The sequence below is a fragment of the Fistularia commersonii genome, chromosome 14, assembly GCF_037954325.1.
Source record: "Fistularia commersonii isolate RoL2024-O1a breed Wild chromosome 14, RoL_Fcom_v1.0, whole genome shotgun sequence".
In the NCBI taxonomy this organism is placed as follows: domain Eukaryota; kingdom Metazoa; phylum Chordata; class Actinopteri; order Syngnathiformes; family Fistulariidae; genus Fistularia; species Fistularia commersonii.
In genome coordinates, this window is record NC_141297.1 from 9,270,511 (window position 1) to 9,486,749 (window position 216,239).

General features: G+C 38.7%; 1 long non-coding RNA gene across 1 annotated transcript; it reads right to left on the reverse strand.

Annotated features, from left to right (window-relative positions):
- Positions 1-88,883: 88,883 nt before the first annotated feature.
- On the reverse strand, positions 88,884-214,374 carry LOC147227215 (uncharacterized). Its single transcript, XR_015107077.1, has 4 exons — positions 214,277-214,374; positions 90,213-90,310; positions 90,063-90,123; positions 88,884-88,939 (listed from the first exon to the last, which is right to left on the reverse strand). It is a non-coding gene; the product is annotated as an uncharacterized LOC147227215 (long non-coding RNA).
- Positions 214,375-216,239: the final 1,865 nt, after the last annotated feature.

Consider the following 216,239-nt stretch of genomic DNA (forward strand, 5'->3'; position numbering starts at 1 on the left):
AAGAAATGGGGGCTGGGTGACTTACTGGGGAGGGGTTTTGTATTTAACTTATTTAAGTGCCCATATCAGAGGTACATCTAATGATGTGAAAAGCCATCAGTTTTTTTTTTCTTTTCCTAATATATATAGATATATATCTATATATATCTATATATATAATTAGAATAGAGAATAAAGGTCTTTTGCCATGTGAAATGTATTAGAGTCCATTTTGATCCACTGGCTGGTATGTCTTCACACAAAAGTTATATGTAAACCACTATTGTGCTGATGCACCCAATAAACTATATGAAAGTTTTACATCTGACACCCACACACGCATGTCTGTGCATGTGCGTCTCTATAAAATAAATTACAGGACAGCTCTTGTCTAAGTGTAAACAGTTACGATCCTGATGGGCATTCCAATTTAGCGATTTTATGTTACGAAATTGTCCATTTGGGTGAACATTTCAAGGAAATCTCTCACTGACTATCCTCCCCGGTGCTGTTGATGTTATCAACATGCCTGTCATGTAAAGTAAATAGATGATATCTGACAAGACAGTGGAAATACTACTCTACCCAGAGAAAACAAGAGTTTACTTTGTGCCAACACAAATACTGTAAATGTAATAAGTCAGTGTTATTTCTGGAAATAGACCTGTAAAACAGTTGGGCAACTACTGTCTTCTATTGTGACTCAGTTGTCAGGGATGTTAAAAAACTATCTGTTAACAAATGTATGTATCTAACTCTAACTACATTAGATATATTGGAGATTTTCACCTTGTGCCAAAATAATGTTCTCACCGCAGGAAAGGTTCTATTTCAAAAAAATGCCAAGTGAAATCCTTTATCCATTTTTATACTGTGCTAATAACATGTTGGACTGAGTCCTATCTTTGAAACCTACACGATCAGATATTTGACCTGAGAATTGCTTTTACATTTCAAGTTTCTTTGTTTTTCATACTGCGGCCAAAAGATTTTTGGTAGCTTCAAATAAAAAGTTTGGGTTGACTGATACTGTGGGCAGCTGTTAAATTTAAATCTTAAAGTACTTTTAGACAAGAAAAAAAAAAATAAAAATGTTCAGCTGTGATGTAAATGGTCAAAAATAATGGAAAACATCAATTTTCTTCCTTGTAACTGCCTGCAACGGTTATGTAAGGAAATGCCTTGCTGCTTTATTACATTTTCTGTTTGGTTCTCTGCGAATGAGATGAGTCTGTACCAGAAGCTACATTCATGTATGCAGCGCAGGCTAAGGCTGGTTTGGGAGCTTGTAGAAGTCTTAAACGGACACCAAAGACTTGACATGCCTTTTGACAGTGAATGAATATTTTGCAGTTTCTGTTTCTGCTTCTTCAGCAAACCATGAAAACCTAGGCTCCCCTCAGGACAAACAAGCTATCAATCAGCAAGGCTTTTCCTGTCAAGATGAAGGATACTGCTCACACTCATTTGTAAGACCTGTAATTCCTGTTTGCATGCCTAACATATTGAGTTCAACTTATTGACATACATGTGGTTTGAATTAAATGTTTCCTGAATATATCCTAGGAAAACATTAGTTTTTTTCTCGGAATTATTGAAAGCATTCACATGAAAGCAATCCAAATGATCAATTAATTTAATTTCCTGCTTTTGTGGGCTGACATAAAATACATTTCATTTATTGCCAGCAGGGACAGTGAGATTAAAATCAAACAAATAACACTGACGGACGATAGTACCAAGGCGTCTCAGCAGAGAAAGCACCAAACAAATAGTTAATTTGGCAATTGACTCATCTGAGTTTGACTCAGCAGACAGGGAATATTAAACAACCAATGCATCTTACTGCACCAATCTTCAGCACATTTGAAGACTGTAGCTTCCCACACTGCTTATCCAAATCATTTCAAAAGTTCACAATCTGTGTGCTTATGGAATCCAAAGAGGATGCTTCAGGCTCTCCTCTGGGGTTTTACCTTTCTATCCGCAGGGGCTAAGGTACTATAACTGTCAGCCACGGGTGTGGAAGACACTGTTTGCAGATTTTTCTTTTTTTTTTTTGGCCTAATCCCTTTCCTCAAAGGATGCATGAACCCAAGAGAAACAAGATGAGGTGAACTATTGTTTTTTTTTTTTTTTTTTTTTTTTTTTTTTTTTTTTTTTTTTTTATGAGTTGGAAATATGGTCAAACTCATTGGAAAGAAGTATAGAAAATAAAAACAAACATTCAGTGTTTAAACATTTTGCAGTATGATTAAATTCTTTAGGGTTATTTTATTGGGGATGGGGGGGTATCACAGAAGGTGTTGCAGTGTTGTGTTCATTAAAGCTTACCTACAATCACTAATCATACCTACAATGAGGTAACCTAACGCAAGTTGTGTTTGTTGCCATAAAAATGAAGAGTTTGTACTTTGTGACTCTAAAAAAAACTTTTTATATTTGTGTTTAATATATCAATGAGTACCTCTGTTAACTTTTGTATAAGAACTATGACTATAGTATATACAAACACGTACATAAACAACACACCTCCGAAAAGGAGCTCCAGTCTGTCTCTGTGACGGCTAAATGTTGTATAACTTTTATTTTGTGTCTTATGATCCACACCTCTTCCTTTTGTAGTTATTGGTACACGTTTCGATTTCCAGGTGACTTTGATTTGGTTACTCTTGTATTACTAAGCTCTGTATTTGCAAGCACTGTAAATGCGATTCTCATTGGATTCGTCCTCTGTACATTTAGTACTCTGATGTTGCTATTAATAAAATGTAAAACAACATGAGCCTGTGCCATAGGGGGTTTGTTTAGATGAATCCAGGATGGGAAAAGCAGAGGGCACACAGAAAAAAAGAGAAAAAAAAAAAAACATGAATATTAATCAAAGCTTAGCTTCATATAATTTTATCAATAAGTCATAATTCATCTATTGATCCAACACACAGACACACATGCACGCTTGCATCCACCCAAGCACGCGTGCAGAGACACCTGATGTGTTTTTCCACTGAGAAGCACTTGGGAGCAGTCAGGGTTTATATGTCTTGTTCAATAACAGTTTGAAAGGCCAGGAGGAGCTCAGGAATCAAACCAGAAACTTGTGGTTCCAAGACAACCACTCTTACCATATGTACGAGATGGAGGTAAAAGCCAGCTCAAGGTTGAAAATTGAAATTCAATTTAATCAAATATAAAAATCATAATAACCCAGCCTATTCTTGGCACTGACATGACACTAAGATATAGCCGCATTGTAAATATCACCAATGGTGTAATGGATTCTGTATGGCTTTCCTTGAAGAAAAACATGAGTATAGCTTAAGATGAATGGCATTATCTTTTCATGGATCCAAATCTGATCAACTCGTGGCCGTTTGGAGTAATACATATTGAATGCTTATCATTATTGAGTGGGAGGGTAAAAGGGTTTATTATAGTTGTAAATGATCTTCTTACTGCCCCAAAAGCACCAATAGTTTTATTTTATTTTATTTTTGATAGCAAAATTCATGAGCATCATGACTCCTTCAGATAAAACCTTGAAAATGAGCAGTGACATATTTATAGGGAGCTCCATCGTGCCGCAGTAGCTATTTTTCTACCTGATTAAGGTGTGAAATGTCTTTTCAGCTTGCTCTTCTTCCCATCTTGAGCAGTCAACCATTTATAATAGCATTGATTAAAGCTTTCTGAGCAGGGCCTCGATTTGTTTGCTATTCAGTGAACTTCAGTCCTGGTGGCTGGTTGAGTAGGTGAGTGTGTGGGTTTAGTTCGGAGTAATATTCAACATTCACGCAAACTAACATCTTGGTTCCAGCAGTTGACCGTGTGACTTTTACTCCATCCTAATTTTCATTTCTGATAATGTTTTTTTTTGTTAAAATCAGCATAATGCTATGAAGTACCATATTATCTTACTTAAGGTGGCAGGGAGTTTATTCTTTTGGTTAAATCAATCTTGAAACACCTGGTATTTCCTGTGATCACAAGTAAATTGGTTAATTGATTGATAAGACTATAGTTAATTATTACATAATACTTATTTCACATTCAAAAGTAATAAATTGCTTTTGAATGTTTTGTGGCCAGCTTATTATTTAATGGCTGGCCAAAAAAAATGCAATTAAAAAGAGAACATTGGATAAATACATTGACTCTGTTGTTACTGTATACACAGCATCATTTATATCAGTATGTTAATGCAGGTGTGTCAAATACAGACAGACAGACAGACAGACAGACAGACATATAGATAGACATATAGATAGACATATAGATAGACAGATAGATAGATAGATAGACAGATAGATAGACAGATAGATAGATAGATAGATAGATAGATAGATAGATAGATAGATAGATGGATAGATAGATAGCCCTGAAATCAAGAATCTTGACTCTTGATTTCAGTCAAACGCTTTCATGGTCTTTACTCTGCAGAAAAAACTGTCATGCTGCATGCAATATTACTCAGGCTACAAAAGGGAATAATGAAGATTCAAGCACCTCCAAGAACCTGTAATAACTGGAATTATCTGTTGATAGAGATTAGGATAATTAAGAAAATAGCAGTCTAAGTCGGTGGGGGAAAGAAGAAAACGAGCCACATGAAATAGGAAACAAACCTGTATCTTCTTTGACCATCTCAATTTTAGTATTCCTGCTCCATAATAATTAGCCAGGTACTTATTAATACACAGAAATCATTTTAGTAAGTACAATGTTATTACTATCAATCTTTTCAAGTTAAGCTTTTTGACTCGCCGACTGTATAAATTGAAGAGGCATCATGAATAGATGTGCACGTCAAGCCGATTCCAATTCCAATTCCAATTCAAAGACACATCATCGGATCGGTGGAACTACAATATATCTAAGTCTGAATAAGTGTTTTGCACGTGATCGCGTGCGCCTTTCTTGTGTTTTGGTTTGTTTAGCATATTTTAGCCATTAAATTCTAGCTCTCCTATTCGTGGGTCCTGCCATGATTTTTGGAATCACCTGAAGATACGGTCCTCTTCGCATGTTTGACAGATCAGCATGGGCAGAATGAGTCCTCCTCTATGCTGCCTAAAGCCTGGGTCTGTCCTCAGGGAGGCCTGCCAGGCTGCATTAGCATGAGGCCAGTTGGATCACTCTGCACTTACTTTGACAGGCCTGGATCCCCCCTCACTCCTCATACATTAAATAGAATTATGCAGCCCTGCCTGCACAGACGGGCCCGATCAATGAGGTGGAAGGCACTTGCCAACAGCTGGAAGGGAGATACTTTAGTATGGTGAGATCAATCCTCACTACAAACTTCAACTGGTCAAAGACCTTGCCACCAGGCTCCAACAGCACAGTCAAAGTTGATTATCTCCTTGCTGTCCAGTTTGAAGTGGAATGTCAAGGTTGGTGAGAAGGGAGTGACAGGATGGGGCAGAACTACACACTACAGATTTATCTCAATCTGTGTGATGTGTTAATGCTACTCCAAGTTGGATGTAATTTGTCATTAACTGTGCTGCTTGAATGATATCAAAGATGAAAATACCTAAAATTCATATGGGCACCACATTTCAATACTTAAACAGACATCCATCTCAAACTTCCTCCTCTATTTCTTGTTGGTAAGGATTCCCTTTAGAGCCCTTTACAAAGAAACCCAGGAAGTTCATCATAAATTGAGGCACAGGTGAGACACTCCAACCATATCCAAAGCACCACTGTACAAGATAAATTCACAGAATATCGTTCCGCTCACTAATATAACAATAGAGTATATTCCAGGGTCCCAAAGTGTATTCCTAACAAGCCACTTATGTATGTAGTTAGGTTTAGGTTAGGGTAGGTCTATACCTTTTTTATCCGAGTTTGAAAAATGAGACACTTTTCCAGAGAGACTGGGCTTGCTTCTAGCAGCTCTATTTGATTTCTCATTTATTACAAGACTATGAGCCAACTTGGCAGCATCCATATAATCCCTGTCCAACTATGTGGTTCGCAGCAGGAATAGCGGGGAGTGTATCAACTGTCGAAAGAAGCAGCAGTGTCCCACAGCTGCGTGTTATTGCAGGAGGGAACACTCCCAGTGTGGATTGGGTGCAGCATCTCAAACACATGCCAGCATGTAAAAAGAGAATATTACCAATCTGCCCCAGTGGGTATGTTGGAATATGTTTTCGACATATCAATGCTTCGACAAAACTAGACAATACACATTACATTACAATAATTTGCAAAATATAATCAAATCTAAATCATTATTTAACAACACTCAGTTAACAATAATAACAATAAGCAGCATTGTGTAATAAACGGTTTGAAATGTAACGAATAATTTGAAAATGTTATTAGATATTGTTCTGGTTATTTGATGATGAAAGTAGACACAAATAAATCTCAATCAAAACACTTTAAGCAAAATTAAACTGTTCGAATATTTACTTAAATAGTATGTGGGTTACATTGTACAGTATTAGCAAATTTTTTTTTTTTTATAAATACCCACATTTTGTACTACTGATTTCAAGTAAAGGGGAATAATAACATCAATCCATCCATCCATCCATCCATGCAGCTTATCCTGCATTCAAGGTCACAGGGGATGCTGGAGCCCATCCCAGCTATTATTTGGTTGGCAAGAGGCGGGGTACACCCTGCACTGGTTGCCAGTCAATCGCAGGGCCACATATATACACAGACAACCACTCACTCACTCACTGCTGCATGGTTTTGTACTGTGGGAGGAAACCAGAGAACCCAGAGGAAGCCCACACAGACACAGGGAGAACATGCAAACTCCACACAGAAAGGTCCCCTTGTCAGAATCAAACCAGGGTCCTTCGGCTGTGAGGCCAAAGCACTATCCGTGTTGCATGGAATAATAAAGTTTTATTCCAAAATGTGACCAAATACATTGCACAATGCAATCAAGTTGTTTAATTTCACAGATATTGTCCTGCTGTGAAAGAAAAATTGTCCAGTTCTGGATTTTCTTGCACTGAAATATGAAATGTTAACTGGTATGAAACCAAAGTTTTTTAGGCAATGAGATTCTAAAGTAGAGGATCCCTGACTTTAGTTTTTCCAAGATAATCCAATCGAGACCAAATATAATTTCATGGCTTTGATGCTGAGAAAAGGGAAAATAAAAGTGAAGGCGCAGCAGAGTATAACACTGTGCCTTTAGTCAAATGCCATGCTATATAAATACACTTATCCTTTGCACCACCAGTAATGCATTATTAAGTCAGAAAATGGCAAAACATTTCAGGCGACAAAGTAACTTAATGTCTGTAACTTAGATGAGATATAAGATGGCCAGAGAGACTGGATAAAGTAAGCAATAGAGGGTTGAGTACTTTTATTGTGTTTGCAAACAAACTTGAAACAAAAGGTAACCCCGGGGGAGCAACAAAGTGACAAATTAATTCCTCTTGCAATGGAACGAAATATTCCAAAACAGGTTAAAACCTAGAGCCTGGTGCAGCCAGAAGTGATTTGTAGTGATGTCATCCAGCTAAAATAGCTCCTCATTAGCACCTCTGAAGCAGGCCGTATGATTAATCATCAACAAAGATTTACAATCCAATTAGAGAGTGCCTGGGTGTGGAACAAATGACTCACCTTTGAGGGAAACACATCAGTGAAAAGACCTAAATTGGCTTTTTTGGGACCAGTTTTGTGCCGCAGGCTGATTGATGCTGCACTAGATGGGTGATATCCTGAGGACAGTGGATGTTTGTCAGATCCAGGGGCCATAACTCACCATGCTAGGATGCTTATCATCTAAACATGACATGTCAGTAGATTCAGTTTATTCTTGACATCAAACACTTTGGTGAGGTATATTACATCCTGTCATAAACCAGCTTTAACAAAATTGGGTCTCATTTTGAACACATTTGTGAGAGTGCGCGCCTGCATCTGCCTGTGAATGCATTTCTCTGGGAATGACTAATTTAGCAGCGAGTGCCTCTCCTCTCTCCAGCCTAGCCTGAAGTTTTAATCCCCACATTTGCATGGCTAAACATAGATCAGCCTCCACATATCCACACTGGATATTGACTAGAGGAATATAAATGCTTGTTTTGACTGCACGTTGGAAAATGTTGATTAAAGATTCATGAGCTTCCTCTTGTTCATTGTATGGCGTCCTCACAGACGCAACCTGTATATGATACAGCCAGACTGTATATCCAAAAGTTCCTGACAACTTCAAATGTTTCCTTTTATTGGTGGGCCTACTGTGTTCCAAAGAGTGATTCGGTTTCTTGCAAATGGGCTTCTTCAAGAGTTTCTTTGAGGGGAGAGCTCACAGATGTGGAACAGATGCAATAACAGCTGACACACTAGCTGATTGAATAGCTTTATCACACACCACTTGCACTATTGAGGTATTCTGTCATCCTGGTACTTGCACTCTCAGAGAGATGTGTAAACACACACTAAAGAGCTGAATAAGAGATATGATGTACATACAAATAAAAAAGGTAGCTTCTCTTGTATCAGCAAATTTACAGAATGTATTGTTTTGCATCTCTGCATGAAGAGTATGTGTGTGTGTTTGTAATATAATACCAATGAACACATCTTCACAGTTGCCTGGTCTTGCTGTTTGGCTGACTTTTACCTGAAGCTGTTTGAGTTCAGAGCTACCCTGTCACCACAAAACCCCATTTGAACAGCTACACAGACATCCGGGCAACAACATAATAAAATTCAATAGAACCTAAACAGTAATTACAGCAGACAACATACCATAAGTGCTATCAAAATAATACTCTGTGAACCAGCTGCAAAATAAACTAAAATATTCGTTCTTAACAAAATGTATACTATGCTGCCATACTCACTCAAAGCTAACTGCTCATGGAACTTTTATACAGAACTCAAACAGAAATTATAACATTATCTTACAGAATGAATAAAAAAAAAAATCTGAAAATAATGGCCCTTTTTAATCTATGTTATCATGCACAACAAAAGAAGATTTACAATCTAGTGAAGCAGTGTTATCCAGCGGTCATCATACCTTGCAATTCACACATTCAGATTGGCTGAAAAATCTGGCAATGTGTTCAGAATTTGTTTGGTTTAGTTTAAAGTGAACATTTGACAGAACTGAAATATTAGCCATTAGCCATGCCTCTGAAAAATGACTTTTGACATCAACTTTATAATTTTAATGGCCGGATGGTATTCATGGCATTTAATTTTCCAATGAGAGTTTTGTCAGTACATGGCAGGAATATAAATATTATAATCAATGGTAGAGAGAAAGCGTAAAACAGAAAGTACACCCAAGTAAATCTTTTACCTTATGTTATTTAAGGACTAGAATACTAAACTTGACACAGAATTTAGCACTTGTGATCCGGTGTGACACTACAAATGCTTATTTTTCATCTGGACTGAATACAGTCAAGTATGATAACAATTTTTTACATTACAATCATAATTTATACAAATCTTGTTATAATAATAATTATTATTATTCAATGTGGAGGTTCTCAGTTATCCAGGTCATGGCGAATTCTTGTCAAAATCTTCTTGTCTTGCCAAATGGACTTGAATTTCTTTGAATATGTTTCACCCCCTCATATTAGAGGCTTCTTCAGTCCTACCAACCATGGCCTATGTTGAGTTTCCAAATATAACTTCCAGGTTTTTGGGCGGCCCTAGATTATGGTGTAACTAGGTGTAAGGTGGGTTGTTATGCTAATGGTGGTGTCGTTCTTTGGAATAAAAAAGCAATTTAGTGGAATTACCTGGATTGGAATGTGAAAAGGTAAAACAAAAGCATGAATCCTGTTGGATCACAGGAACCGAGGATCATTACACTAGTGAGAGGTTGTGTCTGAGGCCCCCACGTCTGTTCAGAAATGTTTTTTCTGTTTTAACAAAGATGGTGCCTTTGGCTGATCTCTCGAATCATCTATTTTCTCTGGCCGGAATACGGACATAGCTGTCTTCAAACGAATGGCCTTTGTCCTTCAGGTACGCCTTGTATCTACAGACTTCCAAAGATTCACAAGGAGGAACCTCCACTCAGACCCATTTGGATTCTTATTTGAAAGCAAATTTTGTGGTGATTGTAATAGTAGATGTACAGCTTACATTATTATAAGATTCAGGCTGTACTTGTTCTTACTTATCGGGGCAGACCAATTAGGACAGACTCAACCAGTAAAGTATGGGTCTTGAGTTTTATGGCATGACAAAGCACAAAAAAAAAATCACCTTGCATAATTTAGTAATATCACCACCTTCCACATGAGCTCTCTCCTGCTCTCTTTTTCTAATGTAGGTAATGAGCAGTGTTTTTTTTTATTGTTTTTAATGTAGTCTGATAGCCATTCTCAGGACAGCTTTCCACAAGTTTGTCACAACTGCAATATTGTCCACTCCCAAAATAAAGCACTAAACCCTTTTATTCATAGGTAACCACAACATTGAAGAGACAGAAGCTAAAATGTTGGATTTGGCCCATTTGGAGAAGGAGAAAAGAGCAACTGCTTTCTTGAACAGAATGCCATGAACAATAAAGCAAAGATAACTCAACTAAGAGTATGTAGCTGAAATGAATGTTGTAGAATGTTGAATCTGGTTGATTTATAAATCAATGTCAGTCTGATTTGGGGGATTTTTTTTTATCTCAAAACAAGAAAATGTATTGTCCCTGCTGAACAAAAAGGACAACATTTAAAGTTGTTTTCAATTTATTACACCAGGCCATGTGGTGGACTAACTGACAAATGGATTGCAAAATCTGAGGACAGCTGAGCATATTCTCTTAATCTTCACGGACAACATTTTATGGATGGTTAGTGAAGTCTCAGAATGACCAATGTCTATTTCACCTGGGAGAAGTGTTTTACAGCTGCCACTTTATCAATCAACTGAGAAAAGCGCTGTTGTTAGATGTCAGAGATGTCAGGTAAATTGAAGTGAATGTGAGGAGTCTGCTCTTGTATAATAATCTTCTACTATATTTCTTATTTTTGTAAGGATTTCTTTTCAATTATTGTGAACTTGCAATGAAAACAACTGCACTGTGCGCTATTGGGGAAACATCTTCCTGTCCAGGTATTGATTTTTTCCTTGTGAATGTTTAAATTTAATAGTAAGAATTCATCAGAGGCAGGAGAGGCAGGGAGGCTTCAGGTGATATGCTTAACTCACTTCAGAAGCCTACCACCCCACATCTCCTCTCCCATTCACTGAACACAGATTGACTCCAGGACAGTGCAGATCTGCCTTTTTGTCATCTATCTTGGGGACACAGTCTGCTTTCCTCATCACTCTGACGTTTCTCTCTTGTCCACTCAGAGCGTTGATTACTTTCTCTCAGCCCAGTGAGTCTGAATGGCCAGACTGCAGGCCAGAAGCCTGCTGAACAATACAAGGAACATGGAAGAATGGGACTGAGAGAACTCCTGCTGCATTCACTGTCTACCATCTGTGACTTGTTTTCTTTCCCGTTTCTAACCAAGTTCAAGTTGAAAAAGGTAGTAGTTGATTAAAGAGTCGGGACTTAAATTTAAGATTGAAACTTGTTGGATTTTATAGTGTTCAAAGAGCCATTATATTGATATTGCTGAATTCGTCCCACTAATAACACTTTACCCGTACCAATTCTTGTTGAAATCTTCTTGCCGTGGCAACTGGACTTGAATTTCTTCGCTTAAAGACGTTTCATCCCTCATCCAAGAGGCTTCTTCAGTTCTAATAACCTGTGGGGAGTTTCCGAATATGACTGCTGACAGTTGCCACGACAAAGAAGATTTCGGCAAGAATTCACCATGACCTGGATTACTGAGAACCACCCATTCAAAAGTGAAGATGTGCTACGTTAGATACAGAGGTAGCCGGAGTATGATGAGAGAGGTGTCTCGAATTCCTTAAACAACCCTCTTGCAACTTTGCAACACTTAATGAGGAAGCAGAATAATAACACCTTTCCCCAAGTGGTCAATTACAGTACACAATTCGGTAATAGTCTGAAGGTTATAGGTAAAAAATGAATGCACGATATACTGAGTTTATTAATGACCTATAAAGGAGGAAGAATCTTCCCTAATAACATAAGTAATTAGGGAAAAAAGAAAACTTTAAATAGATATTTTAAACACTTTTTTTGTCATTTGTTAATGTCTTGGTAACTATGTGTGATATTTTTTACAACTGTTAACGGCTCAAATGTTTGTCTCTTGTGGTTCAAAAATATAACAAAGAACGTTAACATGGGTTTTAATAAATCTTGACAGCAATGTTTTATGGGTCTCTAAATATCACTTGATGTCTTAAAGTAAGTATCACCTGATGATAACTGATAATTTAATTTAACATAAAAGATGATTTCCATTATTGATTAGAAAGAAGAGGAAGAACACATCAGACTCAAGATTCAGTTCATTAGACCATAATCCTCAGACGACATCACATAGGAAAATAAAAGCATGGTTGGATCAGTGTTTTCATTATTTAACTTTAAGACATTCAAAGTCTGGAAAAAATGGTAGTCTGCAGCAGTTTCTTATGTATTATTCTGTATACTTCAACTTCTCCTTTTGGCTTTTCCCTTCAGGGGTCACCACAGCGACTACCTTCATATCTTCTCTCACTATATCCATAAATCTTCACTTTGGTCTTCCTCTGGATCTCCTGCCGAGCAGCTCCAGTTCCATCATCCATCTACCAATATATTCACTATCCCTCCTCTGTACATGACCTAACCATCTCAGTTTGGCCTCTCTGACTTTCTCTCCGAACCATTTAACATATGCTGATGCTGATAGACTCATTCTTGATCCGATCCATCTTCCCAAAGAGAACCTTAGCATCTTCATCTCTGCGACCACTAGCACTGCCTCCTGTCTTTTCGTCATTGTTACTGTTTCCAGGCCATTGCTGGTCTCACCACTGTCTTGTTCACCTTTCCTTTCATTCCGGCTGATATTCTTCTATTGAACAGTACCCCTGACGCTTTTCTCCACCCATTCCAACCTGCTTGAACCTGTCTCGTCACCTCTTTTCCACACTCTCCGCTGCTCTGGACTGTTGACCCCAAGTACCTAAAGCCCTCCAACTTCCTTGATCTCCACTCCCCTTAGTCTCACCGTTTCATCCAGGTTCCTCTTATTCGCACACATATACTATGTCTTACTGCGACTAACCTTCATTCCTCTCCCTTCCAGGGTATACCTCCACCTCTCGAGATTTGCCTCAACCTGTTCTCTGCTCTCACTACAGATCACAATGTCATATGTAAACATCATGGTCCATGGAGATTCCTGTCTAACCTCATCTGTCAGCCTGTCCATCACCACTGCAAACAAGAAGGGGCTCAGAGCTGATCCCTGATGGAGTCCCCGCTCCGCCTTGAACTTCTCTGTTACCCCTACAGCACATCGCACCACTGTCTCACAGCTAGCATACATGTCATACAATACCAGAGTTCTTCTCTCGGCAACCTGTCATATGCTTTTTCTAGGCCCACAAAAACACAATGCAGCTCCCTCTGGGCTTCTCTGTACTTCTCTATTAGTATTCTCAAAGCAAATACTACATCTGTAGTACTTTCTATACATGAAGCCATACTGTTGTTCACAATGCTAACTTCTGCTCTCAGCCTAGTTTCCACGACTCTTTCCCATAACTTAATTGAATGGCTCATCAACTTTATTCATCCCCCTTATTCTTAAAAATAGGCACCATCAGACTTCTTCTCCATTCCTCAGGCATCTTCTCACTCTCCAAGATCCTGCTGAATAATCTAGCCAGAGACTCTACCGCTGCCTCTCCAAGATACTTCCATACCTCCACAGGTATATCATCGGGACAAATTGCTTTTCCACTCTTCATCCTCTTCAGTGCTTTCCTCATTTCACTTTTACTAATCTCTGCTATTTTGTGGTCTACAATAGTCACCTCTTCTACTCTTGCAGCTCTTTGATTTTCCTCATTCATCAGCTCTTCAAAGTACTTCCCATCAGTCTTCTAGCATCTGTCAATACATTTCCATCTCAATCCTTAACCACCTGGACCTGCTTTACATTCTTTCCATCTCCATCTCTCTGCGCTGCCTTTGCTAACCACTTTCGCTGTATATACTCCTGCACTTCCTCATTCCACCACCAAGTCTCGTTCTCTTCTTTCCTTCCAAATGATACACCAAGTAATCTTTTAACATTAGCTGTAATTTTCCAGTCATCTGGAAGCTCTCCCTTACCACCCAAAACCTTTCTCAACTTCTGCCTGAAAACCATACAACACTCCTCCCTTTCCAGCTTCCACCACTTTGTCCTCTGCGCTGCCTTTGTCATCTTGATCTTCCTTGTCACCAGAGTCATCCTACAAACCACCATCCTATGCTGTTTGGCAATACTCTAACCTACCAATACTTTGCAGTCACCGATTCTTTCAGGTTACCTCGTCTATACAAGATGTAGTCTACCTGCATGTTCCTACCTCCGGTCCTGTTTTTCCTGGAAAAAAGTGTTCACTCCAGCCATTTCCAGCCATTTGCAAATTCTAACACCAACTGTCCCTCTGTTTCTATCCTGTATACCAAATCTGCCCATCACTTCTTCCTCTTCATTGCCTGCACCATCATGCCCATTGAATTTTGCTCCATTTACCACTCCTTTTCACATCTCTTCCCTGTAAGGTATCTCATCTCCTCCTGAGATGTGTCCTGCTATGGCGGTGTCATCTGCAAATGTGATGATTGCGTTGTTCGAGTGATGGGGCATGCAGTCATGGGTGCAGAGTGAGTAGAGGAGGGGGCTCAGCATGCAGCCCTGAGGGGAGCCGGGGCTGATGCTGAGAGCAGAGAGTTAATAGTTGTATGTTTCTATATGATGTTTGAATGAGAGTGAATGCATGTATGTTCCCAAATGTGGCCCTGTGAGTGACCTATGACTGGTCCAGCATATATCCCACTTCTGGCCCAGTGACAGTTAGAATAGGCTCAGCCCACCTCCGCTGACCCTGGCCAGAGTAAGCAGTTTAGACAGTGAATGATAATGATTGAACGTATATTCCCTTTCAGATGTTTATTGCAACTGGGCAACAGATGAGGTAATCATATAATAACAAATAAGTTGTAAATGTTCACATTTTGCAGACAGATTTCTTCTTTTGACCTTTCAGGGTTTTTCATGGGACTACCCTGTTCATGATCAATATGTCTGACCAACTAAGGATCAGGCACTGTGTTCGGAATTCTTTATTTCCTTAATGCCTGTATTATAGAATCACTATCATCAGTCTGCCTGTCTGTGCTTGTCTAACCCTGCTGCCCTGTTATACTTCACTGCTCTACATGATGTGGTCAATGTTATTAATCTCCTTATGCTGCCATGTATAATCTGAATCAGCAAGTAAAAATATTAGTAGGCCATGGGGGGGGGGGGGGGGGGTTCTATCATAAGCTGTTAAAAGTGGTATATTATCCTCAACATAAACAGGAGGTTATTTCTGATGTAAACATTGGTAGTGCATTTGAGTCAATATATTGCCTTTGCACTTCCTCCTTTTTTGTGTTGAACTAGCAAAAAAATCTTTAGGTGAAGACACGTAACTTGGAAAGATGTATCCAGCAGAGCACAGGCAGCTGCAGTAGGTGGCAGTATCTTAGCCAATGGTACAAGTGGCTGCCTTAGCCCCAACCTTTAGTAAAAAGGGAAAAAGAAAAAAAGTTGATAGTCGCCATAACTGTGAAATAACTATAGGTTAAGTGAAGGCTTTCTCAATTTTTTTTTTTTCTCATAAAAGTACACAATCTTTTTGTGTAAAACTGTAAAAACAAAATGATTGAGATAACAAAATGGATTTCTTTCTCCTCTAATTTGAAGCTTGTTTATAAAAGTTGTATTCCTTGGTGAGATATTCAGAAAACTGTATATTCTGTGGGTGTTTTGTTTTATATAAAACCCAGACACCCAGTGACATTTATTTAACTTAAAAGAAAGAATAAAAAAGAATACAAGGGCAATTCATGAAGACTCTTACTAGATTCTTTGGATATTGCTGTGCGCATATGTTCTGAAAAGGAACATATGGTTAGGATGCACAATAATTCTGCCTGGTAATTTCCTTTGCAACCGGCAACTAGTCAAAATTACCAGCAACATAGATTTACTTCCTCAACAATAAATAACCCTTCATCAAAAAAGAATCAACACAAAGATAAAAAAAACACATTGAGGTAGCTGTAACTGCAAACTGCATAAGTCTCTATTTTTGGTATTTATCTAAGGGTGCTACTATGTGACATGTCATACTGCCTAGTTGTTTGGCCTTAACAAAAACATATAATGCAGATACTCTGAACGCCTGGTCACATGTTACCTGATGAACAAGAGGTGTGCATGTGCTAAATGTGGGAAGTGACATGCTGTGTTTTTAGTGTTAAATTCATCATAACTGCTTGATCCCAACAACACAGGTGTCTGGTCTCAGGCCATTTTTGTCCCTGTCTGGTCCCACCAACTGATTTACTGGCAAGAAATTAGCACGGTTCAGATATTGTGTTGAAAAAAGACTTTCCATTTGGTACCCTCAGACACACGAAGATATTATTCTTAAACTGTCCATTCAACCATTCAAATTGTTTTCTTTATCTTATATATATATATATATATATATATATATATATGAACTTTAAAAAAGGTAAATAAACAGACTTGCGCTAAATTAAGCAAACTGCTTGTCAACAGCAGTGGTGACTGTTCAAAGGTGTATAAAGTATGGAACACACACACACACACACACACACACACACACACACATAAATACACGCATAATGTCAGCACCATTGCCGGTATTGTTAAAAAGTTCTGGCTTTCAAAGTCATTTCGTCGTTTTGTCAATGGCAGCCGGTGCGAACATTAATTGCCAATCAGTTGATTGTGCAGTTTTCAGGGGTTAAGACCATCTCATCTACTTAATGTCATCCATTGCCTCTCCCTTCTCACATTGATCGACTGTTGTTTAATTACCAGCCAACTGTAGAGACTCAATGAACTATTAAATAACTTAATGATTTGGCACTTTCCCCAAGTAGTTTGGATCCAGCGAGGCGTCTCCCTGCACATATAACACAAATGACTGCCGGCGGAGGTGTATCAACTCAGTTCTGACACTGTGAACCATGCAAAACCACGCAAGCACCTCGGAGATCATAAACACTGCACTGAAATTGTTATCCTAGATTTGCTTTGGAAAATGTTATTTCAGTGCTGACACCATTCCCAGAGCTTGTAACACTGAGCCTTTTAAATTCACCTGCATTACACTGCAATCCCCCCAGAGGTACTGTATCACCAAATTGAACAGGTATGTTGCCGGCTTTATGGATTGGAGATGAAATGACTGCTGCCCGCCATGACCTGCTGTGTCAACACTTGCAGCGAGCCTTGTTGCTACTGTTTCATGAAATTGATACTTGCTTTTTCCTTCAGCTTAGGTGAAAAACTGAAAGGAGAAAAATTATGTTGTTTAAAAAGTGAATTTGACCCTGCACAACTGGAGGGATGTTGACTCAGTCCATATGCTAAAGGAGGCTATCACCTGACCAATGAATCTAGCTTTCAGCATATCAGCCAGAAAGTTGCTTCATCGACTCATGTCCTATTGTGTATCTCCAAAAGCTACTTTACCCACCTGTACTTCATCTCAGCCACTGAATGTGAGTGTATGAAATGTTATCATGAATGATTCAAACATTTCTCTGATCTTAGCTAGCTGTAAAAGAGAATTCGAAATATACACTGGTGTTTTAACCCATAAAACAACAAACACTTATTGTTCATTTTGATCAGGCAAACACTAAAAGGAAACCGTCATGATATATCCCTATCTTGAAGGTTAAAATTTACAGAGATCGCAAATCATAAGTTTCATTAAAATACAAACATAAGAAACACAAAAGTCTGGTATAACGCAAGAGTATTAAGATTGATGTCATTACTTTCTTGTTTGCTTGTTTGTCTCTCCCTCGCAATGCTGCCATTCTGAGGATGTCTTTTGCTTCCAGAACAAGTATAATTCAGATTATTATCGATTGAAACGTCAACATTTTCCATCAAATTTCAATAAAACTTCTTGACAAATCATTTTAAGATCTGAATATATATATATACATATATATATATATATATGTATGTTAAAACAAAACAGATGCAGTCCAGCTATTAGATGACACTAAAGACAGTGGGCGAGGGTGTATGGGGCTTTTGGTTTTAAAGCCTCGTTTGAAAGAACTGCCATAATTTGCCTTTGTGACCAAAGACAACAAGAGCAAGTGTTTTGGAAGCAATCCAAATCAGTTTGTCCTGCCCCTTCCTTAAGTCCACAAAGACAGAGAAGGTGAGTCATCCATTGTTAGATGGTTCCTTGATGCCTTGACACAGCGGCATCATCCATCCCTTCTCACTGCATGGCAGAAAAACTATCCATTCCTCTCAGTTGTGCTTCAGCCTGACTATTCATTACAGTTTGGAACAAAACATAATGGCCTCTAAGAATATAGCACGACGTAGAGATTCCAAGTTTCCCTTCTGCATTTATTATATGCCAAACTAGTACTTTTTAAATACTGATTTTCTTGTTGTTGAAATGTAATGACGGCCTTTTACTATCTCCGTGAAATCCTGCCACTTTGTATTTTAACCGTTTAAAGCCGATGTCCTTCCACCCTAAGTGTGTATAAGATCTGAAGTTTCTACAATCAAAAAGAGCAAATTCCTTATAGTTTACAAATTCACTAAGGTTCCCTTGCAGACAAGCTTTATATGAAAATTGCATTGCAAATTATAATTGTACAGCCCCTGGTTTTGTAATCAATGATTATAAATACATTATTACATTACATTACAGTCATTTGTCAGAAGCTTTTATCCAAAGCGACTTACAAAATGTGCAATTCAGTCACCGAAGAGCCGAAGTACCAGTAGTCGGAAGTCAGAAGTGACCACGCTACCAAATAGCCATATAAGAAATATATGCATACATACATTCATTTCATCCTTTTGGGGGGGGGGGGGGGGGGGCTAAGTGCGATTAGCAAGGTAGTGGTTGGTGAAGAGGTATGTTTTCAGCTCACGGCGAAAGATGGGCAGCGACCCTGCTGTCAGAACAGGTCGCTACCTTAATTTGAATCTTCTTTTAAATTGCATATAGTATAACAATGACAGTCAGAATGTTCTTTCTGTAAATCTAAGAATGACATCTGCCATATTCAGGTCAACAGCATGTCACAAACATTGCTGTATTATAGCTGATAGCCTCAGCCGCCTCGATCAAGCAGATCCCATTTGCTCGGCCCGATCCCACTTGCTTCCTGTCTGCATGCAGTATTTACAGTCTACATACATCACAAAACAGAAGCTTGGCTGTCATGAACCTCTTTTCTTGCTCCTAGACTTTGATTAGGTGGTGTAGGACTTACTAGTGCTCTATATACGGTGGTTTTCTGAAACATTCCAGCCCTTCAATCCCAAGGCCAATGTGATCTGAGGTCAGTGAGTAGCTGAGTATTACCTTGCGAACCCTTAGTCCTATTTGTCCTGACTGCCAGGAATAGAAGCCCAATACTAGAAAGCACACACACTTTCTCTGAAAAGCACATCAGATATTTGGCCAAGAGCTAATTATTAGGTCACCAGAATGTAGAAACTAATAACTAAATAGATTATAAAGTGACACAATTCCTTGTAATAATAATAGTAGTAGTAGTAATAATAGTGGGTATTATAATAATAAATGATAACAATAATAATAACAATACTGTCACAGCTCAGCCTGCTCACCTGAAAGCTGCCCCTCAATCTCTGGATCTAGCGCAGCAAATCATCACTGGCAATCAACACTCCTTAATAAGTAAATACTCAGTTATGCACTCAAACAGCACATCATTGGAGGCGATTGCAGTGCAAGCCGGACGAGCTGCAGGGAACAGCAACAGCACCTTTGCAGCCCCTCTGCCCTCCCTGCCCTGATGCAGCAGTTGATGTTGGCTGGCCCCCCGACTGTTTCAGTTCCCACACTTTGACTCTGTCTTAATCCAAGATGGTCCCTGATTCTTGGGTTAGTCTGCGGACCATTTCTGCCCACCTGCTCCTTACTCTTCAGCCTGCAACCTTAAACGTCTGCCCTGAGGAAGCCAGGATGGCATATGTTAACAGCAACCAAACAGACAGAGCTCTCCCCTGGGGAACAGCCTAGAGGACCTCAGCATCCAAGAGAAAGAAGAGATAGAACATCCCCAGTCTCCTTGGCTCTGCTTGTTGGCCAAGTTCCCCATCTTGTTCTGGCTCCCCTTCATCAGTTGCGGACGATGGTGTGGAACCAAACTCCCTGCACTTGGGTTGTACAAAACCTACTTTGAACAAGGATGTTGCCAGAAGGGGAGTGTCTGCTTTTACTGCGGACAAGCCCGTCATTTTATCTTCTGCTGCCCAGGGGTCACCTGTGAACAAGGAAGTCCCGAGTCACATGACAGCTAAACCTCCCTCTTTGAAAATACTCCCCATTTTCCAGATCAAACTCCTCCATCCTGGTTGGGCATACACCCCATCCACATTCATAACAACTTTATTGCTGAGAGCTTGGCCATACAACTGGGCCTAGAAAGGGTCTTGCTGGACATCCTGATCCCTCCCCTTGATGATCATCTGCTGGGTACTGTCACTCATTGGACCTGTTAACATGCTATTCTTGGCTAGCCACTATTATTCCCTTCTGTTTCACATTCTGTCTACCTCCAGCCTTCCTCTGATCTTGGGCTACCCTTGGATCTGTCGACACAGCCCCCATATTGGCTGGGTCACGGGGGCCGTCCTCTGTTGGAGCAACACCTGCCACTTGGTCTGGCTTATAGACACCTCCGTTCTGAAGCAGACTATGTACCCTTGTTACGGTACTGTTCCTGCAGATTACCATTACTTCCAGGAGGAGCTTAGTAAGGCTAAGACGACTTCATTACCTCCTCAAAGTCCATATGCTTGGTCCATGGGGAAGGCGTGATGCAGGAGGTAGAGCAATTGTCTTTGGTACTGAACATTCTTGGTTTGATTACTGGCTCCTCCTAGTGTGTCTAAGTGTTGTTGAGCAAGACACTGAACCCCTAACTACCCCCCTGGCACTGATGGACGGCAGCCCACTGCTCATGGGTCATCCATGATGGGTTTACTGCAGAGAACGAATTTCCCCACCAAGGGATTAATAAAGGATAAATTATTATTATTTATTATTATTGACTTGAGGCCCGGCACTTCACCTCCGAGGGGGCGTCTATATTCCTTCTGCTCTCCGGAACGAGAGGCTATGGGGTCTTACATAAATGAATCTCTGCTGGGATTATCTGTCTTTCTTCATCTCCTACTGGAGCAGGATTTTCATTGCGGAAAAGAAGAACAAGACGCTTTATCGATTACCGATGACATTACTATAAAGAATCGGTACCCTCCGCTTTAGAGTCACTTCAGGGGGCAGTAGTCTCCAAACTTGATTGCTGCAATGCTTACCACCTTGCCAACATCCAAGAGGGTGAAGAATGGAAGACCGCATTTAACACGCCCACCCGACAGTGTGAATATTGGGTGATCCCATACAGCCTCAACAGTGCCCCAGCACTCTTCCTGGTATTGGTAATGACAACCTAAAGGATCTGATCAAAGAGTTCATTTTTGTGCATTTGGAAGACCTGGAAGATTTTTTCAAAATCCCTCAAGAAACATATTCACCATGTCTAGACAGTCCTCCAATGCCTGCTGGAGAGCTTACTTTAGGTCAAAACTGATAAGTGTGAGTTTCACAGAGTTTCACAGTGGGAAACAGTCTGCAATAGGCCGCTAGCTCAGCCTCTCAGCCACACCAGACCTGCAAGAGGACAGCTTATCGCAGATGAAGAGCACCCATTTCTGAACTTGCCGCCCTCAGAGCCTGTGGGCAGAAGTTACCGGCCTCTCAATTTTAGCTTGCCAACTTCACTCTTTTACTAACCTGAGCTCAGTCTGTACACCTGAAGGCTGACCCGCAATCACAGAACTCACAGCTTTAACTCATGAATAGCGATCAACTCTTCCTTATAAGTACCAGCTCCACACTCAAACCTTTGCTGGATTGTTGTTTAACATGTAAGACTTTCCAGTGCCTGCCCACCCAAACCCTAGTGTCTGCCTACCTGTCCGACTTCTCCTGCCATCAAGAACTGCTCTTCTGCCAGGGTCTCAAGCTAGGCTTACTGCTTATGATTCTGAAAAGAATGTGTAAATTTATCATCTCACATCTATAGACCCCTGTTACACATACATTACATTTCAGCCCTGGGATTGGCTGGTGACTGGTCAATGGTGTGCCCAGTCTCTTGCCAAATGACAGCTGGGATAGGCTCCAGCATCCCCATGACCCCGAGTGCAGGATAAGTGGTAGAAAATGGATGGATGGATGGATGGCATTACATTTCTATAGTGCAGTTCAGGACACTCAAAGAAGCTTTACAGTATAACTAAAAGATGGACAGAATTAATTAAATGAAGTAGATAAACTGTTAGAATGGGTGAAAGGCCAGTTTGAACAAATGTATTTTTTTAGTGATGGTTTGAAGGTTTGTAAACATTGACTTCCTGATGTGTGTTGCTGGGGATTTCCAAGGTGTAGGGGCAGTTGGCGGCAAAGGCTTGGTCACTTTCATGCCAAAAAAGCTCTGACAAAGTTATGATTAAGTTGTTTCTTAGTCAACCCAGTGATGAATAAATAGCCTCCCGTTTTTGTGAAATGAAATAACTGAATTAGGCCACTCATAGTGTGCAGAGTGGGCACAAAATGACCAGGCAGCTTGATCAAGAACATTTGAAATTTTCCCAGAGGGCAAGAGATGGGTTATTGAAAGCAAAATAACCGTCAGGTGCATTTGTTGAGAATTAATCCTAGGGTTTTGTTTACTAGCCTGCAGAGCGATAGGCAACATGCCAACGAAATGCAGGGTTTTGCATCAACCAAGTCAACAAATTGCTTGGAGGAAGAAAAGAAACTTTATCTTTGTCCTAGATTACTGAATGTCTCATTTGAATAGCCTCATTCTCAGTTTTTATGTCACCCTCACTACCAGTGCCACTTTTATAGTCAGGTCTGCCAATTTGCAAGACAAGACAAGATGAGCCCTTTTGCCTTTGACTGACACGCGCGCAGGTGCAAGTAATTTGAAACTTGCATCAGGGACCTTGGTGCATTAAAGTTTGGGCTTACCAAAGCAGCATTTTCTCCCTGACATCATTCCCTGAAGATGTCCTGGTACTCTCTGCATACACTACCTCTCCTCATCTCCTGACTCACAGCCTTTTGCTATTGTAATAAAGGGAGAAAAAGCAGAAAGTATTGAATGCCTTGTTTTCAGCAGCTGCTCTGTGTGTGTCTGTTGAGTTTTTCCTAATTACCTCCCAAAGGAGCTCTACTGCTGTCAGACGGAGAGAGGAGGAGGAGGGTGTAAGGGAGCGATATAGAAGAAGGGAGACAATGTAAGGGAAAGATGGGAAGAAAGACAAAATGTCGGTTGGGACACGAAGAAAAGGAATCCACAGCCAAAATAGTGCAAAAGAAGGGAAATAAAGTACAGGCAGAGAAGAGAAGCGTGCATGTTATCTCCCATTTCCCTGTCTCTGCCATGTTGCCTGTCACTTCAGCTCTGGAAAACAGGTAGAATGTTTCCATCTGCAGAACAGACCTTTTAAAACATGCATGGAGCCCCTGACTCACCAAAACACCATCTGATGGGTTATGAATGTAGAGTAATTGTTTCTTCAGATGTTGTACAGTTCATGACAGTGATGGCCCGCTGAATTGTATAAAATTGCAACCTGGTTGTAAAAGAAAAGGCTTGTGGTGGTCATATTAAACTTGACATATACACAGGGCAAACTCTAAAGACCTGTAGAAAGCTTTTTAAGAGCCCTTCTCTGCACTGACTCAGGTGCTTTCAAACCTTGTTTACTGTCCTTGTTAAAGTGTATATTTTGGTAAAGTGGGGCTGTTATTGCATAAGCAGAAAGAACATATTTATAACACAATGCTTTTAAATAAAAAAAAAAAATCATCAAAGGTAGTGTTGAGGTAGCGGCTCTTTTAAGATGCCATCAGTGAAGTGTAGCAGGGAGCTTAAATGACAGACGAATGATTTAATGAACCGAATAATTTACAAACGTAAGCCTATAACCTTGCTTGACAGGATAAATAGAAATTGCAATCCTTAAAAAGACAGACCTTTTTGCCTCTTGTGCTATTCATCCAGCATAAAGATCTAGAAGTTAGAAATGTCAACACTTCAACACTGTTTAGCCCAATTAAACACATACAGTATGACTCAAATAGCTCGTTCTGGCCAGTGTTTTCATTCAAATAAGGAGCAACAATCGCATTGTACAGGAGAAGGCAGAGCCAAGGACCATGAACATTTCATCACACTTTCCAGACGCATTTAGAGACAGACAGTATTTCACCAGTGGAAGGTAAGGACAACTTTCTATATTAGTCTCAGTTTGAAACATCAGTGTCACTACAAGCCTGAATTCCTTTGATTGTGTCAGTATGCTTGTGTTTGTACTCATTTACAATATACATGGTCACACTTTAACTCCAAAATAGGGATGGATTAAAATGTCTTTTTATAAGTGTCATTCAGCATGTCAAATGAATAACAAGTCTAACATACCAAAGTATAAATATTGAGGTTGTGGTAATAAATACATTTTTATGCAATGTGCTTGAGTCAAAATGTTAACAAAAAAAATAATTATGTAATTCACGTACTATATAGTCCTCTTTTTTTTCTCTTTTTTAATTAAGTTTCATTGGAGATGACAGCGGCTCCAGGTGTCCAAGATTTTTGTGCTGCACAAATAAAGATTATCTTTCTGTCTAATAGGCCAAGGAAGGGAGATGTGACTTCCTCTCTTCTGGTCAGAAACTGGGATGATATTTGGAAAGACAGAACAAGTAAAAAACAGAACAAATTAACGTGTCATTGCCACAGTAGTGGTGACACCAATTGAAAAATATGGTATTCATGAACCAGGGGGGAGCTTTATTCTAACCTACTTATACTTTCACGCATTCCCCAAAACCAGGTTACTGGAGTAACCAGGTCAAGAATATAGCTCTCAGTGAGCAAAATGTAGGCCACTATACTGCAAACATGGAGTTGTATTTTCAGTGATTTTATGCTAATACTAATAGATTTTACATTCAATGAGATGGCATTGGAGGAGTTCCCGGTGTGTGTTTTATATCTTTTAACCCCGCGCTCTATCCCCATTTGTGTATAGGTGGTCAAATTTGATGTTGAAATCTGAAGAAATCAATTTCAATTAAGGTTCAAACATTTCATATTTGCAGCCACCACATAGGAGTCATACTGTACCTCATGTGAGACTGGATTTAGTCTTTCTCATGGATTTTATGCCATTCATTTTCATGCGATAAACTGAGACCTTATGAGAAAAATAACTCAACATAAATCTTATTTAGCTTGAGGTGATATTGAAGTCCATCATAAGCACTTCAGCAGTTTTGAAACACTCACATTCCCTAGTCGTCACACAGCGCAGAGAAGCACAAAACCACAAAGCCACCCGTCACTGTTCCCAAAAGACATGAAAGTAGGGCTTTGACAGCTAAAATTGTCTTTTTCGGACTCAGTTTTTTTTCAACATTAATTTTTTTTCTGTAAATATATCCATTTTATTCTTGACCTTTTCTATCCTTAGCTTCAGTGGTACACCAAAAAAAGTTTTAAACATGTATTTATTTATTTATTTGCATTCATTTTCAAATAAACATCTCCAACTAATGAGCTTGATAATCTTCCGTCAGCCTCGTCTTGTTCCCTTTGTTTCACTCAGCTAATCAGCTCCCCCTCTATGCTCGACGATACCTGTCGTGTGATACCTGTGTCTTGTATTGTGATAGGGTAAGTATGTATCTTGATCTTGTTTTCTGCTTATGCTCTTACTATGTGATCTGTTTTGTTCAGTCTGCTCAAGGTTGAAACACTTTGTCGACTTGTAGTCAAGACGTAGCAAAGATTTCTCTTCAATTATCACCTCACGACAACTTTTGCTTTTGCATTTGCATCTATCATCTCTTAACTGGCCACCAAACACAAAAGAAATAAAATAAAATGAATAAAAACATCAGTGTTTAAAATCTATTCCCTTTATAATAATCATAATAGCTTGGCTGTGATTGAAGCAAAATTACAGGGGAATAATTTGTCAATTTAATACCACTGTTTTTGTTAGTTTTGGTGTATTTAAAAGGTGGACTGACAAATGGTGTGGTTACTTACGCATGTAAATGCAAAAATACTGTAATCCGAATGCACTGCCATTTCACGCCAATTAGCTGTCCATTTGTGCAAATAAAGAGTATGAAGAGTATAAACATCTGGTGAATTATCACAGGGATACATGATGATGAAATGAAGACGACAGTTGGGGCCTCAAGCTACAAAGCTTGTCACTGAATGATATACAATGATATTTGGAACGTATTATTGATTGCAATGCTACCGTATGCTATTTGCATGGTGGCGTGGCACCTTTGCAACCGAACATTCCAGGTTCCCCCAAGCATGTCGAAATGTTGTTGAGCAAGACACTGAACCTGAAACTGCTCCCCTGGTGCTGGTGGGCAGCATGCCTATTGCTCATGGTTCCATCCATGATGGAGTAATTGCAAAGAATGAATTTCCCAATGGGGAATAATAAAGGATAAATTATTATGACACTATCAACAAAAAATGACATTGTGACAATAAATCACACTGATACTTGTATTTATTAAGACAAGTTGGATTGCATACTCAAACTCTTACAGTCTCATCATATTCAACAGAAGTTGAGAGTGTGACACAAGCTTTTTGTTCAGTCAGCCAGTCAGCAGTGACTAAATGAAGTCACAATGAAATACTTCTAATAAAGAGTAGAGGCCATCTGGAATTCCTTACAAGATTTGACAAAACAAATTAATTTTAGAGCCGCGAGATGCAACACCCTTTGACTGGCTCTACAAGCATGCATGCCAGGCCAATCATAATAGTGGAATAGATCATGAGGCAGTTTGTGAAAATGTTTTTTATAGGATGGGTTGTCAATAGATGAACTGACTTTGAATTTTGAAAATAAAAAAGAATAAAAAAAATGCATGTTGTTTCAGTGTGACAATTTCAGTAGGGAGACTGCTGGATTTTAAACTGTTTTAATAAAGTATTTGAAAAATAAAAGGTCCGTATCTGTATTAGCAGAAGCACGCATGCACACAGACAGACAGACACACACAAACTTACTGTATATATTTACATATACTAAACAGCATACTATAAGCCCATGGTTCAATTGTGATTGTGTGTGTGTGTGTGTGTGTGTGTGTGTATAGTTTTGCTATTATGTTGAAACCTTTGTTTGATTTGACTGTTTATCAAGTTGAAATGAACATATTTATACTTCCAAAAACCATATGCCTGTTATGGAAAAATAAACTATGAATATGATCATATGCTGACTTATCCCAATATTATAGGACAATTAAAATGAGAAAGTCAATACTTGTGTTGCAAAAGAGTTAAAAACAAAAGAGCAAACCTCTTTTCCAGGTTTGTGGTACAGTACAGCGTGTTACCAGTGAGGTGAATCGAGGTTAAATCTCTGCCTCGGTAAACTCTCCCTGTCTTCTCTGTTGCAGTAGATTGATTAGGAATTAAACGTATTAGTGATGTTAATCAACATGAATTAGTTGCAGCAAGACAGAGTATACGTGTGTGAATAAGAGGAACCTGGATGGAACGGTGATACTAAGGGGAGTGAGATCAGGAAGTTGGAGGATTCCAGGTACTTGGGGTCAACAGACAAGAACAACGGAGAGTGTGGAAAAGAGGTGAAGAGATGGGTTCAAGCAGGTCTGAATGGTAGGAGAAAAGTGTCACAGGTACTATGTGATAGAAGACTACTGGCCAGAATGAAAGGAAAGGTGTACAAGACAGTGGTGAGACTAGCGATGCTGTATGGACTGGAAACAGTTACAATGACCAAAAGACAAGAGGCAGAACTAGAGGTTGCAGAGATGAAGATGTTGAGGTTCTCTTTGGGAGTGACCAGGATGGATAGGATCAGGAATGAGTCTATCAGAGGAACAACACATGTTATATGGTTTGGAGAGAAGGTCTGAGAAGCCAGACTGAGATGGTTGGGTCATGTACAGAGTAGGGATAGTGAATATATTGGTAGACGGGTGCTGGAATTGGAGCTGCCAGGCGGGAGGTCTAGAGGAAGACCAAAGAGAAGATTTATGGCAATGGTGAGAGATAATATGGAGGTAGTTGGTGTGAGAGAGGAGGATACAAAGAATAGGGTTAGATGGAGAAAGTTGATTCGCTGTGGCGACCCCTGAAGTGAAAAGCTGAAAGGAGAAGAAGAGGAGGACTAATGTGAACCAACATAGATGTATCACCCACATACACCAAGGCATGAAATTGGTTCCTTGATTAGCATACGTATTGAATAAATGCTGTTAAAGTGACAACAAATAGGCAGCATAAACTGTCTATTGATCCATTTATCATGGTCAATTATTCCATTCTCCCTTACCAAATATGAACAATGTAAATGTGTACTGAGTTTTGTGAGCTGAATATGTCCCAAAAACCAGCTTTCTGCCAAAGTCTCACATGACCAAACACACTGTCTGAGATTTAGATTTGTAGGCACCTTCATTACAGTGGCAGCCAAACAGGGTCCCCAGAAATTGTCTCTTGTATGTCTCCTTTGCGAATTTAGTCAGAAACGAAATGGGATCCAGCGGAGGTAATTATTTATTAATATACCAAGCATTGGGCATTACCTCGGTGGCATATTATTTTCTCTTCTCCCTGTGCCCCCCCCTGGGGTTTGTAAATGTATGGTGACAGCAGAGGTTACCTTGAGCAGGCTGCTGGACCTGGGGCCTGTATGTCTTCATTTACCCCAGTATCTACAGATGCCAGGAAAAAGGGAAAGTTATTTTCTGTGTCTGGCCCACAGGGAAAACTGAAGCTAACGATCTTGGCCATGTTGATTGTTACCTTGCTCCTAGAATAGCACTTTACCTTTAGGAGACAGCACAGGGGGATGTGAGCAGGAAAGATGAGAAGGCAATGGTTCAGTGTGTCTGTCTTGAGTGTATGTGTGTGTGGGCATCCCCTTAGGTGTGAGTTGAGGACTGGCGTGTTTCGATCACAAACTGGACATACACACAAGTACTTGGTGTACAAAGTAGCACGCGCGCACACACACACACACACACACACACACACACACACACACACACACACACACACACACACACACACACACACACACACACACACACACACACTCAAAATCATGCAAACATTAAGTGATCTTTGAACCCAGGTGCTTAGAGAAGTCAGATGTGTTGTGTGATTACACTGAACCTTTGTCTCCAACTATTAATCATCTGGCCATCTAGAAGCAAAATATGTAGGTCAAACCTATAAAAATACCTTACCTGAAGTAACCGACTAGTACACATATAGAATGCATAGGACTATTAGGGCGCTAAGCTGTGCTGAGCAAAATGGACAACAAATGCATTCCTTAAGACATACTGATATCCAACAAAGATGAATGTGTTCATGTTCTGTAAAATGCAAAGAGCTCCAATTAATAAAACAAAGTGCATATTGATATTTGGGTTGATCAAGATCTGCCAAATTCAAAACAGTCTTTACTCATTGTGCAGCACTAATGTGAGAGATGGATTTTTTTCCCCAACAATCAGCATGATGTGTTCAGCTTCACATCAGTAGACAAGACATGTTATTAACACCCAATTAAATATAAAGACACACTGTGACCATTCACAGTGGAACGGTTAGCGATGTCAGTTTTCTTCACAGAAAATTTTGTGTGTTCCTGATCAATCTAATTTAAGCCATGTTGTGTTACACAGAACCAAATCATTTTTTTCAGCTGATCAGTAGCTATTTGCCATTTCTAATTATAAACCATCTGAGAAAAAAAACATTGCAACTAGCCTGTTGTAAGAAAGATTTTCAGAGGGAAATCAAATCTTAGCTTGGAAAAGTCCATCAGGTTCAGGTCCAACATGCGACTGTAACTTATAACAATTAGGAAGTCATCTATTCAATGTTTTTTTAAAGGCCTCTGACCAGAGTGTTGTTAGCAATCATTTTAATGAGTGTTGTAATCAGGAGAGTAGAGTGGGGAGAGAAAGTATTTGATACACTGCTGATTTTTCAGCTTTTCCCACTAAAAACCATGTAAAGGTCTGAACTTGAAACAGAACTTAATATTGATATTGAAACCTTTACTGGTAATTACAAAGATCCGATGTTTCCTGTAGTTCTTGACCAGGTTTGCATACACTGCAGCAGGAATTTTGTCCCACTCCTCCACACAGATCTTCTCAAGATCCTTAAGGTTTCTGGGAAGTCGCTGGGCAATATGGACTTTCAGCTCCCTCCAAAGATTTTCTACTGGGTTCAGGTCAGGCCACTCCAGGATCTTGAGATGCTTCTTGCGGAGCCACTCGGGTCGTCATGCTGGAAGACCCAACCACGATCGATCTTCAAAACTCTTACCGAGGGAAGGAGATTGGTGGCCAAGATCTTGTAATACATCGCCCCATCCATCCTCCTCACAATATGGTAGAGTCATTCTGTCCCCTTTGCAGAAAAGCATCCCCAAAGAATGAAGTTTCCACCTCCATGCTTCACGGTTGGGATGGTGTTCTTGGGGTTGTACTCACCCCTCTACACCAAAAAGGTCTATTTTTGTCTCATCAGACCACATGACCTTCTTCCATTCCTCCTCTGGATCATCCAGATGGTCAATGGCAGACTTCAAGCGGGCTCTGACCTGTGCTGGCTTGAGCAGGGGGACCTTGCATGTGCTGCAGGATTTAATCTATGATGGCTTAGTGTGTTATTAATGGTTTTCTTTGAAACTGTGGTCCCAGCTCTCTTCAGGCCATTGACCAGGTCCATGTGGTCCTGGGCGGATCCCTCACCTTCCTCATGATCATTGATGCCCCACGAGGTGAGATCTTGCATGGAGCCCCAGGCTGAGGAAGATTGACCGTCATCTTGAACTTCTTCCATTTTCTAATTAATGTGCCAACAGTTGTCGCCTTCTCACCAAGCTGTTTGCCTATTGTTCTGTAGACCATCCCAGCCTTGTGCAGGTCTACAACTTTATCCCTGATGTCCTTACACAGCTCTCTGGCCTTGTCCATTGTGAAGAGGTTGGAGTTTGTTTGATTGAGTATCTGGACAGGTGACTTTTATATGGGTAAGGAGTTCAAAATGGTGCAGTAAATACAGGTAATGAGTGGAGAAAAGGTGGGCTTCTTAAAGAAGAACTAATAGGTCTGTGAGAGTCACAATTCTTACTGGTTGGTCGGTGATCAAATACTTATGTCATGCAATAAGAAACAAATTAATTATTTGAAAATCATACAATGATGATCTGCATTTTTGTTTTAGATTCCATCTCTCACAATTGAGGCATACCTATGATACATATTACAGCCCTTTACATGCTTTGTCAGAGGGAAAAGCGGATAAATCAGCAGTGTATCAAATACTTGTTCTCCCCACTGTAGTTATAGCAATGTACCTGCTTAAAGGAACTATAACTTCTCTCCAGATTTCAAATTACTTATTTCATGACTGTGACTGCTCGAGTCACAAAATGAATGAAATGTAAATGTATTTGATGACTTTTGAATTAGCTAGGATTAGCAATAAGTCAGTAAGCTAAAGAGCAAACCTTCCTTTTGCACGCATAAAACGTGAATCAATCAGCCTTGTGATCCTCAACATAAATCTTCAATAAGATACTTTGAAGTTATCTTTAAAGCTTTGGTCTGCAGGTGAATTTACATTTCTGTTGATGTAATAAATAAATTATTTGTATGACAAATAGATATTGGTGAAAGCATCAAATTAGAATGCTGACATTGTTTGATGCTGACACACTGTCCTCATCTGCAGTGAATGGAGCACTGACAACCCCCCTAAAAAAAAAAAAAAAAACTAAAAAAAAAAAACTGTTTTTCATTATAATGGAATAAATGAAGAGTGTGCGTGGACAGGAGGGAGCTGGGGCCTCAGCAACAGAGACAAAATGAAGGGTTATTACAGTTAAATACAGGCTGACACTCTGTCGGCTAATCCTCAGGGCAGCCATTATGGAGAAAACTAATAGGCACATCAGTAATCAGGGCCAAATTCACTGTCTTATCTCAGCCCTGAAAGCTCCTCTAAATAGAGCTATAACAATCAGTGGAAGATGATCTCTCCAAAAATGTAGTAAGACGCTCTGACTTTATAATTGTTTCATGAGTTATAATAAGTTATTAAACCCAACGAATTATGGAAGAATAAGAAATGGTGGATAAAGTTAAAGGCAGTGTATTCCGATGATCATGTAGCCATTCCCTTTAGCAAAGTCCTTCAAGAGAAAATAAAAAAAAAAAAGCAGGCTGTTTCATGCAGTCAACAAATCTATAACCGATTGGCTGATTTCTGGTGCGTGCGCTGTATACGTCTGCCAAGGCAAAGGTCATAAAATGACCATGATATTACTTCAACTACCATCTGAACTCACAAATTCATACTATATTTTCAAAGAAAATGAGTGTCAGCCTTGAAAATAAAGCATTATTTACAGCTTCAGCTGTTAAGCTCAAAAACAACACATTTTAAGGTGTAATGATATAGCAAATATAAGAATTGAAAATCTCAAGTGAAAGTCTGCCTGTAGGTTCTGTGAATGAGAGCTTGAGGGGTGATTTCTATTTAATTTTTTCACTTCACTGAGGGCTGCTGTCATTAAATCTTCATGCTCGTACCAGGAAAATTATGGGAATAATTTGATCACATCACCTGAGAACAAATCAATTTACACATGCTGTTTATTTCAGCCAAGGAAACATTAATCCTCATCCATTTTGATCTGAAGATAGTTATAAATAATTTGCCCCCTCTTCACATTTCACAAAAAATGTTTCCAGTTTTGCTTAAAAGCCACAAGCTCCATTTTTTTTTTTGTAAATATCGTAATGTTCAGAATGATCTGGCCAATCACACTTGTAGGGTAAGAGTTTGGTAACTGCCTGCAGAAAAAGTACAGACACTGAATTAATAGATTTATCTAAGAGCGGCACAGTTGCAGAGTGGTCACACTTCTCAGCAAAAACCTCAGTGGTTTGAGGCTGCAGGACAAGTAACATAAAGAATGAATGAATAAAAAAAATACATAAAATAGTCCATGCAGACACATGGTGAACATGCAGCCTTTTATTTAAAAGGTCCCTCACTCAGCTACGGGGTTCAAACTGGAAACATGCAAGTTGTGAGGTATTAGTACTAATCACTGCACCACCGCGCTGCCTGTAAATGTAATGCTACAGCAAAATTCAACTTTTTTGAATTAAAAAAAAAAATGAAATAAAATGAATGTGTGTAATCAAGACAATGTGAAAATAATTTTTCTGGATTCCAAAAAATGTGTCTCCAGCCTCTAGATGGTCCAAGAGAGGCTTCTATGTTGACATAAACATTGCCTGACCACGAAATGTTACGCAGATGCTGAAAGCATTGAAAGATAAAGAGAATTATGATGCTTGGATGTTTCTGTGGCTGCTGGATGTTGCTGTAATTTGATGGTAAGGGAGTATAGAAGCAGTTCAGTCTGTGATGCTATTGGATTGCATGCATTTAAATTATTTAACATTTATATGAATGAAATCATCCAACAGATCTGAATCTAAATTTTGTTGAATCTTCTTGCCCGTCTAATAATTATACACTATGTTAAATTACAAGTTTACGTAATCTTACAATATTTAGAACTTATGTCAAGATTATCCTATTAAAGAGAACGGCTGTCAGTTTGAAAAAAAAAATCCAAAAAGGATCAAAAGAAGGAGCTAACAGCAAAACTTAACAGTTTTGGCAAGTACAAGGTTTGCAAATTGATTTCTTATTGCAAATATAGTCATTTTCAATTGCAGTTATTGTTTGCAGCAGAAATCCTTTTAAGCTCACAAAAAGACAGAAAAAGTATTGCTTCAACAAGCAGCTGCAGCCACCATTTATATTTGCTGGGTTTGCTGACCATTGAGAATTCAGCCATTCCCATTAGAAGCACTAGAGGGCCAATCACATTCGCTGGATTATTCATTTGCTCCAACCATCTGAGAAATATTGATTCAAAGTCTCAGTTTTAGACTGACTGACATGTGATGGTACAAAACAAGGCAGAGATATATTAAACAGAAATAGACTACAGAACATTCATGCAAGATGATTTGGACTGGTGATTCATTGTGTTGCCCTCTGGCACGGTGCATCACCTGACGGGTTCCCATTGACCCACCACTGAGAAGCCCATATTAAATCAGCTACAATGAGTGAAGGAATCATAGAGCTGACCAGGTCACACACTAGCTGAGATAGTCAGTGTAAGTAGTGGTCTGGGGTGAAGGTTTTGGGTTGGGGGTAGTGGAATTTTGTGCTGAAGATTTAATATTTATGCAGAAAATTTACTGGTAATTTACTGGTACCTTACTGTAATAAGTTGAAGTTAAGTTTGTTTTATGGATCATATAAACATTCAAATGTGAATTCAAATTCTACTATAGTTAATAGACAGTAAAAGCTTATAATTCAATAAATAAGTACAAGATGATGTTTGCTGAAATATATATACAAATTAATAAATAAAAACTAAAAAACAATACTTCTCTTCCTGAAAAAGGCGGATTACCCTCATCTCTTCAACATGAAGGAAAAGACAGTCTCCTGTCAGTCATGTCAGCTGGACAGTAACATACGGTCTACTCTTGCACTGAGCACCAAATTTTAAAATGCCAAGACTGCAAACCCAAGCATCATTGCTGTGTTTTAGTCGCTGTGTCGTTACTTATGTTGATATCATAGCAATTAATGTCTTTTCTATTTAACATTGTTTCTTTGTATTTCACAGAGGTACAACAGAGATCACTTGATTTGCACAATTATAGATTTTTCTGCAGTTACAAAAAAAGGCTGTCTCCCAGACTGGATGAAAGTAAAGAGTAATTGCATTATTTACACTTCACTCCAGCTTTACAATCTTGATATCATTTGTTTCGTCAGTATAGATCTTTTTTTTTTTCCTTTTCTCAGTGAGATGAAACATGATTTTGTTTGATGACCTGAATGCAGATATCTCCTGACCTTGTTCACAGTTGGGTTACAAAATTAATTGAGATTTAATCAAAATTTCAGCCTGACTTGTACTTTTCCAATGATGAAATGCGTGTGAAAACACCATGTTGTTTTAGATGTAACAGTGCAGCAGTTGATACTAACATATTGTGTCAAAAAGCACATTTGAATTGTAGTACATGAGGATTTTTATACTTGGATTTTTATACTATCTCACATACATCTCTCTTGCCAACGCTCTAAGACTCCTTGGACTCGCAGGGCTCATTTATGCTCACTTTGTGTATGTAAATAAGTACATCTGTACTTTACATTGCCAAATGTCACTGCCAACATACAGTAGTTCCCATGCGTACTTTAAGTTGCCATGGTTTTTGAGTAATGCATCCGCTAAAGGGCTGTGAAAAGTTGACTACCACGTTCCAAATTCCATATTCTGTTTCAGATATTAGAAAGAGACACAAAAAGAAGAAGCCTATTACACAGTGGAGCCTTAATTAAATATATTGAGATGATATGTGATATGATATGTGTGATATGATATGTGAGATATGTACTGTGATTTCTTCTCCCTGGCTATACAGAAGCCATAGTGCACCCTAGTTGTCTATGTCCTTTTGCTGGTCACAAAGGTGACCAGCGAAAGGCCGGTGTCACAACACTGCTCTCCACAACTTCTGGTGGTAATGCACCATTTGCTGCATTTGGCAATGCATCCACAAGCTCCTGAAATGTGAGTGATTTTGCATGAAATAAACAAAGGATAGACGGCAGGCTCTTGAACATAGAGCACAGTGAGTCCTCAGTCTTAGTTTAATCTACGTGTCCCTGAACTCTGACCCTGACATTGATAATCTTGCAGCCAGTCAGTTATGTGACCAGCACACACAGTGCATTTCATTTCACACAGACCACCCTTTGTTTAATATTGAGATTGTTAGTTCGAGGAGAGACACCGTCACACACTGCTTTGGGATTTCCCTATTTCTGATACAGGCTGCATAGAAAAAATAATAATAAAAAAAGCTGGCAAAAAGACTACCACCGTGATGGGCCTTACCAAACGTTCAAAAAGTCAAGGGGGATCCCTGTTCAAAAACACTTAACTATGAGGATGAAGACAGTTATGAGTTTGGCATTGCAGTTTAGTACAGTGTGAAACCATTAAAAAAAAAAAAAAAAAATTAAGGAAAATAGCCCATGTTGTCTTGTTAAACTCACTACTGACTGTTGGATGTTTGGTCTCTAGAGAAGAGATGTACTGTATGTATCAGAGCCAACAACAAACTGTAAAAGAAAATCCTAATCACGGAATTAAAAGTACTGTAGAGAGCAATGTTAAATTAAATCAGCGTACAGTAAGTACCTGAGACATAAGGAGCATATAGAGACAAGCATGATAATATCTAAAAAAAATAGAAGGAAATTAAGAAGTATCCCTTTTTTTGCATCCACTGCTATCAGCTTATAACAAGAACAACGTGAGGAGACAGATCATACTGTTTCTTAAGACTTGTACTAAAACGAAATCAAAGTTTCAATTAGCTGTTACATACCACTGTATTTGCCATGTGTAAATCATTAGTCTTCTCCACAGTGTGGGCCCCTTCTATGTGCTCCATATTGTGTGTTGTAATAAAGGCAAGAGCAACAAACCTGTAGATTAACTGTAAATGTGTTATTTTTTTCACTAGGTGTATAAAATATCTGACACAATTGCATTACATATTTAATTTCAATTGATATAGGAACATATTATAGCAAATAAATAATACATTTTACGCTTATTACAAAGCATTTATCAGTCCTATTACTTTCGCTGGAGATGGTGGCGCTGGAGAGGTCTACACTCTCAAAGTGTCTCAGTGACTCTTTCCTCCGATGGCTCTTTGAAAGTTGGGGAGTTGGACTTCATAATGACTTTATGTTTCAAACTTCTCCTGTACACAACACAGCAACTATCTCAGTTAGTTTTGAATATCTTTTTTTAGCGATCACACAGTAACGCTGACCCATTTTTGAGTCAAACAAAAATGGGCAAGCTTTTTTTTTTTTTCTTCCAACACAGAAGTGTTGATTCATAGAACAAATGGAGATGCATCTTGAATGTTTCAAGGAAGTTCCCTCCCACAGGGTTCAGCAGAACAGCATGCATCTAGTTGATTTACATACAATTAATATTAATTTACAAATAAAAGTTATGGCTGCGCTACCAACGAATTGCAATTTCGTAATACCCATCTCCTTAATAATAATCATAATAATATTCTTTATCATATCCATAATCAGAAAATAATAACCATAATAACAATAATTACGCATCACGGTGGTGCATTTGTGCTTCTGCCTGACAGCAACAAGAGCCCTGGTTAAATTCTGACAGGAGGTTTTCCCATGTGGAGTGTGTATGTCGTCCCCATGCCTACGCAGGTCTCCACCAACAGTCCAAAAAAATGCAGAAGGTTCATTGGAGACCCTAAACTGCCCAAATGTGTGAATGAGCGAGTGAAAGGCTGAATGTCTCTATACTCGGCCTTATGATGGACTGTCAACCGGTCCAGGTTTGCAAAACTTACAGCTGGGCTAGGCTTCACTTCATTACAATTTTGCTCAATGACAGACAAATCAACAGGAACAGGTTAAAATAAAATCCCTTTGAAGCTGGATTATTTCTCCCAGTGTGCCAGATGTACTCTGGTTTTCCCCTTTGTTCTTTTTTCTATCATCATGACCACAGTAAGCATGGAAACCCAGTTATATGTCCTGATAAACCAAATTTGTATCTGTCCTAGGTAACTGAAAAAGTCCCTTGGATGAGAAGTGACTTTGAAACAAGTCCAAAAGCTTTGGCAAGATTTTAAAATTAGACTAAGGTAAAACAGACAGAAGAAGAGATAGATAGATAATATAGATACGACAGACAGACAGACAGACAGACAGACAGATAGACAGATAGACAGATAGACAGATAGACAGATAGACAGATAGACAGATAGATAGATAGATAGATAGATAGATAGATAGATAGATAGATAGATAGATAGATAGATATAGATAGATAGATAGAGAAAATTTGAGCACAATGGTGGAAACTGCCCACTTGAGCCTCTTGCTTTGCAACAGTATCTTATTACGGATTTTTAACACGCTCATATACTGATGGATTGTTTGTGCAGGTAACCGCAGCTGTTCTGCCTCCCAGGGTGTTTTAGATTGTATTTACGAGAGTTTTCTTGCAAGGGCAACTCTATATTGAGCTAGGGTGACACACATACACACGCACATGAAAACTGAAAAAGGAAGGAACACTTGTTTGTGTTTGCACATTACTGAACTGTGTCAACACAATGATGCGCAACCCTTGGTAAAGCGTTTGAAACATTCTATGGCTAATTCTCTGGTCACCTGCAAACTGTGGTGTTGCAGCAGCTATTTGGATCAATGATGACAAGGCTGTGAATAGAGGAAAAGGTCCTGTTTTGCAATGCTTTCACACACACAAAATTGTGACAGGGTGTGATTAAATGCGTGTTTTAGTGTGTGAGTAAGAGACTTCTGACTTGAACAAGAAGTGTTTTTATAGAAGTTTTATTGAACTATTATGCTATACATTAATCCATTTAAATGGTTTCAACTTATATAGCGCTTTAAAAGTGCTTTGGATAGCATTCGCCTATTCACGCACATACCAACAGCAGCAGAGCTGCCACAAAAGGTGCTAGCAAGACCACTGTAGGCACTTTAATGTAGTGTTCAGTGTCTTGCCCAAGAACAAAACGCCCAAGCAGGGACCAACTGAAGTAGACGCCTAATATTTAGTATATTGTACCCATTTTCAACCTCAATGCCTTATGCATCCAACCCAATTCTCCCAAACCACACTAACCCTCTAAGAAGTGTCTATCAAGAAAACCGAAAAAAAAAAATACAATGTGGGAAATCCCTATCATCATGTAGATTTGTTGTTGTAAAGCCAAATATATAAATTCAAGTCGAATGGTATTGAATTCTCGGTCATACCATACAGTGTCGAAAGTCAAAACCCATAGGGACGATTGCATTCATCAGTCAAATGTTATCTTGTTGATAAAATATTTGGTTTATCAAATTAGTTTTGCTTTACCTTCCAATTTGACTTTGGCTGTTCTGTTGTCCTGCACTTTGTAATCAGTTGGATATTCATGAGAATAATGCAAGTGGTCTCACTCCTCAGGCTGCAGAGTGTTAAGAACATTTCAGACGTTCATATTGTTCACAGGTTCACTGTGTGTGGGTGTTGAAATTTGATTACCACGTTTATATTTGTTAACCAGATACATCAAACTCTGTGAATTGCATTTGTCTTTTAGGTACAATGTCATCTCCACAGTGTTTAGGAATATGGTAATAAGATGACTGGATAACACATTGAAAGAACGTGTGAAATAAAAAGTCAAAATCTGAATATTTTGCTAGAAAATAATTGTGAAGAATCCCAATTATCTATCATTGATGTTTATATTTTCTTAAGCTTGGTTGGTGCTAATTTTCATTACTCCATAAAGCCTTTTCGCTGTTTCACTGAAAATACATTTTTCATAATGTTACATTACAGATATCAAGATAACTGCAGAACAGTTTAATATCTGCACAGGCTATGTGACAGGTTTGTCAATTCATACTTTTGGCTCGTTTTCAAAACACTGTCAGCTGTACAGATAACTTATTCAGATATTCATGTAAAGAAAATGCTGCTAATTTAGATTTGTTTGATTTTTAAAAGGCTTCAGTCGTATCAAGAATTGAACAATGACTATGACTGTACTATGCCAAGTTAGTCGAGAACCCCCTGCTTTGTGTGCTATGCTAATTGGCACTGGTGATGTGTTTCTGCAAGACAGAACGATCTAAGCAGAAAACAGTGTGAGCCAGGTATTTATGGAACTTCATAAAGTCGACTTGTGAGTTTGTTTTGTTAGTCTGGTAAGGAACTCAGAGGAGGGGCAAAAAGGCAACATTGAGAACAAAACAGACACCCGAACAAAAACAAGAAATCTTAAAACTATGACAAGCTTAAACTTCAATGTTTTCTTTCAACCTAAAGTCAAACACTGAGGTTATGGTATTTGAGATTTTTTATTAATCCCATACCCGATAAAACTGAACATATATATCAGGTAATATTCTTAGCCTTGTCAAATGTTAATTGTGTCAAGTGAAATGAACTGAAAATCATGGATTTATATTAGAGTTGTCCAGCGGACTTAACAGTATGCATCGTCACAACTGGTTGTGGTCTATTGGTCTATTTTCACAGACCCTCACACCTTTCATTTTTTGTCTTCTTTTTCTTCCAGCTTTTCCCTTCAGGGGTTGCTACAGCGAATCAACCTTCTCTATCGAACCCTATTCTCTATCCTCCTCTCTCACACCAACTACCTTCATATTTTCTCTCACTACGTCCATAAATCTTCTCTTTGGTCTTCCTCTAGATCTCCTGCCTGGCAGCTCCAATTCCAGCATACGTCTACCAATATATTCACTATCCCTACTCTGTACAAGACCAAACAATTTCAGTCTGGCCTCTCTGACATGCTCTCCAAAAATCTCAAAATCTTCATCTCCGCGACCTCCAACACTGCCTCCTGTCTTTGTCATTGTCACTGTTTCTAGACCATACAGCATCGTTGGTCTCACCACTGTCCTGTACACCTTTCCTTTCATTCTGGCTGATCGTCTTCTATCAAATAGCACCCCTGACACTTTTCTCCACCCATTCCAACCTGCTTGAACCTGTGTCTTTACCTCTTGTCCACAGTCTGTTGCTCTGGACTGTTGACGGAGTATTTGAAATTCTCCAACTGCTTGATCTCCATTTCTCGTAGCCTCACCGTTCGACCCATCCCTCTCATTCACACACATTTACTCTGTCTTGCCGCAACTAACTTTCATTCCTCTCCTTTCGAGAGCATACCTCCACCTCTCTAGATTTTCCTCAACCTGTTTCCTGCTCTCACTACAGATCACAATGTCATCTGCAAACAGCATGGTCCATGATGATTCCTGTCTTACCTCATCTGTCAGCCTGTCCATCACGACTGCAAACAAGAAGGGGCTCAGAGCTGATCCCTGATGAATTCCCACCTCCACCTTGAACTTCTCTGTTATACCTGCAGCACACCTCATCAATGTCTAACAACTAGCATACATGTCATACATTTCTACTTCCACCCTGAACTTCTCTGTTACACCTGCAGCAAACCTCACCACTGTCTAACAACTAGCATACATGTCCTGCACCAGTCTAACATACTTCTCTGCCACTTCCTCATACAATACTAGAATTCCTCTCTCAGCACCCTGCTCTATGCCTTTTTCAAGGTCTGGAGCCTGTCATTTTTTGTAACCCCTCCAAATCCAACACAAACTACAATCTCATAAGCAAATATATTTCTGGTAATGTTTCTCAAGCTGCATCATTGTTTCCCCTCGATTCAGTCCCTTAATGTCTCCAGGATTGCCCATTTTAATTTACATTTAGGTGTTAAAAAACAAATTAAAAAATTGTGTCCTTGAGAGATTTATCAGGGTGTTCTTATATTTTTAGACATCTGAGCATCACAAAAAAAAGATGAATGTCTTATTGTGAGGTTGACTGCAGAAACCCTACAGCTGCACATTGTTATACAGATTCCTTTAGTCATTCAAGTAGCTGGAATTAGTTCATATTTTTCCAAGCTCAGAAACAATAATGCAATCTGCTCTATACACACATACACACGCATGCACGCACGCACACAACCATCAAGAGCTGTGATAGTGAAGCCTACATTTGTTTCTAGAGTTTGATTCTTGGCTCTGTAGATATGTTCCCAGGAGGACAAGCACTGTTTCAAGTCATGGTTCACTTCAACATAAATCCCTCATTCAAATGAGGGCAGGCATTCAATGGCATTAAAACTCACTCAACCTGAATTGCTGTCCAGTGCGCTCTCTTGTTTTATCTGCTGACTTGAAAACCCAGAGGACATCCCCCTTTTGCTGGCAACACCAGCCACACGTGAATCTCTGTCCATATCCACTCGCCCTTTTTAGCAATTTTATTCTCTTCCTCTTCAGGCCTCCCACTCTGGTTCTCTGCGGGTCCCTTAGGCAGCGGCAGGTGCACTTGGGAGAGTATGGAGGGTTTTTGCCAGGAGCTTGAATGAAGCCTTTATAAACGGACTTTCAATGCCCCCGTTGTCCCCCCCAATGCTATCATAGGAAAACCACCATCATCACTGTTATGATCTACAGCCCTCCGACTGTGGCAGCTCCCTGCAGCTCCGGGCTGTCAAAGCCCCTCCGGGATTGCAATGCTTCATTTCAATTAGCTTCATGAATCAGACCCATTCCATCCCCACCCTTTGCTTCACATGCCTTCACTCACCACAGAGACAAATACTGCAACGTTCAGGCAGCCGGGCATATAGTGACACAGTACAAGACAGACAAAGCAGTGCGACACCCCAGCTTTCAGTGAAATTACTGTAGAATTAAGCCGGTGAAATGAGAAAAGACGTAAAGTGAGTCAGCAGAGACTGTCACTGCCACTATTGCAGGATAACACCAGAGCTGCAGTATACCAATGACACTTGTGAGCTCTTTAAAGAAATCTGCAGCGTATACAAAAATACAAACATTAAAAAAGCATGTTTTTTCACATATTACCGTTTCCTACAAGACAGCGATCCATCCTATTTTCACCTCAGGGAGGTTTTTACATTTGCTTTTCTAAAGCAGTGCTATCCAAACTGGCAGTCTTTTACATATTTTATGCCTAATGTAATGTGTTGTTTATAAATTACAGCGAACTTACTGTAGTAAATCAAGGGCCATAATAAACAGTTATGATGGACAAAAAGGAAAAAGTTTTATTGGTACACTATATTTTTGCTGTGACTGCCCCAGTTCCACAATAAATATTGTTTGCAATTACGGGCTTCTTTACTTTTTAGTCCTGCTTTTTGTGTACGGCAATGCAGTAAATGGTAAGTGGTTTCCGCTTGTATAACTCTTTACACCTGGTGGCTTCAAAAAGCTGTAGACTAGATTACATTAACCCATTCACACATACAGCACATTCACATAGATGGATGCTGAACGGGAGTAACTTAGGGTCTAAGGACACTTCATCATGCAGAAATGAGGACCTGGAAATCTAACCAACATACTTTCAATTAGAGCAATGCCTGCTATACAAACTGAGCCAAAGTCTCCCAAACAATGTGTGACTTTCACAGCCTCTGCACAACAGATCTTTGTATTCCCTGCTTTGTTTCTTTCATTCTATCATCTCCTCCCATGTTCTGCACCTGTGCTTCTTTTATTCTGTTAGGTGTCCGGTGATGAAAGTTTTATATGCTTCTTTATCACCTTGAAGCAGGTCTCAAATTCCTATGTTGCACCTTTTGATTTCATACATTTAAATGGTTTTTAACTTCTTGCTTGGCTCTGCTGATTTCTATACTCAACAAAAGAAAAATGGAAGACACTGCAAAAGTTCCAGTTGTTTTTCCCGTATGTTGCATTTGTAAGTCTCCAGACAAAAAGAAATATACAATTTTAAAAATAAATCATATCTATACACTCACACACACATATATATACACATAAAAATATAAACCAGGTGATCTCCCTACGCTACTCTCTCTCTCTCTATATATATATATATATATATATATACACCTGATTGATGGAAAAACGTCCGTTAAATAAGCAGTAGCTGTTGCCACACCACACAAGCCTGCAATACAACTGACTGCTCCCGCTCAATTCCCAAGAATTCCTTGCACACCAAACCACACCCACAAAATTCCCAGCAACTCCAAAATCACGCATATATAAATATATACACACACACACACACACACACACACACACACACACACACACACACACACACACACACACACACACACACACACACACATCATATCAGTCCAGTTTGTTTGCAAATAACAATATAAGACATACAACCTAGCAATATTACATTATTATAACTAATATTTTAGTATGTTCAGAATATAGTTGTATTCCAAGGAAATATTAGAATGAGATCAAGTCAGAATAAAACTTCTTTAATGAAACTTGCAATGCAAACAAACAGATATTGTTTCTTTCTGAAAGACCAAATTATTATTGATCATTTCAAACCTATCCAGAAGGATTATTATTTTGGTTTTCTTTTTGTCTTTTGATATGATGCAAAATATTGTGATGGATGAAGTTGCAATGTCTGTTCACTTTATCCGCTAAATAAAAGCCTTGCTTCTAATGTTCATCTTTTGCTTTGAAAATTATAATCGCCTTGGACACTGGCTTATTTAGCCACTGGAGCTGAATGCAAACACACAGAAGTCTCAATCCATCAACCCAATTATTTCTTAGACATTAGTCTGCGAGGGTTCTTATGAAAGGTCTGATTCAGCCCATGTGCAGAATTCAAAACTGAGCAGGCATCTTGTTGACATTTTGATCATGTGATTGAGGCAGAGTAGTCAAAAGGGAAGATGAAGCTAAATTTGCACAAAGATGCAAGCGGCAGGAGCTGATTCCTGAGGTCATCTCAGCTCTAATGACAAGATTTTTTCTCAAGTATATTATCAATAATCTGTATTATCAATCGGTTATCACAGCTCCTCTTTTTGCAAAGCTGCCCCTTGATATATGCTCCACATATAAATAGAACTTAGCTGACGCAAAGGTAGTCAAGTGACAAGTGGACAAGATTACCTCATATGTTAATAAGGCATCTCTCCCTGGAATTTGAATGGGAACAATAACAGGGAACATTGTGGACAAACATTTCCACCCAATCCATATTTGACAACACAATTACAAAACAGACATACTTGAACGACCCCAAATAAATTGCGAATCGTCTTTCAACAATTAGAACATTCCCTCTTCCTATTTCCCACCTCCCAAAGTCCCTGCCTTGTTTACATACATCACCCTTTGACCAATCACATCCGAAAGGCAAAAGACTGGTTTGGGTTTAGTAGTCAGAAGGGACAACCTATTTAGATGCTCTTAAAGGCTTTTGCACTTTAAAGCCCAGGTCAGAAGTATTACTGATTGTGGCAATCAATTTCAACTTGGCAAAATCAGAAAATAGATGGCTTTAAATACCTTTCTGTTTTTGTGTATTTCAAAATTGTGTCTGGTTCCATATGTTTATTTGCTTTGACAAAAAAAAAAAAAAAAAACAAGAAGAATGCCTTACTTGAGAGGTTTTGAGATTAAATTTGAAAATATGTACAAGATCACAGTGTGATAACATTGAAGGGGCATTATCAAGGGTGAAACGTTAAATTCAAAACTTAGTCATGAAGTCAATAAAAATATAATGGAAGGGTTTTTGTGTTCAGTAAACATTTTATTAGAATGGATAGATCAGCCTGAAAGAAGCTAAATGATGATTTAGAAACTGTTGTATCTCAGGAGCCTCTACTGCTAGAGCAAAGATACCTGGGTACAGGGGAAAAAAATAAAAAAAATGAAATGATTTTGTCTAAAGAGTTTTCTGTCAAAAATAAATGGTTGTTATTGATGTCAAGTCATTGTCTGCTCATTCGCTGCCTCATCCAGAACCATAACTGGGGAGAACCAAAAAGGTTTGCTCTCTGAGTGAACAGACACATTTAGTCCAAATCTGAACATCGAATAACCTTCACAGATGGGATCCAGAATAAACGTTTTTCCTGAATGATCTCTGCCGAAGATCAACCGAGTTGTACACTATGGTCTGCCATCTTTTATTGAAACATGAGGCCCGACATAACTATCTTTTGACATATGGCACTGTGCGTTTTCTTCTTCAGTGCTGATAGATTGGAGCTTTACTTTTTATTTGTTTGCAGAAGTTCCCCATCATAAGCAGAGCATGCTACATCCCACCACAGCCAACATGCACCAGAAAATACCCATATGTCTGGTCTCTGCTCGTCATGTCATGTTTTTTATCTGAATGCCATAGAGTGACATAATTTGTAGCCTGTCTGTGACAACATACCTAGTATTTAGAATTTATACTTTATGTTGATGCCTTATGATGCAGAAGATATTTGGTACCACAAAAAGACCTACCTTCAGTTCCAAGATCCATACAAGAGTTAAGACAGCAAAATGGATTTCTGTGATGTCACAGCCCTCAGGCTTTGGCGGTCAGAACAAGACAAACCACTCATCGAGGGTTGATGTTCAGAGTAATCATGTAAGGTACTTCCAAAGTCACGTACGTCATGTACGAAGAAATGAACATTCTCCTTCATCCCTCGTTGTATATTAATGAAGGTCCTTTAACCGGATGCAGGGACCACTTTCCCTTTCATCCTCATTGCCGCTGCTATTTTAAAAAGGGAAAAAAGGCCTAAGAAGGACAATTTCTTAATTATTGATTGACCCTTGCACTTATGCACTGATGATTTAGTTCAGCTTTTAGAAACCACTGCAACTTTCTTGCCATCCACACTATTCTTTAGATACAAGACCTTGATAGGGAAACACTGTAAGCTAAAGTAAAATTGCGGAGTTGCCCTTTGCACCAACTAGGGAAAGGAAAATATATAGAGTTGAACTTTGTAGGAACAAAAGCCTTCCACCCACCAAAAGCACTCACTATGCTATTTTATATAACAACCCTGCAACATTGCCCTCCATCAAATCGTTTAGCCATCAGCCCCTCCTCCGGTATGGAGTTTTTTGCATTTACTCTGGCACTTAGTCACTGGGGCCTTTGTGGATTTCCTAAATGTTCTGATCCTGCCAAAGACTCCATTGCTTTATTAAATAGCAGTAACAGAGGCGATGTTTTCACAGGGTGAGATGCAGCAACTATGAGGGCAGAATGAGGAGTCATTGACGAGCAAATTCATTATACAACTTATATTGATGGTGTTGTAAAAATAGTGTGAGACACTGCGCAAAGGTCACCTCCTCGCACATTTTTGTTGTTTGGGAGGCATCTGAATGACTTAGTAAGCTGGGTGCTACGTTTTGACCCCCACCACTACCCCCCACTGATATCTGGCAGACGTATTGATTTTCTCACAGGAATGCTATGTTTGAGCTGAATGAAACAGGTTATGTGGCAAGCACCTTGATAATAAAGCTTTGAGTCTGGAATCCTAATCTGGAGGAAGTGGGGATCTATTTATTCTATGTGAAATTGGGAGAATTTCATGAGGATTTGACTGATATATAAAGTGTATACATCTGTATGAATAAAATTCTGATATCATAAATTGTCCCCTCACATTTAATTGTAAATTTTCTGTGGGGGTATTCGTAGTTATAAATTTAAACTTACTTAAGACTTACTTGAATATTTGTTCAAAACCAGGAAACAATCCATCCATCTATCTGTTATCTACTGCTTATCTTATTTAGGGTTGTGGGGATGCTGGAGCCTATCCCAGCTGGACAGGTCGACAGTCAATCGCAGGGCCACATATAGAGACAGACAACCAACTGTTTTCTTATTCCCATTTTTTTTCCAATTTACCTGCTGTGTGTATTTGGGCTGTGTATAAAAACACATCACAGTAACATTAAAATATAACAGTTGGATTTTCAAACAATATTAGGCATTCTTTAATCTGAAATTAATTCAATTAGGTAAGACATGCACGCACACACACGCTAACATGATTCTCTTGTATTAAATCTCTGACAGAAAAATCATAGTAAAACACAAAGTGAGTAAAATTGTAATCAGACCTTATCTGAAACCTTGTATCCTCACAGTCAGAGAAGAAGAAGCCTCTCTAATGTTGAAATGTCGAAAAAAAAAAAATGAACAAATCAGTTTGCCACACAAGACTTGAAAAGAAAGCCATGGCCTAGATGACTGAGAAGCTTCAAGGACAAAATTCAGTGACATGGTGTGGACAGTGCGAAATATAGAGTAACATGCTGCTTTTCAAAAAAAAAACATTTATACATATATATTTCACATGGTTTTGACCTTTCACCTTCATTAGGAGGTGTAATGTCTCTCCTTGAGAATGCTGTTTGGGATTTTCCCTCCATTCCAAAGGCCAGGGTACATATGGTCAAATGGGAACATATTCTTATTTTCATTGGATTGGGATAAAAAGTCTACTATAATGGGCAGTAAGAGATGAGATGTAGGAGTGAGAGATTACACCAGGGTAATGAAAATAAGTGATCACAGCTGCATGGGGGGGTATCAGCAACTGAGATGTTTTCAAATAATAGAAGTAAGCAGCTGCTCATTCTTGTCAGTGTGCACAGGTAGGTGGACGTCAGAGGGGAAACGCGAAACCGTATAAAGGCACCTCGGACTCAATGCCAAAAAGGCAGTTAGCATCAAGAGTGTTGGAGATAGCCACTGAGGTTTAGATTGAGGGGTAAACGAACATAGATGACATTCATAGATGTGCCTCTGTGTCCGGGTCAGAATTCAATCAGTTGGCTAAGGGAAAGACCACCGGTATTGCATTATGCATTATATGTAATTGAAGTACTCAATTATGAAAGCTAACTTAATAATTTTATTTTTTCTTTTAAATTGGGCTCAGTCCCAGAATATGCAATTTAAAGACTTACCAGAATTGGGCCAAACATGTTCAAGTATGTTGGAGGTAAAAAAAGAAAAATGGAGCGAAGTAAACGCTTCAGGGAATTCATATATTTTATAGACAAATACACACACACACACATATATATATATATATATGTTATACACACACAGAAGCCATAAACTGTGCCTTAAAATATGTGGAAAGTTTTCCTCCACGGATACTGTAGACAAAGCATTTAGATCAACAAAATGGGGCCTGAATCACTGAAAAGTTCCAAACATAATGCTTGCCTCCAGTAATCCAGAAGAAGATGAGAAAAGTAGCTTCAAATTATATCTGTTATGGGTTGGTTATTTTTCCTTCTATAAAGGGCTGACTTAAGATCCATACCAGCCTTTTTTTTGCTGTTATCTGTATTTTATGAGCTTATTACCTGTCTGCTCTGCATTGTTCAGGTAATCGATTTACCTCACACGTTCTGTCAGTTAGTTTAAACAGGCTGCACTGCTGAAACCTGTTTTTTTTTTTTTTTTAATCATCCAGTTTTGGTAAAATAAAGAATCATTGCTTCAGTTTCTTTGTACCTGTGGCTGAATCATTTTTCTGAATCCACATGCATCAAGTGGTGGAAAGCGTGACTTTGACTCTACTATTAGTATTAATAATGACATTTATTTCAAGAAACAAATTTTCAAAAACAAACAAAATTTGGCTGCTTTTCGGCCAATAGCAACACTGTCATACACTGTCTGCTTTTAAATAGTTTTAATAGTTTAATAAATGCATCTGCATTACTCCTGAGTACTTAGATGCATCTGTTTCAATGCCTCTTTGTAAACCAATCTGGATGTTCATTATACAAGGATTAAAATTGTGTAAGATAAGCTGTTCTTTCAATAACACCGATATCTTCTAAGTTGAAAAAAGTCACATCATCAGATTGAATATTAATATTGAATATTACCATCACATCTTCTTCTTTCGGCTTTTCCCTTCAGGAGTCGCCACAGCAAATCAACTTTCTCCATCTAACCCTATTCTCTGTATCCTCCTCTCACACCATCACACACAACAGTCAATAATTACTTAAAGATTCAACAAAATGCTTAAACTGCTCCTTTTTTCTGCCCCATGCCTCCTATTATTTCACTAAACAAATCAGCAAAACATATATGACCAAGGGACACATTGGCCATGGCGAGATAATTGATCCCAAAGTGATAAAAATGAATGGTCTTACAGATCAATTCCTTGTGCATTAATTGCAAGCAGAACAAATTACATAAATTCTTGAGAAGCTGAACGGTTATAAATGCTTAATTGGTCTGTGTTTGCTGTGGTCTGTAGAAAATCAGATATGACACTTTTCACATTGCTGCCATTGTGTCAGTGGCCAAAAGCACATCAAGGTGAGAATAAAAACTGGGCTGCAATTATGGTGTGAACTCTTTATGTGGGCTCTCAGCATAATTAATCAACCTTTACGGTATTGGGGTCATAAAGAGGTTACAGTTGTCATGAACATATTGAAAGAAGCTTTAAGATGAAAAGGTACCAAGTGACTATCTGTCTACCACTCCTGACCTATGTCCTTGAGTACTTTTAAACTCTGCACTTATAGAATCCTGCAAAGACACTCATTTGTGAAATTAATTGGCTTGATGTTATACAGTTTCTAAGGATTTTTGGTGATAAATACAATGGACAAATGGTAACAATGGAGTGCTGTAGAAGGGCTCTAAGGTCTAAGCATCAATTCTGCTAGTGACTTAAAAATGACTGGTGTTGGCAGTCACTACATGGTTTGGTCGTGTACAGAGGAGGGATAGTGAAAATATGGATAGAAAGATGGTGGGGTTGGAACTGCCAGGTAAGAGGCCTAGAAGGTAGACCAAAGTGAAGATTTATGGACATAGTGAAAGAGGACAAGACGTTAGTTGGTGTGAGAGACGAGGATACATAAAATGGGGTTAGTTGGAGGAGGTCAATTTGCTGTGGTGACCCATGAAGGGAAAAGCCGAAATTAGAAGAAGTTTGCAGTTATTGTGTATAGGGTTTTACCCACACTGGATATATATAAAATTACTGCTCTGCTGTACTTATGTACAAACTGGGTGTTGATAAATGCAAGGCAACAACGACAGTGTGAAAACGGAAATCAGATGTCCTTCTCAACACAACAGGGAGAAATTCAATAGAGTGATTAAACCTGATGAATCAAACATCTGTATAAAGAGGTATTATAAGGGGTAAGTTCTATAAGTTCGTTGCAGACCTGAAATTGCCCAGACACATGAATGAAAGAGTGAATGGATGTTTGTCTCTATATGTGGGCCTGTTATTGGCAGCCGGTCCACAGTGAACCCAAACCTTTTACCCAATGACAGCAGTGATAGGCTCCTGCAGCTTCGTAACACTAATTGCAGGATAAGTGATATAAATAGTGAATGAAGGACTGAATGAATGAATAATTATCCCTCAGGAGTATATTTTAAAACCACATTCTAAAGCAAAACAGTTGAAACTAAACAAATGAAAAGTGTATGGAGACTGTTTAGACTGTTTTGTGTCTTACTGGGTGTGTGTGTGTGCATGCCTCTTTGCCTTGATATAGGACGTATACTCTTCTGAGGTGAAATGGTTTTTCTAATCTGGTGAGAGTGCACGGTTAGAAATATGACAGCTGTATCAGGCCAAGAAGAGTACTGATAATCACACTTTCCATTTCCAATTTGCTGCAGACCGAAAGTATTTCCCCGAGACTGAGTGAAGTTCTAAGATAAATTATAAAAACAATAAGGCCCTTAAACTATGTTTTCTTTGTTTACAGAGACTTGTGTTATTGGATGTTAATGGAATGAGGGCATACACTAAGTAAAACTTACTACGACTAAGTAAAAACTCTATTCATTAATTTTGTGATCATCCCGGGTCGCCGCTTTTAAACATGTTGCCAGTCTGCTTTCCAAATGTATTCACAGATAATTTTGCTCCACAACCTGACTGCAAATACCTGGGAAATCTTAACTTACGATGTTAAAGTACACGGTTACACTAAAAATTAAATATGATCAGGTCTTCTAGGTTTCAATGGAACCTGAATTTGAAATTTTGTCAGTTGTATGTTTCACAGACCTCTCATGACTTTCGGATGGACTGACATTTTGAATTATGAAAAGAAAAGAGTTGTGGGATCTTCTGAAGATTCGTCTTGGAGTGTAGCTGGTTTGACAGGTTTGCTGACGAGTACATGACATGGCTTCATTGATAATGATATTTTTTTGCAGCTGAGTGATGGAAAGGTTAGGAGGGGCTGAAGAAAAATTCCCCTGCTTATTTGACCTATTGCTCAGAGACAGCATAAAAGTACAAATTTCGTAAAATGAAAGTTCCTCTATAGGAAAAGGTGTCTCCACATCAAAATTGTGCCTTTTAAATATGTGAAAAATTAGACAGATAGACAGATCCAGGGGATGAAGCACACTTTAGGGTATTTCTGGCAATCTCCTTGCACTTTAAATAGCACACTGTACATTTAAACCCTTGATGAAACATTTCTCAGTACATTTTGTTTTTCCTTACATCAATGCTAACATATTTTCATCGGGGTTTGACCCCAAAAAAATGCTTGACATCAGTGAGAAATTAGTTCTGGCTAAAGGAACACTGTGCACACCCAATATAGTGTTTTACATGACTCAGCCTTTATGCAAACTTTCTGCTTACTAAAAGAGTTACTGTGCATCAGTGGCCTTGTTTACTCTGCTATCCCCCAAACAGATTATAAGCTTCTGAAAGGAAACAAAAAGTTGGTTGCACTCAGGAAGTGGAATCTTTGTGGATTATTTTCACACTGGCTGAATTCAGGGTGTTGTATTTGTCAAGCGGTGATTACTTCGGAATCCTATTTGCTCTTCATTATCTGCAAAAACGCTGTTATTATGTGAGAGAGTGAGTGTAAATAGAGTGCCTTGGGGGTATTAAAGACGATGCTGCCATGGTATGTCTATGCTGAACAAGAGTGCATGATTGACAGGAAGTACATTCCGTTGGTTTTAGGGTGATGAGAGGCCCACGATGTGAAGGCGACTTCATCTGCCTTTTTGGTCATGTTTGCTGAGCTGGTTGTTTCTACCCTAATAACTCAACCCCCACATACTAAGACCCGGGCTGTTTTGACAGAGGTCAAGCCAAAGAAAGCTGGGGTGAGATCAGGGTGCAGAGATGAGAAAAATCATGGATTGATGAAAAAAGAAAAAAGAAAAAATCACTAAAGTGAATTAGAGTACTTGCCACTTCAATTGGACTATCAAAGCTCGACCAGTGTTGTGAATCTACACAGAGCTGTCTGCTGGTTGAGAAGAATTACCCCCCTAGGCTGAAACAGCAGAAAACAAAATAATATTGTAAATGATGTCACATGAAATTATCAGAGTGACAGTCCATAATAGATGTTTTGGAGATAGTCAGAGAGGCCAGACAGATGGTTTGGACCAGTGGTCCCCAAACTACGGCCCGGGGGCCGCATACGGCCAGCCTCCACATTCTGCCTGGCCCCTGAACAATCCCAGAGATGCATTATGATTTTTTTTTTTCATTCTGGACATGTAATCGTGACTTGTACATGCATAGAACTTAACGTTCTATTCCACCCTACTGCAGTCTGTGCCTTATCTGGTCTTTTTTTCTGTGAAAAACTTGAAAAGGATTATTTGGTTATATTTATTGATTAATGATGTTATTATTTATTTTCTGATTTTTTTTTTTCCTGTCAAGATTCCAGAAAGGGTTAATTTTTGGTTATATGTGGCTTTCTGGAAAACAATAAGTGTTAATGTTACAAACGGGCCCGGCCCCCCGTCAGAGAAGGGAAAAGTTATTTGGACCTCACAGGAAAAAGTTTGGGGACCCCTGGTTTCAACATTTACAGGGGAGGAATATTGACAATATTGGTAGAATGATGCTGAGGTTGGAACTGCCAGGCAAGAATCCTAGAAGGTCATCACTTCAGAATAGGACTCTGCGGTCCACCTACACCTGAAGGACAAGGGCAATTCATTTGAAGACAGCAATGTCCGAATTCTGATCAGAGAAGACTGATGGTTCGAGAGAGGAGTAAAAGAAGACATCTTTATCAAAACATAAAAACCATCTCTAAACATCTCTCACAAACATACAACACCATACTGGGATCCATACAAAGGCGGATTTGCACACACTAACCAGGCCCATCTGCATCTTCCAAACAACTAGGAAAGGCCCACCACCAGAACCAGCCCTCGGTAATGTCCACATTAGCCTCATTTCAGGTGATCCAACAGGTTCCACTCTTTTGTTTAGCTTTACCTTTTCACATTCAAACCCTGGTAATGTCACTAAATTGCTCTTTTGATCCAACGAATGACACCCCAGGATTTCGACAAGAATCCACCATGACCTGGGTGACTGAGCACCTCCATGTTCATAATCTGTTCAAAGTACAAGTCACAATTTTGTCTGTGTTTGTAACTCCACCCAAATGGATTGACTGACTCTTGATAATCCCCAAATCAGAACAAACTGCCCACTATGTTCCACAGGCTTAGTTTGGTAACATTGTGTAAAGGTGAGTTTAATCGTTTCCTTGTTCACTCGTTTGTTCAAATTTCGGAACTTTAGAGCTACCTGTATCTTTATTAGTACCAGTCTGGTTACTTTTATCTTTTATTTTGTATATTACAGTATTGATACGCTGTGGTGACTTCTGAAGGGAAAAGCCGAAAGAAGAAGAAGAAGATAGTATTTTATATATCCGGTATTCTCCCTTATGATATGCAATATATTATTCACACACTTGTCCACATGGGATGTAAAGGGATGTACATATTTTTTCTTTATTGAATTCTAATAATGATAAAATGAAAGGACCTGTTCTGCCTGACACTTATTAGTGGCTTATTTGTAATTGATGATCGTATATGCGATAAAAAGATGACATGATGAATAAAAAATAATCAGGACAGAAAATGACCAGGGCGATGAGAAAAAAGCACAGTATTATTTCTGAGCAATCTTAAGACAAGTGAGAATGAGCTGATCATGTTCTCAGCATGAGGTGTACAGAAAAGTATGTTAATGGTATTTGTAAAAATGTAATACCGTCTCCATCAGCCATCAGATGACACTAATTGATGAAGGAATTCAGGTAAATCATGTCAATAACAACAACAGTAATGATAATAAGAATCATTATAATTATTCTGCCTGAATAGTACAGGTTAGAGAGGTCCTTTACAACATGTTGGATGGATGGCTGATTTTAATGGGGGCAGTGGTGTTGTCAAACTTGTTTCAGAGGGACCAGGTTCCCTCTGCCAGCCCCTGGCTTGAAACAACAATCGTTGCAAGCTGTTGGGATCCAGGGCTAGAGCTATGGGTGCAGCCCTCGGCACCAGTGAGCCTGATTGACCAGGTGAATGATTCCAGCTGGGGGTGTCGGTACACCTGCGGCCCATCAGGCGTTGTCAAGCAGAGGATAAGAGGAGCTTGCTACCAGCCCTTTGGTGCCAGATTGTTAGTTCTTCCTCACTAGCTCAGTCCCCTCCTTGCCAGCGACTAGTTTCTGTGACTCCTAATGCTTTGCTTTGCTGGCACTTTGTTCCTGAGGCCCCTGTGACCCTCCTCCCCCCAAGGAGTCAACTTAGTCCCAGCACAGCTCCCCATTCACCTTCTTTGCCAAATAAACCCCTTAAGATGCCCTACTTCCAGGGTATCCTTGCGTTTGAGTCAGGCATACCTTCCTCAGCTATGACAGAAGCTGCATGATCCCAACCAACAGCAATGGACTGGAGGCCACAGACTGAAAATTGCCTTTCAGTCTATGGAAATCTGTATTTATGCAGATTCCAGCTCTATAAAACAATAATTGGATATCGCAAATCCACCATAAACTACAATGCTGAGGTAGAGAAATTTGTTTTATAAGTGGTCTCGGTCTAGCCTCACATTAGTGTTGCTCTGTGTTGGGTAAAAAAAAAAAATGCAGGATATTCAAAACAAATTGATGTATTCCTAATCTGCATATTGATTAGGAACTTCATCAGACAGCACTAATAAGTTCACCATCTGAAAGCAAGAACAGTGGGAAAAGAAAAGAAAGAAAAGTGATTGTGTGAAAGGAAATTATCATGATTATAAAATTGAGATGTATGTGTGGCTGTCTAAAATCAAGACCCACCTTGATTTTAACCTCATCAATTACAGCAATTCCTCTTTACGTTGATTACGATGATTAGGAGTAGAAACTTAGGAGCTTTATCCGTAGACACTAGTGAGATGATTGTTTTCCAAGCTTTAGAATAAAATGTATAAACTAAAACAAATCTGTTTTGCATTCAATAGTTTATCCTGGTCCATAATTATACATAATGGCACGTACCTCAGTGCAGTAAGATAGCAACGATTTTTCAAAGAGGAGATCATCAACCAAAGAATTGGAATGAATTACATGTTTTACATGATTTCATAATGGCTTGTGATAACTCAGTTGTAACACTTAAAAGATGGCATGCAGAAGTAATAGGCACATTCCATTCCAATCATCACTGAATTTAAGGCTACTCTTCCTAAAAGCAAGATGAAAAGGCATGCTGAAAAAAAGCAATTCAAAAAGGGTCTTTTGAGACACCGAATCTCTTTGTCAAATTTGAAGGTATTTCATGAGGCGGCTCTCAATAGTTCTCAAGTGGGCAAACAAACCATCATGAGCATCACAGAACTACTGGTAAAAACAACTTAAACGACAAACAACTCTTCTGCCAACAACCCAAAAAATTAAAACTAAATAAGTACTGACTGCACATGGTGATAAAACCTTGTGCTCTGTGGGATTTTACTGGAAAGATTTCACATTTTTTAAGAAGTGTAAGGATTTTTGCCCAGCAATGTTGTTAGTGTCATCATTCCATTGTGAGTTGTAATCCGTACCTTAGAAAGGCTTTTCTTCCCCAGGCATCTATGTCCCCTGGTGTCCTCGAGTCAACAATGGCTGCAAACCAATTAGAGGCTGCTCTGGAGCTCCATCCCCACCAGACTGTTAGCCAGCGTTTTCACTTAGCAAACCTTCTCCCTTCCACACTAAAACATTGCTGCAGTGTTTTAACAGTGTGCTCAGAGTTGACATGGCCTGTTGGAGTCAAATACTGATGGGACAATCAAAGCTGTGTTCCCTAATCTTACCAAATTAAATTAAATATATATATATATATATATATATATATATATATATATATATATATGTTCATTTTGATGATGCCATTATATCATACCATCGCGACACAGTAAACTCAACGATTGAAAATATATTTTACATTTTTTCAAGTTTTTATTTACAGAGTTTAGTGATCTAGGGTTCTGTAAACTTCTGTAATATGGTGAAATGCTTTGGCTAGAATAATTTTGTCTAAAATAGTGCTTAAAGCATTCACAACAATGTCCTATTTTATATTGGATTCATGTGTGAGCTTATGTGTATGTGTGTCCGTTGGTGTCTCAAAGGCTTTCTGATCTCCATTTCCCTACTACATTTCAGATTTTCAATGACAATATAATGTGATAGCAAATCACCATGGAAACTGTACTCCATTTTGACACAGGGGAAAGGGTTTAAAAAGACAAGCGGATCCTTGCAAGGTATCAAGGGAAGCTGGCATAGAAATACATTATTAAGTTTGCATCATTTGTGTGCAGAACTGAACTAGGCATAGGAGGAATTCATGTGTGACTGTAGCTGTTTATGTGAGGCATTGATACATTTTTACAGACTTTCTTCTGAAATTTATTGCAAATGCAGTCAGAGGATTGATTATTTATACACTTGGAATTGATTGTGTATAAAATGTCAACTGTGTACAGAAATGCTACATTTAATCTGCCATCATGGCATTATTTGAAGGATTGAACACAGGGAAACAGTGTCTACTTGGTCAGTTATGTAAATTCGATCAAAGTAACTGTGTGAAGACATTGTGATCATGTATTTATATTTTTAATTCAATGCACTTACTGAGCATGAAATGTTACTTATCATCACACTGCCATGGGGACTTTGTATCTGAATAGCCATAATTATTTATCACTCTATTAAATTAAAGCAGTTTGCTCAGCTCTGTCCCGCCATGACACCAGGAGAGAGAAAAAAGGTTCAATTTGAGCATCAGTCTGAAGTATTGCTGCACTGTGAACAGTAACATTACACAATCAACCCAGTGGATGCTAATTCAGCCATTTGACAAGCAGACAGCCATGGCCGTTCATGAAGGTGGACTTCCATCACTTGACGAATTGCTGAATCCAAAGTGACATTTTTCCTGAGATGACAGACTCAGATGTGTGTAGATGAGAGACTGTTGGGATTTCTGAGTTGGATAAAGACTTGACTCAGATCTTTAACTGAACTTTCTCCATATTTTTTGCACTACAAAAGCTCAATATTGAGAAACTACATCAGCACTGATGTTCATTTAGAAAAATCTTGATCCCCACCAGTGCATCTTATGTGTCAATCTTTAACTAAGCCAGGTCAGCTGGGCTATCAGCTGGAAGACATTGGCTTTTGCTTCTGTGCACTTAGAAGATGCAAACTTTTCTCTTGAGGACAAAGACTAAGCCTAAGCGTGAGTCGTGCACCCCATCGCCCTTGTGAAGGTGTTTGGAATAACTATGAATTCTTAATCTGCAAGTAACAGCTGAGGCTGCGAAGTTGTGTCCAAAACCAAACCTTATTCTGGAATGCTGATGTTGGATGTTAGCTTCTGAGTCTTAAACTGACATCCTCGTCACAAATATGAAATATTTTCATATTTGTGACGAGGATGATTCAGTCCTCCTTTTGTGCTTTTACAAGTGACATGAATGCCACCATCTTGGCACAGCTTTAACTGCCATGGACTGTTTTGTTTCTAGTCATGGACTGAAATTGATTCAGTGTACAAACAAAGGACTAAAAAATACTTTTGCTGTCAAATTTTATTATTAAAAACACTGTAAACTTAAGTTTTTGCAGCAGGTTTAAAAACTAAATTGGTATTCGCATTGCGAGAAGAAAATTGAATTATATTTTAATCTATATGAACTATGCTGTACATGGCTTTGTCCAGGTCTACATTGATTTGGATCCCTGTCACGGTCCTCAATATCAGTATTATAAACAAGCAAATAAGATTTAATTCTGGCTTTGAGTTTGCATCATGACCTCAATATTTGTCCTTTGTTTTTTATACCATTTATGAGAAATATAATTGCATTCAATGTAGTATTAATATGTTGTGGATTTAGTCAATCAGTTTAAAACAGCTGATTGATGCCGAAACATTGAGTCACTTACGTTCACGATTGGTGGTGCACAGCTATCTGTGCCAAATTATCGGAACATCCTGCTCCCCTGAATTACAATACCTAGCAGTGAAATGCAGACCATTTAAAAAGTCAGAATTCAGCTCCGTAATTAATGTAGCAGCCTATATACCGCCACGAGCTAACGCTAAGTTAGCACTGGAGGAACTGGACTGCCTGATCAATGGCCACAAAGACTGGGTAGTATTCAAAGAGGATGGTGATCTTGAGGAATACACATCGGCTGTCTTGTACTATATTCATTTCTGTACTGACACTGTCCTAACCACAAAAACAATTACTGTCATTCCCAACCAAAAGCCATGGATGGACGGCACAGTGAAGCCCCTGCTCAAAGCCTGGGATGCCACCTATAGGGCAGGCAGCAGGCTGGCCAACAGCAGGGCCAGGAGGGATCTAAGAAAGGGGACACAGCTGGCTAAAAACAGGCACAGACAACATATTGAGAACCACTTCAACAACAACAGCCCACGCCATATGTGGAGAGGCATCAAGGCCATCACTGATAACAAAGTCAGGGCCCAGCAGATCAGTCACGACTCCACCCTGCCTGACACCCTGAATAGCTTCTTTATTAGCTTCGACTCGACAAGCCGCACAGAGGTTCCACATCTTCCTCAGCAAGAAATGCAGCAACGGCCTCTCGCCCTGAAGCTGCATCAGGTGAGTTCTACCCTGAGGAAGATCTACACCAACTGGGCCAAAGGACTAGACGGGATATCAGATTGGACCCTGAAGTAATGCACTGAACAACTGGCAGGGGTCTTTTTGGATATCTTCAATCTGTCCCTGCAACTGTCCACGGTCCCTGTCTGCCTCAAGTCCTCAATAATTGTGCCTGTGCAGAAAAGATCAACCGTCACCTGCCTCAATGATTACCGCCCTGTCACCCTAACACCAGGAATCATGAAGTGCTTCAAGAGGATCCTCCTTAGACACATCAAGGACGCTATCCCTGCAGATGTTGACAGCCTACAGTTTGCATACAGGGAGAACTGCTCCACGAAAGATGCTTTCTCGTTAGCACTTAGCACAGCACTGTCCCACCTACAATGACCCAACACCTATGTCAGGATGCTGTTTGTGGACTTCAGCTCAGCCTTCAACACCGTCCTCCCAGACAAGTTTGCCCTGAAGCTCCAAAACCTAGGTCTCCGTGTTTGTGGATCTATGACTTCTTCACCAATCAGCCTCAGGTAGTGAGGTTGGGGAACTCCACATCTTCCTCTCCGATCCTAAACACTGGCACTACACAGGGCTACATACTCAGCCCGGTCATCTTCACCCTCTTCACACACGACTGTCTTGCCATCCACCCCACAAACAACACCATCATCAAGTTTGCAGATGACACCACCATGGTGGGGTTCATATCAGACAACAATAAGACCCTCTACAGGGAAGAGATCCAGCACCTAACTTAATGGTGCTCAAACAATAACCTCATCCTAAACACAAGCAAGACCAGGGAGATGGTTGTGGATCGCAGGAGGTCCAGGAGAATGGCACAAGCTCCTCTCCACATACACAAGGGATACAGTGAAGCACCTCATCTCATCCAACTTGAACTGAGCCATTAACACTTTTTACCTGGTAAAGAAAGCCCACTAACAAGTCTTCCTCAGGGAGCAGAAGCAACCCGGGCTCTCCTCTCAGCTGCTCATCAACTTCTACACATCAACAATAGAAAGCATCTTCTGTCTCAGCGCTACAATGTGGTATGGTGGCTGCACGGCACAAGACAGAAAGGAGCTGACCCGGGTGGTGAGAACAGCACAGGGCATTGTAGGCTGCCCTCTTTCAAATCTGTGGTCAATTTACGATGCCCGGATGAAGAAGAAGGCTGAGAAGAAGGCTATTGAAATGAATCCTTCCTACCTGGAGAACAGCCTGTTTGCGCCACTCCCATCAGGAAAGCGGTACAGGACAATCAATACCCGTGCATCTCGGCTGAAAAACAGCTTCTACCCAAAAGCTTTAAAAGCAATCTGTCACCCAAACCTTCCCTCTCTTGCAAGCTACCACACCCCATCCCCCAGCAGAGCACTCACATTCACACCTGGACCCCTACCTGGTCAGGCACACACTAATACAATGCCCCCCTGCTGACAACGACTCAATCCTCCCTCCACAGAGACAATACCTTGTACTAAGCTGCCATTTTTACTCTGTCATATTCATATCACCCTTCATCTCGTCTGTTTATTACTGTATATAACTACGCACCATGTATATAACTTGTCTGTCTATTTATTTTTATTTTTATAAAAGACCTGTGCATGCTCCGAGCCAGGAGCTCTCAATGACAATTAACAATCTTGATTCTTAATTCTTCTTAAAAAACACAAACTCAAATGGAACCCGATGTATTAAAGTGTTACTACAGGTATTCATAAGATAAGATAAGATAAGAACAACTTTATTAATCCCGAAGGAAATTGTTGTGCCAGAGTTACAGAAAATGTAACAGTAATAAATAATAAAAAGAAAAGGCAGAATTAGAAATAAAATAAACTATAAACTATAAAGTGTCTCAGTGAAACTATAAAGTCTCTTAGTAAACAAGTGATAAAACTATAAGTGTCTTAGTAACAAGTGAGGTAAGGAGTGCACAACAGTATGATAAAGGAAAAATTGTCGTGTACTGTTATGAAATGAAATATTGCACAGTCATAGCTATTGCATTTGAAAGATTTATATGCATACAATGAGGACAATGAAAAATTTGATAGACATGATCCCATTGTATTGTATGGCATAGAAAGTTTGTTTGATGTTCCTGTACAAGTGGAAGGACATTAAGACTCAGAACTCTACTTATTTATTTGTCCATCTATCTTCTACTGCCTATCCTGCACTCAGGGTGGTGAGGATGCTGGAGCTTATCCCAGCTGTCATTGGGTGAGAGGGGTCCACACTGGACTGGTTGACAGTCAATCGCAGGGCCACATACAAAGACAGACAACCATTCACTAATTCATGCCAATTTTCCAAATTTTTATCAAATTGCCCTCCTGCATATCTTTTTTGACTGTGGGAGAAATCAGACAACCCAGAGGAAACCTGCACAGACACGGGTTAGAACCTGCAAACCCAACCCAGAAAAGTCCCCTTGTTGGAATCCAACTTGGGTACTTCATGCTGTGAGGCCAAAGCGCTAACCAATGCCCCATAAAATCGGATGGGATGCCCTTTTTCATTCATTCATTCATTCATTCATTCATTCATTCACTCACTCATTTATTCCTCAGGTTTGATGCAAAGTAAATTACTTTTGTGAAACAAGATGGAGGAAAGAATCTATTAATCATTTCCCCTCGCCTCAATGGCATGACTGTTCTAAATTCATTAAGAACTCCAATAGTTTATAACCTTTTTAGTGTTCTCATGTTCATCCTCTTGTCTGGCCCCGATCCTGTAATCTTCTTTGCTGTTCATTCTTTGAAGCTCTCCATTCGTTGCTCATTAGGGCAGGTCTGTTATTGGTTTGGTTTTAAACGTCTTGTCATTGAGCTGCAGAAAAGCGAGAACTTTATTTTACGAAGTAAAACAATCACACGCATAAGAAGTTTCCACATCTTTACATCTATGAATCTTCACATATATGAAATATAAATGTGTGATTATCTACATCCATCTCGAATACCATTTCAGTTGATATGTTTTACTCAATGGTTCTAAACAATAATGAGAAATGTGTTAAATAGTTCCTACATATTCGTTTTTCAGGAAGTCACGATAAAAGCAATATAATGAGATGGCAATGGTGATACATTAATGGTGAAACTGTTGCTGCCTTTTGTATTATTCTTTCCTAGATTCAGATCTTCTTCATTGTTACATTTATTACTATTCAAACATTTGAATCTGTTGTGTTGATGACACCTCCGTTATCTTTCCTTTATTGTCTCTTGTCGGTTCTCGACCAATAGAAGTGTTATTTCAGCATGCAAGATTTAATATCAGAAGAAGAGGACATTTGACATCCATAAGTGTTTCTGCATTAGAGAATCATATGCAAAATGACTATTATTGTTTAGAGTGGTGTAAGCCTTACAGGTAGATATTTTTATTTCATGAGTGTTTGTAGGACGCTCCCAAAAATGGTCTATTGTTTATTTTACTGAGGAGAAACTCAAAAGGTTTTTTTTCTTCCTGTTCTGAATCTCAGCAGGAAGGAAAGATTACACATTTAAAGGTTATCATCTAAAACAACTGTCCATGGCCAACAACCAGAGTGGGCACAAAGTCAGGACAGTGCAGGTTTTTTTTTTTTTTTATACAGAGATAATTCATTCACCATGGCAACAACAGTTCTGTGTAGCCTGAGGCCAGCTTACTGATTTTGCTTCACAGTGCCAGGATAGTGGGCAGCCAGTCATTGCTTGCACAGAAATAACTGTCACTAAAGCTTCAGCACTCAATAGCTTTTACAGCCCACACTAATTTACTGATATTCACATTCGCAGAATGTTGTTCTGCTCGGCAATTGTCAGTGTCATTTAAATTCCATGATAGTTTCCTCCCCAAAATAATCAGTCACATGCCTTATATGATCCTTATCATATTTCCATCAGTCTACGAGGGAGGGACCACTCTAAGTAGGTGTGATTTTTATTTATTTATTTTTTTAATTTATTCATACCATCAGTGCTGCGTGACATTCCCCACAGGGAATGGTGGATTTTGTATCACAGTCTGCCCACTAGTTTTAAAATAAAAACAAAAGGGTTCAGTCTAGCCCACTTGGGAAAAAAAACACATCCAGGATGACTTGTTCTTCACCTCTGGGTCTCCTTAATGGGTCACTAAAGTTCAACTGCAGCAAGCCACCTGAACCTAAGTGTTGACATTTCCCACTTGTATGGAGCTTAGGGAACATTGGACCAGGTTACAGAGGGGCAGGAATGAATGTAAAACCCTCCTCGGGGAAGCCCAAACCCTTAATTTAATATTTAATGTTTTTATGTTTACCTGGCCTGTGGAGAGCATTCTCCAGAGGCCAGAGAAGTAGTATGGGATTTTTTGTTACAAAGCTGTCAAGATGTCCGCCATGACTGTATCAAATGCGCAGGGCCCAGACGATATGTTTTTTTCATTCCATATTTCTTCGTTTATACAGACAGATGAAGACATTATCTTTCAACTTTCAGGCATCGTTCCTAATTCACTTCTATTACGCCTCATACCATCTCCTTACTTTGTATGAGCATGAGGAGGGAAAAAGTGGCAAAATTCCTGGTCTTTTACGACTGATGCACATTCAAGAATCACATTACAGTTGATGTCGGAGAACAGCTTAACCTAGTAATTCCCAATTATAGTTTGAATAAAATGAGGCCAATAAACAAGTGTTGTATGGGTCAAACTGCAGATCTCAACCAACCAAGCATCCCTCCTGATAAATTAGTTTCAAGTCACAAAAATCATCTCCATGTGCCCATACAGGAAATTGTCTGGCCATCACTTGGATACAACACTTGGCATTTCCAAATGAACATGATACAGATGTTCACAATTCAAAACAGTTGTTATAGAGTTATAAAAACTCAGACACAGTGCACCAAGACTACAGACATAGAGATGAGAGACAAGAACAATTAGACATGCTTTTGATTAATTGTAGTCCGTATCTCTGTTACAGCTATTCACAGGGAAAACTTGAATTAGAGAGCAGCAATGAAAAAGGGATCTCTTACAGCTCCTTTCGTTATTAAGAGATCTTTATTAAATACTCGCCGAGGTGTCAAATATAGCACAGACAACAGGCCTCAGCTCAGCTGGAGAGTGTTGTCCATGCAGTGCTGCTAAACATAAAACTGGCCCTGTAACAGCTGCTCAGATCTGTAACACCTGAGTCCACAACAGGGCCGAGCAGACGCAGCTCAGACTGCTGCACATTAGCCATGGATCAGCAATAAAGCTGTCTTTGTCTGGTCTGTGGACAATTCAGTGTCACCTCCAACTTAGCATTTCTTGAAGATCAACTTAAGCGTGCCAAGTATTTATCTTTGTCTAAAATAAATGTTCCCCAATTGTGAATCAATCATCATTAACAATGCACTGAAACACAAAAAAGTATTTGAAATGACCAGAATGACCTAGCACGACATAATAAGGTGTTGCATTAACAGGTAAAAACTTTTCTCTTTCAGGACTTTTTACTGCGCTGATGCCCCAGATCAGGTTAGGCACCAAGTTAGGCTATGCAGGGTGTGTGTGTGTACGTTTGTGTACGTCTTTGTGTAAAAAAAACAACAAAAAAAAAACCTCACGAACCCAAGCTTACTGTTCTGTATATTTCCTGTGCATCTTGTATTTGCAAGTGTTATTTGCAGTCCTTATGTCCTCTATTGTAAGTCGCTTTGGATAAAAGCATCTGCCAAATGTAATGTAATGTAATGTTATGTAATGCATTACATGTCAAGATAATTTGCTATTACTGCAACAATTCTGCCAATTAAGTCTATTGGTATCTGTATTTTTGGGGAGTGATTTTCGGTGATGGATGTGCAGCATTTCAAGTAGAAACAACATTATACAGCAGGCAGGAGGTGACGTTACTTATAATGAAATTATCGCAATCATATTAGAATTTGGATGGTGTACCTGTATATGAAGAGAATCAAGAAGTACAGTTTAATTACATTTTTACTTGAACACTCCAATTTAGTAAGTTCAGTGTTTTAGGACCTTGATTTCTTGCAAATATTTTTAATACATATGTGTATCCACATATTTGTGGTATCCAAACATCTGTCTGTCATTTAGATGCATTAGTTATTTGGAAAAGAAGTTCCTGTCACAGTAATGGTTGAGGCTATCAGCAAATCTGTCTCCCCAGGCAGTTTTAGCAGTTCTCAGAACTACTTAAACTGAAAAATATTTTTTTTGCAATTTATGTTCAGGTAACTTTGGATCTTTTTGAGATGAAGAAAAGTACAAAATTGAAAGACCTGATTAGACTGGGACAGATTACACAGAGGGATGAGATGGAGGTAGATGCTGGGTAGACAAAAGATTATAAAAGATAATATGGGGAAACTAATATATGTCTACGATGTGTCAATTTGCCTTGTTAATATATACCAGCCAAAATAAAGCATGCCCTAATATCAAAGGCTAATTGTTTTTTCCCCACTGGGTCAGTAATAACTAAACCTTAATTCAAGTGAATTCAAGAAATTCTGGTTGCCAAACTTTGATGCCTTAAAGTAGTGATCAAGACATTTTTAACAGTAATATTCTGAAGTTTCTTTGCATGAGTGAGAGGTAGTTGCAATGTACACTTTCTGTTCTGAATAATTTGCAGGACTTGTTGCTGTAGAAGAGGTAAAGTGCAATCACATGATGCCGCTGTGACCAGAAGCACCAGTCTAGTTCATAATATTTGTATGACCTATAGATGTGGCCATCAAAATGCTGTCAGCAACGATGGTCACCAAATTGCAGAAAGCCCCGAAGGCAGATGATATAAATACACCTTAGTACTTTCAGGTACAGCAAAATGCTTTTATGCTGTGACAGAACTGTATGTACAGAGTCTCTTTATTGCTGGGGCTAATGTGCCAACCTACATTAGAGTGGCTCCAAAATCTGCATGTACTGAATATGCATCAAGGCAGAGGAAGGCATGTACTGTCAGGATGCAGCATCTGTGTCTTCTTTGTTTCCGATGAGTGGACCACTTTCTGATGCCTGGTAACAAGCTCCACGCTTCACATCACAGGCAGGTTTCCAGCCTTGCAGTGTACAATAGAGAATGTACTCATTATGCTATTGAGAAACACAATACTCACTATGACTGAATAAATGTGGAACAGCAAAGTAATCTGTCACACTTGACCTGTGAATTGGACATTGTCTGTCCCTTGGTATGTCCCCCCAAGAGGTATTCATCCCGTGAGTTGATCTTAGCAGTTAGGATCTAAAGAACAGTTTCAACTTGCATCACTTGATTAACTGGGAAACAGGAGGGTCACTAAGTATGAAGAGTGAATCTTATTGGAAGTTTTTAATTGGCCTTCACATGAACACTTTGTGAATCAAAGAAATAGCAAACAGCATCAGGCTGTCGCTGAAGACTATTCTGCTCAGTGATACTCCCTGTGTACAAGTCGTGCCAGTTGCCTCAGACTCCATTTCTGTAACCTTTTGTAGAATGTGATGGAGGATCAATGAAAATGCAATGGGTCTAGCACTCTCGTGTATTGATTGTGGGTTGTCTGTGTCTGTAGTCAATAAGCTGTAGATGTAACTGTAGAACCAGGGGTGCGACAATCAGCAAAATTCCAAAGGGCTGCTGCTCTGAGCCTTCCACAAAAGCTTATCATTAACAGATGATTGCATGGCTTGTGAAACGCTCAATAACATATCTGAAGGCAGCCAGAATGGTGAAAGTTAGCTTGTTATTTTGGTGTGAAAAGTCTTACAAGCCTATTAACTTGTTATATTCACTGAACTGAAGCACAGTGAAGCATAACAAATGTAGGATGTTAAACTATTTTGTATTACAAAGACAAGGCCTGACTGTTGTTATCCAGGTACTATATCTGAGGTGACGTGGCCCCTTTTTAATAGCCATAGATCAATTACTCACAAATTGATGATAAGTATAAGAGTATGAACGCAAAATTCTTAACATTTCCGTTCCTTCAAAAGTTACAAAATGCCAACTGTTTGAATTTATCCTTTATTATGTTCTTAATCTGTGATTTTGGGTACTTACTGATCAATTTTGAGAGAATCATTTTCAGAAAAAATGTAATAATTTTAATGTTTCTTTTCAACCTTTTCCTCCAATCATCTTTCTTTTTCTTTTAAGTTTAATATACTTGGCCTCCTCACAAGTCTATTCAGCCTAATTATTTGATTTCCTAAAAGCTTGATGTCAGTGTCAAAGTATCTCATGACCTGAACTCCAAGGAAAACGTGTTTCACTAGCACCGGAAATATGACATATTCGCCTCTGCAAAGATGTGCCAATTTGACAAATATATCACGACTTTGAATAGTCACTTACACGCTGGGAATCCCTGCCTCGAAGTATTCATGTGTCACATCACCCACTCTTGTAAAATACATGAGGACAGAATGTTGGTTCAAGTCAAACCTATTATTACTGACTCATAATGATTCTTGTGGCTCAAGCTAAAACCAGTTTGCAGTTAAGTGAGAATATCTAAAATGCATACATGGAAGAGATCTTACTCATTGTTAGGGTAGCTGGAAGAGCTGCAGGGGTTGTTAATGTTACAATGATGAATACAGAGCTGATGCCCAAATTTGTGCGCACTAATAATTAGGTTACAGACCTTTATCTAGGTTTAAAATGCTAAGTTTGAATGGATTTCACATAGAGATGACATAGTGCTGCTGATGTGTGAATTTGTTATAATTTATTCTAAAATGTTGATTTTCAAATGAACCAAATGTAAAATAGGTCACTAGATAGTTTTTTCGTGCCGCTCTCGCTAAGCACAGAAATCACATGTAAGCAGGTAAATAACTACAGAGGGAGGTCTTTCCCTGAGGAGAACAGGCTTTGAAAACCTTTGACTCACCTCATCAGAATAAAATGTCAATTTACATTACCTCATCCATCTTCAGAGGAAACCTTAGAGTCACCAGGGAATATGTCTTAAGCCTGTTGATTCAGGGCCTCACGGATTGTCAATGACAGCAGGCACTCTGAGGTTAATAAACCAATAGTCAATGGATCATTTCAAAGTTACTTCGAAGCCATTCCCAGTCCCTAAAGACTATCCAAAGCCACTAAATTTGCAAATGGCACCACAATCAGTATTCAATTGTCGTTTTGTTATTGCTTGCTGGTAAATCCCTTAAAAGTGCTTTTGGAGTGAAAAAAAACATGCTGATCTGATGATCCTGCAAGGTTTTGGGGCGAGATTCTTTTTTGTTTTAGTCACAACTGCACGCTAAATCACTTTGATATAATTGGATTTTTTTAAATCTGATATTAAAAATCCTGGAGTTGTTTATCACCAGACAAAGTGTCGTGCCCCCTCTAATTATTATTTAGTGTTGTTTATTTGAGCCAGTATTGAACTGTGGGTGCATTTTTTTCCCAGCAATTATCTCTCCAGTATGTTTATTTATCTTACTGTTTCAACAACTTGAGCCTGATAAATATGTAGGATTGAATTACCAGTTCTTGTGTTACTTCATGTAGAACTAATTACAATTTAATGACAGCTTTCAATTAAATGAAATTTTTCGACGACCAATAAATCATATTATCATGAGCAATATATAATCACGTTCTTTTCATTTTCTTCCTCAATCTCTGCAATTTAAGTTGATTTGGAGGCAAACTCAAGCAAGTCCTACGAGTCAATGTATATGATCCGGCAAAGCCTTTTATCAATAAAGAGCATTTAGTAAATACAAAAACCCCATGAGAATCAGACAAATTTTAAAGGATTACACAACTACCTGCATACTTTTCAACAAGAATAAAACTTCAAGAGATCTGCCCCTTTGTGAGAAGCAGTGTAAGCTATCTTGCTCAGACACACTGCAACAAAGACAGGCAAATGAGTGACAGAAACAGGGAAAAAAAAAAACAGAGGGAAGTACTGAAAATGCCATGGATAAAAGATTGAGGCACCTCAAGTCAATGCTTTATCATTCATGAAGATAAGTGATGTCTTTGCGAGCACCAGCACGAGCAGCACCGCCAGAATTAACATAAAGGAAGATCTTGACAAGGCTGTTGAGACTAAGGAAGAGGAGGAAATTCTGGCAGATATACCGGCTATTGATTATGCCTTGCTGCAGTTTACAACTGTATGTATTTTTGCATAAACAGCTTGCATAATTAACTCATCCGAGTATCACGATGACATACAAAGTGGTATCATGAAACCCTGACAGCAAACATAGAAGACTGATTCTCGGATCCTCACTGTGTGGGACAAACACCTCTGGTTTCCATTTATTATCCTTATACTGAGCAGCATTAGTAGCAATTCTGTGTGTTCTATGTGACGATGATGGTAATTTCTTTGGAAAAATGAAACATGTTAAATTAATAAAGGCATGAATAAATAAATGAATAAAGTATAAATTAATTTATAGATTACCACACACACATATACACAAATGATATATATATATATATATATATATATATATATATATATGTCTGATATATATAAATAGAGAGAGAGAGAGCTCTGACCTGGATATCACTCCTAGTTTGTCTTTGCATAAAAGACTTTCAGTCTGTATTTACATTTTAGAAATACAGAGCCTGATTTTGAGTGAAATTAATCAACATTCCAGTTGCTAAATATATGAATTGTATTTAGCCATTGTATAGTAACAGAATAATTAACCGGCTAACAGAATTGCCAGATGTGTAACCACCTTATTTACATTCATGCAGTATGGTCATGACAATTTATGAGGCCCCTTTAGTTTGTATAGTTTAACATTTAGGCGCTGTGCAAAATATGTGGAAGAAGACACTCTGAAGAAGTAATCTGAGGAACATCCCTTATAACGCCAAATACCTTTTGATTGCACCTACAAGGTCAGAAAGTTTTGTGATGATGTTTTGTGTCATTGCCACTCTGTGACAATATAATGTAGACATGCATTTATCATACAAATTAGGTCATTAAATTTATTCCCAATGGTGATAAAGTGACTGTGGTTGTCTGAAACCTTGAATGGAACATGTTGTTTTAAGACTCCTCTAATTACTCTGTGGGTTTTAAAAAGCACTTTCCTGAAGTAAAGTGCATGGGAATGAACTTTTCCCGAAAGACTTGGAGATTGCAAAATCAGAAAGATGGAAAATCTTAAAAATCAAAATAATAACAATGATTCGAAGTGTAATATGAAAGATGTCCAGTACAATACATTTTACAGCTGGAGAGCCATTTAAATTAGTTCTACTCAATTGCTGAGATGAGTTATTTAACTTCCCGAAGAAACACTAATAGTGCACCATTTTTTATTACACAACACTGTATATTAATTGAGGAGGCATCAATACTTGTGACTTGATGAGTTTGTTTTTTTTTCCCTCTGTAGTGGTGGCGTATGGGCATTATTATTCTCTGAATTAATGATCTGAGACATGGCTGATTGTTTTGCATATTTCAACTCTAAATATCGTTGAGGAGACCGTCTTTGTAGTGAATGAATTTGCAGTTTCCTCCAGAGTTTTCCTGAAAAATATGCCATCACAGACATTTTTTAATCATTTTTTTCATCACAGGAGGTAAGTTTGAGGATGAGATATTTTTGATAAAATAGAATGACAGAGATAAGCGTGACAGGGAGGAATGTACCCCTGATCTTAACCCAAGTGGTGTTCAGTTACTGGACTTCGGCGCTCATCATGGACTGTCCAAAACAAACACCATGTTCAGACATAAGGGTGTGCACATATGTACTTGGCAACAGCACACCCACTGCCGCAGGTCAATGATTGACTTTGTGGTTGTATCATCGGACTTGAGGCAGCATGTTCTGGACGCTTAGTTGAAGAGAGGGACAAAGCTGTCAACTGAACACCAACTGTTGGTGAGCTGGCTCCGATGGTGGGGGAGAATGCCGAGCAGCCCTGGCAGACCCAAGAGTTTTAACTCCCAGCTCCTACAGCGGTTCGATGAAAGCCTTGGAAGGCGGGATACATTGAGTGACCATGTTCCATGCCTCCATTGTCTGGAGACCAGACCAGTGGCTGTAAGGTGGTCAGTGCCTGTCGAGGTAGTAACCCCTGACTACCGGGGCTGCTGACCTCAACACGGGACGATAGAGCTTTTATAAAAGTTATACATGCAAATTCATATTCTATATTCACCCAGTACCCGTTATTATGACCGCTGAATCTGTGTTCTATGAGACTGTACCATGGATTTATATTACTCTTATTTGTTATGAATGATGGTTTTCTCATCAAAAGTAAAATATCCATATTTCACTTTCACCATCTTCACATTAGCTGGTGCCAGCACAACCCCTTAGTGTGAGTGAGCTGAAAGCTACAGCTGGAAAATCTAGGTGCACTCAAAGATTTGATCATTTCCTTTGTTGTATGGCTAAACCATGCTCTCAGGGTTTGGTTCAGTCAAGGGAGATCTCTCAGAGAGATACCTGGATTTGTTGAACATGCTTTGGGGTACAAGTAATTTCTACTAAGATGGTAATATCGAACAAAATAGGAGGATAATTCACTATTCCAGTATCAAGGATAAAATAAAATGAATGTATTTAGGGAAACCAAGTCCAGATTGTGCCCCTCGTTGGATTTTATTGCACACTTGAAAATTGAAAATAATTGAGAGCATTGCCACAATGTCTCGAGAAAATAAATAACTAAACACATGCACAAACAAATGCACGAATAAATAAATAATCTTTTTCGTTCGGCAGCTCCCTTCTGGATTGATCACAGTAAATCATCTGCCTTCATCCAACCCTTTCCTCTGTATCCTCCTCTCTCCCACCAACTGACTGCATGTTGCTATTTCACCACATCCCTAAAACCTCTTCGGTCTTCCTCTCAGCCTCCTGCCTTGCAGTTTGATCCTCAACATCCTCCAAATAGTGATTGCACTGCCATTTGGTTTCTAATAAATAAAAAGTTTCAGTTTTCAACCATGAACATACATTTTAACATAGAAACCATTAACCCTTCTTTTCATGTTTTCTACTTTCATTCATCATCTTAATCTTAGAGTTACTGTTACAAAAAAAGAAAAAAAAACAGTCCCGTACTTCAAAACACTTCATGACTAGGAGTAATAAAAGTGCAAACCATTGGTCTGTTTGGGATCTTGTATTTAGCAAAGCGCCTGACAGGTTTGGAGATGAATGTCTGTCGGCACGGAATTACAATTAGGTTGCATAATTGGTGAAATTGAGTTTGATACATCCTGTTAGCTCTAATCAGAACAGGATTTGTACCTGATTTCAAGGCATGCTGACAAGCAATACTCTTGGCATTCTACAGGAAAGTGTTGCATAACCTTCATATTAAAAATCTCACTGAAGGAATAATGATGTGAAGTCATAGATCAAAATAATGCACTGCATCGTGCTAGAAACAGTAAGCTGACTAGGATGGTCAACCAAATAGCCACTAAAATTTATAGAGAATCCAAGCACTTCTGTCATCAATGAATGGACTTTACTTTATATATTGCAGAGTGCAAAAAGCAAAGGAAGAAAAATAAAAATAAAATTTTTGCCAACCACTCGAATGGCCTTTCGGTGGGAAACATTGTTTCAGTAACACAATGGAAATAATATAAATCATCTTCTTTTTTGTTCAGCTGCTTCCTTCAGGGGTTGCTTCAGTGAATCATCTCCCTCATCTAACCAGTCTCTCTGCAGCCTCTTCTCTCATGCCAACTATATTCACTTTCTCTCACATAGAAATAATCACATTTTTTCAAATTGCACATTAAACATTGCCTTTGTTACCCTCTCTTTAGCCTCGATGCCCAAGTGAAAATTCCATGTGTATTAAACTAAAACAACAACAGTACATCTAAGATCTGTAAAATGCAGGGTCTTATACTCCCTTTGTTAAATTTTTGAATCAAAAATATTTATCCTGCTGATGTAGCAGTGTAGCAATTGGTGAAATGGCAGGTCGATAAATACTTAGGATCGAAGCATAGAAAATAATGCGTTAATATTGATGACTCAGGTGTGTGGCACATGAATATATCAGGGCTATTCAGGGCATTTTCACTGATCATCATGAGGAGTTGAATTGTCATTTGTCAGTGAAGCGCTTGTGTGCAAGAAGACTAACCCATTTTCAATAACTTAATGTCAGGTGATGATTTTCACCTGAATGATCCGTGACACTTTCCTACATAATGTGGACAGACGGCTAGCGCAAAAACTCCATCACCCTAAATTAACCGCATGATTTCTATTCCAGCACTAACCCATTTTCACTGCCTTTGAATGGTGACTGAGAGGAGAGATTAAGTGACTTAAATGACAGTGGATATCCTGAGCTGTGTTCCCTGGTGACACACGTCTTACTGTGGTATCTGGTAGAACTCTGGAGAAAGAGTTAATTTCGTACCATACAATCAGGCCACAACTGACATCCCCTTATCTTGTGTTGGTCCACTACAAACCAGTCAGACAACCTCCTGGTTAAGACCACAAGATAAACTGCAAAAGAGCCACAGCTCTTTCACACTAGGGTGATTCACAATTACCTTCTTAGAAACAATGTGCTGTAATGAGGCTAGGTGGTCCATGATACATTTGCATATGATTAAATATAATTTTAACTTGCCAATGAGATTTGGGCTACTTAATTAATCTGCAATGTACACCATACCCAAACACCGCAGAGGACGTGATTGAGCCTCCATCCTTGTTTTGGTTATGAAATCATGTAAAAATGCCTGTCTTGTAAGTGAGGTAAAGAATCATATTCTAAAAAAATATATATCACAATCGTAGTATTTCCATCACATTTATTATGTCATCCTTGTTTGTTTATTTATATTACCAAACAACTTATTGTGGTGCTTGTATCAGCTCATTGATACAAATTTTAGTTGGTGTTTACATTTCTCCACCCTCCAGGCCACAGTGTTTGGCAAAAAGCAGGAAGAGATTGATTAACGTCCCTACATCAGATACCAATGTTTCAATTAAGGAAGCCTCACTGTCATTTAAGTTAGCTAAACTGCTCCATCATCAGAAGTAGACATTTGTAAATATAAGTTGGTAACTGTGCTGTTAGTTCTTTTGCCTTCTTGAAACACATGCAGGAAAATGACTGAGCATCTGCTGACCCCGCTCCATCACTTTACATGGCCTACCACTGTATAGCTGAGTTCCTGTTGTTCCCAAACACTTCCATTCTTTTATAATACAGCTGACAGTTGACTGTGGAATATATAGGAGCAAGGACATTTCACGACTGGATTTGTTGCACAGATGGCATCCTATCACAGTTCCACGCTAAAATTCACTGAGCTCCTGGGAGCAGCCCATTCTTTCACAAAGAGTCTGCATATATATATATATATATATTGTGCTTGTGTTTGATATATAGTCCTTCAATGAAGGACAGGGATGGCTTCTTGAATGTTACACATAAAACATTTTATATGTTCAGATTTGACTACTTCTGTATTTCTTTCCAAGTTAATTTATTGTCATTTTGTTTTAAATACTGTTTTAGACAAAACTTTGTTTGATTTGCAAGGCTTTGCTGAGAGGGTTTCTTTTTAAATGGTATTTGATGATTTTCTTTTGTTAAATCGCATCCTCGGAATGAAAAACCTTATGTTCCAGCAACAAATAGCCACAGCCATTCCAAAAAGTATCAAGCTCAGCAAGAATTGACTGACTTTGAGAACTTTAGATAGCCAAGATGTCCTTTCCATTAGAAAAATGCTTTGTTTGTATTTTCTCTTATGATGTATAGCCAATGTTACTTTAGACCAACAACTGTTGCCAGGTCATGCAATGCTTTAAAATGACAAAATTGAGAAAATCTATTTCTATTTTTAACTTGCAATAAATAAAGAAAGGTTGGAGCTGAGCATACGCAATCTCTCTTCGGTGCACAAGGAAAGTGTCTTGATGCTACATTTAAGACTAAAATGTCTAAAAGTTTAGATAATCCAGATCTTCACATAGATAATTGCAGTTTAACATGAATAACATTTATGTTAAAAATGATATTAAATAGCACAAGATAATTTTCAGGACCATGGACATGCGTCAAAGAATTACCAGATTCATTTTATACTGATCAATATTCAGAGGGAGAGTTGTATCAACATCCCCCAGCAGGGCATCTGACAGTATGTGTATGGATCATGAGCAGAGTGTGGATCACCAGGTCTTGACATGAGGGCGCTGAATCTGGTCTGCATTACGAAAGCAGCCTAACACGAAAGACCGATATATTGAAACGCTGTGTGAAAAGTATAGTAGGAGGGAAGGCAGGCATTACTTACTTAAGTATTCTTGGATATCCAGTTTGGCTTCAAAACCTTTGAAGATCTTTTTTTTACTGTTTGCTATATGGTTTAAGAATTCAAGGTATTTTTGAAATGACTTTATAATAAAGTTATACACTGATTTAGCACTGTTGAAATTCTGACATTGGGCAGCCAGATTAATTCTTTCATCACATAACATCTAGGTTCAAATCATATGATAAATTTTTGTTATTTTTTGTACATCTCAGCCCTACATCTAGGCAAACATTGCTGAACTTCAGCATCATCTGAAATTGAGGTTCGGCCAGTGCTTATGTGTGTTTCCCTCAGGGTCTTTGGTTTCCCACATCATCAAACAAAAAAACAGTGCATACACTGGACTGATTCTCCTGTGAAGGTCTCTTACTTAAGCCTGTCATCAACTTCTCTATGCACAGACTAAATTTAAGTGTACATGCAAATGTGTGAGACACAGTAAAGCATAGGTTTTACTTCACACAAAACAGTATTTTATCAATGAAGCGGATAATTTAGAGACTGAGAACCCCATAATTTGTCTCTGTTTTCAGAGAAATAAGGTAGTGAATCTTAAAATAATCAAAATGCCGGGTCTCAGTTCTCATGCTGTTCAGTGGTTATATCATCCAGACATTTTGATTCATTATCATGTCACTATTGCTGACTCTTGCACCATTAAAACCCTTCATGCCTCTGAGTAAATGGACTTAGGAATGAATTTGATTTAACCACCACATTTGAAACATTTGACCAAGAGAGGCTGTGAAAGCAACACAGTCAGTCCACGGAACATATGTCTAAATCAGTGGAAACATAATTAGAGCTGTCACATTGCTTCAGGTTGCTGACATATTCTGATAGCCACCTTCTGCATTATTCAAAAGTATTGTAATTTTCACCCATGTGGACGTCGTTCTCATTGCCAGTTTTTGGCAACGTAGATTATGTCACTATCTCATTGTGGTGAGTCTGAGATCTTTCACTGATAAATTAAGTGGCTGTGTCATTTGCAGAGTATAAATGGAATGAACCCCAGAATAGAGGTCTTTCATCTTTTTTGATAAGACTGTCCTGATTATATCTAAATGTAGAGCAACATTTAGAGGACTATCAATCATATGGAACATGGGGAAAGGGGTGGAGACTGAAGGAATTGTGCCCCACAATAGCCTCCTCCCTTTAATTTCCTGTGACAGCATGCATTAGCCCTCATCACTACCTTGCTGCTATTAGACTGCCAAATGATTATGGCTCTGCCTCCACAAGCAAAGGAGAAGGAGCTAATGTAGCATTTTCATGGTTTTGCCATGTCAAATCTCACCCCCGTAACGCTGCCTTTGCATCTCTGTCTCTTTAAAATGTCTTTTCAGAACTTTTCCACTCTATCAGATTCCATTCATTTTCACTCTTCTGAGCCCCATCTGCCTCTCTGGCCCCTGGGGCAAGGCTTTAAAAAGCTATATATCTTTTTGTGTCCTCCCCTGCTAAGTACAGTAGCCGGGGTCGGTGATGCTTCAAACTAACCCAGTGTTTGAGGCTCTTTCAACAAAGCGGGGTTTGCTCTCGTAGTGATGTGTTTGCTTCGGTTCTGGTCTTTTTGCATGTTTGGATGAGGATAGATTTTTGTTTCTGCTGCTCTAAGAGAAGATGTGTGTTTCTGTTCATTGGAGATATAGAGACAAAGGAAAGAAAAAGAGGAAATAAAGACATTTTCTGTGTGCCAACGTGATTATGTGAAGTATCTCTAAAATTGCGGTGGCTTTGAATTGAATACTGTTTCCCATCATTGATGTTGAGGCTTGTCCCAGTTTAGATCCCCACTGGATACCTAATTAGGATCTGCAGCTGGTTGGTATTGTCATTTACTTTTTCAGAGGCAGACAGCCAGAATGCACACACTATTCTTGCATTGTAGGCCACTATTATGCCTTTCTAAGTGTTTACAGCACAGATACTTGTTGTTTTAGATTTGATTTGGGTCTCCCTTTTATAAACTTTGTAACTAATAGCCATGTTGACAGATTAGAGTAACACTATGTCGATCACAAGGTCCTTAAGAACCCTTCCTGAATACTGTGTTGGTAACCTATCTTATCTGTTTCCCTCATCACAATGACCTGCTGGGTGATGCATAGCCCATCTTCCATAGCAGTGGTCATACACCGTGTCACACTAAATGGGGACCTGCTGCTGGCCATGACTGATGAAATACATGGAAGCATTGTCCCTGCTTCCTTTTGGCAATCGACAAAAGTACATCAATTAAATGCCAGTATCCATAGAGACTCAAGTTTATTTCAAACAAAGGGTGAAAATGCCCTGGACAATATCCTGAACCTTTCATGAAAGGACTGCAGGAAACAGCACCCTCTACAGGGCGGGGGGTTCCTTTAAAAAGTAATATGTCTTCAGAAGTCGCAGGTTGTGGATGGCAATACTAATTTTCTTTGAAAAATCTGAATATATATCAAAAGGCAGCCTCCTTAGCAGATGTAAGGATAACATCATCAGCTTAAGTCTCAACAACCTGCTTACCCAAGTTTTATTTAGAGACCATTGAGCTTCCTATATGAATCATTAAAAAGATTTACACAGTTGGTTGAAGTTAATATATTAAAGTGAAGTTGCATTAACCTTAAAGATAATCTGAATATAATCAGACCAGATCATAGGAAGACCTATTTGTAAAGTGATGTAGCAAAACCATTCTGCAGGCACCCTTTCCAGCTCAATTGATCTGTTGTCTTTTTCACAATGTTAAGACTTACTCTTATAGACTTGACTCCTTGTGAGGACAAAAAAGGGCAACTAATCAGGGTCAATGTAACCTATTTGAATGTAATAGGCAATTATGACTGGACTGATATTTCTCTTTTCTTAAGACAGCCTAGTCTACGTATTAAGTATTGGTATAGGTTTCATTTCTAATATTGATATATTTGTCTTTGATAGATAGACTGATAGAGGACTATCAGCCAGAATGAAAGGGAAGGTGTACAAGACAGTGGTGAGACCGACGATGCAGTAGGGCCTAGAAACAATTACAATGACGAAAAGACAGGAGGCAGAATTTAGATTGCAGAAATGAAGATGTTGAGGTTCTCTTTGGGAGTGACTAAGATGGATAGGATCAGGAATGAGTCTAACAGAGGAAAAGCACATGTTAGATGTTTTAGAGAGAAGGTCAGAGAAGCCAGACTGAGATGGTTTGGTCATGTACAGAGGAGGGATAGTGAATATATTGGTAGACGGATGCTGGAATTGGAGCTGCCAGGCAGAGGTCTCAAAGAAGACCAAAGAGAAGATTTATGGATGTAGTGAGAGAGGATATGAGGGTAGTTTGAGTGAGAGAGGAGGATACAGAGAATAGGGTTAGATGTAGGAAGTTGATTCACTGTGGCGACCCCTGAAAGGAAAAGCCGAAAGAAGAAGAAGAAGATACATTTGTCTTTGATGGCAAGCCTTTTCCATATATTTACAACCATATTGCCCGCAGATCTGAACAACCGATCAGGAATTTTCACAAACTGCCCGTAGAGATGAGTTCAAAATCTTACTTCCAATTTTGTGGCCTTCGCTAAAGTGGCTCTTAAAAGTTGACTCACCACAACACCCAGCTAGTTCAACAACTCAAGAATCAAACAGAGTTAGGAATAGAATTATTTGTGCTGAAATTAAGACCAACTTCCCCCAAATATTATTGCATCCCGCAACAAAAAACTACTGTGCCCTTGGATTGGCAATCCAGCGAGCACTTAGAGATAAGAACACTGTTTCAAACTAAACATTGTTCAACACAATGTGGAATGAAAAACTGTATCATAAGATGCCCACTTTAATATTCAACCACATGTGATTATGTGCTCCCCCTCTCTTCAAATGGCCTGATTAAATACATCCAATATGTAGTCTAACGTGATTGAAGTACCCCAACTTAACTCTATTTGAATCTTTAACTATATACTTTAATTCACCTGATTAGCCCACATTTGAAATCTCCAAACCATGCTTGTGTTGAAACAGTACCTTTGAAAGATTCTATTCTATCCTATTCTATTCTATTCTATTCTATTCCATATATGCAAACCTTTCTACAATTCACTTTCACTCAACCTCTGACCCCAGCAGTGATACTGAGAGTCCAAAGGAACTAAATAAATAACATTTACCATGCAGTAACCTGTACTCATCAATTGCGTTCAGTGCAGTTAGCAGTTAGTTTTGTGCCAATTTCCACATCTCATGCACTTCTGAATTGGTTTACGCTTGATTTTCCCAAGTGAGAGTTTATTAGGATGACAATTAAGTACGGTGATAAACAAACATTGAAAATGGACATTGTTTTTTTCTTCTAATATTGAATCACACTATATGGACCAATCTACCTACCAATAATCTAGGTATGTATACATTAAATACTATATAAATGTATGTCCTAAGTGTGTCTTTTATGCTCAGCGGGACCAGCAAACCACCTTTCCATTATATTAATACCATATATTGTACCTGGAACCACTTCCAGCATCAGGGGTCAAAAGAGGAGTACTTAATAAGTTAGTCCATTGCTCTTTAAATCTTCTTGCAGTCTTTTTGGTCATAGAATGATCACCTAAGAACCAAAAGGTTGATTAAAGAGGTAACAGAATAGGGAGGGACAATCAACAAGGTGGATTTAGGAATCAGTCGCTTAAAGGGAGGATCAACTCTTTAGATGCTGATGCATTATTAAGATTTCCACAAGGGCCATTTTAGTGAAAATGTAAATATGTTATGGGTATATTGCATCAACTCACTATAGGCAGAGAAGCCTGATCAAGTCGTAGGTATTATTAACCAGATCAGTGATATGAAAAGTCCCATACTTTAAATTCTCCATAGACCATTAAATTATGTGGCTTGTATGCACAAAGTTGTCTATGTTATTTATTGTGAATGTGACAGTGCAATGCTCTGCTGGTCAGCCATCATCACACTGACAAGTAGGCGACATTTATATGAGTGACATCAAAGAAGAGGGAAAAAAAATAAGTCTAGGCTTTGAAATATAATTCCACAGGAGGTAAAACTGAATGCGCTTAACACAGAGACCTTTAAATCATCATACACTTGTGTCATATCTCCCAAAGCAGAAAATATTAATACAGATGTCCAACAGCTGCCACCTTCATACATAATGTCATATCTGTGCTTACAAACTTGTTAGCTACACAGGGAAAACAGTGACATCAAGAGAAATGGAGAACAATGATTGTGACTTCAAATCATGAGCCAGACATCATCGGAAGGAGTGCGAGAATGGCAAGAGAAGGGAGCCTGGTGACAATACAAGCTTATTTTCTTTGCACGACAAAATAAAGTAACAAACCATTAAAAAGAAAAAAATCCTCATACCATTATAATTGAATTTAAGTCAAATCTACGTTTTCTTTCAAACCTGATCAGAACTAAATTTCACACATCAATTAAACTATACTGTATATTCTTGTCAAAATGTTCTTATCTTGGCCACCTCCAAACAACCCAGAAAGATCCATTACCAGAACCAGCACCAGTACCTTCCACATGAGCCTCAGTCCATGTGATCCAACAGGTTTCACTCCTTTGTTTCACATTCTTAGAAGTTTGGTTTCACCTTTTCAGATTCTTATCCAGGTAAATCCCTAAAAGTTGTACCTTTGTCCCCACCTTATGACACCCTCATTAGCATAACAATCCCCTTTGACCTAGTTTCTGCCAATTAATTCACCATTTGCATCACAACCAATAATAACTTGGACCGGCCCACAACCCTGGCGCTTATATACGGAAACTCCCCAGCGAGCCATAACGATTGAAGAAGCCTCTTGGATGAGGGGTGAGATGTCTTCAAGTGAAGAAATTTAAGTCCAATTACCACAAGAAGATTTTGACAAAATTCACAATGATCTGGATGACTGAGAACCTTCGCAGATATACAGTGAGTTATCATATGGTAATGGCAGCTCCCCAAACAATTATGTCAGTGTGTTTTTAGAGACTGATTCAAATCAGTTAATAACATATATACTTGAATTCCCATGTAATGTTGACTTTCGTACCAATGATATGTCAACGCTTCTTGCCCAGAACAACTGATAGAATCTATTCCCCTGGCAAATGATTTATATTGTTTTAGTTTGTCGTCCCTCGGGACCGCCTGGCTCAACCCTCTTAATTCAGAAAGGCAATGATGAACAACACTGCCACTTTAAGTCTGTGAAAGTGTCAGACTGCAAGGGAAAAAATCTCTTGCAAAGACTTAAGCTGCTGTCTCACAAGGACTATGCCAAGATGAGTGGTATGTAATATATGTAGGGTAAACACTGGAATCAGATCAATATGACAGGACAGGTGTCTGCACTTCAGTTGAATACAACTTTCCGTGAATCATCTCCGTAGACCAAAAATATTTGGTTTCCGTCCCTCCTTCCTCCCCTGAAATAGTGACATTGATTAGAATGCTGTCTTGTTCCTGACATTCACACTTTGTTTTGGTCAACATTTATTTTCTGATGTCAGGCAACCCCGCCCTGATCTAAATACAAATGTACATAGATATACATGTACATACTGTACCACAAAGCTACACAAATTCACAAAGACAAGATTATTCTGCTGTTGCTGGCAATGCACCTTTTGCACATCAATATGGAATCCCTTTTTGTCTACCAGTCTGTTATGGCCAGTGTGCTCTTCTATGCTGTAGTATGCTAGGATGGTAGCACTAGGAAGAGGGACACTGGACATCAGGCCCGACTGGTGAGGAAGGCAGGGTCTGTGCTGGGTATGGAGCTGGAGACTCTCACTACAACAGCCAAGAGGAGGACCCTGAGCAGGATTCTTTCTATACTGGACAACAACCGCCACCCCTTGCACACCAATCAGAGGAGTTTGTTCAGCTCAAGACTCGGGTCCTGTTCCTGCATAACAGACACAATGCATAGGTCCTTTGTCCCCAGAGCCATACAGTTTTACAACAACACACAGAAGGAGTTGGGCATAATGGACTGGACTGCATGACCCCCCCCCCAACTTGGATTACTGCAAGACAGCTTATCAGGACACTTTTCCTTCCTCATTGGAGTATTAATAATCTTTTTTTTTTCCTGCAAAGTGACCGGTTGTATGTATGCGGATGTGTGCAATATGTTTGATATGTGTATTGTGTATTATGTGTATGCTGCTCGGCAACTTAATTTCCTTCGGGAACAATAAAGTATCTCTACTCTACTACTCTGCTACTCCTATCTGCAGTAATTTCCAAGAAAATATTTTGTTGACCTTGTGGTTGCGCTCGCTCAGGGTGAAAGTAGGATTGTATATGTTTGGTGTCCACACAAAATATTAATGGTTATTTATCAAGAATATGTCAGGTCGGCTTATTATTATCACCATCTTCAAAGAGAGATGAGAAATCATGTCTTGTCACTAAAATATTTTTCCAGGGGTGGTCAAAGTGGATGTCCCCACCACAGACACATTGAAATGATCACATTTCTTGCAGAAATAAGAGATGTAGAGATGGCTAACATCTGTCACTTTTGCATACAACTCTAAACCTATGCTGAATTGAAAAGGAAAGGGAAGATGGGGGGGGTGTCAAAATACAAAAATCAATTCAGTTTCTCACCATGAGCCCCAAATAAGCCTCAATAACACACCATATTATTGACCTCACCAAAATTATACTCAACATGCTTACAAAGAATCAAACTGGCATCATACCGCACAATCGTACAGTTTATGCTTTATACATTTAATTTCCGTAGCATTACATTGAAAACACAATTTTGTTGGTTTCCAGTATAGTATTCAGTAGCCCCTCACTCACATACAGATGGTAAATTATTTACCACTGAACATAACTGACCCATTCTGCCCATCCATCTTTACCCAGATGACAGTGCATAACCTCCACAAACATGTAGGGAGCAGGAATTAAGCTTCTCTAGGCATGGCCATATTCAAAACTTTTGTTATTCAAAGGGAGTGATTTTGTTTGTTTAACTATTCATGTCGCAGCTAATTAAATCAAAACTGTTTTTTTTCATGGCAGAAAAAAAGTAAAAGAGCAGAATGTGGAACTTGCCCATGGTGCTGGGTTGATTAAACAGCATTGTTAACCCTATCCTTACAATGTAGCCTCAGGGGGGCACAAGCAAGTTTCTTTCTGAGCCATTCCAAAGCCCAGATGAAATCAGATGGTTGCATCAGGAATGGCATCCAGTGTAAAACTTGGATGAACCTACAAATATCATACCAGGTCTGTCGAGGGCCAGTTTATCAACAACCTCCATTGGTGCTGATAACCTACACAGTACCAGTGGAAATTGAGCTACTGTGGGTCAAAGAAGGAGAGGGGGAAGGCGTGTTCGGAAGCAGAGACAGAAGAGGAAAGGAAAGCGTCTGGGACTGAGGGTAGGGAGTTGAATAGTAGTCTGATGACAGGAAAAACTAGAGAGCTGGTTGACATGATGCAGAAAAGAAAGGTGGATATAGTGTGTCTACAGGAGACCAGGTTGAAAGTAGTAATACTAGAAACTTAGGTGCAGGTTTTAAGTTGTACTATCACGGAACTGATAGGAAGAGAGAAGGCATAGGTCAGGGGTGCCCAATACGTCGATTGTGATCGTGATCGACTGTTCAATAACAGAGATAATGTTGGTAGATCGCATGCCAATCAAAGTCTGTCATCCATCTTTCCTATGGCAATTGCCACTTGAAAGAAATGCAGTTGCCCTTCACTACATTGCAGATCAACTTTCGCGGTCTTACCTTATCGTGGTACAGTTTTATATCACAGATTTTTTGCTATACACAGCTTTTGGGGTTAAAATGTATTGGAATGTCCAACCAGACATGTTCAAGGATGATAGGTTGTTGGTTGCTTTAGTAAAAACAGTCACACCCAAAAACCCACAACAGCAGCAGCTCAAATTAACCTCTGCTCCCTTGGTACGCACAAACAGCCCACCCCCTCGCTTTCTCATCCAAACATATTCACAGACCGTGGGACACTACTGAGCCCTGATGATTATTCTCAACATTACTGCAGAGTCGCTACAGTAAGTTTATATATATATATATATATATATAGATAAAAATGTATTTATATTCATTCTCCAGAATGGTACCGGAGATCAAGTGGGTACCAGGTAGATGGGACAAGAAGAGCACTGCATACTCCATAATATACGGGGTGAGCTGATAACGGCAGTTGCATTAGTTATGTTGGCTGTGTCAGCTCGGGCGGCTGACAAATTACTCGTTTTAGTTAGCCAAGATGAAAGCGTAAATTCCAAATATGAGGAGAAGATAAGGAAAGTGTAAAGGGGTAAAAAAATCTAGAAAAACTAAGCTAAAAACAAACCAAACCAAAAAGAAATCAAAAGAAAAAGTTGAAAATGCTACTCCATGCACCGGCCAGTCATTGCAAGAGCAGTGACCTGCAAACTGAAGTCAAAGAGAAGATTTATGAATGTAGTGACAGAGGGCATGAAGTTAGTTGGTGTGAGAGAAGAGGATACAGAGAATGCGGTTCGAGGAGATTGATTCACTGTAGAGATCCCTGAAGGATGTAGCAGAAAAGAAAAGAGGTTAATCCTCACCTTTCACCAGTCCAAATATACTAATTGTTATTATAAAGATTATTATTTTTACTATTATTACCATTAGCATTATATTGAAGCGAGTCACAAATGTTGGGGTTTATGTTTGCTGTGGCCAGCAACAGTTATTGCTCATTAAAAAGATGTTTTACTGTCACCCGGGTGTTTCCCTGACTAACACGCGACAATATGTTGCATATTTGTAAAATGGTATCATAAAATATTGTAGCACATCAATAAAGTCAATCTAAAAGCTTTCTTCAAGATGTTACTTGACATGACATTGAAAGCTCTTCAGGGAAAAATAATTAACAGTTTAGCTTCTGAATTTTTTCGACCGCCAAGCAAGAAAAAAAATGTTTCCTCCAAAGGAAATTGGTCGTTTCTCAAACTTGGCAGATATGTCATTTAAATCGCAATATACCATGTTACTGGTGCTCCTGGCTTATAAACAGAATGGGAGATGACACTCTGACTGATTATTTGTATTTCTCCCAAAACACACCTATGATTAATCTAAAGACAGATAACCATTTGCACCCTGTACAAGACTTCCTGCCCAGAATTTCCATCATTTCTCTTTTCAGAATTAATTCTGTAGACTCAGAGATTTCTTGAAAACACCCCTTGAGCTAACAAACTAATCTAACAATCAGAGGAACCTGCATGAGATCTCAGTGAATCTGACTCACAGAATAATTTTGAGCTGATTTTTTAAGTTTACTTCCAATCCAATGAGTGAACAGTAGGCCAGCATTGATTCTGCCCCTGTGACAATAGTTGGTGCCTGATAAACAGTGTGTCAGAAAAAGTTGTTCTCCTATTTTAACACACTGGCATCATGTAGTAACTCTGATCATATGCTCTCATTTCACATTTGCCAAACTGAAAGATAAGCTTTTTTCTCTTGGCTCTGTTGGATTGGATTCCAAACTTGGTTCATTATTAATTCCATTCATCCACTGTTTCATAATGGATGTTTATCAGGTTTTTCATATTCTGCCATTCATTCACAGCTTTCTATATTTCCACATCCCCAACTGCTTTTGTTGGTTTCTACTGTTTATGGTTTAGGTCTTTGAGACTTTTTGGTGTGAAGAACTCAGTGGAGGGACGTGCATTTTACATCTAGCCCGTCAGCAGTGCTCTGAATCAATCCACCCCCAATAATTAGTTTAAGGGAATAAAAAAAAAACATCTTATTATGCAGAAATGGGGTATAAAGACGAAGGGGTGCCCAACTCTGTAGTCTTCCACTGACACCCCCCATGCGTGATCGATCACGCACCCCGCGGCTTTGACCGGGGAACGGCCCGGCAACCCAAGTGCCCAAATTCTAAGAGTGTGTAAAACAAATATTTTTTAGGAAGTAAACTCGACCGTTGAGGCGATGGTGTAAAATGGCCATGCGTCCTTGGTTAGAGGCCTGAATTTCTTCACCTGCACATTCGCTGGACGCGTCTCAGCGAATTTTCAGAGAGGATGAACAATCCTCTCGGGGTGACATTCATTCTGGCCCGGTTTATCTCGTAAGTGTATTTCCTAACTTCAAATAAAACATTCTTGCTTGATCAGATTCTGACCATTGTGACGTTTTTCCCTGAATGAAATCCGAGCACACCGGGACAACAAAGTCTGGTTCCGTGGCGGGAGACACAAAAAACGGACAGTAGCAACAATAAATGCCCTTCTAGCGAACAGTTGCGACACATAAAACCGACCAATAATAACCTTATAAACTTGCAGAATTATTTAGGAAAATAGCAGTAAGAAATCAGCATTTTACTCACCAAAATCTCTGATCATTCGTAGACAAAATCCAACCTCCTTTCTTTCCTCAAATAGAGTTCAATGATTCCGTCGTACAGATTATCCGTGCGCGTCAGCTCCAAGCACGCCAAGCAATCCAGTTTGTAGGCTACTTCGGAGCCCGTGAGCCAGGGGTACCGATCATAGTTCGTGGCTTGAAAATGTTGGACAAATCCTTTTCCTGGTTGGGAAAGGTTCGCTAGCTTAGGAGTTGCCCAACCTTTCTTTACTCTGTGCAGCTTTTCTTCAAAACTCCATCTAGAAAATGGCTTTAACAATAATAGCAACAAAATCCGTTTCTTCTCCTCCTGCAGCCATTGCGGGTTGACAAAACCGATATTAAACAAACACAACTTTATTTCTGTTCGCAGATCGCTTGTATGCTTCTCCTCGTGAATACACTAGTCCACTCTCTGTCTATCCAATCAGAGGGTGTGAATATGCTGACGTTGTTGTAGCCTGCTGGAAGGCTGTGATGTCGCCAACTCAAAATTTGATCAGTTGAAGCAACAGCATATTTTTTTGCGTAAAGGGCGAGCAGAATTGACTGGGCTGCACAATCTTGACTTGACTAATTTATTTACTTCTTTTAAAAGGAAGTTGTGCCCTGAACTAAATGATTGTAAATCATGGAGAAGAAAAAAAAAAAACCTTTATTGTCATCACACAGAATACATATAAATTTATCAGCAAAATGCAGTACCCAGGGTATATATAACCACTTCTTTCTAAAGCTGGCCTTTTCTCAGCTGTGGACAGGAGTTTTATCACCAAACATACACATTTGCGAGTATGGAGCAAGCAAATGCAAACCATTTGTTATATTCATGTGTAATTATGGCATGTAAAATCGTAAATACGGCAAATGCTTTCATATTGAACCACTTTTAAAAGCAGTTTTAAAACTTGTTAACATGAGCTGTCATACTAGGCTTGGCTAAACACCCCTCATTTGATGCAATGATATGAAAAGTTATTCGTTTTGACAAGATCCTGAAAAATATAATATAATAAATATATAATATAAATATTATAGTGTGAAGATGGCACAGAGATGTTTAATACAGACCAATGTCAAATGTGAGGAATGATTTTCAAAAATGTCAAAGCTGCCTTTCTTACATGATTTCCCTTACATTAAACATCCATTCATTCATTCATTCATAGTGAATACTGCCTATCCTGGAGTCAGGGTTGCAGGGAGGCTGGAGCCTATCCCAGCTGTCATCAGATGAAAGGTGGGGTATCTGTGACGGAGTGCCATGTTTTTAGACTGTGGAAGAAAACCAGAGGGCCCTGGAGGAAACCCATGCAGACAAAGGGAGAACTTGAAAACCAAAGGGAGAACTCTCGAAAACACAGATATGCCCCCTATCAGAATCAAACAAGGGCTGTCTGCCATAGCTGCCCAAAATTAAATTAATATAATCAGTATATTCACAGAAAAATATTACATTTGGATTATAATAATTGTTCTTTGAATAGATATGTATGAAAGAAACAGAAATAATGTAAAAAAAATATTTTCTCAAATTTATGTTTGTATTGGCTTGGTTTGTTGTTTTAGGGAGATGACATTGCTCTATACAATGAAATCAATTATGTAAAATGTGAAATTATTTTTGAGAACACTTGTGCCAAAGGTATTTACAGCCACCTCAATCCTAGCTTCCATGAAAAAAGGGAAAAATAAATAAATAAATATATATATAAACAGTCAGAAACTCATCAGTGAGGTATAATCTTTCACAGTGCATATCCTAACATGATTCCACGCTTTCGCTGTGTAGTGATTAACTGCTGCTCATAATGCATGTTTGCCTTGTTTCTACCATGAACCTATGTGTTTCACAGTAATTGTGGCAATTCATCTGTACCCCCTGTTAATCTCCGGTCTCGGCCTCTAACTGGACCTTAATGGGTATTTTCAACTGTGACCAGGGCAGAGGCCTCTGATTTCACAGCTCTATCAGTCCATATTATGCCATTTCTAATAACTCTGTCTGCAACAGATATTAACTATGTATTATGTGAGGTGAGATACCAGCTGAGGAGGCTAGTGATTCAACTAATTGATAGGATTTGGAGAATGACGGGCCTCCGGCTTTTTTTCCAATTCAACGCATACATAGGCCACTGAACCACTGAAACCACTGTGTGAATTATATATACATATATATATATATATATATTAATTATATATTCTGCATAGTAGCATAAATCTAATACTATATGCTGACAATTAATGTAAGATTAGAATCCTTGGTAAAAAGCAAATGTAAAACCTGAGGTGTCTGATTAGTTCATGGTTTGGCAACAATGTCTAAAAATGTTGATGTTTCAGAGCCTTTGGTTGAGAGTCACTTTTTGAGAGCAATTCAAAACTATTGTGTTCATTTTAGTATCAATAATACCCAACTGTATTCAGCGCGTGAGGGATCATGTCTTTAGGCGTCTCAAGGCATCTTGAGACATTGGAACTGTCAGGAAAACAAAGAACAAAAGTCAGGTTAATTGCAGGCTGCAAATAGTCCTTTGGGTCTGAATGTGAGAATGAATGCTTATCTGCCTTTTAAATTCGGTCAAGTGATTGACTGTAGATTGGTATGGACTGAACCCTTCCTTCTGCCCTGTGAGAACTTGGGTTACCTCCAGCTCCCTGCAACCCTGTGGAAAAAAAGCAAATGAATGAATGACTGACTGAATGAATGAATAGAATAAAGAGATTAATGGACACAGGCAAATCCGTAACAGCCCCCAAAGCTTCTTTTTAATTTTTTTTTAAATCTTGCAGGATAAGTGGCTGATTTTGTCATAATGAATGACCATTGGCCATCTAGGTATTTTACTACCTCCTCCACTGACAATCAACAGTTTTTTTTTGGTTTTTTTTTGCCTGGTCTCAGTGGCATCATCTTTGCCTTTTGCTACATGCTTGTCAGAGACCAGAGACTTTTCTTATCAATATATCTCCATCTGAAGGGCATTGCGGTGAGCTTTGGGTGTTAATCAATTTTATCTGACCTTAATTTACAGAGTAAATAATGAACTGCCTGGCCTGTATTAAAAATTAACAGAAAAATCGTTCAGATCAGTGTGGGGGGTGGATTTAATTCACACAGGAAGGATCCTTCATCAGCCTCCAAAAGCTTTTCACTGGCCACAGAACAGGGTTTCCCAAAGAAGACAAAAGGAAGGCCCAAAAGATCTGAAAGGAGCTACATGAGGATCCATTGATTTGGTGTCCTTGTGCAAAACTTGAACATCCCATTGTCCTCTGTTTTTTATGAGCAAGTGCGATGATTATTTTGTTATTTATAAATACAACAAACAAAAAAGTTGAGCAATAGTCCCTCTAAATTAGGTTGGGCTATTCCTTATAAATTAACGTAAAGTACAATTGTGAAGCGAGATTAAACCATTACATTTAAATAAGGTAAAGGTAAATTGCTCTAATGTCTAATACATGAGTGAATGTTTAAAACTAACTGCTGATGTCAAAATGACACTGAGACTAATGTTCACTATGTTGCATCGGTGCAAACTGCTCATTTCAAAGAAAAACTACAATGCATTTTCTTTGTTGTTCTGTTCTGAGTTTGTTCTAGCTCAGAAAAAGTTAATTGAAAACAAGGGCTACAAGAGGTTTGTTAAATGTTTCATCTCTTATCACCATTAAAGAAGAATACACGAGACTTTCAACAGTTAAACGGGTAAGTAAAGCCTTCAGTGTTTATTAAATTCTACTGTGTTAAGCAATGGTATGTACTGAATGTACCTTGATTCATATTCATGATAGAATGAATATGAATCAGAATCAACAGATATTAGTATTATTATTAATAATGATACTATAAATAACAACAGTTATAATATAACATCAACAATGAAAATAACAATAACAACGATAATAACTACTACAGCAATAATATTAATAATTCTAAGAATAATGCTATCTGTTCCCATCTGCAAAAGGCCAAATAACAGCAGCAGATAAAACCAGATTTTTGAACTCCCTGAGCCAAAAGACTGGGATGGTGTTAGAAATGTGAATATAAGTTTTAATTTGATCTCAAATTCAAAGTGTAAAGGGCAAAACAGAAAATAACAACATCTGTAATGTAGATGAAACAGTCCCAGGTTTCGGTTTCCCGAGAAGAATGTCAAAGGAGCCAAACAGGTCACATCCAAACAGTGACAACCACAGTGTTCATCTATACCTCGGATCCATCTTCCCTTACTCCATCTTGCCAAGGAACATTTTCTCAACCTCCCTCATCAGGGATGTGCCACCAGCATGTCAGATTGATAGATAAATCCAGGTATATGCCAGAGAAAGCTTTCTGCTCTAAGCAGACAACAGAGAGGCTCCCATTGCTGAAGAGATTTGTGCAGTTTATCATGCAGGTACAATGCAGTTTTCATTACATAAGAAAACTGTCATATTTTTGATGATGTTTTGGTTTTCATATAAACTTCGGATCACTAACAGTGCACAAGGTGAAATTTTCCCCTCTGTACTTATAAAATCTGATTTTAGCTGGTCTTTTGATGCCATGCCATGTCTGTACATACACATCAGAGGTAGACAATGCCAAAAAGTGGTGCTAAAGTGTGAACAGATGAAACTTGCAGAGTTTTGGAACAGAGTGTACAGTATATTACAGTATGTATATCAGGATAAAAGAGCCTCGTGCCCATCCACATGTACTATGAATCATTGACCTTTTTTATGCAGCACAAGACATGGGTGAGAACTTAGCACATAGCTCGAGGTTGAAAGCTGCAAGATTATCCTCTCAATGATGCTTCTGGTGTGTTTCTTATATGACTTTACTATAATGTAAACACCAACTAGTAATGACATTTTTTATTACTGAATAATTCATGCTCATTTAAATTTCCAATCTTTTAATCAAATAAACACCAGACGGCACAAAATCAAAGAGGGGCACATCAGTATTACTTAAGCTGTTATTCTACATGAAGTATCCATGCCATGCCTGTCTGAATTTTGCTGCTGTGATTAAGATAAAATACCATGGTGGTATGAAATATATAATTGAGATTTGATTTAAATAAATCTTCTGATATGGGTTTACAGAAATATACCAAGAGTTAAATAACAAACAAACAAACAAATAAATAGATAAATAAATAAAGACAGAAAGATACCCTCTTGACAATGAAACAAATCTTTAGTTTCAGCACACAGGGAGGTTCAACAGAGGTAAAGGACAGACTAGTGATGAATGTCATAGGTAACAGGTTAAACCATCTTCGCAAACTTGTGGCAAGACACGGTGATATATCTGATTGGGCCAAACATTACAAGATGACATCCAGAAGCCACTAACATTCATTACCACTGCTTGACTGCGAAGCAAATCTTTTTTTCCCCTTTCACTTTGGTCACTGTGTCAGATTCTGTGACCTTAGAGTCATAAATTATTTAGCTCAATCATAGCTTGCAGTCCTCCTCAACTGACATACTGAAATGATCTGGGACCAGGTGTCAGGGACAGATCTCACAGTGCCACCTGAACACCAAAACCATAAACAGTTATAGTAGAGGAGTGCTACAACAGGTCAATGTCAAGGATCACTCAGTTATAAAAGTATATGAGAAAAAACAACAGGAGAGATTGAATGCTGTTGCCAACCTCATGGGAAATTAGCACCCAGCTAACATTAATTTTTTACCCTTTCACCTCAAATTGCAATAACATTATAAAGTATTTACACTGCAATCTTGGTTTGCTTACTTTATGCCCTGAATAAGGGCAAGGTTATATGTTTAATGTTGTACCTAAACCTCACAAGAGTGTATCATAGTTTCTTATTTCTAATGGAAACAAATACATTAGGTCAAACAAAAATATCTATGTCATCAATGAAAACTATATATTGACAGAAACACTGGAGTGTTGGACATAATACTACTACTACTACTACTACTACTACTACTAATAATAATAATAATAATAATCATTATTATTATTATTGTTATTATTATTATAACAGCAACAACAACAACAACAACAACAATAATAATAATAATAATAATAATAACAATAATAATAATAATAATAATAATAATAATAATAATAATAATAATAATAAGAAGAAGAAGAAGAAGAAGAAGAAGAAGAAGAAGAAGAAGAAGAAGAAGAAGAAGAAGAAGAAGAAGAAGAAGAGTTTAAAAAATTGCCTTTATTCAAACCCTGGGATCTAACAGGTATACATTCAATGAGAACAATGACAGATACTTCATGTAGCTCAGTGGCAGGGGATCAACTCAGAATGAGAGCATCAACTCGCCATGGTTGTTTACGGAACACAAAACACCTCCAACCGCCCAAGTAGCAATAAAGTCCCCCAACTTGCCTGTTAAAGAGAAGAAATCAAAAGCCACTTTTAGGCGAGTCTTAATCGGTGCTTTTAAAACCATCACTGGACTCTCGTTTCATTGATTGTGGGCCTTCTTCTTCCGAGTAAGCCAAATGACTAATTTGGCAGAGCCTGATAAAAAGTTTAGTATAACTAACACCCTCTTGTTGGTCTTTGAATATCTTGGACCGCAAAATAAATAATTGGAAGGTAAGGGTAACCCTTAAACCTAGGAATAAACCCTTCGAGAAACAATACAGTGGCGTGAATACAACAGTCTCAGTGGTGGCTTGTTCATGGCCTGCCAGTATCTGGTATTCCCATCTTAAGATAAATGATAAATGTTCAAGCTTTATTTGGTGCTACACAAGAAAGAAAGTGTAGGTTAACTGATGTTCATCAGTCACACAGCCTATTCTCACAAATTCAAACATGGATACCAGAAATCTAATGAATAGATAAAACTGTCAAAAAAAAGACATAACTTATTACCTGGTGTTTTAATTGATTAACAAGTATGCTGGCAAGTATTCAATTTTTTAGTACTACTACCATTTTTTTCATCAAGTACTTACTTTATATTATCAACATGACATTTACAATAACAATATCGCTTCCTACAAGAGACTACAAGGCAACTAATAGCCCAAGAACGGAGCAGTGTCTTGCACGTTGAGGTTTTTGGGATTTAAAAGTACTGTTTTAATTGAGGGACAATACATTGCAAGTTTGTGAAGCAGCTTCTATTGCCAACGGGTGTAACAAGCAACTAACTTCATCACCTCAACAGAGAATGCGTCTAAAGACCAAAAGTGGATGTGAGTACAGGCATCAGACCTGAGGCTATTGAGCTTGTTGCACCAGTGAAACAAAGAATCTGCAGATGGCATGAGATGTGAGTAGTGAAGTCACATTACAAACACCTAACACATTAAACATGCCCATCATTCAACATTCAAGAGACATTTTCTAGCTGATTTACTTTTTTGTTTTCAAAGAAGGAAGTGTTTCTTTTTTCTTTCTGTTATAACTGCATTGCAATTTTCTGTTTGAAACGGTTTCCTACGTTCCGATAAAAAACAGAGATAGAGCAGAAAACAGTAAAACACTCACACATAAGATCTCAAAATAAAAAACTAAACCACAAGAAATATTCTTTGATAACTAAGATATGTCATCTTCAATCTCCATCTGCAGAAAAAAGTTGCTTTCAAGAAGAATAACACTGGGCACATCCATAAAATGGAATTCTTATTGTTAAGTTGCAACATAGAATATACAATAGGAAACAAATTATCACTCTGGGTTTCCTTAATCTTAAGAATATTTGGGTGCTTTTAAATGTGTTTCAAATGTGTGTTTACATGTTTTTCTTATTGAATGGCATTCATTAAAAAAAATAAGGAGAAAGAAGATATTTTTATATTTTAAATAAAGCCAAGGGTTTTTTTTTTTTGTTTTTTTTGTTTTTTAAAAGCTGTATTTTTGATTTCAATCACTTTAATGGCAAACATTTTTTATCACCCTTTTTGGGGGAGGGGGCTGAATATGTTCTATTCTCTTTGAAAAATGAAATAGTGGAATTTTATAAAGTCTGAAGCATTTTTTTTTCCAGCTGTCTGCGAAACATATCATACATTTTTAAACCTTTGTTTTCAACACCAAAAACATCTTAGTGACAACATTCAGAATCTGTTGCTCTGCAGAGTTTGGAAGCAAGAACAGAAAGGATGATTGGAGCAAAATACGGCCCCCCTCTCAGACCCTGAAGGCTGCTTGTGAGAGACCCAGATGGCATTTCTCTGCCTAATAGCCCCCCATCTTTTTCCATCGGTGAAGACTGACAAAAAAAATACAAGACCGGGTTAACTAAGGTTAACCAGGAAGTACTTCTACAGAGGTTAACTGTTCCTGACCCTTGACAACTTCAAATACCTTCCAATTAAGAAATCGGTTATACCCTCCTTTTGCTCCCTTAAAAAGGCTTCTCTACAAAGGTTGAAAGGGAATCTTTCAGAGGCATACAGATGGTATAGGGAGAGGTAGTCTACAGCGGTAGCATCTGTATTTCAAGAGACTGAATATGTCTCCCTTCAGACCTGCATATGTGTGTCCTCAGTCTCTAATAGAGGCGTAGGTGGTTTGACAAGAGTACAGCATTTAGGTCTAGTGCTGTGTGTCCATGGAAGGGGATGGAGGCTATTATTAACAAGATGAATAACCCCTTCGTTCTCTGAATTATATATAGTCTTTGACTTCAACCAAAGTGTTCATGATACATGTGCTGTAAAAAGAAGTTATTGTATGTTACCTCTACCAATAATAAATGACATAAGCAAATCTAAACAAAACATAGAGCTTTAACATATCAGAGTTCAAAAGCAGATGCATATTTTCTCTTTTTCTAAGCTTGTAAACTCAAGTTCATCTTCTTCTTCTCCTTTCGGTTGGCACAGCGAATCGACCCTCTCCATCTAACCCAGGGGTGGGCAAATTTTTGGCTCAGGGGATGCATTGACTATTAAAATTTGACAGATGGGCTGGGTCAGCACAAGATACATGTAAAAAAAAAAAAGCATTTGTTAACAGTACATATCTGACTCGTCTGACATTTGCTTTGAAAATAAAACCAGCTTGGTTTTGAAGGCTCTGACGTTTGCTTGCATTTCATGCACAAACCAGTTTTCCCCTTGTAGCTTCATGTCCAGCTCATTCATGTGTGTCAGTATGTTCACAGTAAAGGCTAAATCACAAAGCCAATCTGTGTCATTCAGCCCAGGAAAATTCTCAAGTAGCTCCCAAAATGAAATAATCTCCTGTTTGAGCTCCCACATTCATTGATCCAATCATTCGTTTAAAAAGACCAATGAGTTAAATGTGGCCCACGGGCCCGAGTTTGCCCAACCCTGATCTAACCCTATTCTCTGTGCCCTCCTCTCTAACACCAACTACCTTCATATCTTCTCCCCCTACGCTCATCAATCTTCTCTTTGGTGTTCCTCTAGAACTCAAGCCTGGCAGCTCCAATTCTAGCATCCATCTACCAATATATTCACTATCTCTCCTCTGCACATGACCTAACCGTCTCAGTCTGGCTTCTCTGATCTTCTCTCCAAAACAGCTAACATGTGTTGTTCTTCTGATAGACTCATTCCTGATCCTAACCATCCTGGTCATTCCCAAAGAGAACCTTAGCATCGTCATATCTGTGACCTCTAGCTCTGTCCTTGTTACTGTTTCCAGGCCATATATTTCTGATCTCACCTCTGTCTTGTACACCTTTCCTTGTATTCTGGCTGATAGTCTTCTATCACATAGTACCCCTGACACTTTTCTCCACCCATTCCAACCTGCTCGTGCCCGTCTCTTTTCCATTCTCCGGCGCTCTGTACTGTTGATCCCAAGTACCTGAAATCCTCCAATTTCTTGATCTCCACTCAATGTAGCCTCACCGTTCCATCTGGGATCCTCTCATTCACACACAGATACTTTGTCTTCCTGAGACTAATGTGCATCCCTCTCCTTTCCAGAGGTTACCTCCACCTCTCTAGATTTTCTTCAACCTGTTCTCTGCTCCCCCTACTGATCACAATGTCATCTGCAAACATCACAGTCCATGGAAATTCCTGTCTAACCTCATCTGTCAGCCTGTCCATCACTACTGCAAACAAGAAGGGGCTCAAAGCTGATCCCACATCCACCACTCCAGACTTCCTCATACAATACCAGAGTTCCTCTCTTGCCCCCCTGTCATATGCTTTTTCTGGGTCTATAGAAATGCTGTGCAGCCCCCTCTGGTCTTCTCTGTACTCAATCAGCATTCTCAAAGCAAATACTGCATCTCTAGTACTCTTTCTAAACATGGAGCCATACTGCTGTTCCCAAATGCTGACTTCAGCTGTCAGTCTAGTTTCCAATACTCTTTCCCATAACTTCATTGTATGGTTTATCAACTTCATCCCTCTATAGTTGCTGCAATTCTACACATCCCCCTTAGTCTTGAAAATGGATACCACAAAACTTCTTCTCCATTCCTCAGGCATCTTCTCATTCTCTAGGATCCTGTTGAGTAGTCTAGCCACTCTAACACTGCCTCTCCTAGACACTTCTGCACTCTCACAGGTATATCATCAGGACCACCTGCCTTGTCAGTCTTCAACCTCTTCAGTTCCTTCACTTTTACTAATTTCTGCTACTTTTTGGTCTAAAATAGTCACCTCTTGTACCCTTTCCTCTCTTTAATTTTCCTCATTCATTAGCTGTTCAAACTACTTTTTCCATCTTTCAATCACTCTTCTAGCATCTGTCAAACATTGCCAATACATTTCTCCATTAAACAGTATCTGGTGTAACATATGCAAACTGTTAACACTCGACATCTACCAGATTTGGATCCATATATGTGCATCTATTCATACAAGATGCACATATTGGTTCTCTGTTGATTTGATTACTTTAAATTTCAGAAGAAATACATGGATTTACTGTTTGTATCTACACACATATAATCTCTAAATGTTGCTTACTTAATGTGAATAGAGAACATAGCCATTAGTTAATTGATATTTTTATGTTGTTATATGTTAACCAACAGGCTACAGGCTTATATAGATTGTAAACTATATAAACCAATGTCAATGGCCCCATCTATTTTTCTTCAAATACTTTAAGAGTCTCGGAAGCATACGAAATGTTTTTGTGCTAAATAAATAAATAGATCAGTAAATTCCTAAATACAAATACAAGCAAAGGTACCAAAGGGACTGGAAGCTAATGAGGTATCTGTAAAGTCACTCATGCTCTGAGATTCATCTGAGCCTGTTTCAAAGACATTATTCACAGATATTATCTGCATTCAATGTGTTAACATTGAATGCAGATCCTCTGTCTTCTTGAACCAGTTTCATAATTTATAAAAGCAGGTATACCAGGTACATTTTTTTAAAGTAAAACAGTGAATATTATTGTTTCTGATGGGCTTTCATGACAGTGAGTCAAAAGGTGGAAAACTGAGGCCTTGTAAATGCACTACTTAGTCGGTAACTATGTTGTTGGCAGATAGGGATGCAAAATGTTCTCCATTTTCTGTTTCCATAATAAGTAGTGCTTCCGCCTCACAGTTCCAGGCTCATTGTGTCCTGTAATGAAAATAAAGGCTATTCTGAGCAAAAGGTGCCTAGTTCCATTCTAACATTGAGCCTCTATGTGTGGAGTTTAAATGGTCTCCTTGTCTTGGAGTGGCTTCCCACAAGATTTTTGAGTTTCCTCCCGCAGTTCAAAAATGTAGGCGGTTCATTACAGCACCCGAGTAGCCCAGACGTGTGAATGAGTGAGTGAATGGTTGTTTGTCTCTGCATGTGGCCTTGTAATCAACTGGCAACCGGTTCAGGGTTAACCACACCTCTCAATCAAAGACAGCTGGGATACACTCCAGCGACCTCCGCAACCCTGAGTATTGGATAAGCAGTATCGATTTTGAATAATAGATAAAATAAATAAAAAGGGGACTGTTGAAGAGGGAGTTAGAGCTAAACAAGAGAGTGAATTTTCTAAAAAAAATTCAATGAAGAGTATTCTAACAGAGACAATTTGGTTTTCTGCATTGACAATGATAAACCACAGGAGCTCATTAATTCCAACTCCCGGCACCAACACACCCCCTACTCTCTCCCTCTCTCTCTCTCTCTTTTCTTTCGTTCTCTCTCTCTCTCACTCACTCTCACTCACTCTCACTCACTCACTCACTCACTCACTCACTCACTCACTCACTCACTCACTCACTCACTCACTCACTCACTCACTCAATCACTCACACAGACATTTTTTGGAGGTGAAGTTCATGTGACATCAGCCTGGCAGTGATGAACATTGTACCAAGGAAGTAATTGAGATTTCCTATGCAATGGACCAAGACAGTCATTCATATAAGTTCCTGTCTGCTGTCCAATTAAACCCAGCAGTCACCAACAGCTCCTGAACTCCAATTACAGTAGCCAAAGCTCAGACAGTCAGAAAACCTTTCACCTCTTCCACACACAACTGATGGCAAGCTATAACAACATCACGGACATGTGCCATGTCCTCTGGTTGTGATTGTGGTTGTGCTATTGGTTTTGGTGTGTATATGAGAATTTGTGTTTTTCGTTTCTCAAAAGTAATGTTTCAGCCAATTAACACAATTCTTACTACAGGGCAAAAAAAAAAAAAAAAAGCACTTAATCCTGATCATTTAAAGCAAACTTAAATGATAAATGATGCAAACTTGAAAAAAACCAAACATGCAGATTCGTATTTACAAACAAAATCTGCCGGGATATACTGCATATATGGAATTGAAAAAAGCTGTGTAATTGTGCTTGCAGAAAGCCTTAGATCTATTTGTTTGTTCACAATTGCCAATTGGTTTATATTATTCATGTTAATGTAATAATTGCATGACAAGCTAACATATTAAGTGTCATTCACCAAAGATGCTTGATATGATATATATTTTTGGAGATAATAAATTGTTAATTAGTTCACTGTGATTTTTTGATGTTTTTGGGCTGTCATGAAATTTACTAATAAAGTAGTGGCATAAATTAATTTCCACATAGTAATCAGGTCATAAGGTCTTGGACACCCACACTGGTAAATGGAGAAAATAGCTTGTGATGTGGTGCAAAACACTCAAGTAGAAGTAACAGCTTGGAGCATACTGTCTCCAGTCACTTGGCTGAATGAACTCTCCACCAGGCTTTTTGTCTCTCAACCCCTGAGGAGATAATAGGGAGCAGGCAAGGGTAGTTACTCAGGTGTAAAGACTAGAGGGTATTACAGTTTATATTTGTCGTCTTACCTGTTGCTCAAGTTTTCATAGTAAATGGATAAAATCAGTTTCCAATATTTTGAATAAGTAATGCAAATCATGCTCTCGTATACAACCTCAGGGGAGCATAAGGCAGTGTCTCTCTGAGATCGTCCCAAGCTTGAATGCATGCAAAGGGTTTTGGCGTAAAACTTCCAAATCAAAAATTAGAATCGAACTTAGGAATCTCATACTGGATCAGTCGAGGCCCGGCTTCACAATGACCTCCATTTGTGACATTAACCGACTGGGTACCAGTGGAAATCGGGCTACTGTGTGTCGAAGAAGGAGAGGAGGAAGGCATGCTCGTAAGCAGAGAGCGAAGAAGATAGGCAAGAGTCTGGGACTGAGAGTCAGGACACTGAATATTGGGACTATAACAGGAAACGGTAGAAAAACTGTCAGATAGACTTATGAGTCTGAAACTGGAAATTGGAGATGTAATGCTCAATGTTGTTAGTGGCTATGCCCCACAGGTGGGATGTGAGTTTGAGAAAAAGGAGAATTTCTGGAATGAGTTAGAAGAAGCGATGTAGAATATAGATGAGAGAGTGGTAATTGGTGCAGAGTTCAATGGGCATGTTGATGCAGGCAATAGAGGGGATGAAGAAATGATGGGCAGGTTTGGTATACAGGATAGGAACGCAGAGGTACAGATGGTGGCAGGAACACAGGATAACTTGTTACAGCGGTCGGAGCATGCAGGCAGACTTCATCTTGTATAGACACTGTAATCTGAAGGAGGTCAGTGACTGCAAAGTAGTGGTAGATGAGAGTGTAGCCAGACAGCAGAGGATGGTGGTTTTGTAAGATGACAGGGTCTTCAATCTTTGTATCTTCTCACTCTCTCTTTGTAAACCAAACTGACTGCATTGCCTTCAGTTAAACAAACCTGAGAGACAGTCTAAAGAAAGAATTTATTCAGGGATTTAATAAAATTATTTATATATATACCCTCAGGGATTTCAAAGAGTCAGAGTCACAGCAAATGTTAAATTATATCATTAGCATTTAAAACTTCTGAAACATTTTAATGCTTTGTTGTTCCTCTTTGCAGTGCAGGTTTATTGTTCTATAAGTTGCCATCTTTGCTAAAGATCTCTTTTCATATACAGAACTAGATCTTTTTGCTACAGTTCTTCAGGCTTTGGTTTGTATATGGCATCATCAAATGTGTCTGATCTTTTGCTGTACATTGTCCTATTATGACCTGGATGTATGCCTCCTTCTTCAGTACTCCAATAGCAGTTTTCCTTTTTCCCTTGGAACAAAATGGAAATTTAATAAATTGTATTCATTTTCATTTCCCACTGTTGACTTGCAGTCTGTTTATATACATGCAAAGTGCAGCGTACGTACAAAATTTGTCTATCAATGAGATATTGTACAAAAAATTAACAAATTAAAAATACATCATTGATGGTCCCCTTTTCCTTCTCCATATTTCCCCTTTTTTCTTAATAGGCTTTTTGCAGTAGTTGTTGCTGTTCGATGTTTCAGCACCATGGAAAGCTCCACTGACTCTTCCTACAAAGACCAGGGTTCATTAAATCAAAAGTACAAAGGACTTTGAAAGTGTTTTTAATCAAATGTGTTGCATTAAATCAGCTGGGGAGGATGACACGGCTGATGATATACATATTCTGATTATGCATTTCCTTTGTAAATGTCTGAAGTGTATTCTTGTTCGATGTCCGACAACATAAATTAACAATGTATAAAATTTTCTTTATTCCTCAGTATGTTGGTTAACTGTGTAGCATGTGATTTCCAAATCAATTTTTGTGCTTTTGTTGTAGTTCTAAAATAAACTGTAATGCAATTCATATTTTCATATTTACTTCCCGAGCTGCTCCTGGCATGCCCAACCAGTAAGAGGCCCTGGGAAACACCCTGGACATTCTGGAGTAACTATGTCTCCAGGCTGGCCTGGGAACACCTCGGGATCAACTCTGCAACTTAACCCCTGATAAATGGTAGAAGATGTATTGATAGATGGATGGTATTGCATATTTTATTGACTAATTAACTTCACATTTGAAAAAATTGTTTGAACTTTTCTGCATAATCTAATTAAGTTTCAACGTTGTTTTATATGATACACTCCTGTTTTGAGTGCATCGAGCATTTCAGTTAATGCTGTTGAAATACATTTGTTTGAATTACAAGGTGTAATAAATTTGTAATATAAAAACTGTATTCTATGCATTTGAAAATTAACTTAAGGTTGAAAGAAAAAAAAAGAAGAAGTGTAATTTCCTGTTTTCTTCATACTGTTTGTCTATATCTATCTCTCTTGGGCTACAAATCACTTTTTGACAGATTATATTGTGACTTTTTTATTTTTCTGATTGGTAATAGTACTAGTCACTAGTAATACTAGTGACTAGTAACTAGTACATCATGTACCAGAAACTTTTCATGAGAGTGAAAAAAACAGCATCTTGTATTCAGTATATCACCATGATATTAATATTCAAGATTTTCTGATGCTGTCGCCACTAAACCTGCATACAGTCATCCCAAATAATTTCTGTCACATTTCGTTGCATGTACTGGGCAATATAAGGACAGTCAGATTAGTTTACAACCATTTTTGATTTTCTGATCAATTTTCCATCAATTTTAGAAGTGTTTTGTGTTAAAAATAACATTTACAACCCCCCTTTAAATACATGGACTGATGACCTGCAGTGGATGATTTTAAATGGTGCTATTGCGGAAAATGTATTTTTATCCATGAGAAATCCTTCTGTTTTAAACTAGTGTCCTTTCGGCGATCCGTCCGAAAATGTTTTTCATACTTTGACCAAGTGTAACATACTCACTGATATTTTTTCATCTTCAAACTGATGTTTTTTTTAAGTCTTTTGGCACCTGTTTTTCTTATTTATAGGGTCTAATAAATAAAAAAAAACCATCAAATTCAAATGCCACTTTCTAAACATTTTAATTGGAGAAGCAAAATTATTACTTTAATTATTAATTTAAGTATTTAGTACAGAGGTACAGATTGCATTTTGGGTTTAAATTGGATGCTTCTAGCTTGTAAAAGTGCAATGTGAGGGCAAGGCTGAAGTTGGAGTCCTCGGTAAGGTCACAGGGATTTTGAATGAGTTTTTGGTACTATGAGGATTCAAGGGAATCAATCCTATTCATCTGTACTGTCTATTAGTATACAGCTTAAGTTCAGTTCCTTAGTTGAGGTTTGTTTTTTTTTCGGTGTTGTTTTTTATGCTGTTATCATGCCCCCATTTGTAAAATGTTTTTTTTTTTTTTTTTTGTTAAAGATAAAAAAGAAGTTTTTATCTATACCCCTGTAGAAATACTATCGCTGAGTTTATCCACGGCAAGTGAAATGCAAGCCCAGTATGTTTAGTTACAAGCAGAAAACCGGGACTGAAATATAATGATACATGTTATGTTCGCTGACTTTGTTCTTGTCGAAGAAAATTCTCCTCTCAACTCCCCTTTTCATTTGCCTTCTGCCGATCTAGGATGACTGACCAACTGGCAAATATCTGCATTCATTGTTCTGATGGGACTATGCATATAGATTATTTTCTCTTTCCATCCACAAAGTGACCCATTTAAATGTATACAGGAAACAGGAGGTCAAGCAAGTTGTTATTCAGCTGGGAATGTGCATTAAATGCTGCCTATTCTTTTGTTTATAGCAACAGAGATGAAAGAGCTGTCTGACAGTCTTTAAAAGTCAAACTCTCTACACAAACTTTGCCTGTCTAAACTTTTCAGTTGTTTCAGACACATTTGGTAGTATTATGCCTAATATCTTTATCATCAGTGCTTTGCAGTCTTTAACCCGGCTTGCTTTTTTCCTCTGAAGTCAAAGCTTGTTTACTATGACCTTTTCTCATGCCCTAGTGTTATCCATCAGCCTGTAATGTGTTGCAGCTGTTAATGCCAGCGAAGGTTATTTCTCTACAATAAATGAGGGCAATTCACACATTTGGAATAGCATTGTGTATTTCTTTTGTGAAGATTTATTTTATACTTACCATTATTTGAATCGTTATTAACAGCAATAATAATAATATAATAATACCATTTGTATCATTCTTTCATAAATATCTAGAAACAATTTTCCATAATCAATGTTTTAAATATGGAGGAGATATTCATAAATAATTCAGTATTCACACACATTAACTAGTGAAACAAGTAAAAATGTAATTTGATGACATTTGTTTTGCTGACTAAAATCGTAGGGATGGAGAAAGTGCTTTTTTAGTGTCCGATCTGTGCTCTGCCTTTTAAATCCGTTGTAAATGTTAAAAGTAGTCACCTGTCCTCTCATGGCTGTTTTTGCCACTTGACATTAACAAAATGGAATTTTGTACTCAGAACATGAAAGAGCCTGGTTCAATCCCGACAGGGGACCTTTATGTGTGGAGTTTGCGTGTTCTCCCTGTGTCTGTCCTCCGGGTTCTCTGTTTTCCTCCCACAGACCAAAAACATGAAGCTGGTAAATTGGAAAAACAGGGAAAAAATGCCAATATGTGCAAATGAGAGTGAACGGCGGTTCTGTCTGTATATGTGGCCCTGGAGTTGACTAGCGACCAGTCCAGGATGTATCCTGCCTCTTGCCCTATGGCAGCTGGGATAGGCTCCAACATCCCCCGCAAATCTGAGTAGGATAAGTGGTAGACAATGGATGGAATTAAGAAATGAATATATTTTAAACGGGTGAATGGACTCTTCTTGCTTGTTAGAAAAGAGATGGGTATCCCTTGGAATATGCCAAGACTAGATTCAGGGAGAATGACTATGTTTAAATCCTGATGACAAAAACCCCTAATAGTCATTAAAAATAAATAATAAAAAATAATTGAATGTGTGTCTAATCCTAGCATTAAAAGATTGTCATTTTTTTCTTTGAACCTTGATGGATATCAAGGGATGCATTTGTTCACTCGGAGGGCTCATTGTAAACCTACAGGAAAATAAATAGGAAAACACTGCCTTGGAAACTAAGATTAAGGGGACACTGTAGCTAAGGGCAAACATCTGGTTGTGAGGCATTAATAATCCGCGATTAGTTGAAGGTCAAGGTCTAAGAGTAAGGCAATTCATTTTTGTAAATATGAAGTCATGGACATCATTTTTTCTTCACCCTTTTTTTCTCAGTAAAACTAGGTGAAGGGCTTGTCTGACTACAACATTTTCAGTTTTGGAGCGCCCTTTGGAGCAATTTCAGTAATTGTAGTTAGGTAATACACTAAAACACATTGGAAGCCAATTTTGTCTCCAACTATGAAACTTACATCATATGCAAATGTTGCAGCTTATGTCTGACTGTAAACAGGAGAAATGAATCAGATGGGGTAACTTCACGTCTGTTCATCAGCCCGGCCTGCAAAAAGATGGAGACCGTGAATCAACGCACACTGACGCAAATAAGATCCTGGGACCACACATAGTGCCGCTCCGCCCCCACTTCTGACCAGAAATATTCCTGATGTAAAAACCAAAACATCATGGTGTGGGTGTGGAAGAAACAGGTCGCTAAAACATGGGAACAAGCATCAAAACATGAATTATTAAATTTATAGTAAAAAAAAAAGAAAAAACAACACAAATGTGATAACACGTTGGTGGGATCACACAAGCATATATATATATATATATATATATACACACACACACACACACACACACACACACACACACACACACACACACACACACACACATATATATGTATGAGTGTGTGTTCGTCTATGGGTGTTTCATAAATGCAGTCAAGAAAGAAGACCATGCCAGGTAGGATCCCTTAGTGACCCTCCCATTGCTGTTGACATCTGTGTTCAACTCTAACGATGACTAGACAGGATGGGAGGTTGAGAAAATCCAGAAGCATTTACTTTCCAAAACATATGGACATGAACGGATATCTCCACTGTCAGCCAGAGTCTCCCCTTCCCTCATATACATTCAAGGCTCAGTCTCACAATAGTGGAGCTGCCATGACAGTTTAGATAAGAACGTATCAAGGGGGAGGGGGTATGAATGCAGATAAACAAAATGTGACACATCTTGCAAAATACACTTCAGAAAAAATCTTCTCATCAGATATGAATGTTTCAGAAATGTATACAAGATTGCCTCAAACACTTTGTCCTGTGGAAAAAAAATATACTGACTTTAAATATAGTGTATATCTTTAAAGGGAAATACATGTTTAGAGGAAAACTAAATTTAAAATGCATACTATGAAATAATATCGTGCAGAACATCTAACTATGCCAATAGTATTTACCCTTGTAAGAATTTAAACCTGTACCCAGTGTAAAAATGTAAAATCCCTGAGGTTACCAATTAATAATGACTAAAAATTACTTCATAAAAAAAGATGCAGTAATTTGCATTTCTTTTTTCTGCTGAAGTACAAAGATTCACATTTCTGTTTTAGACTTCTTCTCATTTAGATGTTCCAAAACACATACTGTATACTTGCATACTTGCATCAACAGTGTTTGATCTGAACCAGCCGACTGCTCAACGTCAGAAAACATTCGGCAGATCTAGTTTTCTGATTATTGTAAGAAAATGACTTGTTTCAATTTTTTAGCTAATTAGTCATTTTGACCTAAGATCAGACCTTTCAAGGTGAATAGGAAAAAGTCATGTAAAAATGAAGACACAGAACAAAGTCATATGGAGTGATTTTCTTTCCCTTTTTCAGGAAAGCATTTAGACAGATTAGAGGTTATCAGAAAAAAATTTCAAACAAAAACTGGAACTTCATAATTACTTAAATCCCACAGAAGTATAATCAGCACTTGTATATTATCCTCTACAATAATCTTACAGTATATATTACATGACAGTAGTTATGAAATAATGGACACTTTTTATAACATGAAGCTTAGGGAGCTCTTGTCTTTCAAAGACACAATATACGGTATAATATGATGAAGTTCCAGTAAAGCAAATCTTGGCAGAAAAATATGGGCCATTATCATGTAATAACAGCTTGTCAATATGTCATAGAAGTTGCGTAGTCTCATTTCCAACTAAATTTGAGGGGGGGAGCCGCTTTAGGTCTGTGACTGAGGAATTCGTGGTAGGTTGGCTTTTAAAAGGTAATCTCCAAATGCATGAAGATGAGCACCCCCCCAGGGTGCAAGGTTAAATCCCAAGAAATGAATTTGATTCATGAAGGAGGCGCAATGTTTAACCGTGATGATGAAAAGTTTTAGAAAGTAGAATTAAGAGTTGAATGGAGTGTGCAAAATTTGGATAATGATTACCAAGAGATGAGGCATGTCTGTTCATGTGATGGAGACAGGCTGTGATAATCTATTACAAGAAAAATCCCATGTACGATGAGTTTATAAAAAAAAAAGGGAGAAAATAATAATGAGTACAGAAATGTCATTTCTTTGCATTAAATAATCACAGTTTAGTTTTGAAACCATCTATAACAGAACAGAGATAAAGCAATGCACATGGTATTAAACACAAAACACTGCTAAAATAAACATTTTACCTTGTAGAAAATATGGAGACAGCAGCTTATTGTTACACGTGGTAGAAAAACACTTCCGTATTCAGCTTAAAACCAGCTTGTTGTCAAAGCCTTGCCATCATGTGCTCAATGGGAAGAAAAAGCACTCCTGGCACCAGCGGCTGTGCCTGGATATGAGAAGTTCTTCTTCAACATCAGCCTGCTTCCACTTTGATCATGTGCTCTGACAGATTGGTGGCAGACAGCCGCCATCTTTTTATAAACAAATGAGTCATGCTGCTTGGTCTCCCATCACGAGAGCATTGCCTTGAGGCTGCAATCGAAAACTTCAACCAGAGGAAAACAGCAGTGCTTTTCTTTCGCACTGTGACTTGACGATGGCATCACGTGATAATAATTCATAAAACAGCTTCTGCTAAATCATTTTTACTGGCATCAAACAAAACTGCCTCTCCATCACTTATGTTATGAGTCAAATGGGATGAGCAAAAATCAGATCCACAGTATTTTTTCATTTTCCTACTTTTAGATGTTCCATTTAAGACAAACTTTAAGACCAAGAACAACTACACAGTGCAGTTACATAGGCTTTCATTAACTAATAGCCTAAAATTGAATCAAGAACCCAGCAGCTCTTGATTTAATTCTTAACTGGCATTTTTGTAGATTATGTGCCTTAAATTGACAATTGTCAATTAACTTTCAACACACAATCTTTCTGAAACTTCAGCCCCCTCTGCTGTGGGTCATCCTGAAGCATATCCTGCATTTATATTTTTAATGGTCGTTGTTTTAATATCTACTTAGTTAACGTACCTTCTTATCAACATCATTATCATATTGTTATTGTTAGTACAAGTAGTAATAGTAGTAGTCCTACTGGTAAAAGAGTATTTTCTTAAACCTTTTTTTGTCTTTGAGGTTGAAACTAAATGTAAATTTCTGTAATTCCTTATTCGCCAGTAGCATTGGAAAATTCATTAAATAAATACATAAATAACTACATAAATGAATGAACACACGGCTGCCTGGCTCATTACTGCGCATGACCCTGTGATGGAATGGTGACAAGTCCGGAATAAACCTAGCCTCTTACCCAATGTCTGCTGGGATTGGCTCCCACAACCCTGATACCCTTAGAGCAGGGCTACAGTGAACCTCTTTAGAAAATGTACAAAATTATTGAATTACTTAAAGAAACATAATATTTATTTTACAATGTTTTCACCGCCCATTGTATGCTCAGCCATAAAATATATTTCACTTGCACGTAGAACAAGACAAGATCAAACCATGCATAGAGTTTTTTTCTATGCATTCTTATCATTATCATTATTATCATCGTCATTATTGTTACATGTTCGTCATTATCATCTATATACATTTTGCTAATTTAGGCTGGATGTCATTTGATGTAGTTCACAACTGTCTTCTGTAGTTTGGGAGGCTGCTGCAACATTGCTTTCCTGTGTAACCCAAGGAGCGTTTTGGGGGACAAAAGGAATCATATCACTGATCCTGACTTCTATGATCAACATGCCACTGCCCACATCATCTTATCACTTTTGAGAAGGTATCACTTCAGTCCATAAGATGTAAAAAAGGGCTGTGTGCAGTGGATCAGGTGTACTGTACTCACTCGTGCAATGAAATTTTTTTGACCGGACCGCTGTCAGAATTCACATGTGAGGATGACAGTATTCGTGTTTCTGGTGCCACTTTCTTTCTTTTTTCTTTTTATCATGAATCCTCATTTACTCCATATACTCCTCTGACAATCTGCACATCACCGGCCGTCAAAGACAGACCGCCCTGCTCTCTCTGTCTGTGTGTCAGCACAGGAATACCAATGGTCAGCAGCTCTAAGCAATCAATTCGTTCAAGCTGGAGTCACTGTGTGCCTGACATCAGCCACCTTGATTATTGTCTCCAAATGCGAGCCGATCAATAATCACCACCTTCTCACCTCCCAGTGCACAAAACCCATGGCATCAGATTTAAAGCCTCAGGTTTTAAAGCACTCCTAACCTCATCAACTGCAGTTTGGAGCTTAAGTCTTAAAGAAACAAAACTTATTCTTTCAGATGGATTATAAAGAGTTCTGAACAGAGTTGTTAGGGGGATTATTTGCACAGTATTGAAGCAAATATCTTGACAGCTTTAAATGTTCCTTGAAGGGCAAAAGTAAAAAAAAAAAAAGGTTTGGAATAACTTCCTTAACAGACTTGAAGTTGGCCCAGAAGTTGAAAAGTGGAGCATTTAACTTCTGCCAATGTTCTCCACAACATTCATAACAACAATACCTGATGTTACGTTTTTCCCCTTGTTCTGGCAAGATGTAAGAGAAATAAATCATTATTATACCTACCCCGGCCAGTTTCAAGAGGAAAAAAACCCAGCTAACTAATTTGGTTAGTTTTTAAAATTGTACATAACAACAAACAGATATTCCTTGATTTGACTACTACTACCTATACTGCTAATAACAAATAATTATAATAATAACTATCATCATCATCCATGTACTGAAATTAATCATTATTTCAGAAAACAGAAAAGCAGATTGTTGCAACAACACTCTGCAGGTACCTTACTGAGATAAAATATTCTTTGCAAAGTGAAGGTTTTTCTTTGTTACCATTGCCCAAGAGTGCATGTATCCACATGTTTGTGTGGAGTTTGATGTGCATAAACTATAACAGTGTCCTTTTTTATTTTATGTCCTAAAATATACATCACATGCTGTGATGTATATACTAATAGTATAAACAGCTGATTTCCACATTACTACCAACCTCTACCACTGACATCAGTTGACATTAGAAGGAGCTTCCTATACTTACTGTGGCAAAAAGTGACAATCAGAAAATGCTGAGGCATTAATAATGACTATTAACAGATATATAATACTTGGCAGGTTGAGTCTGGAAACCAATTTATGGAGAAAAAAATTAAATAAATAACCAGTTCTTGAAAATCAGTATATCTGCACCAAAATATGCAGGGAAATACCTGTTCATAGTAGCGTGGCTGCTCATGATGATGACAGGAGTAGTTATCTGAACAGCACCGGATTTCGGCAGCATGATGGGTAAAACTTTCTTTAGGGGCGGAGTAGGGCAGGAGGTAAAGCAATCGTCTTTTGAACTGAACATTACTGGTTCCTCCGAGTGTGTCGAAGTGTTGCTGAGCAAGACACTGAACCCCTAACTGTTCCCCTGGTGCTGGGGGACGGCATACCTACTGCTCATGGTTCATCCATGATGGGTTAATTGCAGAGAACGAATTTCCCCACGTGGATTAATAAAGGATGAATTATTAGCAAATACACACACTATGAGAGAAAAGTTCAAACACTATTTTCCCAATTGTTGTCATTGTTCTCACTTATCTAGCATCCATGAGTATTTGACTGTCTGTTGTGTGGCCAAAATTGTCCCTTTGAAAATAAATGAATAAAAAAATTAAGAAGACCCCAAAAACAAACACTGGATTTCAGCCAGTGATAGCATCCACTGGTGATATACAATACTTTGATCTTATTTGGGAAGTTCACAGCACAGGGGATGACATGAACTGGGAAAAAGCAACACCTGTACAAAATGATGCAACCACCAAACAACAGCCGTCACAGAACTTTTTTACAGATGGGGCATTTGGAATTTTGATTGCATCGCATTGCATTGAATGGTTGTTGTATCTGTATCTGTACTTGTTCTTGTACTCGTATTTGTATTCGACTTTTTTTTTTTTTAATGATATTCATTTTTAAATTTTTACCTGCATGAAACTCAAATGTATTTATTGGGGGATACACCTCCATCTCCAGAAAACAAAAAAAACAAAAACAATACTGAAATCTGATCAGGTACTCCTAGTTATGTACCACATTTTCAAGTAAAGAGAAATTATCTCCCCTTTGTTATCTGTTTTAAGAATCTAATCAGGCTTTATTTCTCACTAAAACCTTAATCCATGTGAATGCCACTTGGTGGCTCTATGATAAACAACTCAGTCATTCAGTACATGCAAAATGAAAAGTCTGTGTAAGTGCTGCCTTAATCATTCTCCATCTGGTTTGTAATGTAATTAAAGCTGACCCCAGGGCTTCACAATAACATTGAAAGTAAAAATAATAGTAATAATATTAACATCCATTTTCTCACGCTTATCCTGCACTTGGGGTTGCGGGGGATGCTTGAGCCTACCCCAGCTATCGGGCGAGAGGCGGGGTACACCCTGGACTGGTCGCCAGTCAATCACCGGGTCACATATATAGATATTCACTCATTCATTAACCTAGTAGTAGTAGTAGTAGTAGTAGCAGTGTTGTTGTTGCAACCAAGTGTCTGGATATTATATTCCTGGCTATGTCTCAGTGTCTTCAGCATCCAATACTGAGAGCACAGACTCTGTTCTTTAAAACTCCAAATAGTTATTCTTCCTTTTTTCTCTTTATAATGTGTATAATGTGTTGGCATCCCACGAATACTAAAATGTGAGTTGCGTCACATCTGCTATTGGTAAGACAACAACAGCCGTCAGAAGAGAAAGGTTAATCAAAAGGTTAATGATCTGAGATCCTGAAACAAACTATAATGTGGCTTATACTTGTTTAGAATTAAAAAAAAAAAAAAAAAAAAACAGTAAAAAAACATGTTTAAGAAATAAAAATACATGGATTGAAACTCACTAGAAACAGTTGAGAGTGGCCAATAATTATTAGAAAGAGGGCTGAGGGACTAACAGTTTACTCTTTCTAACTGCAGATTTATAGTGTGTCAGATGTATTACATAAAGAGTAAGCAAGATTACATTTCCATGTTTTGTCAGTATTGTGATTAATTTTATATGTATTTATAGATACACATGCATATAGAAACGTGGGAAAATCTGACCCATATCAAAGAAATACATACAACAAAAACTTTAAATTCTTTATATATTTCTTCTTGTCATGTAACAAGAGTCTGTGCACGTCTGCAGGGAAGCCTGATGGCCCACAGCTCACATTTTGAATCACGCAGTGATATGTGTATAGGTGATGGAGCACCACCGAAATCCCTATTTTAAGAGGAGTATCCGGCTGCCCTGAGGACACTAAGAGTACACAAACGGCAAAGACCAGCCGTGTCCAAACATTTCTCACTCTGTAACATCCAAGCTAAATAAGCTTGAACCAGGAATAATTGTGTTTGGGTGGCTAAAAGCTGCCAGAACAGAAAAGTATATAATAACTCTAAAAGAGCAACATCACACCTTTGAGCTGCAACAAGGACGTCTTGTGTTGTACTATTTTTTGAGACAGCTTGTGCATTTCTCTGTCAGTGTAAAAGAATAGGAAAAGGCCTGTTGATGCACTTGCCCGAATAGGACGCTAGCTGACCATTCTGAATGGCGACCTTAAGTAAGTTGATGTTCAACTTTCACCGTATGTCTTCATGTTGTCTTTGTGGAGGTAGAAGCTGCAGCAAAACCCACAACATGTAATTTTGTTCTGTTTGAACAAAGTATTCACTCTGCCAGGCTTTACTTGTTGTATTGTGTGAATTCCTATAGAGCCTCTGACTGGAAGGATATGAGGAGAGTGGTCAGGACAGCAGAGAGGATCATTGGGGTCTCTCTCACCTCCATCATGACATTGCACTGAACCATTGTGTGTCTCTGGGAAGGAAGCTCTGCAGTGACTCCTCACACCCACACCGTGGACTGTTTACACTGTTGGCCTCTGAAATGAGATTCCACAGTATTTGTTGCAGGACCACCAGGTTCTGCAACAGCCGCAACAGGCCATCAGACTGATGAACTTCTGAGCGCTTAATTACGGACGATACTCACTGCAATAGGAAATTGGATACAATACTGAAATACTGCAAAAATAAAAGCATTCATCTGGTGTAATTATTCACCACCATACTGTTTAACATACACCAACAACTCTTTTACACTCTTTTGTACATTCAGATATCCATATATTTATAGATGTATTTCCTTGTAACTGCATATTTCTGCTCTTCGTTGCTCTTCTTTGGTCTTTTCCACTTTGGTCACACAACCCATTGCTGCTAATTAGCTGCACTTATAACCATCGCTGTTCACTGTTGAAAATATGCCTACAGTTTGCAACTCACCTCCTATGGCTTTACTGTGTTTTAAATCTGGATACTTCAAATATTTGCCATGCAAACGAAATGTTGTTTTGTACAAACCTGCTGCATAAAGAATGGCAATAAAGTCTGTCTAATTCTAAGTCAATCCATATGCTATATTGACCCATACTGAAAGTCCCAACAGTACTCCTTCTATTGTCTATCCATCCATCCATCCATCTACTCCCGCTTATCCGGAGTCGGGTCGCAAGGGCAGCAACAAGAGCAGTGAATCCCAGACCTCCATCTCACTCGCCATATGGTCCAGCTCCTCTGGGGGGACCCCAAGGCGTTCCCAGGCCAGCCTGGAGGCAAAGTCTCTCCAGCATGTCCTGGGTCTTCCCTGTGGCCTCCTCCCAGATTCATATGCCCGGAATACTTCCCCTGGGAGGCATTCAGAAGGCATCTTGACCAGATGCCCGAGCCAACTCATCTGACGCCTCTCTATGCGAAGGAGCAGCAGCTCGACTTAGAGCGCCCATTCGATGACCAAACTTTTCACCCTATCTCTAAGGGAGAGTCCGCCTGTCAACCTACTTCTCCATCCTTCCCTCGCTTGTGAACAAGACCCCAAGATACTTAAACTCCTCCTCCTGGGGCAGAACCTCTTCCCCAACCTGAAGTGGGTATTCCACCCATTTCTGGTTGAGCACCATGGTCTTGGATTTGGAGGTGTTGTTCCACATCCTGGATGCTTCATAATCAGCCGCAAACTGTTCCAGTGAGCGCTGGACATCATGGCCTGATGAAGCCAACAGAACCAAATAATCTACAAAAAGCAGAGACTTGATCCTGAGGCCACCAAGCCGGATTCCCCTTGACGCCATGGTTGTGCCTAGAAATTCTCTCCATAAAAGTTATGGACAGAATCGGCCACAAAGGGCAGCCCTGGTGGAGTCCAACTCTCACTGGAGACAGGTCTGACTTACAACCAGCAATGCGGACCAAGCTCCAACATCGATCATTCAGGGACCGAACATGCCATAAGACGGGGTCCAATGATTTTCTTCTTCATGGGAGGTCTCTGAGCCACACTTTGTTCCCTCACCTGGTATCTGTCTGCCTTAGGTGACCCTTACAGAGGCATAAAGCCCCTGACAACATAGGTCCCAGGATCATTGGGACATGCGAACGCCTCCACCACAGTAAGGTGGCAGCTCACAGAAGGGTATTTCTATTATTACTAATAGTAATAGTAGAAGTAGTAGGATAATTTCAAGTTTAGATAATGATATTTTCTTTATCATTTGAATTGATCTTCATTCAGGTGGTGAGATTTTTTTAGTTGTGAAGGCCAATTCATGAGTGAGAGAAGTGTTTTTGAAAGGTGCCTTCATCAGTTTCTTTAATAATAAAGACGGAGGCAGCAATTAAATGTTGTGATGACTAGATCTAAGAAAAAAGTTGATGTCAAATAGAGGATGTGTGCATGGTGTGACAGTACTGTGCAGGAAGCCCAATATTTCAGTCAAATTTTCTTGTGGCATGAACAAAAGTTGGAAAGGAGCGATGCTGCAGGCATAGTAGCACATGTAATTACAGAGATGCCAGAATAATTGGATTTGTTTGGAGATAACAAGATGTCAATTCCTGTAGTGCCTGACATGTTTTATGCCCCATGGAAAAAGAAAGCTGGCATCATGCTTGTCATCTAACAAAACAAAGCCTTGTATAAGATTATGTTGCAATGAGAAAATCAGCAAGACTTCAGCATTTTTTTTTTGTTAAAAACTCATAAAACTTGCTCCAAATGGATTCAATGCTATTGGCGTGAGATGCAGAAAACTCAATTTCTTCCCATTCCAAAGAATGGGTCAAACAGGATATTTACTGCTTTCATTTTGTTTGGGGACAACAACTTATTGCATGCCGTGTTCTGTTATTAAAGCCTCCAACAGGGGCTAATTTGTTTATATAAAACAGCACTCTTGTTTATCGTATGCCCATGGGAGAAAAGTCAGTTTGTCAGAGGTTGGTTGGAAAACAGAATATCACCAAGATATTGTTTTATGAGGTAGCAAGGAAAATGAAGTATTACCAAATTTACTCCAAGAAGGAAATTTCCCAGCCTGTGACTCCAATCCAATCTGAAGTTATAGGGGCAGGTTTGTTTACATCTGCAAAAGATTATGTCTCAGTATAAAACAAATTTTTCTCCACGGTTTCTAATATGCACAAGAATAGTTTCGCTTTCGCTGTTCTCCTGAACATGATTAGTTATAAATATAAGGATTATCTAGTTTTTACAAGCCTGTAGGCTTGTACTCATATAGCACCCTGAAGTTATGCTGGGCTTATACCTTAAGACTGAAGAATTAAAATGAAGATTTTGATAAAACTCATGTAAAACTATCAACTCACTTATGCCCACATCTTAAAACTAATTTTTAGTCTTATTCTTACAATGCTTTTTGCAGAGCCAATAATCAGAATAGGAATCAGAGAAACTTAAGTTGTCGCCAAGGGGCAATTCGAGGACACAAGGGGTACCATAGCAACCGAGAGCAGATGAACATCCATGAATATATAAAACCAATATAAATAATATTATATAAAATAGTGGCAAAATATAGTGCATATACTGGAGGAAGGATGCTGGAATTGGAGCTGCCAGGCAGGAGGTCTTGAGGAAGACAAAAGAGAAGATTGATGGATGTTGTGAGAGAGGATATGAAGGTAGTTGGTGTGAGAGAGTAGGATACAGAGAATAGAGTTAAATCAGGGGTGGGCAAACTACGGCCAGCGGGCCACATCCGGCCGAGAATAGGGTTAGATGGAGAAGGTTGATTCGTTGTGGCGACCCCTTTCTTCACCTGAGTGTCCAAGACACATGGCCCCAAGTCCGGCAACATGACCACAAGGTCGACCAAAGAACTGCAAAGAACTAAAGAACTAAAGAACTAAAGAACTAAAGAACCAAAGAACTAAAATGCGTTGGTGCCATTGGCAGCAAAGGACACTTTTTGCCTCAGCATGGTGTTCGCTATGGACAATCTATAATGGGCACAGAAGTCCAGTAGCAAAACACTGCTCAGGTTCAGCTCTGGGGGGGCCACTCCTCCCAATCACACCCTTCTTGGTCACACTGCCATTGCCCATGTGAGCATTGAGTTGAAGTCTCCCATTAGAACAAGGGTGTCCCCCGTGGGAGTGCTCTCCAGCAGCCCGTCTAGGGACCCCAAGAGGGGTGGGTAAACTGAACTGATGTTTGGTGCATAGCAGTAAACAACAGTCAGAACCCCTCCCCCCACCTGAAGGCAGAGGGATGCTATCCTCTCATCCACCGGGTTGAAACCCAACATTGAGTCACCCACACCTGTTCAGCACCTCTCAACTCTAGAGTAGAGAGAGTGTGGGTGGCCCAGGCAAATGGAAACTAGGTCCAAAGTCTTTACTCCTGTGGTCTTCTTAGCTGCCCTTTGTCTGGTCCCTCACCATGGACCTGGTTTACCTTGTGTGACCCTTCCAGGGGCATAAAGCCCCCAACATCATAGTGCCTAGGATAACTGCGACACGCAAACCCCTCCACCACGATAAGGTAGCATCGCAGGGAGGGAGGTAAAAAAAAACATTCGAAAAAAATAAAGTGAAGTCACTCCAACACTAATAAGGCACCTTAAATAAAATGTATTATTATAAATTCAGCATCAGGGCAGCATTAATAAAACCCGAAGGTGAAATGTGAGTTAAAGGAGAAGGAGAAGTTCTGGAATGAGCTAGATGAAGTGATGCAGAATATACCCAGAGATGAGAGAGTGGTAATGGGTGCAGACTTCAATGGGCATTTTGGTGCAGGCAATAGAGGGGATGAAGAAGTGATGGGCAGATTTGGTATACAGGATAGGAATGCAGAGGGACAGATGGTGGTAGATTTTGCAAAATGGATGGAAATTGCAGTAGTAAACACCTTTTTCTAGAAAAAAACAGGAACATAGGGTGACTTATAAGAGCGGAGGTAGGAGCAGGCAGGTAGACTATATCTTGTATAGACGAGGTTACCTGAAAGAGATCAGCGACTGCAAAGTAGTTGTAGGTGAGAGTGTAGCCAGCCAGCATAGGATGGTGGTTTGTAGGATGACTCTAGTGACAAGAGCGATCAAGAGCACAAAGGCAGGGCAGAGGACAAAGTGGTGGGAGTTGAATAGGGAGGATTGCTGTGTGGCTTTCAGGGAGGGGTTAAGAAAGGCTCTGGGTGGTCAGGGAGAGCATCCAGATGATTGGACAACTACAGCTAGTGTTATCAGGGATACAGATAGGAGAATATTTGGTGTGTCATCTGGAAGGAAAGTAGATAAGGAGACTTGGGGGTGGAATGAGGAAGTGCAGGAGTATATACAGAGAAAGCGGTTAGCAAAGAAGTGGGACACTGAGAGGACTGAAGAGAACAGACAGGAGTACGGGGAGTTACAACATAAGGAAAAGATAGAGGTAGCAACGGCAAAACAAGGGCGTAAGATGACTTGTATGATCGGTTGGAAAGTAAGGAGGGAGAGAATGATATACACAGGTTGGCAAAACAGAGAAATAAAGATGGAAAGGGGATACAACAGGTCCCAGTGATTCAGGATGGAGAGGGAAATGTATCAACAGATGCTTGAAGAGCAATGGAACGATGGAAAGAGTACTTTGAAGAGCTGATGTATGTGGAAAATAAAAGAGAGTGAATGAGAGGAACTCAGGTGGATCGGTTAGGCTACAGAGAGTGGAGATGTAGAAGTTAGAGGATTTCAGATACTTGGGGCCAACAGTCCAGAACAACAGAGAGTGTGGAAAAGAGGTGAAGAGACGGGTTCAAGCAGGTTGGAATGGGTGGGGAAAAGTGTCAGGGGTACTATTCGATGGAAGACGACCAGCCAGAATGTAAGGAAAGGTGTACAAGACAGTAGTGAGACCAGTGATGCTGTATGGCCTAAAAAAAGTTCTATGACAAAAAGACAGGAGGCAGAGCTTGAAGTTGCAGAGATGAAGATGCTAAGGTTCTCTTTGGGAGTGACGAGGAATGATAGGATCAGGAATGAGTCTATCAGAGGGACGGCTCATATTAGATGCTTTGAGGGGAAGGTCATAGAGGCAAGACTGAGATGGTTTGGTCATGTGCAGAGGAGGGATAGTGAATATATTGGTCGACGTATGCTGGAATTGGAGCTGCCAGGCAGTGTGTCTTGAGGAAGAACAAGGAGAAGATTTAAGGACATCTTGAGAGAGGATATGAATGTAGTTAATGTGAGAGAGGAGGAAACAGAGAATAGGGTTAGATGGAGAAGGTTGATTCGCTGTGGCAAGCCCTGACGGGAAAAGCCGAAAGGAGAAGAAGATGAAGAAGAAATAAGAAATAAAATGTATTATTATAATTAGTATTATTATCACTTTTCCTTTTTCTCTCAGTTGTGAGAGTTGGCATCATACAAGCTTGGCCGTTCTGCCCACGGCTCCACCATCTGTTCTTCTTTCTGGATGCTTCTTACTGATCGGGACATCCTCCGGAGTTCCTGTTCATCCATACCGCAAAGAAATCTCTGCCGCCAATACCGTTCTAATATCCTTTAATCAGTTGTTCTACCCTTCTTTTACCACAAGATGGATAAGTAGAGAGAAAAAGAGAAAACGCTTCAAAAATGACTTCCCAATGGCAAATTAATAATAATCAAATACCCTTAAAGATCCAAAAGGTGGAAAAGGCATAGTACTAACAGTAAGCTAACTAAAGACATGTCAACCATGTAATGGAAAACAGTTTACAGCAGTGATTGGACAGGTATCTGTGATGCGCAGAGGGTTTCATTACAGCTAGTTCTGATGAAACTCCATATACAGGAGGATAAATGTCAAAGACCAGAATACTTACATATGTTTTTTGTTTGTTTGTTTGTATGTTTTGGTGTTTGCATTGCTCTTGGTGTCCTATTTATTTACATTGCCAGTGAAACCAGGCCATATGTCATTATCCTCTTGCTTAAGAATTTAATTCCCTCCAAATACAAACAAGAGATGGTTGGGAAATAATTTATACATGCAGCGCTGGTATGACTTAATTTTGTGTCCTTGAGTCTCCAATGACTTCATCACAAGAGATCTGCTGAGCAACCACATGTTTGATGCTAATGACAAGAAGACCACTGAGGCAATCCTGTGCCAGTCAGTTTTAATGAGTTTCACTTTATAAAAGCTCCGCCCTGGTCTCGTCGCCACCACTGAAAGAGTAAGAGCATGGCACTACAAGTTGCCACGGCAGTGCCGAGCATTGCTAAGAGCATGTGTGTGTGTGTGAGTGTGTGTTTGTGTTTGGTAATTCAGTAGTGCCCATTCCTCTTACCAAAAGGGATGGCTGTTGTGACAGAATTGCTGAGGCGGTAAAGTGACTATATAGTGATATTGTAAGCACAGGGTTACTGGTTCGAACCCCTTCTCCCAAGAGACTGTGTCAAAGTGTCCTTGAGCGAGATCCTAAGCTGCTAATCATCCTGATAGGCTAATATTTCAAAGGGCTTTTAGTGCAGATAAGGTAGAAGAGACTTTATAAATAGAATCAATTTGCCGTTTCTGTGAAGGTCACCAGCCTACACCATGTTCATGCCCCATCTATCTTTATATGAGCAAAAGTATCAAAAACAACACATATGATAGCAGTTATGTAACGCTAAACACACATTTTTGGCAGTATAATGTATCTTGGATTTCCAGAAATATACAATGGTTACCTTCGAGCGTTTAAGATTGAGCCTTGTAATTGAAATGATTCTGGAGGGCATCAAAGTAAAAAGTGAATATCTGTATTTCTGTCAGTGGGTCCGTCTGTCTATGTCTAACTGACCTCCCTGACGGTTAATTTACTTTCAGATGAGTAACTCCCACATATACTGGCTATTTACTCATATTCACTAAGAGCTATATAAGTGGGGCTCCATTCTCCCACTAAATGTTCATCTTAAATTACACAAGAACACTTGTCTCTGATAATCATCACTCCTGGTTTAATTGAGTATAAAATATATAATGGAGTGTGGTGATAATTATGCAAATGTTCCTATAAAATGGGAAGAGAATTTTATATAGACATTATATATAATCTGTAGTAACATTAATATGTTATAGATAACATTTTGTCAATCCAACGCACATTTGAAGAAAGAAGTCACAAAATGAACATCTCCAAATCAGAAGAGGCAGAATAGTGCTACTAATATTGAATTTACCTTTTATCAGATAAAAATTTCCAGGAAAATCAACAAGAATAATTTCATACCAGCTTTTGAGCCTCATCGATAATTTCACTTCAACATCAGTAGTTTAAAAAATGCGACTTACTAACAGTTTAGTTCAGTCTAATATTTTTATTATCTCCATGATTGCTTGGTTATAGACAAAGTAGAATTAAATTCCATGACCAGAAAGTTCCACTTGACTCAACTTGAATAAGGTGGGTGTCCAAATTGATCTAATTCATAATACATGTTAAATTTAATTATAATGGAGAGACTAAAACAAACAACTATGCAGAATTTATATGAACGGCATATAACACTATAATATAATACAAATACGCCACTGAATAATTTGTAGTGTTTACTGTGATAGATATCTTGATTTACTCTTTATAATAAATATGATTAATATTTTGTTTTTGGTTGGTTATTTGTGCTGCTCTTTTGGTAGATCATATGGTGGCATTCTTTTTGAATGTTTGTTTTTCATATCTACTTTTCGGGAATCAATAACTCTGTGTGTCTTATCACAAATGAGCAAATTAAATTAATCCTACAGAGCATGAGGGAATTATTGACAGAAACCCATAACCAATGCCAATTGTTAAATAAGATGCAGGGACCCTGGAGCTACAGCCTTAGAGAATTGCAGTTTAGAGAATTATTTTCCATACCTGATGATTCAACCTAGCTATACTTATTTTTTTTGCAAAAAACACAAATCTGTATAATATTTGCTGTCTTCTTCACAGAAGTCATGACATTGAAGGCATATCTAGTCTGGGTGAGTGCTTTCCTAATACATATTTTCATTGGGTTTCCCCTTAAATTTCAGGCCATGTATCTTCTAAAACACATAAAGCCTTGTTTTGGATTTTAGTTGCATTCCTGGCTGTTGCCCTCAAGGGGCAAGAACTTTCTTACTGCTTGTTTCTCCTTCCCTCTCTCTCTGAGGACTATTACAGTGTCAAATATTGTCCCTAATTACACTATGAGAGCAGTCTGTTGTCAGTGTTTGCGGGAGTAACGCATCTGAAATCTCATGAGCATTGTTGTTGTTTTTACCTGAACAACCCGCATCATATTTTTCAATATATTCACACCCCGAGCTTCCTGGAAAGACACACACTTACTGGTAACTGCCAGCAAGTGTTGGAGGGGCATCCTAAACACCTCCCTCCTCAGGGTTAAGTGCATTACAAACACCCCTGTGTTTGCTTTAAGACCAAAGTGCATGAGTATATCATCTCACCCACTGACATTTTTACAGTTGGACAGAAGATTATAAGCTTTGGCCCTTGCCAGTTTAACTACTATGACCCCTATATCATTTTAAGGGGAATGATGTATGTACATACTAACCAGGCCTGGTTGTAATGAAGCAATGCCAGTTAAACTTTATCAGCAACTACATGACTTATTAATGACATAGAAAAGAATATATTTGCTGTAATCTTACTGGAAGTGCTGTGTTGTCAACACATGCAATTTCACTAAAGCAGAGGGAGAAAAAAAATAAGTGAAGCAATATTGTTCAAGCTGCAGGCCTAAGGCACTTAATACTGGTGGGTGAATTTGGTTGCCTGGGCAACAGAGCATCCAGCAGTGCAGGAGTACTTAAATACATTTTTTATGAGATAGGTTTAAGTTGAACAGTGAGCAGTGGTGTAACAGTGTTCTTGCATAAATGTAGGAGTTCAACATAAAGCACATGCAGCAGGTGGATGCAGGAATCCTTAATGTCTCCTCTCTTCGGACACTGTTGTTGCACGTTTCCATTATCAGTTATAACTGGATCATTTCATAATCCAGCAAAAATAAATAGCCCAAAGGCAATGTAAGCAGGAAGTAATCATAGAAAATCCCCCATGTTAATAGCAAGTGGGAAAAAAAAACTAATTGGTTGTTATGTAGTGTTTGTCTGATATCGTAATTGGTATGCGTGCAAGCTATGTAAAGTGAATGGATCCTGTGTTGACACATGGCACACACTTGAATCTACACTACAGTACATTAATTCCTAGGCTTTTTAATTTCTTGCTCATGCACTGTCTGACATATTATCCCTGCTTTAACAGCACATCAAAAGCCCCAGTAGATGCATCTTAACTCTCATAGTTGGCTGGCCATCAAATTGCTTGCATCAATGGTGATGATAATGTCTGGTAATAATGGTTGTAACACATGTCAAAGAGGAAAATGCGGGAAACATTTGGACATCAAAGAGAGCAGCCCTGCTAGTGTGCAACAGGCTGAGACAACCGGGCTAAAAGATCAGAGGGACAAGATTCAGACAAAATGCCTGCATCTCTCATTGCTTGCAGCCTCTTACATTGCTGATTTCCCCTCTCCCCTCTTCTATCAAGGAAGCAAAAACAACAGCCATACATCTGTGACAAAATATTTTTGCAAAACCAGGTGATAGTCTCAGACTGGATCACAAACAGCTGCTCAGTTATAGCTTTGTTCCACTGAATGACCATATAAAGCTTTTTGAGCTCACTTCCAATCTTATGCAGTAGATAATTAAGCAGGTATATGATGATGTTCCCAACAAGCAAAGACAAAGCAATCAATCCTTTAAAAAAAACACGGCGCCCACTAATACATACTTAAGGAGCCTTGTGTTTTCACAATTAGTGACCTTCTTCAGGCCGGCTGACTGAAACCATATGGCAATTCATGAGTCGAAGGTGGTACAAGTTTGACATCGAATGAAAAAAAATAGCTGTAAGGATAATACAAACAGCTTTGCTGTGAAATCAGCCATGTCAAAATTTGAAATGAGTTATCATAACGGAACTTGGAGTCATGTTTGCTGCTACCCAAGTAACTGTGCCAAACAGCTGCATCCACAGTTGGTAATTCTCAAAATCTGGTCAACCCCTTTCCTGCTCTTTGTTATAAAGTGTAAAAATGCAACCTGTATAACAACAAACGTGCTATTTCTTGTCGTTCTTGTAGGTTTGATTGATTTTTTTTTTTTTTTTATCGAAGTGGTGTTTGTCAGTGAAATTAAGCTGTATTTATTTATTCATCCACATGTGCAATCATTTATTTTATTTCTATTTTCATTCTTATTCTCATTCATTTGTTCATTTTTATTCTCTTCATTTATTTTTTTATCTATTTATTTTCTAGTTTGAGCATCAGATTACCTTATACCATACTTTGGAGCAATGCTTCAGAGGTTTACTAGTGATTTTTGTCGCACCTGTCTGTTTTGCCCACAAAAACAACCTGGCAATGTTACTCCCTTTCAAAAGAGCCTCTTCCAATTGTCACAAACTGCCGGTATGTACTTTCTGTGAGAGCCAAGATATTCCTGATCTTTCCACTTATTGATGCGTCCACAAAATATTCTGTTCCTTTTATTGAGACATGGATCTTATTTCTTACAGTTTATTGACTTTTTTCTTGGAATGATGTCCAGTAGAGGACCATTACTTTGTGAAACACACTGAAAACAAATGTCCTCATGCTTATTCCTACAAGTGTTAATACACACACTTGATACATTAATATTTGTATACTTTCAGCAAAAGGTTATTCTGGAGATGAGGAAAATATGTATAACATGGATAGCAGGCTCTTCATGAATCAGGATTGAACTTCAGTGGCTTTCATACTTCTATTTTAGTCCTGTCCTCTCTTGTGCTGCCTATTTTACTTCTGTCCTGATCTTATTTTACCCTAGAGACAACTGCCATGATATGACCACAGTGCTATCAAAAGCATTTTCTCTCTACCTATTTTTTCCATTTCAGTCTGTACAACTGTCTCCATTGGGATACCCTTTGTCCACTGAATTGGTGAATTGATTTGTCAAACTCAGCTGAGCTTCTCAAGTTTTTCTTTGATTCCCTTAATCCTTTAACCCTTTCCGTACCACTCTTCCCTTCACTATCATACTAATGTAAATTAATTATTTTAGTTCTTTTTGTACACAGTATTGACAGGTGACAGGTTTATTTCATGGAAATATATACAAAAATTTGATTTTTTTATTTTAAAACTTGATGATGATTATTATTTAAGCTGCAAGCTGCAACTTGAAGATTAATTGTTTATTAATTAATGTGTTTATAATCAATGAGTCATCAAGAATGATTAGCAAACTAATCATCTAAGTTTTGAATTCTCTGTTTTTATCCTTTTACATTTTTGATGTCCCGTCCAAGTTGAGTTTGAAATGCTATGTCCTCTTGATGTGGGTTATTTCTCAGCTCTCAAATCTGAAAAATATACATGCTTGTAGCGTTAGTAGGAAACGTTAACTGTCATTCGGCGAATGGCAAATAGTCTGTTGTCCTGGAGGTCTTAAGGATATAAGGATATCCCTTAAGGATATACTTGGCCAAGAGATCACACACGTAAAGGAGGCAAGGTATAAAAGATATGAAATATACATCAAGAGACTGTTGTGATCATTTTAAAGAGGGTTCACTATTCTTTAAGGCTTCACCTTTGTTATGTTGTTTTTGTATTGTCACATGTTTAGTTGGTTTCATAAATGTGAGCGAGGTAGAGGGTCATTTGAGGGGGCTCAGGATTTTTTGTTCTGTTTGGTGTGTTCAAAGGAGGCTGAATGAGCATAACTGTTTCTAAAGAGTAAAGAAAAAACTTTTCACTGAAAAATATGTAATTCCTCCAAACATAAAATGGACAATTTTGCAGAAGTCTATCCAGTTTTTTAATTTTTTGATATCTCTTTTTATGGGTATATGTTTGAGGTGAATGAATATTTCTGTTTTAATTCTATAAACTATTGACCACAGAACTCCAAAGTTCTACATACAAATATTGTAAGTAAAGGAATTTATTTGCATAAAATGTGAATTGATCAAATTACCAAAAAAGAGCCAGTGTTTTCGGACCTCAGGTGATGCAAAAAAAGTTCATATCTATATAAATGACACATTACAAATATGGTAACTTAGGAAGTGTTCAGAAATCCAAATTAGATGGAATAACCTGGGTTCGGTATCACAGCTTTTATACGATTTGAAATGCTCACCACCTGTCTTTCACATTGCCGTTGGGTGACTTTATGCTGCTCCTGGCACAAGAATTCAGTCAAGGAACATTTTCAGAGCAGAAGGCAGCAAGTCTTCTTCCAGGATAATGTTATACATGGCTTGATTCATATGTCCTTCTCAAAGATGAATGTGCCCGACCCCAACCTTGCTGAATCATTAGCAATCCTCCACCAAATTTCACAGTGTGTGCGAGGCGTTGTGGCTTGTGAGCCTCTCCAGGTCTCTGTTTGACCATTGGATGAGCAGGTGTTGGACCAAGCTAGACTTATCAGAGAAGATGGCTTAAATTCAGCCCCTAAAAGGTCTGATCCTCAAGATCTTTTGCCAACTACAGCCTGGGTCTTCTTTGCTTTGCTAGACAAAGGGCTTTTTTCTTGCTTTACATGACTAGAGCCATGACTCCTGTTTTGTATGCATTGCATTTTTGTAGGTCACTTGATGTCATCATTCGGTTCTTGAGTAACATTCGGATCGATGTGGTCATCCTGGTCGGTTGAAAGAGGTTTTTGGTCTTAACCAGTGGGTTTGTTTTTCCCAATATCTGCTGCAAGACCTTCTTCTTACAAACTGCTCTTTGAAATTTTAAGGATGCAAGAAACCAACGCTCACTTTATCCCTCTACTTGTAAAGCCAGAACTGAACCCTCTCTCAAAACTTTTCCTTATATGTCTTTTGGCATGGTCGGTAGTTATTTTATTAAATTTACTTTTGGTGTACTACTGGCAGTGTTTTTGCAGGCAAGTTGGTCCCATTGCAAGTGGATAGTAATGACAACAGAAATTGATTTTTTACTTTTCATCTAATAAGATATGGTTCAGTTAATCACCTCAACAGTACCGTACTAGATGGATACAGGTGGTCTTGTGTTTGAATTTGAGAGACACTCAGTTCGAATGACATGCCATGTAAGCAGAGATGCTGATTCTGAGAAATTGCAGTGGTCTCTAAATTTTTCCAGGGCAATATATATATAAATATATATATGGACACCTTGTGAATTGTTATTATTATATTGAACCAGAATACTGGCATATCCTGTATCTTGGCAGATACAGGCAGTGAGGTGCCTGAGGGAGAACAGAGTATCAGATGAATGATATATCAGGCCTAGAAGAGAAGGGTGTTGCAAAAGTTTTCAAAAGTTCAGACACATTACTCACTTCTAGGTCTTGCGCTACTTTGATAACACCATTTGTCTAAAGCCAGACCAGGACATATCATATAGGCATTCCTGGCATAGTGTCATCATGGTGCTCATCGTGTGGCATTTTAAACCCATGCCAAAGCAGTATTGATGAGTTTTACTTGTAGAACTAATTGGTATCTTAAAAAAAATCCACAAAAATGATCCAAAGGTTGAAATGTATTTATAATCATAGTCATAATAAATGTCTCCATCAGGTAAGAATTTAATTATTTCATGTCCCTTCAGCAAATATTGCTTATTATTAATTTTTTGGGATCGAGGAAACTCACCGGTGTTGTAATTATCTATTCCTTTTTGCAAACAAGGTAGGTGCTGATTAGTAGAACAGCTGTGGAATGGCTCTTTAAGTATACATCAGGCAGATTGTTTTCAATTATTGTTGATGACTCTGAAGTTTCCTCAGGTTTTTGCCTGACCCTTAAACTCTTGTCATTGTAGTTAAAATCTGTCTGATAGATAATGATCGATGTTAAAATGCACATCAAAGAAAAAACAAACTGAACAATATGCAGGAATTTTGATACTGGGACAGATGTGTGTGGGGCTTGCATCAGACGGTGTGATGAGCATTCACTCATTAACAATTTGCAATGTCTCTATAACACAGTCATTGTGTTCTCTTTGCACAAGCCCCAGTGAATGAAACATTTCCAACATTTTATGCTTATTTATCAGCTTACAAAAAGGGAACGTGTACACAAAATGAGAATATTATTACAACTAAGACAAAACCAGGTGCAAGATTTTGACATGGTGCCCTTGTGAGTGCTTCAAAACAGATTTTTTTTTTTTTGTTTTTTTTTTGAAGCCCAGATTTTAAAAAGTATGCCAACATCTGTCTGTCAGATAATGTAATTCTTTTTTTTCCTCTACTATCTTCTACGATCCCCTCCCCTCAGTAATCTTGAGAGCAATGATGTTGGGGGCTTTATGCCCCTGGAGGGGTCACCCAAGGCAAACAGGTCCCAAATGAGGGACCAGACAAAGTGTGGGTCAGAAGACCTCGCATGACGAACACAATCATTGGACCGTGTTTTCTCTTGCCTGGACGCGGGTAACCGGGGCCCCCCCTGAAGCCAGGCCTGGTGACGGGGATCGGCGGCAAGCACAGCCGGAAGGAACAACATAGGTCCTTCTTCCCCTGGGCTCACCACCCAGGGGAAGGGGGGCGTCAATGTTGATTTGAGATCACTCGTATGAATTTACACTATGATCTTTTCAAATGTCCAACTTTGACAATTTTCATGATAATCTAACACTATTTACTTTTTCAAAAATGTTCTCTTATGCCTTAAGTGCATTGTATGAAGACTATACTGAATATATTGCTATTGATCTTTTGATGACGGATTTATTTAAACAAAGGTTTCTCAGATTATGAGACCAAAACAGACAGATGGAATCAAGTAAACTCAGATCCAATTAAATCCAAGTTACTCTCATTTCTATAGACAGACATATCTGACAAATGTTAGATAAATGTTATTGGGTCCCGGTAATCAGTGACGTGTATAAGATGGGACAAATGTTTTGCGTAGCTTGAAAGACGCTTCAGAAGGCAAAAACCTGTCTTGTTTCAATTAGTCTTGTCTGGATCCATGTAAAGAGCGCTGGCTGTATGTTTTATTGATCATAATCTCATGTATTTACTTTTCAAGGTCACACAACAGTGTGCAATCATGTGGCTTGTGTTAGAGCTAAGCAAATGCATATGCAGCTATTTTATATTGTTCAGATTTGGTGTTAGGTATAACCAATTAGTTTACATTCTAATATAGAAAAAAATTTAAAAAAGGAAAAAAAAATAAAAAGGCACAGAGATAGGTTTATGGAACAAGGTCAGACTTGCAGCCATAGTTCATTAGTTGAAGTTTGGGATATTTATTTGAGCATGCTATAATGTTTGGCAATTCTGATTTTCAGGCAAAATAGATCATGTATAAAGGTATTTAATTTATCAATTAATTAGCTAAACAGCACAATTTAGGAGCTAGTATTATGTGGTAAATTAATCCAATCAAATCCACTCAAATCCTGTTTCCTTTATAAGAAGGCACTGCTGATTCTTTAAAGTGTTACAGAGACAGAAATGGGTATCCCAAGCGAAACCCTTTAGCTCTTCCTGGGGGACTCTAAAGTGTTCAGGTTATATAAAATCCAACCAGCATGTTTTGGTTCAACCACATTGCTGTGTATTGATGTAAACATGCCTGAAACACCTCTAATGGAATGAACTCTGGAGCCATCCTTTTCAGGTGTCCAAACAGCCGAAACTAACCCCTCTCAACAAGAAGCTGCAGCAGCTCAACCCCGAGCGCCACTAGACGTCTGTGCCAGCCCCCCTACCTCAAAGTAAACCCCAAGACACTCTGCATATGGTAATCTTTTCTGACACTTGTATTCAAGACCATGTTTTTTCCAGTCATGACCAAAAGGTCAAGACCATTGGTGAGAGATGGACATTAACGTGTTGATAAATTGAAAATTTTGCTTTCAGTCCCTTCTTCTTCACAACAAACCGATACAGTACCCAACCCTGTACTCTCTCTACCCCCAATACAGTTGTGCTGCTAAAACCTGTGGTGATATCTCCGACCAAAGCACTGAAGACACAATCCTCTCATAAACATGACCTATGATGTGGAAATGCTGTTTAATTTCTAACAGCTACAAAATACCCAATGTCTGCTGGAGGTCACATGAGACCAACATAAAACTGTCCACCCAAATCAGAGAAGGGATCACATGGCACCAAACCAGTAACAGTCTCCTCTGCTGTATTAAATCTAGACCTTCCCTTATGAAGATCACAAACAATATTGTTAACAACAATACAGCCTTGGCAGAGCCTCGCAGCTGACAAATACATATCTGAGAAGATTGTGAGAAAATGAGAAAATAGCTTGCAAAAAAACATTTGTTAAACCGATCTGATGACTGTAAATGTTGAGCTTGTGACACCAAATTCATATAGCAACCCTCAAAGGACACCCCATGGGACCTGTTCAAAGCTTTGTCCCACTCCTCAAAGCAGAACAATAGACGAGGTTCTCTTGTGCCACAGTGCTAACTTCTAAGTATGTGGTATTAATAGGATTCCTTCTATACATGCAATGCAAAATAATGTCAGTGTGAAGATATTTGTTAAGGAGTATGAAATCGAAACAGGTGATTATGAGAACGGTCACAGGAACTATTAAGACACAATTGGCTTATGCAAGGTTTTTAATTCAACTTTGTCCTCAAAGGTATATTGTCTTGCCCCTCAAAAATGAAGTTCAGAAACAGGGAAGAAAGCTGCTGAAAAACCTTTTATTTAGCCTTATATGCTGCATATTCAAAATATTAGTTTGCTTCCCCTTTCCATTTTACTTCCCTATTCATGGTTTCATATATTAATGCTGAAGATTGGGTAATATCCAGTCACGGTATTTAAATCTCTTAATTAAAGGTCTAACTTATAACCTCAGCAGGTAGAGGGAGAGGATGTCCAAAGACACTGACGGCTTAAGCCGATTTCCTCTTTCTTTTCAATCCTAATTTAGACTCATCGAGCCACTGATTGGATCCTGATGGGATTCTGCCATCATCTGATTGCTTGCCAGTCGTGATGTATTTTTTTCTTCAATCTAATTAAATCAATTGGCAATGTTAAAGAGATTTATAAGTAGAGTCTATTTCACATTTCTATTCAGCTCAGGCACAAGGCATACATCCTAATCTGGACCATAAGTAAATTAATAGAACAATGCTGTAACATTATGTTTAATTCTGTAAAATCAGGCAGTATTATTATTCCTGCTATATTAGGGATCTACAATCATTAAGTGTTTTAACATAATATCAAATCCCCTTTCCCCCATCATATAAGAATGAAGACCTCGAGTAACTATCTCAGAATATTAGGGACAACATTTTTCGAAAGTTTTTCCACCTGTCAAAAATATTCCAAGCACAAATAAGCCTACACTATCTATCTATCTATCTATCTATCTATCTATCTATATCTTTGTAAATAAGTGTCTGTGAGTGAAAACTTGTTTGTGTGGCTGTGTGTGTCTATTTACACACACACACACACACACACACACACACACACACACACACACGCAACAAAGGGTTCAACCAGCTAAGTAAAAAGGTAATTGTTGTCCAGACTGAGTAATGTATCAATGGATATTTTACGGATCCAAATGGATCGAATAAACTTCATAGTTGTATCAGCATTCTCCGAATTTTGTTCAAACAGTCTGTTGTTAATCACAAAATGGCATGTCATCTTTTAACAAGCAGTAAAATATAATTTCTTTTTTTCAGAAAATTTCCTTTCATTCATCGGGATGACTGTTATTCTGTATCAGGCTATTCAACCCAATAACTTAATTTGTAAGGCTTAAATAACTATCGATTGTTACTTCAAATGCCCTAGACATATAATGTGTAGATCAGAAACTCATTACATGCTTATTAACGAGGCAATTGGAGAGCAAAGTGCTTGTGATTCCCTTAAGAGAAACACAGCATGGATTTTTGATGCTACATAATAAGCTTAGAAATTTGATTTTGACACTATAGACTTCAGTAGACATACTAATTGTTACCCTAATAACATGGTCTATCATCAAGATGAACTCAGAATGTAACAGCCAAAATTAAACATTTCTTAAAATTCAGCTAAACAGTGCTGTCTTTCCTATATATGGCTTTATATGGCTCTTTTTAATTCCTTCCCTTCAGCCTTGACTTGTTACTTTGACACTTTATAGTTTTATTTGTATTTCTTACTCTCCCCCCCTTTTTTTATATATTGTTTATACAATTTCCTACTATTATTTATTATTGTTATGTTTTACTTGAAGCTCTGACACAACGATTTCCGTCGGGATAAATAAAGTTGGTCTTATTCTTATTCTTATTCTTATTCTTAAAGCAGCTGATTTGTCTTTGGCTCCTTGATAGAGTGTATGAACATAATGCAGATTTGGCTATGGTACCTTTTTTATATTGCATTAGTCTCTTTTTTCCCATATAGATCCCACATAGTCACAATGCTTTTTAGAGATAGAATTTCAAATAGTACTGTGTTGTTTCACATGCAATAGTAATTGTCATCCCAGTAATGTGTAAAATACAATGAAACCAGTCTATATGAATCAGTACTCAAACAGTAAAGATGATCAAAAAAAATTTGAAAAATTGACAGATGGAGTCCATTGCCCTTTAGCTCCTCCTGGGGGACTCCAAAGTGCTCAGGATATATATAATCTCTCCAGCATGTTTTGGTTCAACCACATGGCTGCCTATTGACGTAAACATGCCTGAAATACCTCTAACAGAATGTACCCTGGAGGCATCCTCATCAGGTGCCCAAACCATCTATACTAACCCCTCTCAACAAGAAGAAGCAGCAGCTACTCCAAACTCCCCTAGATGTCTGTGCCAGCCCCCTATCTCAAAGAAAAATCACAGACATTATTCATAGGAGACTCATTTCTGTCACTTGAATTCTAGACCTTGTTTTTCCAATCATGACCCAAAGATCATGACCAACATTAATGGTTTGATACATAGAGAACTTTACTTTCAGTTCCTTTGTCACAGTAAACCAGTACAGCACCCAACCCTGTACTTTCATTCATGAACAAGACCCCAATATGGCTGTTTTGATACACTTGAGGTGTAGAAATATAGATAGGTGAAGTCCATTGCCTCATGTTTAAACATTTTTCAGGAAATAACCCAAAAATGTGAAAGGCACTCAACAAGGACCTGATGCCATGGTAAAATAATCTAACTTCTGATCAGCAATCACTCTGAGAATGCAAAAATGCACAAGTACGCAGAGGAAAAACTAGCCATTGAAAGAGCCTCGTTGTGTAGCTATAAAAAAGAACATTCACAAAAAAGTGCAACATCAATCAGAGAGATGATGTCTTGCTCTCCCTTGTGAAGTGTGTTTGAGACAGTGCTCGTCAGTCTGGCCTGTTCTTTTCTGGTGTAGTATACGTCATGTTTTGAGGTCACTCTGTAAGAAAAAAAACATCAGACTCTCTAAAAAGATGCTTTCAATGAAGGGTAAGAACTGCAATGTTCAGGACATTTATTTAAATAAGACAAACACGGTATTGTAAAGAGCAGAGAGCAATCATTCTATGGTTTCTCTGGTTTTCTCGGACACACACGCGCACGCACGAACACAGACACAGGACTGATGGCATTGAAACAGGACACTTCTCCGGTCACAATTTCAGCAGCTCTACAGACATACACCACTTCAGACAGATGTAAGGTGGTAATGAGCCAAGCAGCAGCATCATTACTACTGTACATTACTATGTACAGACAGTACATGCTCCTCTTTGCCCAGCAGCCCCCTCAATCATGCTTGTATCTGTATGAAGAAAGGCATGCAGCGTTGTTCTATTATGGTTCCATCCAATCAAGTACAATATTGACACATAACACATCTTTGAGGCAGGAGCATTTGTCAGCCTTTGTTAGATTTTTTTAGCACATCAAAATTGGTGTTGCTAAAATTCTGTCAGAATTCCTTGAACAATGACCAAGGATGTCTGTAAACTGGTTTGTAATAAAATAAATAGATAAATAATAAAATAGAGTTGCTTTAAGACAGAGGTGGGCAAACTTTTTTGCTCAGGGGCCGCATTGACTTAAAATTTGACAGACGGACCGGGTCAGCACAAGATACCATACATATAAAAAAAAAAAACACATTTGTTAACAGTACATATCGGACTCGTCTGACATTTGCTTTGAAAATAAAACCAGCTTGGTTTTGAAGATTCTGACGTTTGCTTGCATATCATGCACAAACCAGTTTTCCCCTTGTAGCTTCATGTCCAGCTCATTCATGTGTGTCAGTATGTCCACAGTAAAGGCTAAATCACAAAGCCAATCTGTGTCATTCAGCTCAGGAAAATTCTCAAGTAGCTCCAAAAATGAAATAATCTCCTGTTTGAGCTCCCACATTCTTTGATCCAATCATTCAATCATTCATATCAGGTATGAATTCTGTACCAATCTTTGGCCGGCCGGATTAAAAGGAGCAATGGGCCAGATGTGGCCCGCGGGCCGTAGTTTGCCCACCTCTACTTAAAGAGTATTTCCATACCATATCCAACACATCAAAGGTTGCAGCCATTTCAAAACCCATCAATCAAAAGAAGCTCTAACAGTTTCACCAGGGTTACTTTTATTATGAGACGTGTCTATGTCATTCACTCAATCAAAAAACACTCATACCAGGGGACAAAGAAAAAAAAAGGATTTTTAAAAACTCTCTCCACATCCATAATAATAAAGAACTCTGCTCCACCACTGTATGGTCAGTGAGGGTGCAGAATAGTGTGACACTTACCACTTATTTTTTTTTCAACAATATTGTAGATTTCTTTGGAGGATGTCAAAAGTTGGAGGACTGTGAGTGTTGTTTTAGCCAGTTGACCTTCTGACAGACACATTGACATTGGTGTTACATCTGTTGAGATAGTACATTGCAATACATTGGAAGAGGAGCTTTTTGCTCCTTTGTGCTTAGAAGCGGAAAAAGACACCTATTCTTTTATGGTTGGATGGGCTGGGGTGTCATCTCCTCTGCTCGACACCTAACTGAACTGTTAGGGCTCTCTATCATGCAGTTTCTTAGTATCCTATGACCTGATGGTTTACCTGGGCCGGAGATGACCTTACCAGTGACTAGTTGCCTCTATAGTAAGCTAGCATATTACATAGAAGTAGTTATACCTCGTCCCACCTTCATTTGGAAATTGAGTCATGAGTGTTCAGTTCTAAGACAGCTGCTTTTACAACCTCAGCTGCACTGCTGGTGTCAATATTCACATGCTGTCAGTTTCAATCTTCCTCTAATTTATAGTAGACATAAATCAGTATTTGATATTGTCAAAGTTTGTACAACTCGTCCGCAGAGTCTCACTGACAGATCTGAAGGGGAACCCTGCCTGGGAGGACTAATTGGTATAAATATGTTTGTCTAATACTAGAATGCGTTGTTAAAAAAGTACCAAGAATTGTTATTAGACTTTTGCCTCTTTGCGTCTTTGTTCGTCTTCATTCTGAAGCTCATTTAGACTCCTGTCTTCAGCGTTATTCTTCTCGATCATGTGTCTTTGGGGCTCAAATTGGTAAGGTTGCACAGATTAAGTTTTTGTGTTGTATGATAAAAAGAATGAGACCAAGCCCAGTACACCCTCATGATGTCACTAGCCCAGACAGCTTTGTGACATGAACAATAATGGTGGCCTACAAGTGAAAAGTTGTTGTTTTTTTTATAATTTTATACAAACTAAGATATGTTGAGAGATTTTATTAGCATTTTTATGTCGCTCATACAAATATTAATCAAACAGGACACTAACATCTTAATAACCTGAGATCCCTTTAACCTGCAGCTGATGAAACTATTTTTGGGTCTTGTTCAGGGAATAAAGTCCAGTATTCCACTCAAAAAAGATACACTGCAAGAGATTAATTTTAGCCAGAGGGAAGAAACTGCTGTTTCTCAGTTTTTCCAAAAAAGAAATTTCAAGTGAATAAATCATATATGAGCCTGGCTTTCTTTCAACCTAAGCTTTAAGTTCCATAACCATAAAACTTACTTGCATTTTCTGATTATCTGCTGTGTACACTTAACATTTAACACTTTACACGCTTTTCATTCACATAGCTATACTCTTATTTGTATTCTGTATGATAGTCAGAAAAGAACCAAAGTTCTACATCTTATGGTGAACTCACTTCAAACTACTGCTGCTGCTTGCTTAACTTAATTTGCATAAAAAATAAACAAGACTTGAAAAGATGTGATCACTAAACATGTTCATTTCATTTCCTTCTTGTCTGCTCTTTGTGACCATCAATTTATAAGGCAGATTCTTGTATACCCCCTACCCACTAAATCAGTGTATTCAATCTTCTTCTTCTTCTTCCCCTTTCAGCTTTTCTCTTCAGAGGTCGCTACGGCGAAGTAAGCTTTCCCATCTAACCCTGTTCTATGTATCCTCCTCTCACACTCCAACTACCCTCATATCCTCTCTCACTACATCCAAAAATCTTCTCTTTGATCTTCCTCGAGACCTCCTACCTGGCAGCTCTAATTCCAGCATCCATCTGCCAATGTGTTCACTATCCCTACTCTGTAAAGAACCAAACCATCTCAGTCTGGCTTCTCTGACCTTCTCTCCAAAACATCTAACATGTGCTGCTCCTCTTATAGACTCATTCCTGATCCTATCTATCCTGGTCACTCCCAAGGAGAACCTTAGCATCTTCATCTCTGTAACCTCTAGCTCTGCCTCCTGTCTTTTTTTCATTGTGACTGTTTCTAGGCCATACAGCATCACTGGTCTCACCACTGTCTTGTACACCTTTCCTTTCATTCTGGCTGATAGTCTTCTATCCCATAGTACCCCTGACACTTTTCTCCACCCATTCCAACCTGCTTGAACCTGTCTCTTTACCTCTATTCCACACTCTCCATTGCTCTGTACTGTTGATACCAAGTACCTGAAATCGTCCAACTTCTTGATCTCTACTCCCTGTAGCCTCACCGTTCCACCTGAGTTTCTCTCATTCACACACATATACTCTGTCTTGCTACAACTAACTTTCATTCCTCTCCTTTCCAGCACATACCTCCATCTGTTTAGATTTTCCTCAACCTGTTCTCTGCTCACTTCAGATCCCAATGTCATCTGCAAACATCATGGTCTATGGAGATTTCATTCTAACCTCATCTGTCAGTCTGTCCATCACCATTGTAAACAAGATGGGATTCAGAGCTGATCCCTGATGGAGTGCCACCTCCACCTTTAACTTCTCTGTTACCCTTACAGCACACTGAACATTGCACAGCGCACTGTCTCAGAGCTAGCATACATGTCCTGCACCAGTCTAACATAGTTTTTTGCCACTACAGATTTCCTCATGCAATACCATGCTCCTCTCTCGGCACCTTGTCATATACCTGCACTTCCTCATTCCACCACCAAGTCTCTTTATCTACTTTCCTTCCAGATGACACACCATGTATTTTCCTACCTGTCTCCCTGATAACACTAGCTGTTGTTGTCCAATCATCTGGAAGCTCTCCCTGACCACCAAGAGCCTTTCTCAACTCATCCCCGAAAACCATACGACACTCCTCCCTTTTCAGCTTCTCCACCACTCCAACACTTTGTCCTCTGCTCTGCCTTTGTCCTCTTTGTTGTCTTCCTAGTCACCAGTCATCCTACAAACCACCATCCTATACTGTCTGGCTACACTCTCTCCAACAACTACTTTGCAGTCACTGATCTCTTTCAGGTTCCCTCGTCGATACAAGTTGTAGTCTACCTGTGTGCTCCTACCACCGCTCTTGTAAGTCACCCTATGTTCCTGTCTTTTCTAGAAAAAAAATGGTCACTAGAGCCATTTCCATCCGTTTTGCAAAATCTACCACCATCTGTCCCTCTGCATTCCTATCTTGTATACCAAATCTGCCCATCACTTTTTCATTCCCTCAATTGTCTTTATCAACATGCCCACTGAAGTCTGCTCCAATTACCACTCTCTCATCTCTGGGAATATTCTGCATCATTTCATCTAGCTCATTCCAGAACATCTTCTTCTTCCAACTCACATCCCACCTGCAGGGCATAGCCACTAACAACATTGAGCATCACACCTTCAACTTCCAGTTTCAGACTCAAAAGTCTATTTGACATTAATTCCACCTCCAGAACGTACCTAAGAAACTCCTTCAAGAGAACTCCAACTACAATTCTCTTCCTGTCAGTACCATGATAGTACAATGTAAAGCCTGATCCTAAACTTCTAGCCTTACTACCTTTCCACTTGGTCTCCTGGACACACAGTATACCCACTTTCCTTCTCTGCATCATGTCGACCAACTCTCTACTTTTTCCTGAAAATCCCAATATTCAAAGTCCCTACTCTCAGTCCCAGACTCTTGCCTTTCCTCTTCCCTCTGCAGGTCATCGGTACCAATGGCAGTTGTTGGTAAGCCCGGCCCCCGCTGATCCGGTATGATCTGGTTATCATGATTGATTTGCATGTTTGGTTTTAGCAAAAGTTTTACACCAGATGCCCTTCCTGACGCAACCCACTGCATTTATCTGGGCTTGGGACCGGCTCAGGGAGACACTGGCGCATGCCCTCCTCCAAGGCTGACTTGGCGAGACACCGGTCCATGCCGCCCTGAGGCTGTATTAAATCAGTGTATTCAATATGTGGTTATATCCATTCAGATAAAACCCCTCTCGTACCCTTATATCAGCATCTTAATCTCACCATGAATTAATTTGAGACTGTCCTTTAATAAAAGAATCAGTAAAGAAGATAAGTTATTGATTATGGCTTTTAAGGGATTTTAATTTGTTATCTTCCGGTTTGCATATGTAGGTGTTGCACACGTAGTAATCATTGCTGAGTACAATGATGTGATGATATCGGTGAGCTTTAAAACCCAAATGAGGTGCAGTGGCTCAAGGACTGAAAGCAGCAGCCATTTTTGATTAAAGGCTTGTCTATATGTTTGTCAGTGCGCCCTGTTGTAATGAGTCCCAGGACGGCTTTAAGCTGCATATTCATTTCTCCCCATAGTACCAATTGTGCCCTTCATCTCCACCACTAATCCCCCCTTTGCAGATTCACCAGGTAAGGTAAACTGAGGGAACAGTGCAGGGGTTGCAGTTTCATAAGATGTGTCAAGAAATGCCTCACATACAAATTATGATGAGTCATTTCACATGAAAGCTGACTCTAGAATAGAATGCAGCCAATGTGGACAATTTTTGAAAATATATAAACATTTAAATTCCAAAATAGGGTATGAGACCTTTTCTGCACCTCTGCCTCTAGTATTAAGGTGCAACCTTGTTGTACCAAGTGAACTAGGGAGACAAGTCAAAAAGAAGCCCCGTGCCTAAATCTATAGAACCTGTGTAGTAGATGTAAATGATCTGCTTGTGGATTTTTTGATTCTTTAATTTTGACATGTCGTTTGAATTGGACCAATTATATCAGTAGTGACCCTATCACAACAAAATAATCATTGCCTTTTCCAGTTAAGGAGATATTGTTTAGGTGTGGCCCAGTTGGAAAGTATCTGGTTGTGTTGCAGTGTAGGAAATTGACTTTCTTTTGTACATGTAGAATATATTTATACAGTATCTGCATTAGCCTCCTTTATGAGCTGATCCTCTTTTTTATTATGAATTTATTCATGTTTTTTATTTATTGATGTGTTTGTTTTCATTTGTTTGTTTATTTGACCTTTGGGATCACTTCTGTTTCTGACGTACTCGGCACCTAGGTTATCTCTCGGGAGAGTATGTGGATTAGGGCATCAATTGAGTAAATCACTCCTACGTATTCCACACAAAGCAACAAACATGCTTAAGCTCAGGGAACTGAGCCTGTTGAGTCTGTTGCTGCAATAAATAATCTGCATGTCAATTTCAGAATGTGTTTTTCATATTTAAAATCTATTTTTCAGCTTGAATGATGACAGGCTGAATATGCACGCACATTTATCGGATACCAAAAGCAAACTTTACGCAGCAGAAATTATTGCATCTCATTAAGCCAAACAAAGCATGCATTTATGCATGAAGCACTTCAGAGTAAGTTAAGAGAATTTCCAGTACATTTAATACAAGTTTAATTTCTAAATGTATGGTTGTGGGAATGATTGAAGGGGGAAAAGCTATTGCAGTCAATGTGGTAATGAATTTAAAGACTAAGTTCACTTCTGCTATGCAGTCATAGTTAATTAAATGAAGAATTGAACATGAAAATGTCTGCTAAAAACAAAGCCTCTGGTTAGTTTTGATTCTTATTTTCTCTGTCTGACAACATTGTAAGCAATAATTGCAATAATTAGTTTGCCTCTCAATCATTCCAGCCTACATAAATGCGATATAAGCCCCAGGTTGACAAATAGCAAAACTATCATTTAACTGACTATTTGCTGTGAGATTTCTCTGCAATTTTCAATGTTAAAATATAAAACATGTTTGTTTGGTAATGTACATTAAAGATTAAAACACACAAAATATCATGGGACTTTGAAGCAGCTTTTATTCTTGGTTATTAAATTGCTAGGAAAGAGGATACTAACAGGGGGAACATAAGAGAACTTTTGAAATTGGCTCTTGATCTCTTGATTTTATCATTAATTTCCTTTTTTTAATTGTAAAGCACAATAAATACCTCAACGACCAAGATGAATTTTGCAACATAGAAACACAGATTACTGATTAATCTCTTAGAAAGATCAATAGGAACCTGCCGGTTTGTTAAATATTACATGTTTATATTATATACATTATAGGTTTTGTCAATTATTGACCTGCAAAGCTGATCAGTACCTTAGAGCTGGCAAAATAGAAACAAAGCATCCAGAGAATTGGCTCTTCACTCTAAGGCACTTTACTCAGGTGGATATACTTAAGTAACTTTTGTAAACTCGTTGGTAAATATGATATATTGTTTGCAGTGAGTTCAAATTGTGTTCAATACATTAATCTGATCTGTTATTCCCTTTTTGGGTAATTTGTTGTGATAACTAAATAAATAAAATGAAAAGTATCAATGTATTTATTTTTTTTCAATGTAACTATTTTTGTTTCCTCATTCTGAGGTTAGCATTGTATACTTTTTTCTGGACAATCATTTTAGATAACATATTACAAAAGATATTACAAAGGATAATCCTGGAAAATAGGTTAAGAGACGGGTGCAAGCAGGTTGGAATGGGTGGAGAAAAGTGTCAGGGATACTATGTGATAGAAGAGTATCGGCCAGAATAAAAGGAAAGGTGTACAAGACAGTAGTGAGACCAGCGATGCTGTATGGCCTAGAAACTGTTACTATGACAAAAAGACAGGAGGCAGAGCTAGAGGTTACAGAGATGAAGAAGGTTCTCTTTGGGAGTGACCAGGATGGATAGGCTCAGGAATGAGTTTATCAGAGGAACAGCACATCTTAGATGTTTTGGAGAGAAGGTCAGAAAAGTCAGACTGAGATGGTTTGGTCGTGTACAAAGGAGGGATTGAGAATATATTGGTAAACAGAAGCTGGAATTGGAGCTACCAGGCAAGAGGTCTCGAGGAAGACCAAAGAGAAGATTTATGGACGTAGTGAGAGAGGATATGAAGGCAGTTGGTGTGAGAGAGGAGGATACAGAGAATAGGGTTAGATGAAGAAAGTTGATTCGCTGTGGCGACCCCTGAAGGGAAAAGCCAAAAGAAGAAGAAGAAGAAGAAGAAGAGGAAGATTACAAAAGATAATCCTCTACCCACGAGGTTCAAAAAATAATTTGCCTGAATAGCTTTAGCACAAACATGCCAAAAAGTGTTTTTTTTCTGCAATTCAATAAGAATAAAAATATAAAACGTTTTGACACAGTATAAATAGATAACACAGATAGATCTGCTCTTGGATGATAAGTGGATGGGTAAATAAAATAGCCCAGAAGAGGTCCTGTGCTGATGGCGAGAATGGGTGAGGTTAGGTTATTAACCTTTGAGGTCTATGGTCTGTTGCACAAGAAGTTCTGAACTGAGATGCATTCATCTGGGTCAGCTGCAACTTGACCTGAAGGACTTACATTGAGCCTTTTTAAAAACACAACACACTCAAGTCTCAGGAGTGGATCACCAGTTCATAAACACACAGCTATTTCGATAAGTAATGGGTACACCTAAAGATTAGCATCCTGATGTATTTTATGTGGGAAATGTAAGTAATGATAAATTATACAGTATATGACCTTGTTTTCAACAATAACAGCTTGTTGTTTACTAAGTGTTTCCCCACATATTTTCACAATACAGGGCATCTTTGATGATTTATGAATGAATCATCATGTGTTTTTATGAGTATACTTAACAAATTCAGGCTTCGCCTTTGATGGAAGAGCACAGGGACCGAGATATCAGATTACATAACCTTGATCTGACTCATTCAAACATTTACAGAGTATACAGTGTATCTGAAGTTTTCCATACACAACTTCCGAAAGCTGCATGCCTGCTGTAGAGCTACAATTTCAGCCTCACAGGTTTCTGATCTCCCCCTGACAAATCACTTTGATGATGATTCGCTTGTCTGTTTGCATTCAGTGCAACTGTCCTGAATTTTGTACGAGTTAATTTCCCTGGCTCGTGTGGTTGTGGTGCTTTAAGACTACCTTATTTCCTCCCTCAAAACTGTCAAGGGGCAGAATCCAAGATGCCATGGTTAAAATAATTATACCTTAGGTAGTGGCATGATGACTTTGTAGCTGTCACTCAGGCTTAAGCTATTTTATATTTAAATCTTCATTTATATTGCTTCTGTATTTTCCCCTCCATAGAATTTGTATTCTATGGATACTATAGAAATAAGGGGAGCAGACATCCATATCCAAGTCTTGTCGCAGCTCAAAACAGAGAGTAAATTGTATTACTCTTGGCATTGGGTTTCTGATATGTGTTTGTTAGGTGGCCATCAAATATTCAGCAAAAATGCAAATTAAGGCATCAATTTTTGGATTTTTACATTGACAAATCAGGTTAGGATTAACAAATTCAAAATCTATGGATAATTTCTTTTAGTTATTTGAGTCTGAAAAATTGTCAGTATTATTGTATGCAAAATGCAATTAGTTTCAGTTCTGATGATTCTGTACTATCAAAAATACCAATATAATATGTACGCTCTATTTAAGTTTAATCAAAATCCTGAATGTAATTTCACTTGCTTTAAAATTGTCTTCATGTTCACCAATATGTTGACTAAAACACATATAATCTATTTTCCTGGTCCTCCCACCATACTGAGAGACTGCAATTTACATGCGGGGACACACACGCACACACACACACACACAAACACACACACACACACACACACACACACACACACACACACACACACACACACACACACACACACACACACACACACACAAACACACAAACACACACACACAGAGCTTTGAGCTGACCCCGTTTTAAAATAAAATTAATTCAATGCAACATTTGAGTGAACAATGCTGGTCATCCCTCTTATCTAAAATAACACACACTTCAAAGATGGCACCCAGGCGTACACTGTGCTGGTGAATCTCTTCAGAGCATTAAATCTTTAGATTATCAAAAGAAAATTCAAAATGTCTCTGTGGATTTAGATTAAGGAAAGAAGCATATCAATCAACATGCTGGCAACAAAGTCAAAATTAAAATGCATGAAAAAAAGAGCTTGATTTATACATTTATTCACAACTAAATACCAGACAAGAGCACATACGCATGATCAAATTCACTTCACAATTCTCATTAGAAATTTATAATTATAACCGTTGCTCACATTACTTGGATTTTTGAGCTTCACAAACTAATTTTCTTCTCCTTTCTACTTTTCCCTTCAGGGATCGTCACAGTGAATCAACCTTCTCCATCTATCCCTATTCTCTATATCCTTCTCTCTCACTCCAATTACCTTCATATCCTCTCTTACTATGTCCATAAATCTTCTCTTTGGTCTTCCTCAAGACCTCCTGCCTGGCATCTCCAATTCCAGCATCATGTACATTATCCAACCATCGAAGTCCGGCTTCTCTGACCTTCTCTGCACAACATCTAAAATGTGCTGTCCCACCCATAGACTCATTCTTACCTCTATCTTTACTTTATGCTGTATCTCCCTGTACTCCTGTCGGTTCCCTTTAGTCCCCTCAGCGTCCCACTTCTTCTTTGCCAATCGGTTTCTCTGTATATACTCCTGCACTTCCTAATTCCACCGCCAAGTTTTCTCATCTTCATTTCTTCCAGATGATACACCAAGTATTCTCCTACCTGGCTCCCTGATAACACTAGCTGTACTTGTCCAGTCATCTGGAAGCTCTCCATAACCACCAAGAGCCTTTCTCAACTCCTCCCTGAAAACTATACAACACTCCTCCCTTTCATCTTCCACCACTTGTCCTCTGCTCTGCCTTTGTCCTCTTGATCTTCCTTGTCACCATAGTTATCCTACAATGTCTTTCAGGTTACCTTGTCTATACAAGATGTAGTCTACCTGGCTGCTCCTACCTCCACTCTTATAAGTTCTTCTTGTCTTTTCTGGAAAAAAAAAAGTGTTCACTATAGTCATTCCATCCTTTTTGTAAAGTCTACCACCATCTGTCCCTCTGTGTTCATATCCTGTTTACCAGATGAGCCCATAACTCACTCTTCCCCTCCATTGCCTGCACCAACATGCCCATTGTAGTCTCCACCAATTACCACTCTCTCATCTCTAGGGGTATTCTGCATCACTTTATGTAGCTCATTCCAACCATCTCCTTCTCCTCTAACTCACACCCCACCTGCGGAGCATCACACCTTCAATTTCTAGTTTCAGACTCATAAGTCTACCGGATATTCTTTAACCTCCAGAACATTCCTAACAAACTCCTCCTTTAAGGTAACTCATACTCCCTTTCTCTTCATGTCAGTACCATGATAGTACAACTGTACAACTCTGTCTGCTCTGAAGCATCTAGCCTTACTACCTTTCCACCTGGTCTCCTGAACACAGTATATCCACCTTCCTTCTTTGCATCATGTCGACCAACTCTCCTGTCTTAGTCCCAATATTCAAAGTCCCTGCTCTCAGTTCCAGACTCTTGCCTTTCCTCCTCTCTTTCTGCTTTCTAACATGCCGTTCTCCTCTCCTTTGACCCACAGGAGCTCAATTTCCAGTGGTACCCAGTAGGTCATCGGTACCAATGGCAGTCGTTGTTAACCCAGGCCTTGACTGATCCCGTATGAGATTATTAGGTTGCTGTGCATGTTTGGTTTTGGCCAAAATTTTACGCCACATGCCCTTCCTGACACAACCCTCTGCATTTATCAGGGCTTGGGACCAGCTCAGGGAGACACTAGCCCATGCCTCCCGACGCACCCTGAGGCTGCATTGAGCTTAACAAACTAATAATATCAGCAATTCAGCGTGGAATAGGAAATGATGTGGGTAGCATGTATGGTGTGTGGCATAGGACAATATCTTAAAGAGCATGATGCAAACACATTCACATTTTAAGAAAAGCATTGTAACCAGAGGTAAATTGGTTCAATGATCATGCCATAAAGGTCTTGGGTTAGATACAGTGATTTGAATAGCATGGGAAAAGTGAAAAGGAGCAAGAATGCGCAAATATCGAGTGGATGAAAGTGTGACATCGCTCTAATTCTTCCAACCACTCCTGATGCTGCCGGACCAGCTGCCTTTCCTCCTCCTATTGCAATTATCAGCAAAGATCTATTGAGTCTGTTTTCTAACTGGCATGTAAATAAGGGTCTGGATGACCGCTACAAATCTGTTCTACATTTCTTAGGATTTCTCCACCCAGTCAGGGACCACTTTGTGTAATCAGTGTGATTATGTGAAATTGTAAACAACTCTGTGACCAATCGAATGTATCACACTGACAGTAGAAATTGTTTCATAAGGCACAAAATGATTAGTCAGCTAAGCATTGCCTAATCTAAGCACCGATATATAAATGGTTCTCCCTACAAGGTTCAATAATTAAAAGCGAAAAGTCAAAATAAAAATGCCACATTTTATTCATAAATACTTACAAATGATAAAACACAAATACATTTTTCAAGGCTTTCAAGGCTTTATGCTCCTGGAATGGTCACCCAAGGCAAACGGGTCCGAGGTGACGGACCAGACAAAGCGTGGCTCAGAAAGCCTCCCATGAAGAGCAAAGACTTTGGACTCATTTTTCCCTTGCCCAGGTGCGAGGCACCGGGGCCCTCCCAGAGCCACCCATGGTACTTGGTCGGGTACAGCCCGAAGGATTGACATGGGTCCCTCTTCCCCTGGGCTCACCACCCACTGGAAGGGCCAAGGGAGTCGGTACAACGACAGTGCGACTTGGAGGGGTGTGATTGAGAAGAACGCCCCCCCCCCGATCTGAATGCCAGCAGTGTTTTGTTATTGGACTTCAGTGCTCGTTAAGGATTATCCATTTTCAACACCATGATCAGGCATAAAGGTATCCATAAAATGCACTTCGCACCCACTCAATTTAGGCCACAGTTCTTTGATTGACCTTTGATTGACAGCGGGATAAGTGGTATGGAGGAATGAATGAATGAATGAAGGTTTCATGTTTGTTACCGCATGTAACTAAGACAACATTGACATTTTTGAAATTGGTCTCTGACATTTGACATTGCAGAGTATTGAACATCCCCTTGCCATGTTATACATCTTCAAACTCTGACTGTCTGTTGTTTGTCAGACTGCCAGTATTGTTAGCACAAGTTCATTTTAACAAGTTATACTGCTACTGTTAAAGTAGTGCATATGGGATTGAACAATGCCTCTGGTCCAATGACAGCTGGGATAGACCCGACTCCCCCCATAACCTTGAGAAATCCTGATGGTCCTGTCAGCCCATTACTCTGCACAGCTAAATGAATAAAACCCAATACCCAAGGTTTTTTAATGTCTCATTAAGAGTGATTGCAATGAGACACAAGACATTTCAGAGTATACTCACTGTCCACAGTCAGAGATGGAAATGCTCTGCCTCCACTCTGGATTGTGGAAGCCAGGGAAGGAGGATTTCCTTTTCAATTGTAACAATATCTGTTGTTTTTCCAGGAGTTCATATAGCTACAGCACAGAACAAATGCAAAGATCCTTCATTGTATTCCTGACTGCGCTCATTGCATCAATTATTATATCCTCTGGCAGTAAGAAAAAATATTTATCATTTAATATTTCTCCAGAGAAAATTTAAATTAAAAGGTCAGACTGCTATGCAACATAGAAGTCCATGAGCCAGTCCGGTTTCTTTTTCTTGCATAAGGACACTTCAAAATGATATTTATTCATTACATTAATTGAACTTTGCCCTCTACACAAATATAACACTGCAATTTTCAGACACATCAACAAGCACTTCACTTAACCCTTTGCACTGTATGACACTTGTTAACCTTTCAACAAGTTTTACAGAACACATATTCTTAATCAATGTATTTGTCTGCATTTATAGTTAGCCCATGGAAATATCAGGGTGTAAAGGAAATTCAAATACAGGGCTCCTTTGAGCTTCATCAATAATTGTGTCATAGATTAAGAATTCATCTGTGATAGTGAAGCATCAACATTTTCAAGCTTGATCTTAAGATTATGTGCCATTCCATTCAATTATTGGTTGACCAAGATGAATATCAAATCAACTCTGTCTTATAGAGTCACTGATCTAGAGCTCAATACCATCTTTCAATACCATCAATACCATCTTTTTTCTGACTGTTGCTGTTTTCTGTTATCTTTTTATGTATGGACATATTTTTCTAATTGCCTTCTCTGTCTATATATATTTACATTCATATTATTGAGATTTATAACTGCTCCACTGCTGTGACAAAAGAATTTCTCCTATGGGAATCAATAAAGTTTATCTTATCTTATCTTACATGAAAAATTTTCACTTGTATGTAGAAAAATGAAGACACAGTATGCTAAAACAGGCAAGGGTATAAGCGTAAAAAAGTAGGGTAACAGAAATCCACAGATTCGACCCCTATGTCAAAGAAATTATACATTGTTAATTTTCAAATATTGTATTTTTTTCTTAGGGTCCTAAACGACCCTGCACTATATCACTACTATCAGATGGGGGATAATTTGGTACTGCAGGTTAATGCATCTTTTTTTGTGCCTATGCAGTGTCAACAAAAAAAGAAGTGCTGATCTCCTGGGGGAATAGGAAGCATTAACACACGATTTCTTTCTTGTATTTCTCAATTTTTGGCAGTTTCGTGCAATTCTATCATTCCATTAAATAATTATATCATTCCAGTAAATAAATATATTCAAATTGATTGTTGGTTACCACAGCACGTACCATTTCCTGTAGAGCAATCATTGTAGGTAGGAAAAGAGAGATTAAATCAAATTGTTATTCTCAATTTAGGATTTCAAGAATCGTATATATTTATTTTAATCAAAAGACAAAATGTATGTACGCAGAATAATTAGAAAATCGTACAAGAATAGCAAGAGACCAAATAATTTGACAGACTAACAAACAAAAGGATGGAAAAAAAAACCTTCCTATTTTGACCTTGAGTCAGTCTCTCCAACTCATTCCTGATTATTAATCTACTTTGTTGTAAATGCACGGAGTAATGTTCTCATTGCAGAAGAAGCCATGGTAAGAAAAGTTATAGAGAGTTCTATTATTGATACCTCTGTATAAAAATTGTTTTCACTGAGAACATGTTTTCATTGCATCTCTCCAGAAGGCAACTTTACAGTAACGTAATTTACACTGAAGCAAAATGATAACGTTTACACTAACCAGATCTAAAGGACAAATGAAGAAGAGGTTATTTAAACCATTCCCTGCATCCACTGCCGTGGGAAATGTGAGATTATTTGATAATGGAAAAGCTAGTTGTGACTTTGGTTTATATGTTTCACAGATACATAACAGATTAATAGACTTTTGAGACTTCATCTCTGCTTTTGAAAGCTTTCAGATGTTTCAGGGAGACAAATAAATATGAGTGCAAAGGCAACAATGTAAATAATACCAGGCTATATATAAATGCATGTTAGGGATTGGTCCATTAGTAGGGACAACCATTGCTGATAATATACATGAAGTTGAAAATTATCCAAAAATTGAATCACAAATTACCCTCTTCCAATCTCATTGTGTACTGCAATGACAATGAAGGCTATTCTGATTCTGAAGCGATGTAATAGGCTAGTACCCATTCGAAAATCCAGAGAACTTAACGTACAACAACAAACATATATAACAAAATATGTAATATAAATTATGTGAATTTCATTATTTTGCAAATATCTTAAAACAGTCTGTGAATATTATCTGTCATCTAGGTCATGCAATCTGAGTTAAACACTAATTTATGTAAACCTATGGTTACAGCCTCTTAAAATCTAACATCCAATGTGAAGGAAGGAAAGGAGCTCTTATGCTTTGCCCTTAGACAATTAATACTTAATTTATGCCTGTATAGACCATATTCAGTATGATAATGCTGATATGAGTGAACTACACCAAGAAGCTTCAGGGAAAAACTTTGTTTGATGCAGCAGACTGGGGGTTTTAGTTTAGGAGTTTGAAAATATGGTCACCCCGTTAAAATGGTTCATGCAGCCTTTAAGTATCAGACAAAAGGCTTAATTCCCCCTTGCATTACTTCACCCACACTGCGGGAATGCATGAGTCCCTAGGGCTAAATACAAGTTGCTGTTTCCTCTATGTTCGTCACTGTGCATCTAGGTTTGCAATGTGTTGCTATAAAAGGGGATTGTAAAGAACACCTGAATTAACCTTATGAAACACCACCTTGAAAAGCAAGTAGCCAGCCATTCATCAACCAGGAAGGTGACAAACATGACCTGAACTGTTCACATTATAAGATATGCCATTCAAAAACCTGTTGAACAACTCTATTATAAGCAGCAGAATCTGCATTTGGTTAATTTTTTTTTTTTTTATTTTAGTGCTGACATATTTTACTCTAATGTGCTAATGAATTGGAAGAATCATTGACTCATAATTCTGAAGGAATTTGCAAACGCACAGGACCAAACAACTGTGTGGAAAACAATTCCCAAAAGCAAAAATAATCATAGTGATAGTGAAATATTTAAGCGAGTTTTCTTCCAAATTTAATGAATTAAAGGTTTTCTTAACTTCCAAAGTGAATAAACCTTTCAAATTTAGTAGATCTCCATCTGTGTCCCATACCATGTAGGGCATTTCCTAAGACAGATATGCAGTAGCTGTCCAGTCCTAATTGTGCCATTTAAAAATGACTGGTGAAGCATTTGTAAATCAAACCATATGAAAGGGGCAAGAAGGTTATGCAGATAAAAATCAAACTGAGGTATACAAAGTCCTGTTGCCGGATCAATAAACTCATACATGTGTATTTCCAATTTCTCCGGGAACATGAGAAGCAACATTTTATCATGTTTCTATCAAGGCTGTAAAGGGTTCTACTTGCCATCACTGAAATGAGCTTGAATAATGTGTGAATCCCTGAAACTAAACCTGATGCACGTTTTTTCTGAGTTTTGGAACAAAAATTATATTTAAAGCTAGTGTTAATTATGATACATCTAAATAAAAACCAATTCAAAATAGCCCATTCTCTGAGCCAAGGTTTTATGCATAGCTTACTCTGAAGAGATGGCATTATACTCAATGCCTGATTTATTTCACTAAATCCATAAAAGACAAGCTTTGTTATGTATTTGTTATCTGTCAACAGCCATTTTCAAATTTTATCTTAATTTCTTTTTTTTTTTTCCTTTCGGTTGGGGGATTTAGGGATTAGAGTGGGATATTTTTCCCACCTGTTTTATACATAAGATTTTACATCTTTTGATTCGCATTTATCCTCCCTGTAATTTCTGCGCTTTTATTTAAAAAATAAATAAATAAATATTTTCACAAAGAATTCCATGTTCCAGCTCTTATCCCTCCACTAACAGTGATGCGTTTTTCAATTATTCCCAGTACCAATGATTCATTCTGATTTACATCATGTAATAAATTCTTGGCACATTTCATACATCCTACATTAAATTAAACCTTGTTCCCAAATTACTTTAGTTATGCTCGCTAGGATTTTTTTGAAAGCATATTTCCACTTGGATAATATTTGGACATTCTCCTTTAATTGAAAATATCTTTCTGCCCATATGAGAGCATGTTTTACTGAAAAACAGACAGGCTTCAAGGAGAATGTCTCACCCTCATGGCTTTCCCAGTATGTCATTAGTCTGCCTAATTAGATAATAATGACTTTTCTTTCCATTACATGCTGGTGTAGTACACATGGCGCTCAGAGACAAGTCAGCTTAGCTGACAAAGTAGCGCAGAGATCGTTTCCTCTCCAATATCTATCTCACTTTATGTCTTTGTGATTACTTATCCAACCAAACTTCTGTTTTACATTCTCTGCTACTATCATGCAGGAATGTAGGATGAAATTACCCTGACGGAGTACCTCACAGCAAAATTCTGTGAGAAAAAAAATTGATATATATTCACACACACGCACACACATACAAGCATGCACATGCACATTCTGAAAAAAAAAACATATGCATGTGTTCGAAGGTTAAAGTGTACAAGTATAAAGATAAATAGTCACGAGGATTGTGTCTGTGCAAGAAGGAGAGGAGGAGGGCGTGTTCAGAAGCAGAGAGAGAGGAGGAAAGGCAAGAGTCTTGAGCTGAGAGTAGGGACTTTGAATATTGGGATTTTCACAGGAAAGTAGAGAGTTGGTCAACATGATGCAGAAGTAAAGTGGATATACTCTGTTCAGGACACAAGGTGTAAGGGTAGTAAGGCTAGAAGCTTAGGAGTTGCCTTTAAGGTGTACTATCACGGCATTGGCATAGAGAAATGGAGTAAGAGTTATCTTGAAGGAATTTGTTAGGAATATTCTGGAGGGGAAAATGATCTCAGATAGATTTATGAGTCTGAAACTGGAAATTGAAGGTGTGATGATGAATGTTGTGAGTTGTTACGCCCTACAGGAGGGATGTCAGTTAGAGGAGAATGTAGTTGTAGGTGAGAGAGTAGCCAGACAGCATTGAATGGTGGTTTGTAGGACGACTCTGGTGACAAGAAAGATCAAGAGGACAAAGGCAGAGCAGAGGACGAAGTGGTGGAAGCTGAAAAGGGATTTGAGAAAGACTCTGGGTGGTCAGGGAGAGCTTCCAGATGACTGGACAACTGCAGCTAATGTTATCAGGGAGACAGGTAGAAAAATACTTGGTGTATCGTCTGGAAGGAAAGTAGATAAGGAGACTTGGTGGAATGAGGAAGTGCAGAAGTATATACAGAAAAGCAGTTAGCAAAGAAGAAGTGGGACACTGAGGGTACTAAAGAGAATGGACAGGAGTACAGGGAGATACAGCGTAAGGTAGAGACAGAGGTAGCAAAGGCAAAAAAAAAGGCGTACGATGACTTGTATGCTCAGTTTGACAGTAAGGAGGGAGAGAATGATCTATAGAGGTTGGCAAAACAGAGAGATAGAAATGGAAAGGATGTACTCCAGATCCGGGTGATTAAGGATAGAGAGGGAAATGTATTAACAGATGCTACAAGTGTGACGGAAAGATAGAAAGAGTACCTTGAAGAGCTGATGAATGAGAAAAATGAAAGAGGGGAGGGTAGACGAGGTGCCTATTGTAGACAACAAAGTAGCAGAGATTAGGAAAGGCAGTTGGTCCTGATGAGATACTTGTGAAGGTATGGACGTGTTTAGGAGAGCCAGTGGTAGAGTTTCTGGCTAGATTGTTCAACAGGATCTTCGAGAGTGAGAAGAAGCTTGAGGAATGGAGAAGTGTGATGATGCCCATTTTAAAGAATAAAGGTGTGTTTTGCAACTATAGAGGGACAAAATTGATGAGCCATACAATTAAGTTATGAGAAAGAGTCGTGGAAACTCGAGTGAGAGCAGAAGTCACCATTTGTGAGCAGCAGTATAGCGTCATGTCTAGAAAGAGCACAACAGATGCAGTATTTGCTCTAAGAATGCTAACAGAGAAGTCCAGAGAAGGCCAGAGGGAGCTGCATTGCATTTTTGGAGGTGGAACTTCATCTGGGATCAGCTCTGAGCCCCTTCTTGCTTGCAGTGGTGATGGACAGGCTTACAAATGAGGTTTGACAGAAATCTCCATGGACCATGATGTTTACAGATTACATTATGATCTGTAGTGAGAACATAGAACAGGTTGAGGAAAATCTAGAGAGGTGAAGGTATGCTCTGGAATGGAAAGGAGATGTATGAACATTAGTCGCAGCAAAATAGAGTATATGTGTGTGAGGAGAGGAACCCGGGTGGAACGGTGAGGCCATATGGAGTGGAGATCAAGAAGTTGGAGGATTTCAGGTACTTGGGGTCAAGAGTCCAGCGCTGCAGAGAGTATAGAAGAGGCGGAGAGATGAGTTCAAGCTGGTTGAAATTGGTCAAGAAAAGTGCCAGGGGTAGTCTGCAATAGAAGATCAAAATGAGTCAGCCAGAATGAAAGGAAAGGTGTACAAGACAATGGTGAGACCAGTAATGCTGTATGGCCTATAAACTGTAAAAATTATGAAAAGACAGGAGGCAGAGCTAGAGGTCGCAGAGATGAAGATGCTAAGATTCTCTTTGGGGGTGACGAGGATGGATAGCATCAGGAATGAGTCTATCAGAGGAAGGTGGAGAGAAGGTCAGAGAAGCCAGAATGAGGTGGTTCGGTTATGTACAGCGGAGGGATAGTGAATATATTGGTAGATGGATGCCGGAATTGGAGCTGCCAGGCAGGAGGTCTAGAGCAAGACCAAAGAGAAGATTTATGGATGTAGTGAGCAAGGGTATGAAGGCAGTTGGTGTGAACGAGGAGAATACAGAGAATAGGGTTAGATGGAGAGGGTTGATTCGCTGTGGCGACCCCTGAAGGAGAATCCAAACGGAAGAAGAAGAAGAAGAAGAAGAGGAAGAAGATTGTGTGTGTGTGTGTGTGTGTGTGTGTGTGTGTGTGTGTGTGTGTGCACATGTAAATATATGCAAAGCTACTACTTTATAACCAAGCTTCCAGGCTTTGAAGCCAGTTTCACATATAGAGGCCAACCGTACAATTACACCATTAGACAATGCCCACTGGCTCGCAAACATCTTATTCGACAAGCTTACATTGCAAAGGAAACCTCTACAAGACAATTTGGGATTTGTTTTGGCATCCCAAATATAAAATTACTTTGACTATGTCATTGGCAACTTTGACTATGCCACTTAGCAGCTTCAGTCAGAACTGATAGTTCCTTCCAGTTTTCCTTAATACCTCCTTGGTCATAAATTCCAAATGTCTGTAAGAATAAAAATGACTTTGACAACCATTGCTTAAGTGTTCCCTAGATTATTTTTTGTATGTGTATGCAGATTAGGTTCAAGCCTAGCATACGTGCAAAAAAATGAATATTTTTCGTTAAATCAGTAATGTGGATATGTGAATGCAGAAAACCATCATCCCTCAGTCTCATCATGTTGGACAAATCAGAAGCTCCAATTTACCTTAATTGTTTTTGGTTAATTAATATTGTTTGTGATCTGTCAAAAGCAAAAAGTCCAGTGTGGCACTGGCCATGCCCAAGCATGTGTGCTGCTGATACATCTACCAGCACAGCAAGATGATGATGATGTGATTGTCCCATAAAACCCCCAATAATGTTGCAGATAACACGGGTAACGATACTTTCTTCAACCAGCTCCACAAGGTGTTCAGACCAGCTCCACTAGACGACTGAAACCTCCTCCTCACTGATGCCAATGTCACAATTTCAGAGATTGACTATCTCACCAAACTTCCTCACTACCCATTAAAACCACTTTTGGTGACTACCTCATAAACACATCCCTCACCCCCTCAAAGAACCTGGAAGACAATCAACCAAATTATTATCTCTCATAACTGACAGTCCTTCATCACCTACTGCTAGGTCTTTAGAGGAGCACAGCTTGACAACACTGATCACTGTCTGGTGGTCACTCAGCTCAAGCACAAGATCTGAAACAACTCCTTTATCAGGTACCGGGCAGACATTGTTTCTTCTCTGCTCTGCAATCCAAATATCAACTCAGCAAACCTTTGCACATCAACATGATAGTAAAATTGAGTCCTGAACAAAGACTTTATTCAACTCAAGAAAGGGGGAAAATCAACTAATTTAACTTCATCATTAATCAGAGGATAAGGATTCAACTACGTCAAACTAATTCTCAGCAAAGCTTTTCTCAATTTCTTTCTGTATGCACAGCAATGACGTACATATAATGTGGGATCATATACTACCCTGTATTTCAATTTTCAAAGGTGGCTGAAAGTTTTGTTAGTTTAACTTCCCACTGAATGTCAGCAGCAGCCCCTTTAAAGCTCAGCAGAAAGGTTTCAAGAAATTGTTGATTGTGATTAAAAGCTAACATAAAAATAGTAATTGCAGACTTGGATATTTATTTATAAAGAGGCTTGAAAATTTAGTTAATTGTAAATTGTGGCTCAAGGTGACAAACACAAACAGGTTGGTTTTGTTCCATTTTTTTTCTTTTTTTTGTTATTTGTTTTCATTTGCACAGCTGTGCTTGTTTGTAAGATCCTTCTTATGACTTTTTTCCTGGAAAATGTAGACATCCACCTTGACAAATATATACAGGATAACAGGTTCGTCTTCTACAAATATAAATATAAATGTAGCGTTTTTCACATGTCTTGGAATTTTTACAATCTAATGGTCATGACGCTGATTGTAGGTTAAAAGGTTTATAGCCTGGTGGATGCTTTTCCTATTCAAATGAAACTAGATCTGTCCATAAGCCTTTACATTTAAATCCAACACATTGTCATTTGACTACAATGCACAGATTAAATGCAGAGGGAATCAAAGACGTCTCATTACAATAGATGGTTTTAAAATATTGTGCTATGAATTGATGGAGAGCTCCTAGATTAAAGGTGTTATTCATGAATCTATCGGTAGGATTAGACTCTGCTTTTGAAATTAACTTTTTAAAAGTACATATTAGTATTTGTATTTGTTCAATGATGCAATGACGTATGTGTGTTGGGGGGGGTTATGAAGGCGTTAGCAAATTCATACAAATTTTCCCTCCTTCCAATTCAAGAGTATAAATATATGTTTGGGGTAACTCTAAGTGTCAAGAGGGACTTCAGGTAGTTGAAAATAAGCATGGTTTCCAACAACATAACCATTCTGTTAGATTTATGAAGCAAAAAAATCATGGATAACATTATTGATATGGATTCATATGTAAGAATACTTGTCTCACCCACGGACTGTGGGTGGGGGACCACTGCTCTTGAGAAGGGTCTGCCAGTTAAATGTATCTCAGAGCAATGTGGTTTTCGTCCTGGTTGTGGAACAATGGACCAGCTCTATGCTATCAGCGAGGTCCTAGAGGGCGCATGGGAGTTATCCAACCAGTCTACATGTGTTTTGGTGTTTTGGGTACCTGGAGAAGACATTTGACCAGGTCATGCGAGGAATCTGCAAGACATGCTGCTTTGGGAGTATGGCCACCAAATTCCATAATATGGGCTGTTTGGTCCCTGTATGACCTGTGTCAGAGGTCCACATTACCAGCAATAATTTGGAATAGTTTCTGGTGAGGGTTGGACTCATCCAGGGCCATCTTTTGTCACAAATTCTGTTCATTACCTTTATGGACAGAATTTCTCGGCACAGCCAGGGTGTTGAGGGGATCAGGTTTGGTGGCCAGAGGAGAGATTTCACAGGAGATCATGGACATAGTTTGCAGCCAAATGTGAAGTTGTTGGAATGAGAATTAGCACCTCCAAATCCAAGGCAATGGTGCTCGGCCTGAAACAGGTGGAGTGAACCCTCCAGCTCAGAGATGAAGTCATGCCCTAAATGGAGAATTTCAAGTATCTCAGGGTTTTGTTCCTGAGTGAGGGAAGGACGGAGAAGGAGAGGGCCAGGAGGGAGCAGGAGGGTTTCTCTTCTTCGCTGCTGGCCTTGTGACCAGACCCCAGTTAAGCGGTAGAAGATTGATGGATGGATGGCACGAACAGTTCTGTTTTGTTTTTAATAATATAACTATTTTCCACAATGCCACTGATTAATTGTGAAGCTGAGATGCCTTATGAATAAAGATCACCAAATGGTTAATAAGAATTCAGTAACACATAACCAAAATAGCCACGTCAATTTTTATGATCAATTTGTCAAATCTTTCATCCTGGCATTATTTAAATGTGTTAATTGGTTTTGCCCCTCTATTTTTCAAATGTTTCAAAAGCTCTTTGCCACCTGTCAAACAACTCCAGAATTACCCAATAGGCTATTCTCTATAACATCCTCAAAATTACAAGTGATAGTAATTTATCTAATAAGAGATGAGATTTAATTGCAGATTTGTACAGGGAATTAAGCATCTGCAGTGGCAAAAGGAAATATCCTGTCAAGTAAGTGGAAAAGTGGAACCAAAAGAAAAGAAATATCCATCAAATTAAATTCCTTTCATGAATACAAAATCTCAAAAGCATAATTTTGATTGGTGTTCATACTAAGATATGGAGATACGGGTGCCCTTCCCCTAGTCTGGTAAGTATTTCATTTTATGTGATTGTATATGTAGTTATTCTTAATCTTTAGAATAAATCTACTCAAGTATTTAACTTTTTTTAACATAATCATTCATAAATTAATTAATGTAAGTAACCTTTTCTTAAGAGCAACTGCAAGAGCTTTGAAAAAAAAATCTACCAATAAAATTATAAAATAAAAGAGCGTCGATTTATTTCAGGACAACGATGCCTCCATTTATAGACTTATGTTTACAACTCATTTTAAAACAGGGCCTTTTCTTTGTTGTGAACATTTAAAATACACTGAGATTTTTTATGGAATAAAAAAATTAAATCTAACTATTTTCTCTCCAATATCATGAGCACCTTAGCCACCATGACCAGCATTATAGTACTCAACCGCAGCACCAACATCAAGAAAGCTAAAAGCCAGGGTAAAGCTTTCTGTCTCAACCTTTCAATCTTCCCCCTACACCTGCAACAACAACTTCATCTCTTTACCGAGACTTCAGAAAGCTTTTTCTAGCATAAAAAGAGTTGGATAAAATAAGCCTACACCAAAGGACTATTGAAACAGGTCATCAGAAGGTCTTATCAATGGCAGGGAACTTTTTTTTGTGTGCTTGCATGTACTGACACCCATGCTCAAATGATATTCCTGTTCTTATTCATTCACTGTGAAAATACAGTCAAAAAACGCTTTACATCGTGTCCAGTACAAGACATTTATAAACTCAAAGCATAGTCTGACTGACAAAACTTATTTCATAACATAACATATCATAACATGCAATGTTTGTTTCCACACAATATTTTTATCACTTCCCTTTGAGTCAGAAGGTCTGGGAACAAGGCTGTGCATTAGTCTACAATATAACTGCAATGTAATTTCTTTTAGGGGCCCGAAGTGAAAAAAAAACAATATCCCTTATTTCTGTTTAGCAAGGGTGGTCATTTCCCCAGCTCAGATGTATGGGAACGAAAGTATTTCAATTTGTGAAAAAAAAAATCAAACAAAACATAAGCATGAGAAATGAATGAATCAGCAAAAAATCTTTTTACAGATGAGATATTACTATTCATACATGCTTCAAGGGGAAAGAATGGAGATGCCTGCAGAGCATGAACTTTGCCTGTTTCACCAGCATTCTCCTTCTTTTTCAAAAAAATCTTGGATCCTCAGGAGATATAATTACTGTGCAGTCAACTTGTAAGACCTATTGTCCCTGGGAATGCAGTTCTCCCTCACCAACCATTCCTGGTTATTATTTTTAACAACTTGCATCAGGAAATGGCTGTTATAAAATTTCTTCAACACAAATACAAACTTTTGTTTCTCTGTTAAGAGAAAGACATACATTAAATGTAAACTGTGGTCAAAAATATTTTGTAGGACCACTGAAAATAAAGTGACAACTATATGGTTTAGCCTTGGCCTTTGAACTCGGATGGGTTTAAGGGGATTAAATAACTAGATAAACAAAAAAAGAGAAAGCGAGAGAGAAAGAGAGTATTAAACACTAATGTAAGGATTGATAAGTGAGCAATCAGTGCTACACACCTGGATGCATGTTAATTCAGTTCTAATTGTCACAGCAGTGGGCAAACATGGTCACTTTAATGGTGTTTCCGTGAATAAAAGTATGTACTTCCCAAAAATATGTGCTTCTTCAATGCCCTTCAAATTTTTATCTGGTTCTGCAATTCTTAAATAGTTAAATATTGTTACTGTTAGAGAGAAAAAGATACATTTCATCCGGGATCTAAAGAAGTTTATCTTTTAAGCTTTATACATTGACCTTTTTGAGGAAATATCAACTTTGTTAAGCATGAGACAAGGGCAAAACCTACGTTAACTTTCGATTTAAAGTTCTACTCTCACAGATCGCTACAAGTGTAGTCAGCAAATGAGAGATGAGACTAGCTACTAACAGTAGCTGCCAAAATCACTTCTCGAACTGTTGGAAGGACTTGGCACTTCTCCTCCATTTCTCACTAATGCGTATCAAGCAGCTTATAATATATATCACTCTCAATTTATCACGGTTGAGAATTAATAATTTATGAAAGTTCACCAAAGACAAGTCTTCTTTGACATAGGATCTATGGATAATATTGACTTAACCTTATTTTACACATCCAAAAAGACCAAACAGACTATCACTGCTGTAATGTTTTCACTCCCTTTGACTGCTATAGACTTCTTAAAAAAAATGTTCGGTGTTGTCTTCTGCTTATATCAATATTGGCGGCACCATGTGGAACTCCAAAAAACGTGTTTTACAGCCTCGATGACTCATTAAACGGCAGTTAAAGGAAAAAGACATAACGTGAAAAATACTGTGACTTTGTCATCAAATCAAGTTTTAGTTATATCAGGAATAAACTACTAGAAGTCAAATTTACTTGGAAGATATTGGCTAAAGACACTGCTGTGTGCTTATGAGTAAGCTTTCAATATGTTCCTTGATCTTTTGGCTCATATAATATAATCAAGCAGTTTAAGCCGGCTTTATTGACACAAGCGCAAAACGCAGTAGTGTCATGGGGAGAAAATCCCATCAGAAACCCTCAACAGCTTCTCACCAACCACGCTCCCTCCTCAGCATATGTGGATTGATAACGAGGAAAAAAAAAAGTCTTTCTTGCAATGCCTTTCTAGGGATTGCCAAGAGGAATCGGTTTGTTCCACAGCTCTGCGCTCTCATTGGCCTGGCAGTCTCACATCCTACTGCCTGGAAAGGAGAATGTGTGAGAAGGTTGCCTCCCAGATATAATTCAGAGGGATATCTGGAAAGTATTTAAAGCCACATGAATTCATTTGATTATTGCACCATTTGAATTATTTAACACAATTGCAGGGTTGCTGGTGATAGTGGGTAGAGGCGGAGTATCGAGCGTAAACGAAGGTAGATGAAAAAACATGTAACTGCAAATCAAGCTGTGAGTGTTGAATTTTAAAATAAAATGCATTATTCATGGCTAATCACTTCTGGCAGTGATTGCTTGAACACAAATGGCAAGAGGTGAGGAATTAAAAAATTCTCACAAACACAACAAAATTATGATGTAAATTCAAACCCCAAGCATTCAGAAGGTGAAGTTGATATAATCAAAGATTCTTCAGCCTGATTCATTGTTTAATCTTACAAGGAAGCTGTCAGAACAAAGTAGAGTTGTTTGTTTTTTTTATCTTGGCAGAAAAAAAACTTTTCTTATCTATTACAATGTCTGGACCAATATATATATATATATATATATATATATATATATATATATGAGATACATTTATAGAATTTTTTCAAAGCAAGCAAAAAAAAAAAGTAAATACTTTGAAAAAGTTCCCTCTAAAGTATGGCGTGGTACTTCTGTCTCTTTCTTTTAATTTACATGTGAAACATTACCATGGGCTATTTTATCTTATCTTCAACTAAACCAGGAATGAAGAAATCACACAGATTCTTATCCTTAGCTATATGTTACCAGGTGATGCCAAAAGAAACAAAAAAAATTTGAATGTAGTCATGAATTTACTCTATACTGTATCACTTATTCTGCACACAGGATGGTGGGTTTGGGGACGCAATTCCAGCTGACAATATCGCGGTACTGGTTACCAGTGTATCACATATTCACCTACAGAAACATACAACCATTCTCTCTCAGTCACACCTATGGGCAATTTGGAGTCTTCAATTAATTGACTGCATGCTTTTTGACAATGGGAGGAAACTGGATAACCCACTGAGAATCCTTCGCCTGCACATGAGGAGTATTTAAAGTCTCCATTGCAAGGTCCCAGTCGGCCACTGGAATCAATCTAAGAACCTTCCTGCTGCGGGGTTGTGCCAACCACTGCATCAATGCTCAACACACTTTGGATTTAGCTGAATATATCTTTCCCTGAAAAAAATGAACAAATAATTAATCCCCTGCTACTATAGTTGATGCTATGGATTAAAGAGTGAGTGAAGTCACAATCCAATTTGTGTCATTGTTCAATTAAACTGCTGCAGTCCTGCATTTGCATTGCATTTGAGTGTTTACCTAAGCAACTCTCCGTGATGAACTCTCCGCAAATCTGTATCTAAGTTACGTCCTTGTTTGGGTCTAAGCAATGTGTAATGTCAGCAATTACTGGAATATATTTTGAAATAGAGGGGTGGATGCTCCCTGAAGTAGGCAGAAAAACCTATCTAAGCCTGGAGGAATTAGGTGTCATGATGCAGATCTTTCAAACATGTAAACATCCTCACAACATGTCATTAAAATTCAAATGCATTCATGTATCTAATGACAGTATATGGCAAGTGACAATGGGCAAACCAAGAAAAATGTATTTTTTTAGAAGCCTGTAACCATGAAATACTTCTATTAAAATACTTAGGTTAACAGCAAGGTAAGCTGCACTCCAGAAATTGTGAGATACAATCAGAAAGCCAAAAAGGTTTTCTTACATTTTCCCATATAAAGGTCAATGGATTGCCAAGAATGATCTAATGTTCCGACTACAAACCCATTGTGCATTGATAAAAAGCGAATTATTTCAAAATGTCATTTAAAAATAGGAGACAAATGATTCATCCAATTCAGAGAGGAAATTGCTTCGCAGTGTTACAATATGTGACCAGAGTGACATTGAGACAACTTGCAATACTTTCCTGATGAATTGCACTGTTTTTCCATGCAATTTGATTGTGTTGCATTTACTTTTTTTCAACCTGACACATGCGCATGTTCACCAGGGACACGGGCATTAACATAAAGATAATAAATTGTATTAATCATTCAGAGAGAGAAAATGTTAACTTTGATTTATGGCGAGTTGCTTTTGAGATAAAGATGGTGGCATTTGTGGCATTAGTGAGTTCTTGTAGAGGGCACGGGGTGATAATGAACATAGGGGTATACTGTATGTGTAGTTTTAATGGTGGGGGGATTAAATAATTAAAGCAACCTCTGGGGATGATTTTGCATATCCTTCAACATCTTAGTGGGCGTTTGTCTGCGGCCAACGACTTACTCATTCCTCATTCATGGAAACAGCCCACTTTCTCCCTAATCATATGGCTCCTATCTAAAAATACACCAGAGGGAATTTGCCAGGCTTATTATGATCAATATTTCCTCTGTTGCTCTTCCCTCGCCAGCTGCTCCCTGGTGGAATGTTGCTCATGCCACACGAGCAGGGGAACATCTACAGACCATCAGGGTCAAAACTGAACAGCAAGCTGTTATAGGAAATAGTTGATTTGACAATACAAGGTCAGAGCTTTGTCCACCTTGAAGCCCAGGAAAGGCAAATATATTGGTCTGTCAAGGTTTGATAGGTGAATAGCATTTATTATACCAATCAACCAGTCAATGCTGGCTGCCCTCATGCAGTAGACATAAGGATTTCATTTTATTTGATTGTTTCAGTGGAATCTGACTTGTTTTAGGACCTGTTGACCGGCTTATATCTGTTTGACTGGGCTTTTAAATTTATGTTTTCACTGATAAAGTGGTGTGGTTGGCTTGTTCATTCAAGTTACAGTTTTAAACATTCACAACCTCTTTATGGCATTCAAATGATATCTAAATCCACAGGCAAGTGCTGTTTATGAAGGGTTTTTCAGAGTGGGCGTGCTCCAGTCCTGTGGGACTTCATTTGTGTGCAGGTGGCACTGCCAGTAATTGGCATGTTTGCAATGGAACCATACAGAGATAATTGTCCTAGCTTATGTTTCTCAACGTGAGGCATCACGTAATGCTCCACTCTGTGCTTACATGCATTTTCGATGCACTGAGCATCAGAAGAGAGTAATTGTTGGAGTTCAGGGTCACTCAGGAAGCAGTGGGGGGGGGCAGTACAGCCAGCAGGAACTCTAATGCATTCAGTGGTTTACACCTACTGGCCAGATGGCTTCCGATAAAAAGAAAAAAAAAAGGAGAAAAAAATCCAAATTGTACTCAAATGAGAAAAATGTTCCTGATGTGGTATGGAGACAAAAATGTAATCTGGTCATTCCAAGGTCTACAGAGGGAAGAGTCCCAGAAGTGGTTGAGTTTATATGAAATTTATTTATTTTCTTGCTAATATTCCACATTTCTCTGTCTGGAAACATCCTAGAAAATAGTTTATATTCTAGGATGAATACAAATCCTGAGGACCTAAGCTGATAACACATGGCCACGGTAGATATCATTGTACATTGTTTTCCTTGTTATCATAGACACACTAATGGCAGTAGTGACATCTGCCTTCAGTTGTGGCATGATGTCAAAAATCCCACTTCCCCATGGCTATTATTTTCCTGACAAACTGTGGCCCCACTAAAAGTGATAAGGAAATTACACTATCTGTCCACCTGCTTGATGCAAAATCACTGGTTGTTGCAATTAACCACTTAGGCCATAGCTATTGTTACTGCATGATGTTTCAACTGAAATATACCCAGTGAACAAAATGCCATCTGAAACTATGTAAAGAAATTAAGCTTTACAATGAGAATTGTCAGGTAAAATTGCATCATATTAAAGCTAAAAACAGATAAAGTAATAGGGTGAAATACAAGGTTCCTGTAATAAATCCTTACTCATTGAAAATTAAAACAGTAAGTATATCTGTTTCTATGTCCAAGAAGTGGAGTTTTAATTAAATGAAATGTGTAAAGGGAAAGATAATTCTTTAATTTCTATCCGGTAAAGCTGGACTAGAAGTGGGTGACCAATGGATCAATTTTTAGAAGAAATAAATTGTACTATGTAACAAATAGATGTTAATTTGAATTGAAAATTAAACTCTAAAATGCTGTACAATAGTGCAGTGGCTAGTGCCTCATCGGCTCGCTGGAAGAAGGTCCATGGTTTGATTTTAACAGAAAGCCTTTCTGCGAGGTTTGCACACACTCTCTGTGTCTGTTTTCCTTACCTCTTGGTTCTTGAGTTTTCTCTCACAGTCCAAAAACATGCATTGGGTTAATTTAAACCCAAATTTCATTTTAGACTCTAAATTGCTGAACCGTGTGAATGAGAGAATGGTTGCATGTCTATATTTGGCACAATGATGGACTTGCAAACTGTCCAGGGTGTACCCCACCTGATGCTGACTGACCCCCATGACCCCACCCCCCATCCTGAATGGAAAATATATGTTACAGATATGAGTGAAAAAATGAAATTCTAACACAGATTCAATTTCAATGCTGGAACAGTTAAGAGCACATCTGATATCAACTCTTGTCTGTGTTGCAAGTCAATTTGACTTGAGTCTTGATTTACACTAGTTTGATGTGGGTGAACATAGCAAGTATCAACAACATTATTAAAGTCTTGGTAAAATATAACTTGCTTGTCATGAAAACTTTAGAGATAAGTGGAAGGAAAAAGATAAATAATCCACAACTTCTTCTCCAGACGCCTCACTGTCTCTCCCATCAATTTTCTATTTCCTCCGCCTGTATCTGTACATGCCTGTAGCTGATGTTCATACACCTCTCTTTTGTAGATCCTTTGTGGCTATTGCCTACTATTGCCTATTTACATGCAAAGGTATCCTCAGCATAATTTTTTTCAACTATTCTTTCCATTGTGATTTTGGCAGATGTAAAAATATGATAATATTGTATGGCTTGTTTTAAGAATATCTGATCATCAAAATTGCCCTCAATAATAATAATAATAACAATAATAATAATAATAATTGTCAGTAGTGGTAGTAGTTGTAGTAATTGTGTCAAACACTGAACATTAAACTGGGAAGAATGTTGATTTCCTTGTCGAACATGCACAAGACAGTGGCCGACATAGATTGAATCAAAGAGTGGAGTGTCAATTACTAGGCAATAAAATGAAACCAGGTAATCATGCAGGCAGGATACTAATGAATACTACTACATTAGAAACAACAATATAATAAAACTACATTGAATAAGAGGAAACATGCTGCATACATATAATGTGGTTAGATGAGTAAGATATGATTTTTTCCTCAGCTATGGCATGATACAGTTTTTGTCTGGAGGGACCTTTTTTTCTCTCTCCAGTCAGAGGCAGTATGAACAAATTAGATAATTGGCGTTTTTTCTATTTCCTTAACAGACACAAGTTGATTATTGCCCCAATACAATGCCTATTTGCCTTTATAGAGGAATGTATGTGCTGCTTTACCCATAGCATTTTAGTATGGTGTTAAGGGCAGAGCTTCCTCACCTGTAGTGCTTAAATCTAGCGCCAAAAGTAAAACCAGCCCTACTGCAAATAAAAGCCTCTCAGCTTTCTTTACCAACAGTCACAGAAAATGTCATTCATTTCAAGGCAACTGAAATGAGCTTTTTTATATACCTCAATGTGTTTTTGTAAGGCTTGAGAACTAATGTACTGAGAGGGGAAAAATTGTGGGGAAAATGCTGGGAAGTCACAATTTTCCTAACCAGGTGGTGGATTGATCTGGCCAGTATAGTTGAATTACTTCAGGATTTTCTAAAGGAGTAATAAAGTGCCCCATTTTGTGCCACAGCTACACCATTGTCAGTACAAGTGGTCCCATTTAGGTAGTTTACTGTGAGAGGCCACATAAGTGCTACTGAATCACTGAGCATCTGCTGTAAGTGAAGTCTGACCTGTAACTCTTTTACTTCCTAAAAATGCTACTGTACAACCTCATGTTTTCTCCTGCCTTCTAGGATTATTGCTTATTTATTTCTTCTTCTTCTTCTTCCAGCTTTTCCCTTCAGGGGTCGCCACAGCGAATCAACTTTCTCCATCTAACCCTATTCTCTGTATCCTCCCCTCTCACACCAACTACCTTTATATCCTCTCTCACTACGTCCATAAATCTTCTCTTTGGTCTTCCTCGAGACCTCTTGGCTGGCAGCTCCAATTCCAGCATCCGTCTACCAATATATTCTCTATGACCAGGCCATTTAAAATATCCATTAAATATTCCTGTTATTCTGGTTGAGGTATCACGTTTAGGTGAGATGAAAAGTTTGTCAGGATTCAACGCTTCATCAGGATAATACTAGTCAGTTTGAAAAACTGCCTGTTGTGCTAAAAGAAGTTGGGCAGAGATATCCAAGCATAAATGTTTAATGGGGACTTTAATAAAAGACCTAACAAGATTAATTATTTACAGGACAAGACTTGAGGGAAATGCACCTTGGGCTAAATGGCTGTATAGTTCATCATTTATCAATCCACATTTGGTTACAAAAAATAATCAAGCTAACAAGTTAAATGACCTTGTGACTCTTTCCCAGTGCTATACATTGAGAAGAGAAAGAATATCTTCAACGTCAACTTTTGATCACCCGGCAACAGGTTGGCCCAGATTGTATTAGCTTTTTGATCATTTTACAAGAGTAGTTTCCAGGGGTCGATTTGTCATCAAGTTCCCCAGAGGGGATCAGTCCACCCCAATAAAGATACTACTTGGAGCAGCCAAGAAGCGAACCAGGAATGTTCAGTTCCAAAGACGATTGGAGACCACCCAAATATTGAGCACCATTGTCTCGGATTTGGAGCTGCTTCACAGTCAGCTGCAAACCACTCCAGTGAGAGCTGGAGATTATGGCCTGATGAAGTCAAAAGAACCACATCATCCGCAAAAAGCAGAGACTCAATCCTGCGGCAACCAAACCAGATCCCCTTGACGCCCTGGCTGCACCTAGAAATTCTTCTTTAGGGGCGGTGTGGTGCAGGAGGTAGAGCACTCCTCTTTGGCACAGAACATGCGTCTCCTCCTAATGTGTCAAGCGTTGTTGAGCAAGACACTGAACCCTAACCGCTCCCCTGGCACTGGTCGATGGCAGTCTACTGCTCATGGTTCATCCATGATGGGTTAATTGCAGTGAACGAATTTCCCCACAGGGATTAATAAAGGTTAAATTATCATTATGATGTAAATTTTGGAAAAAAAAGGGGGGCTGGACAATGAAATCAATAATCAAGTTTAATACAGCTTTTTATCCAGAATATCACTTATGGTCATTGTCTTGCAGACATCCATTCCAAAATGACAAAATCTTACTCAGCTGCTTCCTATTGGAGGGAGGGAGCATTGTCATTGACATCACCTTGGATTTCTATGAGATGAAACTCATTTCTGTCACTGGCAGCAGAGACCTAGTTCTTTGCATATTGACACAAACTTTATGACCATGGTGAGAGCTGAAACATGGGACTTCCTTTCCAGCTAAGGTCCTTCTTCATCACAACAGATTGGCGCTTCACCCAAATCACAATCACTGCACTGATCGGACCATCTAACCCTAATCGCACCGTATCAATACTCAAGAACTACTCAAGAAGCTACTCGAATCCCATTACTCAGGAGATGCTAACAATCATTCCCACCGCTTGGTACTCAGTTGCAAACTGCCCAGAGGCCTGCTGAAAGTCCATGCGAGGTGAAGCCAACTAGAAAATCAAGAGAAGTGAAAACAACCACCCCTGGCAAAGCCCTACACCTATAGGAAATACAGGTATGTTTGACACCCTGGCCTACTTTGGTCACTTACCGAATGTGTGAAATAGGATAGCTCTATCTTATCAACCCTATCAACAATACTTCGACGGAAGCTGACAAAGTCTCCCACAGAACAATGACACAAAAAGGCTGAATTTTATGAAAATGTTTCATAACGCCTATCTGATTATGACAGATATTTCCCTAACTCCTTACAAACCATAACCAGAACTCAATCTGTTTTTTTACCTGGAAACTAGATAAATTAGGCTAAATTTGCTCCCTGATATTAGTCAAAGAATAAAACCATTATCAGTACCTATGCTGACCTTCTAATATGCCAAAGTATAGAAAGTCTGTCATTTAGACTTGTTGATATTTTATCTAACCTACACCTTCAGACTGATTTCCATAATATCCATTCGCTAAAGTGATCAACATTCAGAGGCACACTTTCCATTAGATAGTTAATTTAGATCATGTCAATGTAATCAATAATGCTATTACCTTTCAATTATCTATAATCATACTGAGTCTATTAGATTAACACCGAAATAATATTGTGCAATAAATTGAAGTAGACAAATTTGAAAGTCACTAGAAACGTTGGCTTTCTGCAATCCACATTTCACTTTGTTCAAAAACATCCTTATGAGTATTTTTAAACAAAAGCCATGCATCAGCACAAAATATTTTCCAGGGTAATATCTCTTTTAAAATTGAAATTGTCATCAATAAATAAGTAAATGTGTTAACAACAGATAATCCAATATTTTTGTTATGTTTGTCTTTTGCCAAATAAGTGTTGGAATGTGGACATCTTTCTAGTATTTTATATTTATCTTTAAAAAACACCTTTCTTGTGTCCGAAAGACGAAACAGACATAACTTCATTTTGAAGCACTTTCATGCAGTAGACCAGTACATTAAGGACAACCTAAAACCACTTTGATTAAAAACGCCTGTCCTGTTGTACTTCCTTTACATGTTATATCCTTGTGAGCACTCACTGAGAGATCTATCTAGGACAGGGTGTTTTCTTTTTTTTTTTAACCATAATTTCCTGCTGGCATGAAAAGATTTCAAGTTAATTTTTAATTCAATCCTTTGAAACATATCAGTAAAATGGGTTTCCTAATTAACCTCAATGCCTACATAGATTGAGGCAGGATGCAGCCAGAAACAACACCAGTCTCCATAGTGTTGCCTTTTTCACTGAGACCTCCTTTCATTTCCCAAAATTAAGCCATCCCCAATAAGTCACTACAGGTAAGATGTCTTGAGTTGATAATAATAGCAACACTAATTTGTACCAATGGTGAGAAATACAAAATAAAAACAGGACTGTTATGTTTACCAACGGGAAAGATACCTTTAAGTTGAGCAGGTCTCCTCAGTGAGTCCCCTTGCTTTCACATCTGACAGAGACAAAATGCAGTCCAGGCAATGACCACATACCTGTCTGAATGGAAACGAAGCTTGTGTTAAATTGCAGAGCTTGTGTAGAGAATTCTAAAATCCATGATCTTGTTATCTCCAGTGTGGGAATTAAATCAGGTGAGTGGAGTTATAAGGAAATCATGCCACCAGATTCTATTACTTTTGTGTTCCAAGGAGTGTCACCCAAAAACTGTTATATTTGCTGTAATAGATCCTACACCTTGTCCAAAATGGTTGAAAAAAAAGTTTTAAACTGGCAATTTACCCTTTGCTGTCAAAAAAAATGAAAAAATGAAGTGGTAGTGGTTGGCTCAATATTTTATTTTGAAATAATACTGAGGGCTGGTTTTGAGATGGCTATTTGGTAGAGTGATCACTTCTGACGTCCGACTACTGGTACTTTGGATCTTCGGTAACTGAATTGCACTTTTTGTAAGTCGCTGTGGATAAAAGCGTCTGCCAAATGACTGTTATGTTATGTAATGTAATGTCAAGATAATTTCAGTTACCATTTTTACTATAATTTATGAATGACCAATTGATATGTCTCGTGATTGGAAAATCCTTTCAAATTCTTGCCTATTGTCGACTTACTTGAGTAGAATCATAATAATTTTAGCAATATGACATCATCCAGCAAAAACAGCATTCTGATCCTGGTCATTTGCTACCCATTACTGTTTTTTATTAAGTGCTATAAATGTTAAAACTGAAATCTAGTGTGTTCCACTCAAACAACATGCACATCACACACGGACTTGTAAACCATTTTGACTTTTTCCCCATCAAAGTCAATGTGAAATGTTGGTTGACACCTCAACCGATTGACTCCTAAAGAGTCTTTCAAGACCATTCTGCATTTCTATTGTTTAAATCCTGAACAAACCGGTGTAAATTATTTCCAGTATTATTCACATAAATGAATATTACATTTTAATTGGTTTCTAGTCTGGTTGAAGATTTCAAGTGTGCCATGGTGAGGCTGGACATGTCCCTCACTGACTCGTGGGACCCTACAGTAAGAGGTGCCACTTCTATCCTCGCAACAGTGAAGAAGCAGAGCCCCACCACCGTGCAATAGGCAGTAGATCAGAGGCTCTTATTTCCCTCCAGAGGTAGTAACAACAACCCTGCTCGAGACATCGTCCTCTGGTCTAAGTCCTGCCAACATGCCGACATAATAAAGCAGACAGTTCCCCAGGAGGACGCCATCGAAGAAGAGCACAAGTGCAAGAAGTTGCGCTTTTCCAACTTTGCAGCTGAGGTAGAGGACAGAGGCTGGAAGATAGGGGTTGGTCCATTGGAGGTGGGGTGCAGGGGCTTCATGATTAGTTCAACTGCAAAGCACTTTAGGGAGGTTGGAGTCAGGGGGACAGGCATACAGGCTACAGGCAAGCCATCGAAGAACTGACCAAAAGAACTGACCGAAAGAACGAGCCATTCAGCTGTGGCTGAAGAGGAATGACATCACCTGGGCTGCTAGGGCACACTGCTAACCATAGGACCAAACTTCTAATTATTAGTCAAACTTGACTTTCAAATCACAACATCTGTAGAAATCTTACGTCTGGTGTGTATACTCCAGCAGCATACACACCAGTCTGCAGAGCAACTACTACTCGATCCTACTTGACCATGTACCACTCCAACATTTCTGAAAAAATCTTCAGTAAAGCTTCTCATGTTTGTAACCTGCCTCCTCAGGCAACCACATCAAAATCGGAAATTAATAAAACTAGAACTAGGAGTTATATCACTTTGGTGGATTAACATAAGCTAGTGTGCACATTTAACAGATAAAAACAGTGCAACATCGATGAGTGACAGACCCCATTTTTAGTGTGGACTCCAGATAAAAATTCAAATTTATAATGCAACTTTGGATTCTATATTTTTAGCTCCTGTCTGTGAAGCCCTCTGCAGCAGAAGCAGCATTAAATTAGAGCGCAAACTCCATACGCAACTATCTTAACTTTGATAATTATAGGAGACAAAATCTTTAAATAGGGCGGCACAGTGGGGTAGTGCTTAGTGCTTCAACCCCACAGCATGAAGGACCCTAGTTCAATTCCGTCAAGGGAACCTTTCTGTGTAGAGTTTCCGTGTTCTCACTGAGTCTGTGTGGGTTTCCTCCAACAGTCTAAAAATATGCAGCACGTTAATTGGGAAAATATTGGGAAAATTGCCCCAAGTGACTGACTGGTTGTTTGTCTATGTGATTGACTGGTGACCAGTCAAGGGTGTACCTTGCCTCTCGCCTGATGACAGCTGGGATAGGCTCCAAAAAACCCCACGACCATGAATGCAGGATAAGCGGCAGAAGATGGATGGAAAATCTTAAAATATTCACCAATGATTACTGAAGATGCTTCAAAGCTCAGAAAGTAATTCAACCTTATTTACATGGCACTTCCCATAGATTAAAAGATAACTCAGAAAGTGCTTTTTATCATCTTTTTTTATTCTCTTTATTTCAATATTTCATCATCCCTTGTTAGTGTCCTTCTGCAGTAAAATAGGAGAAATATTTGATAGAATAAACTGTCATGCATGTGTCACTCGGTCATTCAGATGTTTACAATGTACTCCCTGTGAAGCCGTCCCAACACAGAATGATCAAACTGGTATGCCTGTTCATATACCTCATTCACAAAGTTTATTGTTCCCTCCACACCGCAATTATGAAATGTGATCCCCAGGGTCCTTTCCATTTTGCTTGACTGACTCGTGATAATTTAACACCTTGCACTCCAAAATTCTGAATCAGAATGCTTTTTATTGTCGTTGAAACATTGCTGTTACAACAAAATTGTAACAGCTATGTTTGGCTCCCCATCTTCTTAGATTTCCTCTCTGAAGGCAAGCTGCTTTTGACTCTCTATACTACTTCTTTCTTTGGTATAATGTTTTAAACTGAAGTTGATTCAAACAGATAAACAAAAAACGTGACAAACATTGGAAGGGGGCAGATTGATCGATGTCTGGGGATAGGGTGTTCAGGGCTTGGAATTCTGTTCCTCCTCCCAAGTCCCCCATTAACCATGTATTCTATACGCATTCATTTGGGACGTTAGAAGCTGTCCTTTGAGATGTGAGATCTATCAGAACCTGCGGATTTTATAACCAGGACTCGACTTTTCTCCTGCTCTCTCCTCCTTCACACAGCTGCTCTAGGTCACCTGATCACACTCACCTGAATCAGCACCCTGTGGTGTGAGACTTTCCAGTGTTTTTCCTGCCTGATCTCCTCTTTCTGGTCCTTTTTGTCCCAGAGTCTACTGCTCCATCTGTTCCCTTAGTCAGTTTGATCACTTAGCCTTAGGGCTCACTCATTCTTTTCATTCTTTTCTCACTCATTTAGACTCCTCCAGTTATTTGTACCCTCAATCAATGAAAGACCAAGAAAGATCCTGTGGTCATGATGCTGCAGTGGTGTCCCGAAAAGCTGTATCCTGCGACAAGAACATGAAAATTGCTTATATCTATATATCTTTACATATGTAACGGGGGGGGGGGGGGGGTCTACCATGCATTAAAGGATCCAGAAAACTATCCAAATTGCAGATGTATTTATCCATGAAGTTTTAAAACAATTTTACTCTACAACTCCATCTAACTCTGTTCTTTAATAAAAGTTCCACCTTTAATAAACTGAGAATACTAATGATAATCATAAAGGTGAAGAAAAAAATCGGAAGTCAGGGAGGCAAGGATATCGACAGGCATGTGCAACCATTATGGGTCAAAACTAAGGGAGGGGATTCCTCACATGATTCAATCAGAATCAGACATTTCATGAACAGTGACCCAACATGAGGTGAGTTGATATTCACTCAGCAGCTGTGTTTGAGGTCTTTCAGGCTTTTTCTCTGTGTGAGACTTTGTCTCTGTTTGGATTCAACAGAATGCAAAAAAGTTCTGTTTGTGTGTGGATGCTGGCAGGTTATTGTATCCGTGTGGAGATAAATAAAAGATTCAAACGCTAACTTTGCCAGCTAGCCCCGTGTTCTAGTCCGCCATTCCCCTGGCTCGTTCATTTTTTTTTTTTTTCAAGCAAATGGACAAAGCAGATGGAAAAAAATAAACACAATCTTTTAGTAGGTTAGCCACATATTGCTGTCTAAATATCATCTCCTTCATTGCAGACAGGATTAAATATATATTTTTTTGTCCATCTTGGGTGTTTTGAAGTAAAGATATCAATTGAAATGTTTCCCAAAACTTGTTTCTGCAAACCGCAAAGCATAGAACTGAATTTGAACATAACTCTATGTCTAGTTTTAATATAATGTATGTAACGGTCATCTAATATGCCCTTTCATCAGATTCTGTTTTTCCTTTCCTGTTTTCCTGTTTGTCTAATTTAAAGGGACGGTCTCGCTGGGTTCGTCTCCTGAACCCTTAACCGAACTCTGGTATAATCATTAACTATGCATCATAATCCAGGTCTCTTTAGCACTCATGCATATTGTTCCATCACTTTCAGTTGCTGTTGCTAGAATATTTTTAAGTCTTGGTATTGAAACTTCAAATGAATATCAGATAATCTGAAGCATCAAACAGCATAAAGCTGCAGTTATAAACATACTTATAGACTGTTGAAACTTGTTAGAATATTCATTTCAGTTCATTTCAAAACTTTCAGTTAATGCCTGACTAGTTCACCAAATGAAACATCAACATCCTTGGAAACAATAGAATAGAATATTCCTTTAAACATCCCCCAGTGGGGAAATTAAAAAAAAGGCTGCACCTAAACAGGGTTTACACCCATTGATGCTGTAGTAATTTATTAAAAAAGGAAGCATTCTTAATAGGACCCCTTTTAGAGATTTATTTTTCCACTACATTCAGTGATTTCACATGGTGGAGGTCTTTCATCTCATATACTAGCCCCAAAGCCCTTTCCCATCACTAAAATCAATCTAAATCTTATTAGGGAAGAGACCCCAAATCAATATGGCATGTTGCAAGGCTTGAAGAAATGTTTCGGAACTGTCCTACACTTTTCCTCTGCTTGGCTGATTGTCTCTAGAAAACCACTGACCTCTCATTAATGGAGAATTATGCTGTACATCCAGTAATTGATGCATTCTTTATCTCTTATAAGAGCTGATTTTTTTAAAGCAACAGGCTCCTTTGCAATGTCCCTAATGAAGACGTTTTAAGATATTTTTTGCCTAGAACTGTTGCCTAAAGGAAGTATTTATAGAATTACTACTACAAGAAAACTTGCCAATGCGTCAATATTCTGCTTCTGTGTTACCATTGTCCTGTAGAGTGTGACTAATTTTTGCCTGAGCAGATTTGCAATGTCATGGTGAAAGTCAAACCTTCTGAGGCACAATCCACTGTTCATTGCAGAGACCATAGAAATCCAATCCCAATCCAATTAAGCCTGTGATTGATTACCATGCTGGCTGCTTAATTGGGTGGGCAGCTAGGCTAATAACTAATGTATATACATAGGAGCTGTTTCCTTTGGCTTCCCTGTAAACAGTCTTGACCTTCCAAGCTGAATATTTCCATGTAGAATCACTTATCTGCTGCTGGCTCATAAAAGAGGGCATCTTTCACTAATTCGGCTAATATGTAGATAATCTACTAATTCATCTTTAAAAGCCTGGAATGCTTTCTGTAATGAATTTAAAGATTATACTTCTGTGTCCAGCATAATTCTTCTTTTGAATTGTGGCGTGACCTTTGCACAGAAACCATCATTACCTCATGGCAATGATCAAGCAAGAGATTTCCTGAAGACTGAGGAGACCATTTTCTTCTATCTAGAAGCAATTTTTTTGTTATCTGACAAATAACAGCCTCTAGGATGACAACACAAGGCTAACTACATAAATACGCTCATTGATGATCCATGTGGGATTCTGGTGTTGTAAGACAAGTGGTGGAGAGAAATGGTCTGTATAAGTTTTGCCCAGTGACTTTCATGCCTTTTTTTCAGGACTGCAATGGACTATGTTGAAGATACGTGCCCTTCATCCTAAATTTTATGGTACTCACATTTATATTTTGTCAGATGAAGAATGGTAGTGATGGAATAAAGCATTTTTTGTGTCTAATGCTCTATCTTTACAAAGACTGTATTTTTGTAAAAAGGAAAACCAAACTAGAGAAGATACAGGATGATTCACAATGCCTTTTGGCCTTCCAAGTTGAAAGCAGAGAGCGAGATGTGCACAGAAGCAAGCCATGTCAAGTCTTTTTGGACTCCAGGGCCAGTAGTCCAGAGCTGATAGTTCATCTGACTCCAGTTTATCATAAAGACTACAAAAACTGCAGCCCCCATAACTTATATTATGGGAGATACAGGAACAATTCAAATCCAAATGAGGAAGGATTGCAGAGACAAAGGCGAGTTCTAACTTTATTCCACAAACCCCAACAACAATCAAGAAACTTGAAAAGGCCAAATGGGGTGATTATCACGGTCTTGGGCATGTCTTTTGCGCACGCAGGCACCTCATGTTAACCTTGCACCAGGTGCACCTTGGACAATATGGTGGGGTTTGAGAGCTGCAAGGAGAGATCCTGAATGTTGAGGATAGGGTAGCGGTGGTTCTCAGTGACATTGCTTAACTTACGAAAGTTACTGCAAGGGCGCCACGACCCATCGGCTTTAAGCACCATGCGAAGCAGGTAAGCTCACGGGCTGTTGGACCGCCTCATGATCCCCAGACGTTCCATGGTGGCGAACGCCTCTTTCACGGTTGCTACCTTGACCGTGTCAGGGTGCAACACCCATGCGAAAGCAGGAGGTCCCACCATGGGAATGAAGTACTCCACACTGTGTTTAGAAGAGGCAGTGGAAAAGGTGGGTGTAGTGAGTGATGGAAATTCTACTAGAAAACATTGAAAAACATCCCCCGATGCAAAAAAGTTAGCAAGCGCCAGCGGGCCAGCTCCCCCGTCACACATGGAAAAGTGGCAAAAGACACTGCATCAATTAAAGAGCGATTCATCATGTCCACGAGCAGACTATTCGCACTGCTCTGCCAGAACTCTGGGAGCGACAAAGCTGACCCGAGAACGGCCAGCTGTGGGAGTAGGGGCGATGTGGCTGAAATGTGGTCACACACTTGGTCCGAGCCAGAGATGTCCAGAATGGGGGTACCAATGTGGTGTGAAAAGGCAAGATTAAGGAGACGAAGACGAGTTCTTACTTTATTCCTCAAACACCGACGACAACTCACAGTGAACTTCTGGAGGAGAATATATCCCCAGATTAAACCACGCCCTCCCAGCTCCGAGTCCTGTGGGTTGAGACGCCACACCCCTTAGTGTCTGCCACACCACAAAGCCTGAGTTTGACCTTCTGACCAATAAAATGTGCATTTATATCACTTGACACAACTTTAATTTCTTGTCACCCTCTTCTGATTAATGCATTTAAGTCCTTGCAGTCAGCATAACATCATCCATCCATCCATTATCTACGCTTATCCTACATTTAGGGTCTCAGGGGATGCTGGAGCCTATCCCAGCTGCCATGGGTACAAGGTGGGGTACACCACCAAATATAGAGACAAACATCCATTCACTCTCCCATTCACACATCACGGCATTTTGCATTTTTTCCAATTAACCTTCCGCATGTTTTTGGACTGTGGGAGGAAACTGGAGAACACAGAGAAAATCAATGCAGACGGGGAGAACATGCAAATGCATAAAAGCATGTATATATCTATTATATGTTTTGCTTATTGAAAGTTCTTTTAAACACATTTTTTCCACAGATATTGAAAATAAAAACTGTTTGAACTTATTAAATGCAGCCATTAAATACCTAAATCATAAAACTGCAAGATCTTTTGAAAAATGAATACAGCTTACCACTTTTCAGGAGAAAGTATGACCTGATCCATAGCAGATCAGCTAACTGACAGACCAAGGGCATTTCACAACCTAAAAAGAATCAAAAATTAGGCTTCATTCAGGTACAGTAGAGCTGAACATCAAGCAGAGACAGACTTGGGTAAATTAAGTTACATATTATGGCTCAGCGCTTGCTGGATTTCTGTCTGTATGCCAAAGGTTTTGTACACAATCATCATCATCCAAATTAATTTCCTACTGATCATTTTGGGCTGGCTAGCACTCAGTTCACAATCTCCCTCTACCTCTTCCATGGCAACCCTGAGGAATGTCCATGCCAGATGCAACATACAATCACTACATGGTTCCTCTGGGTCAACCATGGGGAGTCCTACAATGTAGACACACAAGAATGGATAGGCAGCTATCAAATATTTTGAGCAGAGACCATACTCCTGTAGAACTACCAATGTTACACAAATGTACACAAATGTAAATCATTATAATATACATTTTTAGCATTTACTTTTCAACAACATCGACATAATGACAGTTTAGTGATAGATAAACTGTCCAAAAAGGTATCTAGCCTTTGCAATAAGATGATAGTACCCTGCTAAACCATCTTGATTTTCACTGTCACTGTATGCACATTGCCAAAACACTGCCAGCAACAATATCGAAACACTATTTTGCAGACATATGTTTGTTGCGCTGACTTTTCTTTCTGAGTGACAAAACCATTTCATGCAGACTGGAAAGCATTCGACTTTGCCGACTCTTGACTGATATCAGCTGGACTGACAGAAGATGAATACAAAGAAAAGCTAGGGCATCATACCCAGCAGCACTGAGGTGCCAGTACATCAAAGCAAGAAGTGAGGCTTTTTGACAGAGAAGAGAGGATAGCGGGACAAGCTTCAACCCTGACAGTTCACCAGTGCGCTTTTATAGATTACTGTTTGGTCTGTCCCTGGTGAACGATACACAGAATGTAAGCAAAGACAAGCTGAAAGAACACACATCAGGATTTCTCTACACGGTGGCTGAAAGGAACCACATAAGTCAAAACAAAAAAAGCTAATTTCTAATGATCATCATACATACATCATACATATTGTTACTTTACATTATCAGACTCATTATTTTCATGGAACACCATAGACGTGTGATAAAGTGGAGCAATGTGAATGACCTTCTATAATCATGCCAACAACTTAAAATTAATGTCATAACCACAAGGAATACCCACCACCTGGAACAGAGAGCAATCTTGTCAATTAAATATAACTGACATGTTTTCCACTGAAGGAAAAACCTGACCTTCCCCACCACCACCCACACACATCCATCTCTGCTTATCTCAAGGGATCACCAGCTCACTAGCTTTCAATTTACAAATAAGCCTGCTTAATTATAGCTCACCATTGGCTGCAGTCAAAGCCATGAATTATGTTCTCTAGTACTGCTCACAACCAAGTTATTATACTGCATGCGATAGCAATCAACTGCTTTGACTCAAGGAGCTACCTTGGAAGTGGAGGGCATCTGCTGCCATTGGTATAAGATGGATAGTTTCACATGGCCTGAATCAATAAATATTCCACCCAAGCTAAGAATCAAGTTTAAGAATTGCCTCATTCCAATCCAAAGACAAAAATTCAGATTGATGAGGTTGTTTGAGGTAGCCTTCCATTACCTACTGTGATTATCACACAAGGAGATACAATTAAAAAAAAAAAATGTCTGCTACATATCTAAGCAATCAACAATTCAGCTATAAAAATTGATAAATGTAGTCTCAAACAATTTTCATTTCTGATTAATCTGCAATCCTGGGGGACGGATTGCATGTTAGCAATATTTTTTATAGCATAGTAATATGTTAGAGCTTACATAATATTATGATATAGGATGAGGGATAGTTGGTCCTGCCCAATCTCATTGGTTATTACTTGGCTGCTAAATTCCAAAATGTTATGCCTTGCTCCGCTTCAAAACAGAACAGGCAGTCAGACTCTTCTTCACCCCATACTCTGGCATGTTGCAACTTTCCCCTTTTCCCACTTAAATTTCACACCTAATCCCATCGGAATCAGCTCTCAGATGATCTGAGCAGAAGTATGGCTTCGTTTTGGATGACTTGCTCTGCTGTATCCAAAGTCTCTCCTCTGCAGAATAACCACTTATTTCTAGCAGCCACTTAAGAATAGACACACCTCTGGAAAACGTATATCCGGCCTGTTTCCCTGCTTTGATAACATGTGCTGAAATTATAAATTCAACAGGGTTGAGTATTTAGATATTTTCAGCTGCATGACTTTCATAATAACCATTGTCCTCAGTTTCCCCAAATCCCCAATAACAGAGTGGATGATGTATTTACAGAGCGCTCAGTGCCCGTGTTCCTGACTACTTTGACCTCTTGTCCCCCACTGATAAGTAAGTGATTGATTAAAATAGAAAGCTGATGATTTTCTCTGATGACTTTTGGTACTTAGCCCTGTAAACAGTTTATCCACCTTCTAGCATCCTTAAACGGAAGCAAGTTTAAAGCAATTCAAAGAGTTTGTAACGGCATTGTTAAAGTTTTTAAACTTCCCCAGAAAATGAGGATGAAATATCCAGTAGATTCTTCAAGGTCCTCTGCAATCCAATAGAAGTGCCCTGTGCTTGAACCAAATAATTTGTTTTCTTACTTTACTGTGGTTGCTGTTACAGTACAGCAACACATGCTGTTATGTGCTGCAATTTTCAAAATCAAATTTCCCCTTCACATAAAGTAATTTTCTAATTAATAAAACTCATTTCTCCTTTTAATGATTGTGGAATGAGCCACTGTAAATTCACTTCATTTCATCATTCATTGTCTTTGATTTTCCATAACCTTTCATGCCCACTGTATTTTTCATTTCAAAATGCTTTTTCATAAATGTAATAATGAATGGAGGTTACTGCTTTTCTAGTAATATTTAAATACTAAAATTAAAACAAGCATGTTCCACATCTTATACTTATCAGTCACATAGGCATTGCAGATAGGATCTGCAAAAAAAAGGCATAATGAAATCATCATGAAAGCAATCTGTTTGAAAACTGAGCAGGTTTACCAGCAAAACTGAAAAATTCAGCTGGAATAATTACAAATAAATAAAAACATAAGCATTGAAGAAATACTTTAATAAAGATTAAAATGTTTGAGGGTGACGAGAACAAAAAGACTGTCCTAAGACTGCCAGAAAAAATTCAAAGGAAGGCTTCCCCCGATCACACACACACACACACACACACACACACACACACACACACACACACACACACACACACACACACACAATTATATATAGTTGGCCATGGAGTTCTGTAGACACTCACCCTCACAACTCCCACTCCTCATTAACAACACTGCAGTACAAATGGTGGACTCTTTGCAGTTGCTGGGCACCACCATCACCAGCAACCTGAAATGGAAGACTCACACGTCGAAGGCCATCAAACGATGAACCTTTCCAGCAAAGTTCGCACCCAGATCTACAGGGCCACCATCCAGAGTGACCTCACCTCCTCCATCACGGTGGTACCCTGCATCCTCTGCCCGCACTGACACAGACTGGAACAGATCGTGTGAACAGCCCGTCGCCTCACAGGCCATGAACAGGAACCCATGAGTATTCTGCATGACAGCAGAACCAGGTAGAGGGCAGGTTCAGGTCCATCAGGGCCAGAACCAACAGACATTTGAACATGTTTTTTTCTCGTAGGCTGTCACGCTCCTCAACCTATCCTTGTAACCCCCATCCTCCATCATTCAAAAAGAAACATGCCCTTCTCATTGCGTATGTGTCAAACTTATATTTCATATATTTCCCGAGCCCAAACTTTTTTTTTTTTTGCAGCTAATTTAATGTTTCTCTTATTATAGCATATAGTTCTTAATCTTAAATCTTAAATTTCCTGCGATTAGGCAGTGTCATTCCATGTCAAATTCTTATGTACATTTTACATTTGGCAAAGAAATTCTGATTCTGATGTCTTGATGAAGGGATAAGCGCAGAGTAAGACCTATAAGTTTTGGAACCATAATTAAAACAAACCAGATCAGCTTCTCAACACAACAACGTATATTCGGCATTAACTTGAAAAGTCTGGTGCAGAAAAGAATTACAATATGGAAACAGCCCAGGGAAAGACAACACTGAGTGGAAGTTGAGATAAGTTTACATGTCTGTAGCTGCAATATATCAGTGGACGCCTCCAGTCCAAAGACAGCCTTCCAGTCTTCTAACACACTGCCTGCACAGCTGACGTAGCTTTGAGGCTACATAATAATGTAACTTTGCTTGCTTCAAGCCCTCTATTACAATACTCCCTGAGTAGGAATAATTTAATTTGTTGCTACTTTCCATGCAGCACATTATCTATGCGAACAACACTTTAGAAATCATTCTGTAATTTTGTTCAGGCTATCAAAAAGATTAAGAAAATCATATCTAGGAGGAAACACAAATATGGGGATTTCATATACCACTGCAGTATATGATACCCTGTAGCACATGGTCAATTTGTATCACTCACATAAGTTGGTGGCAAATTTTGCTTGTCCGACCATTTACTAGGTCTCTAGAGGAGGCTGGTAATCACTGCAATTAACTTTCTTCCTAATTAAGGCTTTGCTTGTTGGTGCCTTAATCAGCTGCACAATACCAAGAAATTAATCCATGCTCAGATAATAAATCTGATTTGACAAAGCATAAAATCATTAACCTCTTGACCCAATAACATTATCTGAAAATGTTGTCATACGTCTTTGCATCACAACAAATTATGAGTTTCCATTTCTAGGTTTGCAATTTTATGAATGAATTTTTTTTGTATTTTTACATTTTCTCCTTTACTGGTATCTTTTACTTTTAACTGGGTCAGATGTTGCTGGAACATGTTTTTTTCCCCTTCCCTTTTCATATTATGTTCAGTGGTGGCAACAGTGCAAAAGAAGCGCTTTATGGAGGGTAAAAAAGGTGAAAAATTGACTTTTCTTGATTGTAAAGAAATCCAAAATAATTTTATGCCTCGAAAATATCTGAGGTCAAATTCTGAACAATTCATTGTTTTGAGAGGGTATAATGATATTTTGCGTAAATACTTCTGCTGTAATTTCCTTGAATTAACTCACTTATTTAAGAAAAACTATATTCATGAATGTATTACTACCGCATCATTATAGATGTCAAATAATAAATATAAAATTCAAAACCTTTGCTAAAGGAAAAACCAGGCCATTGTGTAAATGCATTGAATATATCTTGAACTGGACAACTTTCATTTATGTGTCGCCCCTGCAAAGATGCTTTGCCACCAGGACTGACAACATTTCTGGCAGAAAATTCAAAGCATATGCATGCCAATCCCTCTGTTCACAAAGGCTTTCCCAGATGGATATGTTAAAGTTAAAATTGGCCTCTCAGAGGCATGATCTGAAATGCTTCCAGCCACGATCAGAGTCTTCTTCTATTCCTTTTGGCTTTTCCCTTCAGGGGTCGCCAGAGCGAATCAACCATCTCCATCTAATCCTATTCTCTGTATCCTCCTCTCCTCACACCAGCTAATTTCATATCCTTTCTCATTACATCCACAAATCCTCTCTTTGGTCTTTCTCTAGACCTCCAGACTGGCGGCTCTAATTCCAGCATCCGCCCACCAATATATTCACTATCCCTCTTCTGTAAATGACCGAACCATCTCGGTCTGGCTTCTCTGACCTTCTTTCTTGTACAACGTTCCTTTCATTCTGGCTGTAAATCTTCGATTGCATAGTACCCCTCATACTTTTCTCCACCCATTCCAACCTGCTTGGACCCATTTCTTTACCTCTTTTCCACACTGTCCATTGCTCTGGGCTGTTGACCCTAAGAATTTGAAATCCTCCAACCTCTTGATCTCCACTCCCTGTAGCCTCACCGTTCCACTCAGGTTCCTCTCATTAATACTGTATACTCTGTCTTGTTTCTACTAACCTTCATTCCTCTCCTTTCCAGAGCATACCTCCACCTCTCGAGATTTTTCTCAACCCGTTCCCCGTTCTGACTACAGATCACAATGTCATCCGCAAGCATCATGTACCAGGGAGATTCCTGTCTAACCTCATCTGTCAGCCTGTCCATCACCACTGCAAACATGAAGGGACTCAGAGCTGATCTCTGATGGAGTCCTACCTCCACTTTGAACTTCTCTGTTACACCTACAGCACACCTCACCACTGTCTCACAGCTAGCATTCCTGTCCTGCACCAGTCTAACATCCTTCTCTACCCCTCCAGATTCCCTCATACAATACCTGAGTTCTACTCTCGTTACCCTATCATATGCTTTTTCTCGGTCTACAAAAGCGCAATGCAGCTCCTTTTGACCTTCTCTATACTTCTCTAAGAACATTATCAAAAACGCTGACGTCTGCTCTAGTTTCCACTACTCTTTCCCATAACTTCATTGTATGGCTCATCAACTTTATCCCTCTATTGTTACTGCAATTCTGCACATCCTACTTATTCTTAAAAATGGCCACCATCACACTTCTACATTCCTCAGGCATCTTCTTGCTCTCTCAGGATTCAACAGGATCTTGTGATCCTGTTGAATAATCTAGCCAGCTCTACCACTGCCTCTCCGAGATACATCTACAACTCCACAGGTATATTATCTTGACCAACTGCCAGTCTTCATCCTCGTCAATGCCCTCCTCACCTCATCTTTACTAATCTCTGCTACTTTGGGATCTACAATAGTCACCTCTTCTACCGTTCCCTCTTTCATTTCCCTCACTCATCAGCTCTTCAAAGTACTCTTTCAACCTTCCCATCAGTCTTCTGTCAATACATTTCCCTCTCTATCCTTAATAACCCAGCCCCTCTGTACATCCTTTCCATCTCTATCTCTGTTTTGCAGGAACGAGAACATAGGTAAACTATTTGGAATGTAACATCAGGGCATTAAACCGATGAAAAATCCTTAGATTTGAACAGTTCTGGTTGCAAGTGTGTGTGTGTGTGTGTGTGTGTGTGTGTGCGCACGCACGTGGGCACACATATCTGAAAGCACATGAGGTATATCAAAATTTTAAAAAGACTTTATAACATTTCCACAGGGATCCCAAGGTGTTCCCAGGCCAGCCTAGACATAGTCCCTCCAGCGTGTCCTGGGTCATCCTAACCAGATGCCTCCTGGACACCAGCACATCTGACTCCTCTCCAATTGGAGGAGCAGCTCTCACATCTGAGCCCCTCTCGGATAGCTGAGCTCCTCACCCTATGTCCAAGGGAGAGCCAGGACACCTTGCAGAGAAAGCTCATTTGAGTCTCTTGGATCAGTGACCTTGGTCTTTTGGTGATGACCCACAGCTTGTGACCATAGGTGTAGATGGGAACGTGGACTGACCTGTAAATTGAGAGCTTTGCCTTTTGGCTAAGCTCCTTCTTCAAAAAGAAAGACTGCTGCAGCGTCTCCAGCTGATGCCACACAGATACATAAGTTGATTTCTTGTCCCATCCATCCGTCACTCCCCTACCCAGAGAGGGAACTCCACCCATTTCTGACTGAGAACCATGGTCTCAGATTTGGAGCTGCTGATTGTCATCCTCACTGCTTCTTGTTGGGCTGAGCTTGAGATCATGATCCAATAAAGCCAACAGAACTGCATCATCCACAAAAAGAAGAGACCCAATCCTGATGTCACCAAACCACATCCCCTCAACACCCTGGCTGTGCCTAGAAATTATGTCAATAAAAGTTATGAACAGAATTGGTGACAATGGACACCCCTGGTGGAAATGTCCAGAACATGTGACCATCCAATGATACAAACACAAAGTTGGTAATTGAACTACGACCTATGGTCATCTGGTGCCAGGCGCACATGTGCACACCTTTATGTCAGAACATAGTGTTCCATCCAGGATATGGTCAAGCCTCCAGGATATGGTCAAGCCACATGTCCCCACCCGTCCCCTCCAATCTGCCACCTCTCAGCGACAGTCCACCACATCACTCAGAGCCCCTGGCTGCCGATCGAACCGGTCTCTGCTCTTCTCGGTCTTGGCTCCTCAGTGGTGGAACGAACTCCCGAAAAAGGTCAGAACAGTGGGGTCACTGCCCATCTTCCAAGCACTACCCCACGAATCGCACTAAGCCCCCCCCCCCAAAAAAACACAAAGAAATTAATGTATGTATGTCTATGGTTTCGAGAGGATTGCTCTCTAGCAGTCCCTTTAGGTACCTCAAAAAGGGTTGGTAGTCTGAACTGCTGTTGAGTGCATAGGCACACATAACAGTCCCCAAACCCGAAGGCGGAAGAATGACACCCTCTTGCCAAACCAGGTTGAATCCCAACACGCAGTTGCCAAGATGGGGGGCCATCAATATCCCCACCCCTGCCCTCTCACTGGGGACAACTCCAGAGTGGAAAAGAGTTCAAACCCTCTCAAGAGCCCTGGTTCCAGACCCTGAGGCATGCATTGAGGTGAGTCCAAATATGTTTTCTGGCAAGAACCTCTGAGCCTCCCGCACAAGCCCAGGCTCCAGGGAGGGGCCCTGGTGACCTGCGTCCGGGCAAGGAAAAACTACATCCATTCGTCTTTTTCACCATTTGGGGGTCTTCTTGAGCCATGCTTTTTCTGGTCCCATACTCGGGAACTGTTTGCCTTGGATGACTCACAAAGGGCATAAAGCCCCCCCCAACAACATACTGGTGCTCCTGAAGATCACTTGAATACATAAACCCCTCCACCACAACAGGGTGGCGGCTAGAGGAGGGGATCAAAAACAGTAAAACTCTTAATCCAGCAATCTCATGTCCTCTGGTTTTAAGTTGGTGATAACAAAATAGTTAGATTTGGATTATATATATGAGATTTTTAGGCGTTCAATAGGGTAGTTAGAGTTTCATCATATGTAATGTAGCCACCACAATCGCATCAGCATAGGGAACAGCCGAGGTCACTCAGACACAACAGTCATGAGCGGTTACAGAGAACTTAATTACCCCCATTAAGATTTTTTCCTGCAATTAAAGAGATTTTTTATTTGTTTGTTTATTTTGTTTTTCTGGCAACAAGGGCTGTTTCCTAATTTCCAGGTCTCAACTGTCAGTACTTTAAACAACACAGACTAATGATGAGACCAGATTTTGTGATTTTTGTTATCTGTAGATCTTGTCCTACAACAGACACTCAGCTTGCAATTCTTTGGAGAGTCTTCTACTGCGGTGTGATTGCTAAATTAAGCAGTGAATGACATGCTTTGTGGTGCACATGACTCCCAACTAAAACAGGTCAGCCAGAAAGAGAACAGAGATGTACTAGAAAATCCCTTTGTACAGTAGACGGAGGAGTTTCTAACCTCTACAGAAAGAGAATTCATAAGCCCTGTTTAAAGATTTAATTGAGTTTGTAGGCTTGGAAAAATCCGTGAATTGTAAGTAACTTCATGGGCTAATTTTTTGTAAAATTGTGGATAAATATAGAGAAAGGTTAAAGAAAGTATTACAGAGTAAGATAACTTTTTAAGGTGTTAAACATTAACACGACATCTGAATATCATCGCTAATGTAATCTATTGTAATATTAATTTCAATATAAATTAGTTAATGTGATTAATATAAATTCATATTAGAATTATACAATTTTTCAAAAGCAAAACACTTTCTACCTGCAATATGGTCTGTGCCCCTTTCCACCATTTGCTTCACCCCAAGTCCTACCAATGAAGAAGAGCTTGGATAGTGTACTCTTCTGTCATCACACTAAGTTATATTTAAATAAATAAATACAATTCAGAAACAGGTCACTGTGGTTAAAAAAAAAATCCCAATTTGAAAGATCTCTTTTTTAAGTTAGTCTGAGGAGAGTGTTCTCATGCATCACATGAACAATTTTGGTATTTACAGTTATTTGCGTTATTTGCAGTTTTGTTATTTGGTCTTGGCAAAAAGACAACCCCAGAACCTGGAAAATGTCCCATAAATTAGATATATAGTTTTTGAATTCTAAGCATCGAATCTGTATTTGAACATTTTTGTTTTTGGCGTATTTATATGTAGTTTCCTTGGGTAATCGTCAGCCATAAAAATGTGGAAATGAGCAAATATGCAAAATATTTGCTCTCACACAGTGAGGTTCGTGTTCGTGACAATATGCACGAAGTGAGCTTCTATAAAAGATAAAGAAATCATAATATTTTAATAACGTGTTCTGCAATAATTCAAGCCACATTGCCTATGCATTATTTCACATTTATATTGAGGGATGAGTATGCGATCTAATAATAAACCTCAGTGGGGCTAATCAACAAAACCTCAAAAGTGTTGCAATTCAGGAGAATTACCTTATTCTATTATTTTGGAGAAAAGGTATAACAGCCTCAACTTTACCTAATGACTGGTCCACATTATTAGCTTAATTATTTATTTGTTTTTACTTGTTTACTAATGTTTCTTATAGTGTAGGAACCATTCCAGAGGAATGAAAGCAAACGCATCCATTGGAGAATCTTTGTCAGAGCTGTAATACACCCATTTGCTACAACCCCTGACTTAACTGGAGATTCCATTGACAGGAAAATCTGACAATGAAGACCCATGCGTTCCTCCACCACACTCTGAAATTGACTCTGAAATTGATTCATATATAAATGTGTATATATATATATATATATATATATATATATATATATATATATATATATATATATATACATTTTTGAGCTCTTAGATCAGAGGTGGCTAATATGTATAATAATGTATAATATAACCAAGAAACACCATACCTAAATTCTACCAGGGCACCCATCCTATACATATATATATATATAGATATATATATATTTTTTTTTAATATTTCTAAATTGATATTCAGTTACCAGAATTTACAATTTTTCTGAGCAAAATGTACCTCTACAGTTGTTGTGATATTGTCTCCTCAACTGTGTAGGCCTATCACATAGGCCATATAAACTTCGTCTGCTAAGGAGGTTGTCAAGTCTTGTTTGCTCGTAGAAAAAGTAGATATGTTATCAGTCCAACTGCTGTCATAGCGATGGTTTGAACGTGACCCTTTTAGCTTCAGTTTGTTGTTTGGTTGCATCTTGTAAGGGTAATTTCCAGTGATTGCTCATTTCTTAACGGTCATTTGTCTTATACCGTAACTTCAAACATTAAACTTGCCGATTTGTTTACATCTTCACTCCCAGGGTAACGGCTGACATCTGCTCTTATGTCATTTGCTGAGACACTGTCTTGTGCATGCAAATAATTGCAAATCATCTTTTGAAATCCACTCATACGCATAATTATAAACAGAACCAACTCTCCCAGATATAACATCTGCAAACAATCTAAATGCAAACGACTTACTTATTATTGGTCCACCAAAATGTATATTCACTCCTAATTTTAACCAGGATTTTCAAATCCTATACCACTTTACAAAGTTACTTATATAGCCTAGCTGTAGAAAAAAAATCAACAACATGTTTTTGTTGTCTATCCAGGAAGCTTCTTTGGCAAAAAAAGATATAGGACTATAACATAAACTTCTTTTTTTTTATTGGGATAATGTTTCACTTAGTGAAAGGGAAAGAATTACTAATTAGCACATATCTTCCTTGTTTCACTTTTAGTAATGCTGCTACAATTGGAATTTGAGAAGGGGGCTAAAATATCAAACAGAGATTCTTAGAAAAAAATGTCACACTATCTATCTATCTATCTATCTATCTATCTATCTATCTATCTATCTATCTGTCTATCTACTGTATCTATTTTTTAAACATCCTTTATATAAACTGATAATAATGTTGAAATTGCTACAGTAGAGTAAAAAGTAAAAAAAGGAAGCAACACAAAAACAAAAATAGAAAATAAATAAAAATGTCTAAAAAAAAATACAGTAAGATCTGAAAACGTTTAATGATATGACTTGAATGAATTGGATGATTAAAGGCAAATTCTTTTTGTTGACATGTTCAAAACTGTAAACTGTACCCTGGTGTTTGATGCATCCCCAGTTAATGAAAATGGAACTTCACAGATGTTTATTTACTGGGAAATTAGCAGACCACAACCAATTTACCATTTACTACAAAATAATGGAAAGGATCATCTTAAATTAACTAACCATACTCTTAACATCCTATAGGAAGTAAGAGTTTAATATAGGCTTCAATGCCTGTACTTTAGAGGCTCCCATAAAGGTCGGAATTACATCTTCCAAAGTACGGAAAACGGCAAGATATCAACCCTATCTTTAATGACCATTCCTACAGCTTCTGAATCTGTCAATCCATTAATTTCTTTAAGCAGATTTCAAAATTCAGATTGTGGGAGTACATTTTCTTCCCATTAATACAACAAATTGCCAAATACAATGAATGATGTCCTCAAGGAATCAACTATAAAGCCTTCATTATTTAAATGTATCGTCTTTGTCATTTCATTTACTATGGTTTATAGAAGGCAAAAAGCATTAAGTCATCGAATTCAGCCAAACAATCAAATAAATATAGTCATACATACTGTACATAAATATCAAAAATCAAGTATGTTGAGATTAGACAAAGTTACATTTAGATACATTAGATTAATAAATATACAAGTAAATTAATAAGTAATAAAAACTACCAATTTCCATCATTGTGATTCACATATACAGTAAATGGTAAAATCTGGATTAAAAATATTACTGTTTTGGTTCTTTTTTCTATTTATCAGATTTTTTATCCCAACTGCATTTTCCCTTCCTTTTGTGATTCAATATACTTTTTGGAAAAGTGATTCTTATTTATTGATGTAATTCTAACATGGGAGTATGTATGTATGTATGTTTATATGTATATATAAAGAGCACTGAATTGGCAATATGTCAGTCAAGGGTTATTATCAATAACTTACCTTCTGTTATGTATTGTACTTTTACACCTCAGAGGAGTAACGTTCATCATGCTCTTCGGTGTGACCATACGTTGCACTTATGGGAATGCATTCTACATAATTCAGTGTGCTTCCCAGCGATGTTGACATTAGAATGATCTACAATGTGTACACTTTGGGGAATAGCACTTAGACCTCATCCTAGATATTGTTTGTTTGGTACATAGTCAATATGTTGGCAGCTCTATATCAGTGATTGAAGAGGTCATTGGTACAGGTCCCAGATTTGCAATAGAGTAAAATGCTTCCAGCTGATTTATGCTGACATCCAAGCAGTTCATTTATGCACAATTTGTTAATTTATTGTTTGTTTGTTGTTTTTTTTTTTTTTTTCATTTTTATTTAATTACTTACAAAATGCAGAATTTGGGTATACTGACTGAGACTGGGTGATCATCTGAATAACCTCAATCCTTTTTCTTGTAGCATTCCTTCATTAAATTTCACAGGCTCTGTACTTGTGGGAATGGGTTGAATAAACTTATTTAGTTCATGTATTTACAAATTTGAGTCACACAGCTCATTCTGATCCATGAGTTTGTGTGGTCGCAGGCTGACACACATATTTTGTTTGGCAGGGGGCCACAAGGGACATCAGTGAACAGCTGCTCCCGAAGCAGTGGGTTCTCCCGACAAGGCAGACTGAGCCACCAGTGTTACAGTGTGTGTGTAGTAATGTAAGAGCCAAGAGGCCATATGGACAATCTTCCTTTTTTTTCTGTAACTAAGTGCTGTCATCACCAAATTTGCAGCAGATTCAGTTAAGACAGGTGTCACCATACAGTCTTAGAATTAAGTACTTCAGGTTTTATGAAGCATTTTGGCCAGGTCCCTTAAACTGTCTTAGAATATAATTAAACGATAAGAGTTAGAGGAATTTCTCATCAAAAAATAAATCCATGGCAGTCTTCCTTTATTTATGTGCCAGTTTTGGGTATCAAAAAAAAACCTACATAGGAAGAAACATTGGTGTAATCCTGAATTGATAGGGACAGAGGTTTCAGAACAATAATGCGCATCCCCACCTTGCTTTCTCATGAACTGTATATATTTGTAAATATAAATATTGTGTGGGAGTTCAAAGTTCAAATTCTTCAAAAAAAGCATTATCAACCAAATGTTAGTGCACGGGAGCGGTGTAACTGCACTGCAACTGTTTTTTTGCCATGAACCAATTTCCTACCAAACAACATTTCTGTGGACCAAAAAAACATAAAGTAAAATGAGTCATTAGACTCATTCTTTGTGAATCGTTTGAAAATATGGGAAATGCAGCAAATTTATATATGTATATTTTTTTCATTTCATAAACGTGCTGTCTTTCTGTTGGGAATCCTGTGATTAAAAATAAAAAAATCTAAATATTGAGCATTACAATCATTATGTTAATAATTGTGTTAAATGGACAGGGCAAACAGGGTTGGGGACACATACTGAAAATTTGTTAATCTTTTTATGAAGATAGTTATATTTTGCCAAAGAAAAGTTAATGTCTTTCAACAAAAACTGTGAAAAAAGTATTTTCTTAAAGATTGTTTGAAATCGGTCTATGTCTGATATCATCCACTTTAGCTGAAAATTAGATGTCTTGCAAGCAGTTCCTTCTGGGTGTACCCAAAAAATCTAAATCCCTTTACAATCATTATGTTAATTAATAATAGTGTTAAATGGACAGGGTCAACAGTGTCGGGGACACAAAATATTGTTAATCTTTTTGTTATGTTAGTTATATTTTGACAAAGAAAAAATTGTGTCTTTCAACAAAAACTGTTAAAAAAGCCTTGCCTCCAAGATTGTTTGAAATCAGTCCAACACCTATGTCTGATATCATCCACTTTAGCCACAAATTATATGTCAGATGTCTTGCAAGCAGTTGCTTTTGTATCCAAGATGCTCTGCAAATCCCCTACTTCACCAAATTTAGTAACACTTGGTCAAACAGTTTTGTTGTACTGTAAATCCTGCACATTGTCACTCCCAAGCCTGTCACATACCAATGCATTGGAACTCCTTCCTCTCCATTTTTTGATACACCAGGAGTGTAGTTTTTTGGCAAACCTGAAGAAAGCTCTATTCTCTGCTTCTGTTGCGACCACAATTTCTCATTTTTGACACGAATATGTGGAAATTTAGTTAGGTTTCGGTACAGATACTGATGCTAATATGGATATGACGCTCCATGGTTTGTTGAAAAATGATGAGAAAGGTTTCTAATGCATCATTATGTGCCGCTAAGGGAGACATATCCCATTGTCACATGGTTTACGCATTTTTAGGAGAACGTGTTCTCTGTATCAGTTAGAGAAACAGCAACAAACTACTTTAATGGCAGATGCAGGGACTTTTATGATCGTTTATGTTGTATTTAGCTAATTCAGTGCATCTGTTGTGGAATGCAGCCTCAGAGCATTACAGGCCAGTGTCTCCCTGAGCCAGTGCCAGTGCCAGTGCCGGATAAATGCAGAAGGTTGCCTTAGGAAGGGCATGCGGCGTAAAACTTTTGCCAACACCAAACATGTGAATCAAACTGAACTATCTTTTACCAGATCAGTCCCGGGTCAACAAGGACCGCCATCGGTACAAATGGCCTACAACAGGGGTGGGCAAACTTTTTGGCTCAGGGGGCGCATTGGCTTTAAAAAATTTGACAGACAGGCCAGGGCAGCACAAGATACGATACATGTAAACAAAACACATTTGTTAAGAGTACATATCACACTCGTATGACATTTGTCTGAACATTGCCTGACATTTGCTTTGAAAATAAAACCAGGTTGGTTGAAGGCTCTGATGTTTGCTTGCATTTCATGCACAAACTTTTTTTTTCCCTTGTAGCTCATATGTGTCAGTATGTCCACAGTAAAGGCAAAAGCTCAACTCCAATCTGTGTCATTCAACTCAGGAAAACTCTCAAGTGTTCGCAAGTAGCTCCAAAAATGAAATCATCTCTTTTTTGAGCTCCCACATTCACTGATCCAATCATTCAATCAATTATGAATTTTGTACCAATCTTTGGCAGACTAGATTAAAAAGACCAATGGGCCGGATGTGGCCCGAGGGCCGTAGTTTGCTCACCCCTGGCCTACAGGGTGCCAGTGGAAATTGAGCTACTGTTGGTCGAAGAAGGAGAGAAAAAAGGCATATTCGGAAGCAGAGAGAGAAGAGGGAAGGCAAGAGTCTGGGACTGAGAGTAGGGACTTGAATATTGGGGCGATGACCGGAAAAGGTAGGGTTGGTTGACATGAAGCAGAGAAGGAAGCTAGATAGACTGTGTATCCAGAAGACCAAGACCAGGTGGAAGGGTGGTAATGCTAGAAGCTAAGGAGCAGGTTTTAAGTTGTACTATCATGGTACTGCCAGGAAAAGAAATGGAGTAGCAGTTGTCTTGAAGGAAAAGATTGTTGGGAATATTCTGGAGGGGAAAAGAGTGGCAGATAGACTTATGAGTCTCAAACTGGAGATTAAAGGTGTGATGCTCACTGTTGATAGTGGCCAAACAAGTTGAATGGGAGTTAAAGGAAAAGGAGAAGTTCTGGAATGAGTTAGATGAAGTGATGCAGAATATCTCTAGAGGGGAGAGAGTGGTAATTGGTCCAGACTTCATTGGACATGTTGGTGCAGGCAATGGAGGTGATGAAGAAGTGATGGGCAAAATTGATATCCAGGGTAGGAACACAGAGGGACAGACGGTGGTGGACTTTGCAAAAAAAAAGATGGAAATGGCTGTAATGAACACTTTTTTCCAGAAAAGACACAAAAATAGGGTAACTTATAAGAGCAAAGTAGTTGTAGGTGACCATGTTGCCAGACAGCATAGACTGGGGGTTTGTAGGATGACTGGTGATAAGGAAGATCAAGAGGACAAAGGCAAAGCATAGGACGAAGTGGTGGAAGCTGAAAAGGGATGAGTGCTGTTTTTTTTTTTTGGGGGGGGGGGGTTGAGAAGGTTCTGGGTGGTCAGAGAGAGCTTTCAGATGACTGGGCAATCACAGCTAATGTGATGAGGAAGACTGGTCGGTGTATCGTCTAGAAGGGAAGTTGATAAAGAGACTTGGTGGTGAAAAAAAAATCCTCTCCACAACTGTCAGTGTCATAGGCCCATTTCTGTTTGGACCCAGCCTCTGTGAGAGCTTGCCTGGTTACATCTTACACTCTCTCGAATCATTCTCGCAGATGGTAAAGATAGTCCAAGCCAGAATCAGCTCTGGGTTCAGGTGGGGGTCCAAGTCCAAGTCCAATAAGCCCACAGGACCAGTGGTAGGTGCAGGTCCTAATCTTGCTGCCGCCAGCTGATCATGATCACAAGTTGGGTGGTCAGGTTATGGCTGAACTGGTTAAAAAACCTGTAGCTCTGGGTTTGCAGTGGCGTCATTAGGGTTTTCTTGACAGCCAGCTGCCCACAGATGCCGCTGAAAACCTGGGCATTGAAGTTCCACACCTGGTCACTTTGCAGCTCCTCCGGCACCCCAAAGCAGCAAAACACTTTGTCAACCAAATGCTTTGCAGCAGAGCCTGTGTTCTGGCTGGGGACATTAAATGATTCTAGCAATTTAGTAAAATAATCCAAAGCAACAAGGATGTAGCAGCTACCATAATCCATGATTACGAATGACTCCAGGTTGTCAATAAACCACACAATCCATGGTGGCTACCACCTGATGCAGCTGCTTTCGCATCAGGTCTGTCCCTTCAGAGTGCTGCAGTTGTAGAAGCATTATTGGTTCTGTTGAACAGCTTTTGCACCATTTAAGATTTCAGTCTCTACTGAAAAGTATTATTTTTGGTAGTTTTGTTACATTTACAAAATTAAAAATCCTTATTTTTTGTAAAATATCAATCTTTTTACTATGAATCATTGTTTATGATTGTCAGTATGATGTTGGCAAAAGTACATATTAGTGACAAACTCTCCATCTATCATAAGCCACCAATTCAACTAAAAAGAGCCCACTGCTAATTCTTGTTGAATATTGCATGATGTCAGATTCACAGCAAATGTAATAATTTTCAGACTATATATATGACTTTTCCATTTCCTGTTTCTTTGCTGTACATGTGGAAAAGACTTCTTTAATTTCCTGCATTGTATATTACATGCACTGTGCATTTTATTTATTTTTTTTATTTTGACTTTCAAATGTATTTCTTCAGCCATTGTAATATTCCAGGACTAATTTCTACTTTTATAAAGTTTTTCAGATAATATTACAAAATGCAAATAGTGTGCTCAGATTCATATCATTTTTAATGCAAAATAAAAAGGAATGTGGCTGTTTATGAGATTTTTCCTGTCACGGCAAGAACCATTGCCATCAGGTGGCAAACATTACATAACCCTCAATATAGGACGGTGTGGGATGGAGCTTAAAAAGACGTGAGACAAAAAAGCAAACAGTGGCTTCCTCCAGAGACCAATATGAGAAAACAGAGCAATGCTCTCCACAACACACTGATAGGTTCTCTTAGTGGAATATAATTGAAAGACGAATGTGGTGCACAGAATAAAAATAAAATGAAATATTTTTGAATGAAGACAGACATGTAAGGTACTAACACGTAAGTCAAACTCCAAGTGGCAGCTTTGACAAAAACATTACACATTCTAAACTACTAAATGTGCTCTCAAAACTTTTAGCACTGAGAAGTACAAAATGTGTTGTAGTATTTGTTGCATCATTTTACAAAGTCTCTTGATCCTAAGTGAGTACTTCTTTTCCCTATCTCAGTATGCCAATCAGTGAAGGGCAGGCTAAGAGGAGCAAAGTGTCCATGTTTTATTCACTGATACTGCATCTTGGAAACCCCATACTCATCCCAGGGGCAGAGTGTTGTTATGGTGCGCTAATGGTTTTTGCAACATGAGCGCATCTCTGGGCGGTTTGAAGATGCAATTATGCTGGTAATGGTTGTGCCACTGCAAAATGAAAGCATCAGCAGGAGCAAAAATGATCATATACAAGACCCCAGCAGTGTGCAGCGATAAGATTTGTGTGTCTCTAATCCTCACCTCAAACAACATTCACTGTGCGCTGTTCGAAATACATTGTCTAGATAACAAAGATAGATTATTATATTAAGTTTTTCACCATTTAAAAATAATAACTATGCTGTGAGAAACCATTTCTTCCTTTGTTTTACAGAAGCTTTTACCATGCGGAGCCTTGCAATGTAATGATTCACGTTACCAATTTTTGTACAGAATGTGCTCTGCACTGCAAAAAGACCAAAAAAAGGGAAAAAAAAGTCAAGGTGACTACATCACCCTGAGCCGGGCCACATTTTCTCGAGAAAAGAGTACAGAACATATTTTACTAAGGTATGAATGATGCACACAGATTTCCGAGAGGTTATAGTTACAATTCAAATGCAACAACAGTGAATAATTGACATGAAATTATCATATCTGACTGAGTTTCAGGTGCAAAAACATGTTTGTATGATAAGCACTGTGCCAGAGAGTGCGCTTACACACTAGTCATAATCGTCTGGATGTTTGTCACCAATGACGGTGTTACTGAAAATGAGAAGAGAATGGATGCAAAATTAAGCCTGTTTGTAGAGTATTTTAAGTGATGATCTCATTGCACAAAAAGCAGCTACCTGTCCATCTTTCTATTAAATTCTTGTTCAAATTTTGGGTATGATCAATATTAATCTCCATCCTGTAATATCCTACAGCCAGATAAGTGATTGAAAAGTCTCATAAACTTTATTTTTCTTGTCTTTTGAGAGGGATGGTCTTTAACTTACAAATATGGCACAAAGAGTAATTTGGCTCTAACTTTTGCCCCCACAAGTTTATTTCTGTTCCTGTTCCTGCCTTGAGGATACCCTATGTCCCGATGAGATGAGATGAAATGAGATGAGATGAGATGAGATGAGATGAGATGAAGGATAACTGGGAAATCGTGAATATGAGTGTGGTTTTAAATGGATTACACAATAAAGCAATTTCGGTTATTTATTGTGTTATTCAAAATTATTTGAAAGACTACTTTCTGAGGTATGGGTATGTGTTATGGAACTTTCGTTTTGATTTTGTATCCTTTGTCCTGGAATAGCACCAATCATATTGATCATATTTCTGTGTGTAATCTATAATATAAAAAATGAGTAAGATGGTTAAAAATGTCTCATTTCCATATCAAAGCTGTTCCCTGCTGCCATTTTATTTTTGTGTTTGCAGAATAAATTAGATACAATGGTGATTAATTTTGAAAAATGATCGTTAGTCATGTCTGCGGAGGTTCTCAGTCATCCAGGTCAGAGTGAATTCTTGTCTAAATCTTCTTGTCATGGCAACTGGAATTTCCTCACTTGAAGATATTTCATCCCTCATCCAAAAGGCTTCTTCTGTCCTAATGACCTGTGAGGAGTGTCCAAATTTAACTGCTGGGGTTTGCGGCAGGTCTAGGTTATGGTGGCTTGCTATGTAAATGTGAGAGTTGATCGGCAGAAACTAGGTCTAAAGGGGTTGTTATGCTAATGGGGTGTCATTCATTGGGACAAAAGAGCAACTTTTGTGGAATTACCTGGATTAGAATGTAAAAAGATAAAACTAAACAAAGGAGTGAACTGAAGCTCATGTGGAAGTTACCGGGGGCTGGTTCTGGTGGTGAATTTTCCTGGTTGTTTGGAGGTTACAGATGGGCCTGGTCCGTATGTGCAAGTCCATCATGGTATTGATCCCAGTAATGCGTTATATGTTTGTGAAAGGTTGTGTCTGAGGCCCCATCCTCTGTTTGGGGACATTTTTATCTGTTTTAATGAAGATAGCTTCTTTGACTCCTCTCTTGAACTATCTCTCTTCTCTGGCCAGAATAAGGGCACTGCTGTTTTCAAAAGAATGGCACTTGTCCTTCTGGTTGGGACATCTGTTTGTGCAGATGTTGTTTGGTCTCTCCAATGTAGACGTCATCACAATCCTCAGTGCAAGTGACAGCGTACACCACATTCTCTATCTTATAATATAATTATAATAACTTATCCTTTATTAATCCCCGTGGGGAAATCGTCCTCTGCAATTAACCCATTATGGATGAACCATGAGCAATAAGCATGGCGTCGGCCAGTGCCAGGGGAGCAGTTAGGAGTTTAGTGTCTTGCGCAACAACACTTCAACTCGCTAGGAGGAGCCGAGGATGAAACCAGGAATGTTTGATTCCAAAGATCATTGCTCTACGTCCTGCGCCATGCCGCCCTTATGCCTGGATATTTTGCCCTTGGGTGGATCCGTTTTTGTCTCAGGGTGTTGTAGAGTTTGAAATGCACCATTCTATGGTGTTTGTTGAACACCATGTACAGGAGTTTCTCCGAAAACACCAGCAACATACGGTATGGCGATGTTCTTTCAATTGTTGTTGTATTCCTCCTGTTCTGCTATACTGGGCGAAGGATGTTCTTGGCCCAGTGGTGTGTGTATGTGTATGTGTGTGTGGGTTGGAAGCAGATATTGGTCAGTGTGTGTTGGTTTTCTGTAAATCTTGAAGTCCAGGCTTCTGTCCTGTCAGATGTGAACGCAACAGTCTAAGAAGGGGAGTTGGTCAGCAGCAACGTCCTCCCTTGTGAATTTGATGTGGGCGTCCATCGTATAGAGGTGAGTCGTGAACGCTTCTCCCTCATTCTTCCTGATCTTGACCCTGCTGTCATCTTGGCAATGTTCCCCTGAACAAAGCAAAGGCCTTGCTATCAACCTCCTCCATGTATAAGTTCGCCACTATGGGGGATATGGGAGAGCCCATGGCGCATCCATGCCCAAAACTCTGGCAGTTATATTTGCAAACTCCCCACAGATCATTAGAACTGAAGAAGCCTCACGGAAGAGGGGTGAAAGGTCTTCAAGTGAAGAAATTCACATCCAGTTGCCACAACAAGAGGATTTCAACAAGGTTGACAGTTAGTCATGTTTCAGGGCAATGTATTTGGTATTCATGGGAAGAGACATCATAATAGTAAGTAACTATTAATAATTACTGAAAGTAATTCTTCATATAAAATTTAGATATGGAATGATTTCTAAGTAGAATGATTTTCTTATTGGCAAATCTTTTTGGTGTCCCTACTGTTTCACTGTTTCTCTGTTCCCCCTGGTTGTTCTGTCTCATCATCCAGATTCCAATTCCAGGGATGCCCTTATAAGCTTTTCATGGAACTCATACATAACCAACATGCCTTTTCATGTTTGTTTGTTTCCAATTTGAATGCTTATCACAGGTGGGATTTTGCTTTTGCTGGGAACCTATGACATTTGATTTGACTTGCTCATTACAAGGGGATATTTGAATATTAAAACACTGTCACCGCTCAGAGAAGCTGACTGGCAGTTTCATTTGGAATTTCTCACTCTGTCAAAATAGGATGGAAGTAAAGGAGCATAACAAAGACCAACATTTTATCACAGGGAGTTTACTTTCATGGCACTGTCAAAAATAAGCTCCTGTGATATATGCAATTCACACTATCAACCCAAATCCTAAATTACAATGTTGGATGGCCTATGAGCTGCAGGTTAATCTGGGGCCCTTATTTCAAATGTGCAATTTTTTTAATTGATTTTGTATATAAGATTGATGAATATTTCCCAAAAGACCTACAGAAAAGGAACCTCACAATAAACAAGAAATTTACTTTGAAAGTAAGAACGTATCAACGCAAATACCCCCACATGCAAATTTGGGTATGATCTCACCAAAGCTCATGAGCTTGTGTCCGCTTATCATGCTACCAGTCCTTTGTCTTTACCCAGTTGTGAAGACCTTTGCTATTTTGTCAATGTGCAGTGTAAATTCCGTCACAATGGTCACCCGTTACTGGTGTTTCTTTTAGGTTATAAAAAACACCTAACCTAAACTTCCCTCTCCCTGTAGATTCCCTTGCTTCGTATGTAACCCGAGCTGTTATGTTTCTACTGGAAAACTGATTCAACACATTGTTGGAATAAGCTATATCTTCAATTGAGCTAAACTTCATCCATTACCTGTCCTCCAGATCCTACATTCAGGATCATGGTGGGATGGGTGGGAGGGGGTTTGGAGCCTATCCAAGTTGTAGCTTTGGTGGGACACCAGGTGCACCCTAGAACGGCTGTCGGTCGATCTCACGGCCATATACAACCATTCTGTCTTTCATTCGCATTTCTGCACAATCTTCAGCTATATTCAACCAATGAATTACTTCTTTTCCTGATTAAAGTGACGCGTCAAAGTCTATTAGAGCCCTGTTATGACACAATGATTGACCACTGGCAGTGCCTTCATGTTTCTACCATCATGACCCCTTCATTTGCACTATGCACATTGGTGCAAATTTTGCTGCATTGGATCAACACAAGAGCTAGTGATTGTAGTTGCTCAATTCACTGGGATATTTACTGTGGGCCACCGAGCATTTTAAATGCACTTTATTCTACTGTTCAGTTAAACCACATGAATATCACAAACTGTTTCTCGAACTTAAGGCACTTTGTGAAATTTCTCCTCATATATCTTGGTAATGACAGGTTGATATTTAATGTTTGCATGACATTAACTGTTCATACTTCTTTAACCTCAGTGTCATTGGAAGAATCAGATTTAATAGGCTAGCAAATTAAAAGACACAACATCTCTAAGTCCTCGACTGTAATTCTTTGGCAGCCTCAACACATTTTCCTTATGAATTCAAACTCACTAAAATGTCGATTTAATACACTTGACACATTCCAACAGATGGTCAGGCCCTGCAGTGCATCCCCCACTTTTTGCTCCCTCACACTGTAACCTGAGCTCTTCTGTCTTCTACCTCAGGGGTTTCTGAATATACTTTTTCTCAGTTTAAGACTCTCGGCAGTTGTGTATTTAGTCAGCTGCCACCCAGGCCCTAAAGTTTCCTAATAAACATTATAACTTTTAATTCTGTAGTTGGTGTTAAAAAGCAGTTGAAGCCCATCTGTTTAGACACATTTAATGCTGCTTTTGTTATATCTGATTTAATTTATGTATTTTTAAGTCTAGTTAAGCTATGTAGATTTATATCCCATTGGGTTATTCTTGTTCTTGTTATTCTTGTTTAATTTATTTCCAGTTGGGTTTTTTTCTTCAGTTTGTCTATGCTATATCAGCTATTTTTCATGATTATGAAGAACTTTGTGTGTGTCTCTGAAAAGAGCCATGTAAATAAAAAACCCTGCTTGCTTACTAACACATAATACACCAGATTCCACCCTGTTGATTTTCCATTCTGTTAAAAATAATTTCTTTGAATGTATGCCCTGTAATACTGCTCTCACCTTGTGTTTGTTATCTCTCGATCAGGCTTACTTGTATTTAAGGTTCAAACTATTTATTGTCACACGTACAGTGTAGAAACATGTTTCAGTGTATAGCGAAATTCCTACTTTGCTGTCCGCATTTGGATATGTGCTGATAGAGTGTAAACATTATTATAAATATGATTATAGATATAAATATCAACTATAGATGATAGATTATAGATTATATCATTATAGATAATAGGGATTATTCATTATGAATATGATTATAGATATAGATAGTATCTCACCTGTGTAAATCACTCTCTTAAGACTATAGTCAATGAAACTAATATGTGATGTAAGGTTACTGTGCTTCTTTAAGTAAAATACTGTGTTGCTTAGAAAAATTTGGAGAGCTAACCGAATTACAATCAACTGAATATTCTATTTTTCTTTAGTTACTCCAGTGATCATATTTGAGAGAGAGAGATTAGAGAAGGTCACAAGAAATGCCTAGCAATTATGTGCCGCTAGATCCAAGTCTTCACCTTTCTTTGCAATACTGACTTGTCTACAGACAGACTATTTAAAGTTTAATAGTACCATAAAATTCCTTGCATCTTTGATTCAGAACTATAGACTGAGGGGTGGGGATACTTAGGGTCAGGATTTAATGTGTGTTATTGCAAATGGAGGGTGACTTAATCTATTACAGGGTGTTTATGATCATGACAAAGAAGTCAACCTTCTAACAAATCATAACCAAAGCAATGTTTGACAAAAGGTTCACCCGAATGGTGTAGCAATACATCAACAATTGAATGTATAGTTGTCTTACATTAGAAGTATTACATTAATATATCAACAGTTGGTCCCCCTGCTGGACAAACTCATTATGAAAGATGAAAAACTAACCTCAAAGTCAAAAAGGCACTATTTTTATGTTGTTGCAAATAGCTGAAATGTTATTGAGGTCATTTTAAATTCCCCAAAACTCTGTGTTGTATGCAATAGGACATTTTCTTCGGCTGTCTCAGATGGCCTCTTACCTGGAATGCAATTTAAATTTTTAGCCTTTGGGTGAAAGCCAGTGGGTGACTGACACATCTACATGCACACCTTGCGTTACAAAGTGCTTAATCACAGGCTGAAAAAAAATATATGGGGATCACTTCAGTTGTCACAAATGAATCAGAAGAAGCTTTAGTGTTCAATGTTCCAAGGCTTCACTGTGACTGTATTAAATAGTCACAGTTGAGTTATAAGTTTGAGCTCATTAGAATGTAGAATTGGACTCAATTTAGGCTCAGGTTCTTCCTTTTCTTATGAAAATGGATAGCTATAATATAGTCTCCATGATGTCATCATAATTCTATGCTGTCCCCAGAAAAAAAAGCATGGTGGCAAGATTAAGATTCATATGACGCACACAACATACACATTTCTTCTCCATCTGGCTTTTCCCTTCAGGGGTCGCCACAGCGAATCAACCATCTCCATCGAGCCCTATTCTCTGTATCTTCCTATCTCACACCAATCATCATTGTCACTGTTTCTACGCAATACAGCATCGCTGGTCAAACCACTGTCTTGTACACCTTTCCTATCATTCTGGTTGATAGTCTTCTATCGTACAGTATCCCTGACAACATTTCTCCACTGATTCCAACCTGCTTGAACCCTTGACTCTAAGTACTTGAAATCGTTCAACTTCTAGCTCTCCACTCCCTGTAGCCTCACAGTTCCACCAGGGATCCTCTCGATCACTCACATATATTCTGTTTTGCTGCGACTAACCTTCATTCCCGCCCTTTCCGGACCATACCTCCACCTCGCTTGTTTTTCCTCAACCTGTTCCCTGCTTTCACTACAGATCACAATGTCATCTGCAAACATCATGGTCCATGGAGAGTCTTGTCTAACCTCATCTCTCAGCCTGTCCATCAACACTGCAAACAAGAAGGGACTCAAAGCTGATCCTTGGTGCCCCACCTCCACCGTGAACTTCTCTGTTACTCATACAGCACACCGCACCACTGTCTCACAGCTAGCATTCATGTCCTGCACCGGTCTAACATACTTCTCTGTCACACCAGACTTCCTCACACAATACCTAAGTTCTTCTCTCATTACCCTATCATATGCTTTTTCTCGGTCTACAAAAGTGCATTGCATCCCCCTCTAACCTTCTCTGTACTTTTCTATTAGCATTCTCATTGTGAATACTGTATCTGTAGTACTCTTTCTTGGCATGAAGCCATACCGCTCTTCACAAATGGTGACGTCTGCTCTCAGTCTTGTTTCCTCTACTCTTTCTCATGACATCACTGTGTGGATCATCAACTATATCCCTCTGTGGTTGCCACAATTCTGCACATCTCCCTTATTCTTAAAATGGGCACCACCATACTTCTCCATTCCTCAGGCATCCTCTCACTCCCTTAGATCCTGTTGAATAATCTAGCCAGAAACTCTACCGGTGAAACTCTGCTGGACACTTCCATACCTCCACAGGTATATCATCAAGACCAACTGCATGTCCACTCTTCATCCTCTTCAATGCCCTCCTCAATTCACTTTTACAAATCTCTGCTACGTTGTGGTCCACAATAGTCACATATTCTACCCTTGCTTCTCTTTAATTTTTCTCATTCATCAGCTCTTCAAAGTACTCTTTCCATCGTCCCATCACCCTTCTAACATCTGTCAATACATTTCCCTCTCTATCCTAAATTGCACTGACCTGCGGTTCATCCTTTCCATCTCTATCTCTCGGTTTCGCCAACCTGTAAAAATCATTCTCTCCTTCCTTACTGTCCAACCGAGCGTACAAGTCATCATACACCCTTGGTTTTGCCTTTGCTACCTCTATCTTTACCATATGTTGTATCTACCGATACTCCTGTCTGTTCCATTCAGCCACTTTGTTCTCTGCGCTACCTTTGTCCTCATGATCTTCCTTGTCACCAGAGTCATCCTAAAAATCACCTTCCCATGCCGTCTGTCTACACTCTCACCTACAACTTCTATGCTCTTATAAGTTATCCTATGTTAGTGTTTTTTTCTGGAAAAAAATGTTCAGCCATTTCCATCCTTTTTACAAAGTCTACCACCATCTATCCTACTGTGTTCCAATCCCGGGAAACCAAACCTAACCATTACCAGCACCAATATGACCATTGATTACCACTGATTTACCACTGTCTTACCTCTGGAGATAGTCTTCATCACTTCATCGAACTCACTCCAGAAACTCTCCTCCTTTAACTTAGAGCCACGAACAACATTGAGCATCACACCTTCAATTTCTAGTTTCAGACTCATAAATCTATCTGACATTCTTTTCACCTCCAAAACATTTCCAACAAACTCCTCCTTCAAGATAACTTCTACACCATTTGTCTTCCTGTCAGTACCATAGTTCCTACTCTCAGTCCCAGACTCTTGCCTTTCCTCTTCTCTCTCCCCCACCAAACACACCTTCCTCCTCTCCCTCTTCAACCCACAGTAGCTCAACTTTCACTGGTACCCTGTAGGTCATCGGTACCAATGGCGGTGGTTGTTAACGCAGGCCGCTACCGCTCTGGTATGAGACTGTTAGGTTTCATTAATATGTTTGGTTTTGGCAAAAGTTTTACGCCGGATACTTTCCTGACGCAACCCTCATCATTTATCTGGGCTTGGGACTGGCACAGGGAGAGAGTGGCCCATGCCCCCCTGAGACTGGCTCAACGAGACACTGGTCCATGCGGCCCTGAGGTTGCATTACACAACATACACACTGAATTAGCTAAATACAACATAAACGATCATAAAAGTCCCTGCATCTGCCATTAAGGTATTTTGTTTCTTTTTCTCCAACTGATTTATAGAACATGTTCTCCTAAAAATGCATCAACCACATGACAATGGGATATGTTTCCCTTAGCGGCATATAACAATGCATTAGAACCCTTTCTCATCATTTTTCAATGGACCATGGAGCATCATATCTATAGCAACATCAGTATCTGTATCTAAACCTAACCAAATTTCCCTATCTTTGTGTCCAAAATGAGAATTGTGTTCTCCACTGAGGCAGAAAATAGACGTTTCTGCAGGTTTGCCGAAAAAACTACACTCCTGGTATATCAAAAAATGGAGAGAAAGGAGTTCCAATGCGTTGGTATGTGACAAAGGCTTGGGAGTGACAATGTGCAGGATTTATAACAAAACTGTTTGACCAAATGTTACTAAATGTGGTGAAGTAGGGGATTTGCAGAGCATCTTGGATGTAGAAGCAACTGTTTGCAAGACATCTGACATATAATTTGCAGCTAAAGTGGATGATATCAGACATAGGTGTTGGACAGATTTCAAACAATCTTGAAGGCAAGGCTTTTTTCACAGTTTTATGTTGAAAGACACAATTTTTTCTTTGGCAAAATATAACTACCATAACAGAAAGATTAACAACATTTTGTGTCCCCAACACCGTCGACCCTGTCCATTTAACACTATTATCAATTAACAAAATTACTGTAAAATGATTTTGATTGTTTTAATCACAGGATTCCCAACAGAACATTTATGAAATGAAAAAAAATACAGATTTGCTGCAGTTCCCATATTTTCATTCTTCTTCTTCTCCTTTCGGCTTTTCCCATCAGGGGTCGGCACAGCAAATCGACCTTTTCCATCTAACCCTATTCTCTGTATCCTCCTCTCTCACACCAAATACATTCATATCCTCTCTCACTAAGTCCATAAATCTTCTCTTTGGTCTTCCTCTAGACCTCCTGCCTGGCAGCTCCAATTCCAGCATCCGTCTACCAATATATTCACGATCCCTCCTCTGTACATGACTGAACCATCTCAGTCTAGCTTCTTTGACCTTCTCTTGAAAAGAAACTTACATGTGCTGGTCATCAGATAGACTCATTCCTGATCCTATCCACCCTGGTCACTCCCAAAGGGAATCTTAGTATCTCTTGGACCTCTAGCTCTGCTTCTTGTCTTTTTGTCATTGTAACTATTAGTTCCCATTTTTTCATAAGATCAACAAAGAATGAGTCTAATGGGTTTCATGTTAGTTAACGTCCTTCGCCATGAAACAAAACAATAAAAAGAACATAGGAAAATCCTACATAAGATTTATAAAATGTGCAAAAAGAGTCCAATGTGATTTTCTCACTTGCTGAACTGATGAACTCACTATTGAATTCAAAGAGATTGTGTGTGCCAGGCAGTGCGTGATTAATTGGAAAAAATAAAAACAAAAAATAACACCATGTAACAATTAAGGAACATAAGACACAAAGGTCTATTGGTACTACCGTCTTCATAAATAGTCAGTTGAACCACATGCATAATTATTGTTGAGTGTACAGCAACTATTTTGCATTCTTCAAATGTTTGATCACTTTCTCTTGTGCCTCTGTTGTGACCCCATACTGAAGTGAGTGTGCAAATGTCAGTCTCTATCACACCACCTTCCTCTGGGTAGAAGACGTTTCATTTCATATACCTTATTACACCCAATCCCTTTCATAATGAGGTGGAATAATGCTTAAAATTCAAAAATAAATCATTGTTTAAAAGGGAATGTCCAATGTTTCAACCAGGGGTCCATTTCGCCATGAGCCCCCCCCTCCCGCCCTGCATTCTTTGTCTTGCACTTCCTCACCAGCTCCAAGTTCCTGTGACTCCTGTGACCTTCCCCACAACCCTGCCTCAGCACAGCTCTCCATTCACCATCCTCATCAATAAATCTCTTAAGACGCCCTACCTCCTGAGTGTCCTTGCGTTTGGATCAGGCGTGTCTCCCTTAAATATGACAATTTGAAATATAACATAGATGCAGAGTAATTTCTTTCATAGGTATTTCTGCATGTAAAACTTTATCTTTATCACTAGCAGAACAAAGTTAATAACAAGGTATAGCTGTTTGCTACGAGTGTATTTTGTCCCCAGAATGCTCAACTTACCAACTGATGTCAAACTGTGTGGTTGGGCAACACATGCCTCTACATTACTTTCTCCTTGTAACTCACTGTGCCAATTAGATCATATGGCTCAAAGCGTAAGTACGATAATATAAATTCACTATCTCTAATATTAAAGTCTCCTTACTTAAAAAAATGATGCTGAGTGTCCACCTCCCATGAGCTTTGTGTGCATGAAATAGAGCTTACTTCAACAAAGTCAACATATCTCCTTTACCATGTCCCTCCACTCTGGGGGTTTGGCATATGAATTCTTTCCCTATTCTGTCATTTGCGATCCTGATCCAACTTCAATCATACCAACCTCCAAACAGTTTTCATGATTCTGTATGTACATACAGTATGTTGCTGATAAGACAGTTGATTTTTTTTTCAGTGGCTCTGGTCTCCAAATGCATGGGAAGGTGTTTGATGTTATGAAAAAATCTACAAAACACAAACCATGTTTTTTGTCTCTATTACATGAGGCAAGTTCCCTAGATGTTCCTCAACAAATGCAATTGAACTATTCTTCCTTTGGTTGTCAACAGAAATGCACACCAACATGCTACCTGAGATTATAGCAAGCCTCCAGGTAAAAACTCATCTCATATGTGATTGAGCAGCAAATTCACCCCTCCACACACACACACACACACACACACACACACACACACACACACACACACACACACACACACACACACAAAAAGGACTGAAAAATATTCCTAAAAGGAAGGGAAATCAGTATCATTACACTGTTAGGCGCCAATTGCAACAATTCCATATGTTTTCATAGTTTAAACACTTATGCATGGAAGAACGGAGGCCAGATAAAAAAAAACACAAAACATCTACCTTTAGCAAAAAGGCTGCTTGCTCTATAGTAACACTTTGTAAAGATAAGAAAGTTTTGCATTTGTCTCAAGCAAACAGCTCAGCTATTCGCCAAGACATTCAGATTCCTAACAGAAATCAAATGTAACAGCATCTAAAGTGGAATGCACTTTGCTAAATGAGGTCAAAGCTGATAATGATAATGTCACCCCCTCCCTACCCCTTTTTTTATACAAATTGCAAAACTTTCAAGGCATATTGCGGCTATACTTTATGTTGCTGAATTTGTATTTCCCCACCTGGCATTGAACTTAAATCTCTTTTTCCTCTGCAGGCAGATAAACAGATTTAATGTTGAGACTTAATAAAAGATAGCACTGTTGACTTTTGAGAAACTTGAGGAAAAGATTAACCTGCCTGACTTCCAGTTTTAACGGATGTCTCCGAGCTACAGGCATAATTTCATCAATGCTTAAAAATCACCAGTATTGTTAATAGTATTGTTAATTCCACTGTTGGTGAAACACACAATAAATTATGGCTGTAGATTTTACTGAGTGGGGCTCTCTGCTTGGGTACAGTCGAACAAGCTATATTCATCAAGAAATTAAATATCTAATACATATTCAATAGAAATTTTTGAAAGGACAACGTTAAATTCAAATGGATAGAATGTCAAAGAACATCAAAGTAGAACGAGCGATCAAGGCCTTATACCATCTATGAAAGAAAACCTTTTTCAATGGGGTATTGATAGGATTTCAATATTTGTAAGTCTGCACAATATTCCTCTGTATTTGACCATCCTTATGTGCGTCTAAAATATCAGCCTCTCTATAATGCTTTTTGTGCAATCATGAAAATCTCATGATGTTCAATCGGCTACACATATGGAGCTTTTTTTCAGCTGTGCACAAACACACCCACACACAAAGATGAACACACACACACAAACGTACAGATACTCAAAGATCAAGAGAGAGCAAGGGAGAGAAAAGGACTGACTCTGTTAGCTGTCCATTGTGCATGTTCGTGCGTGGGTGTCTGTGTGTGTACTGGTAAATGACTTTACGTAGAGGAAAATAAACAAACATAAACACAAGCCCAAAAGGTTGCAGAACTATAAAACAACTCAGTGGCCTGGTCAAAAAGAGCAAGCTGGGTACCCTGTTGCCCCTGCCACATCAATGATGAGCTGCAGGATTTTTATTTCTATATTTTCGTTGTTTTTTTTCCCCATTTATTTGTCACCCCAGACAATTGCTTGAAAAGGTTTTAGGTTAGGGTTTGTTTGTTCTGCTTGCAGATAAAACAATCTGGCAATTTATTCCTAGTAAGACTCTTCCTGACCAGCATCATCAATTATACACACATACACTGCTCTCTTCAATGATAGTCCGAATTGTTTGAAACACTTTCAAGCTCATACGAAATAGACTTAATTTATTCAACATTAGATGATATATTTAAACCTTACAAGATTGATAAGCATTAAGAATTAGCGGCACCATAGAAATCTGGGCAAGACCTGGCAAAGAAATGACAAAAGAACTATATCTTCCACCAGTGAGATGGATAAAGCTCTATGCATCATCGCTGCAAGAAGTCAACAGCACGACTGTACTGTTTATGATATACAAATGAAACACTTTACTCCAAAAGGGCAAGGAGTAGAAGGCTGTGAATGTTGTTTATGATATTCAGTCAACAATTTTGAAGCTACAGTGGGTTTAGATGTCACTTGATTTTATCATTAACTCAACACAAAAAAAGATTATTCTCCTACAAAAAAATAAATAATAAAATAAACATCTGTCGGCCTCGTCTGTTATGCAAGAGATATTCAGATAAATTCAAAACAGAAATCAGTAAACAGTTACATATCACTAGCACAATCATTTTGAAAAACGTTGGAAATCCAGCTGGCTTGCATTGTAGCTCGTTACTGCATATAAATAAAATCATTATTCATCTTAGGAAGCAACAAGTGACTGAGTTGGAGGAAGGGAAGAAAAAGGCATTTATTGAATTTGCTGTCTTGCGCAGAATGTGTTGTCAATTTAATCAGGATATCTAAAATAATAGTCACAAATTTCTTTTTTTCACTCCTCAATTCAACACAACAATCTATTTTTAAAGGGAAATTAACAGAACTAAATCAGATGTAACCCCTATCTTATCTTTTATTTTATGTTAACATTAATAAATTCTGTGAAATTGCAAGTTTCTCACATTTGTGGCCAACAATGTAGTGCTTTTTTTCTGTATTGCTACTTGACATTTTGCTAAATAAGATGTATTTTCTTCTCTTCAGGTGAGAATGTACAGTAACATACATGTGGCAGAACACATAGGTTCAGAATCAATACACATTACGTAAAGTGTATGTAACAAAGGCAAACTTTTTATATTCTTAATTTGCTAAAATTTCCTGTGCTGTGATAAGAAGAAAAATTCTGATGATAGAAAATGATTAACACCATCAGAAAAAATATGTTTAGATGGGACAAAATATGCATTTATTTAATCTCCAGAACCAAGAAGACAACAAACACAAGCTCCAAGTTCAATCCTGAGTGACTGGGCAGCAGTAAAGTGACAGCACAAGATACATTAATTATCTTATTTCTAAATTTTTGGAAACACATGTACAATAATTTGATAAATTCAACCATACTGCTTATTTTCTTACTTTCTCATAGTCTTGAGATTGGCCCTTCACCTTGGTGCTGCGAATAAGTGTCAACACTTTGACAAAAAACAATACATGTGAACAAATGCAAGTTTCAATAATCACACTGGTCTATGTTGTATTTTTTTTTAAAAAAGATCAGGAGAGATCAGAAAGTTGTAGATCAATTTGAGAAACTGTTATTATTTATTTCCCTTTCATGTTCAATCCCTACATGGGTGAATTTAGTTCTTCCATTTAACAAGAGTGCACTAAATAGCAACAGTAAACAGCACCGTGAAGGCAGCAGCGTGAATGATTTAATCCGTAAATTAAAGCAGAATTTCTTTGTTATGCCTCCTCCTTCAACTAGCAGGCACCTTGTTGAGTAAATATATAAATACAGGAGGCTCTTCTATGAATAAGGAAATCAACCAGATTTTATTTGATGATTATACAGTAGAGGGAACTGAAAGAGACATGTAATTCTGACTGTCATTAACAAAAAGCACTTGCTTGACAGCTGTCTAGGATTGACACATTGGGTCACCGAGAATACTCTAATGACGCCCAGGCTTTCAATGAGAGCAGTATTTAGGCATTCTACCTCACTTGAAACCAATAACATCCCCTTATTAGCAGAAGATTAATAAAAATGGAACAATCTAAGAGGGAAACATGAATTATGTATTTAATATTTCATAATTCCTATATTACAAAATACACTCAGTATTAATTTTGGGTAAGTAAGTGCTCACAACTGCTGCAGGGAGAGCTGTCAGCCATCCATGCAGCTCTATAAGCTAACATGGACATTATTATTACTTGTGGTTATGGTTTAAACAAACAGTCAGACACTGTCCATTTCATACCTCCCTCCAAAGACTCAAAAGTCAACTTGAGAAGCTAATGAGTGTTGAGCAGTTATGAGGCCTGTGCTTGTGGGCCGACATCTCAAGACTGGCTGTGTGTGTGTGTGTGTGTATATAGATATATATGTGTCTTTGGATTTAACCCTCATTAAGTATGAAAGTATTTTCTTACCTAACCTCACAAGGCAGTCCTGTAGTAGTTTTACATTAAGTGCCAGGCCTAATGATGGAACACTGAACAAAGAAGGATAAAATGCTATAAAAAAAATGGAAGGGCCAAGAAAGCTAAGAAAAATTCCAGTTGTATTAAGGTTTATATTAGCATTTCTGTTTCTTTCCAGAGATACCAGCATGCAATTAAATGCCTGTCACATAAATATCAGACAAAATTGGTTATGATGGTCTGTTAAGTAAACATTGTTTGATAACAGCCCAACTTTATCAACATCAATATGGCATGGCTGGAAAGTATTTTTAGGACCAGCAGAAGGTTGTTGTTTCTGGTGATTTCTACCCGCAATCATCAGCCACAGCCATCGGGCCCCTCTTCTGCACTATCATTGCTGAGATTCAAATCATCCAATTTAATAACTTAGGTGGTCACAGTGACATTGTGTCTCTAGTAAGGAAAAAGAAAGTGAAAGCATTTTAATAAATTCCTCCTGTAAAACAGCTGACACCGGTCGGGGGCCATAACATTAAATAAATGGCTCAGTCTTTTGGAAAATGATACAAATTATCCTTTGACACCTGCAGCCCAGAATGAAAGTTATTATCATTAAAAGTGCGGTTATTATGTTTTCCTCTCTCCAGAAGTACAAGGAGGGTGCAGGTTTTAAGTACCTCTTTTCATGAAAAAGATATAGAAATAATATTGTTCTAAATGGTTAACATTTCTAAGGCTGTGTTATTTATAAAGTGATTCCCCCAAGCCTCAAGATCATGGAAAACAATTAATATGTAAGAGATATGTTTTAGAGGAGTTGGATGAATTTTCTGCTGAGCAACTTTCCTACTCTGCAATCATTGGGACCTTTTTAGTTTAATTGACATTTTGACAGTACTTACAAATAGTAGGACATTCAGAACATTTGATTCTTCATTGATGAACATCAGACATATACAGAAACTTGATAATAAGAAATTCTAAAAACATACTCATGATGGAATTTGAAGGACAGAAAAAGGTCTAAAATAGGGTTAGTTTGATTTAAACTCACCCCAGCCTTGAGATTACAACTTCCATTACATTTGTTAGTTCTTCACAATATTTGAAAATTATTTCAACACAGTCCCATTTGCAAGCAATCAGCACAAAACAGCAGAAACTGGAAAATCATCATGATCGAAAGAAACGTCCATATCTTTACATAAGTCCTATCCACTTTCAGTGTGAAAATACATATTAGTTGGACTGTCCAATAAGTCTTGGGAAATGCAGGAAGATATGCTACGAAAACGAAGCTCTAAATTTAGTCCACATTTAAAAAAAAAAAAAAAAAAAAAAAAAAAATCAAAATCAGGTTGTCACATAAATCGGTTTGAAATATCTGATAAAACTGATCTTCACACTTCACTTACATAAGTCCAGGTAAATCCATGAAGAAAGGTTCAGTGAAGACTGTAATGACAGATTTTTATTATTTCTTTGTTAGGTAGATGCTTAACAAAAAGGACTACTATGTTTGATCTTCGAAAAAATATATTTTTTGGGAGATATGAAATCACATCAGGCCAACATAAGAAAATTAATGAATGGACAAAGCTTTCCATTCTCTAAACAAACTAACTCTTGCTTAAGATCAACTGTAATTTTTTTATGACTGCAACATTATCTCACTTACCCTTTCTCATGGTCTCTCAGTTTCCTAGGTAATGTTGTGAAAACACAGGGCCCTGGAAATGTTGTCCTTGTTGAGGTGCTGCAACTGTCATCTGTGACCCTGCAGCTACCTGTTACATCAGATGGACATCAAGTAGATAAAAAAAACATGAAATGTTTAAATTCAAGTGCATGTGCACAAGTGCAAGGACATCCTTACCTACAGACTCTCAACAACAATCTCACTTTGCTGGCCAAAAATATTCAATTGAAGTGGTAGAACAACATCATTTGTTACGGATTTGGAGGGAGAACCCACACACAGACACTGCACCAAAAGGGACAGGGCTCGAAACAACAAATTAACTTAGACCCGGCAAACAGGTACACGCAGATATGGGCAGACCGAGGGAGGGGGACACAGGGCAGTTACAGGCAGTCCACATAGGGGGGACACTAGGCAAGAGCACGCAATTAGGCAGAAGATGATAGCGCACACCCTCCACTGGGAGGCCTGGTCAGTGACAGGCAGCTAGGCAGAAGGTGCTAGCATACACCAACTAAGTCAGAATCTTGCGCAGGAATAGGTAATGGAATGCTGGGAAGGCGGCTAGGCAGGAGGCAGTTAAGGGCGACCCCGTCAGGATGCAAGTGTTTATACCGTCGGGGGGAGTGGTGGTCTGGCGAGGTGTGCGGGTTTACAGTGCCGGGGAGGATGGAGTGAATGGAGAGGTTGCTCAGGAGGAAAGAGCGAATGGCCCAGTACCTCAAAGCGCTGGCATTCAAGCCCTCACTGATTTTCGATAACTAAGGCCAGCCGTGCACTCCCATCATACAGCAATCCGAGGTGGGCATGCATTTGGCGAGCTCGCACTTGCCCCAGATTGCCCAGCACTGATAACATGTACTCCTTGGATTTTACCAACTGAGGCTCCAACATTTCCATGGCCTTCACATGTTCCTCTAAAAACTTTGCTGAAGTGTTCTTTATTGAGGTACACCTCAATAACCCTCCAACATCCCGGGATCTCACTTAGAGACTGCTTTTGCATTAATACTAATCCATTATATAATTAAGGATACTCTTGTAATGCAAGTTGTCTTTGAAATTGCTACATTAAGGTTTCTGGGATTAGAGCCACACACTTTATCCTGATATGTGAGTCCTCGACTGAGAGGGCTGGCACTCATCCATTTAGTGCTTTGGTTTTATCACGACCTTTAGTTAATCTCAGTTCAATTTGCAATCAGTAAAGACCTATTCCAACATGGATGTATTAGGATCTAGTAATTTGAATATTTTATCATTAAATAAACAATAAATTTTATACAAAAAGCGTAAAATAAAATAGAATTGGCAGTAGTCATTCAAATTAATACTCCTCTTAAAATATGAATGAATTTAATTTAATGCAAAATGTATAGAAAAGCAATTGGAAACTACTTGCTTGGTAATTTATTATGTGTACCTACATTTTAGTTGTTCATAAACATTTTTTTAAGATTTATTAGAAGGCTGTGGGTTTATGCTATATTTCGATTATTTTATTAAGCGAGTGTATGATATGAAAATATATATCCATTATGTTAATTAAGACATTAATCAAAACTTTGTATGGTTATACTCTCTCTCTATCTCCTACTCTATCTTACTCTCTCACTCAAATATGCTCTCTCACACACACACACACACACACACACACACACACACACACTTGTCCATTTTAAGCCCTTTTGAAGATGGTCAGAGGGTCTTAATGTAATTATATGAAAGCTATTGATCCCATGAAACAACATCGTAATTGAGTTGAAAATGATAAATCAAGGAGTTGGGGGTTCTCCTAATGTCCTGATTAAGGAGAGGACCTCTTAAACGTTCCAAAATGTTGTAATTTTGTAAGAAATGGATGAAAGCAATACAGGATATTTTATTTGGAACAAAATGAAGTCACACAATTCAGCTGAAAATGTATGCAACGCATGAA